At 42.1% G+C, this 252,500-nt stretch overlaps 9 protein-coding genes and 2 long non-coding RNA genes across 29 annotated transcripts; 8 read left to right on the plus strand and 3 right to left on the minus strand.

Moving 5' to 3' along the window:
• The first annotated feature begins 36,907 nt into the window (after positions 1-36,907).
• Positions 36,908-41,680, plus strand: LOC306937042 (uncharacterized protein). Of its 2 annotated transcripts, none has more exons than XM_079520717.1 (4): positions 36,908-36,928; positions 39,567-39,901; positions 40,113-40,178; positions 40,902-41,680. In XM_079520717.1, exons 2-4 carry the CDS (start codon positions 39,592-39,594, stop codon positions 41,180-41,182), a joined length of 657 nt encoding a protein of 218 aa, XP_079376843.1. In that variant the 5' UTR covers positions 36,908-36,928; positions 39,567-39,591; the 3' UTR covers positions 41,183-41,680. The 2 variants fall into 2 exon arrangements, with proteins under 2 accessions (XP_079376843.1, XP_079376842.1); XM_079520716.1 differs by lacking the exon at positions 36,908-36,928 and adding an exon at positions 37,305-37,426.
• A 2,575-nt stretch (positions 41,681-44,255) lies between these two features.
• On the minus strand, positions 44,256-98,746 carry LOC306938192 (uncharacterized protein). Its single transcript, XM_079522253.1, has 15 exons — positions 98,632-98,746; positions 95,586-95,662; positions 91,091-91,208; positions 86,494-86,626; positions 79,726-79,784; positions 76,417-76,490; positions 71,514-71,609; positions 70,013-70,081; positions 56,465-56,521; positions 52,396-52,440; positions 51,420-51,452; positions 47,391-47,476; positions 47,261-47,309; positions 47,106-47,154; positions 44,256-44,601 (listed from the first exon to the last, which is right to left on the minus strand). The coding sequence occupies exons 1-14, from the start codon at positions 98,732-98,734 to the stop codon at positions 47,116-47,118; spliced, it is 1,038 nt and encodes a 345-aa protein (XP_079378379.1). The 5' UTR covers positions 98,735-98,746; the 3' UTR covers positions 44,256-44,601; positions 47,106-47,115.
• A 1,692-nt stretch (positions 98,747-100,438) lies between these two features.
• Positions 100,439-105,550, plus strand: LOC306933240 (uncharacterized protein; the record flags this gene model as incomplete). Its single annotated transcript, XM_079515377.1, has 4 exons — positions 100,439-100,603; positions 101,181-101,270; positions 101,390-101,593; positions 104,517-105,550. The coding sequence occupies exons 1-4, from the start codon at positions 100,558-100,560 to the stop codon at positions 105,548-105,550; spliced, it is 1,374 nt and encodes a 457-aa protein (XP_079371503.1). The 5' UTR covers positions 100,439-100,557.
• A 9,682-nt stretch (positions 105,551-115,232) lies between these two features.
• Positions 115,233-120,388, plus strand: LOC306939744. The gene is made up of 4 exons (XR_013791919.1): positions 115,233-115,355; positions 116,319-116,397; positions 118,091-118,183; positions 119,816-120,388. It is a non-coding gene; the product is annotated as an uncharacterized lncRNA (long non-coding RNA).
• An 8,583-nt stretch (positions 120,389-128,971) lies between these two features.
• On the plus strand, positions 128,972-129,815 carry LOC306937093. Its single transcript, XR_013791584.1, has 4 exons — positions 128,972-129,095; positions 129,177-129,224; positions 129,318-129,395; positions 129,781-129,815. It is a non-coding gene; the product is annotated as an uncharacterized lncRNA (long non-coding RNA).
• Positions 129,816-156,948: 27,133 nt separating this feature from the next.
• csad (cysteine sulfinic acid decarboxylase) lies at positions 156,949-163,201 on the plus strand. 3 transcript variants are annotated; one of them, XM_079518152.1, is made up of 14 exons: positions 156,949-157,299; positions 158,038-158,192; positions 158,297-158,423; positions 158,645-158,748; positions 158,881-159,103; positions 159,765-159,844; positions 159,935-159,989; positions 160,146-160,262; positions 160,339-160,403; positions 160,678-160,759; positions 160,870-161,069; positions 161,413-161,464; positions 161,840-161,929; positions 162,523-163,201. In XM_079518152.1, the coding sequence occupies exons 3-14, from the start codon at positions 158,355-158,357 to the stop codon at positions 162,694-162,696; spliced, it is 1,311 nt and encodes a 436-aa protein (XP_079374278.1). In that variant the 5' UTR covers positions 156,949-157,299; positions 158,038-158,192; positions 158,297-158,354; the 3' UTR covers positions 162,697-163,201. The 3 variants fall into 3 exon arrangements, with proteins under 3 accessions (XP_079374278.1, XP_079374277.1, XP_079374276.1); XM_079518151.1 differs by having other exon boundaries at positions 156,951-157,299; positions 158,041-158,192; positions 158,645-158,735; positions 162,523-163,200; XM_079518150.1 differs by having other exon boundaries at positions 156,952-157,299; positions 158,645-158,735; positions 162,523-163,199.
• Positions 163,202-163,853: 652 nt separating this feature from the next.
• Positions 163,854-173,487, plus strand: znf740b (zinc finger protein 740b). 2 transcript variants are annotated; one of them, XM_079519796.1, is made up of 7 exons: positions 163,854-163,994; positions 165,942-166,107; positions 166,279-166,506; positions 166,933-167,070; positions 167,427-167,562; positions 170,005-170,123; positions 170,630-173,487. In XM_079519796.1, the coding sequence occupies exons 2-7, from the start codon at positions 166,063-166,065 to the stop codon at positions 170,813-170,815; spliced, it is 852 nt and encodes a 283-aa protein (XP_079375922.1). In that variant the 5' UTR covers positions 163,854-163,994; positions 165,942-166,062; the 3' UTR covers positions 170,816-173,487. The 2 variants fall into 2 exon arrangements, with proteins under 2 accessions (XP_079375922.1, XP_079375923.1); XM_079519797.1 differs by lacking the exon at positions 165,942-166,107 and having other exon boundaries at positions 163,855-163,994.
• Positions 173,488-207,462: 33,975 nt separating this feature from the next.
• On the minus strand, positions 207,463-218,230 carry copz1 (COPI coat complex subunit zeta 1). The gene is made up of 9 exons (XM_079520420.1): positions 218,107-218,230; positions 215,665-215,733; positions 215,029-215,110; positions 214,832-214,923; positions 212,475-212,530; positions 212,307-212,384; positions 211,791-211,842; positions 210,241-210,279; positions 207,463-208,343 (listed from the first exon to the last, which is right to left on the minus strand). The coding sequence occupies exons 1-9, from the start codon at positions 218,122-218,124 to the stop codon at positions 208,296-208,298; spliced, it is 534 nt and encodes a 177-aa protein (XP_079376546.1). The 5' UTR covers positions 218,125-218,230; the 3' UTR covers positions 207,463-208,295.
• Positions 218,231-225,852: 7,622 nt separating this feature from the next.
• nfe2 (nuclear factor, erythroid 2) lies at positions 225,853-230,780 on the plus strand. Of its 2 annotated transcripts, none has more exons than XM_079517705.1 (4): positions 225,853-226,011; positions 227,790-227,868; positions 228,003-228,140; positions 229,049-230,780. In XM_079517705.1, the coding sequence occupies exons 2-4, from the start codon at positions 227,821-227,823 to the stop codon at positions 230,318-230,320; spliced, it is 1,458 nt and encodes a 485-aa protein (XP_079373831.1). In that variant the 5' UTR covers positions 225,853-226,011; positions 227,790-227,820; the 3' UTR covers positions 230,321-230,780. The 2 variants fall into 2 exon arrangements, with proteins under 2 accessions (XP_079373831.1, XP_079373832.1); XM_079517706.1 differs by having other exon boundaries at positions 227,794-227,868.
• A 114-nt stretch (positions 230,781-230,894) lies between these two features.
• On the minus strand, positions 230,895-236,230 carry LOC306934914 (heterogeneous nuclear ribonucleoprotein A1-like). Of its 14 annotated transcripts, none has more exons than XM_079517726.1 (13): positions 236,091-236,230; positions 235,404-235,520; positions 234,652-234,798; positions 234,354-234,564; positions 234,190-234,267; positions 234,004-234,099; positions 233,848-233,913; positions 233,626-233,673; positions 233,339-233,509; positions 233,034-233,225; positions 232,835-232,931; positions 231,075-232,641; positions 230,895-230,989 (listed from the first exon to the last, which is right to left on the minus strand). In XM_079517726.1, exons 1-11 carry the CDS (start codon positions 236,103-236,105, stop codon positions 232,843-232,845), a joined length of 1,230 nt encoding a protein of 409 aa, XP_079373852.1. In that variant the 5' UTR covers positions 236,106-236,230; the 3' UTR covers positions 230,895-230,989; positions 231,075-232,641; positions 232,835-232,842. The 14 variants fall into 14 exon arrangements, with proteins under 14 accessions (XP_079373852.1, XP_079373854.1, XP_079373863.1 ...); XM_079517728.1 differs by having other exon boundaries at positions 233,354-233,509; positions 233,992-234,099; XM_079517737.1 differs by having other exon boundaries at positions 233,992-234,099.
• A 1,061-nt stretch (positions 236,231-237,291) lies between these two features.
• On the plus strand, positions 237,292-242,294 carry cbx5 (chromobox homolog 5 (HP1 alpha homolog, Drosophila)). The gene is made up of 5 exons (XM_079494968.1): positions 237,292-237,487; positions 238,150-238,358; positions 238,890-239,127; positions 240,826-240,926; positions 241,032-242,294. Exons 2-5 carry the CDS (start codon positions 238,228-238,230, stop codon positions 241,171-241,173), a joined length of 612 nt encoding a protein of 203 aa, XP_079351094.1. The 5' UTR covers positions 237,292-237,487; positions 238,150-238,227; the 3' UTR covers positions 241,174-242,294.
• The last annotated feature ends 10,206 nt before the right edge of the window (positions 242,295-252,500 follow it).

Raw genomic sequence — 252,500 nt, forward strand, 5'->3', positions numbered from 1 at the left:
GCAACCACTGAAGGCAATATGCGGGGTTCAATGTCTTGCTCAAGGACACCTCGACATGTGTACAGGAGGAGCCGGGATTCAAACCACTGACCAACGGATCATTGGACAACCTGTTCTACCTCCTGAGCCACAGCCCCCCCTATACCCCAGATGATATTGCCCATCCATCCTTCGCACTTTCTCACAGGCCATTGCAGGATGGCAGGGAAGACATAACCATTATGCAGATGACCCCTGAGAAAATCTGTTAAAGGCCATTGATTAGATCAGTGGTTCTCACCCCCGTAAATAACTTTTTCATCCACGGCACCCCTGACGTTACTTTATAGCAACTTATGTCATATTAAGAGGTACGTAATACATCTTTTGCCCTAAGATATACAGTATATGTCATGAGACAGACTGAAAATAAGGCGTTTAAGCACGTAAACTCCAGCATTCCTATTCTGGGGGGCATGTATGTATGTATGTATGTATGTATGTATGTATGTATGTATGTATGTATGTATGTATGTATGTATGTATGTATGTATGTGTATGTAAGTTGGCACCTCGACAGAGTGCATTCCTCCATTTCTAGTTGTAAACTGCAATGTACGGAAAATAAATAGTGTAATAGTCCTTTGGGAGGTAAGCGTGAGCTTGGAGATCTGCTATTGTCGACTTGCAGAAACAACCATCGAATGGCAGAGTATAGAATTTAAAGGTCAGAAAGAATGGCGGTAAAAATCCTAAAAATGCAGCAGTGTGCAGACACCTTTAACATCAGAGAGACCCGTCTATGATTCATGTACACTCCAAAAATTGGCAAAGGGCACCTTCAAATAACATATCTAAGTCGATGAGGGAGAAGATGCCTTTGCGAGCAGATTGTCTGGATAATTACCCGGGATCAATGTATGATCATGGTATAAAACTCGGCACTGATTGCTCCATATTGCTTTTTTAAGTGACAACTTATGCAATCCATTGTGTTGTGTCTCCAGCCCGAAAGCCAAGTACTACATGAAAACAAAAACAAACGAAAAACAGTGAAACACAAACAATATGTTGTTATTGTAGATGTAGGGAGCGTAATCCAGAAAGCGTTTGTGTTATGCCATCTGCTCTCGGGGAGTTTCTCCCACAATGACAGGTCTATGAAAGAGCTGTTCCCGGGTTTTTTGGCTCAGATTTTTGTAGCCATAGACAATAAGGGCAAGCGCCATCTGGAAAGGCAACAAGTCTGCATTCCAATGCGCGCACGCACACACACACTGCTTTTAGCACGGGCTTCACCACGGGAGATGGAGTGTCTGTGTTGTGAGATCTGGAGAGGTTCTTCAAACGAGCCTGCAACACATTGTGTAAGCAACGTGCTTTGGACAGTTCCATTGTCTCTGGGAACAAAAACAAACCAAAAAAACACTGATGCCAGCTACAGCCCTGCACCAGACGGTTGACAGGCTAAGTGCGACATTTAAATGGTTGGATCCTATATGTTGTGTATAAAGCTGTCATCCAAGATATGCCCAGCCCCCCTACTACGCCCGCCCGCCCGCCCGCCCGCCCGCCCGCCCGCCCGCCTGCCCGCCTGCCCGCCTGACTGTCTGTCTGTCTGTCTGTCTGTCTGTCTGTCTGTCTGTCTGTCTGTCTGTCTGTCTGTCTGTCAGTCAGTCAGTCAGTCTGCCTCTCTCTCTGCCTCTCTCTCTCTGCCTCTCTCATGGGGGAATTTCAAAGCAGAAGTGTGACTCTGAATCAGATCAGGGGGTGTTGGGGTTTTCCGTGGTGCTACTACAGGATAGTGTGTGGTATGAGATTTTCACTCTAAAGTCAGGCGAGATCACGCTCCCGCGCTTTGATACCGCTGGCCTTGGGGGGGCCGTTCGACAGCCACAGCTCAGTCGCATGATTTTCACCTTTTTCCTGCAAGAGGAGGAGAGGTCCAAGAAGGTGTTCTGATAGATGGAATATGGAGCTAAAGATATCACGAGTGGAGAAGGATTCCTTTGTGCCACGCACACTATGTGTGAATGTGAGAGTTTATAGTTCCAACTTGTCTGAGACTAACAAGGTTAGCCGAGGATAATGCGTGCACTTTAGTTTAGAAAGAAATGGAGAGAGTTCTGAGGACAAGCGTGCATTTGCGCGTGTGCGTGCGTGCACGTGCGCGTGTGTGTGTGTGTGTGTGTGTGTGTGTGTGTGTGTGTGTGTGTGTGTGTGTGTGTGTGTGTGTGTGCATGTGTGTGTGTGTGTGTGTGTGTGTCTAAGATGGGAGCAGGGCAGGGTCGACCATCATTTTCCTCTCCTCTGTAACTTCATTAGAGAAATATAAAATGGCAGGCCATTAGGGCAAACGCATTTGCTACCCTCTTATTGAGAGATGCTTTTAGAACAATCTAATTCACCACAAATTGTATGGCATTTCACCCACACTTTCTCTCACGCACGCACACACACACACAGACGCACACGCACACATCGCAAACAGAGTATACTTATCCAATCTCTTAAATATGACAGTGGCGGGCACAGTATAGAGGCTGAGAAGATAGCACACACACACACACACACACACACACACACACACACACACACACACACACACACACACACACACACACACACACACACACACACACACACACACACACACACACACACACACACACACAGTATACTTATCTAATCTTCTAAATATGACAGTGGCGGGCACAACGAGGGAAGATAGGAGTCATCATGCGGGCACAGAGTTGCCATGGTGATTAAGTGGCACCAAAAACATGGCCACCTGTTCCCCCTGCCCTTCCATTAGACGAAATGAGAAACACATTATTTAAAGACGGAGACCTTTTAAAAAGGGCCCAGCTCTGTCAATACCCGTCATCGTCTATTAATTATACTAAAAACCACACCCACGTGTGAAGTACGTAAGCGCTGCCTTTCATGAGTTTATTTTTGCTTCCTCATTACCGAGTCCCTGTATCTGTATTACTGACTCCTACTGCCTTATTGTCTCCACCAGGCCGAAGGCATGGGGAGAGAGTATGTTTTGCACTCCGTCCGTCCGTGTGTCCGTGTGTCCGTCCTTCCGTCTGTGATCAGCTAATCTCCGGCACCGTTAACCCGGTCGATGCCAAGTTTTGCACACACACTCCCTGGATGCCAACGATGAACCTCTGCCCCAAAATTTCCAGAACGGCCTGTTATAGCGCCACCAGGAGGTCGCTTTGTGCAAAACAAGTTTTTGGACAGTACACCTACAGATTTTGTCCAAACATCACGCAAATTGGTACACAGTCTCTCTAGAGCCATTCAGATTTCTCAGACTCCATCCTGATTGGCTAAGATTGGCTTTCAAAGTTTGCAGGAGTGCTCAGTTTCAAACAAAATGCTGCAAATCATGAACACATCGTGCGATTTCCGTGAAATTGTGCACGCACATCCCCACTAGGCCGAGGAAGAAATGCCACATGAACATTTTCAACTCAGCCTCATGGTGGCGCTATAACTGGCCGAAAAGTGTTTTTACCTCTAACTGCACGGATCTGTGGATAACTTTGTATGCCAACTCCCTAGAGGCCAAGGAAAAACCTTTGCCTGGAATTTTTCACATATGTTTTTTATAGCGCCACCAGGAGGCCAACATATGTAAAACACATTTTCTAATATTACTCCTTCAGATGTTATCCAAATTTCACGCAAATCGGTACACATGCTCTCCATAGTCATGTGATCAAGACGGGTTTGTTTGATTTCTCATAATCCACCCTCATTGGCTACAATTGGCTTCCAAACTTTTCAGGAGTAGCCCGCTTTGTACCCGTTTTATACAAATCGCCACAACTACTCAATGCAGCGTCCGATTGTGGTGAAACTGTGCATGCATATTCCCACTAGGCTTTGGAAGAAATGCCACTTGACAGTTTTCAAATCAGCCTCATGGTGGCGCTACAAGTGGCCAAGCCGCGTCTCACACACACACGCGCGCGCATGCGCACACGCACACGCACACACACACACACACACACACACACACACACACACACACACACACACACACACACACACACACACTAAACATTTTGCCAAACATCACACACACACTCCTATCCTCCTGGTGGAGACCTGTGCTTTTTCTAGTTCTCCCTTATTACTGACTCCTACTGCCTTATTCTCCCTTATTACTGACTCCTACTGCCTTATTCTCCCTTATTACTGACTCCTACTGCCTTATTCTCCCTTATTACTGACTCCCTACTGCCTTATGCAGCCTTATTACTGTCTCCTACTGCCTTATGCAGCCTTATTACTGTCTCCTACTGCCTTATTCTCCCTTATTACTGTCTCCTACTGCCTTATGCAGCCTTATTCCTGTCTCCTACTGCCTTATTACTGTCTCCTACTGCCTTATGCAGCCTTATTACTGTCTCCTACTGCCTTATGCTGCCTTATTACCGACAGATCACTGCATTTCTCCCGTATTACTGGTTCCCTGCTATACCATATTGTCTTTTTATAAGTGGCACTGCGATCCTGTATATACTATATTTGTTGTACGGTATACAATGTTATGTTGTAATCAGTTGCTGCAGGTGGGCCCATATCTAACAGACTAATGGTAAAGTACATCATGAGTCATATTCAATGGTATTCAGGGTGGGAACCCCATTTGGTGTTTTAAGCATTATGTTATACTTTACCTGTTGAAAAATAGCAGATCTACAAGTTCAAAGCTACGAGTTGCTATTTTTGAAAAATCTTGAAAATGTGGCACAGATCTTTGAATATATATTCTTTCAGAGCGAACGTTTTTAACTCAAATCTTTGCTTCTGGGGGGTGTCCCTGGAACTACATATTTTCAGATGGGGTTCCACGGCCAAATTTTCGGGGTCCTTGTCGATGAAATAGTTTGAGAACCACTGACAACCACTGACTCTTGTCTTCAATGCACCCCCCCCCCCCCCCACCACACACACACACCTCCCTCCCTCCCACTGCTCTGTGTGAGTTATTAGGGATGAGAGGAAGTCATTCTCTCTGTTTGGTTATTAGTATTGATCCGAGGGCCATTCAACAGCCGTTTCCTGCTGATTTCCTCTCGTTTAGCAACCCCCCCCCCCCCCCCCCCCCCCCGCCCCTTCCCTTTCGCACTTTATATCCTTTAACAACCGGCCGACCCAACAACCCCCCCCCCCCCCCCCCCCCCCCACCCCCTCTTCGATTGTATCCATCTCTCCTTCTGCAGCCAAGCTTTTACATGGTGGTTTGACTGCCGTGTCCGGCTGATTTACAGCACATTATACTGACTCAGTGCGCATGCATACGCGCACACGCACACACGCACGCACGCACGCACACAGGCACACACACACACACACACACACATACGACTGGCCGCTGAACCAATAAGTTACACTTCTCTCACAAGACTAATGAAGATTGTGTTTTATTGAACAATATCTTCAAAACAACACACACACACACACACACACACACACACACACACACACACACACACACACACACACACACACACACACACACACACACACACACACTCTCCCCCTATGGCCTCCATAGTACCATTCAGTCACACACAGAAACAATATTATCTCCCCGCTCATCCATTATTGAAATGACCACTACACTAGGTACTATAGTGAGCGCTGTGGCTCTCTGCGCATGCATGCATGTGTGCATGCATGTATGCATGCATGCAACACTCAGGCTGCTGCGGCTATACATGCAAGTTTAGCTACAATGGCATTTCAGGGGATTTGCAGAGCTGCTTATCTATTGGCTAATTGTTTTCTGCTTCATGGATAATAGACAATGTCATTTTCGATCAGACATTTTCTCTGCGGAGCACTGTACATTTTACGTGACCGAATGTACATACATGATGTACAACACTGCACGCGCACACACACACACACACACACACACACACACACACACACACACACACACACACACACACACACACAGACAGACAGACAGACAGACAGACAGACAGACAGACAGACAGACAGACAGACAGACAGACAGACAGACAGACAGACAGACAGACAGACAGACAGTGTGCGCGTGTCTGTGTGCGTGTGTCTGTGTGTACTGTAGTGTACACAAGCCTTGCTCCATCTCTAATTGAGCATTTTAATAATACAGGTAAGCATATCATAAATTATTCATAGTATTCATGTCCGTTCACACCCCACACACAGTCTCTTGCCAATGCCAACATGACTGTCAACGCACGCACGCACGCACGCACGCACGCACGCACGCACGCACGCACGCACGCACGCACGCACATGTGTGTGTGTGTGTGTGTGTGTGTGTGTGTGTGTGTGTGTGTGTGTGTGTGTGTGTGTGTGTGTGTGTGTGTGTGTGTGTGTGTGTGCGTGCTTGCAATCGCGTGTAATAACATTGATTGTATTCCCATCCCAACAAGAACATGTTTGGGGGTCTATATCTGCATTATCGGATGTCTTCCCTGTCTGCAGAGCGGTATATTTGTCTCACGGTTTTACTCTCTCACTCAGAGTACGTTGTTGTCGCCACGGCCGCTAATTTAGCCTTTTGGACAAGAGTCACCGAAAGGCAAATCACTTCCCATTCCCGTTAACCAGAGGTATAAGTTCTAACCCCAACCTCAACCTTTAGCCAGTGTTGATTTTGGCAGCAAATCTTTATTTTAGTTTTATCATAGTCTTTTGAACAGTCATTTGGTTTTAGTCACATTTTAGTCACCTATAATGTTTTAGTTGACTATGTCTAGTTTTAGTCGACTAAATGTCATAAGATTTTAGTCGACTAAATCTACAGTTGATTTAGTCGACTAAAATGTGTTTTGGCGGGCCTTGATGCCGTCCTAATGGACGGCATCAATTACAAAAAAAGTGTAAAATGGCTTGTGTTTTTTGGATCTCTTGTCCACTAGTCCTTTCCTAACATTTTAGTCTAGCTTGTATTTGTTGACAAAACTGTCAGTATATTTAGTCATCATAGCTTAGCTTTAATTTAGTTTCCATTTAGTTTTTGTCAGTGAAAAAAAGTAGTCGACGAACATTTTTCGTCATAGTTTCAGTCGACAAAATCAAGTCAACACTGCCTTTAGCCTCAGCCTGAACCAAAGGCATCCGATTCCAATACAAACAAATAGACAGAGCTGGAAAGTAACTAAGTACATTTACTCAAGTACTGTATTTCCAATTTTATATACTTTTACTACTCCCCAACATCTCAGACGCAAATATTGTACTTCCACAATTTGAAAACTTTAGTTTATAGTTACTTTGTAGATTTTGATTATTATTACACATGATCCACTTCAGCCCACTATACATTTCGACCACTTGAAAATAGCCAATTTACAAGCTCACAATGTGTGGTGATGCGAGGCATTGTGAGCCTGTAGATCTGCTATTTTCAAAAGATTTGTATACATTTGAAAACTTGAAATGGGACATTCTGCATAATGCGTATATTGTACTTTACCAATACTTAAATGGCCCGAAATGTACTATATAGGGCTGAAGTGGCAAATTTTTGCACTTTTGTACTTTTACTCAAGTACATTTTTAATTCCGGACTTTTACTTGTAACAGAGCACGTCTACATTGCAGTATTGAATACTTTTACTTAAGTAAAGAATGTGAGTACTTTGTCCCTGCACCACTGCCAATAGAGCGTCGCAGTCCCGCCCCCTACCATGGACCAGGAAATGATTCTCCGTTCATTTTCCTCATAGACATTTCAGAAAGTATTTATTTAAAGACGTTTACGCCGCGGACAAAGCGGCAGGTTACAACACTTTTTTTGTTGTTTTTCTTGTTTGTAATTATTTGTTTGGTCCAAAATATTGTTTGTGTTGTCATGAGTTGTCACGACTCGAGTTGGCTTTGTCCGCGGCGTAACCGTCTTTAAATAAATACTTTTTGAAATGTCTATGGGAAAAATGCATTGGGATTCATTTCCTGGTCCATGGTAGGGGGCGGGACTGCGACGTTCTATATTAGTCACATATTAGTCTAAGGTAATGGAGCAGCCTTCTGCCATGAAGACGCACACCACATGCTCCCTAATGACTAGGCAAATATAGGCATATACTAGGCAAAGCGCAAAGTGATAACTGGAGCTTGACCAATGACTTTTGCGTCTGTGATGCCAGTCCTAGTTAATGATAATAGTCCTAGACCGCCAATGTGCCGATGTTTTGACCCAAGGGGGAAAGTCTTGAAATAAATTTGATTTTTTTTTCAGTGTAGAGAGGAGACCCTTTGTGGAGCAAGATTTAAAAAAAACAACTGGCTGTTTAAGTATGATAGACACACTACATATGTATAATGAACCCTTCACAGCATGCTTATGAATTTACACGTAACATATTATCTCGGGAATAACCGTCTGTCTTGCTTTCTCTCTATCTCGAAGAGACATGTGGAAAACCATTTTTTCAAGTAAGTGAGGTGATGGAGTTAGTTGCTTTAGCAGACAGTTTGAGGGTCCAATGGACTTAACAGGTTTTGTCCAAAGCTATTTTTACTACTTTCCATTGGTTCAATATATTCAAAACAACACACGGACGTAAATGGTGTTCAATAGCACTGATTTATGCAAAATGGAGTTAGGTGGTTTCCTCCCGACAGCAACAATATGTGGATGTACTCAACGAGCTGTCCAGATGTGTGGAGAACCGGGATGACTGGAAGCAATGATGGAGGCCTCGTCAGAGGACGACCTAGACCTAGACAGAAACGCCCTGGAACTGCAAGAATTGTTTAACTTAATCTGACCAAAAAATTATTTTCAGTTTAACACATTTTATCTACCAAACCAAAGGCACGGCCATGAGGAAAAGGTTTCCCCCCTCCTACGCAAATATTTACATGGCCCTGTGGGAAGACAGCCATAAGAAAATGTAAACTTATATTATAGATTTTTGGATGACATGATCTTTGGTATTTGGGAACACACCAAAGATTATAGGCCAATGCCACTAATAGTTTGATAATATTTAGTTTCCTACCTTTAGACATGGTTACAGCTCTGCTACTTACATTAACCACTTAAGCCCTATTTAATTTTACCATGCACGCATCCGAGATCTAAGGGTGGCAGCGGGGGCAGTGTCTACTGTCTAGTGTAGAGGGTTTGATGAGGGCGCAGTTAGGGCCCGTAAAAAAAACGGAGACATATTTTTGCTTGCTTACCTTGCTCTCGTTTCCATAATATCACTCGATGATGACTCGCGTTCATATTTTGAACAAGAGGCAGGTGAGAAGTCAGAAATGAAGAGCTTAGTATATCCATCTGATCAAAACCACGGAGAGCTCCCTAAATGTGGAGATACGAGGCATTCTTTCTGCAGCGGTAAACAGGGAAGTGACCGGGAGCGCGGATAAACGAAGAGCGAAGAGTATGGTGACCTTGGAGGCCAACTAAAAAAAAAAAGAATCTGAATATTCTTCTCTCATTTGATATCATTGAAAATGCACTAGGACGTGTACAGTGTACACACGTCGGTTAGATTGCTTATGACGTTCCCACACGTCGTACGGTCTAAATGAGTTAAAGTTCATAGACTTGGCTGGCAAAAGAGTTACATCATAACTGCCTTAAACAAAAATTAAAGCTCATAGACTTGGCTGGCACATGGTGTAATTTTAGAATGCGATTTAGGAAAAACAATCTCACCTGTGTGAAGTGACGTAAACAGTGTGCGCTAATGCTAATGATAGCAAATGGTTGCAGTGAGTGTGTGCAGCGGGCTAGAAAGGGGGAGGAAACTGGTCCTGTTAAAGTGGCTGCAGACGGTGGCCTACATTTATGCTAACAGCTAGCAGCAAAAAAAAAGAGTTAACCACGTTCACATCTTCCAGATGATAATTGGGAGTAATGTCATTGGTTGTTCTACATAATGACATCATTACTTAACGACATCACAATCACAACCATATGCTTTATAATGATTCATCAACTACATAAAATCAGCATTCAGCAACTTTTACCAACGGATGAAGCTTCCGCTAGCGACGTCTGATCTTTAGTTCTGATCTCTGCATAGCGTGCGGGCCAACCCCTGTGTGGATTTGAACTGGAACCAATAAGTTATAGTGCAAACATTAGGACTGTTTCATAGAGAAAGACAACTTGATCTACACTGTGAGAAATGTTCTGCTGGACGGAACATCTGCATGCACCAAAAAGATCAAAATATGCTGCTGTGTCAGTGGAGCACAAGCTGTACGCCTTTGGAGAATTCTGTGATGGTAACAGGAAACATATTGATGTGAATGTTTTCAACACATTGTCTCTACGCTGGGTGAAGTTAGTAACAACTGGAAAACGCCCATTTGAGGTCAACAACAGTCTTGTTGGGTACACACCTGTGCTGATAGAAGATATCGTCTACATCTTAAGAAGGTGTTCTGACAAAAAGCTGTGGAACGTGCTGTATGCATTTGATGTGGACACCCACAGATGGTTCAAGCCTAAGGTTTCTGGACCTGTACCAACGAAGAGGATCTTACACTCAGCCTGTGTCTTGGGGAAGGTTATGTATCTATGGAGGATACCACCGGTCTACTCTCACTAATGGAATCGCCAAGTTGGACACTTCCACAATGGTCTGGTCTTTAATCAACACCAAAGGCGCTCATCCACGTGCTTCTTATAATCACTCTGCAACCATCATCGGGACACAGATGTTTGTGTTTGGGGGATGGGCGGACAGAGGAGGCTTATTAAACATCAGAGTGTTTGACACAGAAACCAACTGTTGGCTGACCACGCCTTCTGCACAGCCTCATGCAGAAGGACGACGGTGTCATTCAGCCTTTGCCTACAATGGAGAGCTTTACATAATCGGTGGCTACAAAGTGTGCAAGGACTTCAATGATCTGTGGAAATTAAATCCAGAGACCTTCTCCTGGAAGAAGGTTGAGCTCAAGGGGAAACTCCCCAATAAGATGTATGACATGTGCTGTTGCATGGTGGGAGATCGTGCCTTCCTCTTCGGAGGTGACAACTCGCCCATGCCCAATGTCCTGTGCATCTTGGACTTCCGTCCTAGTCTTAAGACATTATCCAAGCTAGCAGTTATTCAGTATGATCTGAAGCAGTCGGAACTTCCACATAACATCAGGTGGGAACTGGCAGCCTTATGGCAGTTTAAAAAAAAAGAAGTAAAAGCGCGCATGCACGCACACATGCACGCACAATCGTACATGCACATGCGAAATTCGTTTTTCTTTTTGCCTTTTTTTAGCACAACCAACGGCCAGCCCAGTGAGCCCACCCATCAGAACACAATAGAGTAGGCATATAGACGTTTTTATGTCTTGAAATGTCCTGATGAATTGAAAATGAAAGACCCTGAAGTAACAAGTCTTAATCTTTTTCTGGTTTTATTGTAGCAGTCAGATTTTGTATTGACCTGTGTAGGCTACTTTCGCTTGAACTGTCCCCATTCTACAAACTGAATAAAATTTCCAATCAGTCAATCAATAACAACATTTGCAGCAGCATTTTACACAGGGACCCGCCGGCTCACAACACACAACTACAGTAGGCATTTGCAGTTCAGTTGGCACAGCGGCTCAACGTTATATTAGATACTGTATAAAATACAGTATAACAAGTTAGGGTGGCCCATCATCAGAACAGTACGCAATGCTAAATACCTGCATGCGTGTTGTTGACGTCCTTCTCTTCCAAGTTCCTCCTCCGCCTCCTCCTCCGATGACAACTCAATAATGCTACTTCATTCTGTACTAGTCTTTTTCTATTTTGGGCCCACCAAAGCAAGCGTTATGATATTCGATTCTGAGCCATGCTGTAAAGCCGGGTGTCAATTCTGTTCATAAAAACTCACCATTTTGTATTGAAAACAAAATGCATGCTGTCCCCAAGGCTAAACTCTAGTAGCAGTTAAACTATTGCTCCATAAAAGTATGAAAGTTCCATATTCCATATATGCAACAAACGATAACAGATGCAAAAAAAGTCGAGACGAGAGTTGTTTTTATTTACACACCCGGCACCCTCTCCACAGTGATGGCGTCAAGCCTCACAACGCCGGGGTTCCATAGCCATTAGCCACCTATTTCAGCCGGAGCCAAGCTCCGTTTATATATTTTTTGTTAGCCGTAGTGATCAGAAAACATTGGTTTACTAAAGCATGTGTGGTTATGATTGGTCGTCCTCCGAGTCCACATTTCTATTGATGTGATGTGTGGCTAAAATAAAAGGAACTAGAAAAAGTGCCCCTCGGGGCACAGGTCTCCACCAAGCCAGGTCAGGTTGTGGCCTCCTGGTGGCGCTATAATAGGCCAATGTGAAAAGGGTGCCATTTCTTCATACGCCTTTGATGGCAATTGGATGATTTGAGGCATTTTGTTCCAAAAATGTGTTTTGCAAAAATCAACCTGTTGGTGGCGCTATAACAGGCCAATGTGAAAAGGGTGGGATATATTCCTCAGCCTAGTAAGAAAATGTGTGAAAGATTTCACGTAAATTGCACGCTGCGTTCATGATTTGAGGCTTTTGTTCAAAACGGGGCAATCTTGCAAACTGTGAAAGCCAATTATAGCCAATTAGGATGGAATATGAAATATCGGACAGATCCGACTTGAGCACATGACCATAGAGATACTGTGTAACGATTTGTGAGATTTTTGGACAGAATCTGGAGGAGTAATATCAAAAAATGTGTTTTACAAAAGTCGGCCTCCTGGTGGCGCTATAAAAGGCAGATGCGGAAAATGCAGATCAAAGGTTTGTCCTTGTCCTCTAGGGAGTGTGCATGCAACATTTCACGCAGATCGGTGCAGTTTTAGGTAAAACATGTGAAAAGCTGCCTCATGGTGGCGCTATAACAGGCCGTTCTGGAAAATGTGGGGCAGAGGTTCATCGTTGGCATCCAGGGAGTGTGTGTGCAAAGTTTGGCATCGACCGGGTTAACGGTGCCGGAGATTAGCTGGTAACGGACGGACGGAAGGAAGGACGGACGGACGGACGGACACACACACACACGGACGGAGTGCAAAACATACTCTCTCCCCATGCATTCGGCCTGGTGGAGACAATAACTATGCTGCATTCAGAGACTGATATTTACATAATGGAACACTTTTTAACTTGAATGTGTCAGTGAGGTCAGATGTAGAGTTGCTGGCTGGCTCCAAATATTCAGATCTACTATGTCAAACAATGTATGGCAATTTGATGAGGTCAGTGTCGTGATCTTCATATATTGAGATCCATGGGTGATGATAATCAGCTCCACATATGTTCATTGCACATAGCTGATTACAGTTACTCCGACAGTTGTGAAGTTGTACCAACTTGGTTCATTTGCAAGTCTGAGTCGCGTCGCAGCAACCAGTGAACCACAGTGGTTGGACCATAGATATATATAAAGTCTAGATGGCTCAAGGCAGAATGACGTAGTTCACCCGGCGGCCATCTTACTTCGGGGCTACAGTACAGTATGTTCTATGGCAGCTCAAACAAAAACAGTCATAACTCGCTCAAATCTTTCAGGACGCTTATCTGCTTAATTTTGTTTTTTATATGCAGACGTCTCTCATGTTTATAACAAACCAAACCGTTTGAAAATCGGTTGAAAATTGAGCAAGTTGTGGTTATTTAAAAAGTACATGCCCCATAGACACAATGTTATGTGGCTCCGAGGTAAGATGGCCGCCACGTAGCAACGTCGCTTTCCATTGGCCAGAGCGTGGGTGAGCCATCTAGCTTTCTTATATATATCTATGGGTTGGACTAACAACCAGATCTAAGGGTCTCAAGGATGTCACATGGTGTCACGAGGCGTGACCATATATGGAGGCGTGATGTCATGAGGTGTGACCATATATAGAAGCGACCTGGAGGCATGGGTGACGCAAGGAAGGAATGAATGAACGGGAAATGCAGGTTTCCATAGTAAATGCGACCTACAGTCGCAAAGAAACACAGGAATAAGCTTTGGTTTAGGCAAAGTTTTACTGAGGTTACGTTTAGGAATAAGGTTCAGGCATAAGTTTACTGAGGTTACGTTTAGAAATAAGGTTAGATTTAGAAATGAAATGCGAAAATGAAAAAAGGCCAGAAGAGGCCATTCCTAGAGGGAAATCATTCCACCAGAGCTGCAGGTACGTTAGCCTGGAACTCACCTATGCTTTCTATGGCATAGGCAGCTCCCGGCAGGATCCGCCGGCAGAAACTGTGCGCAGCTGCTGGACATGAGACTAATTAATTAGAGCGACAGAGAGAGAGAGGAGTGTGTGTGTGTGTACGGGTGTGCGCGTGTGCGTCAATTTAACAAAGGTGCAGACGATCAGAAATCAGCAGAGAGTGATCGACGTTTGCGCTACTCTATGCCAAATTGAAGTGGACTCGGACCCAGACTTTTTTTTTCTCCCTGGAAATAAAAACGTCTGGGTTTCCGATGCTACAGGTACGTTATCTACAGTTCAACTTGGCCTGTCCTCTGTTGTCTGGAGGCCGAGCCGAGCCGCGTGTCTCTCTCCAAGGCTTTGTTACCGCTCAATTACCAGGAGGACGCAGTTTTAAAAAGTACACTTATAAATAGAGGCCAGCTTCTGAGGGACGAAGCAAGGACAGTTACTCCGACAGAGCAACACGCCGACAGACAGTCACACACAAAGCCAGCCAGGCCGCACGGGGACAGAAACAGAACAGAACAAAACACAAACAGCTCACACAACACCCAACATGCACACAACGCAGACACACACACACTTTATGCAGCACGTGGCCCCTCAACGTGACCAGCAAATACACAGAGATACATGCAACCAATCAACAAGATCCGAGTGTCGGATGCTATATTTAGAGGATGTGAACTGCGACAAGGCCACTTCTCCCAGCATCTGGGAATCAGCAGCTCCACAATGATAATCAGTGGTGGAAAAAGTACTACATTATTTATTTTTTAACTTAAGTAAAAGCAGCAATACTACAAGAAATACTCAAACGCAATACGCAAAAGTCCGGAATTAAACATTTACTTGAGTAAAAGGTACAAAAGTATTGGTATCAAACTGTACTTAAAAGTACCAAAAGTAGAAAGTATTCATTATGCAGAATGCCCCATTTCACAAGTTTTCAAATGTGTAAAATGTCTTAAACTAGTAAATAGCGTTTTCAAATAAACCTAATTGAAGTACAATATTTGCCTCTGAGATGTAGTGGACTGGAACTATGGTATTGGCAATTGGAAATACTCAAGTAAAGTGCAAATACCTCACCTACCTAAAATTGTACTTAAGCACAGTACTGAAGCAAATGTAATTTACACCACTGGTTGGATGCTACATTTAGAAAATGTGAACCGCGACAACGCCACTTCTCCCAGTATCTTGGAATCAGCGGCTCCACAACGTAACGTTCTGAAGTATCTGTATCTCTGTTTTGCAGAGAATGTAACTCTGTCTGCGTGTTCTCTTTCTCTCCCTCCTTCCTAACGGTGTCGTGAATGATATTCGTCAGGCTGTTAATCCGCCCTGGATATTAATTACACTCTCCATTAACATTTAATAAATACTTCCCAGGTGGGCCTGCTGCTGAGCGAACTGAGAGCCTTATCAAATATTAGGCCTTTAATTGGCCTTTCACTCCAACGAATGGCTTTTTAATTAGCGCACAGTTATCATCCCCCCCCCCCCCCCCACCAACCACTGGGCTAGAGCCTGATCAGCACACGCAGATGTGCCAGCCTTGCTGACAGAGGCTGCCTTAATGACCCGAGGTACAGGCCATTGGCTGCATAGCGCTCCATGCTCGCGGGCGTGGGGGGAGCAGAGCTAAGCAGGGAAGTCTGTGGACAGCAGCATAGATAGATGGATAGCTACGGTACAAACTGATTGTCTGCCTAACAAACATCCACACACAACCAACATCTGGTCAGCAGGGTTAGAGAGGACGCACTGTGTTTCAATCAGACAGAGATGTGTGTTGTTGGCTCTCTTGTGTACAGTGCACACAATGCAGGATGAACACACAGTAGGCAAAACAACACATAAGAAGACACACAGACATACAGTATAGCCTAGGCATACAACAACACATAAGAAGACACACAGACATACAGTATAGCCTAGGCATACAACAACACATAAGAAGACACACCGACATACAGTATGGCCTAGGCATACAACAACACATAAGAAGACACACCGACATACAGTATGGCCTAGGCATACAACAACACATAAGAAGACACACCGACATACAGTATAGCCTAGGCATACTAGCCTATAGGCCTGCGGCCGACCAGTGGTGTGCTCTAGGGTTTCTCGGAGGTTATACCATAATTATTCCCTCCCGTGCACATGCGCACAACATCCGCGCGTACAGACTACAGCATAGGCGCACACGTCACCGAATGAAATAACTGCGTGGTCACCAAATGAAATAACCGTGTGGTCACCGAATGAAATAACCGCTCAATACATAACAAATTACATACTTTGAAACTCCCATGGCCAGCGGCCATTATCACCTCAGCCACACATAGGCCTTCACCTCGGACACCACATTATCACAAAGCTATTGAAGTCCACATGACTCCAGCCCTTCGACGCGTTGTGCGCTTGTATAACTATACCTTTGAACATGTTAAAAACGTCTTTGGGGGAAACAACCACATTTTTTGAGGGTCGCTAGCCCCACCTATGGCCAGCTTTATGTTTGTGTGTAACCCATAGTGATGATTTGATAGGCTGAGCAATGTGTGTAACCCATAGCGATGGTTTGATTGGCTGAGCACGGAGTGTGTACCACGGAATTGAGGATAAAAAGTGAGGACAGAAAAGTGAGGACACCTCATCTACCATTGGGGTAGATGAGGACATTGCCCTATACAGCAGTACGCCATCAGCAAGCTGAGTCATCGCCGAACAGTTGCAGCAACAACTGATCTCTACAAGATGCACACTCCCAGCTGTCCAGTGGACCTCAAAGCACTACCACCCCAAGCTCACACCTCAGGTCCAATCACCCAGAGAGTACTACCAAGCCACGCCCTGGAAACCCCCAGGTCAAACACCAAATGCCTTGATAGGAGCTTTCTCCACTCTGCTATAAGGATATGGAACAGCCTTCCCTCTGCGGTTGTTGGAGACATTACATCTAGCAGTGTTCACGCCTTCAAGAAGAGGCTGAACAAACACCTCCTCAGTATGTGACTGTAATCCCACAAAGCTCAAGGACTGTCATTCATCCAACATTCAGTTTACACATACGCCTGACTGAGTAGCTGCAGATCATTGATAGGCTCTTTGAATGTGTTTTTCTCATAGCCTTAAGCAAGCTTAATAAATAAAATAACAAAAAATAAAAATTGTGATTGGCCTGAATGTGATGATGTATGATGATGTATGACGATAAGAGATAAATCACACTCGTTCACAGCGAGGGTGATTTTTGTATTGATCAACTCGATTTGTTTGATTAACTGCTGCACCCCTAAATGCATATACGATTATACGTAAGCAGAAACTACATTGTAGCCATTCAGGGACAATCAGTATAGACACAAACACAACTAGAAAAAGTGCCCTTCTGGGCACAGGTCTCCACCAGGAGGATAGGACTGTGTGAGATGTTTGGCAAAATGTTTAGGAGTAGTATAAACATGTTTGTTTTTTGCAACAGTTTTCTTCATTTTGTTGAGGAACACAAATCAACCTGTTGGTGGCGCTATAACAGGCCAATGTAAAAAGGGTGGGATATATTCCTCAGCCTAGTAAGAAAATGTTTTGAGGCTTTTGTTCAAAACGGGGCAATCTTGCAAACTGTGAAAGCCAATTATAGCCAATTAGGATGGAATATGAAATATCGGACAGATCCGACTTGAGCACATGACCATAGAGATACTGTGTAACGATTTGTGAGATTTTTGGACAGGATCTGGAGGAGTAATATAAAAAAATGTGTTTTACAAAAGTCGGCCTCCTGGTGGCGCTATAAAAGGCAGATGCGGAAAATGCAGGTCAAAGGTTTGTCCTTGGCCTCTAGGGAGTGTGCATGCAACGTTTCACGCAGATCGGTGCAGTTTTAGGTCAAAAATGTGAAAAGCTGCCTCATGGTGGCGCTATAACAGGCCGTTCTGGAAAATGTGGGGCAGAGGTTCATCGTTGGCATCCAGGGAGTGTGTGCAAAGTTTGGCATCGACCGGGTTAACGGTGCCGGAGATTAGCTGGTAACAGACGGACGGAAGGACGGACACACACACACACACACGGACGGAGTGCAAAACATACTTGCCTTCGGCCTGGTGGAGACAATAAGCCACCCATGAGGAGAGGGGAGAACTTGTACGCATCCATGAACAGAGTGGTCCAACATTTAAGAATCACACTCTATGGTTCTGTATTATTTACAAGCAGGGCCTATAGGAATGCGGGAATCTTTCGGAAACGCAGCATTTTAGGAAGCATATAGGATGCATCTTAGTTCCTGCTACCTGCACCTTGATTTGGGAAACTTTCTAGCAAACATCAGGTAGTTCATTGGTTGTGTAGAATATCCCATAAGGCTGTGCGGTTTGGCCATTGAACCTTACCGATACCGGTATTGTACGATGGTTTATTTAACTACTTTAAAGGCAATGATTCAGCAAATTTATGCAATTGCTTTGTGAGCTTGTAGATCAGTTTTTTTTGGCACAGAGATTTGGGGCCAATTTTTTGCCAGTGCCTTACCCATATTCGCTAATTTATTCACCTTTTACTATTTTTGACTTCAAATAGCCGATCTACAAGCTCACAAGGTGTCGATGTAGATACGTTATGCTAGAGTTGAACAATTTTGAAGAAGTTTAGGGATAAGGGGGTAAGGCAGTGACGAAAATAGGGCCAATGTGGGGGAAAAGGAGGGGGCCAAGTACAGACCCCTGTGGGACCCTGGTCAACAAAGTAGGGTTTAAGCCCCATTGCCCCCGCCGGCGGAGGCAGCGGCTGTCCACCTCTGAACAGCGTTCAGCGGGTCAATGGAGACCCAATTGGTCTCCGGTTCCAACTCCGATGTTGCGGATTTACCCCCTCTACCCCCCTGGGGTTTAAGAGGTTAAGTGGTTAATTGTAACTTCCTAAGCTTCAGTTTCTCCTTCCAAATAAAATCAAAAGTTACATGAAGTTAGCCTACAGAGTAGACATGGATAGATGCACAATATGTACTGTAGGCTACATATTGTGTATTTATCCATGTCCTCAGTTGGGTCAAGTGACTCAGTTCATGGGTTGCTTGCTTGGTGCTCGGTGCACAAGTCGCGTAAGAGGATACCGGAGGACTCGCCGGGTTACCAACTCGCCGCAGCGAAAAGTGGAGAGAAACAATGTTCAATTATTATTAATATTATTATTATAGAGGGTATGCGTGTGACATCATCATCAAACCAGGAAGTTATGCGGGAACGCCTACTGAGTGCCAAAAGAAAACGTTCCGTCCTTGGCAGCCCATACATACAAACAGAAAAGTCCAATATGATTGCATTAAAAAACATTAAACTCGATTTGCCACTCGATTTGCCAGTCACTTTATGCATGTGCATGCCCTCTATATTAAAGATAATCAGTATATGTCAAACCCACAGATGTTATAGTTCATTTCCAAAGTGATACAATTATTTTGTGCAATGAAATGGTCAGCTAGATAATGATAAAAAGGTGAGTAATGATTTGTGCATGCATTAGGAACAGTGTTTAAGGAGTAAAATGTAATAAGTGACATATTTATTATCTTGATATAGCATTCCTATTTCATCTATGTAAACTCTAAACATCTCTCTCTCTCTCTCTCTCTCTCTCTCTCTCTCTCTCTCTCTCTCTCTCTAGAGTTTGCCTACTATAAACTGATTTCCTGTCTAGAACAGTTCGTTGAGATGTGGGGACACGAGAACCTCTTGTGTAGCATTGAGCAAGAATCACTGGTTTTATCTCTTTAGGACAAGGGGGGGGGGGGGGGGGGGGGGGAAAAAAGGGGGAAAAAAAAGAAATGTAAAACGTATGTCACTCAAATGTATGTCACTCATTGGACTAAACAGGACCTATAACAATACTAACAGGGTAGGCCTACTTGGGTGAGTCCCTGCACATTAAACACAGTCTAGCGTTGTTTTCTCATCCCTTTCACTACCTCCCTGTGCAAGGATCTCTCTTCAATTGAATGTGTAAAGAAAAGGCTTCCTCCCAGTGGGAATGTGAGGAGCGTAATGGCACACACATAGCAGCAATTACACACACACACACACAGCAGAAGTGAGTGATTGCTGTCACAAACCCTTAACATCAACAGAGGCTGTTCACCAACACCGTGCAGCTTTGTTTGCCTGTGCGCACGGCACGCACACACGCACACACGCGCACACGCACACACACACACACACACACACACACACACACACACACACACACACACACACACACACACAGTGGTCACACGAAGGGAAAAGTATACTCAAATTATGTTTTACTTCAGTGAAAGTATGCAATGTAAAAACACCAAATTCAAAGTTTTACTTGAGTAAAAGTACAAATGTAATTGGTAATGTACTTACAGTATCAAAGGTAAACCGTAGGCTACTCATTATGCAGATTGTCCCATTTCAGGTTTTCAAATGTATAAAAATCTTTTGAACATAGCAGATCTACAAGCTCACAATGAGTCGCATCGCAACGCATTGTGAGCTTGTATATCTGCTATTTTCGAATATTTTCTAAATGTATATAGGGCTTGATATGTATGTAGGGCTGAAGTGTTTAATGTATGTTTTGTAATAATAATCAAAGTAACTATAGTAACTATAGTTTTCAAATAAATGTACCGGAGAAAAAAGTACAATATTTGCCTCCGAGGTGTAGTGGAGTAGAAGTAAAAGTAGGCTACTGAGAATTAGAAATACTCCAGTAAAAGTACCTCAAAATTGTACTAAAGTATACAGTACTTGAGTAAAGGTACTTAGTTACTTTCCAGTTTCCACCACTGCCGACTAGTGATGGGAGATTAACCCATTTAGGCCTGACCTCGAAATTAAAAAAAATCTTCTAAATCCTCCAGTTTTCTGAAATAAATATTTTCACGATTTTTCAAAAATAGCAGACCTACAAGCTCGTAGCTTGTAGACCTGCTATTTTTCAATAGCTAAATTATAACATAATGTTTAAAACACCAAAAGGGGTTCCCGCCCAAAATGGGTTAATCGGCAAACACATTGGTATCGGCCGATTCTAGTTGTTTTTAGATTAATCGGCATCGGTTCGGTTAATCAATCAGACCGATTAATTAATCGGTCCGATTAATGTCTGTCTTTACAGATAAACAAGCCCAAAGTAACAGCTTGAACAGATCTACAAGCTCACAATATTAAATATAAGGTATTAAAGTTAAATCTGACTTGCCTAAACCTGCAGTGCAGATAACCTGATGCATGTATTTGTCAGAACGGACAGAATTATTATAATTTTTCGATACAGATGAGGTCATATCGACATCGGTAATATCGGTTATCGGCCATAACAGCAATTAATTATATCGGATATCGATATCGGCCAAAATGTCTCATCGTCACATCCCTACTGCAGACGGGTATGTTTTTAGAACAGGGGTGGGCAAGTGGCGGCCCGGGGGCCACATGCGGCCCCCACCTTCACTTAATGCGGCCCTCAGGTTAATGTCAGAATACTGATATAATATTGGTTTCAGCTGTTACAATTCCACAACATGCAAACATGACCCGCTGTAATTACTTCAGTCTAAATTAAGTCTAATTTCAATTCGAATATAGAAAAAATAGCTGATCTACAAGCTCAAAACGTGCGCGTCGCAGCGCAGCTTGTAGATCGGCTATTTTTGCTACAACAGTAATATATGGCCCTAGGGAGTGAGTGTGGAAATATAGTGGCCCTCTCCATCGTCAAACTTTCCCACCCCTGTTTTAGAATGTGGTGAAGGGAAGAGAACTGAAGTGTTGACTGGGGGAGGCGGGGGTGCTAAAGTCAGAGGACGTCTGTGGAAGTGTGGATGTACAGTATATTTCTTTCTTTATGATCATGGCAGTGGAATCAACAGAGAGACAGACATGATTTTCTGTTTTATTTGTCTCCAGAGACCAGGGCTGTTTCGTATTGCATCGATCGGATCGATAAAGTTGATGGGCTTGTGGCAGACAGTTTGGGTGAACAACACACAGGTTATTTTATAAAGTTGATGGGCTTGTGGCAGACAGTTTGGGTGAACAACACCCTATTTTAGGGCATCATTAAAATCAACGGCCTTGACTGGATGAAACAAGGAGGGGGAAATATGGCCGAACGCATTGTTAACGACTGGTTCCGTGATAATTCCCTTATATGCACTCTGTCTCCATCGCCACAAAGCCATGGCCACTTTATGGGGATCTAAAAATGGGATACAGTGTATACGCAGCATAAATAAAGTCAGCGCTGCCTGCAATTTCACCCGCTAAGACTTTCAGATAACATCCAAACTTTTTCATTAGTGCCCGAAATAACATGCACTGTCTCCAAAATCCAAATCAACTGAATGTGGCATTCATTTTGTGTGTGTGTGTGTGTGTGTGTGTGTGTGTGTGTGTGTGTGTGTGTGTGTGTGTGTGTGTGTGTGTGTGTGTGTGTGTGTGTGTGTGTGTGTGTGTGTGTGTGGGAAGGGAGTTAGAATTAAGTTAGTCTTCAGTCTCTGCAGTCGTATTATCATTATTCATATGGCAAAACAAATAAGCACAGTATGCACACTATACTGTAAGTTTAAGGAACATCTGAGCTTAATCATGCAAATTGTTACATACTGTATAGGTATATAGGCTATAGCACGACCGTGTAGATTGGATTGGTAACTGGATAACTCACCCCTTTTCCAACGTTGATCAAAATAACAATTCTTCTACATTCTCTAATTGTGTAGACTTCTTGCAAATTAACTTAAGTAATGCAGATGTTTAACAATAATTTAACTCTTGCGAGTGGAAAATTAATTTTACACTCTCAAGAGTTAAAGATCTATTAAGGGTCCATTTGGTTACCAACTCTCCATCATTTAGAAGGGGGCCCACCTGGAACCCCCTCAACGACCACCTGCTACCCCCTCAAGGACCACTGGTGATCCCTGGACCACTGGTTGAGAACCACTACCTTAAACAGAAAGTTTTTAATACTCTTATCAACATGGCAGTATAAATACATTATACATGGACGGTACAGTGGTGAGTGGATTGTGTAAGGCAGTGGAGCCGGGCTGAATTTACACCAGACTTATGAATGAGAACAGCTCCCCCTTGAGGTCAACTCGCAGTATAGTACAGTACAGTATAGCACTCCTTTCACCTGCGCTGTAGCAGCTTGCTGCTTTGCCCCTCAGTTCACAAACAGGATTGTGAAATTGGAATAGATTAGATAATAAAAGACCAGACAAAATGTAAATTAAATCTGTAGCCCGCCCTAAAAAAATGTAATTTGTGTTTACTAAAGAGCTGGAGAGACAGGGAGATCCCACTCTGACAATAACAGACTTTTTGGGCTCTATTTTCGTCCATGATAAACCCCTTATCCCTAAACTCTTTGCAGTTTTTTACTCTTTTGAAATAACATTTTTGAATAGTTCAACAAGCTGATCTACATCGACACATTGTGAGCTTGTAGATTGGCTATTCAAAAATGTTTTTCAAAATAGTAAAAAATGGCAAAGAAGTTTAGGGATAAGGGGTTTAGCATGGACTAAAATACAGCCCAAAGTATTTAACCCAAAGAATAACTCTTATGTTGCGTTCACACAGATGCAAAGACGCAGTCTAGCATTCATTGTCAGTGACGTAAAGCTATATGAAGCCAATCCGGCGCTACAACAGCAACAAATACACTGTGTATACTTTATCATCATTTATTGAAATGCCCATGTGGCTTGGCTTATGTGGGCCAAACCAAACCATCTCTAAAAATTAGAATTGGGGAACATAAAACTGCAATACGCACTGGCAACCTAGATTATGCCATGGCTAGGCACTACATACAAGCCAACCATGGCTCCCCAGCATCACTACGCTTCTGGGGCATAGAAAAGATCTCTACCTCCTCACGAGGTGGAGACATTATTAAGAAAGTGCTATGCAGAGAGGCCCATTGGATACACACTCTTAACACACTCGAACCCATGGGCCTAAACAAGGAACTGAAATTGTCCTGCTTCCTCTAATTTTCCCTTAGAATCCCTCAAGTGTCACCACCAGACCACCACTCAGGCTGCTTCTGCTCTACACCACTGCTGCTGCGCTGTCCTTGCCGCCCGGCCCCTACTATTATTATTTGTGCTGTATGTCCTTGGCCATTTACTTGGCCCCCAAAGCAGTCTATCCCCAAACTAGTTTTGGTCTTCTGCCTTAATTTTGGTTTTAATATATATATATTTATTAATGTATGTACTTCAAATATGAACTTGACAGTTGTCTCTTAATCCAAAAATGTTGCTCTATTTCTGTATTTGACACCTTACTTAAATATGAACTTGACAGCTTTCTCTTAACCAAAATGTTCTATTTTTGTACTTGACACTTTACTTAAATATGAACTTGATAGTTGTCTCGAAAACCAAACATGTTCTATTTTTGTACTATTCTTTCTACACCTGTGTATTTATAGTCTGTATATTTATAGTCTCAATGCACTTTAACTTTCATCTGGATAATCCCTCACTGTTAGGTTCCACGTGAAAATTATGTATGAACTAATGATTGCTGGCTGTGTGACATTGGTTAACTAAGGGCCTGCCCCCTGCACCATGTGTGTACTTAAGCCTTACTGTGTTGCCCCCTCGGGCTATGACCTGACAAAGATGTAATTGACACATCGAAACGTTGTCGCTTTTTACTTGCACCCTGTTACAAATAAAATAAGGGCCTAAATCGTCTGAGCTGCTCCAGTGCCTTCTTGTTCGCATATATATGTCCTGCTCCTGAGATGCACCAGATTGGCCTGCTATAGGCTAGAGGCGCGGCTGGAACTCCCTTCTGTATAGCTTTGCATCTTTTACATCTACCAGTGTTACAGCACCATGGCTCTCTGACTCTCTTCTTTCAAACATAAAAAACTGTCAAAGAAAAATCTAAAATAGCTTAAAGGACAACTTTAGTTTTTTTCAACCAAGGTTCATGTTTTAGGTTATTAGAGAAAATAAAAGATGAGTGTTAATTTCTTTTTCATTTGCTGCTTTTTTTCGTTTTAGGGATTTTAGCTGTTTTTGACAGGGGGGCGGGGGCATTCGAACATGGGGCTAAATATGTATTTTTTGACAATTTTATAGCGATTTTTTTTTAATGATTTACTATAGTCCTACTAGACCCCAATAAATTACATCTGGCAACAAAAGATGACAGGATCTACTGAATGGGTCAAACTGGCATATATTGAGCCTATATGACACAGTGTGGCTATACCCCCCAGTAGGCTACCTTCACATTCAGTAGATCCTGTGATCTTTTGTGGCCAGATGTAATTTCTTGGGGTCTAGTATAGGACTATAGTAAATAATAGAAAAAAGAAATCGCTATAAAATTGTCAAAAAATACATATTTAGCCCCATGTTCAAATGCCTGTCAAAAACAGCTAAAATCCCTAAAACGAAAGAAAGCTGAAAATGAAAGAAAATCTACACTCATCCTTTACTTTATCTAATAACAACCTTAAACATGAACCTTGGTTGAAAAAAACTAAAGTTGTCCTTTAAGTAGACAAACAGCGACATGTTGTGAGCTTGTAGATCGGCTATTTCCAGTATTTGTCGAACTATGTCTATCCCGCGGCTTAAAGGTGGCATCGATCGATCGGTGAGTCGGTGACTTCATCAAGTCAGATGAAGTCACCACGCGACCCGCTGACACCATCAGCTGACACTCAGCCTTGTCCCGGGTGGGTCCGGTGACTTCAACGAGGACAAGCAGCGAGGGTCTGGTGATGTAACACGTTTAAGAGCACCATTTTGTACTGCCCCTCTGCGCCTTGTGACCTCCTGAACCCCCTGTTCGTGTTCCTTGGCTCTGACACCCCCCCCCCCCCCCTCTCTCTCTGGGCTCTGTCTGTCATCCCACTAAAACAACACCCCAGCCCAGACCTTCACGCCCCCTCCCCTCCCCCATCTCCTCCACTCCTCCACTCATCTCCTTGTCTCCCCCACCCACGTCTCCTGACTCCACTATGTCTGTCAGAGTCACTGTCTGTCTGTCCAGGGTCATGTCTGTGCATGCATTTGTCACTTTTCAGTTTATTCTCTGGGCAGGTGAACTGAGGATTGCGTGCAAGCACACGCACGCATGCATGCACACACGCATGCACACACACGCACACACACTTGTAATTTGTATTTAGGTCCACATAAACAGAAGTACAAGAATGCCTTTAAAGGACAAACGGTGCCAGTGCAGTCAGACAATATAGGAAAACAGTCGGTTACAAAGTGCCTATAAGGCAGTACATTACATTATACAGTTGACATATTGGTCAGACACAGCAGACATCGATCATGGATAAAGGGAACAACGCCTCCTCCAAATTCCAAATCGACCTTGATTTTGGACTTTGGAGAGGGTAGCAGATCTACAAGATCTAAAAGATCTACAAGCTCACAATGCGTCCCATTGAGACGCATTGTGCGCTTGGATCGGCTATATATAAATGGCCAATAGAGGGTATGCGCGTGACATCATCATCATACCCGGAAGTTATGCGGGAACGCCTATTGAGTGGCACAAAACGACTTTTCTGGCCTTGAACGGCCATACATCCAAACAGAAAAGTCCTGTCTGATTGCATTAAACAACATTAAACTCACTTTGCCAAGTCACTTTGCCACTCGATTTCCCATTCACTTTATGCATGCGCATACCCTCTATATCAGGGCTGGGCAACTGGCGGCCCGGGGGCCACATGCGGCCCCCACCTTCACTTAATGCGGCCCTCAGGTTAATGTCAGAATACTGATATAATATTGGTTTCAGCTGTTTACAATTCCACAACATGCAAAACATGACCCGCTTTAATTACTTCAGTCTAAATTAGTAGCGCATTGCTCAACACAAGTATAATTAAAGGCATTTGAAATTACATAAAAATGTTAATTTTCAGGATTTCAATTCGAATATAGCAAAAAATAGCCGATCTACAAGCTCAAAACGCGTCGCAGCGCGACGCGTTTTGAGCTTGTAGATCGGCTATTTTTGCTACGACAGTAATATATGGCCCTAGGGAGTGAGTGTGGAAATATAGTGGCCCTCTCCATCATCAAAGTTGCCCAGCCCTGCTCTATATGAAGTGGTTACTGTACGTTTAGTAACAATAATACAAATCGGCAAAGTAACTAGTAACTAAAGTTTTCAAATAAATTTAGTGGAGTAAAAGTACAAAGTAAATGTACTTAGTTACTTTCCACCACTGGCATTACTCTGCCTTCTTACGGCTCTTCTCTGCAGCCTTACCTGCATGTGCTCTGTATACTCCTAACCTTCACTGGAACAGTGTTGGTCAAAGGCCTTTTATGATGTTTGTTATTAGACAGCCTGAAGCTTTCTGCTAGTACAGTATGTTCAGTCTACCGTGAATGGGTCCACTTTGTCCATGGCCGCGCACACGCACAAACTCACATGCATGCGCACACGCACACGCGCACGCACACACACACAAACACACACACACACACACACACACACTTTTGTGAATTAGTATACCGGTAGATAGATTCATGGTCCCTATATTGCCCAGCACAGCTGCAGTCAGCTAAACTATGCTCATCCACAGCCAAATAAAACCTGCATAATAGTTAAAGAAGACTTCAGTTACAAGCATTTTTTTATCCTTATCTTTTAAAATCGTGTTTATAAGATTTGCTTAGAGCCCTTCAGAAACGCCAATGCTCCTTTTATGTCTACCTGTTGGAAAGATATTATCAAATAAGATTTATATCTCAAACAGCTTGTCACACAAGGAGCCTTCCGGGAGGAACAAAGACGCCTGATTAAAGGTTTTATTACATATTCAAAAATGTGTGCTGTTAAGGTGTGTGCGTGTGTGTCTGTGTGAGAGAGAGAGAATAGGTGGTAAGAATAGTTGCATGAATGGTCTTTATATATAGATCTAATCATGAGATATTTAGATTTAGATTCTAATCTAACCATGTTGCGTACAGTATTCAACAAGCACGCTAACCTCCGTTACTGCACGGAAGGGATAATCTGTCGCTTGCTCTTGAACTGCATAAACAGGAACACACAGAAACACGGTTGATTCCATTTACGCCAGCAAAAATACACATTGGTCCAATCGTCCATGCACACTCGTGACGCGCACTCCTCATCTGCAATATCCCAATTTTCCATGTGCAGAGGTCTGTAAAACAGAGTCAGAGCCACTCAAAAGGAAACAGCAGTGTTTTCCATCAGAACTGTCAAGAGACTGTGCTATTACACCATTTACCTCAAGCACACATGCATGCACACACAAATAGATCCCACCACTCAACGAGAGAGGTAAGGGGCTGGAACGTACAAGGCTGAGAGAGAGAGAGAGAGAGAGAGAGAGAGAGAGAGAGAGAGAGAGCATGGTTGTTCAGCCGTGAAGTAAGCGAGCCCTTTAGTGTTCATTCATATCCATAGTTCCATACCAAGTATAATATGCTTGCGTTGACAGTGACGTGCACACAATTTAAACATGATGTCAGCAAGAGCACGCAGCCACAACAGGGCACCAAATTAAATGAAGAAAAAAGAAAACCTCACCCGTGCAAACTACAGTATACTTTGGTGCCTTTGGAGTCGATCATAGTTGTTGACTTAAGCACGATGGTTGTAATAATGACCCCTCCTTCCTGGCCTGTGTGTGTGTGTGTGTGTGGGGGGAGTGGGGTCATGCTCAGCTGCAGGGGTCAATAGGTCATACTCGGACATCACAATAGACACAGCCACATTGATTGACCATATGCAATAGAATCACAAACCACGGCTGGCCTACTCTAAAACGACATTAGCGACCATCTCCCTGTTTTTGGGTTGTTCCAACAGCTTCTTAAAAAGGAAAATAATACCCAAACACACAGCCATAAGCTCACAAGATATAGAACACCTGAATCCGTTGCTGCCCTAAAGGTTGACCTGAGTATGCAGACCTGGGATGAGGTATATGCTACTGATGACCCTGACCAGGCCTACGAGACCTTTCTGTCTACTGTGCTTAAGCTGTATGACAAACATTGCCCATTAAGGAAATCCAAATTTAAGTACAAAGCCAAACAAGATAAACCATGGATGACCAAGGGCCTTGGAAATGCATGTAAAAAGAAAAACATATTATATAAATTATACATGAACCAAAGAGACTGAAAGTTACGGAGCCCCTGAATGGCCATGCATTCAAAATGTATTTTATCTTGTCCGTACAAGATAATATCTCGTCCGTACAAGATATTATCTTGTCCGTACAAGATAATCTTGTACGTACAAGATAATTATGATCTTGTACGGACAAGATAATATCTCATCCCTTGGATGTTACTCCTATGCTGTTCCAGTTGTTTATGATAATATTCCTTCTTTTTTAGTCTTAGAATACTCATTAGCTTATTATTATATAGCCCCTGAATGGCCATGCATTCAAAATATATTTTATCTTGTCCGTACAAGATAATATCTCGTCCGTACAAGATAATATCTCGTCCGTACAAGATATTATCTTGTCCGTACAAGATAATATCTCGTCCGTACAAGATATTATCTTGTCCGTACAAGATAATCTTGTACGTACAAGATAATTATTATCTTGTAAGGACAAGATAATATCTTGTACTTAATTAAAAAAGGCAAGGTAAGTAACAATTATCCAAATCATTTTATTAAAGATAATTATAAACAAAACAAAGGAAATCGCTAATGAATTGAATAACTTCTTTGTAAATGTTGGGTCCACTTTGGCAAATAACATCCCAGAGCAGAGAGATTGTGATGGTCTAAATGAAAGAATAATCAGACAGAATCCAAATTCAATTTTCATCAGGAATGTTCACGAAAGTGAAATCCTGGAAATTGTTCATCAGTTCAAAAACAAAAATCAACAGAATGCACTGATATGACACTATAAAGATATCATAGAATTAGATTGTATAGTCACACCATTCTCATACATCTGTAACCAATCCTTTTTTCCCAAATAGTATGAAGATTGCAAAAGTTGTTCCTATTTTTAAAAGTGGAGATAAATATAACTTCACAAACTACAGACCAATCTCTCTACTCTCACAATTCTCAAAAATCCTAGAAAAACTGTTTGTGTCAAGGCTTGATAATTTCATAGAAAAACAAAATCTACTAATCAGTATGGTTTCAGATCAAACAGGTCCACCTCTATGGCAGTCACGGAACTGGTAGAACATATATCTACGGCAATTGATAACAATGAATATACTGTCGGGGTCTTTATTGACTTGAGCAAGGCATTTGACACCATACATCATGGTCAACTCTTTAAAAAAATGGAAAGGTACGGTATTAGAGGAAAGGCAAACATGGAACAATATGTACATGTGAACAGTGCTGATTCTGACAAACAAAACATCACGTATGGGATCCCACAAGGCTCTGTACTTGGACCCAAATTATTTATAATGTACATTAATGACATATGTGACATATTAAATGATCTAAGTTGTGTCCTATTCGTGGATGACACAAGTCTGTATTGCTCAGGGGGAGCCTCGACCGGCTCCTGGATACAGTAGAGAAGGAGCTTAGAACACTACAAACACTACATTTCTAGGTGTTATAATTGACAATAAACTCAATTGGAAATCTCACAAACAATTTAAGAACCAAACTCTCAAAAACAATTGCAATACTATACAAGATGATACCAATTTTGGACCAGAAGTCACTCCACTTACTGTATTGCTCCCTCGTGCTTCCGCACATCAGTTATTGTGTGGAAGTATGGGGGAGCAACTAACAAACATCAACCCAATATTCTTACTTCAAAAGAAAGCAATCAGAATTATAAATCACGCCGAAACTATGCACCAACAAATCCACTTTTTATTCAGTCACATACCCTAAAATGACATGATCTTGTAGACTTCACAACAGCAGTTATAATGTACAAAGCGCATAACAGACTTGTTCCGGGCTGTATCCAGGACCTGTTTGAGGCTAGAGATAGTAGGTATAATCTCAGGGGATTTGGCATCTTTAAGGGGACAAAGGCAAGAACAAACAAAAAAGGGAGATGTATAACTGTCAGAGGGGTGAATCTGTGGAACGGCCTGGACAATGTACTACAAAAGTGCAGTTCAATCTATACATTTAAAATAATGTATAAATAAAAAATAATAGATAAGTATAAAACATTAACAATATAGTAAGCCACCTATAAATCATAACTTATTAAGTATATACTCATTAAGATATAGTAATGCAACAACTGTAGAATAACCTTTATTTTCATGTGCAATTGTGAATTCTGAGTGATCAAATGTGTGTTCTCCTATTCTCGTTCTTCTCTTTTTTCTTTCCCTGTATTTTTGTTTGTGTTTGTATTTTTTTCCTCTGTTTGTTTGTTTTCCCCTGTTTGTTTACTGCCCCCCCCCCCCCCCCATGTGTGTTAGATGTATTGTATATATTATAATATTTTCCTTTACAAGTCTGTACGTGTAAATAGGACAGGCAAAATAAGCCACTGGCTTCAGCCTATACATTTTTGGTCTAAATGCAAAGTTATGATGATCAAATGTAATCAATGCATTCAATGTTCATTCTATGACCAAAAATAAACTGAACTGAACTGATACACACACTCAATCACTCTTGCGAGCGCTTGGCACCGCTTAAGAATGGGTTCAGATCTGAGCCAAGTCTCCTAGAGGAGGTGCGTCTGAAGCCTGATTCTAGTCATACGGTGTAACATTCATTTTCAGAAGTCTTTCTGGCGACACCTCTGGCAGCGTCCTGTATGGTCATTATATGGTTTTGTCTATGTGGAACCTGCTGGCTCAAAATGAGGTGGAGAGCACATCTTTTTGGCAAAGAGGACTCTTTAATTGGTACAATTAGGTGTCAATGGCAAACAAAGGGAAAGACCAAGGTATCCTTACTAAATTGGCTAACGCATGGCGATAAGAAAAGGAAATTGCACCTAGTGTGGCACAGCCTTCATCAAGGTGCTAATACACAGTATGACTCAGAGTGTACACACTGTGTGGCTTTTCCTCCCACAAATGCAAACATTCATCCAGGAATTAGAGATTGAGCTCCAATATTCCCACACCTGAAGCTGAGTAAACAACTGCCATGTTGTTAGTGGTCTGATAATCGAGTAGGTGTCACGAACCGAAAATATCTACGAGCTCACAGGCAGCGTGCCACATTGTGAGCTTAGATCTGCTATTTTCGGTGCACAACACCAAAGCACAACCAAGTACAATCAGTAAAATCGTCAACTCAGAATGATGTCATGTGCCTGTGTGCATCACTTGAATCACCTCGGCTGCACATACGCAGTAGTTTTCATTTATCCGTTTCAAACTCTGAGAGTGTAGTATATCTAAATGTTACACATGTGCACTCTCATTTAAATTAATACTCTGGATTTTACAGTGTATATGGATATTCAGATTATTCACACAAATGCCATTTGATATTCATACAGCGGTTTGTTTATGTGCTCAAACTAAACGATCAATTATTCACTCCTGTGTGTACAGTCCTCTGCTTCCTGAAGCCTTAATTCCTCCACCATAAACCACAGCCCATCGCAGAGAGTCTGCATTTATGTTTGAACTTTGAGGTTAAAGAGCCCTCTAGTAGTGACAGTTAGATAGAACTTAACCAGTGATGTAAATAGGTTTTCAATGTAATGGGTCCCGGGATGCACAGGTGGTCATTCAAATGAGTCCCAAAAAATTCGTATGAGTCCCAAAAAAAATCACACCTGTGTGAAGTGAGTGGTGCAACTCCGTGAGGGGGTTCGCGGCGGGGGGGGGGGAGTTCCAGACCCCCAGGAATGCGCCCAGGGGGCCGGGCCGGTTCCGGCATGCCGTGCCACGTCCGAAACGGTTGAGAAATGACAGTTACCGTGTGGCGGTCCCTCTACTGTACCCTCTACTGTACTGTACTGTAATGTATTGGCACCCCCGAAAGCATCATATATACAGTTAATACGTGCGTGTGTGTTTGTGTGTGCGTTAGGTTGCGCACAGATGGTGAAAAACAACCATGCTATTTTTGTGCTCATACCCAGACACACATAGCTCCGTAAGGGAGTGGTTGCACCACTCAAAAATAATAATAAAACATTTTTTATAAAAAAATATATATATAAAAATATCAAATAGGCCTATACAGTATATCTTTTTATGTAGGCTAGTAGTATTAGCAAGCACAACTCAGTAAGAAATACTAATAGTGGGCAACAGTGGATTTAACATAGCTTAATATACCATTATTACCAACCAAAAGTTGCAGTTGCAATTATTGTACTTAGCCAAAATGCAAATAGGTTTGCCATTGTGGATGTAAAATAATTTATTTGGAGAAGTGGAACTTAGAAGTCACTTGAGTCCCTGTCTACAGGGAAGAATGGCAGCTGCAAAAAAGACAGATTCACAAGCTCTCAACGCGCCGCTGACGCGACGCGTTGAGAACCTGCAGATGCGCCTGTCTCTGTAGCGCCGTTTACAACGTGTTGAGAGCTTGTAGATCAACGTGAACGAACCCTGACACCAGCGCTGCAAAAACAAACGCGTTGAGAACCCGCAGATGCGCCCATCTCTGCAGCGCCGTTTGCAGCGCGTTGAGAGCTTGTAGATCTGTCTGTTTTTGCAGCGCTGGTGTCAGGATTCTTTCACGTTACAGGCGGACATGAAGTGAAGTTCAATCAGTGCGTTGAATCAGCAGCAGCAACAAGCTAATAGCCAACACCACCACCACCAGTCTGTTAGCATAGCTTGTTGCTAACGATTTGTCACTCCGTCTTTTTCTTTTCTCTCTTTTATTATTTTCCCCCCCGACTTCACGGGTCGCGCATTGGGTTGTGATGAGACCCGATGTTGCAGCCTGTGTGTGACCGAAAGAGTTCTAGACTTCCACGTAGAACAGTGTGTGACCGAAAGAGTGCTAGACTTCCACGTAGAACAGTGTGTGACCGAGATAAAGCCAGGATAAAGTTGCGTCCACAGGATGCAGAGGCTGTTGGTTTATTGCGTCCCATAACTATAAAGTGCGTTTTGGGACGCAAAACGCACCCTATTTACATCACTGCTTAACCCTGTGTTTGCCTCCCTGCTGGCTCTCACAGTGAAACAGTCCATCGTGATGTTTGAAAAGAACTCAAAGAAACACGGCGTGACCTTGATACTTTTGTTTTATTTCGTTATTTTCAGTTCTCAAAGTTTTAAACTGGCTCCCTGTCAGTTAAAGAATTGATTTCAAAATACTACAGTTGGTTTATAAAGCATTGAATGGTTCAGGGCCAAAATGCATTTCTCATCTTATACTACATCATGAACCATCCAGACCTCTCAGTTCGTCTGGGGCAGGTCTGCTTTCTAAACCCAGAATCAGAACTACATGTGGAGACACAGCATTGAGTTTCTATGCACCACATATATTTTTATAATGTCTTCTGCACTGTAATTTTATTTTACTTATTTTGTGTTTTTATTGCAATCATAATGCTCTCTGTGTAATCCCACCTGTCACATTTGTGACCAATTCTTTGGTTTAGTTCAATTCAAAAGTAATAACACAGAGCCATCTAGACTAGAGGATGAGACACAATAAAGTCCATGACTTTACATGTAATAAAATGTATGCAATAGGTTTTGCCACCAAGCTAGTCATGAATACCAATACAGCCATCACTCATAACCTTCAAGAACAGCCACAACAGACGCACTGTAGATGTAGATCCACATCATCATCATCTTCAATTCCATGTGAACGTGTTACAATTCACTACCTTCAATGGCAGATACAACTCAACATGCACACAATAGATTCACTTGCAGCCTTCAAGCCAGAAACAGTTACTGAACATCAGCCACCCAGACGTTCACTGGGTCCCAAAATAACAGCAATAGTACAACACCTTGAATCACATCAGTATACACACAGCTTACAACAAGCAGCAGCCGCAAAGAAAGAAAATAATTATATAAATCAAGGTTCCTACTTTGAGCCGTGTTCTACTTCATGTCATCAAGTGATGGCCAGCTGGGTCAAACGTTGGAACCCATGGATAAAGAGAGAGCCCCCCTCTCTCTGGTTCATCCACGGACGAGCCCTCCAGCGGCATCTCCAGTCATCTCCATCGTCCATACATCTGGCAGATACTGTATCCTGTCAAAACATGTACACACAGTGTACACACTTCACCTTGAGAGAATAAGGTACTTCTTAAAAAAATAAAGAGACAATTTGATAAGGTTTGGCTGCCCCTCGTCCGTTACCTGAATAGAAGCACCTAATGGACAGGATACCATTGATGTGGTTGACTGTCTATCATCATCATCATCATCATCCTCTCAAGTGTTGTTGTTTTCCATGACAGTATTTCATCTTGCTACTTTATTTCATACAGTGATCACTGAGCGTATGGGTGGGATGGATTGAGAGTTTTCTTTTTGTCTGTCTTATTTGTTCTTTGTCCCCCTTTTGTTTATCATAAAAGAAAATAAATAATGTATACTGTACCAATTGTAGCTATAACAATTTATAACCTGTTCTAAATCAAACTTATTTGGCAAAAAAACAAAACAAAACACATACAGTACACATCTTAGAATTCGGTACAGTCACTGAACTGTTTAATTTCCAGCCAGTCAATAGGGCCGCAGTAAAGATTGTTTTATATTGGATTGGGCTGTCAAAGTACTCAACTTGATCTGTAATTTGTATTTTCAAATGCTTTTATACCTAATGATGATTGCTCAACAAACTCTACATTGTGTAGGGCGATGTAAGGATTCTTCTGAAATTGCCAGGACAAAATTGGGATTAAACGGATTTTAATGTCAAAGTTGTGTACTATAGTCTACCATGCAAATACCCCTGGCTGCCGTCTATATGATCCAACATTCACTTTAATCTTTAAAACACTTAACTTATAAACTGAGCTCCTATTAGGCCATAGATTTGTCTACCATTCATGTGATTTAGCAACGTGTCCTGAAATTGGGGCAGCACTGCAATGGCTACAATCATAATGATAATAAAGGCATTATGTATGCATTTATTTTAAGCAGCTGTCAGATGCAAGCTCTCCCAGATCTTGTTTCCCAGCCCACTGTTTAACCTTTTTCCCAACATTTTTTTTCAAATAGCTGTGCAGTCAACACATTTTCAGATTTGCATCACAAGGAGCAGTGGGAAGTAAAGATTCCCATTTATAAAGTAGGCTACAGACTAGAGCGGTTGAAGATGGACGATTTAAAATGTACATTCAAAACTTTTGCTTTCTTAGGAATATATGTAGCCTATTCACAATTTCAATCGTTGTGGTAAAGGCAGGGCCTTTTTCACCCAATGACTTAAAGCAGAAATAGTTAATACATTTCCATACTTTTATAAATGAAATAGCGTAGACCCAATGACTGTCCTACTTTCAACGTTTCTTGTGCACAGAATAGTCTGGTGGTTAAATTATCATTTCACCCTGTAAATCATGGAAAATGAGTCGCAATTCACAGAGAATTCCAATAGATGTCACTATAATGCCATGTTTTAGAAGCTGAAGTTAAGAGTCTGAGTCGGTGCAATTGAATCCGCCCCCCGATGGATGTCAGTATACGTTGGAAAACAACAAGAGACCTAAACAACAGCGTCGTTGAAAAGCGAAAGAGAAAGTAACTTTCAAGGGGAAAAAAGGCGCCGCTGACAGCAAGGTTTGTAAGAGAGACATTCCAAAATAATATATTGCTATACTTGTGTCGTGATGAGCCATAATTTATATTACATGAGTGACTTGCGTTCACTTACAAGCGAATGTCTCTGCATAAATAGGGCAATAATCACAGATTGGCAACATAAGGGGCTGAGAGAGAGAAACAAAGACTGCCGAAGCAGACACGTTGGGACAACAACCGGTAACATTCCAAATTAGCAGGGTAGATTCTTGTAGAAGATACTCAATTCAGTCAATTGAAAGAAGGAAATGCCCAACACTCGTCAGACTCAGAGCAGGACACATGTGAAAGGGACATTCATTGAGTGCTAGCATGTCCTTCTTTAAACATATGGGGCTAAATAAATGAACAGTTTTCTTCCGAGATCTGGGGGTTAAACTGAAGACGCCAGGATACAACAATATATACAGTCAGCAGCAGAGCAGCAGTAGGCTATTATGTTGAAATGCGCTAGAAATTAGAAAACAAAAAGCAAGAGTGATTATCGTTATCCATACGTCTGCTCCCATAGTGAATGCAAGTTGACGAGTTTGATTGATTGATTGAAATATGTATTAACAGTTTGCAGAATTACAGTACATTTCAAGCACAACTCAATACAAAGACTGTTAACTGTGAGTGGACGAGCCAATAAAGCATTACACTTGTTTACAAGAGGGTCCACCTTGTTCCATTCATCAAAACATTTAGAGACGTACAAATAGACACTTCTATATAGCCAAAGAACAGGACAGGAATTCATCATAAAGGAGGTAAAAAGGGTTTGAAACATCTAGTGAGGAGGAAAAGGGGTGGGTGGGGACATACTTGCTGAATAGTGTAATGTAGCCTAATTACCGTGTAGTAAAGGCATGTTATAAGTGCACTGCACAAACATGCCTTTACTACACAGCACATTGGCAAATAATGTCTAGTAATTTAAACAAGAGTTTAAATGACTATTTAACGAGAATAATAATAATCCTACTACGACCAAGTGTAATGTTGTGTTTATCGTGTAAAACAAAACATAATAAACAGCCTTTATTGGAATTGGTAGGGTGAATACAAATTATAGCCTTATAGATACCGTAGATACGATACCTATATTAAATTAAATAATATGGATAAACCCTGGAGATCTATGCATACTCCTTTATACATATTAATTTGTAAGAGTTATCAGAAAACAAATTAGTCTCAGGGGTGAGATGGTAATGCATAATGTATTACATGCATAATTGTGTGCTTAGTTACTTTGTAATTTATTATTATTATTTAAAAGAAAATACACTACACTACACACTTCGACCCAATATACATTTCTTCCATTTGAAAATAGCTGATCTACAAGCTCACAATGCATTGTATTGCAACACATTGTGAGCTTGTAGATCTGCCATTTTCAAAAGTTGTTTAGGTTTAAACTTTTGAAAACTTGAAATTGGATATTCTGCACTACTTTATACTTTTGGTACTTTAATAAGTGCATTTTGATACCAATACTTTTTACTTTTATTCAAGTAGCCTACATTTGTAATACCAGACTTTATTTTTTTTTTGTAACAGAAACAGAGTAGTTCTACATTGCAGTAGTGATACTTTTATTTAAGTAAGACATGCAAGTACTTTTTCCACCACTGGGTGCTTGCAGAAAGAACCCACAAGCTATGAATATATGGCCTATTGCTGATGTCGCTGCCATCTATGACACCTGAATTTCCCTCAGGGGATCAATAAAGGTTTATTTGATCTTATCACCGTTCCGTTCTTCCAAGGAACACAAGAGCTCATCAAAGTGCTTGTGTTGCCTCGAAGCCTTGAAGGTGTTTTGAACAGCAAAAAAGCAAGTGTAATAGCAAGAAGCAGTGACAGTTTTATTGAGAGAGCATCACACATTAGCGGCTAAAAAGAGGCTCATAATGTGAAGCAAGCGCACATTGAAACCTTTATGGCACCTATTAAAGTTGAACGCGTCGAGGGGATGCTGTCTTCGGTAAACATTTTTACACACAGGCGCTTTAGTGAAGTTGAACATGATGTACACTTGAAAATGTATAATACTTAGTCCTATCTCCAGTATTATATCAGTAATTGGATCCACCAGTGACATCATCAATGGTGAATCCAAGCAGGCTTTCTTTTCCTGAAAAGTTGCAATGCAAAAGTTGAAGCCATCGTTCTCACGGTAATAAAAATCGAAATATATTTTAAAACAAATCTTGTTTAAAAAAAGATCTGCCTAACGATGATGTCACTGGTGGACGGGTGTCCGAACTGCCCAAAGCCCTCCTATGAGACACAGACTGAGTAGGAAAAAATGGTGGTGTTTTATCATGAACATTAGTGAGAACCAATTATATGAAGAGATGTTGAAAAGTGGTGAAGTGGTCCTTTAAGTTTAGAACGTTTTAAATGGTTCTAGAGTAGCATTTAATTTATATTTCAGCATTAATTCTGTAGATACTCTTTGCATCAGTAAATTGTTTGCATTGATGTAATTAATGTGTATTCAGGGGCCCTCAAAGATGCCACACTGTAGACATCGTTTTGTAAATATTGTTTAAAGAGGATCTTCACACAAATTCATAGTGTCCCCCAAACAAATCACTGCATAATATATATATTATTATTTCAGATTCTGGTGTGATTGACATTTAGCCATGGCCCAGCAACCAGGTGAAGATACGCAGCTACTGAAGCAGCACAAGGCCACACTGATTGACATCCTTTCTTTCGAACCCGACCATGTACGGCAACATGCACACTCTCTCTTACTGCTGTCTGATATTGCCTACAATGCTGTGGGAGATCAGAAAACACGCAGAGAACAGGTGACACATCTCCTGGACAATGTCATGGAAGCGGGAGATGAAAAAGCAAAGGGTCTACTGGAACTGCTGAAGAAAGATGTCATGCAGACTACCTACCCCCGGCTGGCTTTTCTCAAAGAACTGCCACAGACATCTACAGGTATGCTATGAACGTCAGCCTATAATAATAAGAACAACAACACAGTAGTTCCAGTGCCAACATGCTGACACTAAAATAACAAAATAAATAAATCCCAATACCACATACTGTATACATGACTATATATGTTGTTTCTCATCCACTCTTCTCACATCTGTCTATAACATGTATATTGAATAGAAATGTTTGTTTTTCTTTACACCGGGAAAAGCATCATCAAGAAACAATGAAGAAGCTCCCAGGGCAAAAGAGATTGTCCCACGTAAAAGGAAGGCTGGTGAGTTCTTACACTATGAATGATTCCTAATTTCCGATCACAAGTAAAATCCTCAGTGTTAAAGGGTTAGTTCCGTTTTTCGGTCTTAAAGCTGTAGGAAATGCGTGCCATAATATAGTGGTTGATTGCCTGAGTCCTGTGGCAGGAGTTCTGGTCTTGTTTTAGTGAAAATTATAGTTCCGGTCAGTTGATGGGTCTGGGTCTGGGGTCTGGGGCATTACAAATAAATAAATCCACAAAACTAGCGTCATTTGAATTGTTGACCCATTTCTATATAGCGCAACTTTCGTTCAACTTTGACCCCTCTGTCACATGAAACTATTTTTTGTGTCCAGTATCACTATGCCAGCAGCAGCACAAACCATTGTTCCGTGTGACAGGGGTTGAAGTTGAACGAAAGTAGTGCTATAATGGTAAAAATAGGTTAATACAAATGACGCTAGTTTTGTGGCTTCATTTTCTTTTAGTGCGTGGCCCCCAGTGGCAGTGCCCCCCACCAAATGACCGAAACTACTTAATATTCACCAAAGTCAGACCAGAACTCCCACCACGGGACTGAGGCAATCAATTAATACCTTTGCAACCACTATATTAATGCCAAATTCCTACAGCTTTAAGTCAAAAATCTGAACTAAAACTTTAGTCAGTGTAAACTTGGAAATGCAAGGTCCATTGTAGAAACACGTTACCATAATTCCCTAACTTTCCCTCACACTTCCACAGACTCCAATATAGTCACTGAGAAGCAGCTGATGGAGGTGGCTAAAAGAATTGGAACAGAGTGGAGGAAGATTGGCATATCACTGGATATCACTGAGGTTAAACTGCAGCAGATTGAGGGAAACAATCCACTGGACCTCGTGGACAAAGTTTATCAAATGCTGTACTTTTGGAGAAAAAAGCAGAAGAAAAACGCGACAGCTGCCTACTTATACTCCAAGCTTACAGAGTTAGACGAAGACCTGGTACCCGATGATATAGACTTCCTACTGGAAGAAGACTGAAGCCCTCTACCAGTGTTTCCCTACAATGGGTGACCCATTTTAGATCACGGACCATTTTAGGTTGCAAGTAAATATCCAGTTTTCAATTTTATTTGATGTTTTACTGTTGATGTTAGTGTTTTACTTTTCTTTTTTAAATGTCCCAAAAATGATAATCCCATCTACAAACTCACATGGATTAAAGTTCTCTGTCACTACGACTGATTTCAGTCACTTGGATTCTTCTACGGAAGCATGTTATGCAGCCAAAATAGACGATCTACAAGCTCTCGATGCGTCAAGGCATCATTTTCAAGGACAGGATGATCATCCAACTGTCCTACTTATGAGGGGGAACAGTCTTTAACCAGAAATTCGTATGTTGTTTTTTTCACCTCACAAAATTGAACCTTTTGTGTATTAGGTTTTTCATAGGAATTCTGTTGTATCAATACATAGGGAAAAAAGCATTCTAGTTACAGTCTAGTCCACTATGCAAACTTTATTGCTGTAACAAAAGTTGAGACCAAAATAAACAACCAAACTTGTCATGTACTGAAGAAAACGAAAATAAATGCAAGGCAAAAGTCCAGGACACGCAGAGAACAAAAAGTCCAAAACACGCAGAGAACAGGTGACACATCTCCTGGACAATGTCATGGAAGCGGGAGATGAAAAAGCAAAGGGTCTACTGGAACTGCTGAAGAAAGATGTCATGCAGACTACCTACCCCCGGCTGGCTTTTCTCAAAGAACTGCCACAGACATCTACAGGTATGCTATGAACGTCAGCCTATAATAATAAGAACAACAACACAGTAGTTCCAGTGCCAACATGCTGACACTAAAATAACAAAATAAATAACCAGAAATTCGTATGTTGTTTTTTTTCACCTCACAAAATTGAACCTTTTGTGTATTAGGTTTTTCATAGGAATTCTGTTGTATCAATACATAGGGAAACTAGAAAAAGTGCCCTTCTGGGCACAGGTCTCCACCAGGAGGATAGGAGTGTGTGTGATGTTTGGCAAAATGTTTAGGAGCAATATAAACGTGTGTGTGACGCGGCTTGGCCTGTTGTAGCGCCAAACAAACCCGTCTTGATCACATGACTGGAGAGCATGTGTACCGATTTGCGTGAAATTTGGAGTAATATTAGAAAATGGGTTTTACCTTGGTTTTTCCTTGGCCTCTAGCGAGTTGGCATACAAAGTTATCCACAGATCCGTGCAGTTGAAAATGTTCATGTGGCATTTCTTCCACAGCCTAGTGGGAATGTGCGTGCACAATTTCAGGGAAATCACACGATGTGTTCATGATTTGCAGCATTTTGTTTGAAACTGAGCACTCCTGCGAACTTTGGAAGCCAATCTTAGCCAATCAGGATGGAGTCTGAGAAATCTGAAAGACCCGTTTCGTTGAATGGCTCTAGATACCAATTTGCGTGATGTTTGGACAAAATCTGTAGGTGTACTGTCCAAAAACTTGTTTTGCACAAAGCGGCCTCCTGGTGGCGCTATAACAGGCCGTTCTGGAAAATTTGGGGCAGAGGTTCATCGTTGGCATCCAGGGAGTGTGTGCAAAACTTGGCATCGACCAGGTTAACGGTGCCGGAGATTAGCTGTTCACAGACGGAAGGACGGACACACACACACACACACACACACAGACGGACGGACGGAGTGCAAAACATACTCTCTCCCCATGCCTTCGGCCTGGTGGAGACAATGATACTAAAGGTACTTTTCCCGGTTGTAATGGCTTAAAACAAGATGTTATTAATTTACTAGAATCTTCTCTAAACAGATAGTAATGACATTCTGGAGTGGAATTTGAAAATGAAAGCATTCTAAAATGCTGTATGATCTCTCAAATTCAAATTAGAGTTACATGTCCACACCGTTCACCACCTTGTGACAATCTACAAGCTTGCAACGTGTCACAATCCTGTGAGATGTGCTGTTTTCACTATTATAGTAGGCTACAACAAAGTAAGAGACAAAGGGCTCCATTTCCGTCACCGCTAAACCCCTTATCCCTAAACTTCTTTGCCTTTTTTATACTATTTTGCTAAACATTTTTGAATAGTTCAAACTAGCCAATCTACACTGCCACATTGTGAGCTTGTAGACTGGCCATTTTAACTATTCAAAAATGTTTAGCAAAATACTAAAAAAGGGCAAAGTTTAGGGATAAGGGGTTTAGCGGTGACGGAAATGGAGCCCAAAGGGCCCTTTTTGCCAGTGCTATACCCCTTATCCCTAAACTATTTTGAAAAACCTTTTTGAATAGTTAAAATGTTTTCAAAATAGTAAAAGAAAAAAAAGAAAAGAAATACATTTATATAGGGGTATAGCATGGCGATGATGTATGATCTACATTAAAGTTAAAATAATGTTTTACTGCTCTTCAGGCAATGCAATTAAACCAACAATAAAGTAACCCTAACCCCTATTTTGCTGCTTGGTCAATGATTTCAAGATGGGGAAATAAAATTCCTTCCTTCTCTGCGGCCCCATGATCCATTTCCAAGTGTAACACTAAAGACTCACTGTCACCAGTGTGGGAAACGGTTCAGCCGGGGGCGGTCATCTAAAAGATCACCAGAGCATTCAGCAGAGAAACCTGATTGAATTGAATGAAAATACTAGTGATCATGAATAATTTGCCCCGCCCTGCCAAAACAAGTCGACATTTCTTGACACAACCCGCAGGTTACAGGTCAACCTGCGCATTACTATTTGACCAGACCCTTCCAAAACGTTTTACAAAAATGGACCTGTATGTGCCATCACTGGCACACTGGCAGTGGAAAAGGCTTTGCTACTTGATGTGAATAAACATAACGTGTGATAAAATCACAGAGAGGAAAACCTACAACTGCAAACAACATGGGAAGAGTTTTTGAGCAAAGCGGTGAAAGGTTATCGGTGAAAACTAAAGTTGGAAAAGGCTGCTCTCTGAAAGATACCTTGGACCATGTAGTGATACGCTCACTGACAACCATGCATATTTAAACATCCGTGGGTCGTTGAAATTAGAACATTGTAACATCTTTTCATATTCTTTTATTTTGTAAATACAAATGTCTTTTCAACAACAAAAACATATATATAAAAATGGGGAAAAAAACAGAGGCCAACCGGGTGCTCACAGAAGATCAGGTCTGAGCACTCACAAAATGTAGCGAGAGGAAGTAAAGTTAAAACATCAGGGTGAGAACTTTAATTTGAGTACTCGGATCTCCTCTTCCTTTTTAAAACAAAAACGTATCACCAAAGAATTCACATGGGAGAGGGGGTCCTTTCAATGCAACAACAACAACAAAAACACAATATTTTAAAACAAGAAAAACAAGTCAACAGAAACGCATTTGTCTGTTGAAAACAGTAGAGATCCTTCTTCATCTTTCAGGCTGGGACTGACTGGGTCGCCTCAACTCTGAAAGAAACAGTTGGATAATTAACAGATGCTGAAAACACTGAGCTTGTAGATCTGCTATTTTGCTGTGAGTGACACAACAGTTAAGTGTATAAATTAAGCAATAAACTGCGTGTTTACAAACTATATTCAAGTTACATTCCTCCTCCTCCTATAAGTAACTATTTTATTCATCACTCAAAAAACAAGAAATAACTATAATAGGCCAATGTGAAAAGGGTGCCATTAAAGGCGTATTTCTTCATACGCCTTTAATGGCAATTGGATGATTTGAGGCATTTTGTTCCAAAAATTTGTTTTGCAAAAATCTACCTGTTGGTGGCGCTATAACAGGCCAATGTGAAAAGGGTTCCTCAGCCTAGTAAGAAAATGTGTGAAAGATTTCACGTAAATTGCATGCTGCGTTCATGATTTGAGGCTTTTGTTCAAAACGGGGCAATCTTGCAAACTGTGATAGTCACTGAGAAGCAGCTGATGGAGGTGGCTAAAAGAATTGGAACAGAGTGGAGGAAGATTGGCATATCACTGGATATCACTGAGGTTAAACTGCAGCAGATTGAGGGAAACAATCCACTGGACCTCGTGGACAAAGTTTATCAAATGCTGTACTTTGAGAAAAAAGCAGAAGAAAAACGCGACAGCTGCCTACTTATACTCCAAGCTTACAGAGTTAGACGAAGACCTGGTACCCGATGATATAGACTTCCTACTGGAAGAAGACTGAAGCCCTCATCGGATACCAGCTCATCGTGGATTTATATCACGGCTTTGTCGAATATGGGGCAAAAGGGAAAGGGCAAGCGCTGAAATTATGTCAGTTCAGTGACATTTTAAACAAAACCTTTAGACATTCTATATAGCACAAAAACATGCATTCCGGAAAGACTTCCCGTCAGGGTGGAAACATATTTTTCTACCAGTGTTTCCCTACAATGGGTTACACAGTCTAGTCCACTATGCAAACTTTATTGCTGTAACAAAAGTTGAGACCAAAATAAACAACCAAACTTGTCATGTACTGAAGAAAACAAAAATAAATGCAAGGTAAATAAATTGTAGAAACGCGTTACCGCGTTAGTCCACTATGCAAACCTTATTGCTGTAACAAAAGTTGAGACCAAAATAAACAACCAAACTTGTCATGTACTGAAGAAAACGAAAATATCATATACAGTATGTCATACATGGGCAACTGGCAGCCACATGCGGCAGCACTTAATGTGGCCCTCAGGTTAATATCGGAATACTGATATATAATTGATTTCAGCTGTTACAATTCCAAACACACATGACCCGCTTTAATTACTTCAGTCTAAATTAGTAGCTTAAAGGACCACTTCACCACTTTTCAAACTACCTTTGTATAATTGGTCCACACTAATGTTCATGATGAAATACCACCATTTTTTTCTACTCTGTGTCTCATAGGAGGGCTGTGGGCAGTTCAGAAACCCATCCAGTGACACCATCAATGGGGAATCCAAGCGAATAGCAACTGCAGGCTTTCTTTTTTTTTTTCTTAATTTTTATCCCACGATTTTTGTAACCCATTTTTCACCCGTGTCAATTATCTAATGTGATCCTGGGCTCTACACACCCTCCGCCAACCTTGTCCACATATATGGGGGACATGGGGAGAGCAACGGACTTGAACTTATGCTTCCTTCATGCCTGAGTGTCCAAGTTGCTCCTTTACACCTGACAGGGGTGTAAAGGAACACGTTATTCCAACCAGTTCCTTTCTCCTCCATCAGGCGCCCCGGCTGGCCAGGGGAGGCAGTTTAGAGACCAAGATTACTGCATGTTTTTTGTGAGGGTACCTACCCTAGGGGACACGGGGAGAACATGGAAACTCCACACAGAAAGGCCCTTTAACCAACACCGCCTCGGGTATGGGCATTGATGACGCGGAGGAGGAAACACACCGCCAGCACCCACAGCGTCCCGAGCGGGAATCGAACCCAGGACCTTCTAGCTGTGAGGCGACAGGACTACCAACTGTGCCACCGTGCCCCCAACTGCAGGCTTTCTATTCCTGAAAAGTTTGTTCATCGTTCTCACGATAAAACTGCCCACAGCCCTCATATGAGAAACAGAGAGAGGGGAGTTGCACCACCCAGTTCACACAGGTGTGATCTTTTTTACGTTGCTTACCTTACATATGATAGAATAAACCCTCTATAATTCTAACACCAATGCTACCTCATTTCTATACCCTCGTCACCTACCCTTGTGCAGTTATACATTAGTCATTGCTACAACGTTCACGTACCCGTAGGGCCCTTTTTTCTAGTATGTATTTAACAGTGGCGGCACACCACGCCTTGTTTTTGACCACCACAGCTAAAATTAAATATATTTTTATATCGGCATTTGCATTTTAAAATACTGTTACATCCATACTGGTTGTAGCTGTATGGTAGAGATTAGAGCTCTTCAAGGGTTCACACAATGAAGTTGTAAAATTCTAACAAAAAAATAATAAGGCAAAAAAATATACGTACCTAATCTCTCTTAGAAGTAGCTGCGAAGATCACTCATGGCCTGCTGATTCTGCAACAGAAAAAAAGCTACCTTGAAGGGTCTTCATGATGCTTTTGAAAGTACAATACAAAATATTGGTTTTGTGTTTAGTTTTTTTTACGGACATATGGATTACATTTGTATCTTCCCCTAGGAACCGCTTCATTGACGTCAGTGTCACTAGCCTGCGGGACAAAATAAAGAGCATACAGATCAAGGACATCCCAATTAAAATATATCATACTGATAATGAATGAATAACTTACAAGGTCGTCTTCTTCTTAGTAAAGCCAGTGATCTGTGCCACAACACTGGCACGATCATCATCACTGGCCTTCTTCTGGCGTCTCATCTTAAAGAAACATCTCAAAATGTCAACATCTCAAAATGACCCAAAGTTAAATATTGTTGATGCTATTGCTAAAAATGACTTATTGCAGAGAAACAAGTGTTGGCGAATCGTGACAGCCCTAATATACATGTGTGTGTGTGTGTGTGTGTGTGATGCCATCATCTTGCGGGAAGGAACCGGCACGCGATAGTTTTTGTCGCGATCGTTTTGGTCGCACTACAGCAATTATTTGCAGTGGCACTCCCAATTATATTTTTAAAATATAATTGGGATAATTCAGGCGCATTTGCCAAAATGGTCGCAATTTCGAGCCCTGAGCGGTGATGGCCAGAGGTATTGGGTTAGGGTTAGAAAGAACCTTGCGTGACCACACGTCGTGGATACCAGGAAGATATATCACTCAGTTAAAATGTGCTATACAGTGTATAGTGCATACACCACTGGATCCATTGGATCACAGGCCTTTTCGTCTCCCTGGGAATCAACCACTTTTTTCAAGCACTTTTTTTTAATAGTGAAAATATTAAAACATTTCAAAATTCTATTGAAAAAAAAAAAGATTAACCTTCATCTTCTTTTTTTCTAAATATTTTGTAATAAAGATGTGTGAAGTGAGGGGCGCAAATATATTAAAGTCTAACTCATGTTGATTAGATGATGTAACCCTGATGTGATGTGCCCCTCAAAAAACTGTTTTCATGACCAATATGCATCATCTACCGGTCTACCCTACCATATGTATATAAAAAAAAAAAATCACACCCGTGTGAAGTGAGGGGCGCTCTTATCATCGTACATCATCATGCATCATCTCATACTGGCCAATAGAGAGTATGCGCGTGACATCATCATCAAACCTGGAAGTTATGCAGGAATACCTACCGAGTGGCAAAAAACTACTTTCTGGCCTTGACAGCCCCTACATCCAAACAGAAAAGTCCTATCTGATTGCATTAAACAACATTAAACAATGTTAAAGTCACTTTGCCTGTTGCTTTGCCACTCGATTTGCCACTCGATGTGCCATTCACTTTAAGCATGCGCATACCCTCTATAAGAATGCCTGTTGCCACAAATGTATGTCATATTTGGCAGACATTTGAACTAATTTCTCCTTTCATTGTCGACGGCAAATATGAGACGTGTGGGGACAAGATGACGTAAATGTTCCCTTCATTGTCAATGGCATTTTATGTTTGTGTTGTGGACATTTGATAAAATTTCTCCTTTCATTGTCAATGGCCAATATGAGACGAGACATACATTTTCCCTTCATTGTCAATGGCATTTAATGTTTGTGTTGCAGACATTTTGTGGGGACAAAAGCTGTATATAGGAAAATCACACCCGTGTGCAGTGAATGTCACGCTTATCAACGTACATCATCATGACGTAACATCAGACACTATGACGTGAATTGTCCATTCATTGTAAATGGGAATTTAAGGTTTGTGTAGGACGAGGGGCGTGGCGGGGGCATACAATTGCATGTAATGTTATGCATACAACTGCATAAAATTACCTCCGGGGTTAGGTTGGGGCTGCAAGTCAATGGCAGCATTATTTTGGGGTTGTGGGCTGAAAAGTTTGGGAATCCATGCTATATATATATATATGTAAAATCACACCCGTGTGAAGTGAGTGGTGCAACTCCGTGTGGGGGTCCCCGGGGGGTCCGCGGAAGTTCCAGACCCACAGGAACGCGTCCAGGGTGCCGGCCCGGTTCCGGCGAGCCGCCCCACGTCCGAAACGGTCGAGAAATGACAGTTACCAACCAAGCTATTTTCGTGCTTGGACATACAGACACAGGGACACACATAGCTGTGTAATGGATAAGGGCCTACAATGACCAAGATACACATTCCACTTCAAATCATATTTTCCAACCGATTATTCATCCTAAAACTTCTTTAAAGCTTCCTCACTTCTAAGCTGAGAGACTTCCAATCTTTAACAATGATCTTTTTGCCCACCATAAGTGCTGTATGAATTCAGTCGACAAATGTGGTTGCCAAAATAATTCCCTCATAATATGGCATTGTGGTATATATATATATTTTTTTTACATGAATAAGTGTACCGGATCCTCCTGCATCCTGGTCTCTATACTGCCAGCAAACCCGACTATCTCAGAGCTTAGCCCTGAACAATGTTATCATAGTCCAAAAGACTTAACCTGGGTTCCAGCCTGCTTCACTGCAGTCTGAGATTTGTTTTGTCACTCCACTACTCAGTCTGGGAAGGATCTCATCTCCAAGGTAGGCGGTACATGTAAACGGGTGAAATCGACCCGGGGCTTCTGATTGGTGGTGTGGGTTGGGAAAAAAACACCAGTTTGACATCGTATCACTGCACAGGTACTGCTGTTGCCCTGCAACATACGTATCATTCACTAAACTCACCCCATACAGCTGTCAGTTATTTTGTACTACTGAATCAAATTGTGTTTACAAAGTATTTACTTTTTATCGTAGGTTTTACCCTCGAGTCGAGTCTCACAGTGAGAAGCATGGAAAGAGTGGCGCTGGCTGATCACGTATCAGCAACAACGTGGCTACGTAACAGGTGACGTTATGAAATACGAGTCAACATCCTGCTGGCCAGACAGAGTAGCGGAGTCCGAGTGACAAAACAAATCTCTGAACGCAGCGAAGCAGGCTGGAAGGCTTTGCTGCTGAAGCTGCGATTGCACTGTGTTGTGTTTGTGTGTCTGCTGAAGATGCAGACGAAGAAACAAAGGGAAATGTTAACCTTTCATCTTTTAAGCAGTTTTAAGAAATTCCATTAACGTGTACATTCAAATAAAAATATTTGTAATTTATTTTGAAGTGCATTTTTGTTTACATTGTTCTCTTATGTTAGTATAGTTTGAAATTAATGTCATATGTTGTTGCACAGCCCTGAAGCACTGTTTGATGTAATTTATTTGTTAAGCGTTTTAAGTATTTTTGTTGTATTACTGATGCATTACTGATGACAGTCAACTATGTATATCCATAAGCAAACACGCTAGCAGACAAAACACACAGTTCTAAATAAATACAGGCTAATAGGTTGCATCATTTGGACAGTCATCAGTCACGCTTTGCACCTCTAACATCACATGAACCTCTACCGTCATATGCATACTTACTCTGTCCCCTGTATTATCAAAGACAACGTAATTGAAACATTAGAAAGCAGCTTGCGCTGCCGGCACCTGCGTCACAGGGCGCCGCCATCTTTGATTCAGTTTTGACATCGACAACTAGCTTTGGCTAATAAGAGGCAGGTGGGGCGTTACCAATTCCGGGTCTTTGCACAACCCTATCAGCGTTTGAAATGACGCAAAGCCATCAACCAACAATGGTAGCCAGCCAGCAATTACAAACATCTTTGTCTAACATCTACCATTATCGGGACAGACTGTTTGAATCCAACTTCCAAGTTGTCCAGAGCCTCGTGGGACACGTATTCCATAGCTCTGCGATTCATTCATTCACAAAAATTACAGTTATCATTTACCGATTTGAAAAACGTCAAGTCTTTTGCCTGCCAGCAGCATGCATGACACGCCTAGTAGTTTGCGGGATTAGCTGCAGGTCATCTCCGTGAGGCCCCCTTGCCTTGTTGGGAAAGCTCACTATATAGAGTCTATATAGTGAGCTTTCCACTGTGGCCACTGTGTGCATATGGTCTATATTATAGTATAGACCATATGCACACAGTGGCCATCTCAGTTTGGAAGCGCTCGCTTCCAAACTCGAACACTTCGAAAAAAAATATCACTTGCAACTTCCAACTTAATGGCAAGATTGGCCACCGTGTGCAAATGGTCCATAGCGTTGGATTTATTTGTCCTTTTTATTATTGTCATTACCTACTTTTCATCTGTACACTTAATATGGACACTAATGCATTTTATTGAACCAATGGATAATAGATTTTATAGATCGAAACTGACCTTGTTCTTGTCCTTGTCCTTCTCCTTGTCCACCTTGATAGATAAAGGAAGAGAGGACCAGGGAAAACAAAAAATAAGTGATTGGGTGAGAGAACAGACATTACAGGTATCTAGCATAGCCCAATCAGCACATTGACACAGTAATTGAGCCACAGCTGTGTGCACTACATTTTCGACATGAAGTATTCAATCCATCCGATTTATAAGCCGTTTTCATCCCACTGATCATATGTCTATAGGATGAGGGGTGTCTGTGTGTGTGTGTGTGTTACCTAGAAAAATAAAAGCCCAAAAACATATACATTAAAAGAAATAAGTGAAATAAGGCCTAAACCCAACGTTATTCTTAACCTTAACCTCAGTAAAAGTAGCGATTTATCTGAGAAAATAAATTGTCAGCAAAAACTATTGGCAATTGGTTATGGAAAATCAATTGTCTACAATAACATGTCTACAGATTGGGAGTCTAATGATTAACTTGCACACAATTGAGTTACATGAATGTGACACCATCTCATATACAGTATATATCTGTCTGGGAAGTGACACAAGTGACTGGGGGCATGGTCAAGTTGCTCAAACTAGCGGAATTAACGCTACTTGGTCTGTTGAACTCTGACTGACCACATTATTATTGAGTGAGTGAGTGAGTGAGTGAGTGTGTGTGTGTGTCAGTGCATATTTCAGCTTTGAGAAATAAAAAAGCCCCTTCCAACAACTCTGGGCAACATTTATTCCAGATGGCAGATTCCACAGGCACGTTTCAACAGGATATCCTATTTGTGTAATTAATGTTCTTAGTTATTGTGTTTGTGTGTGGTAGATTAATATTCCAGCAGGGTGTCTTTAAGTAAGCAGTTACCCACTAACAGCTCAACAATGCAGTTTACTTTACACGTTACATTTTATGAACAACATCAACAGCCTCCAACAATACAAAGCACATCACTTTCCAAAGATTCAATAAATTCCAAACCTTTTCATTGCCCGCCACAATTCTCCCCAACAGCCTCTTCTTCACCTGGTGGACCAAAGACATCAATTCAGAACTAGAAAATACAGTTCCTGAAGAAACAGTGTGGGCTTTAGTAGCTCGCTACTCGAAGATGTATTGACCCACATGACGTCACGGGGCCTGAATAATAAATAATAAATAGTGAAGATAACAGTGGGCTCACTACTCAAGCCCACAATAACTTAAACTGTAGTGTCAAATTTTGGCAAAATAAGCCGATGTACAAGCTCGGGAGAGTAGGGACACATTGTGAGCTTGTAGATCGGCCGCAACACTTTACACTGGGATGCCAACGGACTCTGCTGTCGACTCAATCGGATAAAAACATGGATTAAATAATATAAAGACCTAGAAAACGTAGGTTACGGTTTTGGTGGGGGCCAGACTAAAGCTTATTTACGTGGTCTACGTGAACGGTGTGCTTCGTGTTAACCAAACAGTGCTTTATTGGTTCTGATAAAAGTTATTTTCGGGAGTCGTGACAGCGGTGGGCGCCGGTTGTTTAAATCTTTTCATGGGTGATCCCACCCAGCACACACACCAGCCTTTATCCATATACATTTATGCATTCATTCATCATTCACTCCATACCATAAACGTTGATTATGACTGCCTTGCCAGGCAATCTCATTAATGTGGCATCACTCACTCACAGCAGTCGGGGATCGCCTACCCTACATGACTTCTTTAACGTGCACTGCACAGCGAATCCAACCTCCAGTATGTGCAGACTACAGACTACAAACAGACTATAGAAAGCCCCACTAAGGTGCAATATACAAGCGAATGGAATAGTTTACCCGTCGTCGCACTGATCAGTCAAGTCACTGCATGAGCACTTTGCGCAGTTCAGTTTTGTGGAGCCTCATCTACACACCTCCACACCATGGCTGCATTCTGACATTGTTGCTGATGAGATTGTCTGCTCTTGTAATCTATTATTCTGCTATATATTAACTCATGTTTAGCGATATGTGTTTAAATCTTTGTAAATGTATTAATCAGTCTTTTATATTTATATAATTGGCTCAGTTATCAAACCATGACATTGTTGTCAGAAGCCCAAATATTGATTCAGATCATAAGTGTAGTGCAATTCTTAAGACAAAGACAGTTTGCAAACTAAAGTAGCATAACTAACGTCCTGAGGTATTTCTTTCTCCCCGAGTTCTGTTGGTAAGGCTCAAGGCTTTTGTCACATGATGGCGCAGCTGATTCCAGGCATCACATTAGGGGTAAAAAAAAAATACCACTGTACATAGCAATAATTATTATTATTATTATTTAACCATAGTATTAATTAACATGTTATATGCAGGCATCACTGTAGGGGTAAAAAGGTACCTTTGTACATAATAATAATAATAATCCATAGTATTAACTAGAACTGCACTCTGTCGAGTGCCTACTAGTGCGCAAGCAGAGCGTGCAAGTACTGGTATAACTGGCTCTCAATGGTGACGTAATGAAGATATGTTTCAGTGTCGGGTGGATTAAAGGAAATGCTTCTATGTATAAATTTTTTAGTTGATTAGCGGGTATACTGTGGTTACTTGGGTCATTTGATGCGTATGTCCCGATACTGAAACATATCATTACGTCACCATCGAAAACCAATTATACCCTGGCATTGGTACATATCTTCATCACGTCTTAAGGTTAAGGTGTACAGGTTAAACACTTAACCACAAACATCCCCTCTTTGAATTTAAATGTAAGGCATTTGTACATTATTTGCTATTTAGAGATATGGTGTGTATTACAGCCTTCTGTAACATTACACAACAAACAATATTAATAGTATGACTGCTCTATTACTTGAAGCCCATCCTACAAAATGTCACAGACATGACAGGCAAGCAAGGCGATTTCAACACGTTTGTTTGGTCGGATTCCGTTTGTTCATGTCGTAAACTGGGAGCGTTTCGAGAATATTGAAGGGTGTGACGGTCGGTTTCAACCGTGACATTTATCAAAGCTGCGACCAAATTTACGCCAGGATCAGACATTTACGATCACTTCATAAATGCATGTAGCTGGGGGCGCACTTGTAAAGATTTTGCTTTTGGTGACTAGTTCTTGAATTTTGGCGTGATGTTAGGTATGGGTATAAGGTTTTCAAAAAGCAGTGCAAACGCGTTGGGTGAACCCCCCTAGTGGGCTGTTTGCACAGACTCAAATATTAGATACGTATAGCTATGGTTGTAAACCAAAATAATTAATAAAATAGATTTTTCATTGGATTCTGTTACTATTGGGTGTGCTAAATTTTAGGAATAACGAACACACCAGACGACCAGAAAGGCTTAGTTTTCAAGATGGCGTCCACGGTGGCTAAAATTAGCTAAAATGCCTTTAAACTGGGATTTAATATAAAGAATCATAACAATAATGCACTTGGTAACTACTTTTTGAATTTTGGCATGGTGTTTGGCAAATATTTGTCCCAAGAATTTTCCTATTGGGACAAAGTCCAAACCTTAAACAAAGAAAGATAAATCCCCATCAGGATTAAACAAGTGAAAACGTTTGCAATATGTCTATTAACATTATCCAAATTATTATTTTTATTTTTTTTAGGTGCCTGCAATGTTCCTGCACCCTTTTGCAATGTGAAATGCCATCGAATCTGTAATCCATGTGGGAAATAATGATACCCCATCTATCTTTTCAACTTTTGACAGATGAAGCATAAGTCAGGCTTCACTTTGTTTTTAGCCGAGAAAAATAAACAGTGTAAGCCAAGGGACAGTAGGTCAGGACACAGTATTGATAATCTACTGTATGAGCCATTTTTTCGGTGGCACGTTATGTTTAGTCCAACAACAACCACTTTACCTCAGTGTTTGTTCTGTGTCTGCGTGAGTACCAGCCCTGACATTAGCGAGACTCGCTAATGCACTGGACAGTTGTGACAGATGTGAGCTGCGCGCACCACGGCAGAGACAGATTACATTAATTTGGTTGGCTTTTAGCAGGATTTTTGGCTTTGTGCAGTGCTTTAATGAGCGAGATCCGTACCGTATCGATTTTCTTTTTTGGGGGAGACCAAATAACAGAAAATAGGAAAAATGTAAAATTAAAGGCACAGCCCCTTTAACAATTTGAATGCTGGCCATTTTGAGCAGAGCTATTCCGCCTGTGCTAAAGGTGATGCATTGAACGAAGGACCTTGTCTGAGGCCCAAAGTAAATGTTCTCTTATAGCGAGAATCACACAGCATACCTCAAAAGAAAGCGTAACTTGTCCACTCTAATTTTGATTTTACCATCTTCCATTCTGGAGATATGCACCTTTATGTAACACCTGCTTTTGTAGTAGCCTACTCTTCTTGAACAGAAAGGCTAATTAGAAGCGGTTTTGTCAGACGCTGTCTGACATAAAATGTTTTTAGGCGGTTAGTATTACTGCCAAACAACACAACACATTTGCCATGTTCTATCTGACCGGCGTTGATCATCATGATAAAGAAATAACCGCTCACACAGGCGATACAATCCATGCGTGAAGAAATTAAGAAAAAAGAAAAAAGGAGAGAAATCTGACTGAGACACTGAAGTCACACTCGGATCAGATTACACACACAACCCCTCCCTCCATTGAAAGTCACATGAGAGAGCCCTCCCCTCCCTGAAACAAAGATATTATAAGATAAACAAGAAGACTGCAGCCAGCTTGGTTAAGAAGCCATTATTTTGCCCCGAGATGCATGGGAGTCTCCATCCTTTACGTGAGTGACAATACAGGGGCTGGGCTGCCTCGTGCTGTTTTCCGGAAGGGAGGGGGTGAGGCATTTTTTTCTTTTTTTTTGCGATCACGTGATCGGAGTGTTGTGCTATCATCCGATGCTAGTTGATAAAGTGCCCGGGTGTGTAGAAAGACGATTGAAAGTAATCAATAAAAACATGCGGTAAACGTAGAAATCCGCTTCCCGCACGTGGCGTTTGAGATTTGAACCACGTAGAAATCCCTCTCCCGCATCCACTGTGTTAACAAACAATGGCAGCTAAATTGAGAGAATTATACTGACCTCGAGATCGATGACAATCTGCTTATGGCACCACGCCAGGTAACCAGGAGGTTTGTCCTAGGGGGGAAAAACCACAAAACCACACAGACACACACACACACACATGAGGGCTGTCAATTTAACTTTGTCTAATGGGTCCAGTGCAAGTACGATTTTGTGTACAGAAAGTGTTAAAATGTTATGTGGCCACACCAACCAGTTCATTAACACAATAAAGGCCAGCGGAATCACGTTAATTTCCCCTCCCGCCTGTGCCAGAACGTGAAATGATGTCTTTCTTTAATCTAATTTAACGTTTAAATAATTTAATTAAAATGTTTTTTTTAACTCACATGTTGGACAGACTCCACACGGATCCGACGCGCACGCGGCCGTGCTTAACGGTAGTTGTTATGTGCCCACCAAAGAGGTCCAGGTGTTATTTTGTGCAAAAGCGCATTATTGGCTATTTCCCCTACCATAAGCCCGCAATGGGGGTTGGGTTTTAGTGCTAATAAGGGCCTTTCCCGGCCCCACAATTCTCCCATTTGTTTATATTGTGTTTAGGATCCGAGATGGCCGCAGCACCAGGAGGGGGTGGCCTTACTGGGCTGCATTCACAGTCATTCAAGACACCTGTCTTGTGTTTGTCTTGTGTCTGTGTTTAATGGCCGCTCCAATGCATTTCCAATGGAAGCCCATATGGTTTGACCAAACATTTTGGTTGATGGGGGGGAGGGGGGCAGAACACATCCATCAAAGCTGTGTTTAAACACAAGTGAGGTGTCAGACACAAGGCAAGTGTCTTGAATGCAGCCCAGTAAGGGCATATGTCGACCCCGCCCGCTCACCTCTGCCCCACCCCCTCCTGGTGCTGTGGCCATCTTGGATCCTAAACACAATATGAACAAATGGGAGAGGGGTGGGGCTGAGAAAGGCCCTTATTCGCTTATTTCCATCGCTTTTGTATATATCCTGTCTTCATAATGTAAATAGTATCCCAAGCGGCACACTTTACTACTTATTTTGATGGAAATAAGCGAATTAGCACTAAAACTCAACCCCCATTGGGGGCTTATGGTAGGGGAAATAGACAAAAATGCGCTTTTGCACAAAATAACACCTGGACATCTTTGGTGGGGACGTAACAACTACAAATAAAGGTAAGAAAGCCTTCTAGTCCGAAATTCTCCTTTAATAGTCCTTATTCTCTTCAAAATGAGACAAACTGCAATCTTTGAGACCTTATAAAGTCTAAACTTTGATCATAATAAAGTGAAAGCAATCCACGGCGATGCATCGCCTGGAATGGAATTTCGCCTCAGGGTTTCCTCTCGGTGACGTCTATTATATTTACTAGAATTCGACTGGCCTTCGTCCGGTCTCACTCTAGCACCGAGCCACGCCATCCAGGTGGCCAGTGTTCTGTACCATACTGTACCGTACTGTATTGTTCCATACTGTACTGTAGCAGACTGTACTGTAGCATACTGTACTGTACCGTACCATACTGTAATGTAGCAGACTGGACTGTACCGTAATGTACTGAAGCAGATAAGGCTGTCCCCAAACATTCAGGGATCGAATGTTCGCTCGTTAGGGTTGGCACTCGAATCTTAATTAATGGGCTTGAACTTTTTCGAACTCTAATATATATCTCGGCGAGAATGCGATATGCATAATAAGAGTAGGCTACTATGTTTGTTGCGTTTACATGTTCATGTTTAGATGTTATTAATCAGGGGGGTACACAACCGGTGTGCCAGTGCGCAGGCATCAAAATGTTTTCTGCGTGGTAGATGCAAGGCTCATTTGCGCACCAACAGCTGAGATAGTTATGTAGAGAAATCTGACAGGCATTCAAAAGGAACTCAAATGAGATGTTAACGTCCTGTAAGTAGACTTAGAAATAAAACTAGTGTTGACTAATCATTACATGTGGCTCTTATTTTGAAGAGGAAGTTAGTGCACAGGAAGTCTGTTTCAGTTGTAAACAAGCTACTATGACACTCCCCAAAGTCCCAAACTTACGTGCTCCTCTCATAGTGGTAGTCGTCGCTAAACCATGCGACGATCATTATTTACAATATAATAACCATGCATCTTGAACAACACTGGGATTATTTATGGACCTGCAGCAGTAGGCGAGTACGGTAATCACTTTTATCTATGTTGGACATTTGTTTTGGTTTCAGGGGTTGAGCTGCTTAACGACTACTCTGCTACAAATGCACTGTCTGTGATCTTTATCTTTTGCATCTGCCCGTGTGAAGCATAACATTGTGGCAGAGTAGAAACGTCCGTAAACTCCGTATGCCCCCCCCCACCTGGTTATTTTTTTAAATTAATTACAAACTAATGGTTCGGATGTTCGCTCGAAAATTCCTGCCGAAGTTCGAGTCCTAAAAACAGGGCTAGGGTACAGCCTTAGTAGCAGACTGGACTGTACCGTACCAGACTGTACTGTACCAGACTGTACCGTAATGTACTGTACCATAATGTACTGTAGCAGACTGTACTGTACCGTACCATACTGTAATGTCCTGTCGCAGACTGTACTGTACTGTACAATACTGTACCATACTTTTCCGTACTGTACCATACTGTGCTGTACTGGAGCAGACTGTACTGTACCATACTGTACAATATTATACCGTTCTGTACCATACTGTACAATACTATACCGTACTGTACCATACTGTACTGTACAATTCTCCTGCGCCGTGTGTGTGTGTGTGTGGGCACGCACAGTGTAATGGGGTGTGGCCTAAAATGTGATGTAATTTGCATCACTGTGAAATGTTGCGCAATAACATGGTTTTTCATGCAAATGCAAACTGTACAGTAATTATGACAGTTGCATGGATGCAAAGTAGTGCGTTATGTCTGGACAGGCATGCCGGTGGTGTTGTGCATGGTGAGATGCGGGCAAACGGTGTGGTTTGGTAGGAGAAGGCGGACAAAGGCACCCGGATAAACGGGGTGCGTGGGTTTTAATTAGGGTGGCAGGATACTCTAAGCATGTTACATAGCAATTTTACACTTCCTGCTTCTCCATTTCGGAATGAAACAGCTTTCAAAATAAAACGGTTAACATTGAAGCAAACAGTGGCGACCGGTGCGTACGTATTCAGCCACTAGCAATGTCAAGGTCAATGAGTCAAGTATGACTGGTTTTCAGGTAGGTGGTGATCCACCTGAACTGAAGCCGCACCCACAGCTGATGTATGATAAAGGGGGAGGGGTTATGGGAGGGGATGATATTGTTATGTCACTAACATGGTGTATTTTGATTGGGCATTTGGCACAAAGGCTTTCAGCTTTCAGGAAGAAACCAAAAATAGACAGGGAAGACATATTTCGATATTCTAAACACACCTGGGGGTCTATTAGTGTAATGTTAACTGAATACACAAAGATCACGGCACTCCATCTTTAAGATATGGTTTCTTTTGTCTTTGTTTCTGAGACTCTGTTTCCGAGGTTATGCTAACAGTTTCTGAAAATCCACGACACCTTTCAGGGTTTCCTGCAGGAAAAAGGGTAGCATTGGTAGGACCCCTAGGATAATTAATTTTGCCCTACAGTAATTGTCCCACTTTATTAGTATAGTAATTGGCCCACTTTATTCTAGATAAACTATTTTGTCCCGCTACTCCTCCCACAGTTTTGGTGGCACGCACTCCAGCCATATGTCAAATTGACTGGCTTCATCGGGAATCGTGTGCCATAATTTTTCCAAGAGATCCGTTGTAGTTTACTGTAGGAAATGGGGTCAGACAAGGGGGTTACTCTCGCCAGCCCATTGGCTTTATATGGATGATCTCTCGGTTCAGCTAAACTGCAAAACGGGTGAACCACCTTATGTATGCGGACGATTTGGCCAGAGGTGATAAAGACCTCTTATTTCCTTCTTTTTTTGTGTCAGATCAAGTGTTATCTGTTTGTAGCAAAGCAAAGTATCTGCGACATTATAACTGACCAACTGACTGATGAGGATCTGTATAGTCAGCGCTGTATATTATATGCTCAAGGCAACATGCTAGGGAGGAACTTTCACTCATGATCACTTGATGCAAAGGTAAACCGCTTTAGAGCATACTATTACTATACTTTACTATACTAGCCCCCTTGTGGGTTAAGTTCAGTTAGGCAAGCATGTAGATTTTTGCTCCCCCTCCTAAAGTTTTTTGCCAAATCTCGCAAAAATCAGTACACATGATTTCTGGACCCACGATAAACGATAGACATGTTGATGGTCCATACCGTCCGTCCGTAATAGGCTTCCAAAGTTAGTGGGAGGGGCCTATTTTACAACAAATGCCAAGAATCCCGAACGAAACATCCAGTCAATACCAAATTTGAATCACAGGTCGAGGGTCATGTACTCAAGAAATCTCCAAACAGTTCCACTTTCGCCAATAGGGGCGCCACAAATGCGTAAATTGTAACCGTTTGATTCAAAAACATGATTTTCGGGGAAATCAATACTTTCAAAATAAATTAGATGAATCCAACAGTTAAAATAAAGTTGAAGTTACAATAGGAAGATGCTAATACCATTGCGTGCAGCAGTCATTAATACAACGGGACAACACTTAATTAGGGATGCAGCCAATATTATATCGGAATCTGCCTCCGATACGGCTTAATGTATCAGAGATGACGCCACCGATCCATGTTCCGATTAAAAAAAAAATCCGGTTTATCAAAAATCCACGTTCAGATATATACATAAAAAGGTCTCCGGTCTGGTTCATAAATAATAATATAATCACGCAATTGTGAGCCCATAACCAAACGTTTTAGCAAATTATTAAATTAACGATTATCCAGCTTCGTTGTTGCTCCACTGCTTCACAGCATGCCGTGAAGCAAACCTGTTGCGTGAGCATGTGGGCAGGTTGAGTGAAGAAGCACTGTTGTTTTCGTTTGGAGGAGGCGCAACAAAGCAGCAAACATGTCGTTAGTTTTGAGATATTTTACAATTGAGACGCCTAAAAGCAGCAAAGCAAAGTGCAAATTATGTGAAGCCATGGTTCCGAGGGGCGGACAAAGTATTGCATCGTATAATACGAGCAATTTGTCACAGCATATAGAGAAAAAAAACACAAGAAAGAACACAAGGAGATGGAGAAAGCTAAACAACAAGAAGAACAGAGACAGCAGAAGCTCCCAGACTCATTCAAGAAGCGTGAAAAAGGTACTCTGCTTCATTGTGTTCGAATATCAGCCTCTCGATTGTGGATAATGTTGGTTTCCGCAGCCTAATGCAACACCTGGAGCCGAGGTATAATCTGATGTCCAGAACATACATAACAGAAACCGCTTTACCAGAACTACAGAACAGAGTTAAGGATATGGGAAGTTATTTGTTAAGCGGACAGTATCATTTTTTTGTTTCTGGAGATGATGTAGATCATATTTAAGAATACAATGGTAGATAGCCCCAAAATCATATTCTGCTACTTACCCCTATGTGTCAGGATACTCCATGCCAAATTTCACACTTCCATGTGTATTTATGTAATTTGAGTGAATTTTTATTTGCCTTTACACAATTTCACCAGAGACATACCAAAAAAGGGGTTTTGGGGCCCCTGAAACCAAACGGAGCCGAGTTGGGGGTGGTCTCTTCATTTTGAGATGGCCCAAGTTATGCTAACAGGAAATAGTGAAAAAAGGTAGCAAAAAATAGTATGAGGGCTGGGCCTAGCTCCCGGACTACTAGAGCAGTTAAAATATGTTGAACACATGAGTTTTACTACTGATATCTGGTCCTCTGTTATAGGGCTGGGCAATATGACGATATATATCGTATATACGATATAAAATGTCTATCGTGAAAAATAAGCTATATCGTTTATATCGCCGTTTCGCTTTACGGCAGTATTTACGGCAGTATTTTACGTCACAGCGCTTATATACGGCATGCCCAGCAGCCCACCGCACTGAAAACAAAACAAACATGGAGGGTGACGCTGTTGCTGACGGTAATAATAATGTTGAACAAGAAGATGACCAGCCAAGTGAGCCAACACAACCACAAGCAGAGGAGCTTGCACCTAAAAGAGGGGCAAAATCCATTGTATGGAAGTGGTTTGGATTTAAAAAGACGGACACGGACCAGACCACAGTATTGTGTAAAGTCTGCCGCTCCCCGGTCCCATCAGCGGATTCCAACACGACTAACTTATTTCATCACCTGAAAAAGAATCACGACAAAGAATACAGCGAGAGTCAACGTTTGAAGGCAGCAACACCAGGGCCTGACGTTCAGAAGAAAAAGCCCCGGACACAGACGTTGCAAGAGTCGTTTTCCCGTGGCACCCCATATACCCATGACTCCCGAAGATGGAAGGCGATTACTATGGGTGTTGCCCATCACATCTGTTTAGACAGCGTTCCAATCTTCACGCTGGAGAAACGGGGGTTTAAGGCGATGATGAAAAAGCTCGATCCTAGATACGAAATACCCAGCCGAAAATACATGAATAAGTTTGTGACAAGTTTATATGACAAGTGCAGAGGAAAAGTGGAGGCGGAGATCAACAGCGGCATGTTTTACTCTGCAACAACCGACATGTGGTCGAGCCGAGCTACCCATCCATATATGAGTCTGACGGCACACTACATCGACCCAACGTGGAACCTCCGCAGTCGGTGTTTACAGACGAGTTATTTCCCAGATGACCACACTGGAGAAAACATAGCCAAAGGTTTCAGAGAGGCTCTCGAGTCGTGGGGACTGGAGGAGGATCACCTCGTCTGTGTTACTACAGACAACGCATCCAACAACGTCCTTGCCTTTCAGCTGAATGAAATTACACCCCTACAGTGCTTTGGCCACCGTCTTCATTTAGCCATCGGTAAGTGACAAAGTGTATCAATCAAAAAATATGCATATAGATTTAATATAAATGCTAAAAATGCATATAGATATCTATATCAGTTCATTTCAGTAGTACAGTAATACAATTTAAATACCTAGAGGTTAGAGCAGTGTTTCTAAAACTTTAAAATTAAAATAACTACAGACAATATACAATAATACAAATAGAATATAGAAGTCCATTTGTATACTGTCAGTTACTGTTATAGTAACTCCCATAATGGCAACATTTTCCTGCAATAGTTAAAAAGCCAGTTAAAAGCTACAAATCACACCAATGTGAAGTGAGGGGCACGCTCATCAATTAATCATAATACATGATCTCATGGCCAATCACAATTTGCGTCCTCACTTTTATCTTCAATGTTTGAGTTACACAATGTTTGTGTTTACACAATACTCAAACTGTCCATTTATATGAATTTATAAATATAAAACATGAACAATGAAATTAATACATTTTACTTGTCCTCTACACAGTGTATATAAAAAAGGTATAGAATGGTACATTTACTTCTCCTTTATTTACACAGGGCATAGTCTGAAACTGGGCCAGGTGGATCGAGCATTCGGCGTCTGCAAGAAGATTGTGCTTGCCTTCTCCAATTCATGGAAGAGAAGAAAGGCGCTGGCCAAGGCTCAAGCAGACAAATACCACCCTTGCCCACTCATCAGCTGATCACAGAAACCCCTACGAGGTGGGGCTCTATGCAAGCCATGGTTGAAAGGGTGCTCGAGCAGGAGAAAGCCATCTCACAGGTCCTCCGTGCCGACAAGAAAGTACGTCACCTGGTCCCAACTTGGCAGGACATAGACGTTCTGGAGTCCATCAACAGGGCACTGAGTCCTCTCAAGGAGTTTACGGATGCCTTGTCTGGGGATCTTTACCCAAGTGTTTCCTACTTGAAACCCGTATCTGTTTAACACTGATCTACTTGTGAAAAAGAATGAAGACACTGAGCTCACCATGACCATCAAAGAAGGTGTACTAAAATACCTAAATGAGAAGTATGATGACGAGGAAACCCAGGATTTGCTTGACATGGCTTCTCTTGTTGACCCTCGGTTCAAAACCACATACATCAAGCCAGAGAAGGTTGGCTACATCAAGACAAGAGCTGCTGCAGACCTGCAGAAGATGGTGGCCCAGGAAGGAGAGGCCCTTCCATCAGCTGCTGGCACTCAGGATGAACCAGAGCCAGAGGAGGTTCCTGCATCTAAGAAGAAAAAGAAAACTTTAAGCAGTTACTTTGAATGTGAGACACCAGCAAAGCGAAGCCATGCCCCTTCAAGCAGAGAAGCCATTGAAGACGAGATCAACCTCTATCTCCTACTGCCCGTTGGTCGAAAAACAGAGCCACTACAATGGTGGCAGGAGAACGAGTCACATTTTCCCCTAGTGGCCAAGCTAGCAAAGAAATATCTCTGCATCCCTGCCACAAGTTCCCCTTCAGAGCGGGCTTTCAGCACCAGTGGGAACATTGTGACATGCCAGAGGGCAGCACTGAAACCCTCAAGAGTTGAAGAGCTTACATTCCTTGCACGCAACCTAGATGTAGAAGACTGAGTCACTGAGATGCTGCAACTATGCAAAGATTATGTCAGTGTCAACTTTATCAAGTGTCTTATTTTGTTTACATGGATGTGATCCAATGTGCTACTTGAAGTTTTGTTTACCTCTTTATACCTCATTATATTTGCAGCTAGCCTCTAGTAGACTTTAAAAATGTTTACATTGGTATTTTCCAATATGTATAGGATATTGGGGTCTAGGCCTGTATTTGTTTGCTGCTATTTGCTAAGGCCTACCGTTCAAACTTAAATAGATTTGTTTTATTTATCTTGTTGTGAGGCTGTGAGCCTGTTTTTGCTGAGCTGCAGCTTTAAACTTAAAGTTTCCAATTTGTGTGCATGCAGCATGAGTGTGTGCATGTCATGAATGATGTAATATTCATGTAACAGTGGTTCTGATTTCTGAAGGAAAACCAAAACTGGGGTCAGACTCAGGGTCCTATAATTGTTTAATTCTGATCCCAATTCCCCTAGCCTTTGTCCAGCAGGGGGAGTGGTTCTACCAGGCTATAATTACCCTTCCTCTGTAAGACCTGCCTGCCTGGGAATGGGAAGAATCAGAACAGATTGTTTAATGTTTACAACTTTACATTTGGTATTTTTGGAATGTTAAGCAGATTTCTTTTTCCTGCACCTGTGTGCAGTGTGCACCATCACCACGCTCTTAGTGTTTAAAAAAAGTGAAAATATTCAAATCACTACTGTTCGGTAGTGTTTTCTATTTCTCTAAGGTTCTAAATAAAATAAATATTTAGTACCATACCTATATTTGTTGAGTATATAATTTCAAACTGCATTTTTCCATGTGGCAATTGTTAAAATATTAATTCATTGAATTTACAAAAAATGCGCTATATCGTGAGTATATCGTTATCGTGATAAAATATTTTCTATATCGTGATATGAGATTTTGCCATATCGCCCAGCCCTACTCTGTTAGCTTAATGTCGCTAATTAGCCTCACCGTACATTGGCTGGGTGCGGAGAACTATGCTTTCAACAGCGTGGTGCTGCATGTGAAACAGTGCAGGGGATCACACATCAGCGGTTTGATTAACACTAGCATGTCGAAGCGGTCTATCTGACCGATTTTGAGATTTGCCCATGAAGTCCTGAGAAAGTTCCCCTGCATGACTTTTTCTAAATGTTCGATTCAAATAATCTGTTTTTTTTTTCATCTGAAACGTTTTGTAAATATGATTTTAGGCATACTTATACCTACTAAATCTGCACTTTTGCTGTCACCCTTTCTCCCCCCGCAAGCAGTGAAGTTCACACCTCCCTCCTGACTGGAGACCCATTGTTCAAGCTAAATGGGTCATTTGCATTCCAACTACTTCCACATGTAGGCAAAGGCAAACTTACATTACGAATGTAGCCTACTCACAACATGTAGACTAAATGTTGTTTTAGAGGTTATAGGCTATTTGTTATATGCGGTTTGCAGAAATAATTAAATGTCTGACTTTATTTTTCGGAGGGCACACTAAAACCGGCATTATAGCCTCCTGATGTGGATTGTTCCACAGCCTATTCTGGCATATAAATATCGCCAGCTCTTTCTAATCCGGATCATGTTTTTTTTTAATTTCAGGCTGTTCAATATATCCTGCAGAAGGCAACCCGTTTGCCGAAACGTTGGAAAAATAAGGTTTATAGCATCGTGACAATGAGCTGTGCATGGTCGGTTTGACCCGACTGAAATGTCCTTTCCTTGGAGCGAGAATGCTTGCCGATGTGATTCCAAATAAAAATGACTGTTTGAAATCATTCCAACGCGATAGACCTCCCGAACGTCAGTCAAAAGATAACAGTTACTTCTGTCCGTCCGTCCTTTGTCTGTAAACTTTTCTGCAAGCGACCAGTGGAACTGATTTTGCATGCACGCACAGCCCTTTCCTTTTTTTCTCTCATGTAAATGTAGGCTACATTTAAATGTTCATGAATCCAAGTAACTGACGGTGAGGTATGCGGAAGTGCATTTTAGATAACGCTGTAGCACTATTTGTGGCGGTGATGCGTCACATGACTTGATCTATCCTATGGTATATAAACCTTCTGCTGCTGAGAAGCGGACCTCTGGCGTTGGAACTGGCACAATCAATCAAATATATATGAATTACATCGATAACACATGTGTAGCCTATAATGTTTCCCCCTCTATATAAAAATGACAATATATATAAATATATATTGTCAATATATAAATGTCTGACTGAGCAATGTGCCTGGCTCTGGCTGTTACAATAACGAGTGGTAGCCCATTTTATTGGCTCAATACAAAGGACAGTGTTTTCTGCGCAAGAGTATTCAATATAGCGCTCACACTGTCACTATAATTATAGTTTGGTAAACTGAAATGAAAAAGAAAAAATAACTTGAGTTGTCCTGTCGAGTTGAAACTGCTGCCTTGAATTAGTTGGAATGTGACATTTAGAAGACAATGGCAAGTCGTCAACCCCCCCACCGCGGGGGGAGAGGTGTGAAGAGCATTACAAGAGATGCAGGGAGAGAGTGGCCAATGGAATTGCACGAAAAACACGGTCATCATGACCGTTAGCCGTCAGAGTAGTAGGTGAGTTGAGTTCAGACATGCTAGTGTTAAAGACACGATGAGAGAGATGCTGGATATCCCACTGGCTAAAGTACACATGGTTTTGAGAGACAAAGCAAGCAACATGAAAAAGGGGATGGATGAGGTGCCGGTTGCTAGTTTGGGCTGCTTGGCCTATACTTTGCAGCTAATTGTTAACGAGGGGCTTCTCTCCCAACAGTGTACACGATGCTCTCACAAATGGAAGAATAATCGTGACACATTTCAAACATTCACAAGTTGCACAGTCTCGCTTAGAAGACAGAGAGCTGAATCAGGAGGCTAATACAAAACGTCTACAGCAAGACGTCCAGACCAGATGGAACAGCTCTCTGTATATGATCCAAAGCCTTCTTGAACAGAAGAGAGCCCTCTGCTCATACCAAGTGGACACCCTGCCTGTCGAACTGTCAACCAACGAGTGGTCAGTTAGAAAAAACTGCTAAAGTACTGGAACCATTCGAGGAGCCAAATAATAAAATCAGCTTAGCGACCTCCACTGCAGCCGACGTAATCCCAGCTATCACCGTCTTGAAGCAAAGACATCTCAGCCAGGAGACCAGTGACGACAGCGGAATCAAAACAATGAAGCGTACCCTTCTGGAAGCTGTCGACAGAAGATTTGGCAGCATCGAAGGTGTACCCTACACTTCCGTGGCCACTTTAGTGGACCCACGCTACAGACGGGTAAGAAAGACAGCACAAATGATTTTACAATAGCCTGTGTGCCATTTTGTTTGTGATGTGATATGCATGCATTAGACTAGATTTAATTACACATTGAGCTATAGCCTAGATATGAAGGTGTGTGTGTGTGTGTGTGTGTGTGTGTGTGTGTGTGTGCAAAGATGGTCTATTTATGAAGATGGGCGAACTTCATTGGAGCCACTAGCCACTACAAATCCTACAAATGGTCCTCCCCAGTTTAGTATGAATATCTTGGAAATATTGTGTGCCTTGTGATAGTTCAGTGACCATGGAGTTAAGGAATGGTTCATAAGCTGTGTTCACGTTCATTCTCCCATTGGAAATTAATAGACTTCAACATTCTTCCCGTCTCCTAATAATGTGTCCGCCCACCTCACGCAGATATGGGAAGTAAAGCAAAGTTGGCCCCTCTTGCCATTTTCCTCTTGGGTGTGTGTGTGTGTGTGTGATTTAGTTGGAAGTGGTGGAACATTTGTTTTCACACCTGCCTGGCTGGTGCTTACAGCTTAGCTAAACAGTAACACTACACTTGACTAGGGTTGGGTGACGATACAAATCTATCGTCAATCGTGATTTGGATGAGTCTATCGCCGATTGTTTTTATTTATTTTCAGGGCGATTTTATTTTATTTTGCAAAATAATACTCAATCTTATCGAAAATTCAACTCTTCAAACGTAGCCTGTACAAGTGTGAGCAAAATGTGAATTAATTTGGGCCAGCAGCCGCCGGTAGAAAGCCCTCCTCCCCTTGTAATGGTATGCTCCTGCCCAAGTAGCAGCCCGCACTCCCCGGCCGCAGCAGCATCGGGGTCTGACGCTCCGACCGTCTGGGCGGGGAGGAGACTTTACTGTGGAGCAGGCTACATGTTGCTGTGTTTACACTCACTCCAGTCCGGACCCAGTTAAATAATATACAGTCCTTTTATGACTCTATGATACAGTCACACTGATGTCTCGTGTCTCATCACCCCGACATGCTTCAATGCACAGCCGTGAAGTCTTTATATAAAGAAAAGGAAAAGGAGCGAGTGAGAAAGAGTTAGCATTGCAACAAGCTATGCTAACACTACCAGCCATTGTGGTGATGATAGCTTAGCTCGCTGCAGCTAGTCTATTTTGTTAACCTGACACGGCGCTGAAAAAACAAACAGATCTACAAGCTCTCAACACGTAGCGAACGGCGCTGCAAAAACAGGATGCCTTGAGAGCTTGTAGATCAGCCCGCAGCAGCATCGCCTGATGCTTCGAGCCTCCGACAGTGCAGGGAGGAGGAAAAGTTACTAGGGCAGGCTGAGGCTACATACTGTCTGTCACAACAGTCCGGAGTCGGACCCAGTTAAATAATATACAGTTACACCAGAATGCACACTGCTGTCATGTCTCATCACCAGACATGCACGGCCATGAAGTCGGGGACAATAAAGAAAAGGAAAAGACGAAGAGCGAGTGACAACGTGTTAGTTACCTAAATGGGATATATAAGAGTTGCCATCGTATTTTGCAGAGTTGCAGTGACTTGCAGCTTTGAACTGAAGCCTATCCTTTATTAATAAATGGCTTATTGAAAGTTAATGCATTTTTTTGTATTTAGTTGTTTTACTATGTAGCCTACAGCAAGTATCAGATATCAGGAGTGTATCGGGAAATTTCAAAATGAATATATTGGAAATGAATAAAATCAGTATTGCTGCATCCCTACACTTAATGTGTCAGAAAGTACATTCTTTCAACCATTTTCAAGTTGAGAAACAAGCAAAGCTTCTGTTTCTCTCTATGAATGAGAAGAACGCAGGAGGCACTCACCAGTTTAACGACCGTAGTTGCAATAGTCTCCTTTTTCTTGGAAAGAAATCTGCTCTCTTCCTCCAGGGCCTAAAACAAACGCATACAGTACACAAAGTGCGTAATATATCCTATAGACTAATGGGTGAGTTTGCCGGGCAGCCAGCGGACCATCGCCCGTCACTATGAATCAGACATAACCATATATACAGTTTACTATAAGACTCAGACAATCAAAGAGTTGCCACTGCAGCTACATCCAAATATGGCGTGCCCCAAACAAACCATGTCGTCATGACATCAGACTCCAATAAAAAACAAACAACATGATTGTGAAGTGAGGGGTGCAGCGATGGCAGTATTTGTATGAGCCAGGTGACGTCTTAAGTTGTCATTTACTGCCCTAAACAAAATTGTGGGGGTTCAGCCTCTGTTTATTTATCATCTAACTACTTCCACATACTTTGTGCTAGAAATCTAGTTGTGGGCTTGAGTAGAAGAGCCCCGTTTTCATTGGCTACTGGGCTGTGACGTCATGTGAGAACAATGAATGAATGAATAGTTTAATTCGGTGCTTTACATTTACACGTTAAGTTTTATCATTTGCATTTAAGTTTTTTTTAAAGGGGTAGCACCGAAAGGGTCTAGGCTGAAGCCGAAGCTTATTTTGCCTAGCCTTTTTTAAGAAAGGAAACAAACTACAAAATGAATACAAAGTAAATAAACAAAATACAAAGGAAACATACAAAAATAAATAAAGCATTTTTTAGAACTTAGTCTTTTTAGAAAGACTAAGCATTTAATAATGCTAATAATAATGATCTTATGATAATAATAATCTTATGATAATGTGTTATATCTATTTAATACCCTACTTTTAAATAGCTTTTTCAATTTGATAAGTGATGTGCATAGCTTTAGTTCATTATCCAGGCTATTCCACAAGTCAACCCCTATTTTGGATATACATCTACCCTTTGTGTTGGTCCTTGCCCCTTTTTGTTTTAATACACATTTCCCCCTGAGGTTGTACTGAGATTCTCTCATTTCAAACAGCTCCTGTATGGATAATAGTAGTATTTATTTATTTATTTTGTACATGACTATTGCAGTGTTTAGGTTGACTATATCTTTGAATTTTAGTGTGTGTTTGCAGATGAATAGTGGGTTTGTAGCTGCAAGATATTCAGTTTTATTTATGATTCTTATGGCCTTTTTTTGTAACATGAAAATTGGTTTTATTATAGTTTTATATGTGTTCCCCCATACCTCCACACAATACATCATCATAGAGTAGCGAGCCCACTAGGGCTGACCCAAAAAAAATCGATTAATCGACGATCGATCGATATGCACGCGGGAATCGACTCCGCTAGGCCAGCCGCCCGTAGGCTAAACTAGCATCGGACAATCGCTATCGGGGGTGGGAACGGTTGTGTTAGCCAAATGTTGGTTTTTAGATACTAAAAAAAATGTTGGAGGTTAAGTGTCTTTTAAGAAGCAATAGGAGAATTGCACTGACCGTGATCTGGCTGGCAAGTTTTTCCAGCTGTACGTCGATTGAATACTCTTCTTCGACCATTTTGCAAAATTCTTTGTCTTCCATCGTTGGCGTTCGCTAAAACATATAAATCAAAATAGTTAACACTTCATAATAATATCCATTATAACTACTTAAGCTGTCTGTCTGAAATGAAACTAATGTTGCTGCCTGCTACTCATTGTCATTGTTGCAGGGAACCCAAGCCAAAAAGGTTGAGAAGTAACCCCTGCCTTAGTGTGTACACAGCCATGCTTTCGACTCAGAAATCTTTCAAATACAAACAAGCACACATTTAGAGGAAAGGCCATGGGGTCAACAAAACTGCACAAAACAGCACTGTCCATCGGAAAAGCACAAAGAAAATGTCATGGCCAGTCGTTCCCCTACCTCGACTTGCTGCCTGAAAACTTCTCCTACATACTGTTGGTGTGAATATAAAAAACATGTTTTCTCCTACATACTGTTGGTGTGAATATAAAAAACATGTTTTCTCCTACATACTGTTGGTGTGAATATAAAAAACATGTTTTCTCCTACATACTGTTGGTGTGAATATAAAAAACATGTTTTCTCCTACATACTGTTGGTGTGAATATAAAAAACATGTTTTCTCCTACATACTGTTGGTGTGAATATAAAAAACATGTTTTCTCCTACATACTGTTGGTGTGAATATAAAAAACATGTTTTCTCCTACATACTGTTGGTGTGAATATAAAAAACATGTTTTCTCCTACATACTGTTGGTGTGAATATAAAAAACATGTTTTCTCCTACATACTGTTGGTGTGAATATAAAAAACATGTTTTCTCCTACATACTGTTGGTGTGAATATAAAAAACATGTTTTCTCCTACATACTGTTGGTGTGAATATAAAAAACATGTTTTCTCCTACATACTGTTGGTGTGAATATAAAAAACATGTTTTCTCCTACATACTGTTGGTGTGAATATAAAAAAAACATGTTTTATCCTACATACTGTTGGTGTGAATATAAAAAAACATATTTTCTCCTACATACTGTTGGTGTGAATATAAAAAAACATGTTTTCTCCTACATACTGTTGGTGTGAATATAAAAAACATGTTTTCTCCTACATACTGTTGGTGTGAATATAAAAAACATGTTTTCTCCTACATACTGTTGGTGTGAATATAAAAAACATGTTTTCTCCTACATACTGTTGGTGTGAATATAAAAAACATGTTTTCTCCTACATACTGTTGGTGTGAATATAAAAAACATGTTTTCTCCTACATACTGTTGGTGTGAATATAAAAAACATGTTTTCTCCTACATACTGTTGGTGTGAATATAAAAAACATGTTTTCTCCTACATACTGTTGGTGTGAATATAAAAAACATGTTTTCTCCTACATACTGTTGGTGTGAATATAAAAAAACATGTTTTCTCCTACATACTGTTGGTGTGAATATAAAAAAACATGTTTTCTCCTACATACTGTTGGTGTGAATATAAAAAACATGTTTTCTCCTACATACTGTTGGTGTGAATATAAAAAACATGTTTTATCCTACATACTGTTGGTGTGAATATAAAAAACATGTTTTCTCCTACATACTGTTGGTGTGAATATAAAAAACATGTTTTCTCCTACATACTGTTGGTGTGAATATAAAAAACATGTTTTCTCCTACATACTGTTGGTGTGAATATAAAAAAACATGTTTTCTCCTACATACTGTTGGTGTGAATATAAAAAAACATGTTTTCTCCTACATACTGTTGGTGTGAATATAAAAAAACATGTTGTCTCCTACATACTGTTGGTGTGAATATAAAAAACATGTTTTCTCCTACATACTGTTGGTGTGAATATAAAAAACATGTTTTCTCCTACATACTGTTGGTGTGAATATAAAAAACATGTTTTCTCCTACATACTGTTGGTGTGAATATAAAAAACATGTTTTCTCCTACATACTGTTGGTGTGAATATAAAAAACATGTTTTCTCCTACATACTGTTGGTGTGAATATAAAAAACATGTTTTCTCCTACATACTGTTGGTGTGAATATAAAAAACATGTTTTCTCCTACATACTGTTGGTGTGAATATAAAAAACATGTTTTCTCCTACATACTGTTGGTGTGAATATAAAAAAACATGTTTTCTCCTACATACTGTTGGTGTGAATATAAAAAACATGTTTTCTCCTACATACTGTTGGTGTGAATATAAAAAACATGTTTTCTCCTACATACTGTTGGTGTGAATATAAAAAACATGTTTTCTCCTACATACTGTTGGTGTGAATATAAAAAACATGTTTTCTCCTACATACTGTTGGTGTGAATATAAAAAACATGTTTTCTCCTACATACTGTTGGTGTGAATATAAAAAACATGTTTTCTCCTACATACTGTTGGTGTGAATATAAAAAACATGTTTTCTCCTACATACTGTTGGTGTGAATATAAAAAACATGTTTTCTCCTACATACTGTTGGTGTGAATATAAAAAACATGTTTTCTCCTACATACTGTTGGTGTGAATATAAAAAACATGTTTTCTCCTACATACTGTTGGTGTGAATATAAAAAACATGTTTTCTCCTACATACTGTTGGTGTGAATATAAAAAACATGTTTTCTCCTACATACTGTTGGTGTGAATATAAAAAACATGTTTTCTCCTACATACTGTTGGTGTGAATATAAAAAAACATGTTTTCTCCTACATACTGTTGGTGTGAATATAAAAAACATGTTTTCTCCTACATACTGTTGGTGTGAATATAAAAAACATGTTTTCTCCTACATACTGTTGGTGTGAATATAAAAAACATGTTTTCTCCTACATACTGTTGGTGTGAATATAAAAAACATGTTTTTTTCCTGCAGTCCTTCTAGTCAGTGGTTCCCAAACCTTTCAGGTCAAGAACCAAAAGAGATTAGATGTTTGCCCGAGACCCAAACTAGTTAAAATAATGTGACACTATGTGACCTTGTAGATATGTTTTTCTAATTTATGGAATTCTGTGAATTTATTCATGAAATTATTTAGACTTATAGCATGTTATGTAGACAGCACTAGAATTGCATTGTATGTAGTCATAGCAGTTAGTTTTCAAGATGGCGTCCACGGTAGCTAAAATGAGCTAAAATGCCTATAAACTAGGATTTAATATGTAAAACATCATAACAATTATGCACTTCATAACTACTTTTTGAATTTTGGCATGGTGTTAGGTATGGGCAATTTGGGCATAAGGTTTTCAAAAACTAATTTGTCTCGCCCCCCAGTGGTCGGTTTGCAATGAAACCACTATTAGATATGTCAGTATATGGTTGGAACCCCAAATGATTGATAGAAGATATTTTTCAATGGATTCTGTTACCATTGGGTGTGCTAAATAACATACTAAAAGTTTACGGAAAACTTGAAAGGAATCGTTTTCAAGATGGCGTCCACGATAGAGCTGCCGGGAGCTTGGTTTTCAACCATACCTATACGTATCCAATATTTGAGTCTGTGCAAACAGACCACTAGGGGGCGCTCCCAACACGTTTGCACAGCTTTTTGAAATCCTTATACCCACACCAAAATTCAGAAACTAGTCACCAAAAGCCAAATCTTGCCGATTTCTTACAAGTCCGCCCCCCGCTACTACTATAAATGTGCTACGTCTCTACGTATCTGCGTGAGTGCGTGTGTGTACGGTTGTAATGCACGTAACTCGAGAACCGTTTGCCCCACCGACTTCACATTCGACACACGTGTTCCACACCCCGGCAGGGAGTGCAGTGCCTGGTATCGAGTCGGTCGGACCAACGGTTCTCCAGAACCACCCCAAAGGGCTCTACTCAGGCTCTGCCAGTGGGTCTAATCAGCCTAAGTCCCCATACCTGTGCAATTCCCAGCCTTCTGCCTCAGCCAATTGATTGACATGGCAACCCCACACCTGCAAATTGATTACTTAACCAGTACACTTTTCACAGTCAGTTTACACTCTTCAGGCACAGGCAGACAGAGGCAGACAGACAGATACAGAGATCTCCAAATACAGTATGGGCACAAAAGGGACACAGACAGATAGTTAAAATGGGTGCTATGACAAGTTGACAACGGGTATTATTATTTCCCAAGTTGCATTGTTCTCAAGTAGGCCGGTGGCCAACGGGCACGTACAGGTCTAGTTTATTTTAAGTTATCAAAAAAACGGCAAAGTAAACATAAAACAAATAGCGGTTTTATCGGGTTTATCAAGGAAAGACAATGGAATAAAATGTGGGTTTAGCGGGTTATGAAGTAAATGTGTTAAACGGCGCCGATTATATCGTGCACCTTTATTTACATTATAATGTGATTGAATGTAATTAAATGATTTACAATTATCATCTTATTTAACACTCATGAAGCCAAAACGCTTCATAACCCGTCAGATGACGGTTTAAGATTTTACCCTGAAGGTCGCCATACCCGTCATATGGCGGGTTGTAAGTTTTATATCAATTCCAAGGAGCCGAAGCTCAACACTAATGTTTCGTACTGCCCAGGCTGCTTGACAGCGCCTACGTTCTTCCTCTTTTTGAATGCAGATTGTGGCCCCTAGATGTGTCAGAGACTTATTTTTTGGGGAGCGTTTTACTCATTGCTGGCTGTCTGAATACCACAAAAAAAAGGTAAGTAAAAATGTAACATATAGCAGCTTTAAGAGCATCTGCAAAATGCCTAAATTGTAAATTGCATTAATCAGGAAAATCACACTGGAATTTGCATTTTATTTTCAAGTGAGCCTGTCCTAGGAAGTAAACCAAAAAGTACAAATGATTTGTTTCAGGAGCATTTGCCATTTTTGATTCAAACTGTCATGTAGATGCTCTACTATTGGGCAGCAAAGTAAAATCATACCCGTTCCAGTAGCATTTTGGCAAAGGGCAGAAGAGACGCCAACACCGCATCGTTAGAGACGCTTGAAGATCCAACTACAGAAAGAAAGAAACGGTAAGAATACAGAGAAAAAAAATATTTCGTCATCATTCCCAGGGCTTCCTCCTTTTCTTTGCCATAGTCCCGTTAGCTGAGCAGGGATACTATGATAGTGTGAGGGAAACCGACAGATTAACCCAAATATTGTAAATATATGACTTGCGTTTAAGAGGCTATTGTCGGATCTCAGTCCTGCTGGCCCCACTCGGAGAATTTTCCTGGTTAGTGGACTGCTTTTTATTTTTTACCCTAGACCGGCGGTTATATGATAACTGAACTCAACAATATGGTAAATCACAGTGTCGAGTTGCTATGTTCTATAGTATTGATGGTTGACTTGAGTTGAGACATGAGCCAGCGCCAATACACACAATACAGGATTGCACACAGTGCTGTTGCAGCCCGTTTTGATAGATGAACAAAAGAGCAGAAGTGCTGTTTGGAAATAGCCATGTTTCCAGCCTAATTCGCAGTGTTCCGTGAATTAGTTTTGTCACCTTGAAGTGACAAAACAAATTCACAGAACGCAGCAAATCAGGCTGAAACCAGGCATGTTTGGAAATACTTGGAATTGAATCCGATGAACACAGAAATCTAAATAAAAGTTGCAAGACGATATGTACTGTGTTGTCCTGCTAACAAACAATAGGTTGCATTGCATACACTGACACCACGGCGCGTAAACAGCGCCTCAAACTGTGACTCCGCCCACAAACGGGGGAAGTTGTGATTTTCGCTCGTTCACTGCAATGCAATTTGCGGCATTTTCAAAACAATATTGAGCAGAGTAGCGATTATCAAACGTATTTGCAATGCCATACGTTGAAAGATCTGTTGCCCGTGGACAAGGCACGCTACCTCCGCAAGTTAGATAGCATCGGCATAGATGTTTGTCCGTATGTGATTAAGGATTGGACCAAGTTGCATTGGCAGCCATAGAAAATTCCGTGACGTTTTTGGGCGTTCCTGTCTAGCGTGGTGTCAGTGTATAGCCTGTCAAATCTGGGAATAAACTTCTTACCAATGTGTTTGTAAAGGTGTCTATTAACATATCCCACATTGGTTTCTATTCAACCACCCTAGGGGAAGTTTTGACAGCTGCTGAAAGTTGGCAAAATGTTCTAAATTTCATTATGCTTTAAGTAGCATGTGACGTGTCAAACTAGGGTGTTTTCATGAATCTGAATCTATTCCAAGCATTAGTTTTGCACGAAAAACACTCCTTGGGCTAAAAATGGCCATAGCAGTCATCACAATCGGCATATTTGGGTAAGTGGCTATGGCCAACCTAGGGGATCTATGGCCAAACTAGGGGTCAAACTAGGGGGTTTTCATGATTCTGAACCCATTCCAAGCATTCGTTTTGCACAAAAAAACACCCCTTGGGCTAAATTCGGCCATAGCCACTTGCCCAAATGTGCCCAAATGTGCTGACCTCATCACATTTGTGATGACGGCTATCATGAAAACCCCCTTGTTTGACCCCTAGTTTGGCCATAGCCACTTGCCCAAATATGCCCAAATGTGCTGACCTCATCACATGTGTGATGACGGCTATGGCCATTTTTTAGCCCAAGGAGTGTTTTCGTGAAAAACTAATGCTTGGAATGGATTCAGAATCATGAAAACACCCTAGTTTGACACATCACATGCTACTTAAAGCATAATGAAATTTAGAACATTTTGCCTTATAATGGTTGTATGGTACCCCAACTTTTAGCAGCTGTTAAAATTTCCCCTAGGGTAGTTGAATAGAAACCAATGTGAGATATGTTAGTAGACACCTTTACAAACACATTGGTGAAGAAAATTCTTGGTAAGAAATGTATTCCCAGATTGTATTAATATCCCTTGACTAATTGAAGAAATTAACTTAAATCCTGTTGTGCTTCACATCTTTACTTTTATGTGTACTTTGGTTTATGACTCATGTGTATAATAGTTGATTGAGGTGAGGGACAATATTAGGAGCTAAAAAAATAGCATTAACTCGTGGTTAGCATATTAGCGCTTCAGAAGAAAGAGTAGCAGCCAGCTGCCGCCCTGGAATTTGGCCGATTACTGCTTCGGGTTCACCGGATCATCTTTCAGGGTCTTCAAAATAAAACATCACTGCCGAAGGGCTTGGCAGACAAGCGACAATTACAGAACGAAATTAAGGCAGAGAAAGTGTTAACACATTTTGTGCCCAAGGCGTCCACAGACGTCCTATGAATTTCCACATGTAGTGCCCAGGACGTCTTTTTTTTCTTTTTTTCTGTCAAAAAGTGGGTCTAAAAAGTGGGCACCCTGGGTCGCCATTTTGAAAGATTAAAATGGCACATGTGTTGAACTTTGAACTTTATTGAGAGGATGGCCCCTTGAGATGTCGCATCTCGTTTTCGAGGGGGTCCTATACATACAAAATACAAACAATGCAGCAGTGCAAGTACACAGTACTAAAGACACAACATGATGTTAAAATACGATTTTAAACTAACAATTAAAAGTAGCGGTCCAAAGGTCAGACCCTAGCTCCGTTTGGAACCTCTATATCTACGCTGCTGCGCTTAGCTCCGAGATGAGGTTCCGTGAAAAGCTATCCCTGCGCTGGTAGAATTGGACTCGAGCTGTCGACAAGTAGTGGATTAAAACCCTTGCGCAGTATTTATTTCAAAAAGTAAAGGTATCGATAGGTAGATACAGTTGAAAAACGTAACATAGAGCCCTAACATTTCAACTGAGGCATCAAACAACCGCTTACAACGCGTTTTTATTTTATTTAAGCCTTATTTAAGTGGTTGTTTGATGCCTGACGGCCAAGCTACACCAGGCTTTTCGCGCACAAAATGTGCGCGTTTACCCTCAACGCGTGCGTTGAATTTAGGTCCAGTCCTATTTAAAAAAACGCACGCGCGGGCCGCGCGTTTAGGGTAAACGCGCGAGCAAAGCCTGGTGTAGCTTGGCCGTCAGTTAGGGGTCTATGTTACGTTTTTCAACTATCTACCTATCGATACCTTTAATTTTTGAAATAAATACTGCGAAAGGGTTTTAATCCACTACTTGTAGACGGGTTCTACCCAGCTAGACTACAATTCTACCAGCGCAGGGATAGCTTTTCTCGGAACCTCATCTCGGAGCAAAAGCGCAGCAGCGTAGATATAGAGGTTGTAATTAGGCAATTACAAATAAAATTATCCAAGAGTACATTTAGAGATATAAGATGGCGAACAAAAATAAAAAACACTGTACCTGCCAGTTGGACGGTGAAATCTCTAGCCAACATTACGTTATCCAGTGTAGGCAGGATCCTATAAGAGGAGATAAATGACTTGGTTATTTGGAAATGGTTGGTTATTTGGCTGAGCAAGTTACAACAAATTCAAGAATGTGCAAAGACTACCTAGGATTAGGGGTGCTCCGATCAGGGTTTTTGGGACCGATCCCGATCACCGATTGTTTTTCTCATGATTGGCCGATACCGATCTTGCGTGTAAGGAGTTAAATTTGGATATTTCCAAAATTATTATATGTTAAAACCCACATCAAAACTGTTCCTGTTTGTGTGGGGAGGAAGGGGAATGTTTAGACCTGTATCAAAGATGCAAAATGATATTATACTATATATCTGACTTTTATACCACTTAAATGGAATAAAAGATACGTTTCTCCAGATACGGTAAATTGCCAATCACAGATGGGGTAATCACCGATCGAGACATTTGGAGGCCGATTGATCGCAGCATCTCTACCTAGAATAGTACTGTATTTGTGAACTAGAAAAAGCCCCCCCTCAGGGCACAGGTCACCACCACCAGGATAGGAGTTTTTTGAAAGATGTCAAGGGGCATTTCTTCCTCAGCCTGGTGGGACTATGCGTGCAGTTTCCCCACAACCGGACACTGCGTTCATGATTTGTGGTATTTTGTACAAAACGGGCCAGTCCCACAAATTTTGGAAGCCAATCTTAACCAATCAGGATGGAATATGCGAAATCAAACAGACCCGTCTTGATCACATGACTAGAGAGATCATTGTGTACCGATTAGCATGACATTTGGATACAATCTGAAGGAGTAAATTAAAACAAAAGGATTTTACATAAGTCGGCCTCCTGGTGGCACTATAAAGGGCAGATGTGAAAAATACAGGTTTTTGCTTGGCCTCTAGGGAGTGTGCATACAAAGATTTGGTGCAGTTATAGGTATAAACACGAATAGGTCAGTTATAGCGCCACCATAAGGCTGAATTTTCAAGTGGCATTTCTTCCTCTGCCTAGTGGGAATGTGCGTGCAAAAGTTTACGGAAATCACAATTTGTGTTCATGACTTGCGTGACATTTTGTTCAAAACAGAGCACTCCTGCGAACTTTGGAAGCCAATCTTAGCCAATCAGGATGGGGGGGGGGGGGGGGGAGACATGAGGAATGAAGTTTAATGTAGCATTCATTATACATGGTATTTTGTGTAAAGAATAGACACCACCCAAAATGTTTTGAAGCCGAATTACAGGCAAACAGTATGAAAATCAAAAGCCTGTTTGTGTGTCAGGAACTGTAACATTTTTTTATGTGACCATCTAACATAATTACGGTAATGTCGGTTTGTCTGAATTAATGCTACAGTGAAATTTGTTTCAAGACTTGTTACGGAGATCCGAGTAGAGCCGTCACAAAACAAGAATGACTGTCTGTCAATCATAACTGCCAGGTGCACAAAATGATCTCTAATAATGACAGATCTAACAGACAGACCTAATTTCTGTCATCATATCTGTCAAAATGTAGCCTACAAATATGCAATGCATATTCTTTTATTTGGTGATTTTGATCAAATGTCAATCCGGATTTGGGCCCTGTCCGGAGCCTGGGCGGAGGCGTTTGTGCTGGTTCTGGACAACCGGTGCTCCGACAGACTAAACACAGGGCACTGCACTCCCTGTGGTGAAAGATTCTCGAGTTATAGACGTACGTACACACAGAGACGTGGTGCATTTATATTAGGATGTCTCCGCCAGGTTGAATGTTTGGCAGAGACCATGTCTGTCCGTACGTGCGTGCGTCCATGTGCGTGCGCTAAGAAGTTGGGTTGTTTACGGCAGTTCCGTGACCGGAGATCAAAAGTCCGATTCTCAATGGATTTGTCACCTAGGAGGGTTATTAAACAAATTGAGCCCCCATGTAAATCGCAAAAATGCGGAGAAAATTCATGAGCCCCAAATCCATATGGCCACCATCAAAAACGTTAAGGCAAAATTACATAAAATTAATTCTGCTTTCAGTAGCATGTGACGTGTCAAACTAGGGGGTTTTCATTCTGATTCCGAATCCATTCCAGAGCAGGACTAAGATAAGTTGAAAAGTGGTGAAGTGGTAGTAATAATTTAAAAAAAAATAATAATAATAATAACTAGAACTGCACTCTGTCGAGTGCCTACTTGCTTGTTGCACCCAAGGCCATTTATGGCCTACTAGTGCGCAAGCAGAGCGTGCCAGTACTGTTATAATGGTAACGTAATAAAGATATGTTTCAGTGTCGGTATGTATATGTAATTTGTAAGTTGATTAGCGGTATACTGTGGTTACTTGGGTCGGTTGATGCGTATGTCCCGTAGCAGCATATGACGTGATGAAGATATGTATCAATGCCAGGGTATAACTGGTATAACTGGCTGTCTGGCTCCCAATGGTGACGTAATAAAGATATGTTTCAGTGTCGGTATTTATATGTAATTTGTAAGTTGATTAGCGGTATACTGTGGTTACTTGGGTCGTTTGATGTGTATGTCCCATAGCAGCATATGACATGAAGATATGTACCAATGCCAGGGTATAACTGGTATAACTGGCTCTCAATGGTGACGTAATAAAAATATGTTTCAGTGTCGGGTGGATTAAAGGAAATGCCTCTATGTACAGATGTAATTTGTAAGTTGATTAGCGGTATACTGTGGTTACTTGGGTCGTTTGATGTGTATGTCCCGTAGGAGCATATGACATGAAGATATGTACCAATGCCAGGGTATAACTGGCTCTCAATGGTGACGTAATAAAAATATGTTTCAGTGTCGGGTGGATTAAAGGAAATGCCTCTATGTATAGATGTATATGTAATTTGTAAGTTGATTAGGCCAGGCAAAATAAATTGTTTGTCTCCGATTGGCTGTCATTTTTGGGCTGAGTCGGTAGGGAATTTATTTTATTATATATATATATATATATATATATATATATATATATATATATATTTTTTTTTTTTTTTTTTTTTGCGGAAGGATGGGTCGCAAGGAATTTATTTTATTTTATTTAAAAAATATATATAATTTTTTTCCCTACGGCAATGATGGATAGGCTTCTTTTTTAATAACTTCAATATTTGCCCGAGTATAGCTAGCTAGTGCTACAGGTTAAAAGACAAAAAACATAGCTAAACAGTAGCCCTGGTCCAGTGCTTACAGCGAGTAGAGAGAGACTCGCTGTAAGCACTGGACCAGGGCTAGCTAAATAGCAGACCTACAAGCTCACAACGCGTCGCAGCGCGACGCGTTGTGAGCTTGCGAGAGACCCGAACCAGCCAGGCAGACATACATGTGGACAGACAGCGAGAGAGAGAGGGGTTCCCTACAGACTGCGTGCTGCAGTAGAGGGTGAGAGAAAAAAAAAGTCTCGTCTCTTGGAATATTAAGGCGCGACACTCAATGCACTTAAAACAGCTCCTACTTTGCCCTCTTCTTTATCCACGTGTGGGGAATGGGAACACTGTTGTCGGGATCCGTATATAAAGTATAATTGCACGCCGGTGTTTTCATTCAAATCAGCGCAAGACAAACCAGTACACAGTAACGTCAACTGTCAATCCACCCGTCGTGCTCTCCGGGACGGAGAAGCTGACTTCTCTCTCGTAGTAGCCTATAAGTAGAGTATGTCGTTAAACAACTTGAAAAACTTTGGCTTTGGGCAGGTGTAGGCTACGTTTTGTTGGGCTGCATATATATCCATATATAAAGACCTTTTTGGTCTGAGTGACTCGGTCGGATTTTGACTTTTTTTCACCAAATGCCAATAAAATCAAATGGGTCGCGCATATTTAATAGAGTCGGTCGGCAACCGGAGACAAACAATTCATTTTCCTCAGCGGTATACTGTGGTTACTTGGGTCGTTTGATGCGTATGTCCTGTAGCAGCATATGACGTGATGAAGAGATGTACCAATGCCAGGGTATAACTGGTATAACTGGCTCCCAATGGTGACGTAATAAAGATATGTTTCAGTGTCAGTATGTATATGTAATTTGTAAGTTGATTAGCAGTATACTGTGGTTACTTGGGTCGTTTGATGCGTATGTCCCGTAGCAGCATATGACATAATGAAGATATGTACCAATGCTAGGGTATAACTGGTATAACTGGCTCCCAATGGTGACGTAATAAAGATATGTTTCAGTGTCAGTATGTATATGTAATTTGTAAGTTGATTAGCGGTATACTGTGGTTACTTGGGTCGTTTGATGCGTATGTCCCGTAGCAGCATATGACGTGATGAAGATATGTACCAATGCCAGGGTATAACTGGTATAACTGGCTCTCAATGGTGACGTAATAAAGATATGTTTCAGTGTCGGGTGGATTAAAGGAAATGCCTCTATGTATATATGTATATTAGAGATCAGCGGATGAGCTTTTTTGTCATCCGAATCCGCGTGTGCATAATTATAATCCGCCCGTTATCCGACCGCAATTTATTAATCCGCACCACCCGCAATCCGCTGTGCAGGGAAGCGCCCAGCGTATACAGAGCCAATCTACAAGCTCACAACGCATCGCTGCGACGCGTTGTGAGCTTGTAGATCGGCTATTTATACTAGAGAACAGCGGATGAGCTTTTTTGTCACCCGAATCCGCGTGTGCATAATTATAATCCGCCCGTTATCCGACCGCAATTTATTAATTAATCCAATTTATTAATCCGCACCACCCGCAATCCGCTGCGCAGGGAAGCGCCCAGCGTATACAGTATAGTCAATCTACATACAAGCTCACAACGCGGCGCTGCGACGCGTTGTGAGCTTGTAGATCGGCTATTTATACTACTTGTACAAACAATGTCACTCACCACTCTCTCGACAGTTCACCAATGTTACGTAGTGGTTGTATATATCCATTTCCATGGTAACACGCCGCCCACGTTTTCGCGAAGTATTTTCATACAGCATATCCAGCGGTCATCGGCGGCAGGGTAAAGAACTTAATCACTCCCAGTCCCACGCCGAACGTATATTCCTCCCTTCTGTTTTACTTAGTTTCTCGCAGACTCACTAGCTGCCTGTTAGCAACTTTAGCGTAGCTGCCTGTAGGCTGTAGGAGACCACCGTGCTGTTGTTGTGCGCAACAGGACCCAACTTCATAGGCGGCTAATTTGTGCCAGATCATGGAAAATGATTAAATTAAAATACTACTACTAACGCACGCACGCCGAGATTGTGTGCGTTTTAAAAGCTATAATAAGCATATAGATAGATGTTAGATGCCATTCATTTATTTCCCGCATTATTTCACCCGCGGTTTATCCAATATTAATTTATAATATATTGAATTGACCCTAATCCACCCTAAACTGCGGTTCACCCGCGGCAACCGCGGCTAAATCCGCCACCCGCTGGTCTCTAATTTATACTACTTGTACAATGTCACTAACCACTCTCTCGACAGTTCACCAATGTTACGTAGTGGTTGTATATATCCATTCCCCCCCCCCCCCCCCCCCCCCCCCCAAATCATGTGGGGACCCACAGGTTGAGAACGACTGTTATACTCAATTGTGCATTACATGGGGGGAATGAGAAAACGTAAAAACTTTATTGGGACACACACAAACACACAGACGAGTTTGTTGGTGTTTTTGAACTCCTAGTTTCTCAGATTGTCGAACGTCAGCAGACCCTTATGGCCCCTACTACGCCAGCTATGGGCTATTATTATATGTAGCTACATAGCAGAGGGATTGATTGATTGAAGAAAGATGTATTAACAGATTGGAGAATTACAGAGATAGGTTCCATATGGGGCTAGACCGCTAGAGATTAACGTTAGCTTCCACATGTTTCATTCACAAGTACACCGGGACTGGGGGCTTGTTGTGCTGTAGTGATAACCGTGACGTTAGCTAACCAGCTAATGCGAAGCTAACGTTAGTCCCCCTCTCGTTGTTGTTGCGCACAGCCGTTCTTTTATCCACACTTCCATCCGTTCGCCTTTTAAATCTAAATGTCCCATCAACGCACGGGTCCAAGCAAACGCGCAGACATACACAGGAGGAGAGGAGAGGAGGAGACCTGTCTGTCGCCTCGCCTGTGTAATCTAAATAAACTGTAAAATAAATAGAAATACAGTGTGGGCAAATGTCGACTCGGGATAGGTATTATTACTGTAATGTAGATGGGGGGGGGGGGGGGGAGACAATTTTTTAAGAAAACTTTTTTTTACACCAGCGTCAGTGTCTGTGCGCGACAGATTTCAGTTGTGCGCGAGAGCATTTGGCCATGTGCGCGCGCGCGCACGGGCGCACCTTAGGGGGAACATTGGTTATGACACTGACGGTCAAGTAGACTTTTAGGCTTAGGTAACTGCTAACTGCATGTAGTCACTAGTAGTAGCATTGAGTAGTCACTCAATGCTAATGCTAACTTGTAAAACCAACTTTTCCCACTAGGCAGAGGAAGAAATACCACAAAGAAAATATCAAATCAGACTCATGGTGGTGCTCTAACAAGCCAATTCATGTTTTCACCTATAACCGATTTGTGTACAAAATTGTATGCACACTCCTAGAAGCCAAGGAAAATCCTTTGCCCTGCATTTTCCACATCTGCCCGTTATGGGCCGAAAAGCAAAGCAGCCCGATATGTCACCATGAGGCCGATATGTATATGTGCATAGAAACTTGACGCTGATCAGTCCAGCATTGTACGAGATTAGCGGTTCACACAGACAGACATGTCAAATAATTTGTTCCGGAAACTCACCCTGGAATTGGAATTGTATTCTTCACACAGACGAGCAGAGCTTCACACACCACAAGTATAATGTACTTTATTGTGTTCAGCTCCAAGAGGTCCAAGTTGTCAGCCTGACGAGAACGGAGCTCCTCAAGACTGCCTGAAATACAAAGTTTGGGGGCGAAGCTTTACAACGTCTGCATGCACCATGATTTCTCAACATAAACTCTTGGAGTTAATGAATACCGTATTGTGCAGAATATAAGACAACGTTTTATTCCAATGAAAATATCCTAAAAAACAGGGTTGTAGTATATTTGAGGTTTATACTATTTAACATGTCATTACACATACGGATAGATGGGGCCAGCACCACTTTATTCAACTCGAACCAATCACCCAACGCAGCATCATAAGAATCATAACATGCAGCGCTGACAACACAGCAACTTAAGCCAGTCCCACACTTAACTGTCCCCCTATCAACATTGGCAGGTAGGAAATACCATTACATGTTAAAGCAAGGAGACGTTAGATATAGCCCGATTGTGAAAATCATTTTATTTTAACACTTCTTTTGCCGGGGAATTTTTCATAATAAAGGCGCTAGAATGCCACGCAGATTAGGCATATTTTACTCTTAAAACCCCCGCCTTCCATTACCCCCCAAAACCGGGAGGCATAATGTTCCCTTAGTACAGCGGTTCCCAAACGTTTTTGGTCGTGCACCCCCTATTTCCCCCTGACCTAGCTGAAGCACCACCCAATGTTCTATTTGACAAAAAAACAAAACAAACAAAAATACATACATAAATGTTTTTTTTTGTTGCCAAAATGTGTGTGTGTGTGTGTGTGTGTGTGTGTGTGTGTGTGTGTGTGTGACTCTCCCTGAAAATCAAACTGAAAGGATGCGCAGGACTAATAGTACTGCATTTTGGCTGTGTAATTATAATGCACTATATATATATAAATAATTTCAGGGAGAGTGACACACACACACAATCAAAGACTGAAGCATTTCCAGCTGGTGTTGTTAATTACTTCACTTGTGTTCCTGGTTAACATAGCCTTCTGACACGTGTGGATTACTGGATTTTAGTTTGGTTAACTAAAGATACAACAGCAAGGCAGTTGTATCTTTACAAACAAGTGAGTGGTCTTGTCTTGAGTTAAAACTAAAGAATCGGTGCATGTGTGAGGGGAGGGGGAAGAGCGGGGGGCTGGAATGTTGACTGCACTCTCTCTCAGACACGGAGAGTATGAGACACGGAGCGGCTGCGGCTCTATACATCTCCTTAAAACAGTGTTTTACCAATTTTGCCATTTGTGTTAACACCATAAACTGTCCCCCATTACCCTTTTCATGTTGCGCACCGCACCCCCTAGAGATCGTTCACGCACCACAAGTGGTGCGCGCACCAGTTTGGGAAAGCCTGCCTTAGTACCTCACACTACCTCGTCTTATGTCTCTAGAAGCATTAATATTCCAAACGAGGTGCTTGCTGAAGTCAGAAATGACCACAGAACATCTGTGTTATGATCAAAACCATGGAGAGCGCCATAGATTTAGAGTTATGAGCAACTTTTGTCAGGCCCTCTGGTGGTACGAGTAATCTCTGGGGGGAAGGGGGGATTGGGGTGCCGTGTTTGCGTTGGTTGTGCCGAGCACTGCCGACAATGCATTCACGGATCACAACAAACTAAACGGTGGCAAAGCAAGATACTAACAGCGTAGTTAAAATGGTGCAATTATGGCTTAAAATGGAAATAAAAGTTTGGAAGACAAGGAAAGTACTTTGACCAGCAGCAGCTGCTTGTACAATGAAGTGGTAGATACATGTCTCGGTGTCAGACGGTGAGACAGACCTACCTACAGCAATATTGCTCCAGAAGTGCCAGTGAAATTAAATGACACCCAGGCCGGTGTTGTGGTCCAGGCACAAATTGGTGCCGCTCAAATGGAAAAAAAAACATCAGAGTTAATAAAGCGGAAACTGGGGGTGAAAAAAACAACAGGCACTGACGCTCATCCCCTGTTTCACGGAAGTAATTTCTCTATGGAGAACAACATGGGGTCTAGGGCTGGGGCGGTATGGGATATTTATTACCACGGTTATTGTCGGGCCCCCTTACCGGCGGTAATTACCACAGTGTTTTGCATGGCATACATGCAATGATTTGGGCTGCATGTGCTGGAATATTTCCATGACAGGACGTTGGAGAGTAGTGCAGAGTGAACTGCTGCAGCTGCGGAGTCAAGTCTCCCAACATGGGTAGCCTACTGCAGGCCGATGTCTATCTGGAGTTACGGTATGTGCAATCTCCTCCTCGTTTAAGGATAAACCCAATACGTCGCTCGAATGCCAAATGTGCCGTGCCAGCGCAAGTGGGGACCGCATCGGAGATAGGTAGGCTAACCCAGCCAGCCCACCACCACCAGTGCCACATGAGGCTACGTTAAGGTTTAGGCTGCACATTCATATAATTAAATTGACAGTTTACAGCCCAGCCACTGCAGCGACTAGCGAGGCAATCTAATCTAATCTGGTGAGGCGCGCAGCAAGGCAAGAGGGGGAAACTTTTTTATTGGCTTTATCATGTAACTATGGTTTCCATACGTTGTTTGGTCGTATTGCAGTTGTTCATGTCGCAAAAACGAGGGCGAGGCTTGATTTTATAACGCGTGCCAGATTGATTTCAGCCGTCACATTTATCACTACTAGGAATGAAATTAAGGAAGGATCAGCTGTTTGGGATCACTTCATAAATGTCATGCAGACGTGAGTGTACTCCAAAACAAACGCTCGAATTTTTACACTCTATTGATAAATGAGGGCCTTAGGGTGCCTTTTTGTTCTTAAGTGCAATCTGAAAACAAATGAAAAACAGCGCCCTCTGCAAGATGCTCAAAGTGTGGTATGGGGACCTCAAGGGGTCCTTGAGGAAGTTCCAGAGAGGCCACAGCAAAATATGGAACATTTGAAATCACTTTAATCCCATTTTATACTTTGAAAATAGCCAATCTACAAGCTCACAACGCATCCCATTACTACCCATGTTGAGCTTGTAGATCGGCTATTTTTGAAACATTGTTAAATCTTCAAAACATTTCCCTAGCAGAAAATAATTTCAGAATACATAGAATTGCATAGAATTGCAGAATACATGTCAATTTGGGGGTCCTTGACATGAAAATGTTTGAGAACCACTACTTTAGAGTTTAACGGGCCTGAGAATTCCAATCCAACCCAAACAGACCAGTTGAGTTGAAGGCAAGCACCATACCAACCCCATAGTTCAAACTAAGTACCTGGAGATTGTTTCAAGTTGTTCCAATGAGATTCATTTTGGCCACGCAGGACATTCACTCGCTGACTGTAGATACATACATGTACGTAATTTCATTTTGGCAGTGGCGCCAAATGTACACGCTCGTTCAGACAAGACGGCTCGGTTCAATACATTTAACAATTCCTGCTACTATATCATGATTTATAAGGAGCAATTAGTTTCTACTTTCTACTCGGGTCGGGGCACCGAACAACATGAAAGTCGCTCCAATTGGCTTTTCCAGCCGGCCAATCACAGCGGGGCATTCCTAGAACTAGGTGGGATCCAAAATAACCCGTTGCATTCCTGGAACTGCGGTGGGATCCATACAAAACGCAGAAATCACTCTGGAACTGAAAATTACATAGTTTTCATTGTGCATTTCGTACGTGCGTACTGAGACCTAGAATTGCGTGGTTTCTACACAAAATGCGTGCAGGTTGGCAGCACTGCAATTGCGAAAGGGGCCATCTTGTGGCAATAGACTGTAATAGCAGTCTCTGATTAAAGGGGAATTCCACTCATTTTCAACATTTTACTATGTCATTAATATACCTATAATAAAAAGAAGTCCCCCAATTCTGTGTTTCCTAGAACTGTAGGTCTGAAAAAAATCATTAACATTGTGAAGTACATCTTGATGATAACCACGTGACTCCAGAGACAGAGACAGAGAGGGATTTGTGAGAGAATGTGCAGCAATGTCTGTACCGTGGCGAGTGACTCGTGCAGCATGACAGGCAAACGCTGAAGCCAAGCGGCACAACAAGTGCTAAATAATAAAGAATAAGAATATAGGTCCAGTAGTGGTAGGTATGTTTGTAAAGCGTTATACTAGTTAGTATTTATTATAGAGCGCCGAAGTCCGGACTTCACTCGCTCATCCCCTGGTTCACGGCAGTTTTTCAAATAGTCTCATAAGAATTCTGGTCCAAAAATAAACAAACTGTCTCAGCGATATTGTTGGGGAGTAGCTTGAATGACTTGAGTACTTGAATGAAACCCATATAACTATATGATTTCAACTGTGCATCTTACAACACAGCATAGTAGCTTACTGAAAATAGTTGATTACTTGATTCAATAACAGCCGTGCCGGTAACCAATTAAAGCAAACTGCATTGCACATAGCAAATATATTATTCTTTCTTATGTATTTGTTCCGGGGACCTTGTTGCACCACCTTGTTGCACCACTCGGTTCACACAAGTGTGATTGTTATCCTCAATTCCATGGTACACACAGACACAGAAAGCTGGTTAAAAATAAGGTTCTCTGGCAGTGCAGTACTTACAATGTGGGGGGCTGAACACCGTGTAGGTCTGCGAATCTTCGCAGAAAATTGCCCGAACTGGCATCAGGTACTCTGATGCCATACTGGTTATACTCAGTTCTTTTCCCATCTCGGTGGCCTGTGTAGGTACAAGAAAAGGCGAGAGAAAGGAATTAAACATAAATTCAAAACATGAGTGAGTGACTCAAACAGCTGCAGTTCGTCCATAGGGGGTGCTAGTGCAACACACCACCATGCACAATCCCACCAACATGAATAAAATCAGACCCATCGTGTGTGTGTGTGTGTGTGTGTGTGTGTGACTGACTGCTGTACTCATTACGAGATTGACTGATTCCTTTAGACCAGAGGTTCCCAACCACCGGTAGGTTTTCCCGTCGTATAAAAATCCATTTGAAAACACTGAGAAAAGAGAGAGGACCACCAGACCTGAAGTCACCTGATGGCCGTTGCGCGTAGAGCACGACCCTCAATCGCCCATTGGAATGCAAATGCTTGCCTTTCAGGCTTCCTTTGTATCCTACTCTACTCGTCTCTTTGAAAACTCTTCCGATTGTGCGTGGGGTGGCGGGGGGGCGGACGGACGACGACACACCAAACGGCGGTGAAAGGTTGACTCGTCCGTTCACTGACTGTGATTTATAAACGGCTTGGAGTCAGTGTTACTTCCATGTTGCGTAGCACTGTCCAATCCTTGGTATCTTTACCGTTCATGTATGCTCTGCGGGCAGCAGCAGCTGTAGGCTATTTTGTCACGATCGCGCTAATGAAACCAAATGCTACACGGTGAAGGTACAGGATTATTATTTCATGTCAAAACGAAAAGATGATGTTATCCAGGTAAAGTAGTGGCCTAATGCCTAATGTGTCACTCTGCATGTTTAACTAAGTTTTCCACATGTCCAAAGCAATTTATGAAAAAGACATGAGCCTAACCCTTTTTTTTAAATCATACTATCATTGTTGATAATGATATAACGCCATTTAGGTCAATGATATATAACAATAATAGGCCTATAGCAGCGGGTAGCCTATTTAAGGGCCAGTCAACTGTCTTCCATGAGAACGTTAGGTTTTGGTACGATGACACGCGAGCGATGACAATTATATTAAAACAAAGGAGGTTAGAATCTACCCCAATAATAAGCCATACCATGGGTCGATAAAGAAATCAAACATATATTCTAAATCAAAAGAAAACATGGCATTTCTGGAGGGAGACCAGATTAAAGTCAGAGACCTAGAGAAGGAAATAAGTCTCATGATTAAAAAAGGGAAAACAGACAAAGACAAAGTTGAGGAGAAACTGAGGAATGGCAATGCAAGGGATGCTTGGAAGGGACTGAAAAGCAGCCCCTCCATGTGACAACCCTGTTAAACTGTGAAACGATCTGAATATTTTCTATTCTAGATTTGACAAATTGACAAACATGACTTCAGTGATGAATGTGAGTCTGTTTGTGAAGGGATGACACTCACCCCTGTGACAGTAAAGGAACAGGAGGTACTTTCAGTTTGCCAACAGCACGACCACTAATGCATGATTAACGAGATGAATCTACCATTGTCCAGGTCGCCACGCCTGAGATTTGCTTGGCCTTAATGGAGCGTTAAAAAAAAATTAGCTTTGTTGCTAGCCAGCGCTAGCGTCCACGTAAAAACTGCCAAAATCCCCACGTGCACACCATCTTTATAGAGCGCCGAAGTCCTGACGTCACTTGCTCATCCCCTGGTTCACGGAAGTAATTTCTCTATGGAGAACAACATGGGGTCATCTTAAAATCGGTTCATGTAAGAATTGTGGTCCAAAAATAAACAAGCTGTCTCTGCGTTATTGTTAGGGAGGTGTCTCTGTATCGTTTGCGACAGTCAGTCACTCATATATGAAAAAGGATCCCTGGCCAGACAAATATGCCTTAAAGGTGTAGTGAAATAAAAAATCTTTCACACTTTTAGACCATCTCCGTGGTCATCATATGAGCATACCTAACAATGGATGCCAAAAAAAAATGGGAAAATTCTCATTTGTGTGTTTTTATATCAAAAGTCCATAAAAATATTTTTTTTATTACTTCCTGAAAACGAAAACGTGCTGCGTGATGACGTGTCGAGGCCAACATCGATAAAAGCCAATAAAAATGAAGCTCACCCGTATCCTCTCCATATGTGCGCATCCGTGCAAGCACAGCTGCTATTGATTACAGAAATCCTCCGTTTTTATTCCCATTCCAGATAACATCCAGACAGTGTATTACTCGGTTTCAACTTAATCATCACGCTAAAATATGTATCTGAAAACATTATAGGGTAGAAATAAGCCACATAACAGTAAACTGGTACAGTTGTCCGTCTATTTCATTTGTAAACAAACACACACCACGCTGCTGCGTATAGCATAGCAACACTCCCTAGCTACCGTCCCATCGCCTGAAGGGATGCGACGCTCTGATTGGTTCAGAAACTTCAGACCGGTGTTTCAACTTGAAACCGTTTGAAACTTCATAATAAAATGTCCACCATTTCCGTTTCATTACACCTTTAAAACACTATACTTGCCCTCTATAACTAAAAGTAAAAATCACACCCGTGTGAAGTGAGGGGCTCTAATATATTAAAGTCTAACTCATGTTGATTAGGTGATGTAATGGTGATGTAAAACAAACTGTGCCAACACAAACATTAAATGCCATTAACAATAAAGAGACAATATGACGTAATGAGGGACAATATGACATTTTCCCTTTATTGTCAATGGCGTTTTTAAAACATTGAACTAAAAACAAACATTAAACCTGTAAAACACCTTAAATATTTGTATTTCTTTCATAAATAGAGAATCTTTCACTCAATAGGAACTGCTCCTGTCGCAAATTGAGGATGTCATATGTCCATGTGTGGTCCAGCCCCAGGGAATGTATGGAATGCACGTGCTAATAAAAAAGTATCTAAATATTGCTTTGATGCTCATATTAGCCTTAGGAAGTATTAAGTTGTTTTTACTAGCCCTTACCCGTTGTGAGTCAATGCCTGTGTGAAAAGTGGGAGCGATTGGCACAGGTGGTGAGGAGATACGGTGGTGTTAGAATATGCATTTCATAGGGCTGGACCACACATGGACATATCATCAACCTGAGCAGTCCCTATTGAGTGAAAGATTCTCTATTTATGAAAGAAATGAAATATTGATGGTGTTTTTATTTTTATTCATAGAGGGCAAGTATAATGTTTTAAGGCATATTTGTCTTATTAGCCAGGGATCAAGCATAATCAGATTCATCGATTCATCGTTTAAATAATCATCCGATGAATCGTTTATGAAAATAATCGTTAGTTGCAGCCCTACCACACAAAGTTATTATGTTTCCAGTGTCATGCGTGCGTGCCATCTTTTGCTTAGTCCCACAGCCATGTCATAACCATGTTTTCTGCGTGTCTTTTCACGGCCACTTACACTGCACAGAATCCAATACATTCTCATACATTCATTATTTCCACAGCTACTACACACGTGCGTGTGTGTGTGTGTGTGTGTGTGTGTGTGTGTGTGTGTAAGTTATTATTTTCCGACTGTGTGCATGTGTGCGTGCCCTTTTCTGCTTACAGTCACACAGCCAAACCATGATTTCTGTGTGAACGGAGTGATGCTACTATACTTTGATTGTTATTATAGTCACTGTACAGTATGTGCGCTGTACTGTAGTGTACTGTACTGATTGGCTGAGCATGGAATGTAATGTATATGATGTATAACAGCACCCCTCACTCCCACAGCAATGGGCAAAATCTGTTTTGTGTGTACGTTCTCCCAGACCCTTTCACTGCACTGAATCCACTAACTTCACATGCATTCATTAACACATTAGTTACTACAACAGCCATATAACAAATGTCTACATACCGTGCCTTTCTAAATGATCTTTTCTATCCTTCGATATTTTACTATATCCAAACAGCATCATTGTCCCATTTACATTTACTGCATCAACATAACATCATTGTCACATACTGCCATTCACAAACTCCCCACCTCTTCTCAGCAACAATGGCAGCAACCCAGGCCACAGGTACCCAGTACACTGACACATTACATTTACCATATCCAAAACGGAACTACGTCACACACTGCCACTCAATATCATACCCCACCTAACCTATTTACTCTTCTTGCCCCCTCCCCTACTGTCTTCCCTTCACAGCCAACAGCAGTGCTGCCGAACGCCACCCAATGACACACACACACTCGCTCCTTAAACCAGCCCCCAACTAAAAGTAAGTACTTCTAAGTTCTGTTCTTCCCATTACATTATTATTTATTTATTATACAGCCAAACACCAATTACACACCAATGCCACCATCATAATGTTGGAGGGCATTTCTATTTATCGCATCCACCATGCCGACTGTTTTTGCCCCTGTCCATCCGATATAAACCATAAGCAAAGCATTGACCACCATTCAAATTAACAGGAGCAACAGAAATAGCTGCGATATTACCTTATCATTTTGGGGAGTTTGTTGTATCAGCAGGCACAGCGTTCCGTGTTCGGTGTCCAAAGTTGCCTTCATCATTCCTTAAGGTGTTCAACAAGAAATGAGGAGACAAAGTTATAATTTAAAACAGTAACCGTTTCAGGGGGGAGCCATTAAGTGATGGAGCGAGTCAGTATGCAAGCTAACTGGATCCACAGTGTGGTTAGCCTTTTATTTTAGTTTGTGTGGTGGATGCACCACTTTTCCACAGAAACACCCCCCCTCATCTAGACTGGCAAAACAGCAGCAGCAAGGTGCTTTGGAGTTTGGAAGCACTTTGTTGTAAATCACTCAATGGTGCTAAGCCTGCATGCCACCTGTTTCTAAATGTCACAATGCAGAAGGCAGCAGGACATTGCATTAATGAAAACGAGCACTTCCAAAATCTCATAACATATCTCTACAGTGGATTTTTATGAAACAACACTACATATAGAAAGAGCATACTGTAATTCAAGCTTTATGTGAAGCTGTAATGTTGGTGATACAAATTGAATACAATCACATAGGACTTTTCTGTTTGGATGTATGGGCTGTCAAGGCCAGAAAGTAGTTTTTTGCCGTTAAGTGATGGGTGCTAATGTCATCATAATACATCATCTCATTCCGGCCAATTAGAATTTGCGTCCTCACCTTCACCGTCTTCAATGTTTGCGTTTATGCAATGTTTGTGTTTTACACAAACACTCAAAGCTGGCCAGTGGCCAGTCATTGTCAATGGCTCAAAGCTGGACATAGGAGGAGCTAGAGACCCTCAAAAATAAAGACTAATTATTGCTATAGAGCAGGGGTTCTCAACCTGTGGGTTGCAACCAGGGCTTGACGCTTAGCATTTTTCCAAGTAGCACGTGTGCTACTAAGTTGAAAAATCTAGTAGCACACAAATTATTTTAGGAGCACGATGAAAAGTTAGCAAATAATGTATTTACAGCTTTAGTCCCCACACGTCTCAAGATTTGCCATTGACAATGAACGGAGAAATTAGGTCAAAATTCAGCTAAATATGACATAAATTAAAAACATCAAAACATTAAACGCCATTGACATTGAAAGGAAAATGTACGTCATATGTAAACGAGCAAATCAGCTAACCAATCACAGGCAACAGGCATTCTGATTGGCCAGTATGAGATGATTCATGATGATGTATGATGATAAGAGTGCCCCTCACTTCACACAGGTGTGATTTTTGAGTGGTGCAAACCACTCCAACAACTGGCGTTGTACCCGTGTTTGTTCGTACCAAAAAAACGAGCATGGTTGCTATAGTTAGCAACCAAAAAAACGAGCATGGTTGCTATGGTTAGTATGTGACGTCACTGACATCACAGATATCACGTCAGAGTGAATCAATCTTTCCTGGTTCTAATGTACAGTAACTATAACAATAAATGTGTAGTTGCACCACTCGGTTCACACGGGTGTGATTTTTCTTTAATAAAGTGATATGAGGCAGGGGCGGGCAATATGGTAAAATATTATATCACAATATCTTTTCAGAAATGATCACAATATTGATATTCATCTGGATTTGTTGTTGTTTTTATATAATCTATAGCCTAATCAATTTGTTTTTATGCTGATAGACTATTAGTTTTGTATGCAGATGGATGGATGGATAGATAATCATCAATTAATTTCATGTTGCTCATGGACAGACAGACAGTCCGTTTGTATCCTGCTGTTCTATCATGCAAGTGTGATATTCAGTGCAGAGGCTACTCGATGGTGAATTAGTATTGTAACATTCTCCTTGGCTTTGACTGCTTCAGTTCAGACAAAACATCGTACATATACACCTCGGCGTGGTGGAAGGAGGTGGTGGGGGGATCTTTGCCTTTTTTACGTTGCTCGTTATGCAGGCCACTGACTAATAGTAATACAATTATGTATCCAGCGGCAGCCAGGTGACAGGTCGGTCATTCGTATTGCGCTGCGCAGCCTGCTCACACACTTTTGTAAGCGAGGTGCTACAAAAGTGGACGGATTGTGCCATCAATCAATCCGTCCACTCCATGTGCGTGCGCAGTGCGCACGTGCACTCTTTGCGTGCACGGCTGCACGCTGTTTCACCCACGTTTGGTAAAAGTTATAACGAGTGAAGTCAAGAGTGTGAATACTTGTCTTTTTCCAGTTTCTTATTTTTAATAAATTAACAAAATATTTGAAAACTTTTCACTTCATCATTATGGGGTAGGCTATTGTGTGTAGATTGGTGAGGAAAAAAACGAATTTAATCCATTTTGAAATGAGGCTGTAACACATCACATGATACTTAAAGAATGGTGAAATTTAGATTTGTTTTTGCCTTATACAGGATGTTAATGGTATGGTCACATATTATGCTAATTACTCAAATTGCATCTGCTAAGCCTATAGATGACATTTGAATCATAAAAGTTTATACTAAACATTTCTGGGTCTAGCATGGGACCTATGGGGGCTTCCAGTAGACTAAGGAAAGTAGACTTTCTAATTACACAAACCGCCTTTGTTTTGGTGAGTAGGTAAAACGTTTTTTAGTTATGCTACAGACGAGAGGCTGGTCTGAAATGAAATGATTACTATATTTACCCAGGGTATCTGGGCTAAGCTCAAGAACTTGTTTCCAGACAGGCCCTGCTCATAGAACATTTCATCGTAGTGGTTCAATGCCTTGTTCAAGGGCACTTCAGCGGTGGTAATTTTAACGTGTCGGACCGCTGATTCGAACTGGCGACCTTCCGGTATCAAGACCGCTCAGCAATCCGTTCGGCCACCGCTGCCAATTCCGTCTGCAGTTCCTAAGGTAGGCTAAGGTAGGCCTAATATACTAAAACGTTTAAGAAAAGGTCTAACCAAAAGCAATGCGAGACATGGCCAAAGTATTTTTGGGGTGGCCTGTTGCGCTCTTCATCTCTTTACCAAAGGTAGTACGTTTATCTGCACCGACCACATGGCGTAGAGACTAGCTAGAAATCTAGTTAGCTCAAATATGCTATCAATTCAGCGTCGCCGAATAGCTGCTTACCTGACGTATTCGGAGTCTCGAGGAAATATCCGGGCATTCCGGGGGTGTCGCGGGAGGCTAAATTCGTTGGATATTTGCCTTCTTCAGAACTGAAAGACGCCATCACGTTCTCTAAGGCTGCTAAAGAGCGGAGAAGCGTCTGACTGTCTGAGTCCGTTCAGGTAAAGTCTGCTGCTGCAAGGGGGGGGCGGGGCGTTATTGAGGGGGCACAGAACAGCCCGGTCACGTGATCCCGGAAGCGCTCGATCAGCCCGGATTCACGTGATGTCATTTCCTCTTCCGGTTTACGCGTTGGAGGGGAAAATATTTTTAGCTCCATTGAGTTGTTATGGACCTCTTAAGATCTACGGCGACAATATTTAATTTCGAACGGTACATTATAAGGTAATGGTATTTACGGCTTTGCGATGATCTTGTCTTGCTAATGTTATCGGTCTTTTGCATTTTACTGTTGTAAAAATGTCTACGTTAGTTGGAAATGGAAGCTAACGAATGCTAATGATGCTAGCGATTTCCCTCTGTGTATTTAGCAAGGGGGCAGGCAGGCTTTCCAACGTTGAAGCTCTAGGTCCTAGTGGTAGGACGAGGGACTACAGGCGGACCCGTGGATTCATGACCGGGAAACCCCGTGCAGCTGGGCTTTAACGTTGAGCGCTCGGTTGCCCTACGTCACTCAGGACCTCAAAGTTGAGGTCCTGGGAGGGACTTCCGGCAGTCTTCCGGGTGCTTCAAAACGCCACTGAGCAACTTCCACTGACATGAATAGCTGGGGGGGCGGAGCTTCGCGCTAGTTCAGTCTCTATTATATATATACTCTATGGTATTTAGCCTGGTTTATCTTAAGCTTTACCTTTTTATATGAATGTATAATGATCACTATACCTCCACCATACATTTGACTCTTGTTCAAAGCTTTTAATATAATCTGTTTCTATATATATCAATCATTTTAGTCATTTGTTTAAGTGATTTTGTCCTGACCCACTCCTGTGATGCATAGCATAGGATGAACAATGTTAGTTTTAGTTACACTGACACAGCCTCTCTTTCATGCTCATTTTTGTTAAACATTCAGCCTACCTTTTATGTATAATAACTTGCCATTATATGATATCAAAGCTACATTTGAAACCACTAAGCCTACTGGTGTTAGGAGGGTAGTTTCATACTAAGTGGGCAACCGACATCTATTGTTATGTTAACATGCACACTTAGAAACTGCCATGGCCAGTGGCCTATCAACTGAACAGGCTGATACATTTATACATTATTTGTAAATTGCCTTAGATTGGGTTGACAATGCTAGCAATGATACTTATACTGTCTCGTCTGAGTTATCTACATGCATCTTAATGTGTCTTTCAGGGCCAGGCAGTGTTTTCTGTACAGTGCAGGTGTCTGTGTGGCAACAGACTGTCGTGCCTGTCCCTGTACCTACTGGGCACCTCTGTGCAGATTAACAGTAACTCCTTGGGAGCTGCTAGATTTTGGCTGCTACCACCTGGAGCTGCTCTGAGGGGCTCATACGGACCAACCAATACACGCATGCATTGTCATCTAGGTATGTGTGAGAAGAATAAAGCTTCCTGAAACACAAACACATTTAGGCTTGTTTTGAATTAACATTATATCAAAGCTAATATTACCATAGAAATAAATCATTGTTGCCCTTTTCTTTCTCACTGCTGCAGTATGTCACAACACTGCAGTGTCCCTTCTTGCTCTAACAGCAAGCACAAAACCCCCCATTTGAGCTTCCATGACTTTCCGGGAGATGAAACGATACGTGCCAAATGGGTGACAGCAATCAAGAGAGATGAGGGACCACGTTTTATAATTACTCGTGGAAGCACCCACGTGTGCAGTGAACATTTCAATCCAGAGGACATACTGAAGTCAACCAAAACCAGTGGTGGACGTACTCGCATGAAACGAGGAGCAGTGCCTTCAAGATTCCTCTGGAATGACTGGGGTAATTATCACATGACAATGTTAAACCTAACTATTACAGTTGTGTACCTGTCTCTCCAGCTCTTTAGTAAACAGTAAATCCATTGATAGGCCTATCAATTTTGTCTATGTAGATAAATGGCAGATAAGTCAGAATTAGAACCGTTTAAGACTTTTTAATACAACCATCATTATATATCAATGCAAATTGATGCTCATTAGTCCAGATACACCTACTTTTACATAAGGTCTAAAACATCTGTTTATGAAGTACCCGTATTGTCAGGAACAGATTAACACCTGAAGAGACGAGACCAACTCATAGTAGCTATTCTTTAACTGCAATTTAGAGACTTGCAGGCTCTATTGTATTGCTAAATACTAAATACTTAAAGAGCTGGAGAGATGGGAGACCCCTGTTACTGAACAGCAATTATTACCACCAGAATATTGATCTTTAACCTTTCAACAATATAGTTTTATTTTAACCCCAAATTCTATTTATTTGAAAAAAATGAAAAAAATATGTGCATTTACCCATGAAACTGAAAACTATGGTGATATGTTTTGGGATTTCTTTCTTACACTACTGGGGATAGGTTCAAGAACACGGGAGTCGGTGTACGAGCGAGCACGGAAGCGCCTGTGTGCTGCTGTCTTGGATGACTGTGCGGAGATGTCCGCCCCAGGTAGGGGTTAAGTAACTTGAATAATAACCCTAAAAAACGCATGAAAAAATATTGTGGTAATATCATGTATCCTGATTGAAAAGTTATTGTCTCATATTTTCCATATCACCGACCCTTAGCCCCAGGGGGAAGCACCGACTACAGAGGACATGGAGGAACAGACCAGCAGACAGGGGACATTCCAGCAGACAGGGGACAGTCTGGCGGACAGAGGACAACATCACAGAGGACAGAGGACAGTGAACTGGGGACAGTACAAACAAGGCAGTACACTGCAGGTGCAGTCTCCAAAGATCACGATTATGATTGCCGTCCATCTCCTGGTTAGTATACAACATGTACTGTCTTCTTACAGAAAAGATACAAGATACAAGTATTGACAGTATGGCGTCTTCACTTACTCGATAAACAATTATAATCTTTAAGATTCAAGGTTCAAGTTCAAGGTTCTTTATTTGTCTCCCTTGGGAGAAATTTGTCTTGGAGACAGAGTCACAGCTGCATACACATAACAGACAAGTTCACATAAACAGAGATATTGCACACATTCCCTTGTTAAAGTGCAACTAGTCAATAAAGTGCTTTCAGTCAGTAAAGTGCATTCGGCGATCTCTGATTGAGCATTTTGGTTGACAGGGGAACAAAAGAGTGTTTAAATCTGTTATACTCATACCGTGGAGTTCTATACCTCCTACCGGATGGCATTAGCTCGTACTCTCTGTACAACACATGCAAGGGGTCAGATATAATATTCCGAGCTTGTCTCAACACTGCTTGTTCAAAGATGTCCTGGGGAGTGATGGGGGGGGGGGGGGGGGGGGGGGGTGGCCCATGATCTTCCCAGCCATGTTTGCTAGCCTACTTATTTGAGATTTGTACTTCACAGTCAGATTGCCAAACCAGCTGGACATACCGTACCTTAGGATTGACTCTATACTAGCTCTATAAAAGGTCAACATCATATTTACACTGACTCCAAAAAGCCTAAGTCTTCTGAGAAAGTGTAGACGCTGGTGTATCTTAGAACACAGTGTTGTAACATGCGTGTGCCAGCTCAGGTTCTCATCGATCTGTACTCCCAGGTATTTATACGAGGGGACCTGTTTGATGTTGTGGTCATGGACAGTAATCATACTGTGGTCTCCTATGGACCTGGGGTCCACTATGACCTCCTCTGTTTTGTTTACATTTATTTTCAGATGGTGTGGATCACACCACTCTATAAACTTGTCTACTCCCTCTGTATGGCTGAGGATGTTATTATCGCTTTTGAGCAGACTAAGTATCACTGTGTCATCGGAAAACTTGATAACAAACTGATTTGGATGTGAGCTGACACAGTCGTCCGTATACAGGGTAAACAGAAAAGAGGAACTGACTGTTCCTTGGGGCACCCCTGTACTACACAGTGTCTCCTAGAGAGAAAAGAAAAATACTATTTTATTATAAAGGGGTTCACATTTAACTGAGCTAATTTACGCAACAGAATGTCTGTATTAAAAGCCGAGCTGAACTCGATACAAAGTAATCTGGCGTATGCTACCTTACTCTCCAGGTGTTTCAAAGTGAGATGAGCTACTGTAGATATTGCATCGCATGTACTGCGTTTCTTAGAATAAGCAAATTGATGCTGGTCTAGTCGAGGTCCTACCTCCTTTCGGAGTTCCTCTGTCAGGATCCTCTCCAGTGATTTTACTACATTAGATGTTATAGCCACAGGCCTATAATCGTTATTCTCTAGTGGACATGCTTTCTTCGGGATTGGGACTATCACTGATTTTCTCCAAATCTCCGGCACTGTATGTGAGTCTAGTGACAGCTGGAAAAGCCTGTGCCAGGCTGGGCTAATTCCTCAGCACACGTTTTCAACAGGAAAGCATGCATTCCGTCTGGCCCTGTTGCTTTATCGGTCTGTATGGTTTTTAAACACTTTACAGACGGTGTCCTGATCTATTATCATCCTGTCATTAACAGCATCACATTTCAATTCATTAATCACCTCGTAGCATCCCTGAGAAGTATCACATTCAAAGCGCATAAAGAAATTATTAAGCTCATTCGCTCTGGCGCTCTCATCTAGAGCAAAGATGGGCTTCCTCTCCGACTTCATATTAGTCATCTCCCTGATGGAGTCCCAGAGTCTTTTTGTGTTAGAGTTGGCCAAGTCTTGTTCCGCTCGTTCCTTAAACTTCTTTCTGGCTTCTCTCATTTGTATACTCGGTTCCTTCTGTGCAGCCTTTGAGGCTGCCGTGTCTCCTGATCTGAAGGCCACCTTTTTCCTATGTATACACTCCTTGATTTCATTCGTGAGGTATGGTCTATTATTATTAAACTTAGTTATTACTTTCTGTGGCACTATCATTTAAACACAAACATAAATATAAGCAGTAATAGCCTCGGTGGCTGTGTCAATGCTAGCATCCTCAAAGAATATGTCCCAGTCAGTACATAGGAAGCATCCTTTTAGCTCCTCAGTTGCGTCCCTAGACACACATTTACTGTCTTTTTTACCGGTTTACTGGATTTAAATATGGACCGGTAGTACGTTGGCATAAGATAGACAGTGTTATGGTCGGACATGCCTACAGTTCTATGGTCGGCTGTGCCGAGTGGGGGCCTGGCCCTGGCTGTGTATGCTCCCCTAATGTTACCATAGCACTTATCCAGGATTTTATCCTTCCTTGTGTTACACTTCACGTACTGCTGGAATCCTGGCAGAAAGGTCTCCAGTTTACAGTGGTTCATGTCGCCCAGAATCAGCATGGTCGCGTCTGGCTTGTTCTGTAGATGCTGGTGCACACAGTCAGCGATCCGACTCGCTGCTCTGGTGGCGTTAGCATCTGGTGGAACGTATACGACACACACAAATATGTTGGAAAGCTCTCTTGGCAGATAGTATGGTCGTAATGTGATGCATAGAAGTTCAAGATCGGGATTGCATATCTTGTCTCTGACCGCAACATTACAGCACCATTTGTCTCGGATGTACACACAGAGTCCTCCCCCTGTTTTCTTTCCGGAGCTAGCCCTTATAGTCAAGGACATCTGATAAGTCCTTGACCAAAAAGTTAACTTTTTAATAATAACGTTTTCTTTATTGAACAACTGAAGACAGTGTGCAGGTGATTTATCTTTAATGTCTGCTGAGCTGAAAATCAGGTGTGCTAAAGACTGTTTTAGTGAATTAGATTGGAAAATGCATAGATGGATTAGTGATATGTCCTTTTTTTTTTCCTTCCTCTTAAGCTAAACTGGACACTGCCTCTGGAAGAATACGGGAGTTGGAGCTCAAGGTCATAATGCTGGAAATGGAGCTTTCTCAGATGAAGGTTGATGTGGAGCAGCCCCTTATTTACCAGTATTGTGTTACAGACGAAGACTACCGTTTTTACACCAGATTCATCTCAAAGGAGGTTTTCACTGTGTTTTGGGAGTCAATCAAGCCCTCGGCTTCAAAACTAGTGTACTGGACCAAGGCACAGCGAACGGCACAAGATCTACCTAGCTGTAGTCCTCGTCGCAAACTCCCACTCATTGATCAGTTCTTCATGTTCCTCTGTCGTGTTGCAGCCGGGCTTCATGAGAGAACTTTGTCAACCATATTCAAGGTCAGCCAATCCACAGTTAGTCGCAACATCTTAACGTGGACTAGCTACCTTTTTCTTGTTCTGGGCTCCCTACCATTGTGGATGACCAGAGAGCAAATACAAGCTACAATGCCTGACAAGTTCAAGATTTACTGCCCTGAAGTCAGAGTCATAATAGACTGCACAGAAATACGCTGTGAAACTCCATCCGCCCTGTCACTACAGTCAGAAATGTTTTCAAACTACAAAAACCACACCACCTTTAAAGGTCTGATTGGAATCTCTCCATGTGGGGTAGTCACTTTTGTTTCCAAACTGTATACAGGCTCCATCTCAGACATTGAAATAACTCGTAAATCACAGCTGTTACTGTTACTTGAACCTGGAGATGCAGTAATGGCGGACAAGGGATTTCTAATAGAGAAGATGCTTTCTGATGTGGGGGCAACACTCATCATCCCTCCTCTGAAGAAATCTGCTCAGCTCAGTGCAGAAGACACACGCAAGACCCAGCAGATTGCCCGTCTGAGGATTTTGGTGGAAAGGGCCATACGCAGAGTGAAGGAGTACCACATCTGGGATGGACTCGTTCCTCTGTCTATGACCGGTTCAGTCAATCAGCTGTGGAGCATCTGTTGCATCATGACCAACTACATGGGGCCTCTGGATGTCGAAGGGGACAAACCAGTCTGAAGCCTCCTTCCATTCACGTCACCTTTTCCCCCAAAGCCAAGTCAAGTCCCTACAGACTGAGCTACCACCCAGTCACCCATGTGAAGTGAGGGGCGCTCTCATCATACATAATCACATTCCACCAAAATACAATTGGTGTCCTCAATTTTTATCGTCAATTCCATGCTCAGCCAATCAAATCATCGCTATGGGGTAAACACAACGCACAAAGCTTAGTACAGGAGGGTCTAGCGCCCTGCAATTATCTTTGTGTGGCACAAAAATGACCTTTAAAATATACCATATATTTTTCCACAAATTATTGCCCTTCATCATACAGGAATGTTATAAAAGTACTAGAGATGTCCCGATACTGTATCGTATCAAAAGTGTCGGATCGGCCCTTATTTGGTCATATCGGCTCATATCAGGAGCAGCAAATATGCCAGTCTAACCACAGATCCGACACGGGGGTAAGGGGTTGACACTATGGCAGGTAAATAACATGTTGGGGCATGTGGAGTTTGCTTATGTATGTTAATTATTCTCTGGTATTCGGTATCGGCTAACACAGAAATTGTGGGATCGGAAAGGAAAAAGTGTAGCGGGACATCCCTAAAAAGTACAGAACATACAAGCGCAGCGTGTTGCATATTGTTGTGAGCTTATATATGTATTTTATTTAAATTGTTTAAGTGTGGGTTTTTGCAGTTTACTGTGTTGAGGTGTTTAACTTGTGTCTGGTCTTCAACAGCACAACTTTTCAATGAGATCAATCAATGAGAGTTTCTCTCTCATTGATTGGAATCTCTTCATCTCTATAAATCCTTTATAAGTCACACCACTTAAGGCTAGCTGACCCTGAACTTGATAGTAGTATTTATGGCTATTCTTAAGGTACAGCTTGCCGTTTACTGTGTTGAGGTGTTTAACTTGTGTATTCAACTTTTAACCTCAACCAGCCCAAATGGTGGTCCCTGTGGATCGATGACTTTACCATCAGGGCTAGCTCCAAGGTGAGGTGCATCAGGGTGGATTATGATGCCACATTACGCAAACCTAGACTTACAGCCAGCAGATTCAGAGAAACCACCCATGTTCGTGGGGAATATTCCGCCAAAGCTTTGGCAGCCCGCATTCTCAAAGGAACTCCTCAGACAGCCGCAATTAAAAGAGGTCTGGATCTGGAGCCAGAAATACAGAGGAGATATGCAGACTGCTTTGACGTGTCTGTGACATGTCGGTCCACAGCTGGCATTCGGACTGCTGGCGGGTTTCTTCAATAGCAGCAGACGGCTCCCATGATACCTGCAAGCTATCAAGTGACATTGTTGCTTATAACTGGGCTGAAAAGCTATTGGAGCTCTTGCCCCCTCACGACCCTCCTCGCAGCCTGAGGTCCGTAGGCAAGGGGCTCCTAAAAATCCGTACTGCGAACTACGTCACAAAGGGTGATCGGGCCTTCGCCATCCGAGCACCAAAGCTCTGGAATGAGCTTCCAGAATTAATTTGCCTCACTGACTCCCTCACACATTTTAAATCCCTATTTAAAAACCCATTCCTATAAATAACTTTTTGTTTTTCCCTGCCTTTTACTGATCTTGTGTTATCTTGATTTGTTTAATGTTTGGGTATTTATTGTTTATTACGTTCATGATGATAGAGCACTTCTCACCGGGATCCCTAGCAAGAGGCTCCAGTACATCCAGAACAGTGCTGCTAGTGGATCCTGGTGAGAGTGCGGAAATACGATCATATCACACCCATACTCTATTCCCTTCACTGGCTTCCCGTCTCCTCCAGGATAGAATACAAGGTCTGCCTCCTCACCCATCAGTGCATCCACAGCAACGCCCCTTCCTATCTGAAGGAACTCATTGAACCCCCAGCCTCCACCCGCTCCCGCCGCTCTGGAAATTCTAACACACTCAAAACCACCAAAACAAAACTCCGCACCATGGGGGACCGGGCCTTCTGTTCAGCTGCTCCTCGGCTGGGGAATGCCCTCCCCGACCACCTGAGAGCACCACAATCCGTGGACGCTTTTAAAAGGGGACTTAAGACATTTCTTTTTAACAAGGCATTTGGCCAGTTGGACCATTTGTTGCCCGGTGTGCTTTTAATCCTTTTAGCAGTATACCATGAAATGTGCTAATTTTAGTCCTTTTATTTAATCATGCATTATTTTAAGATTATTTTTCTTCTTCTTGTTGTAGCACTTTGAGGTAAAGTGCGTTATAAATAAAATGTATTATTATGTCACTTATTTGTTTTCTATTGTGAATTTCCTTGTTATTTTTCCTGTGCAGCACTTTGTGGCTCATGCCTTGAAAGGTGCTATATAAATAAAGTTATTATCAGGGTGCTTAATGATGTCTCTACTAATTTAAGGAGGACACTGATAGGACAGACCCAAATGGCATTTCTTTATTGTTTAAGTATGGGTTTTTATAAATATTGAGACAATGAAAATTGCATGTTTTCTAAGGAAGCACACCCGATATTCAAGCACATAACGTGTGGCGGTAAATCAGCTATTTTTGTGTGCTTGTTATTTTAAGATCGGATAGTATTTGAAGTGGTCATAATGGCAATAATACCACAATGTCTCAGGCATCTAAATAAATCTTGGCCATTTCATAAAAGCAAAGGCCATGACAAATCTTTCAGTTCTGAGATCGGTTTGTGCTTTAATCCATGAATGGATGACATGGTTTTCCTTTTTTTTCTCCTTGTAACGAAGCAAAAATTAAGAGTATACATTTTCTTGATTTAATTTGTGTTGTTACATGTTCAACTCAATAACTGTCCTCAGTAAAAGGCCTGTTTAAATTAACTTCAACTTTTATAAATGGCATGTTTTTTCTTTACATGTTTTGGTCAAATAAGTGGTGTGAAAAATACAAACGGGACAGCTCACACCCATAATGAAATGCTTTGTTTTCAAGATTTGTGCACAAACATCAGTAGCATTACAAAGTTATACAAAAATTACCCTACCAATTCCATTTGTCCCTCCATTTCCCATTCCAGGTGTGTTTGTCTTACTATATGTAAAGCTAGCATCACTATTCCAAAGCCCCCTCAGGTACATTTTTAAACATTTCAGCAATGGGATCATTCTTTTTTTTGGGTGAGTAGATCTTGTTGAACTGGTCAGTGTGGGCACCCCTGCACTAGGGGGTGGCAAATAGGAAAAAATGTGAATGAAAGCACAACCCAACCCGAGTCAGCTCAAATCAAAATGTACAAAAGACTCAAATTCTGGCCTTCAATTACTCACCCCCAACACAACAGAGAGAAATTTAGATTTAATTGGAACCAAAACTCATTAAAATGCCTAGGAATACACTTACCAAAGAATATCCGAACACTAGCAGATCAACTATGGCCCCCTTCAAAGAAAAATTAAAGAAGATATACAGAGATGGGATTCTATTTATTTTCTCAGCCTTGGTCACATCATTGATTCTGAAAAGATGTCTCATGTCATGTCTCTTTTTTCTCAAATAAAGAAAAAAAGAGTCCCAAATCAGCCAAACTGAAAAATTGCAAATACAGTATATCATACCGATGACATGCATGGTGCTTTGTCAGCAGATACAATCAGCAGATAAAACAGAATCATTTAGCGGAACTGCAAGCATATGTAAATATATAAAACTAGAACTGTACTGTCGAGTGCCTACTTGCTTGTTGCACACAAGTTTGTAGAAAAATAGAAATAGTAGAAAAATAAATCATCGATATCTGATGAAAACAAATTTTTATCCCCAATTAACAATCAATTACGTAATGTAATTAATACGGATGAGTGACGGCTTTCGATGGTGACGTATATGTCGATCAGTTATGGCCTACTTGTAGAAAAATAGTAGAAATAGTAATATAGAAATAGTAGAAAAATAAATCATCGATATCTGATGAAAACATTTTTTTTATCCCCAATTAACAATCAATTACGTAATGTAATTAATACGGATGAGTGAGGGCTTTCGATGGTGACGTATATGTCGATCAGTTATGGCCTACTTGTCGAAAAATAGTAGAAATAGTAATATAGAAATAGTAATATAGAAATAGTAGAAAAATAAATCGATATCTGATGAAAACAATGTTTTATCCCCAATTAACAATCAATTACGTAATGTAATTAATACGGATGAGTGACGGCTTTCGATGGTGATATATATGTATATACCAGTTATGGCCTACTTATAGAAAAATAGTAGAAATAGTAATATAGAAATAGTAATATAGAAATAGTATAAATATCAATCTCCTTTTTACCGGCTTAAGAACACATCCATGTACACATTAAAGTAAAAATGATCAAGTTTCTCTCTCATTGATTGGATAATCTCTTCATCTCTATAAATCCTTTCAACTGCATAGTCAGTGAGAGTGTCTGTGATGAAGTCACACCACTGAAGACCACTTAAAGCTAGCTGACCCTGAACTTGATAGTAGTATTTATGGCTCTTCTTAAGGCACAGCTTGCCGTTTACTGTGTTGAGGTGTTTAACTTGTGTCTGGTCTTCAACAGCACAACTTTTAACCTCAACCAGCCCAAATGGTGGTGTTCCCTGTGGATCGATGACTTTACCATCAGGGCTAGCTCCAAGGTGAGGTGCATCAGGGTGGATTATGATGCCACATTGTGTCACAGACACATCAAAGCCGTCTGCATATCTCCTGAGTATTTCTGGCTCCAGATCCAGACCTCTTTTCATTGCGGCTGTCTGAGGAGTTCCTTTGAGAATGCGGGCTGCCAAAGCTTTGGCGGAAGATTCCCCACGAACATGGGTGGTTTCTCTGAATCTGCTGGCTGTAAGTCGAGGTTTGCGTATGTCGGTCCACAGCTGGCATTCGGACTGCTGGCGGGTTTCTTCTTCAATAGCAGCAGACAGCTCCCATGACACCTGCAAGCTATCCAAGTGACATTGTTGCTTATAACTGGGCTGAAAAGCGATTGGAGATGTGTTGGTGAAACGGTAACCCTGTACAGGCAACTGTGGAAACTTGGGACCATCAGGGTGCTTAATGATGTCTCTACTAAGTTCAGGAGGGCACTGATAGGACAGGACAGACCCAAATGGCACTTGGCCAAATTTTGAGTCCACTATCTTTAAGTCCTTTATACCATGGAGAACTTTACAAATTCCCAGTTGTGGACGCAGATGTCTTAATTTCTCCCCACTTGCCATGACGTGTGGATCTGGAAGAGGCCCTGACAGGAAAAAAAAGGAGAACCGTCAAATTTTGATTTAATTATGACACCTGCCTTTTCACGATAAAGCAGACACCAACACTTATCACCTCCAATGACACGTCCGTAATGAAGACTGTTAAAGGAGAAAGGCCAACAGCACTCAAAAACACACCATGACCATTTTAATAATATAGAGGGCATGCATGTGACATCATACCCGGAGATCATATTCTAAAAATGTCTTCTACATCCTGACAGTTTTCTGAAAAAGCTATGTTTGCTAGGTCATGTTTGCATGTTTGGAATTATAACAGCTGAAATCAATAATATATCAGTATTCTGATATTAACCTGTGGGCCACATTAAGTGAAGGTGGGGCCGAGGGGCACATACAGCCCCGTATGTGGCCCCCGTGGCACCAGTTGCCTACGTATGATATAATACCTAAGAAGTTCAGAAGGACTTGTTTGTGAGTGTAATCATAAAGTCCCAAAGAAATGGGTATCTAATGTATGTTGGTTAGCGGTCATACATACCAGTAAATGCCTGGTACAGTGTGCACTTAACACCAGTCCTGACACTATCCTTCTTCTTTGGCACTGGTTTACGCACCACCACGTCATTAGTTGCCTCTGGTGCAATCCCCTGTGATAAAATAAAGATGAATAATGAAATGACAAGACACAAAACAATAGAATTGTTGAACTTGTTCAACATAAAAAAACATTAATATCTGACCTGTGTCCTTGGCCGATGCCAGGTTTGCAGAGAGCTGGTACAGGCCAGAGGTAATGGTACCGATTTGGCTCCTAAGGTACTACATAGGTAAATCAAAAAATTAGAATATTGAGGAAATGTTTTTCTCCACATAATTAAACCTACCTACATGCATTACAGAAAAAAATTACTTTACCATTATCCTTTTTTGTGACGTACCTGTAGTGTGCGGTTTGAAAGAGAAGTGCCACTATATGGTTACATAAGGCCTTCCCAGCAGCACATGAGCACGAAGTGCTCTCCAGTTCCACAGGAACCTTTTCGGAATGAAGTGTGATCTGTTAATATGGAAAAAACAATGAGCGTTGTTGCTGTAACACATTTACACTTCTACAAACAGCAAAGGGAAATAAAAACAGTTCAATCTCAAGTGGATGCCAGTGTCCATAGAAAGAGAGAAAGAAAGAGAGAGAGAGATTTTCTGCCTTTAGATGGACAGGACACATGCAGAGAGACATGCAGTAAAAAAAAAGGACTCAAACCCACAATGCACTCAGGCTACTTTAGAGCCTAGGGTGCCCGGACCATTAAGCCAACATGGTAAAATATATGTATTTTGATCACACAGAGTCTTTCTCAGTCTTTCATTTGTCCACAAAAAAATCAATCTTTTGTTTTTAAAGATATGTCACTCTGACACTGTAACATAGGTTTTTGGAGTTTCACTACAGAAATCACTGACAGACTGAGAAACACACTGAAGTAGATGCAACTTTGTGGGAACTGGGAACACTGTAAAGTCTCATCTGCAACCGCAGGACCATCCGACTGCAACCGCAGGATAACCATCTGACTGCAACCGCAGCAGGATTACAATTACAACTATTCATTTTGAGAAACCTGAAGGTAGTGAGCCTCCTCATTTTTCCTCATTGAACGGTGACTTCGTCCTCTCACCGTCACAGCATGATCAACTACGTTAGACACTGTTTCATTGTTTGGGAAGAAGTGTGCAAGATTAACCATGCATATTAATGAATTATTATATTTCATGATACAGAATGAGATGATGTACTTCTCAAAGTGGGGTCCTTGACTGGGTTGTCCCCAAAATAATGAATATAGCATTCAAATCTGCTATAAACCTCATCTCAGTGCGGTGAGCTTGTAGATCTGCTATTTTAAAAAGATTAAAATCTTACAATAGTGAACAATTTTTAATTATGACCAAAATTTAAACAAATCTTTTCCTCTGCAGGGTCTCTGGCACAAAACCTATTTAGATAGGGGTCCACACACAGGGCTAATACGTATCAAAAGAACATGGTATGCTGATGTTTTACTATCAAAGACAAAAGCACTTTACCTTCATAATCAAAAAGATACTGTTCAATGAAGAACTTGTATCCCTTCTCCCGTTTGGAAGATGGTGTGTCAGAAAACTGAGCAGCAAGTCTTTCAACATCATTGAACCGCATTTGCGGCAGGTGGGCAAGGGACTTTGTGAATTCCATACCCTGAAATGAGCAAAATAATTAATAATGATCTACATGGAAATGGTTTAAATTAAGAGCTTTGAACAAGAGTCAGTAACTCAGTATAATGATGGATATCTACTGAGGATTGATGTCTATCAAATAATTGATATCAAATAAATACATTTTTATTTTCACTAAAAATAATAATCGCTAATAAAGTATACTTAAGCTTGCAGACCTAAAATGAAAAACATCATAGCCTACTTGTCTATCTATATGAAACAGATTATGTGCCCATTGAATGTTATTTCAAAAGGATTCACCTCTGTTAAAAATGTACGGATACTTTTGGTTATAGTATGTACATACAGTCAGAGTTGGATAAATTAACACACTCTGAATGAATGGATGATTGATTTATTTAATACTGTATTAAGCAGAAATGTAAACAGCACGAGGTGCAGTCACATAAAATGATAACACAAAAAGTCCTGCGGGCTAAATATACACCAATGATTAGTTTGCATCATGTGGGGTTACAATTAAATTCAACAGTTAAAGGATTTCTAGTTATAAAACAAAACGGACTCCCTGCCGTTTATTTAAAAAAAGAAATCAACACAAATGAGCATAACTGATACACACAGGCAAACAGCAGCAGCAGCATTAGCATTGGAAACAAGCACATTCAAACAAGAGATTTAAGGCAATTACAAAATGGTAAAGTATAAAAGACGGATACCATTATCAAGAAAAAAAGATGGTAAAACTGAAAACCGTATTAATGTTAACTTTACCTTTCGGAATTAAACGACGTTGGCCTGTTAAAGTCTGGAAAAATGCATGTATCTCTATGGGCGAAATATGGCGCTACCCTTCTAAGCTTTACCCGGAAGTAAACCGGATGTTGTCCAACGTCATCGTGCATTCCGCCTAATAGGGACAGCCTGGGGACCAGCCTGGAGTTGAAGTACATTGTTTTCAACGAGAGCGCCGCGGATATCGGACATTTTAGGTATGTATGCAAAATGACAACTGTTTTAAAGTATTACTCAGTGACAACTAAAGTCTCTGTAATGTTTATGTTGTACTATTACTAAAAAGCGATCTAAAATAAATGTATTTAAGATCATTAAAAGCCGGGCCGGGGCTGTTGCCTTTCACTCTTCCAGTCACTGAAGTGTAGCCACTAGTGTTGTTGTTGTTCACCAACAATGAACGTGGCAATAAATGTTTGATTTTCTTTTACACACCATTATAATGTTCTTATTTTGATCATAACACCCACTTTAATACTGAAGAATATGTACGAGAATTATTTACTATGACACTATATATGGCACATTAGGAGTCCACTAGTAGTCTAGTAGTGCTTCTCAAATGTTTTATTTGCAAAGACATGGGTCCATTTGGTTCCATTCGAACACTACACATTTGTTATGGTCAGGGCTATCTATTCATGTGTTTCTGGTAATATTTTGTCCACTCATTTAGTCATTTTGTATGTCCGTGGCAAAAATGGAATGTTGACAAATGTCCACCACAATTAAGCCAATGTGGAATTTATGGTATGTGTTATCACAGGCAAAAACGTTGATCAAAGTAATAATTCTTGCACATTCTATAATTGTATAGACTTCTTGTAAATTCAGTAATGCAGATGTTTAACAACAATTTAACTCTTGAGAGTGTTAAATGAAACCGGGCCAAATCAACCACGTCAACTCTCCATTTGGCTGGGGACCACTGGAAATTATATTGGTGCTGTGTTCAAGGCAAACTAATAAGCTCACTGTTTTGTTGTTCATTTCACATTCTGCTGGACATGTGAACATTGGATAAAACATTGGCAAAAATGTCAAACTTTCCTTTTGCATGTGACATGTCAAACTAGGATTCTGAATCCATTTCAAGCATTCGTTTTGCACAAAATACACTCCTTGGGCTAAAAACAGCCATAGCCACTTGCCCAAATGTGTCCAAAATGTGCTGACCTCATCACATTTGTCATGCCGTTTTTAGCTCAAGGAGTGTATTTTGTGCAAAACGAATGCTCACTGGTCACCAAGTCACAGAAGCGGTCACACAGGTAAAGACCACTAAGCATTCACATGCACACAAGGTTCTCAGTTTTCTTTGGAGCTCTAGGTCTCCTAGTATTGTCAAAACTATCCCATCTACAAGCTCACTTGTTTTATGCTTAACTCCCAAGATGGCATAGTAATGCAGTGTGCTAAAGCACACTATTTCATTTCATTTCATTTGTATGTATTTCTCTGTCTCAGATCGAGGAAGTGTTCTGGACAATCACCCTTAAAGCGCTGCAGTACACATTCCTGGGGAAGTTGGACCAATACACCCAAGAAGGGAGCTGTAGGGAAAGAAACTTGACGAGACACTTCTTGGGGTCTTAAATAAGGTAAGTACTTGAAGTATTGTAGGAAAGCATCAGCAAGAATGAAAGGGAAGGTGTGCAGGACGATGGTGAGACCAGCTATGTTACACATAGCGGGGGCGGCGGTGGCTCAGGGGTAGAGTGTCTGGATGGTAACCGTGAGGTTGCCAGTTCGAACCTGGGCTCCCCCAGAGTCACTGTCGAAGTGTCCTTGAGCAAGACACTGAACCCCTAATTGCTCCCGATGTGCTAGTTGGTGCCTTGCATGGTTTCCGCTGCCATCGGTGTATGAATGGGTGAATGTAATGCACAATCTCTGTAAAGCGCCTTGGATAAAGGCGCTATATAAATGCACCATTTACCATTTACCATTTACACACAGCTATCTTGTATGGTTCATTGGTTTTTAGACCAGTGTTTATTTCGTTGACTAAAACTAAGATGGAAAATGTTCGTCGACTACCTTTTTCCACTGACGAAACCTAAATGGAAACTAAATGAAAACTAAGCTATGATGACTAAAACTAAGAGTAAATATATTGACAATTTTGTCAACAAATAAAAACTAGACAAATGTTAGGAATGGACTAGTGGACAAGAGACCCAGTATAAGTCATTTTACGCTTGGTTGTATGCTGAAAATAGCAAAAGATTTCAGAAAGTGTAAAATCAGCCATTACATCAAGGCCCGCCAAAATACATTTTTGTCGACTAAATCAATTGTAGATCTAGTCGACTAAAACTAGACTAACACTAAAACATTCCAGGTGACTAAAATGTGATTAAAACTATTCACTGAGGAGAAGGCAGGAAACCGAGTTGGAGGTAGCAGAGACTAAAATGTTGAGGAGGGACAGTGAGTATATCAGTAGAAGGATGCTGAGGTTGGAACTTCCAGGCAGGAGGCCTAGAGGAAGACCAAAGAGAATTTATGGATATAGTGAATGTGATGTCTGTACTGTACAATCTCATTTCATGTGTTTGTAGGACCACAGCATTGAGTCCCGTAGAGAAGAGGCCTCATTGTCTACCTTGGGAAAAGACGGAGCAGTTGATCGACTACAAGGTAAAGAAAATGTACCTCTATTCTCGCTAAAAGGCCTAGCCCAGAGGTCCTCAACTAGAAATGCTGAAGGTCCACTAATCATTTTTGAAAAAGACTAAGGTCCGGTCGCTGCGGACCACGCAGCGGAGAGCGGGGCTCTATGCCTGTTTAGTACAGTCAAACCAAGGCAAGCTTATACAAATCGGATCCCCTCCCAACCAACCAATACTGTATGAAAATAAAATGTTTCACAAATATTCCCCTCCAAAAAAAATCACAGCAAATGAGAGGTATTGTGTTGAGGCACAAAGAACACTTTTATTTTGTCAAGTTGTGCCTGCTAAAAGGACCACTTCACCACGTTTCAACCTATCGTCATATAATAGGTCCTCACTAATAATCATGAAAAAATGGCGCAATTTTTTCCTACTATCTGTGTCTCATAGGAGGGCTGTGGGCAGTTCTGAAACCGTCCTCCAGTGACATCATCGATGGGGAATACAAGCTAATAGAAACTGCAGGCTTTCTAGTCCTGAAAAGTTGCAATGCGAAAATGGAAGCCATCGTTCTCACGATAATGGAAATCTAAACATTTTTGTAAAAAAAAAACGTATTTAAAAAAATAAATCTGCCTAATTATGTCACTGAAGGACGGTTTCTAAACTGCCCACAGCCCTCCTATGAGACACAGACTGAGTAGAACAAAAATCGTGCCATTTTATCATGATTATTAGTGAGGTTGTGGTAGTGGTCCTTTAATAATAAGAGAAATAGCACATTGGTTACCAAGAATTCTTAATTTAACAACAATCTGAGCTGTCTGAAGTGAGTGGTACTGTACTGTACTGTACTGTACTGTACTGTACTGTACTGTACTGTACTGTACTGTACTGTACTGTACTGTACTGTACTGTACAAGCCCTCCTCCCTGGCCTGTATTAGGCTGTGCAACAGTGCCACTTGGTGGTGAACAAACGCTATTTTTGTGCTCGGACACAGGGAGGGACAGTGTTGTACCCGAACGCGTTCAAAGAACGATCGTCCACGAACACGTTCATATTTTCTAAACATGTTGTTCATCACCTCATTATGTACATTGTACAACATTATTTTATTTTTCTGCATGCATGGCTTCTTGTGCTTACCCTATAATCTGAACGTACTTTATCATCGCTTTATCATCAGTCATAAGACCAGGCGTCACTGTTGCATGCATATTTAACACTCTGAGCAAATCATGGTTTTACTGTGTGTACAGTACACAGTATAAAGCGTGTACCCGTTTGCAAATCTACCTTTCTTAGTGCTTGGCTGGCATATGAAAACGATATGTTTATACATGTTAGCAGTAGTGGAAATTATACTAGTAGTATGCTACTGCATGCTTTACTCCACTTGAATTCAGTACTGTACTTCTACTTCACACCTGGAGGAAAATATTCAACTTTTTACTATTGTTATTACAATTACAAACTAATTCATGTTTCTTTGGGAAGTCAGCCCCCATAGCCTTTTGTATTTGTATACTACTGTACATATAGTCCTATACAAATGTGTGCTATGTATCACTGGCACTGCTTTACTGTGGCATTACTGTACTAGTTTTAATAATCTGATTCCTTGAGCAACACTTGAATCAGTTGCACACATTTGCCAGAAATAGAATATATAAATGTATTGTAATGCATTTGTGTTTTCTTGTATTTACTGACAGGAGGGGTGGAGCACTTCATGTCCATCCATCATTGATGTTGAAAGACCCTAAGGCACTTATGATGTCTTTGTGAGGAACAGTGTTGTGGGCTGGGTGAGTAGTAATTGTAATTAAAGTATTATGGCCTGACCTGAATTTACACCTCAACTCTGTAGTGTACTACGGAAAACAGAATATTTGTTTATGTACATTGATCACACCCTACCAAGTACCAACTGTCATAAAGACATGTGAATCCCTTGACTCCTTCAAAACCGCTCTCAAAGGGCACCTACGGACGGCTGCAATTCGAAACTGGTAAATTCATATAGTGCCTTTATCCAAGGCGCTTTACATAGATTGGCGGCAGAAACCATACAAGGCACCAAGCCATAGCACTTTATATGGTATGTATAGTTTACGCATGTTTCATGTGTGTGTGTGTGTGTGTGTGTGTGTGTGTGTGTGTGTGTGTGTGTGTGTGTGTGTGTGTGTGTGTGTGTGTGTGTGTGTGTGTGTGTGTGTGTGTGTGTGTGTGTGTGTGTGTGTGTGTGTGTGTGTGTGTGTGTGTGTGTCCACTCAATCAGTCCCTCCTCACCACTCAATCACCCGCATGCAGACACACACACACACGGAAGGAAGACAATGCAGGGCAATACCAACACTAAAATACATAATGACCCGGCCTATAGGGTCATAACAGTTATGTATTGCCATGCTTTTTGTTCTTGCTTATTGTAAATCGCTCCGGATTAAGAGTGTCTGCTAAATGCCTGAATTGTAAATTGTAATTGCCCAAATGTGCTGACATCACATTTGTGATGACGGCTATGGCTGTTTTTAGCCCAAGGACTGTTTTTGTTTTGGCAAAACTAATGCTTGGAATGGATTCAGCATCATGAAAACCTGTTTGACACATCGCATGCTACTTAAAGCATGATGACGTTTTTTCCCCCCTTTGTTAATGGTAGGGTCACATATTGCTTATTACATGCTGGGGACGGTGGACCCATACTCAACAACATTTCTTTTTTTGGTCAAATAGGTTTTTATTGAGAACAGATTATAAATTGTTGTATTTCTAACATACAACTCAACATGCCTGGGTTCACATTCTGGCAAGGGCCCAAATTAGAGCTGGCATACTTGGTCTGCATATTGAGACAGGTAGATATGTAGGCACGGTTGAGGAGGATAGATTATGTAGTCTGTGTGATGTAAAGGAAATTGAAAGTGAAATGCATTTTGTTTTTTATTGTCCATTCTACAACTCAAATTAGGGCAAGACTTCTTAATAAGGTGGATCCAAATCATAAATTGATATGGTTGGAGGACTTTGAGAAACTGAAAGTACACCTTTTCATTTGCCTCATTCCTTGAAAAGGCCTGATCAATGAGGAGGAGAGCCATTTACATGGCCTTGTTTTAATTTTGTTCAAATACTGTACAAATATGTATTCATGTATTTAATAATGCATTATGGAATATGAACAGGAAGGACTGTAATGTCAGTTGTTTTTAACGTACCGGTACTTTGTTAAATGTGTCATAATCCCATATGGGATGAGCCCAAGTGGCATGACACGAAAATAAATGTCATTCATATAGTATGATGATGATATGCTCATAGTGCAGCATGACACGCTATAAGCTTGCATATCTGCTATCCGATATCAGAAATGTGACTATTACACTGATGCTTTCCTGTTCTTAACAAATGTGTCTATGTGTCTTTGTATTTTCCAGATACGATATGGAGGAGTCCACAGACTTGCAGCTGTACATTTATGGCCACTACACCATTAAATACAGCCATGCCCATGGACATTAACCAGACTGCTAACATGGATTCACTCACACTAGACTCCTGGCTTCACTGGAACTCCATCTCCATCATGCGCGGCCTGGGAGCAGATGTGTCTATTATTCACCAACTCACTCACCAAGTCATTGTGAATTATATGGTTTTACAGCTAAATTAGGAAACTACTTCAAACAAATACTGTAAAATAAGGTACTATTTCACTATTATTATTGCTGTTATACTATTGGCATTAAAGTATTTTTTGCTATATTGGTTTACCTATTTAGGGCTCACCTCATTCAGATAGTAGGATGATAATAAATTATATAGCACATTTCCAGACAGTCACATAGTCAACTACTTTAGAGACCAGGATTACTGCATTTTAGTTTAGAGACCAGGATTACTGCATTTTGTGAGGGGACACGGGGAGAACATGCAAACTCCACACAGAAAGGCCCGGATTACTGCATTTTGTGAGGGTACCTACCCTAGGGGACACGGGGAGAACATGCAAACTCCACACAGAAAGGCCCTTTTGCAAACCCCCGCAAAATATTTAATGTGGGTTCCCATTCACTCCAGTATGAATGCAATGAAGCATGCTTTATTAACAACAAGTTAACATAATGATAATAAACTCTCACTATAAGCCTTATAGCAAATGTTGGTATAAAAGTATTTATTTTATGGACATTCAGTGATAGTTTCTCCTCAATCTGGAAATAAAGTTGTTGTTTCTCCAGCTTGTCAGCTCCTTTAAAAAAAATAGAATATGTTGCTGTACTTGGTGGACTAAGTCTGACACCTCTGGGGAGGGATGGCAAAGGGCACCTGCTTTGTACTCTTTCAGGGCCATTAAAGTATATTGAAATTGTATTTCCTTTAGAGGATAGCCCCTTGAGATGTATCATCTCGTTTTAGAGGGGGTCCTCTGCAATACTGTCCTCTGCAATACTGGCACACTTGCTGTCGGTCTTTTCTGTTTTACATTCATTACAAATGCTGCCGTTCTTGCTAATACTATGAGCAATGTAGCCCGCTAGGGAGAAGAGAATGTTCTTTTCAGTTTTTGTAAATTCGGGTGCAGTTTTGTCTTCCAACAGCTCCACACAGATATACTGTAGCTGAGGTACGACTTTCATGATGGCTGAGATCTTCTCAAAGTCTTCACCACCGGTTCCTGTGCTAACTGCTGCACTCGTGACAGCTAAAGAGAGATAGACAGATAGGGACAAAGGTTAAGGGAGAAGAAAGATAATGAGTCACTAGTACTACACAATATTAAGTTAAGAAAATACTGGGATAATAATGCCATTATGTACATGGATCTATACATTTGGGCTTCCTTTTTGAGAGGAAGCCCTGAAGGGGGGGTCTTAAGGTCTTTAACATGTTCTTTTCTAGAAATATGTCTTCCTTCAAGTCAAGATTACATTCTGTAAAAGGGTTTTTACACTGCATGTAGATGCGTTTGGTCTACCTTGTGCAAAGCTAGAGCCATCTCAGAAAGATGACCAACCAACATGTAGGCTCTACGGGTGTCATATTGTGACAATACTCACACAACACTATGCAGTATCATAGTGTTATACAATACAGTACCTACCTGTGGTCAGTAATATGTGGGTGTGAAGTGTGGTTTACATTATAGAACATTTCAAGTGTGAACCTGCTACAGTAGGTTCTGTTGACAGGCTTGTTAACAGGTTATCTGAGGGTCATGCATGGTCAGTGAAATCAACGACATGAATTAATAATTGGCTTTGGATGCTTGAAAATGTTAATATATTATCCCACGGTGCTGTGAGGATGGGCTAATTCCAGTTCTGATCAACCCATTAAGCTTTTAACGAGTTGTGTTACCCCTACCGTATTGTAACACTGTTCCTGTTTTAATTAAATCACTATTGCTTTAAACACACTGAGTTTAGGTGGTTGCTCAGTTGCAGGTTCTTTATTCTGCATTCATAATAAAAGATAGTTGTATGTCAGCGAATGTGGACATCAAAATCACTTTTCTGTCTCCTTGGGGATCCTCCATTGCTCTCAGAATTAGATAATATACTATTCTGACTGATTCAGTGATCTTATATAGTGGATACAGTTTACATAAATAAAACCAAATAAAACAAGACTGTTATCTTAATATAAAATACAGAATATAGCCTATAAAATACATGCATATTTTACCATGAACTGTTAGCTTTAATATTATTTTAAATTATGTATCAAGTCACATGAATGTAGACCATGATTATGTCAGTACATGTAGACACTTTTCTGTCTGGAAAGACATGTCAACTAGTTTAGATATACACACACTGCACTTAGGCAAACACTTTTTAAATGTCTACAATAAAACAAGGCTGCTGCTGTGCTGATCCATATTATGGAAATAATACAAACATAAACATGTATGAAACAAATCAACTTACCAGTTATCACCATTGCCCAAGCATGCACTTCTATGAAACATCAATAGGTTACATTATCATATCTTAGCGAAATTGCACTAAAACACATTGATAAGGTGATTAAAATGAAATCTGTTGATAATTAGGCTATTTGTATTAAAAGACATGCATATAGGCTGTTATCGCGAGAATCTAAGTTCTTAACAGCTTGTCAATGAATTCTCGCGATACTGTCAGCTCAGAAACTCTTATTGTGCTCTTTCGAGACGTCAATATAATTATATCGTTTGCAAATCATATAAACATAGTATCCGAAAATAACCTGTGACATGTCTTCTTTCATCTGTCAGCATCGATTATTTTTTTAGAAGGGCATAGTTATTAATATCGATGTTTGTTCATGCCTTTTTCGCTGGACTCCATTCGGATCCATGCAGTCTGTCAACATCCGGTTCAGGAACTGTCCCTAATCGGCGTCCCCAGTAGCACTAGAGGCCGCCATTACGCAGGCCCCATGAAGTCAACGGAGTTTGCAGAACTCTGTTTTTTCTAAGGCTCTGGGCGGGGGGAAGTCCGCTCAGAGAGCGGAAACGGAAACAGATAAACGGAAACAGAAAAGGGGCGTTCCCTTGTTCCCTTCATGTTGCCATGTCCGCTTATTATAAGCGACTTGTATTATTATCATTATTAGTATTGTTAGTATTAATATTAGTATTATTATTAATTTAATATGCTGCTATGCTTCTAGCTCTGCTATTTTCAAACTAGATTTAAATTAGCTAATCTGTTGCAATTTCTTGAGTGGCTTCTTTTCAATATGTTTGTTGCAAATCTGGCACCTATAGAGCAGCGGTTATATACAGCCTCTTTGCTGTAGTTCTGTCTCTTCTCTCATCGAAGCAAGGTACGTAAACCAACAAGACAATATTAATATTATAAGTATAACTTCATATAAACGTAAACGTTCTGCAGTGCAAACTAGGCGACTTATGAACAGGAGTTAATGCGTTATTTTTCTTTTCTTTCTTGCCTGCTCGAGTAAGCTTAGCTAACAAGCCAGTAAACTAACACAACAAGCAATATTACGATTCTAATTTATGAAGCTTATAAATTCATAAGCTTATGAACTTATGAAGCTAACTACCATTAATCCCCCTTATATTCCGTTTTTGTAACATGCACTTGCTTGTACCTTGCATTATTATGTTAGCTTTTGGCTAACTGGCTCTGGCCATTGTTCCATAAAATGAGTTGATGACACAGGAAAACTCTTCACATAGAGCATGTCTGACATAAAGAGCTTACATCGACATGTAAATATGAAATGTAGCCAAAGTGTAAGGTTATTCATTAGCAACAGCTGGTTGCATACAACCCTGCTTCTGGTGATTCCTGTTATTGTTACAGCATAGGCAGATTGACAGATCTATGGCCTGTATGCCTGTCTACAGATGTAGATTATCTGATCTGCAAATTCAGTGTAATTGTTAAAATTGTCTTGTTTCTTTTTATTAACAGATGCATCATTCCATATTAACCGCCAATGAAATTGACATTGGGACTTATTCAGACTGTTGGCCTTGGCCAGGCAGGGTGTGTTATTCATGCACTCATTTCACCCAGGTTCCATCTCTGCAACGCATGCAATTTGTGTGTTCAGTGAGTCAGTCTAGTGACTGCCAGTGGTCTATGAAGGATGGCTTTCCCCTTAAGTACATTTGAAATGTAAGAACGCTTCATGAGTTGGTGCTGTGTGTGTATATTATATACTGTATATGCATTTCTCATATTGTATGTCTCCCCCCCCCCTCCCTCTAGATCTGCGCATCATTAGATGCGGTCTTAAGTGCAGATCAGAGGCACACTATCATTGTCCCTGGTGTGAGAATACCATTTTAAGGTCTGATGCGATGAAAAAACACCTGCCGAAGTGCAAACTCCATTCGGGTCAGCTGTTCAGCCCTTCTCAGTCCGCCAGCCCGGCGATGCACAGTGGTCAGTCTGCCAGTCCTTTGGTTCAGATGTTCAGCCCTGCGATGCACAGTGGTCAGTCCGCCAGTCCTTCGGTTCAGATGTTCAGCCCTTCTCAGTCTGCCAGCCCTGCGATGCACAGTGGTCAGTCCACCAGTCCTTCGGTTCAGATGTTCAGCCCTTCTCAGTCTGCCAGCCCTGCGATGCACAGTGGTCAGTCCACCAGTCCTTCGGTTCAGATGTTCAGCCCTTCTCAGTCTGCCAGCCCTGCGATGCACAGTGGTCAGTCTGCCAGTCCTTCGGTTCAGATGTTCAGCCCTTCTCAGTCTGCCAGCCCTGCGATGCACAGTGGTCAGTCCGCCAGCCCTGCGCTGCACAGTGGTCAGTCCGCCAGCCCGGCGATGCACAGTGGTCAGTCTGCCAGTCCTTCGGTTCAGATGTTCAGCCCTTCTCAGTCTGCCAGCCCTGCGATGCACAGTGGTCAGTCCGCCAGTCCTTCGGTTCAGATGTTCAGCCCTTCTCAGTCTGCCAGCCCTGCGATGCACAGTGGTCAGTCCACCAGTCCTTCGGTTCAGATGTTCAGCCCTTCTCAGTCTGCCAGCCCTGCGATGCACAGTGGTCAGTCTGCCAGTCCTTCGGTTCAGATGTTCAGCCCTTCTCAGTCTGCCAGCCCTGCGATGCACAGTGGTCAGTCCGCCAGTCCTTCGGTTCAGATGTTCAGCCCTTCTCAGTCTGCCAGCCCTGCGATGCACAGTGGTCAGGCGCCCAGCCCTTCTGAGCCCTCTACCCATTCCAAATGCCCGCACTGCTCTAAACTCATGTACCGGAGGAATCTCCGTCTTCACATTGCACGCGCACATTCAAAAACGGACAAGGACATAACTGCCCTAAGCCACCTTGCAGCCGTAATTGTAGATGCAAAGAATGGCATTTCAGCTGTTCAGAGAACTGGCCATGGCTTTGCTACACCGATACATGTCCAAAAGAAATGCTGGGGAGAAAAACAGAATACATGGTGTGAATTGAATGAATGCCAGAGCTACCTGCAGTTGGCACAACGGAGTGGTCTTCTTCATGATCATTGTGAACACATCCGTTCACTAGATTACTGTGATCGCATAGCTACTGAGGAACCTCTGGACGAGTCAATCCTGGACAAAATGGTTGCTTGTCAATTCTTTGGAGAAGGGAAAAAGGCAACATGCTTAAAAAGACAACAAGATTCACTGAGAGAAGGTGTCCCTTTCTCTGTTTTGGTTGATTTTGGTTACTCATGCCACATCTGTCTGTCTATCTATGAGCCTGAAGTTACACCACATAGTAAACAGGGCAGGATCATGGTGACGTACAAAAACGCTGACAATACATGGCATTGTCCATGTGCCAATCCACGCATGTCCTGCTCTCACCAGAACATTGCCAAATGGCACTTATTTCAAGTCAATGGTGAACTGTTCATCACAACACCAAGTTCTCCAGCAAAGCAACCAGAAGAATCTGAATGTGATGCCTATCCTCCTCCAAAAGACTTGCGACGCATGACAGATTACATAATGTCAAGCAAGAAGATTCCGTTCAATCTCCCAGAGGAAGTCATCAATAAACCCCCAACTGAGTATCCCACTCACTTCTATCCGGCTGAGACCAAATGCCTTCTGTGTCCAGACCAGCCACAGCTTGAAAGTCCAGTGGTAATCACCAGAAACGCAAAAATAGTTACCATGAGTGGAATAATCAACAGTAAGTCACTAGTATTTTGACATCTTTGTTGCTTGAAATATGAGATGAATTGTATGGTGCAAGAGTTGTCTAAATGGTGTGTTATACCTTGACAGGTGTGTGGACCTTCACCCGAAGATGTGCAGTGTGCCAGATGCTCTACAGATACCAGGAGTGGGAGCACGGTCTACACAATTTCAATGACCACATTCTTCTCAGTCTGGAACTGTGCCTGTATCTCAGAATCAATTTGCAGGTGTGTATAGAAAAACTGTTCAGTCTGTTAAGTTAGTCTTTAAACACATATAAATGAATATCCAAGTATGCTTATGTGACAATGTTCTTAATTCCCACCTGGTAATCTACCATTACACCCCACTCCCCAGAGTCATGTGTCAGTGTCTAGGGTCATAGACGGCTTGGAGCAGTTAAAAAAAGTGTCATTCCCACCCAGAGACTCAATGCTTCATGGCTACTGTCACTTTGAGGCCTTGTCGGACATCGATTACACATATTCGTGTGTGTTGTGTGGCTACCATCCTCCTGTTGTCATCATGGACCTCCACAAGAAAGGGGTTTTCACCATGGCTGGTAGGTCATAATGTTTTGATTTGAATCCAAAGACAATGTTGTTTTGGTGTTAACATTCAGTAAATGTCAATTTACTTTGGGTTTTACAGTGAGTGAAATAAAAAAAACCTTCTGATGACTACAATGGGGAACAGAACATCACAGAGTTTTGGAACTCTGTGGAGATGGAGTTGATCTGCCGTGGCTTTGTTCCCAGTAAGCATAATACCCTAGTAATTACCTGTCTGAAGCTCTTTGGACAAATAATGGTGATGTTGTAAATCGGTGCTTCTCAACCTGTGTGTCAGGACCCCAAATGATTTTGTTGAATCACAGGGGTCACAACCTGAAAGGTTTGAGAAACACTGCTGCTCTACATTACCCATATACTAATACGTGACACATTTAATCTATTTTGTAAAACACCCACTAACCATATGTTTAGCATTTTGAATTGCAACCACATTTATTTGTTTGTCCTGATATGTTAAAGTAAACTAATGAGCATTTGTAACACTATTTAATTTAATTTTTGGTAGGCCGTGCTAAGAATCCACTGGCAATTCATCCAGATTATGAGCACTGGGCACCGTGGATAGGCCAGCAAACAAGGAAGAGTGACGTAGTGCTGAACACGGAGTATGAGAAGATGTCTTCTGTAAAATCTGGAGATGAGGCAGTTGAGGCAGAACTCCAGAGCATTACAGAAGACCGTCTAGTGGGCGAATTTATGAAGCAGAAGGTACATGTTTTTGAATATTTTGCCTAAATTCTGTTTATTTTAAAGTATTTTTTTTTTTAGAGTTTGTCAGTGTCCTTAAGCAAAACATTTGTAGAATCGTCCTTGCGTCTAAATGGGTTAAGGTGTTTAATCGATGCTCACGCTCCTAAACAATCTACTGTAGGGGGACAGCCCCAAACCACATACCCGCAGAGGCATGGGAGGGTCATGACTGTGTGGCCAGGGCCACATTGTATTGCCATTGAACACATAATTCTATCTTTCAGGTTGGAATAGTGCGGAAACTGTGCAAGTCTTGTAAAGTGGACTACAAGGGATCGAGAATGGACCTCATTATAAGGCTGCAGAATGAGATGAAGAGCAGGCAGACATATGACAAGGTCTTCCAGCAGATCTGGGGTGCTTCTGGTAAGGACTACTTTTTGAAGGGCATAATATGTCATTATCTGCTAGTACATTTGTAGACGGTTGTACAAAGAATTCCCATCTTGACATGTCCTCTTCAGACATTCAACTGATACAGAATGAATGACAAAGTAAACTGTGAATATGAATGTTTTTACCCAGGTGGGTGGTCTGTCATCCTCTGCCCTCACGGTGTCAAGTTCAACCTGAGAGCAGAGAGCCCCAGAGACTATGCCGACCTGCTCTTCTCTTGGAAGCACTTCCCGAATGTTGTTGTATATGACTTTGCCCGTGGTTTGGCCGCACATGCCAACCATCGATCGAGTTCCCTGCCATTCCAACCATATCATGGACGATTAGCAGAACCTACGGCTGACAACCTTGAGGCTGCAAAGAATAAGAAGTTGACGGTGTCCCTTCCATGGCTTGTTAATAAGAACAACAACCCCGACCCTAATGCTCATCCAGTCACAGGCTCATCACATCATTATGTCCTCTATGACAAACTGCATGAGTCGAACACAAAGGATCCCTTTGACATACTCCGAAGAATAGAGCTAGTTCCGGAGCTCCAGGGTTCACTTAATAGTCAGGCGGCTGAGCAGTTCTTTGGAATGATGAGAAAGAACAACTACTTCCTGAACCAAATGGCACCATCGACTCATGTGTTCGTCATGAGGAGCATCATTCAACACCACAACACGGCGACCAATGCCAAGCTGCTGAAAGGGTGTTTACAACGTGGCCTCAAGTCGACACAGATGAGCAATATCTCAATGTCTGACATGGGACAAGCAGTGCTAGGTGAATATTCAATACAGAGATAGGTGTGTTCTCCAAGTATGTAACCTGACTGTTCCACTGATCAGTGTTCTATTCTCTCTGTGTCACAACCCTCCACAGATGGCACAAGAGCTGTGACACCACGGACGGTGGCTAATTCAACAGTGCAGCCAGCCAGCCAGACAGTGGTAGCCAACTCTACTTTTTCTGACATGGTATCAAATTTCTAATTTTTTTTTATTGTCCCTGTATGATGCTGTTTTTGTTATTGTGCTTTTAGATGCAGATCTGTGTGGGCCAGACTGTGCAAGGGTCACGTGTGAAAATGCCCAGGCCTGCCGAGCCTCATGGACGACACCACTCCACCGTGGTCAAATTCAAGTGGTATGCTAAAACATTTTAAACTATAACAAAAAGCAATGTGTAGCCTAAGTTAAGACAAAACAATTTAAATGTCAATCCATTCATAGTATATCTGTCACTTTATATTAGCTCAACTATATCTTGGATGAAGAGAGGCCTGGGGATGAGCTCATTGTCAGAGCTGGCAGTGCTGTCCTGTCCCGCCATGACCTTTGGACCTTGGGCTTGGCTAATCGTCAGATGGAATCCACTGTGCGTAACGGATAGCCTAATGGTTTTCTTTATTTCCTTTTTTATTGAAGTCTTATTCATACGCTACTGTTACATTTTCAGGTGGGAAATGGATGCTTCAATCTCATCTCGCAGATTGCCGAATCCAAGGTACAGTGTGTACTACTGTCTACTTTAATTCAGTGATTTCTTGTTTATACAGTCTATGATATAGGCTCAATATGCATGTACATTCTTCCACAGGGAAAAATAATCTTCATTTCTGATCTCTACAGTTCACCACTTTGGCTCACTGGCATTGAACCAATGACATGTTTACCTGTAAGTACTCATTTGTATTATGATCTGGGCATTTACATTTTGTAAATGCATTTGGAGAAGTAGGCTATGCACTTGGTAACAACTCAATATTTTGTATATAACTTGACCTTTGGCTAGGTACTTGGTCTGCTCTTTTTTGCGCCCTTTACACCAAACCTCTTCGACGCAGTGATTTTGTAGATCTGCCATTTTGACTAATATCCCCCCTCCCCCCCAGAGTAGGGATGCGATCATGCGAGGTTAAACGGTAAAAAAAAGAAATGAGAGAATCCAGTTCGTATCACAAAGTTGAAACCTGTGGCTTAGAGGATGGTTCTGCAAACCTTTATGCTTATGATGTCTAATTTTGGCTAATCTCAGCTCTATGTTGTTGACCCCAACTCAGAGTGATGCTTCGGAGAGAGAGATGTTGTTTCTTCCCATTTGGACACCTGGGCACTTCCAGTTGTGTGTAAGTAGCAAGTCAACCAATTCCTGAACATGTGATGTACTGTTATGTATAAATCTCCCTTGGTCTATTGCTCAATTATTTACTTCTCCAAAACAGTTCAGCAACCAGAGTTACATTACTTTTCCCTGCCCTCTGTACACACAGTTTGGTAAGAAGGTGTTGTATTTGTCGTAACCCCGCGACCTGGAATATGCTTCAGCAGAGCAGTGTGCTCTGTCCATTTGGTCTAATTTGATCCAAATTAGTTAAACCTCAATGACATAATGGGGAGTTATGTAATCTATTTTTTACATGTAACAGTGCTGGCACTTTATAGATCCCTATTTCATGATTGTGCATTATTCTGTATTTGTACTTAATGGCAGTTCTTGTGTGCATTCGCTGCTGTGCTGCTTAACACAATTTAATATCATAAATGTTGGTTTCTAGTCTCAGCAAGGGTTGACACTAACGGTTGCCTGACTTCCTCTGGCAAGTAAATAAAACTTGTTCAGGTGCTTTCAGGTTGCCCGATGGGCAAGAGCATTTGAGTGTGGAAGCAACTGTCTTTAGTTCACTATAATCACAAGATGACGAATTTAAAATAAGTGATGTTGTATAGCTATTGACACATTTGGCATGGATATGGTATGTCCATTTTGTACAGCCCCAGAATTATTAAATTAACAAATTTGTACTTGTGCTTCTGAGACCTTAGTGTCAACCCCTAAGTCTTCAATTGACATTTCAAAATGTACTGTAGGCTGACAATCCAGACTTGGTGTGTTTTAGGTCTTGAAGCCCACCCAGAGAGATTCTCTTTCTGGATTCGAAGTATGGCCAGAGAGCAGGATTTGATCCCAGATACCATTGTCTTTTGAGGTTAAGACATTGAAAAAATGAAATACACGTTCAGGAGTCATGTGGCCTCCTTGTTCGCAAAAAGGGCTGGCCTAGTGGTCTGGGCACCTATGCGCTTATTCATCGCGGGTTCGCGATCTTAATTGCATGCCCCCTCCTCCCAGTTTCCTGTCCATCTCATCTTAAAGCTATCAATGACGGCAGAAAAGCTAAATGATTTTCTTAAAGGCATATGAGCCACTTGTGTGCATTCACGGTCAGTTTCGAATGACCGTTTGTCTCCTGGTGGTGGATTTGGTGTGCATGCTCTTGTGACTGTGTTCAGTATGGTCTGTGTAAATGGTAAATGGTGCATTTATATAGCGCTTTTATCCAAAGCACTTTACATAGATTGTGCATGTGTGACATGTGCATGCTTATTAGTAAAGTTCATGTTCAGTTTTTCAGTTTTTCTAACACTGCTGTTGACCTAATCAATACAGGGATCTTGCGGAGAAGATCGTTCCGGGGCAGTGGGTTGAGAAGGCTGGCCATGACATAAAGGTATTTTTGCTGTCGTAACTTTAGTTACTGTCTGGATATTGTTTGGGTTTTTTGCCAGAAAAGTCCTTATGGGTATTTCCGTCTTCAAATATTTCAGGGTTTCCCGAAGCAACCAGTCGGACAGGACTGTGGCGTATTCATGCTGATGGTGAGACGTGTCAATTAAATGGAATAAATGTGTTGACCCAGTTCAGACTAATTGATGTTCTAAACACAAGTGTTGTATTTTCAGGCTACCTTGTACATTGCATTAGAGGCGCCATTTGATTACACTGTGGTGAGTTTCTTCTTCTTTTAATTTGTCTTGGATTATTATGGTGGCCAATTCATTTTAATTGAATTGAGCATTTCAACTACTTTTGACACTTATTTTAGAAAGACATGCCTGTCATACGGAAGTGGTGGTGCCTGCTCCTTGTGGAGAGCTTTGAGCTTGACCGGTATGATGTACTTTAGTACCATAGATTACTAATGCATACAGTTGCTTCAGTACCATAGATTACTAATGCACGCAGTTGCTTCAAACACTTTATAGTTAACTATGTTGAAGTGCATTGTTAATTTGTTAAAATGAGTATAGTAATGACAGCTTTGATGTTAAATGGATAGATTATGGATTTCCAATTTCGTAAACTGTCTCAATTGGCCTGAAATGTATGTCTTCAGATCGGCATGATTTGTAATTAATGAAATTAATAATGCATTATATTTCATTGTAAAAGAAATCCAACACAAATGTTCTATTCTAAGTCCTACCTCATTGATATAACGGTTCTATTGTTTTAATGTTAGACACATGAGACAGGAGAACACAGCTACGCCAAGAAGTGGTGGGTTAGTGTTAACATCAATTACTCTCTCACATATGCAATCTTTCATACAAGTACCACCACATATATGAGTAATTACAATTTTTTGTTTCTTTCCAATAGCCACCAGACACACCACCGATCTTAAAGGTAAAGTGCAAGAACTTTAACCAGAACCAATGATTATTTAAAATTGATGGTGGTGATTTAATTGTTTTTGCATTTTCTTGCCTTTTAGCTTCCTAACTGGATCCTGACCATGCTGCTGCTGGAGGTTGTTGTAACTGAGGGAGACCCAGCATACATGCGGCTGGCTCTTGTGTGCAAGGCCTTTCAGCACCTCACCATGAGCCATTCCTTCAGGGAAATGGCTCACTTTGCTTGGCTGGATGGTAATTAAAATGTGATACAGTATGTGAGTAAATCACCCTTATACAATTTAGATTGCTTTCCTACAACATAATTGTTTTACTTTTGTTTTTGGAACAGGTGAACTCAACTGGGACAAGTACCCAAGGATATTGGAGGAATCCAGGAAGCCATTTGCCATCATCCGGTGTCATGGGTGCGGAGAGATCTTCAAGGACTGCATTGGCTTCACAGGGAATGGAAAGCGTGGGGAACACCCACGTTACTACACAGACGGCATTCCAGGACTCTGTGCCTTCTGTCAATATTGACCCATTTCGACTAAAACCGATTCTACAAATGTCTTCTAAATCCTGACCGTTTTCTGAAAGACCCTATGTTTCTATGTCAGTGGTTCTGAAACATTTTCATGTCAAGGATCCCGAAAATTATATGTAATTGGCTGCCGACCCCCATCTGAAAATATGTTGTTCCAGGAACTCCCCCAGAAACAAAGATTTGAGTTAAAAATGCTCACTCTGAAAGAATATATATTCAAAGATGTGCGTCACATTTTCATGATTTGAGTGGTGCAACCTCTCTTACGGAGCGGTGGGTGGGTGGCTGGCTGGGTCTGAGCACGAAAACAGCATGGTTGTTTTTCACCACCTGTGCGCAACCTAACGCACACATATTAACTGTATATATGGTGATTTTGGGTGTGCCAGTACAGTGACAGTACAGTAGAGGGACGCGGGACGGCTCGCTGTAATTGGGCCAGGACCCTGGGTCCTGTGGGTCTGGAACTCCCCCACACGGAGTTGCACCACTAACCTCACAAATAGCAGACCTACAAGCTCGTATGAGCTTGTAGAGCTGCTATTTTTCAATAGCTAAAGTATAACATGATGCTTAAAACACAAAGGGGTTTTGATTGATTGTGTGAGGGGAGCTATTTGTAAATCTCTTTCTGAAATAAATCTTCTAAATACATTTTCTTGTCTTGAAAGTTGCTCCAGCCATTGCAGAAATGTCTTCAGCTTTATGTCCATCAAAACAATGCCAGTTAAATGTATGACTAGCACTAGAATTATTTGAATGGAGTCGGTAATCATGTGTTTGTTATGGGATGCTAAATTCCACATGAGATGGCACATTACTCTCATACAGGGCTTAAAGCTTTCAGTCCTGAGGATTTCATAGGTGTCAATGAGATCAGTGCAGAGATTTGCAAAAAAAATCATTTTCAGTCTTTTTGCTTTAAGCCGTGCTCTCGTATACATTGAACACTTGGGAAGATGTGATGTTTTGGTCTATCTCTTTACATATTCTGTATTTTATAATCCTGTGTAATTTCATTTAAGAAAAGGTTGCATTTAATTCCACACGATAAGATTTTGCATTATTAATGGCTTTATAGAAAAAAAGTCCTTTTTCACACATGAGAGAAAAGAGGTCCTGCACACTGTCTTCACTTATGTAGAGCATCAGTTTAGTAAGCTGTACATTTCGGCCTCACAACCTTCATCAGGTACAGTGTCTGGTAACAACAGCAACAGCTGGGTAACTTATATAGGAGAACTCGGAGAGGCAAGGACCAATCAGAGACCCATACATGTAGTAAAGGTGGTATTTGTAATCCATAGTAAATAAATGACAGAGTAGACATAAATACGTATTTGAATATTTTCTCTAAGAATATTAAAGAATAGAATTATAGAATACCGGTAGATTACTCTTCATAGAATGTGTAATTTATAGGAACTGGGGCACAGCAGAGGAAACATTTCACAATTTAAAGTGCTATAGAGACCAAAGGGTTGTATAAACTACATAAAGGACTAGACCAAACGGGTTAAACGGTCTGACCCACAGGTATAATGCAAAAAAACATCAAGAGTGGTCAATATAAAAAGGCTGAGTAAGAATAAATAAACATTAGACAATCTTTAAAAAAATTGTGGTAACACTTTATATTAAGGTCATCTTTATAATGCATTACAATGTGTTTATTAAATGGAATAATGTCTTATAAACATCAATAATATGCTATAGCATATTATGCAAAGTTTTGTCACTTTACTTAAAGGTCACAAAGTCATGCTAGGGTGTTATAAAATGATACAACTGCTAATAACCATTAAAGAATGTTGCCACTTTACTTAAAGGTCTCAAAGTCCTATATTGATGTTTGTAAGACATTATTCCAATACACATTGGTTATAATGCATTATGACACAGACATTACAGACACTATTGGAAGATGCTGCTATGACACATGTAATATGATAAGTGTAATAGTGAAGTGTAATAGTGTAGTGTAATAAGTGTAATAGTGTATTAAGTGTAGTAAGTGTAACCCTGACCATTGGAAAACATCTCTCAAGGACAAGGACAGACGCATGCACACCGCACCGACGAACAGTCTGGTGAGACACTTGGCACTTGACACTTGGCAGGAGGCAAACCATAGTCCTAGAGACCTCTCAGTGCTTGCTATCCCCCAAGAACACACAAGGCAGAGAGAGACACACAGAGAGAGAGAGAGACAGAGAGAGAGAGACAGAGAGAAACAGAGAGAGACACACAGAGAGAGAGAGACAGAGAGAGAGAGAGAGAGACAGAGAGACACAGAGAGAGAGAGACAGAGAGAGAGAGACAGAGAGAGAGACAGAGAGAAACAGAGAGAGAAACAGAGAGAGACACAGAGAGAGAGAGAGAGAGAGAGACAGAGAGAGACAGCGAGAGAGAATGAGAGAGAGACAGAGAGAGACAGAGAGAGACAGAGAGAGAGACAGAGATCATGTTCAGACAGAGAGAGAGACAGAGATTATGCCCCATCATGTTTGAAGAGAGAGACAACCCTAGCACACAACCCTAGCACACAACCCTAGCACACAACACACAACCCTAGCACACAACCCTACTTGTAGATCGGCTATTTTGTAAACCATCTCCATGGGGAAATTATATTAGAAGCCCATCTTTGGATATGTTATAGAGCTCGTCAAGATGAACAATCTGAGGCGTGTTTCGTGTTTTCTACGCGAACTCTATAATTAGCCAACTAGGGGCCAATTAAGGCACTTTTGGTTGTCGGATTGAGATATAACCTACATATTCTGATTCAGCGCCATTGGTTTAGTGGGGGTAGAAGGAGTTGGAGCAAAATGACTAAAATTCGAGAAAATATGATTTTTTTTAACTTTCAAACAGCAACTTGACCCATTTCTAAGTCTTCTAGACAGTTAAAACTAACACCATTAGATTTCCCTTACTTGACATAGGGGGGGAGTGTATTTAGAGGAATCCTTAAAAAAATTGATTTTTAGTGGCCTCCAACGCGTTAAAATCAATTAAAAATCCAAAATTTGTCCGTTTGTTTTGAGCAGGCAAATTTTTTCTTCTTCTCATCCAGCTGAATCCAATTAACTTGGTCCTGAGTATCTACAACACTTCTAACTATCATAGGTCACGCCTGTGACCTTTGTATGGCGTCGAGGCCCTTTAAGGCTATAATCGACAGGGAATAACCAATTTTTCTAAAACAAAGGGTGTTTATCCATGTCTGAAGCACGGGGAATCCAATGGAATTGGTTTCAAGTCTCTACGACACTTCTAAATATTTTAGATATTTTTTTAGACACGTTTTTTGGACCCCACAAACACAAATATATATTTTTTTTTTACAAAAACTACTTAGTCTGACTCACTTTTTCACGCTGGATTTAATGGAATTGGTCCCGTTGAAAAGAGAAGTTTTGTTATTTTTCTAGCCTCTCTAAGGCCTCCAAGTCAAAAACCATTGGATATTAGGGCCCCTTCTTTTAGTATGTTATATAGCTTGTCAGGACGAACAATCTGATATGTGTCTCACCGCACACGGACCTGTGGTTCTCAAAATTAAGGTTAGCATTTCACCATTCAATACACTCTAAGGTTTACCATGTCTATAAAGCTTGTGGATTACAGGTCAGAGTTGGAGAACTCTTGCTACGGGTGTCGCACGAGAAGGGCGGACCTTCATTCCCCCGCCCCCCCCCTTTTTCCCCCCCGCCCCCCCCTTTTTTCCCCTCACTGTATATATTTCTTTTCCCTTTTTACCTCCTTTTTGATGAATTCCTGTTCTGTCTATAGAAGTGTCTATTTGTACGTCTCTAAATGTTTTGATGATTTGAACATGGTGGACCCTGTTGGAAACAAGTGTAATGCTTAATTGGGTCGTCCACTCACAGTTAACAGCCTTTGTATTGAGTTTGTGCTTGAAATGTACTGTAATTCTGCAAACTGTTAATAAATTCTTCAATCAATCAATCAAAACCTATCGGAGCGTAGATCTTGGAGGGCTGTACGCGCCCATGTGAATTACTTGGCTGACGGACCTATCGTTCCCGAGCTATCGCGCATTGAAAACTAACCCTAACGCTAGCCAATTAAGAGAACCGTAAGTCCGTGTGCTGGGAAACGCATATCAGCGTGTTCAGCTTGTCGTGCTGAGTCTGAAAATGGTCTCACTTTTTGTTTCGAGGGCAAGGGACCGATAGGAGGCGTTTACACCCACTTCCTGACATCGTAGAGAGATAAGACCACCACCGTTGGAATCGGGTCAAGAAAGTAAGTGGGGATACATACCCCTTGATTATTTTAAAACATTGGAAATATATCGTTTCTGGGTGCATTTGTGACACTTTTACAAAAACTTGGTGCCATTTTTGACCACTTTCCTGGGATCGGACAGTCTCGACATTATGATATCTGGATTCAGCGTCGAAAAGTAAGTCTAGATAAGTACATGTTCATTTTAATACTATGTGTTTCCCCTTCCGTCTGCTATTTCACCACTTTCTAGACGTCGCACAGCAACAGCAATATGTGCATTGGATGCAGCGTCAAAAAGTGAGTCTACATAGGTACCTTGAGACCTCCAAAAACGCACCCAGGGGGGCGACACGATTCCAACAAACCCACCCTCGTCCAAAACGGTTGAGAAATGAAAGAGTTACCATGTGGGGGTCCCTGGGGGGGTCCCTGGGGGTCCCTAGGGGTCCCCGAACCTTGAGACCCCCAAAAACGCACCCAGGGGGGCGACACGATTCCAACGAACCCACCCCCGTCCAAAATGGTAGAGAAATTAAAGAGTTACCATGTGGGGGTCCCTGGGGGTCCCCAGGGGTCCCCGAACCTTGAGACCCCCAAAAACGCCCCCACGGGGGTGACACGATTCCAACAAACCCACCCCCGTCCAAAATGGTTGAGAAATGAAAGAGTTACCATGTGGGGGTCCCTGGGGGGTCCCTGGGTGTCCCTAGGGGTCCCCGAACCTTGAGTCCCCCAAAAACTCCCCCAGCGGGGTGACACGATTCCAACGAACCCACCACCGTCCAAAATGGTAGAGAAATGAGAGAGTTACCATGTGGGGGTCCCTGGGGGGTCCCTGGGGGTCCCTAGGGGTCCCCGAACCTTGAGACCCCCGAAAACTCCCCCAGGGGGGTGACACGATTCCAACGAACCCACCCCCGTCCAAAATGGTAGAGAAATGAGAGAGTTACCATGTGGGGGTCCCTGGGGGGTCCCTGGGGGTCCCTAGGGGTCCCCGAACCTTGAGACCCCCAAAAACTCCTCCAGGGGGGTGACACGATTCCAACGAACCCACCCCCGTCCAAAATGGTTGAGAAATGAAAGAGTTACCATGTGGGGGTCCCTGGGGGTCCCTAGGGGTCCCTAGGGGTCCCCGAACCTTGAGACCCCCAAAAACTCCCCCAGGGGGGTGACACGATTCCAACGAACCCACCCCCGTCCAAAATGGTAGAGAAATGAGAGAGTTACCATGTGGGGGTCCCTGGGGGTCCCTAGGGGTCCCCGAACCTTGAGACCCCCAAAAACTCCCCCAGGGGGGTGACACGATTCCAACGAACCCACCCCCGTCCAAAATGGTTGAGAAATGAAAGAGTTACCATGTGGGGGTCCCTGGGGGGTCCCTAGGGGTCCCCGAACCTTGAGACCCCCAAAAACTCCCCCAGCGGGGTGACACGATTCCAACGAACCCACCACCGTCCAAAACGGTTGAGAAATGAAAGAGTTACCATGTGGGGGTCCCTGGGGGGTCCCTGGGGGTCCCCGAACCTTGAGACCCCCAAAAACTCCCCCAGGGGGGTGACACGATTCCAACGAACCCACCCCCGTCCAAAATGGTTGAGAAATGAAAGAGTTACCATGTGGGGGTCCCTGGGGGTCCCTAGGGGTCCCCGAACCTTGAGACCCCCAAAAACTCCCCCAGCGGGGTGACACGATTCCAACGAACCCACCACCGTCCAAAATGGTAGAGAAATGAGAGAGTTACCATGTGGGGGTCCCTGGGGGGGTCCGTGGGGGTCCCTAGGGGTCCCCAAACCTTGAGACCCCCAAAAACTCCCCCAGGGGGGTGACACGATTCCAACGAACCCACCCCCGTCCAAAATGGTAGAGAAATGAGAGAGTTACCATGTGGGGGTCCCTGGGGGTCCCTAGGGGTCCCCAAACCTTGAGACCCCCAAAAACTCCCCCAGGGGGGTGACACGATTCCAACGAACCCACCCCCGTCCAAAATGGTTGAGAAATGAAAGAGTTACCATGTGGGGGTCCCTGGGGGGTCCCTGGGGGTCCCTAGGGGTCCCCGAACCTTGAGACCCCCAAAAACTCCCCCAGCGGGGTGACACGATTCCAACGAACCCACCACCGTCCAAAACGGTTGAGAAATGACAGAGTTACCATGTGGGGGTCCCTGGGGGGTCCCTAGGGGTCCCCGAACCTTGAGACCCCCAAAAACTCCCCCAGCGGGGTGACACGATTCCAACGAACCCACCACCGTCCAAAACGGTTGAGAAATGAAAGAGTTACCATGTGGGGGTCCCTGGGGGGTCCCTGGGGGTCCCCGAACCTTGAGACCCCAAAAAACTCCCCCAGGGGGGTGACACGATTCCAACGAACCCACCCCCGTCCAAAATGGTTGAGAAATGAAAGAGTTACCATGTGGGGGTCCCTGGGGGTCCCTAGGGGTCCCCGAACCTTGAGACCCCCAAAAACTCCCCCAGCGGGGTGACACGATTCCAACGAACCCACCACCGTCCAAAATGGTAGAGAAATGAGAGAGTTACCATGTGGGGGTCCCTGGGGGGGTCCCTGGGGGTCCCTAGGGGTCCCCAAACCTTGAGACCCCCAAAAACTCCCCCAGGGGGGTGACACGATTCCAACGAACCCACCCCCGTCCAAAATGGTAGAGAAATGAGAGAGTTACCATGTGGGGGTCCCTGGGGGTCCCTAGGGGTCCCCAAACCTTGAGACCCCCAAAAACTCCCCCAGGGGGGTGACACGATTCCAACGAACCCACCCCCGTCCAAAATGGTTGAGAAATGAAAGAGTTACCATGTGGGGGTCCCTGGGGGGTTCCTGGGGGTCCCTAGGGGTCCCCGATCCTTGAGACCCCCAAAAACTCCCCCAGCGGGGTGACACGATTCCAACGAACCCACCACCGTCCAAAACGGTTGAGAAATGAAAGAGTTACCATGTGGGGGTCCCTGGGGGGTCCCTGGGGGTCCCCGAACCTTGAGACCCCCAAAAACTCCCCCAGGGGGGTGACACGATTCCAACGAACCAACCCCCGTCCAAAATGGTTGAGAAATGAAAGAGTTACCATGTGGGGGTCCCTGGGGGTCCCTAGGGGTCCCCGAACCTTGAGACCCCCAAAAACTCCCCCAGCGGGGTGACACGATTCCAACGAACCCACCACCGTCCAAAACGGTTGAGAAATGAAAGAGTTACCATGTGGGGGTCCCTGGGGGGTCCCTGGGGGTCCCTGGGGGTCCCCGAACCTTGAGACCCCCAAAAACTCCCCCAGGGGGGTGACACGATTCCAACGAACCCACCCCCGTCCAAAATGGTTGAGAAATGAAAGAGATACCCCGCGGACCCCCGCGGACCCCCACCTGGGCACGAGACAGGGGTCCCCGAACCTTGAGACCCCCTGCCCTCCCTCTATACACACGCGTGTGTGTGCGGCGTGCGCGCGTGCGTGTGTGTGTGCATACCCCGCGGACCCCCGCGGACCCCCACCTGGGCACGAGACCACCGGGAGCGCGTCCGGGACGGTGGCCCGGTTCGAACGAGATTCCCCCCGTACGAAACGGCCCAGGGACGGCCGAGATACCCCGCGGACCCCCGCGGACCCCCACCTGGGCACGAGACCCCCGGGAGCGCGTCCGGGACGGCGGACTGAAGGGAACAAGGGAACGCCCCTTTTCTGTTTCCGTTTATCTGTTTCCGTTTCCGTTTTTATGTTTCCTCGCCCCCCCCCCCCCCCCCCTTGCAGCACTTCCTGGTCACGCACTTCCTGGTCTGCAGCCAGACACTCTTGGGACTTCCCCCCGCCCCCCCCCCCCTTGCAGCACTTCCTGGTCACGCACTTCCTGGTCTGCAGCCAGACACTCTTGGGCTGCGTTCGAATTCATTCCCTATGCCCCATATAGTGCACTACTTTGGGGTTCCGCCATTTTGTTATAGTGTCCGAATATGTAGTGAGCATTTTTGCACCCTAATGTAGTGGACTGAAGTATCCCACAATGCACCGGGAATTGTAGGGACCATCCGATGGTCACTATACCATAGATATATATAAACTTATATATACTTATAACTTTATATATATCTATGGTCACTACAAAAACACAGCGAAGCAAATCTGCCCCATAATGCATTGCGCAAGCTCGCTCTTGAGCGCACATGCACGCGTTTGCGCGCACGTGCGCTGCTTCTGCATGCATGCGCTTATTGCGCTCCAACTCAGAAGAGGCAGAAGTTGAACCAGCGAAAGAAATCAACACAAATGTACTTTTTAAACTTTCGTTTCCCCTCTCTTTTCTTCCCTGGCGGATCTCAAAGCTACAGATCTCGAGACAAATGATCTGTGCATTTATTTGCAATTGATTTGTTTTATTTATTTATAATAAAACAGTTGCTTGCTGTAGAAGGCCTTATATTTTAATAGTTTTTGGATTAAGGTTGGTGAGGTTGTAAAGCTATGTGCTAAAGTCCAATATATATTTTGTACATGCATGTGAGACACATTAATTGTGTCTCCGAACATATGTTTTATTCATATTAATTAATTCCTGCCATTAAAAAATATATGTTATCTAACATGATTTCATTTAATATCGCTAAATACATTACAACTTCATTATGTAGGCAGTAATTTATTGGACTGCTGTTTCTGTTAACGTCCGTATTGTGAGCAGAGCTTGTAGATTGGCTACTTTTGGTAATTCTTTACCAAAAGTACCCGATCTACAAGCTCACAACACGGACGTCGCGTTGCTTATAGATCGGCTATTTTTACCGTATCCCCCCCCCCCCCCCCCCAGGATTAGCGGGGGTTCATAATCATGCTGCTGATATTTTCATATTGTCAAGGTGGTGCACTGTTTTCATATTGCTGGATAATGGATATAATATTAATTTATTGATAATAATCATAGGCCTATGTTATTTTAAAATAATAACCTTTTTATCAGCGTTTTGACTGGTTTTTTGTAGTCAGTTGATTCTTCATATCCAATTGAGTGAAACGGCCGGGATGATTTGTTTATTTTTCATACAGTTCTTTATGAGGCGATCTGAAAAAACCCTATGGGGATTACAATGCAAATAAAAAGTACATGAACCCGCAGACCTATAGCGCCCTCTACCGATATTGACGTCAGAGTCGGTGCTCCCCATACAGGGAGTATTGTCCGAATTAATCACGATTTGAGTCCACTGAGTCTGGGTCCCCGTCATAGAGTATATATATAATAGAGACTGAACTAGCGCGAAGCTCCGCCCCCCCAGCTATTCATGTCAGTGGAAGTTGCTCAGTGGCGTTTTGAAGCACCCGGAAGACTGCCGGAAGTCCCTCCCAGGACCTCAACTTTGAGGTCCTGAGTGACGTAGGGCAACCGAGCGCTCAACGTTAAAGCCCAGCTGCACGGGGTTTCCCGGTCATGAATCCACGGGTCCGCCTGTAGTCCCTCGTCCTACCACTAGGACCTAGAGCTTCAACGTTGGAAAGCCTGCCTGCCCCCTTGGTCCCCGTATGGGGAGTAGGGAGTAGGGAACAACCCTAGCAATTCGAACGCAGCCTTGGAGATACCAGAGCCTTGGAAATACCAACATAACAGTCCTTCCAGTAGTGAATCCGATCCGGGTTTTGCGCCTCGCCACAGCTGTGACGAGACAGCTAGTCAAGTTCAGTTCGACCCATATTATCCAGTCCGAGACTTCCGCATCGCCGCTGTCCGGGCGTCCTGACTCCTGAGGTTCCGCTGTTGGTCTCACAACCGGCACTTTCAAACTATGACAACACGTACGCTGGCGCCTGGCGTTACGCACTCAATGGTTATGGTACTGAGGAACATATAGTTACTTTCCTTAATTCAGATGATAGAGCGTTGACATTGCAGAATAATCAGTCTCAGCGACGTGGAGGAGGTGATGAGAAGATCCAAGTCTGGTCCGCGGGCAAGTATTTAGCCGATCTGCCCTTTTTGCCACACGGAGACGGCGTTTTGATCTTTAATCTGGTTTACAACATGTAGGGAGAAGAGGACAGAGAGAGAGGTCTGGCGTGATCCGACGACGGCGGCAGCAGGCACTGTCTGAGCAGAGAGAGAGAGAGCCCGAGGTAGGATCTGGGTGGGCCTTTTAATTGGGCGTGGAGTTTTCACTGGCGAATGAATGCCTTGACTCAGTCTGTATCTGATGGGCTGCACACGCCTCGGTTAGAGCACCTGACAGCCAGTGACAGGTTAAGTATACAATACTGTGGCATAATGTTGGCACATTGTCCATCGCTATCATAGCGCACGGCAAACATCAAATATTATATAACACGCAGAAATGAAACAACACGGGATGCATAATCAAGATGAAACTCACAATATAAATCAAGCAATAAAAACACAATATAAAGTTAACCATATGTCATGCTGCTCTACATGGCCCTATGCATTCTGTGACTTATCCACTCTATGACATTTACATCAGGTGCCCACTCTTCCAGTCTTCCTTGTGATCTTGTAGGTCTGCTAGTGCTAGTTATTAAAATTACTTTATAAGTCGAAGGGCGAAGAGTGTGAAATGCTTCAGCAGAGGGTGCTCAGTCTATTTGGTACCCCAAATTAGTTTTAAACTTCATTGAAATAGCAAAAAGCCAATAACAAGAAGATGGCTAACCCCAATCACACCCACAATGGACGATTGGCACGGAATAGTCCTGGATATTTTCAAAATGGAAAAATTAACATACATCCTAAGAACTAGACTAGACAATTTCTACCAAATTTGGAACAACTGGATAGTACACATTGCCCCTCTGAGAGCTGACTTTGTGTGATCTCACTGGTCCTAGTAGCCTGCTTTATGATCTTTGTAGAAAATGTTTAAGACACCCTTCCTCTTCTCATGGTCGAAGTCCAAAGCTGTTTTGTTTTTGTTCCCCTCAGCAATATTGTACATACAATCGTTTCTTGGTTGTTGTTGTTTTTTTGTCTTTGTCTTTTTCTTTAGTCTGCCCACTCTTTCTTCTTTTTCTCCTTCTGAAATGTACACTCTGAAGCGATATTGCCCTTTGCCCCTGTTAAGTGTTGACTTGATGCCATATGTAGTCCTGAAGAAAGCAAGGATGTTACAGAGACACTGGAGATGGAGTCACTTGGAGGAGGGAGGGAGGGAAGAGGGGTGAAATAACAGAGAGAGTGACGATGGGGTGCTTTTGTTCTGTTAGAGAGACCATTATATTCAGATGTAATTTATCTTTTGGACTTTTTATTAAAATGTAATTATTTTGTTTCATATTTGTACTGGCACTTTACCCCCCTTTTTTGCTGTGCTGCATTTGTGCCGCAAATGTGCAGGAATTGTTTTAAGTTTAACCACTGTGCGCAGTAACGGGTTGAGTTCAGTGTTGCCATGTCCTCTTATTATAAGCGACTTTGGGCTTGTTTTTCTGTGAAGTTGCCTGCATATAGATCCATGGTTGCTTGTAATTGTGGCTTGTGGGTTGAGATCAAGGGGGCAGGCAGACTTTCCAACGTTGAAGCTCTGGGTCCTAGTGGTAGGAGGAGGGACTACAGGCGGACCCGTGGATTCATGACCGGGAAACCCCGTGCAGCTGGGCTTTAACATTGAGCGCTCGGTTGCCCTACGTCACTCAGGACCTCAAAGTTGAGGTCCTGGGAGGGACTTCCGGCAGTCTTCCGGGTGCTTCAAAACGCCACTGAGCAACTTCCACTGACTGAATAGCTGGGGGGGCGGAGCTTCGCGCCAGTTCAGTCTCTATTATATATATACTCTATGGTTGAGATTGTTTGGTCTTGTTTCTAAGTGTATAGTTGTCTCCACCAGGCCGAAGGCATGGGGAGAGAGTATGTTTTGCACTCCGTCCGTCCGTATGTCCGTCCGTCCGTCTGTGAACAGCTAATCTCCGGCACCGTTAACCTGGTTGATGCCAAATTTTGCACACACACTCCCTGGATGCCAACGATGAACCTCTGCCTCAAAATTTTCAGAACGGCCTGTTATAGCGCCACCAGGAGGCCGACTTTTGAAAAACATTTTTTTTATATTACTCCTCCAGATTCTGTCCAGAAATCCTGCAAATCGTTACACAGTATCTCTATAGTCATGTGTTCAAGATGGATCTGTCCGATATTTCATATTCCATCCTAATTGGCTAACATAGGCTTTCAAAGTTTGCAGGATTGGCCATTTTGAAACAAAACGCCTCAAATCATGAATGCAGCGTACAATTTATGTGAAATCTTTCACAGACTTTCCTCTAGGCTGAGGAATATATCCCACCCTTTTCACATTGGCCTGTTATAGCGCCACCAACAGTTGGTAGAGCTCTCGCCATCGGAGCACAGGGTCATGTGTTCAAATCCGGGTACTGACAACTCAGCCCGTGATTCTTATTTGTGCATATTGTTATTATTGCGTATTGTCTTCTTTCTTGGTCCCGCCTTATCGCTGCTTGCAGCTATATATTTGTCTCCACCAGGCCGAAGGCATGGGGAGAGAGTATGTTTTGCACTCCGTCCGTGTGTGTGTGTGTGTGTGTGTGTGTGTGTGTGTCCGTCCGTCCGTCCGTCCGTCCGTCCGTTACCAGCTAATCTCCGGCACCGTTAACTCGGTCGATGCCAAACTTTGCACACACACTCCCTGGATGCCAACGATGAACCTCTGCCCCGCATTTTCCAGAACGGCCTGTTATAGCGCCACCATGAGGCAGCTTTTCACATTCTTTACCTACAACTGCACCGATCTGCGTGAAACGTTGCATGCACACTCCCTAGAGGCCAAGGACAAACCTTTGACCTGCATTTTCCGCATCTGCCTTTTATAGCGCCACCAGGAGGCCGACTTTGTAAAACACATTTTTTGATATTACTCCTCCAAATTCTGTCCAAAAATCTCACAAATCGTTACACAGTATCTCTATGGTCATGTGCTCAAGTCGGATCTGTCCGATATTTCATATTCCATCCTAATTGGCTATAATTGGCTTTCACAGTTTGCAAGATTGCCCCGTTTTGAACAAAAGCCTCAAATCATGAACGCAGCATGCAATTTACGTGAAATCTTTCACACATGTTCTTACTAGGCTGAGGAATATATCCCACCCTTTTCACATTGGCCTGTTATAGCGCCACCAACAGGTAGATTTTTGCAAAACACATTTTTGGAACAAAATGCCTCAAATCATCCAATTGCCATCAAAGGCAAACATGTTTATATTACTCCTAAACATTTTGCCAAACATCTCACACAGTCCTATCCTCCTGGTGGAGACCTGTGCCCAGAAGGGCACTTTTTCTAGTTGTATTTATTTTTGAGTTTTGAAATTAATTAAAGCCACCCATGGTACCTCTACTCTTATTGTCTCCACCAGGCCGAAGGATGGGGAGAGAGTATGTTTTGCACTCCGTCCGTGTGTGTGTGTGTGTGTGTCCGTCCGTCCGTCCGTCCTTCCTTCCGTCCGTCCGTTACCAGCTAATCTCCGGCACCGTTAACCCGGTCGATGCCAAACTTTGCACACACACTCCCTGGATGCCAACGATGAACCTCTGCCCCACATTTTCCAGAACGGCCTGTTATAGCGCCACCATGAGGCAGCTTTTCACCATTTTAACCTATAACTGCAACGATCTGCGTGAAACGTTGCATGCACACTCCCTAGAGGCCAAGGACAAACCTTTGACCTGCATTTTCCGCATCTGCCTTTTATAGCGCCACCAGGAGGCCGACTTTGTAAAACACATTTTTTGATATTACTCCTCCAAATTCTGTCCAAAAATCTCACAAATCGTTACACAGTATCTCTATGGTCATGTGCTCAAGTCGGATCTGTCCGATATTTCATATTCCATCCTAATTGGCTATAATTGGCTTTCACAGTTTGCAAGATTGCCCCGTTTTGAACAAAAGCCTCAAATCATGAACGCAGCATGCAATTTACGTGAAATCTTTCACACATGTTCTTACTAGGCTGAGGAATATATCCCACCCTTTTCACATTGGCCTGTTATAGCGCCACCAACAGGTAGATTTTTGCAAAACACATTTTTGGAACAAAATGCCTCAAATCATCCAATTGCCATCAAAGGCAAACATGTTTATATTACTCCTAAACATTTTGCCAAACATCTCACACAGTCCTATCCTCCTGGTGGAGACCTGTGCCCAGAAGGGCACTTTTTCTAGTTGTATTTATTTTTGAGTTTTGAAATTAATTAAAGCCACCCATGGTACCTCTACTCTTATTGTCTCCACCAGGCCGAAGGATGGGGAGAGAGTATGTTTTGCACTCCGTCCGTGTGTGTGTGTGTGTGTGTCCGTCCGTCCGTCCGTCCTTCCTTCCGTCCGTCCGTTACCAGCTAATCTCCGGCACCGTTAACCCGGTCGATGCCAAACTTTGCACACACACTCCCTGGATGCCAACGATGAACCTCTGCCCCACATTTTCCAGAACGGCCTGTTATAGCGCCACCATGAGGCAGCTTTTCACCATTTTAACCTATAACTGCAACGATCTGCGTGAAACGTTGCATGCACACTCCCTAGAGGCCAAGGACAAACCTTTGACCTGCATTTTACGCATCTGCCTTTTATAGCGCCACCAGGAGGCCGACTTTTGTAAAACACATTTTTGGATATTACTCCTCCAGATTCTGTCCAAAAATCTCACAAATCGTTACACAGTATCTCTATGGTCATGTGCTCAAGTTGGATCTGTCCGATATTTCATATTCCATCCTAATTGGCTATAATTGGCTTTCAAAGTTTGCAAGATTGCCCCGTTTTGAACAAAAGCCTCAAATCATGAACGCAGCATGCAATTTACGTGAAATCTTTCACACATTTTCTTACTAGGCTGAGGAATATATCCCACCCTTTTCACATTGGCCTGTTATAGCGCCACCAACAGGTTGATTTTTGCAAAACACATTTTTGGAACAAATTGCCTCAAATCATCCAATTGCCATCAAAGGCGTATGAAGAAATGGCACCCTTTTCACATTGGCCTATTATAGCGCCACCAGGAGGCCACAACCTGACCTGCCCTGGTGGAGACCTGTGCCCCGAGGGGCACTTTTTCTAGTTCTGACTGCATACATTGTATTAAAGAATAGCTACACATTTGTCAGTCTAAAAGGAACAGTACTCTTTTAAAAAATAGGTCATTTAAAAATAAATATTCAAGCAATATGTTTTGTTCTTGATAGTATAATCCTGCACGCAGTTACAGACATAGTTATAGCCTATTGTCTTTAATGGTAATGTAGCCTACAATATAAACTCCATCTTATAATTAAGGTGTTGAGGGTAAATGGCCTCAGACATTAGATGTTTTTGGATACCATGTGATTCTGCATTATGTCTTATGTGTCATATTTTGCTTTGCAGTTGCTACTGTGCGTGTGCAATAGAGCGTCGCAGTCCCGCCCCCTACCATGGACCAGGAAATGAATCCCAATGCATTTTTCCCATAGACATTTCAGAAAGTATTTATTTAAAGACGGTTACGCCGCGGACAAAGCCAACTCGAGTCGTGACAACTCATGACAACACAAACAATATTTTGGACCAAACAAATAATTACAAAGAAGAAAAACAACCAAAAAAGTGTTGTAACCTGCCGTTTTCTTCTTCTTTCTAATAATTTTTTCGGCCCCAAAAATTGTGTTTGTTGTCATGATTTGTCACGACTCGAGTTGGCTTTGTCCGCGGCGTAAACGTCTTTAAATAAATACTTTCTGAAATGTCTATGAGGAAAATGAACGGAGAATCATTTCCTGGTCCATGGTAGAGGGCGGTAGCCTGGCTAATAAGCCAGACTCAAATCACACTGTCGTGTGGTATTTGAGACTGGAGATGGTGTGTATGGATCTTGTTTCCTGGGGGGCGGGTTCAAACATTTTCTCTTTGACACAATTGGTCAGAGCTACTGTCAGTCAAAGGTCGTACCAAAGCCCGCCCATATTGCATACCGTGTCCCGATTAGCCACACCAGTTCTCTGGTGTAGGAATTGGGCGTACAAATGAGCCTCTCCAGACCGTAATCCGCCGGCAGGCAATTTTTTGCCTGCCGGCTGATTCGGTCTGGCTTATTAGCCAGGCTAAGAGGGCGGGACTGCGACGCTCTATATCATCAGATTGTAAGGGAAAATAGATGGCTCACTCCTCTTTAGTTTACTTACACTTAACACTGGAAAAACTGGAAAAACACCCATCATTAATTGCAAAAAAACTCCAGCAATTAGTTGGTGATTCGATTAAAGGGGCATTCCACTCATTTTCAACATTTTACCATATCATTAACATACCTTAGAGCTTTTGTGTGGAAATAATAAAAAAAAACCTAACCCTAACCCTAACCCCCATTATGTGTTTCCTAGTATGAAAAGAATCATTAACATGGTGAAACACATCTTGATGACATCATCAAGATGTGTTTCACCATGTTAATGATTTTTTTCAGACCTCCAGTTCTAAGAAACATAGAATGGGGGGATTTTTTTTATTATTTCCACACAACAGCTCTAAAGTATATTAATGACATAGTAAAATGTTGAAAATGAGTGGAATGCCCCTTTAATAGATTACTAAATTAGTTGACAACTAATTGAATAATCGATTACGGTTAATCGTTGCAGCCTTTGTATTTGTCCACACAGACCCCCATCTGAACAATATTTTGTGCCAGGGAGTCAGGGATTTATTTTTTTTATCTATTTTTATTTATTTTTATATTCTGCTTTACCCTCCCCTCTGTAAACTCAGTTTGATGAGAAGGCATTGTATTTGTCGCCATTCCATTTGGTAAGCTACCCCAAATTAGTTTTAAACTTAAATGAAATAATAGCGAGAGAGACGATCGGGTGCTTTTGTTCTGTTTAGAGATCACTATATTCATGTGTAATTTATCTTTTGGACATTTTACATTTTTGTCTCCACCAGGCCGAAGGCATGGGGAGAGAGTATGTTTTGCACTCCGTCCGTGTGTCCGTCCTTCCGTCCGTCCTTCCGTCCGTCCTTCCGTCCGTCCGTTATCAGCTAATCTCCGGCACCATTGGCCCGATCCATGCCAATTTGCGCACACACACTCCCTGGATGCCAAGGACGAACCTCTGCCCCAAATATTCCTCAACAGGCTGTTATAGCGCCACCATGAGGCCGATTTAGGCAAAACACATTTATGTAGATAACTCGTACACATTGTATCCATACATCACACAATTCGGTATACACTATCTCCATAGTCATGTGATCAACACGGATCTGCACAATTTCCCATCTTCCATCCTGATTGGCTAAGATTGGCTTCCAAAGCTCACATGATTGGTCCGTTTCGAACAAAATGCCACAAATCACAAACAGTGTCCAATTTCCATGAAATTATACACACACATTTCCACTAGGCCGAGGACGACATACCACTATTTTCCCCCCAAATCAGCCTCACGGTGGCGCTATAACAGGCCAATTTGTGTTTTACCTATAACTGCATCGATCTGTATACAACTTATGTATGCGCACTCCCTAGAGGCCATGGAAAAACATTTTCTCTGCATCCCTCCACATCTGCCAGTTATAGCGCCACCATGAGGCCGATTTCTGCAAAACTGTTGCAAAACATTGTTTATGTTAGTCGCACAGATTTCATCCAAATCTCACGCAAATTGGTACACATGATCTCTGTAGTCATGTGATCAAGACGAGCCTGTTGGATTTCTCAGATTCTACACTGATTAGCTAAGATTGCCTTCCAAAATTTTCAGGAGTAGCCCGTTTTGTACAAAATGCTGCACATGTCCTGCTCATCCAGAATTGTATCCTCAGAGATGCTATGAGTGATCTGGCTCTGCATTTCTTCAACAAAATGAAGAAAATTGTTGCAAGAAACAAACAAACATCACACACACTCCTATCCTCCTGGTGGAGACCTGTGCCCAGAAGGGCACTTTTTCTAGTTTGTATTGTTTTGTTTAATATTTGTACCGGCAGTCTGGCACTGCATAGATCCCCTTTTTATGAGCGTGCATTATTCTGTATTTGCACTTAATGACAAATTATTTCTTGTGTGGATTCGCTGCTGTGCTGCTTAACATAATTTAATGTCATATTATTGTAATGACGGGTGGGGTTCGCTTCCTCGAAGGACAACATGATAACTTTCTTGAAATGGCAATGAATGAAGGAATCATTGAATTGCTCTGAACTCTGCTAGCACAACCCCCTGGGCTAACAGTCAGTTTAGTGTCACAAAGATGCCAAAAGCCGCCAGCAGCAGGCGTCTCTTCCTGGTTTTTAGACAGCTGGTGGATGGAAATGAAGCTCCACCCACGCGGTAGAGATGCCTTTCTGCCACGCATGGAAGCCCATGTGTGCTTGCTTACACCCTAAGAAGAGAAACCAAACCAGCGTGATCTAGTATGAGAGTGACAACACTAGCGTTGACTCCCATTGTAACAATGGAATGCGGAAGTGCTCATTCTGTCTCAATGGGATATTTACAATGTTTGGAACTATTGCGGCGAGATCAAAGCGTGTCCGCGACCTAAGGCCGGCCGGGTGCAACGGGCTGCAGCAGGTGATGTCGATAACATGGTGACAAAGGTTGCCCCAGGACATATAGCTTCTATCACTCCTCTCTTCTTGGGTGGTAGTTGGCACTTGGGTGGTAGTTGGCACACACAAACACATGAACTCATGGACTAACTAGAAAAAGTGCCCTTCTGGGCACAGGTCTCCACCAGGAGGATAGGACTGTGTGAGATGTTTGGCGTAATATAAACATGTTTTTTTGTTTGTTTGTTTGTTTTTTGCAACAATGTTTCTTTTGTTGAGGAAATACAGAGCCAGATAGCATCTCTGAGGATATAATTCTGGATGAGCAGAAATGTGCAGCATTTTGAACAAAACGGGCCACTCCTGAAAACTTTGGAAGGCAATGTTAGCCAATCAGTGTAGAATCTGAGAAATCCAACAGACTCGACTTGTTCACATGACTACAGAGATCATGTGTACCGATTTGCGTGAGATTTGGATGAAATCTGTGCGACTAACATAAGCAATGTGTTTTGCAGAAATCGGCCTCATGGTGGCACTATAACCGGCAGATGTGGAGGGATGCAGAGACAATGTTTTTCCATGGCCTCTAGGGAGTGTGCATACATAAGTTGTATACAGATCGATGCAGTTATAGCTAAAAAATGAGTGGCATGTCGTCCTCGGCCTAGTGGAAATGTGCGTGTATAATTTCACGGAAATTGCACACTGTGTTTGTGATTTGTGGCATTTTGTTCGAAACGGACCAATCATGTGAGCTTTGGAAGCCAATCTTAGCCAATCAGGATGGAAGATGGGAAATGGTGCAGATCCGTGTTGATCACATGACTATGAAGATAGTGTATACCGAATTGTGTGATGTATGGATAAAATGTGTACGAGTAATCTACAGAAATGTGTTTTGCCTAAATCGGCCTCATGGTGGCGCTATAACAGGCCGTTGAAGAATATTTGGGGCAGAGGTTCGTTGTTGGCATCCAGGGAGTGTGTGTGCAAAGTTTGGCATGGATCGGGCCAACGGTGGCGGAGATTAGCTGATAACGGACGGACGGAAGGAAGGAAGGAAGGAAGGAAGGAAGAACGGACACACACACACACACACGGACGGAGTGCAAAACATACTCTCTCCCCATGCCTTCGGCCTGGTGGAGACAATAAGTCACATACACTCCCACACTCACCCGCCTCCCATCCCACCTCCTCCCCCCGCTCTGTCTCAATCCCCATCCACCTCCCACCTCCTCCCCCTCGGGCTATCTTTTTTTCCTCTCTCCACGCCGTTCCTGCTAACTGCTGGGATGGCTTGGAGTGCAGGGCTTTTTATATGCCCTCCCATCCAACCCAATGAATATTATGATACTGCCAGCCTGTTCCTTTTGTGAGATAAACTAAGTGGTTGGATTACTTTAAAGAAGTGAATATGGACATTCAAGACAAAGAATCATGTGAGTGCTGCATTATTCGTAATATTATCTGTGGTATTTTTGATTTAAGCAGTAAGTAGTGTTTAAGTAAATGTTCAGAAGCTTTTGTAGGGGGGTGTAAGTGATATATGCCTATTTTTGTTCAAATCGGTGTTATGTTAATAGCTCTATATTCAGAATGTTCACTGACAATTTTCACCTCTCCAGCTCTAAGAATATTACACATTTTAAGGTTGACCATTCAGAGGGCCAGCTCTTAAGTTCTTGACTGAAGCTTTTAAAATCATTGTGGAGGAGTTGCTCTGCAAGGGCACGGACATCAAAGAAAAGGTCTCCCATCCAATCTAAAAGTCACACTAAAGCTTGTTTCTGTACACAACTGGGATCCATACATTTCCTATTGCAGGTGTGTGAGTGGCGGGAGCCAGAGGAGCTTGCTGCTCTCCTTGACCTGGAGCTGAGAGATGCAGGGGAACCTGATGACAGGCTATTGCAGAGAGTACGAGATGTGAGATGTGGTTCAGTAGGATACAACAAACTGAGACAACACAGAAATGTGTGTGCATGGGGAGGAATTCATTGGTATAACGAATAAATTGTGGAGAGAAATGGGGTAACAACTAACAAATAATATATTTTTAAAAAGATGTCAAGGATTCATAACCATGGGGCCCATGGCTTGAACCACAAAACTGTACTGTTGTCACGGTAAGGCTTAATCTATAATGTATTGCATGACCCTGAGTCAGTCAACACTTTTAAATTGAGAATATGTTACTTTTTGTTGAGTGACATTGGGTTGTGCAAAAAGGGTGGGGGGGAGGGCGGGAATTCACTGATTGACCATTATCTGTGATGATAAATGTTTCCTGTTTATTTCAGGTCACCCACGCTTTACAATCAGCAATATGGTGGTGTGGACTACCATTCTTTGGCAGGTCGATTCCTTAAATCACATTTTAGAGCATCTACAGCGTTGTATAACATAAAGCTGTTGTGTAGCAGGGCTGGGCTTTATTTTTCTTCGTTCATTCATGATGACCCATTCTTCCGTATGTGCCAAATTCAATACGGCACAGTTGAGAATGTGTCAGTGAGGTCAGATGTAGAGTTGCTGGCAAATATTCAGATCTACTATGTCAAACCATGTATGGTAATTTGATGAGGTCAGTGTTGTGATCTTCATATATTGAGATCCAGGTGATGATAATCAGCTCCACATATGTTGAGTTGATTGCACATAGCTGATTACAGTTACTCCGACAGTTGTGAAGTTGTACCAACTTGGTTCATTTGCAAGTCTGAGTAGCGTCGTGGCAACCAGTGAACCACAGTGGTTGGACTAACAACCATATATGGAGATCTAAGGGTCTCCAGGATGTCACATGGTGTCACGAGGCGTGACCATATATGGGGGCGTGATGTCATGAGGTGTGACCATATATAGAAGCGACCTGGAGGCATGGGTGACGCAAGGAATGAACGAATGAACGGGAAATGCAGGTTTCTATAGTAAATGCGACCTACAGTCGCAAAAAAACACAGGAATAAGCTTTGGTTTAAGCAAAGTTTTACTGAGGTTACGTTTAGGAATAAGGTTCAGGCATAAGGTACTGAGGTTAGATTTAGAAATAGTTTTACTGAGGTTACATTTAGGAATAAGCTACGTTAGGTTCCGTTTTACTCAGGTTACGTTTAGGAATAAGGTTAGTTTTAGCCATCGTTTTACTGAGGTTACGCTGAGTTTGGGGCGAGCATTCTTATATTCGTGACAATGCCTAGAATGTGGAGAAAAAGATTTATTGGGTTGACCAGACGGTTCATCTGCCCAATGTAGCAGTCGTGTAACAAACAAAGTTATTTGCGAAAATTAAAAAAGGCCAGAAGAGGCCATTCCTAGGGGGAAATCATTCCACCAGAGCTGCAGGTACGTTATCTACAGTTCAACTTGGCCTGTCCTCTGTTGTCTGGAGGCCGAGCCGAGCCGTGTGTCTCTCTCCAAGGCTTTGTTACCGCTCAATTACCAGGAGTACGCAGTTTTTAAAAGTACACTTATAAATAGAGGCCAGCTTCTGAGGGACGAAGCAAGGACAGTTACTCCGACAGAGCAGCACGCCGACAGACAGTCACACACAAAGCCAGCCAGGCCGCACGGGGACAGAATTTAGAAACAGAACAGAACAAAACACAGACACACAACACCCAACATGCACACAACGCAGACACACACACACTTTATGCAGCACGTGGCCCTTCAACGTGACCAGCAAATACACAGAGTTACATGCAACCAATCAACAAGATCCGAGTGTCGGATGCTATATTTAGAGGATGTGAACTGCGACAAGGCCACTTCTCCCAGCATCTGGGAATCAGCAGCTCCACAATGATAATCAGTGGTGGAAAAAGTACTAAATTATTTTTTTTAACTTAGGTAAAAGCAGCAATACTACAAGAAATACTCAAACGCAAGTTCGGAATTAAAAATGTACTTGAGTAACAGGGACAAGTATTGGTATCAAAATGTACTTAAAAGTACCAAAAGTAGAAAGTATTCATTATGCAGAATGCCCCGTTTCACAAGTTTTCAAATGTGTAAAATGTCTTAAAAAATCTTTTGAAAATAGCAGACTATGAGGCATTGTGAGCTTGTAGATTGGCTATTTTCAAATGGCCAAATAGGGCTGAAGTGGTTAATGTACCGCCCAAAAGATAGTTCCATGTGATAGAGGGGTCAAAGTTGAACGAAAGTTGTGCTAATATTTTAGAAATAGGTCAACAATACAAATGACGTTAGTTTTGTGAATTAATTTACTTTTACTGCGTGGCCCTTGTGCCCCCCACAAAATGACCGGAACTACTTAAAACTCTTAGCCTGCCGCCATTAATTAATCCCTCGATTGCGTATTGCCATGGTTTAATCACGCGTGACACTTACTTTGAAGAGCCAAATATCCGTATCGCATTTTACTATGAAACCATTCCGTGTGTGTTGACGAAGCTGGTGCTCGTTCTCTCGGTCGGTGGTGGAAAAAGTGGCCCGCGAGTATCACAGCGCCTGCTACAGGCCGTTGAAAACGCTTGTCTGGGACAAAGCGTCCTCTGCAATGTCGCTTCTGTGAGATAAAGCCGTCTGAAAACAGAGCCGGCAATGTTAGTGGATGCGCGCGCATTTTCAAAATGGCCGCGCCCATTGTGTCAGAAGCATAACAAAGCTAACGGACGGTAGATTTCGATACGATCGTATTAAAACATGCATTAATGAATACATCGCTGTTAAAACGGCTTTTCCGTTTGTGGCAGGCTACAAGATTCTACGTGTTAATATTCCTATGTTCCTGGCGGGTAAACGATTAATATTGACCAAAACCAGAACAGAACTCCCACCACGGGACTACATCAATTAATACAGTTGCAACCACTATATTAATGGCATATTATTATTATTATTATATATATATTATATTTCATACACAAGTTCAAAAATCTGAACTATCCCTTTAACGGTAACCTGACCCTTTTAGTTTAGCCAGGCTGGGTACCACGAAATTGACTGTTGCATATGTTTTTATTTATTTTCTTGCCATGCTTTTAACTCTGTAAGCACTTTTAGCAATATATTAGACCTTAATTGCCAAATGTTCAATCATGTTCTGTACCGTTATTTAACATTTTGCACCAAATGGCCCAGATGCCCAAGCTCTTCCTTAGAGCCCATTCTGTCTTGTGAGCTTGTATGTCTGCTATAGTTATTGTAAAAATAATATATATACACAAATTGCCATTCTTCTTAAGCATAGACTGTTAAAAAGTTATTAAGTCGAAGGCGAGCGTAATATGCTTCTGCAGAGTGTGCTCTGTCCATTTGTTACCCCAAATTATAGTTTTAAACTTCATTGAAATAATAGCAGCGACTGGCAGTCAGCGCACCCTCTCCTCAAAGTAAACGCGCTGAAGATCCCATGCTCGCCTGCTGCATGCATTGCATGAGCGTCCATAGATAGCGTCATCATAGCGCACCCCCGGCGTCCAGTCACGTGACTCACGTCTTCCCCGAGCCGTTGCTGCATCAAGAATGGTGCTTTTCAACCTTACGTCTCCGAGGTGCAACTATAAACACCGACATAGTTCAGCGTATCATTTATTGTAGACTTTGCAGTTTGCTCCCACGTGAGAACTGTACAGCTGGACAGGGCCGGGTGCAACAGGCTGCAACTTGGTGAATGGTGACAAAGGTTGGGTGGTAGTTGGCACTTGTTATGATACTGCCAGCCTGTTCCTTTTGTTAGATTGTGGTTGGATGGATTACTTTAAAGAAGTGAATATGGAGAGTCAAGACAAAGAATCATGTGAGTGCTGCATAATTCGTAATATCTGCTGTGGTATAAGCAGAAAGTATTTAAGTAAATGTTGATGTTCAGAAGCTTTTGTAGTAGGAGTGTAAGTGATAGGCTATAGGCTTATTTTTGTTCAAATCGGTGTTAATAGCTCTTTATTCAGAATGTTCAGTAAAAATGTTCGCCTCTCCAGCTCTAAGAATATTATACATTTTGAGGTTGTAAATGGGATACCAGTATCCAATCAAGAGAATCAGGATAGAATGGAAAGAATGACGAAACAAAAGAATTGAGCAGACAAACTGGAACACTCAAATTAAAAAATTAAAAAAACGAAACTGGAATACTTCCAAGCTAGTGAGTCTCAAGTGCATTCTGTCTTCATTTACGGTCATTTTGGCTATTTATGAAGAACAATCACTGCTACCTTTTTAAATAGCCACTCTGTACTTATTGATTAGATTAATTAGTTCTACAAGTGCAAATGTTAGCTATCATTTTATAATGGGCTGACATGTAGGCTATGCTTTGCTTTCTTAAAAAAAAAAGTAGTTTGAGTCCCTGCTTCTTAGCTAAGGGGTCCTTGGCCTGAAAAACATTGAAGACACCTGCCCTGTAATAAAACGTCTGGGTTTCCGAGGCTACCTGCCCTGTAGCAATGATTACAATTAAAATGTAGACTATTTTAAAGTTTAACTAATAAAGCAATCATTAACTTAAATAAATCACTCATCTTTAACCTTTTTATAGCAGCAACAGGTGGACAAAACAGACCAGTTAATGTGGGAGAACGTGACCTGAGCGAGCCTCTCATTGACCATTCAGAGGGCCAGCTCTTCTTGACTGAAGCTTTTAAAATCATTGTGGAGGAGTTGCTCTGCAAGGGCACGGACATCAAAGAAAAGGTCTCCCATCCAATCTAATAAGTCACACTAAAGCTTGCTATGACCTACAGTATAAAAAATGTTGTTTCTGTACACAACTGGGATCCATACATGTCCTATTGCAGGTGTGTGAGTGGCGGGAGCCAGAGGAGCTTGCTGGTCTCCTTGACCTGGAGCTGAGAGATGCAGGGGAACCTGATGACAGGCTATTGCAGAGAGTACGAGATGTGGCGAAGTACAGCGTCAAGACAAGTAAGACTGATGGTGAACTGAGGTCTTGGGAGGTTGTCTGTTCTCAGCCACTGTGGTGCATCAGCATTTGGCTTTGTCAGGCATCTGTGCAAACACATTCAGCCCCTGTCCGGGGGAGGGAAGCCAGGGGGGGTGTCATGAAACTATAAGCTACACACTTCGATTATTTGAAGTCACTGATTGGCCATTATCTGACAATAAATGTTTCTTGTTTATTTCAGGTCACCCACGCTTTGCAAATCAGCAATATGGTGGTGTGGACTACCATTCTTTGGCAGGTCGATTCCTTACTGAGACTCTCAATACCAACCTGTAAGGGACAATGGTAACGGTAGACAATCAAATTTTTAGAGCATCTACAACGATGTATAACATAAAGCTGTTGTGTAGCAGGGCTGTGTTTTATTTTTATTTGTTCATTCATGATGACCCATTCTTCTGTATGTACCAAATTCAGCTTCACCTATGAGGTAGCCCCTGCCCTCGTGCTGATGGAGAATGAGGTCCTGAGAATGCTGCGTCTGCTGGTTGGCTGGACAGAGGGCGATGGTATTTTCTGCCCTGGTGGATCTCTCTCTAACATCTATGCCATGAACCTGGCACGATACCGAGCCTTTCCAGAGGTCAAATGCCAGGGGCTGAGAGGTGTCCCTCAGCTAGTTGTCTTCACATCTCAAGAGGTAGGGAAGACAGCAAAAAAATGGCGACTAAAAAACACGGTAAATGATGCATTTACAGTATATAGTGCCTTTATCCAAGGCGCTTTACATAAATTGTGCATTACATTCACCCATTCATGCACACATCCATACACCGATGGCGGCGGAAACCATGCAGGGCAGCAACCAGCACATCAGGAGCAATTAGGGGTTCAATGCCTTGCTCAAGGACACTTCGACACTGGCTCTGGGGGAGCCCGGGTTCGAGCTGGCAAGCTTGCGGTTACCATCCGGCCACTCTACCCCTGAGCCACCACCGCCCCACGGTGAAGCAGCTTTATGCTTCTACGGGCCGACGGTGTAGAACAAACTCCCACTATACCTTCGACAGGCAGCCTCTGCTCTGTAGACATTTTTAAAGCACAGCTCAAGACATACTTCTACACTCTTGCTTTTAATTGAGCTTTTAAAATCCTTAGTTATTAATGTCCTCACTGTATTGCATTACTGCTATTATTTTAATGTTGTTTTATGCCTTTGCTTTTCTTTTTTTCTCTATTGCTCTGTAAAGCACTTTGAGCTGCATTTCATTTCATGAAAGGTGCTATACAAATAAAGTTGTATTATTTATTATTACAAGACAATCATGACTTTTAAATGAGCATTTCTCATCTTTCTCCAGAGTCATTACTCAGTGAAAAAAGGGGCAGCATTTCTGGGAATTGGGATGGACAATGTCATCATGGTTAAAGTGGACAACAGGTACTGCACTTTTTCCTTGGGTTGTACATTATTCAAATTATCATTTTCCCTTTGTCTGCATCTTTCACCATCTATTCTACTGTCTTACAGAGGACGGATGATTCCAGAGGACCTGGATGAAAAGATTCAGCTGGCAAAATCTGAAGCAAGTTCACTGTTGTATAAGAAACATTCAAACATAATAAGGCACTATGGTTTTGGAATCTCTCATTTGATTACTTTATTTTAGCAATGCAATAATACACATTTATCTTCAAGGTTTATGCATTTTAACTTTCCAGCTACTCTGTGTTTCTCCCAGGGGAGTGTGCCACTTCTGGTCAACTGCATGGCTGGGACCACTGTACAGGGTGCATTTGACCCACTCGACCGCATTGCCGATGTCTGTGAAAAACACAAGATCTGGATGCACATAGATGTGTGTATCCTTTGTGGTTTTACATCATTTTATAAACTTACGAACATACAGATTTTAACTTGTGTTTTTCGCATAGGCTTGCTGGGGAGGGAGTGTGCTATTCTCCAAACAACATAGACATCTCATGAAAGGGGTTGACAGGTACATTTAACTATTGTATTATGCCAAGTAGGTAAGGAGCTTAAATTATTCTAACTGCAGAAGGATGAAATGTAGATAGTCAAGGGGTGTGTGTGTGTGTGTGTGTGTGTGTGTGTGTGTGTGTGTGTGTGTGTGTGTGTGTGTGTGTGTGTGTGTGTGTGTGTGTGTGTGTGTGTGTGTGTGTGTGTGTGTGTGTGTGTGTGTGTGTGTGTGTGTGTGTGTGTGTGTGTGTGTGTGTGTGTGTGTGTGTGTGTGTGTGTGTGTGTGCAATTAGAGCAAATTCAGTGGCTTGGAATCCACACAAGATGTTGGTAGCTGGGTTGCAGTGTTCTGCCTTTCTACTTAAGGATACCACAGTAAGACGTCCATTTTGGTGACTAGTACATAAAATATATATGCAAATTGTGATGTTAAGACATTATGCTGAGCTGATGATCACTTGTACTGTACCTCCACTTGTCCCCAGAACTTGATGAAGCACTGTCACAGTGCAGGTGCAACATATCTCTTCCAGCAAGACAAATTCTACGACATGGATCTGGACATAGGGGACAAGACACTGCAGTGCAGCCGCCATGTTGACTGTCTGAAGTTATGGCTGATGTGGAAAGCTGTGGGCTCTGATGGATTGGCAAAGCGTGTTGACAAAGCTTTCGTCCATGCGAGGTAAACAAGTCTGCTGATTTATAGCCAAGCAATAGCATATGCATCCTATTCCTACCCTGGGTATGTCATTATAGGTGAACATTCTGTGAAAAACAGCAGATCTACAAGCTCGCAGATTGGCTACAGAGTTCACAACGCATTGCATCGCAGCTTGTTGTGAGCTTGTATATTAACATTTTGTAAAATATTGCCTACAATGACAGGCCCAAAACAGAAACACCATGTTGAAAGTGGTTCAAGACACGCAATATAATTCTATAAACTTGAGGGGGAACAATTTGTGTGCATCACTACTGCAGCTACTTTCATACAATGTACTAGACGTTTAACATTTTCCCTGCAGGTATGTGATGGAACAGTTGAAGAAAAGAGAAGGGTTCCGAATTGTGGAAGAGGCATGTTAACATCTTTTTGTATCTCTCTCTATATATATTTTTTTATATGACATACCACAAACAAAGAAGACAAAAAACGAATACAGTCCCCAACATTCTATGAATTGACACAAACTCGATAACTTCACCAAGGGCCTAAACAATTTAGACGACACATACATATGCATCCATAAATATGTATACATACACAAAACAAGTACGTTTAAAATGGGGACATTACTCGAAAAGATTTGACACTACACAACACCACATTCATCCGACATAGACACTTTCCCACCGGCATGTTAACGTATTTAACACATCACACGTTCAAACATTTGAACCAGTCATGTTTCAACTTTTACTTATGGAGCCTGTATTTGTCCCATTGAACAGCCGGAGTTTGTCAATGTATGCTTCTGGTTCATTCCACCCAGCCTCAGGGGAAAAGAAGGAAATGCAGATTACCAGGACAGACTGGCAGCAGTAAGTTTATTATATTTTTCAGTGAGCCAGGAACAACTTTGACATAATCTGGTGTGCCCTTTGCCTGTCTAAATGCAACATGCACCTAGGATTGCTAGCCTGGGTTCGGGCCTGCTTCGCTGCATTCCATGAATCTAATTGTCACTCGCTACTCAACAATTCAGATTCACGGAACGCAGCAAAGCAGGCTGGAACCCAGGCTATAGCATTGCTGCCTTTTAAAGGTAAAATGTTTGTCTAACCACATGGAACCATTGCTTCATCTTAAAGTAATCGTGACTTGAGAGAGCAACAAGTATCAATTGAGCAGTTGAGACGAATAACAGTCTTTTAAAGTCCACACTAATTATCCATAATGTATAAATTAGCTAGGCCTTTTCGGGGAGGGGTCAGAAAATATTATGGACTTAGACTGTTATTTGTCTCAACTGCCTCAGCATTACTCATTTTAGGCTTTGTGTACACTCCAGTGTATATACACCATTGCACAACGTGTGTCAAGCTTAGATGATCATTCTTTTTTGCAACGACACTAACATGATACAGTAAGAATTATGACTTACTCCTCAGTATGCTGTTTTTTTTATTCAAAGGTTGCCCCACTCATCAAGGAGAGAATGATGAAGCAAGGAACCATGATGATTGCTTATCAGCCTCTGGCAAACCGAGTCAACTTCTTCCGTCTAGCGGTGTTCTCGCCTGTACTTTCCCAAAAAGACATGGACTTCTTTCTTGATGAAATTGAAAGACTAGGAAAGGATCTGTGAGCAATATTACACATTACCAGGCCTTCATCCTGTTAATCTATCTCTGTCATTATTTTCTGTTAGTGCACCGCCACCCTGTATATCACATCTTTACAGTCTGCTTTCTATCTATAAAGGTATTCATTAATAGTGAATGTTTTGTGAATTAGATAATTAGCAAATTGTTGTACTGTGATGATTGCATTTGCATTTACCTTGTTGCACTAGACTGAGCACAGTGTTCATTATGTTATTCAGATTGACATAAAAATGCTATCATTTACTTGACCACAAATTCTAAGAATGTTGTAGCACTATTAACAGTTTTTCTTTGCACTCTACTTACGTGACTATTACCTTTATTTACCTTGTAGTTATTGACTGACTAGGGTTCCTGCTATTACTCTGACCTTGCACTAAGTCGCTCTGGATAAGAACAGATCAGCTAATGGTCTGGATTGTATTTTCAGTCAAATTACCTGTCAAAATAAAACTGTGATAATATGCAGTATATGAAACGTTTCCGTTGTGGGTAGCCTGAGTCTGACACTGGCTGACATTCAGTCTGTCTGAATTTTTATTGTGTTTCACTTCATTATTCTGAATCACCAGAACATTTATTTTCCGTGTGGCTAGCGATGCAGGGCTGGAGCCAGGTTAAGTTGTAGGAGGTTCTGGAGACTTATAGATAAATATACAGTCACTGGAGATTCTCTCTCTTTTTTCCTCCAGGGTCAGAGTATATATTTCCTATCTTATCTACTCCTTTGCTTTCCATTATTGGTTAAACATGGGAATCGTGGACCACCTGGGGTCCTGGTGGTGTGTGTGTGGCAGCAGAATGATATATTATGCTGTTTTCACAAATTAAGGGGAAAAAATTACTTTAAAACTAAAATATTCTCTTGTGGAGGTACCTCAGACCAAATGGCTCCCTCCGCTAAATAAATACAATGTGGGGGTCCCTTGACTTAAATGTTTCAGAACCACTTGCTTCTCACCATGGTTCTGAAACATTTAAGTCAAGGGTCAAGAATCCCATCTGATTCTCTGATGATGCACTCCCATCTCCAACCCTCTCAGTCAGCAGCAGTTCTCCACAGTCCACACCCCCGCAGCACCCCCCACCAACATAAAAAAATCCCTCACCAACATGGCGGAAAACGTGCGCCAGGGCCCTCGCATCACACCACTGACCAATCACGCTCTCCCCGGGGAGCACTTCCGGTAGCGTTTCCTGTCAGTGTTTGTAAACTGAGGGAAAAAAAATTGGAACTGCGACAAGAAATATTAATCTTCTGAACTCACGCGATCCAAAGGTAAACGGGCATTTTTTTTCAGGGCACTCACTTGCGACGCTTTTCGGGGCGACGCGGCATTGTGAACCAGAACTGTTTGTTTTAGACTTTTAACCGCAACGGTGGTGTTTTTGTCGTCGGCGCTCAAACCCGCACGCCCTGCATGGCTGTTGTTGTGTTGTCTGGGGCGGGGGGGAGGTGGGGGTTCAGGACACTCAGGAGACTTTACCCCAAGCTCCACTAGCTTAGCTAGTAGCCCCGTTAGCTTTTTATCTTCAAAGTGCTCGTGACTTCTTGAATCACAACAAGAAGACCGATCCACCGAGAAGCAAAATCGCAACATCTCGCATAGCGCCGTAAACACAGCCGCTGTGGTCGCTCTGCTCATAATGGCTCCGTTTTAGTCAATAAAGCCAACTCTTGCTCTGCTCAGAGATGCTAAGCTGTGCCAACAGGGTACAACCATTCAGCCACGTTTGTCATCTGTTGGTAGTGTTGTAGTAGCTATAACGGTTAGGATGCAAATAATAATCTAATTTTCCAATGCTGGAACTTGGCTGATCGTATCAGTTTATTTATTTTTTTCTAAAAACATACATAACACTACGCAACTATATGCTTTGGTTTGCACGCGTTGTGCTGAATTCAGTTGTAAACACTTAACACGAACCGGTTCTCACATTCACAATACCCGCAGTGGTATTTTTGTAACAGAGTATCTAATTGATACAATCTAGCGTAAAACATGCTTTTTATGCTATATTCCTATTTTCTACACAGTGTAGTCTTTGGTTGATTGATTGAATACTTTAACAATTTGCAAAAACAAAAAAGCACATAAGTACAGTTGAATACAAGGTCTGCTAAGAGGATTTAAAACCCAAGAAAGCCTATTGGCTTGTTTCCATTGGGGTCCTTAGTACTTAGTACATCGAAACAATGAATGACATACAAATACAGTAGTACTATGCTGTACTAGTAGTACTAGGCCTGCTTTGACCATACATTATAAAGTGTTTTATTTGGTTTCCCCGATTCCACTACCAAGAATCATCCAGACCATCACCATACAGCTTTGAATAACTTTTATTTAATTATAATACCTTTATTTATTTCTCCCAAGCCAATCAAAACGCGTTTTTCAAGGTAGCCGTTCTCACTGTCAATGGAACAACTCCACAAATGGTTTCTTTGTTTATTATAAAGTTAGTTTGGTCTCTTGTTTAACCACCAAATGTTGTGCCCACGGTCACGGATGCCAGGGTTCTTGTGTTTAAGGGGGTGAGACTTGTATGTGCACTCATCTAGACTGAGCTGCCCTGGCCTGAATCATAGGAACGAGCATGTTTGTGTGTTTCTGGTTTGTAAAACCTAATGGATCACAACTAGGGTTGGGATCCAACGAGGAATCGGTATGATCGGTTTTTAGCACACTGCCAGAGCTGGTATGTATGTGGACTTCTCATTTGCTATACAATTACAATACCATACCAGTGGTTGTCAAACTTTAAGGACCACCATAACTCTGAGAGTGTACGGGTCCATTTGGTTCCATTTGTACAATCTCAGAGTTACAGACTTGTAAAGGTCCATTTGGAACCCCCTAAAAGCCAGGAATCGTTAATGGAAACCGCTTAGGAATCGAATCGTTAAGGAACCGGAATTGCTAAAGGATCCCAACCCTAATCACAAAGTGCATTTTTGTTTATGGTCCATATCCTCTCCATCTTCTTTATTTTGACAATTGTTAGCTTCTGTCAAACTATGGGAACAGTTGGCATGCACCAAACCATTGGGGCTCTGTACACGCCTGATAAACTGTAGTACATGTTAATCCCTAAATTTACAATTCTATTAAAATAATACAATTGATGACTGATTAGACCTAAACTAAATGGTCTGGCATCCCAGTAAGTGATGCCAACATGTAGAAATGATAGTCTCACATTGTCATACCTCTACTTTCAGGCTTTGGCCCCTGATGATTTGGTTGGGTGTCGTGACGTCTCTTGTGTCACTCCCTGATCCTGAGTGAAACCCCCCCCCCCTCCCCTGTTCCCCCAAACACACACGCATTCAAACCACGGCGATGACCCACCATTCCAACAGCAATGTTCGAGACCATATGAAATGGGTCAGTGGAACTATCTTCATCTCTAGATTAGAATCACCTTCATGTTTTTAGTTTTTGTGGTTTCAGTCCTGATCCAGATTTCCCTGACTCCCGTTTCACTGAGAGGAACCCCAAGGACAATCCCCATGCCCTATCCCGGGCCTGACCATGTCTGTGTTTCTGTGCTGTTAGGCTGGGTTGCTGGGCTGTGAAGCAGTGCTGTCCAGCATGGCACTGATGCAGGCGAACAGCATACCGGGCCAGAAGAAGATGATGTCGTCTTTAGGCCAGGGGCAGAGGGACAGCCCTCAGAGCCACCAGTCTCACCCTCAACACAGCCATGGTCACCAGGGTCACCACAGCCATCAGCCCCATCACAGCCACATGAGCCACCCCCCAGCAGGGAGCTGTCCACCATTGGTGAGAGAGGCACACCACCTAGAGCACCATACTCGCATTCATGCCACAAGTGACTGTTTATTCTGCATGTGGGAGATTTGGCCGTCTCCATCAATAACATGACATTTGATTTCACCTTCCTTTGTATTCATTAACACAAGTACAGACATCGTTGGCAAATTAAGGAAGCCTAACTTAAATTAAACAAAATTATTGCATAACTGAATAATGGGCTTACAAGCTTGTTTTTGCTCATTTGCACTAATGACTGTTTTATACTTGGTTGCATGCTGTGTTGTGCACCTAAAATAGCCAACGTACATGCTTCACTAATCACAATGTGTTGTATGCTTGTAAATCTGCTATTTGTGACACGAGTTGCCAGCGCACAACTAAAAGTATAGCTCAGACTGTCTGATACTGCTGAACTACTCTTTCACCCAACAGTTAATCCGAAAGGATGGCGATTACCACTCCTCAAGGCTGATGGATCAAAAGGACATGCAGGCCAACCAGAATATGCAACCCAAGAAAAAGCACAAGAAATCAGGGATCCCTATTAACAAGGTCAAAGAGAAGGTGGAGGTAAGAAGAATTTGTAAATGCTAGGAAAAGGAACACACACATTTAGTCGCACAACAGTCTCACTGAAAATAACAGATTTTCAGCAGGCAACACAAGTTTAAACACCTGATTGATCTCCTGCATTCCTATAATGTGGAAAACTTCACAAAAATAGCAGATCTACAAGCTCTTGTGAGCATGTATATCGACTGGAAAGAGTAAAAAGCAACTAGCAAGTCCTTTTATAGACCCCTGGGGAAGTCAGGACAATTAATTCTATCGTTCAAGTGGTTAAATCAGGCTTCATTTTCTGCGATTCTATGTTACCTCCTTCTACTAGCCACCCTACAACTTCTAACACTACGAATGCTTTTTAGCCAATGATTCCACACCCACAGATGGACATGGATGATGACAACTCACTGAAAGTGCAGAAGAATTTCATCTGCGATCACTGCTACGTTGCCTTCCGGAGCAGCTATCACCTCAAGCGACATATACTCACCCATACAGGTGTATATTATTTTAATTTACCACCCTCTAGACCTCTACTTAAAGTAGCTGCAATCCGTAAGATTTATGGCCTTCCCAGAATTTGAAATTTCTACCACTACGAGCTTCAGGCTCATACCACTTGTCAACCAGTAGTGTTCCACTGTTCCTACCTGGACTTAATACAGGGTCGAAATGTCTCAATAGAAGACCAGTGTTGCAATTACAATTTAGGCATCTTAATCCAGAGCAATTTACAGTAAGCAAGGAAAATAACAGATTTTCTAGAATAATCTAGGACCACATTGTTTTGTTTTTTTTAACTCTTTATTTTTTGAATTTTTGAATATGCACGAGACACAAAAGACAGACAAGGCATACATTAAAACAAAAAACATCAACAGAAGAAACAGAATAAAAATAAAAACAAACAAACAAACAAATGAGGTCATGGGATGTACAGCAACAAGCAACAACAATACATATTACAGACTTTTGGATTTATTGACAACCGGAAAGACACAGCCCATATTCACTCCATATCCGCCCCCCCAGCTAAATACTCTATCCATTTCTCCCATCTTCTTTCACCCAGCTCTTTTTGCAGTCTTAAAGAATAGGTAATCTGTTCTAGGGGATGTAGTTGTTTCACAATGTTGATAAATAGGTCAGCAGTAGGACAATTCTTTTGTAACCAATTTCTTGTAATAGCTTTTTTGCTTGCTACAAGTAAAATCTTAAGTAAGTAGGAGTCATCCTGATTTAGCCCATCTGGGAGTTGTCCTAGGTACAAAGATGTGAATGTATCATCTATTCCAAAACCCATAATGTTTGAGATAAGTGTTGTCACTTCCTTCCAAAATGGTTGAATTACAGGACAAGACCAAAAGACACGTGCATGATCAACCACTGTATCTCCACATTCTCTCCAACAGTCCATATGGTTGCCAGTCTGTTTGGACTTCTGTTTTGGAGTAATAAAGAAGCGAATCTGGTTTTTCCAACAAAAGTCTCTCCAAATCAAGGAATTAGTGGTCGTTGATTGCGTTTTCCATGTATTCATCCATACTTCATCACTTATATCAATGCCCATCTCTTTTTCCCATCTCTCTTTCACATATATTGTAGAATCCTTTTTCAACGACATAAGTCCATTATATAGTTTACTTACAAGGCCCCTATTACTTCCTGAGCCATAAGCATTTGTAAATATAGTGATTAGACTTGTTGTAATACCTGGAGTAGACCCTTTTACCTTTTTACCAAAATAATCCCTTACCTGCAAGTATCTACAAAAGTCCTGGTTAGCCAACCCATATAGGACCACATTGTTAACCAATTTAACAGTATAATATTAAAAATCACACCCGTGTGAACTGAGTGGTGTAAGGTTTTATATAGCATGATCAGCTGTGGTCTGACGTAATGTCTGACGTTAAAGATCTTTGGCTAGGTAGACTCGTCTTCTGATGTGATGATTTGTGACCATGAAGTTGATTCAGCTGGAGTTTTTGTCCGATGTGAGGTATTATATAAGGTAAGGTATTATATAGCCTGATCAGCTCTGATCTGACGTAATGAAATCACACCTGGATGTGATTTCACAACTGGCTTTTTTTGTGCAGAGAAAATGACCATGGTTGCTACGGTCATCCAGTTCACCCGGGTGTGATTTAATTACGTCAGAAATTATTTTGAACATAGCAACCATGCTCATTTTTTTCTGCACACAAAAGCCAGTTGTAGGAGTGGTTTACACCACTCAAAAAATCACATGTGAACCGAGAGGCGCAGTGATGGAAGTATTTATATCAGCCAGATGGCGTCTTATGTTGTCATAAATCCATAGACTTGGTTGGCACAAATTATATTCTATTTTACTCTAAACAAACATTAAATTTGCTTGGACAGTACATTTAAAAGTTAGGCTCTCTGCAAACATTTAAAGTCCATAGATTTGACTGGCCTATGACGTAATTTCGAAAAGCCAAGCATTGGAGGCTAGCGTCCCTCAAATCAATAATCTGTACATTGAAACTACACACTATAGGATGCCAGGTCTACAAATGACCTGGCATCTGTCTACATAACATGCTATCTAAATGACATTTTAGCCTTTGCTCAAACGGAGAGGTGTTCAGCTTTGTTTATTATTAACATGCAGGATAATAATAACGAGGATAACACTGAAAGAGCCCTCTCCCATTAAACCTTTACATTTGAAGAGGCGTATAACATTAGCAATACTAGCGCTTCTGTACAAATGATGTGTTCCTTACCTGTGTGATTTTAGTTTTTAAGCTAGGGACCTAAAAATAGCATTTTATTCACTAAAATAAGTTATGTATTGCAGCTTTATTATTAGTGTGTTCTTTCTGTGACCTTTCTGAACATCAGGTATGTAAAAAAAAATCCAGCCGACGTCCTTTTTTTAACAATCAATTTTATTGTGATTGTCCCCAGGGGAGAAACCATTCGCTTGTGATGCGTGTGACATGCGGTTTATTCAGCGCTACCACCTGGACAGACACAAGAGGGTTCACAGCGGAGAGAAGCCCTACCAGTGTGATCGCTGTCATCAAGTTAGTCACCTATTCTGCCTAGGCTATCTTACTAATGTACCTCATACTTTTAACTCAAAACCGGGAAAGCAATTGTGTCATTTTAGATTTTATACTTTGGCTATTCAAAAATATCAGATCTACAAGCCCATGGCGTGTCACTTCGTGCCACGATATGAGCTTGTAGATCTGCTAATTGCTATTATTGAAAACATGACAATTTGGCAAATCTTTGAATATTTATATCCTTTTAAACAGTTTTAAGTCAAATCTTGGCTTCTGGGGGTCCCTGGAACAACATATTTTGAGATGGGGAGTGTCGGCGGGCCAAATACAAAATAATTTGGGAGGTTCTTGACATGAAAAAGTTTAGTTCAGCATGTTTTAAGATTAGAAGACACTTTTAGAATCGTTGTCAGGTTTCAATAGGTTATAGATACAGAATTCCATAATTGTACAGTTACCAAAACAAAACAACAGGCTTCCTATCTAATCGGACTGTTCGTTATTCCCCTTCTATTTTCCAGAACTTCTCGCGGACCGACAGGCTGCTGAGGCACCGTCGGCTTTGCACGGTAGGCATGACCAAGGAGGAGAATCAGAACCAGCAGTCGTGCTGCGACAGTCGAGCGTCGGGGTACTCTCAGGACCCCCCAGCCCACACAGCCTCCTGGAGCCCCCTACAGCCTGCCAACAACCGCCTGACTGTCTGACCTGCCCTGCCCTGCCCTGCCCACTGGCCCTCTGCAGGGAAACCCCATAGACAGCCTGCGGCGCAATAATGCCACATACTGGAGTTCAACAGTACTGCAGTGTCAGTGGAGCCCCGGCTCGAGACAAACCAAACATTAGTTTGCTGTTCCTCTTTTTTTTAATATATATATATATATATATATATATTTGTTTTTTTTCTCGTTACATTCAATGTACAGGCAAGAAGTGGAGGGACCAATACAGGGTGGGTGGGACTTGGGGACAACGGATTGTGTTACTAACTATGGCAATAATTGCAACGACGACGCACACATCTAGTTTTCCGGACAAGTTGCAGGGAAGTAATTTTTACTACGGCTGTGGACATATCGCACAGCCAGTGTGTGTTTCCTTTTCATAATACATACCATTGAATTTCTTTTGCCATTTCAAGCATTCTGAGGCAGATCACCACGTGGCGGCAGTACCCACGAGGCAAGCTGCACTCCCAACATCTCATGGAAAAGAACCCATCTGAAGGATATTGTTGAATGCACAGACCCAATATGGCCTTCCAGTGTTCAAGTCCTGCTCATTACGGTTTCCTCAACCCACTAATAGTGTGTACAAGATAGTGCTGTTTAGTTAGTGAATGGCTGGGACGGACACGGTTTTGGGCCTATACTGCATTGAGGGTAGCAGTCAACTCTTATATAATAAGTCGTTTGTGCTTAATATATCTAAGATTATTATTTTTTAATATACTTTTAGATAACACTGGTGTAAACATGTTAGTGGGGACTATTACAGAATAAACTTTCCAGTCCGAAAGGAATTGCATTTTGCTATTATCGAGGCAAATCTCAAATCAAGTTATTATTATTTGTTTAATCTTAAATCTATTCTGCCTCACCTTAAATCACCAAGTGATCATCCTACATTAATGTCCGTGGTGTTAGAATAGAATGAATACCCCAAGAAATATTGGTTCGTTTTTATGTTGTCCAAAATGTGACATTTTAGATTAGACATCCATTTAGTCAGTCAGTTTTTGAAGAGATTTTACACTACAAGAAGGTTGCTTCTGTAATAACTCCTTAATTATACGTTTGTTCTTGTTTTATCTTATTTGTTTAAGTCTCAGTATTTGTAGGTTCCCCTATTTAGTATGTCCACCCGTCAACTGTGTTTCCAGTGTGGAAAAGACAAATTAGCTCTCAGCCATGTTTCCACAGTAAGACCTGGTTAAAAATGTCAACAAGGCATATGAATTTTTTTACCCGTGACGGGACGAATTAGCTTTTAGACTCCAGCACCAACCTGCAGATTATTTTTAGGCCTTTTCCACGCACATGGAATACAAGTGTTTTACGGTTGCCACTTGTACTCTAGTGTCCCTATTCTGGGACAGACAGCGCGTTGTGAGCTTGTACGTAGATCGACTTATTTTTGGTGATGAGATGTGGTGTAGAGAGAGGTACTAGTGGACCTAGCCCTGGGGAACCCCGGTTAACCAAGTACTGTATATAGGGCTTAAAGGGGTGGTTCACTTAAAAAAAAACCTTCTGGGGTCATTTTAAAGTGGTTAAAACTCATTTTAATCTGAGACGGGTTTATCCACATGGTGTCCTCATGTAATGGGAATGACGTTTAATGGACTATCTGAAGAGGATGAGAGCGGACGGCTGACTCAACCATGTTTCAATTCAGACCCGTTTTAACTGGTACACTTTGTGTATTTTTATTTCTAGATTTCTCATTGAACGTCTAGCCACTTCAGTGAAGATGAATTGTACTCGTGGACATGAGGAATAGGAGGTCCACATGTCTTCTCACTCTATATTGAGGCCCTGACAGTGCCATTGGTAGACGTGTAAACACTGGATTTAAGAAGCTAGTTCCAAGCGTAGAGATGTGTCAGTTTTAACAATTGTTACATGCTTAGAGTTTTATTGTAGAGCAGTACATAATTGATATCGGACTGTTGAGGGCAGTGGTTCTCAACCTGTGGGTCGGGTGAGTTTGGGTGACCGGTAATTTAAGGACTTTTAGTTTTAAGACCTTTTTTAATACCCGAAAGAAAGAAAAAAGACCATTACTGTATAATCAACAAACTACTGCAAAAACTGGTCTAACATTGGCCAAATATTAAGAAAGAGGCAGAAATTGTGAAAATAGCTGATCTACAAGCTCAACACATGACAATTTCTGTGCCTCAACTCCTACAATACCAATTGCTTGTCAGGGTCTGGGGTCCCACGTTCAAATATTTCGGGGGGGTCACGGCCTGAAAAGGTTGAGAACCACTGCCCATTCTACTGCTTACGAAGTTAATATATACATTTGAAATTGTATTGGGGATAGCTGCCACAATTAGTCAATGTATTCTTTACTTTTTCTTTATTTTGCATGCATTTGTGATCATAATTGGGGGATGTATATATTTTTTTTAAGAACGTAATATTTTTCAAAAATCAGTTCCAGTTTTTTGTAAAAGCAACATTATTGTCAGTGTCATTTCACAGGTTAACTGAAGTCCGTTTTGACCCAGTAAGTCACAATGTAGTGATTGGAGAGTTAGGGCCTCGAGCTTGAATAAAGATGTTTCTCTTTTTAAAAGTGTTTTTTTCTTTTCTTAAGGTTATTACAGAAACAAATTAATTACTTTAACACTTAAAGATCTTCTTTTGGATTCCGAGTCTGTCGTTTGCTTTGAATTGCAGCTATTATACATTTACAGCTTAATTATCTCTAGTAACAAGCATTTCTCAATACTGAGAGAACTTTACAGCATGACACATTCCAAAGTAGTAAATACATTTGTGTTCCTGGTTTTTCTCACATACTGTAGTGTACATTAGCTTAGTTTGTAGCTGTTAGTTGAAATGTACATTGTCACTTTCTTTTAAACAACTTGCAATCATTCCAAACACGTCTGCTTTTATATAGGTGGTAATGCATTTGAAAACAAGATGCTATATGTTAAGAGTTAGTCCTGTAAGGGTCCATTTGGAACCCCTATAGGAATCGTTCCACCTCTGACAACAGGAGGCACTGCTCTGAAGGAAGTCAAGGACTTCAAGTACCTGGGCGCTTGGGTCAACTCAACGGAACACGATCTTAAAGTGAGGAAGGCACTTGCATGGAGGGCCCTGAACGGCATGAACTCCAACCTCCCCTAGCCCGCCAAAACCAAACTCAGCTTCTTCTATGTAACGTTGGAGTCTGTTCGGCTGCATAATGCTGGACCCTGAAGCAAACCCTGCAGAAGTCTCTAGATGGGTGCTACACCAGAAAGCTACATCGTCGTCATCATAATTTGTCGACCGCGGTCGAGATCATGGATTTCACAATGTCACGCCAGACTTTCCAGTCCTTCATTGCCATCCCCAGTTCCAGCTTACTGATGCATGTGTCCCTAGCGATGACATCAGGGAACGACAGTTTTCTACCTCTGGTGTGCTTTGAGGCAGGACTCCAGAGAAGAAGGGAAGATATAACCTCATTGTCAGCTCTGTAGCAGTGGCCGGCAGAAGTGTTCTTCTGGATCGGACTAGTGAAGAAACACGGGGAAGGTTGCCGACTTCCGTATATTAGATTAGTTGATGGGTGGCTCTTCCAAGAAGATTTTGCGCTCTCATTAGAAGGCGGGAAAGCAAGAGTACACCTGTTACAAACGAGAACCTGGTGTGGCCAGCACTGGTTTGCTGCACCTGGCCGGCAGGTTTCAATCCACAGCCTGTTGGCCTGGTGTGGCCTTCCCTCCCGGTGCTGGTTGCGCCTCGGTGATGGCTGCACCCGGGGTGCCCCTCCATGGACTTGTCTATAGCTGGAAGCCTGGAAGAGAGGAGCAGTGACTTGGCCAATCACTGCTGACCCGCCAACTGGAGAGTGTAGTGGTTGAGGGTTGAAACACTCTAAGAAGGTTGGAGACCACCTGATGACCTCTCTTCCAGGCCAAGGCATCCATTAGAAATGGATTATATTCGCATCTTTGATGTATTTACAAACCTTTTAATATATTTTTTAATTTACCGTGGTAATGAACCCGACACCCGTTATCTGTCTAAACTAAAGTATTGATAACCTGCTCATAAGAACATGGGTGCCACATGGAAATGAACTAAAGTGGTTTTATAGGGTACACGAGAAAAAAAAAAGTCTAGTATTAAACATAATAAAGCAGTGCTATCGGTGTGCAAGTAACGTACTCGGTGGTGTGCCTGCCCATCGGTAACACCGGACACTGACATGCCTACATTCATTCATTTATTGTTCTACAGTGTTTTTTACTCGCATGTTTGTAGTCATGGCTGCTAGTTCCCACCTGATGTTATGTGGAAGTTCCGACTTCTGCAGATCATACTGAATAACTGCTAGCTTGCATAATGTCTTAAGACTAGGACGGAGGTCCAAGATGCACAGGACATTGGGCATGGGTGCGTTGTCTCCTCCGAAGAGGAAAGCACGATCTCCCACCATGCAACAGCACTTATTAAACGTTATGGGTACATTCCCATTGAGTTCAACCTTCTTCCAGGAGTAGGTCTCTGGATTCAATTTCCACATATCATTGAGCATCCAACGATTGAAGCCACCAAATATGTACAGCTCTCCATTGTAGACAAAGGCTGAGTGATGCCAGCGATCTTCTGGATCAGGCTGTGCAGAAGGCATGGTCAGCCAACAGTTAGTCTCCGTGTCAAACACTCTGGGTGTGCTGTATACCCAGATCTGGCCGCCCCCAAACACAAACATCTTTGTCCCGATGATGGTTGCAGAGTGGTGATAGGAAGCATGTGGATGAGTGCCTTTGGTGTTGATTAAGGACCAGACCATTGTGGAGGTATCCAACTTGTAGATATCCTTAGTAGTGTGTGAAAGGTGAGGCATTCCTCCATGGATAAACATAACCTTCCCCAAGACACAGGCTGAGTGGTAGTTCCTCGGCGCTGGTACAGTTCCAGAAACCTTAGGCTTGGACCATGTGTGTGTGTCCACATCAAATGCATACAGCACGTTCCAACGCTTTTTGGCAGAATAGCTTCCCAATATGTAGACGATATCTTCTATCAGCACAGCTGTGCACCCACACAAGTTGACCTCAAATGGGCGCCCTCTTTTTGCAGTTGTTACTAACTTCACCCAGCGTAGAGACAATGTGTTGAAAACATTCACATCAGTACGTCTCCTGTCACCGACACAGAATTCTCCAAAGGCGTACAGCTTGTGCTCCACTGACACAGCAGCATGTATTGTTTTTGGTGCATGCATATGTTCCGTCCAGCAGAACATTTCTCGCAGTGTAGATCAAGTTGGATTTGTAAAGTCTTTCTCTGTAAGAGTCCTAATGTTTGCACTATAACCCTTTAGTTCAGATTCAAATCCACACAGCCCATGGGTTGGGTTGGCCAGTCAAGGAACTGATTAATGTTGCCCCTTCAAAATATGCGATTGAATAACACAAAAGACCCGTTGGTAAAAGTTGCTGAATGCTGTTTTTATGTAGTTGCTGAATCATTATAAAGGATATGGTTGTGATGTCGTTGAGTGATGATGTCATTACATAGAACAACCAACCACATTACTCCAACTATCGTCTGGAACATGTGAACGTGCTTAAACACAAACTCCGGCGTCCCTCTTTTGAGCATTTCATTATAGGAAGAAATGTCTAAACATTCTTTAAAAAAATCACACCCGTGTGAACTGAGTGGTGCAACTGTTCACACACTACGTCACACACTAACCATAGCAACCATGCTCATCTGTACGTGGCCCCACGTACAGGTACACACATACATAGACACATAGACACATAGATACAGACAAAGCTGGTTATTGGAGTGGTTTGCACCACTCAAAAATGGCCAAAACTAAAAGATGAGCTCAAGATGAGCTAGTATATCACCTATTACTGTTGTTTTTGTGCATCACATTGAGCATCGCATTCCAAAATGACATCATGTGGCAGCCAAGTCTATAGGCTTTAATCTTTGTTTAAGGCAGTTATGATGTAATTTGTTTGCCAGCCAAGTCTATGAACTTTAATGTTTAATGTAAATGACAACGTGCAGCGTCATCTGGCTGATATAAATACATCTTGTAGGTGGGTGCCCCACAAATGTAATTATCTCCTACAGTATGTACAGCTTTTGTGCCCACAGTCACGTCTCAATATTTGCCATTGACAATGAACGGAGAAATTAGGTCAAACATTCCGCTAAATATGACGTAAATTAAACATCAAAACAGTAAACGCCATTGACCATAAAGGAAACCACAGCCAGAGGCTCACCTTCCCACCCGAAATTGCAGCGACCAACCTGTGTCCAGACCTGGTCCTCTGGTCCAAGTCCTGTCGGCGTGTCTTCATCGTTGAGCTAACAGTCCCATGGGAGGATGCCATCGATGAGGCATTCGAGCGGAAGAAGCTGCAGTAGGCCAATTTAGCAGCTGAAGCAGAGGGGCGGGGCAGAAATGTGAAGGTGTGAGCAGTGGAGGTGGGTTACAGAGGCTTTGTAGCCAGTTCCACAACTTCCACCACAAGGTTCCTGAAGGAAGTAGGGATCAGAGGTCAGGGCCAACGGAAGACAATCAAAGAACTTTCCACTGCGGCAGAACGGAGGAGTCACTGTCTGTTGCTGAAACGTAGGGACGCATCATGGGCTTCCAGATGACCACATGGTGCCACCATGCGACACACACCCAGGTCTGATCAGTCTGTGGTGGGCCAACCTCGGCAGAGTGTGTCTTGTGATAAGTGGCCGAAACATCCAATGAGGTCGTACTGGTGGCACCACGGGATAATTGACAATTCCACCCCCCCACCCATGAGGACATCTCCAATCCATTCAATTGTTGTGCTGAATATTTAGGGAAGGGATCTTTAACAACCAGTTATATTAAGAATCCATATCAACATATTAAACAAATTCCAAGTTAACTGATAGATTGCGGAGCCAAACATATGATGGATTGAAAGGTTCCAACTTCCAACCGCTCCACCACCATGCAGCAACCGTTTGTGCGCGCCTCCCCAAGCCATGTGTTACATTATAGCTGACATGATTAGACTGAGCCTCACTGATGCCATGTTTATTATGGTAAAAATTTAAAAAGGTAAAAAAAAAAAAAGCAATACAACATTTCTTCGGATGGATTACTTTTTTTTTGCGGCTTGCCTTTATTTTATATTTTTTATAGAGGGACAGACAGTAGGCTGACAGGAAATGGGGGAGAGAGATGGGGGAGTGACATGCAGTAAAGGCCGTCAGGATCGGGAGTCGAACCCACGGTACACTGCCAGACTCGGACTCGGACAAGGACAAGGACGGACACATGCACACCGCACAGACGAACAGTACCCAGTACCTGGGCTCATGGGTCAACTCAACGGAACACGATCTTAAAGTGAGGAAGGCACTTGCATGGAGGGCCCTGAACGGCATGAACTCCAACCTCCCCCAGCCCGCCAAACCAAACTCAGCTTCTTCTATGTAACGTTAGAGTCTGTTCTCTACAGCAGTGAATGCGGGACCCTGAAGCAAACCCTGCAGAAGTCTCTAGATGGGTGCTACACCAGAAAGCTACATGTCATCATCATCATTTTTCGACCGCGGTCGAGATCATGGATTTCACAGAAAATAGAATATAGCAGCCAGGAGAATGAGACTAGCAGGACACTGCCAAAGACACCAAAAGGTGCCAGCCAGCAAAGTAATGCTGTGGGAACCAACACAGGCACCGGTCACGAGGACGTTCCACATTAACAAATGTGAATGTGCTCAAGAAAGACACAGGAGCGCAAAGCACAAACGAGCTGGCCAGATGTATGGAGAACCGGGATGACTGGAAGCAACGATGGAGGGCTCGTCTGAGGGCGACCTAGAGTTAAGGAACCGGAATCGTTAAAATCCTAAAGGTACACGTCGATCAGCATGTTCAGGTTTCCACCAGCATTCGCCAGGTGGCATGGGTGAATTATAGAGTCTCTCTTCCCCCTTCCTCTCACTCTGGCTGATTAACCTTCAGAATGACATCACAACTCTTCCTCTCACCCTCTCTCCATCCTCTTCTCTCGTATATCTCACTGATCTGGTCTGACGTCACACACAACAGAAACCGTTGCTTAATGCCAGTTTGCAGTGACAGCAGGGATCTCCATCTACAGTATGGGTGTGTGATGTCAGTCACAACAGAATCCGTTGTCTAACAAAGATGATGTTGCTAATGTCGGGCATGTCCATATTTGGGCACAATCAGTCCGCCCACCTGCCACAGACAAAGAACTTGAACATTATATAGTAGACTAGATAGTACAGTATTTAAATGTATTCTGTTGCATCCTCATTAATCACCCGCTTTTCTTTTTTAAATGCACTCTGTATTGTTTAACACTTGTAATCAATTATTGTATAAGACTAAATTCTAAGGGGTTGCAGTCTGCAGAGATGGACAATGTAGATTTGTTTTAAAAATTGTAATGCACTGATTGGATCAGCAGATGGCAGTCATGACCATGTGTGATGGTTGCATAGTGTTATTTCAGTTTAAAATGTGTTTTGCAGAAGTACTAGTTTGAGGTATTTGTACTTTACTTGAGTATGTCCAATTTACAATACCTTTATGTCTACTCCACTACATCTCAGATCCAAATATTGTACTTTTACTCCAATACATTTATTTGAAAACTTTAGTTACTAGTTACTTTGTAGATTTTGATTATTATTATTACAAAACATACATTAACCACTTCCTGGAAATAAAAACGTCTGGGTTTCCGAGGCTACTTCAGACCTATATTTTGGCCATTTGAAAATAGAATATCTACAAGCTTGTAGATCTATTTTCTAAAGATTTTTGAGTGGTGTAAACCACTCCTACAACTGGCTTTGTTAGTCTGTGCAGAAAAAATGAGCATGGTTGCTATGTTCACCCTGTTCACCCGGGTGTGATTTCATTACGTCAGATATGATTTCATTACGTCAGACAGGCTACCTTACACCACTCAGTTCACACGGGTGTGATTTTTAATATACATTTTGAACTTATGAAATGGGACTTTCTGCATAATGAGTACCGTATACTTTTGGTACATTTTGATACCAATACTTTAGTTATTTTACTCAAGTATATTTTTGAGTGGTGTAAACCACTCCGCTTTGTTAGTGCAGAAAAAATGAGCATGGTTGCTATCAGAGTATTGGACTCGAGACTCGATGACTCGACTCGAGTCCGACTCGAGTCATTGATTTGACGACTTGCAACTCGACTTGGACTTAAGGGTAAAAACTTGAGACTCGACTTGACTTGGAAGACAATGACTCCAGACTCGACTCGACTTGAGACAAGCTGACTCGGACACCACCATCAAGTGTCACTGTTGTGCAGCCTAACACACAGAGGCCAGGGAGGAGAGCTTGTACAGTACAGTACAGTACAGTACAGTACAGTACAGTACAGTACAGTACAGTACAGTACAGTACAGTACAGTACAGTACAGTACTCGACTCGACAATCTTGTGACTCGACCCGACTTGACTTGACATAACCTTGTGACTCGACCCGACTTGACTCGACAACCTTGTGACTCGACCCGACTTGACATAACCTTGTGACTCGACTTGACTTGACTTGCCCACAACAGAAAAACTTGAGACTTGCTTGAGACTTGGACCAAATGACTTGCTACTCGACTCGGACTCGGATCGCAGGGACTCGTGCAATTGTCTGGTTGCTATGTTCACCCTGTCCACCCGGGTGTGATTTCCTACAACTGGCTTTGTTAGTGCAGAAAAAATGAGCATGGTTGCTATGTTCACCCTGTCCACCCGGGTGTGATTTCATTACGTCAGACATGATTTCATTACGTCAGACAGGCTTACAGACCTTACACCACTCAGTTCACACGGGTGTGATTTTTAATAACATACTTGTATTTGTAACAGAGTATCTGTACATTGCAGCATTGATACTTTCACAAATGTGAGTATTCTTCCACCACTGGTTATCACAGAATACAGGTCTCTTGTTAATTACCTAACAGGTTAACACACAAGATAATGTGAGCTTGTGTGTTAACTCCCTCATCAGCTACACCAGTGGTTTTCAACCCTTTTCATATCAAGGCCCATTATTTATTCAGCATTCGAGCCACGGACCACCATTTGATGACATTTAGCCTCGCAGACTCAGACCCAAAACTTAGAATAGTTTGTTGTCGTTGGATAAGATGTTGTCCACAATGCTGTATTGATGTTGTCACCATTAGGAGAGATGAACAGGCAAATGTTGACCAAAGTAACAATTATTCTACATTCTCTAATTGTGTAGACTAAGTAATGCCGATGTTTAACAATAATGTAACTCTTGAGAGCGTAAAATGAAACCAAATGGACCCGTATGGGTCCATTTGGTCTGCATGAGTGTTGGCACAAGGCTACTTGATAGCTGAGAAAGATTTAAAAAAAAGAAAAAAAACATATTTTTCCATGAAGCAGCAGTCATTGATTTTAGACTTTACTTGATATGAGTTATGGAAATGTGGACTTTAGCCCTATATGACTTGGCTCACATTATATTGAACCCGCAATGACGATAAGATCTTGGTTATAAGGCTGAAAATGATTATTACTTGCGCAAGCAGAGCGTGCAAGTACTGTAATCGGCTGCGTATGTCGGTGTTGTCCACCGTATGTCGGTGTTGTCCACCGGCCAATAAGAGACCACCATTCTTGATGATGTAACAAATATGCTTGGTGATCGCCTGGGTATGTATGTATACGTACTGTATGTATACTATGTATGTATGTATGTATGTATGTATGTATGTATGTATGTATGTATGTATGTATGTATGTATGTATGTATGTATGTATGTATGTATGTATGTATGTATGTTGGGGTAAGAACGGTGGTCCCTTGTTTATTCTTTGTCTCGTTTTGTTTTTCTCTTCCCTCTGTTTTATTTTATTTTTATTTTTTTTATTTGTCACCTCCCTTCATTGTTTTTCATTATCCTGTACATTGGACATGAAGATCGATTAATCTCAACAACAGTAGAAATGGAATTCCGATAACTATCACGAACTCTGTCACTGGGAGCGAACAGACTAAGAAGGACTGAAACTATTCAAATAGGGGACCCTTACTCTCCTGGGACTGTATGACCCGTAACACAATGAATGTTAATACTATAAATGTAACTAATGACTTGTAACAATTACGAAATGTACTGTGATGCCCAACATGACCCACCTGTTTACCGAAAAATCTAAATAAAAACAAAGTTAAAAAAAGAACGGTGGTCCCTTATATTATTGGCTGTTGATGGTGAATTGGCTGTTTTATGATGAATTCCTGTTCTGTTCTTTGTCTATATAGAAGTGTCTATTTGTACGTCTCTAAATGTTTTGATGAATTGAACATGGTGGACCCTGTTGTAAACAAGTGTAATGCTTAATTGGGTCGTCCACTCACAGTTAACAGCCTTTGTATTGAGTTTGTGCTTGAAATGTACTGTAATTCTGCAAACTGTTAATACAATTTTCAATCAATCAATCAATCAAACGTAACTAAGGTACGTTTCAAGGTTGGTATAAGGTCAATAACGGGTCTAAAGGATGTAGAACAGCAGTTGTAATAGACATTAGTTAGTAGCAGTACTTGCGCGCTCTGCTTGCGCACAAGGTGTGCAAGGCACCTCGACAAAGTGCATTTCTAGTTTATTTAATAATAAAAACACCACCCGTGTGAAGTGAGGGGCGCTCTTATCATCATAAATCACCATGCATCATCTCATTCTGGCCAATCAGAATGCCTGTTGCTACAAATTTACGTCATATTTGGCGGACATTTGACCTGTAATTTCTCCTTTCATTGTTGATGGCAAATATTATGAGACGTGTGGGGACAAGATGACCTAATTTTCCCTTCAGATTCAAATCCACACAGCCCATGGGTTGGATTGGCCATCAAGGAACTGATTACTGTTGATCACGCCCCCCTCAAAATACCCCAAAACACCCGTTGGTAAAAGTTGCTGAATTCTGTTTTTATGTAGTTGCTGAATCATTATAAAGGATATGGTTGTGATGTCGTTGAGTGATGATGTCATTACATAGAACAACCAACCACATTACTCCAACTATCGTCTGGAACATGTGAACGTGGTTAAACACAAACCCCGGCGTCCCTCTTTTGAGCATTTCATTATAGGAAGAAATGTCTAAACATTCTTTAAAAAAAATCACACCCGTGTGAACTGAGTGGTGCAACTGTTCACACACTACGTCACACACTAACCATAGCAACCATGCTCATCTGTACGTGGCCCCAAGTACAGGTACACACATACATAGACACATAGACACATAGATACAGACAAAGCTGGTTATTGGAGTGGTTTGCACCACTCAAAAATGGCCAAAACTAAAAGATGAGCTCAAGATGAGCTAGTATATCACCTATTACTGTTGTTTTTGTGCATCACATTGAGCATCGCATTCCAAAATGACATCATGTGGCAGCCAAGTCTATAGGCTTTAATCTTTGTTTAAGGCAGTTATGATGTAATTTGTTTGCCAGCCAAGTCTATGAACTTTAATGTTTAATGTAAATGACAATGTGCAGCGTCATCTGGCTGATATAAATACATCTTGTAGTGTAATTTTCTCCTACAGTATGTACAGATTTTGTGCCCACAGTCACGTCTCAATATTTGCCATTGACAATGAACGGAGAAATTAGGTCAAAAATTTCGCTAAATATGACGTAAATTAAACATCAAAACAGTAAACGCCATTGACCATAAAGGAAACCACAGCCAGAGGCTCACCTTCCCACCCGAAATTGCAGTGACCAACCTGTGTCCAGACCTGGTCCTCTGGTCCAAGTCCTGTCGGCGTGTCTTCATCGTTGAGCTAACAGTCCCATGGGAGGATGCCATCGATGAGGCATTCGAGCGGAAGAAGCTGCAGTAGGCCAATTTAGCAGCTGAAGCAGAGGGGCGGGGCAGAAATGTGAAGGTGTGAGCAGTGGAGGTGGGTTACAGAGGCTTTGTAGCCAGTTCCACCACAAGGTTCCTGAAGGAAGTAGGGATCAGAGGTCAGGCCCAACGGAAGGCAATCAAAGAACTTTCCACTGCGGCAGAACGGAGGAGTCACTGTCTGTTGCTGAAACGTAGGGACGCATCATGGGCTTCCAGATGACCACATGGTGCCACCATGCGACACACACCCAGGTCTGATCAGTCTGTGGTGGGCCAACCTCGGCAGAGTGTGTCTTGTGATAAGTGGCCGAAACATCCAATGAGGTCGTACTGGTGACAATTCCACCCCACCCATGAGGACATCTCCAATCCATTCAATTGTTGTGCTGAATATTTAGGGAAGGGATCTTTAACAACCAGTTATATTAAGAATCCATATCAACATATTAAACAAATTCCAAGTTAACTGATAGATTGCGGAGCCAAACATATGATGGATTGAAAGGTTCCAACTTCCAACCGCTCCACCACCATGCAGCAACCGTTTGTGCGCGCCTCCCCAAGCCATGTGTTACATTATAGCTGACATGATTAGACTGAGCCTCACTGATGCCATGTTTATTATGGTAAAAAAAGCACCTTTTGCCTGAACGTATCTAATCCTTCTATTAATACTTTCTGCAGACTCGTAGAGCTTTTGAAAACTAATGAACAACCTTTTAGGGTGTCTAGTAATCTGTCCCAAAGGGAGAAACAGGCCCTTGTGGAGTTGCTCGATGATAAAGACTTGGGGCAGTATTATGCGTGTCTACCAGGTCTTATTACTTAACTTAAGACCTGGAGGCGTGATCAATGCCATTTGGCTATTCTGAGTGGCCAAACAGCATTGACCACGCCTCCAGGTAATAAGACCTGGTACTTAAGACACGCATACTACTGCCCTTGGTGTTTAAACCTGCAGACAAGGGTGGGGGTTTAGTGGTTCAGGATACTCATAAGTACAATTTAGAAATTCTGTCCCAGTTGGCAGATGAAAAGTTCTATCAAAAATTAAAAAGTGATCCGACCCTGTCATTTCAGCGTGAGATATTTACTTTTTTGGAGGATGCAAGAACCAAAGGTTTCATCTCCAAACCTGAATTTGACTTCTTAAACAGCCAACATCCAATCCGACCTGTGTTTGACACACTTCCAAAGATCCATAAAACTATGACTGATCCACCCGGACGACCTATTGTGGCACAGATCAATTCTCTCTTGTCACCTCTGTCAGAATATGTAGACTATTTCATTAAACCTTTTGTTCATAAACTGCCTTCCTATATAAGGGATTCTACTGACTTTATTAATAAGATCTCTGATATTTCCGATCTACCTGAGGATATGTGGTTACTTACTTTAGATGTCACTAGCCTATATACTAACATAGCACATGATGCTGGTCTTGATGCTCTTACATACTATTTAGCCAGTCGAGACAACACAACCACACCACCCAATCAATTTATTATCGATCTAGCCTCCTATGTGTTGAAATATAACTATTTTAGTTTTGACAATGATTTGTATTAATAAATGCTCTGAACCTAGCAATGTTTTTTTTTGCGGCTTTCGCCTTTATTTTATATTTTTTATAGAGGGACAGACAGTAGGCTGACAGGAAATGGGGGAGAGAGATGGGGGAGTGACATGCAGTAAAGGCCAAGGACGGACACATGCACACCGCACAGACGAACAGTCTGGTGAGACATAGGAGGACACTAGGCAGGAGGCAAACCATAGTCCTAGAGACCTCTCAGTGCCTGCTATCCCCCAAGAATACACAAGGCAGAGAGAGCTTCCTGTTAGTTCTGACAGGAGAGAAAGGACAGTGGGCGGGTCCGCGGGGGGGTGCCCTGGGCACGGCGGTCGCTGGGGTGTGGCCAGCAATGGTTTGCTGCACCTGGCCGGCAGGTTTCGATCCACAGCCTGTTGGCCTGGTGTGGCCTTCCCTCCCGGTGCTGGTTGCGCCTCGGTGATGGCTGCACCCGGGGTGCCCCTCCATGGACTTGTCTATAGCTGGAAGCCTGGAGGAGAGGAGCAGTGACTTGGCCAATCACTGCTGACCCGCCAACTGGAGAGTGTAGTGGTTGAGGGTTGAAACACTCTAAGAAGGTTGGAGACCACCTGATGACCTCTCTTCCAGGCCAAGGCATCCATTAGAAATGGATTATATTCGCATCTTTGATGTATTTACAAACCTTTTAATATATTTTTTAATTTACTGTGGTAATGAACCCGACACCCGTTATCTGTCTAAATTAAAGTATTGATAACCTGCTCATAAGAACATGGGTGCCACATGAAAATGAACTAAAGTGGTTTTATAGGGTACACGAGAAAAAGTCTAGTATTAAAAATAATAATAAAGCAGTGCTATCGGTGTGCAAGTAACGTACTCGGTGGTGTGCCTGCCCATCGGTAACACCGGACACTGACATGCCTACATTCATTCATTTATTGTTCTACAGTGTTTTTTTACTCTAGCATGTTTGTAGTCATGGCTGCTAGTTCCCACCTGATGTTATGTGGAAGTTCCGACTTCTGCAGATCATACTGAATAACTGCTAGCTTGCATAATGTCTTAAGACTAGGACGGAGGTCCAAGATGCACAGGACATTGGGCTTGAACGAGTTTCTACCTCCAAAAAGGAAAGCACGATCTCCCACCATGCCACAGCACATGTTATACATCGTCTTGGGTACATTCCCATTGAGTTCAACCTTCTTCCAGGAGAAGGTCTCTGGATTCAATTTCCAAAGATCATTGAAGAACTCCATTTTGAAGCCACCAAATATGTACAGCTCTCCATTGTAGACAAAGGCTGAGTGATGCCAGCGATCTTCTGGATGAGGCTGTGCAGAAGGCATGGTCAGCCAACAGTTAGTCTCCGTGTCAAACACTCTGGGTTTGCTGTAGCCTCCTCCATCCTTGCCCCCAAACACAAACATCTTTGTCCCGATGATGGTTGCAGAGTGACTATAAGAGCATGTGGATGAGTGCCTTTGGTGTTGATTAAGGACCAGACCATTGTGGAGGTATCCAACTTGCAGATGTCATTAGTAAGTGTAAACCGATTGTCGATGTATCCTCCATGGATAAACATGACCTTCCCCAAGACACAGGCTGAGTGGTAGATCCTCGTCTTTGGTACAGTTCCAGAAACCTTAAGCTTGAACCATCTGTGGGTGTCCACATCAAATGCATACAGCACGTTGTTCCGCACCTTTTTGTCCCCAGACAGGTTCCCCAGATGTAGACGATATCTTCTATCAGCACAGGTGTGCACCCAAAAAGCCTGATGTTACCCTCAAATTTCCAGTTACTATAACTAACTAACATCAGTACGTCTCCTGTATGAATTGAAATCTATGAATTGTCCAAAGGCGTACAGCTTGTGCTCCACTGACACAGCAGCATGTATTGGTTTTGGTGCATGCAGATGTTTCGTCCAGCAGAACATTTCTCGCAGTGTAGATCAAGTTGGATTTGTAAAGTCTTGCTCTGTAAGAGTCCTAATGTTTGCACTATGACCTTTTGGTTCAGATTCAAATCCACACAGCCCATGGGTTGGCCCACACGTCTCTATATTTGCCATTGACAATGAACGGAGAAATTAGGTCAAAATTCCGCTAAATATGACATTAAACGCCATTGACAATGAAGGAAAAATGTACGTCATATGTAGACGATCAAATCAGCTAACCAATCACAGGCAACATTCTGATTGGCCAGTATGAGATGATGCATGATGATGTACGATGATAAGAGCGCCCCTCTTTTTTGAGTGGTGTAAACCACTCCAACAACTGGCTTTGTTAGTTTACGTGTCCACGTGTTTGTTCGTACCAAAACAATGAGCATGGTTGCTATGGTCACTCAGTTCACACGGGTGTGATTTCATTACGTCAGACATTACGTCAGACCACAGCTGATCAGGCTATATAATACCTTACACCACTCAGTTCACACGGGTGTGTTTTTTTATATAATAGGGCTTAAGTGGTTAATGTAAGGAGTAGAGCTGTAACCATGTCTAAAGGTAGGAAACTAAAGATTAAACTATTAGTGGCAGTGGCCTATAATCTTTGGTGTGTTTTCGGCAATTCTGCCTTTATTGATAGATACAAGTGAAGTTTGACAGGAAAGAGGGAGAGAGAGACCGGGGGAGACATGCAGCAAAGGTCGTCATGAACGTAGTCTCGCGTTACCAGACTGTTGCCTCCGTGATTTCCAAACGCTTCATCATACAGTCTGGGCCAACAGAAAAGCTGTCATGAGTAAACTATAAAACGGAAGTGGAGCCTCCTCGCCACTTCCGTTTCGTTGTTTACAGTTGCGCACATTTATTCTAATATAAATAGAAAACATCTAAGCATATAGCTTGTTGCTTAGCAGAAAAGGAAATAAAAAAATAAGCTCTAAAGATATTTTAAAATATATTTTCGTGAACGCAAATGGCAGCTTCCGTTACTCAGCTCATTGGGGCTATAGGTCCAGACTCTATATAGCATTCGGAGATTGTGGAATAGTTGTCTGGCTACGCGAGACTATCATGAATGGGACTCGGAAAAGGCGACGGCGCTGTCAGGCCAGAGCCTATGCCAGGGCCAGAGCATGTGCCTGGACCACAAGGCCAGCGAGCGCCCTAAGATAAGTTTAAATTTTTAGGGCTAAAAACCTTTTCCTCATGGCTGTGCCTTTGGTTAATAATAGTCTATTTCTTTTCTTGATTTGTTTTTGCACTGATTTCCGACATTAATTTACGTCATATTTGGCAGACATTTGACCTAAATTCTCCTTTCATTGTCAATGGCAAAATATGAGACGTGTGGGGACAAAAATAAACAAACTGTTTCTGTAATATTGTCGGGGAGGTATTGTTTACGACTGTCAGTCACTCATATTTGATAGTCTGTTTCTTTTTTTTAAATGTTTTTTTTTGTTGCTTTTGCCTTTATTTTTTTATATGTTTTATGGAGGGGTCTGTCCCTCCATAAAACATAGGCTGTCAGTAGGCTGACAGGAAATGGGGAGAGAGATGGGGGGAATAGAAGACATGCAGTAAAGGCCACCGAGATCGGGAATCGAACCCGCGGCACACTGCCAGACTGGATTACCAGCCAAGGTGCCTGGACCGCTGAGCCACGGCCCAGGCCTTGATAGTCTGTTTCTAGCGAAAATGCAACTAATTCGGCAGCATGTTCTCGCAGTCAGTTGATTCTTCATATCCATATGAGTGAAACCGCCAGGATGATTTGTTTATTTCTTATTTGCACAGTTCTTATATGAGGCGATCTAAGATCCCCCTAAGGGGATTATAATACAATTTTTTAAGATACACAAACCCTGGGAACAGCGCCTTCTTCCGATAGACGTCAACCTTTGGTGCGATATAGGCGCCACAATGCCAATTTGTTCAAATATGTGTTGGTGTGAAACTAGAAAGATGCGATCCTTCGGAATTGCGAGTCTGGCTGCCTATCTATATATACTATATATATTGTTCAAGTAGAAGAGTTGAGTTGGGTATGTCACCGTATACTGTCCAATCAGTTGAGGGCAAAGCGCACAGAGTTCCGAATTGCTGGCCAACCGGAGGGGAGAATAGTTTTTGCACGATTTTAATGTTTTCAAAGATTTAAGTGCAATAACCTGTGGTTAAGTGTGGCAACCACACTAATTACTGAATGATATCAAACACTCACATGCTTGGCAAGGTCCAGTCTTGTTGAGTTAAATACGGTATGGTTGCTCCAATCACAGCTACGGAGCTACCCAAAACATACTTGAGGGAGGTTAAGAACGCACTTCCCCATGTACACTGCACCCTCATTCCATACCCGCAAGTGTACTGGCATCAGTGTGTACACGTACAGTAGGAAGAGCAGATCAAAGCCCAGCACCTTCCCCTTCTTCTATTGACCAGTCCTTTAATTAAAGCTCCAGGATGGTTCAGGATGAGATCAGCCCGAAGGCTGCTGGGAGTGTGCGCTTTGCCCCAGGGGAGACATCCCCTCCCTCTCCAGCCTGATTTACAGCGCCCACAGGCCCCCAGCACTTAACACTGGGCCGCCTTAAGTGAGGGAGATGGGGAGGAGAGCAGAGAGGGGGAGATGCCACTCCATCATCATACAGCGAGTGCTGAAATCATCTAAGGTCTGAAATCATTTCGGCCAAGACAGACCGGTTACAGAGTGGACCCAGAAGGAGAGAGAGCGTAGGAGTTGTGCCTGAACCACTGTCTGTCTGTAGGACTCTGTCAGGGAGCACATCTCTCTCACTCTCTCTGCAGACCGACAGAGCTTAACTCTCTTCATAGACACGTCTTCCGTCAGAGAGACACACAGAGAAAACGGAAAATAAGTGACTGACACTGAGATTTCCCTGGACAATCTGTTCATCTCCGCCGACTACACACGGCACAGCCCCGTGCAGTCATCTTATGAGTGCTTTCAGAGGTTTACAAAACCTAGCTCTCGGCAGCAGATGCCCCTCTCTGTAACTGGCCCCCATGTTTGGATGCCCTCTGATCAAATGCCTCCCAGACTCACATTGAATGATTGAAGGCCTCCCAACACTATGGCCTTCCTTCTATCTCGCTCTCCCCGAGGTGTGGGAGCGCCTTTTCATCTCAGCCTTTTGATTAATAAAGGAGTCATCGGCTGGGTGAAAGCAGCGATCTGCTCCCCGAGCATCCATCATCAGCATGACAGCCCACCTCTGTGTTAATTAGCGGTGATATTTAAGCCGTCCGAAGCGTTCTGTGGCCATCAGTGTGACAATGCTGCTCATCATTAAAATTTCAATTCCGCTGTCTCGGCTACTCCCATCTCTGTGGACAACCCTGGTGCGCGCGCGCACACACACACACACACACACACACACACACACACACACACACACACACACACACACACACACACACACACACACACACACACAGTATTCCTTTACAGTGGTTATCAAGTAAGTCAGTAAGTCACAATATGAACAGGACAATATGAACAACACAACAGTTGTCTTTCTCCAAAGGGAAAACAGAAATCTTAGTATCCACCAGATGAAAGAACTTTCAAAAGCTTGTGGCTAGAACTCACGCTCTGGGTTTCCTCTGTAAATCCTCCTCACGCTCTGGGTTTCCTCTGTAAATCCTCCTCACGCTCTGGGTTTCCTCTGTAAATCCTCCTCACGCTCTGGGTTTCCTCTGTAAATCCTCCTCACGCTCTGGGTTTCCTCTGTAAATCCTCCTCACGCTCTGGGTTTCCTCTGTAAATCCTCCTCACGCTCTGGGTTTCCTCTGTAAATCCTCCTCACGCTCTGGGTTTCCTCTGTAAATCCTCCTCACGCTCTGGGTTTCCTCTGTAAATCCTCCTCACGCTTGCGAAAGGAATGATCTTTGCATGACAAGCAAGTATTTGTCATAAATCTGAAGTTCTCGTCAAACCCTGAGCAGCAGTGTAAGAGCATTACTCATTAATGATTGCAAAATACCTTAATACGTTCTAATATTGGAGGCCGTTACTCTGAAATGAATTATATATTATAAGTTATACTAACTGAAGCCTGATCTGCATATAACCAAGAGGCACAATACACCACTATGAGAACTTTAGGACTAAGCTATCAGGAGATATCAGTGAGCTTAAACTGCTCTCCTGGGACAGCACAGGGGCCTTTTTTTAAAAGGCAGCCATTTTAAACACAACCCAGAGAGGACAGATAAAATACCCCCCCCCCCCCAAATTAAATAACCTGGTATAAGTGATTAGGGGCGCTAGCCCCTGCAATACATGGCTTTTGAAGATTACGTCATATGGCAGCCCAGTCTATGGGATTTGTTACATGTGGCAACCAAGTCTATGGACTTTAATGTTTGTTTAGGGCACTTATGACTTATTGTTTGCCAGCCACAGAATTCACAGAAGTCATAGCAGCCAAGTCTATGGACGCCCTGTGTAAAAAAGAAAAGAAAAAGCCCCTCACTTCACACAAGTGTGATTTTTATTTCACTGAACTCCTTTGCCATTTGTTTTCCAATGATCTAAACCTGTGAATGCATGGAGGTGTTCCGTCTCTGCTGCTGTACTACCAAGGGGCCGTCTGCCAAGCACTAGTCTTATAAAATGTCACTGATGAGGGATGTTCTCTGGTGTCAGGCTTCAATATGTCCCATATTTAGAGGTCTGCCAGTAGTTTTCTAATTAGCAGAACTCGAGAAGATTAATTAGCCTCTGCATATCATTCCCAATACTCAAAGCATCATATTATGTCCTCATGACTGAAGTAAAGGGTATGACAGCTACAGAATATCTGACTGGAAACGAGGGAAAAGGATGTTTTACTTTGGCCTACTTACATGGTTGTTAATTATTCCATTCAAATCAGTAATATTTAAGTGTCAAACAACACACTCCAGTTAAAAACAGACGACACAGCTGTGCAACTTCAGTGTAAAAATGAAAAAGGTATTATTGTTGTTTTGTTACAAAAACATGGCGATGCGCAGCATCTTGAGTGAGAGAGCAAAAATGAAAGCAATGCCAAGAGCATGACTGAAATTCTTAACACTGTACCAAGCCCTGTCAGAGCACACTGATATTGGATGGCCATTTCTGAGTATTTGGACAAATAATTATTCACTTAAATTTAATTTTACACCAATAAAAGTAAATGTACGTACTGAGAAAAGATTTAAGATCCTAATGCTTTCAGCACTGGGTGTGAGGACTCCTCACCCTGCCATTCACACCTCAACTCAAAAGTAAGCAACATGGAGAAGTATATTATTGTGCACAGATCTAGCTCCATTGGGCAGCACCTCATTGTTGAGATTTATCTCGCCCAAGAGTCGTCCACATTCCCCTTGACAGGATGGACACCCCGGCGCCCTGTAGACTGTGTAAAAATCACTTTCAAACAGAGGCGCGTTTAGCCTCGACAGATACATTAACATGCCGTGGCCTTATGCCACCCCATTAATCTAGTGCTTGTAGGGACACGCTGGGCCTAGAGCTGCCTCTCCTGGGAACAGCCAAGCAACCAACACCATGGTCCCTCGGCGAGTGCCACCCCAGATTTCAACTCTGCAAGCCTGTTTATCTACATACCTCACTGAGAAACCTTGCAGGGTTCACAGAGATCCCACAATGTGCTCGGATCATCTCAGAGGTCACTAAGTGGGTTGAGGATATGCTTGCCATTATTTTGATGTCCTCTGGAATAAATTGTTTGTCAAATCGCCTATGATATTATGTCTGTGGTCCTTGATTATAGGCATGGATAATGTGCTGCAAAAACTAACTAACTAACTAATAAGCCTAGCAAATAGTTAGTTATGCTCTAAAATGCAAGGTTTAACCACACAAACCTAAGCATCCCTATTATGCCTATGGGCTTGTCATAATAGACCAACATTTGTGAAAACTAAAATAGCCAGTCTACAAGCTCTCAATGTGTTGCAACGCAATGCGCTGTGAGATTGTAGATCGTCTATTTCTGGCGAAGCGATTTGTTGTAGAGGGGAAAAAACTGAAGGCCAAGTCCAGGGCCCTGGGGGACCTCAGTCGATGAAGTATATAGGGTTTAAGTGGTTAATTCAACTGTGACGAATAGCAAGAAAGGAAATATTTGGGAAAGTATCCAGATTCGACTACCAAATGGAAACTGGCACACGTCTGATCACTGTACAGCTCTATGTTAGCATAAACATGCGTGGTGGGTGATTTATTTAGTATAGCATCGATTACAGCCCAATCGTAATCTTGTCTTGTTTTGAGATAATGCAATGCACTGTCTCAAAACAACCACTGGATATCATAGAGACTAATACTACACACAAATGGTTCAAATGTTTAAAATGTTCAAAATGTGGTCTAACAAAATACATTCACTATCTGTATCAGTATGTGTATCTAAATCTCCTCTGACATCCCACCCAAAGGACACATCATTCTTCCAAGTTCAGGGGGGGTCATGTTTTGTTTTGCATGAAAAAAACTGTTTACTCTCTTTTCTGTGTGGCACCGTGTCAGAGAGAGGGTGTTCGGTTTAACCCCAAGTTATCAAGTCCATGAGTTGGTCTCTTATGCAATAGCACTTGACAAGGGGAGTCTGGGGGCTTTCCCTCGTCTCTTCCCTTTTCCAGCAATTTTCCACTTGAGCAGACCGCCATAAGTGCAAAATGAAAGAATACGGGGAGAGAGATTTCATATCCAAGGGGAATGGCGCATGAATTCACCAGGGTTGATAGACGGGGCAGGGGCACGTTCGCTATTTATCTGGAGAGGTTTCCATGGGTCACGGCCGTTATGTGGGTGCATTCTTGCTCTTCTTGATCTCTAGGATAGACTGTCAGGCTGATGAAGAGATGGGATGCAGATAGATGAAGGTGCGTGCCGCACGAACAGCAGGCCGCGGCGAGCAGATACAGTAGACAGATATCAAAGTGACTTTGGCAGTCGGCTGCCGTTGATCAGCTCTGCGATGCAGTGATTTACTCTCTGTCACTTAAGGTCTTCAGAGCCATTATGAGTCATTGGAAAGCTCGCTGATCACAGGAGGCATGAAATGTGAACTGACAGGAGACAGTTCAGACACAGAGCATCCTTCAGGTCAATGGAATTTTCATGAAATGTGGTCTTTTTCCCTACAGTGGCAGCAGACAGAACATTGTGGGTGTAGGAGGCCAGTCAAATGTGAGAGAGATGCATGTGGTGACGCAGTCTCTCTGGTACTCATTTTCAATCTCCCAGGATCTTTAGGACAACCATGCAGTAAACACGCTGAAGCTTTAAAGAGTCGTGTCCCCCACGAACCACATCATTAATAGAACATTGTGTCGACTAATCCCGACATGTTTAGAACAGCAATGGGCTTTCCTTTCCGTTTCTCTGTTCTTTCAGCTGCACTAATCCAGAAGGTCTCTCCTCCTCTCGTGACGTCAGCACTGTTATACACCAGCGCCACCTCCCTTCAGGGATAAGGTTTTACGATTGCAACCTGACACCATTTCTGTGTCCTATAAGCGACAGAGCTGTAACTCACTTCAAAGGCAGCAGGCATCAAATCACAGTGCGCCCATAAATTACCCTGTCACGGCTTGGCCAATGGGAGGCCGGCGTTAAATCTCGGCTGTCACGTTGGCGGCCAATGGAAAGACGATGGCGGTAAATCTGTCAGGCCTGCGTCTGTTAACGGCGTTGTGGTGGTGTGGTTGGGGAATCCACGGGGAGGGAGGGGAGAAAGTGAGAGAGAGAGAGAGAGAGAGAGAGAGAGAGAGAGAGAGAGAGAGTGAGTATATGACAGAGAGAGGAGGGAATGAACTGAGGTTCAGAGGCATGCCACAGAATAAAATGCTGCTTTTCTCTTTCATTCTTTGGCCCCGATAAAAACCACATACACACATACTGTAGTAAAACGGAGGAGGGCAAGTGGAGGAATTTTCGGAGCAAAACAAGACTAAACACAGCCACAAAAGAGGAGAAACACATGTCCCCCTGAGGGATGCAATGGGAGTTGAATAACACCAGGAGAAACACTCATAAAGCTTTACTGCCAGCATGGCTGTGTCTGATGTTGACTGTCTACAGTGAAAATGACTGATGGCCATTCTTTAGCACTTCTCTTGCATCATCGCTAGGGCCCAAACTTAGTGTTGACTGTTTGATAACAGTAGTAACCCAGTAACCTCTGACTGTCATGAAACGGCACAATCAGTGCCGGTGGCGGGCGCCGGGGCTGCAGCCTGCCCTCGGGGCCGACGATGAAGGGGATGGAGTGGGTGGGTCGGCCCGGTCCAGGGCAGGCCAGCCCAGGCCAACCACTGACCAGATGTGCCCCAGTTGTGCTCCTCACGGTAGAGAACCGCGTTGGTTGTCTGGGCCATCTCCAAGCCCATGGTTCTAGGCTGGAGGAGATTGTTCTGCCGTTAGATCACGTAAGAAAGACGCCGTGACGCAAGACCCTCTTCCCTCTAAACATCAACAGCTCTACACTCGACTCACTCGGCACAGGATGTTCACATACCGTCCGTGAACATCACTATCACTCTCCTCGAGCACGCTTTCACCGCTGTGGAAATGGTCCAAGAGAACTGCAGGGGGAAACCGCAGAGGAAAAACACATCAGGTAGAATATTTCCTCCATTAACAATGCCCTTGGTGATGCAGCTTTCATTATCCTATCAAAGTGGAACATTTTCATGAAATAAATCTTACAGGTATCATAAAAATAACTGGATACTGCAACGGCAATGCTATTGCAATTGCAAAGAAAAAAAAGCTTTCCCTCAACAAAAGCCTCACAATTTTCTCACCAAATTGTTACGACACCCAATAAACCAGCCACATTCGCCGTGACATTTTTATCTTTCATCAACAAAAAAAATTAAACATTAGCATCAGAATTTACAGTCATCTTATGTCATTACTATGAATACCTTTTTTTCTCTCTCTCTCTCCCCAGAAACATAAATAGCATGTTGAGCTATGACAGAGGGCAGACAAAAGTGCTATGGTGGAGGTGTTGTTTTTGGCTGGCTTCTCTTCCAGCGGCCATGACTCTCTATTCTATGGGAATCCATAAACAGGCCCAGCGAGGCCAACCACAGCCATAAAGCATGTCAGGCAGCAGAGATGCTGTTGAAGCAAGGAGACCAAGCCTGGCGGGCCCACACCGCCTTATATAGCCTCCCCTCCTCCACTCTGCCTGCACAGTGCACAGTGCACACACACACACACACACACACACACACACACACACACACACACACACACACACACACACACACACACACACACACACACACACACACACACACACACACACACACACACACACACACACACACACACACACACACACACACACACACACACACACACACACACACACACACACAGAACAGCCTTAATCGAACCATTTCAACCATTCCATTTTCCATGTATTCTACACAGTAAAACCATCAATTTATCTGTGGCAGCAGGCAAAGTGTGCAAATGTAACCAAAGGGACCTTCAATTTGGGTTACACTCTCTCGGTTACAAATTGATAAACTAACACTGTGTGGAATGTTTCAGTTTAGTTTAGTATTGAGGATTGAGGATTATTCTTGGAAACACAAAGGAAGGGGCTTATACTTCAGGCCCCGGTGATGCAGAGCACTATTGCATCATCCAGCAGCTTTCATTGTAGCCAGTTGTATCTTGCAAAGAAAAAGTGCATCACGGTCCAGGACTAGGTTTTAATCGGTGGCCGTAAACCCAGCTTCAACATCATGAACCATAGCGTCACTATTCTGGGGGCGAACATTTGGCGAAAATAACCTATTTTCAGCAGAGCTTTGGTGTAGACTTTGAGTAGACTGTAGAGGAGGGAGACCAAGTATAGAGCCCTAGGGACTCCAGTCAATTATATATAGGGTTCAAGTAGTTAAAGCATCCTAGTTATTTGTAGTGGCTGGTTCAAATAATATGTGATCCAACTATACTATTCTATATTGATACTGGATAGATATATTAATATTACATAGCCTTTCATCCTACTCCATACTGGGCTCACAGCACTTTAGACCAGGGGTTCTCAACCCGTGGGTGGCGACCCCTTGGGGGAGGGTCACCAAATTATTTTGGGAGGGTCCCCAAATTATTTTCAAACTAAATAAAATACAATCTTTTTTTTGGCAACTGAATGGCTGGAAAATGGAAATTGAGAGTTTACATAGTTCACATTGCATGCATAAACTTTCCTTAATGATAACATCTGGTTTCAGTATTCATTTATGATGTGTTTTCTCTATTATTAAAGGACAACTTTAGTTTTTTTCAACCAAGGTTGAAAAAAACTAAAGGGGGGTCGCGAGACATGGCCAAAGCAATTCCGGGTTTCCCCAGCCAAAAACATTGAGAACCCCTGCTTTAGACAATCGGTGTAGCATTGGACCCAAGACAATGTCATTGTTTTGCTTTGTGGTTTCTCTTTGCTAGGGTAGGCCATTGGATGGGTGCTCAGGCACATTGACAATGACATAAAGACTCTGTAAGCTTGCAGATGATGATAATTTATTGACTTTTACTCACACACTCCACACAGTGAGAGAGAAAGAGAGGCAGAGAGAGAGAGAGAGAGTGAGAGAGAGAAATACAAAGAGAGAGAGAGGCAGAGGCAAGGAGAGGCAGATCAAGGAGAAAGAAGCGAGAGAGAGAGAGAGACAGACAGAGGCAAGCCGAGAGAAAGAGAGAGCAAAAGAACAAAGACAGAGAGGCAGAGGCAAGGGGAGAGAGAGGCAGATTGAGGCAAGGAGAGAAAGAGAGAGAGACAGAGAGAGGGGGGTGGGAGAGAGGAGACTTTCACTGTATGCATCGATCAATTACAGGGCTTTAGCCCACACGTCTCTGACAACTTTACTGCATGTTATGTACAGCGTGTCAAGCCACCGCGTTCCAGACTATTATACTCATTCCTGTATAATTAATATAAATTACCTTTCTGCTTTTTTACGATGGTGCAACTGTAATTAGCGGATGAAAGCGAGTAGTCGAGTGGCCCAAGGTGCCGCCGGGCTATCTGGATGAAAAAGTGAGGGTCCTCTGGACAGGCACCTTGGGTGGGATGCATTTTAACCCCCTCCTCTCCACCACGCCCCTCGGTGGGATCCCATCTAATCACATTTGCTGCCGTCGTCTACTCCTGCTAAACCCTGTCCTATTTAACCTTCACGTCCCTTCCCGGTTCCCCCCAAAAAACACACACACCGAGACAGAAAGCCTTTCTCATTATACACCAGCAAACCGAGGCGATAACAGTAAACTGGTGCGATAATGGAGTCCATTTATAATGATTACCTTCCTCTACTCCCTTGCTCTTTCTGTGGTAAAACGGTTAGCAAGTACTGCCAACATAGCCTCCATTCATGGTATCTCTACAGCTATAAAGAGCCACTGATTCACGGGCTGAATCAAACTGGAGGAATGCCAACACAATGGGTCCATAGGTCACAGCCAATAACTGTTTCATTGACTTCACTCTTTCCTCTCTCTCTTTCATACAGAAACACACACACACCACAACAGCAACATATTGCAGCCAGAAGCACATTTACGCACAACATGTACGCACGGCACAACTCTCCCTCTCTCACACACACACACACACACACACACACACACACACACACACACACACACACACACGCGCGCTGTCTCTCAATACAGTAAACTGTGATTGATGCTTAACATAATACGCACTTGTAGGTCTGTGAGTACTAACTCTGCAAAATTACTTCATTTCAGAATTGACTAATGTTTATTCATGATTTGCGGATGATTGATATTCGTCAATCGACAACTTTTTGCAAACGCTAGTTGCAAACCAGTGGGCCATACACAAAGTCTTATCCCACAAGTCATCCTTAATCTCCATGTTTGTTTAATCTTGCACCTATATATTATATGCTTTATTTGACAGTATTGTGGCGTACCTGCGCTGGGATCGTACCCGGATATCCAACTCGCCAGTCCAGCACGCAACAGGCAACGCTAGGAGAGCTAGCTGCCCCAAGTTAAGGCCGGTGTGGGGGTCGCCACAGTATTTGCTACTGCATGCTGTTGATTATTGAAAATGCACTAACAGGCATTTCCAAGAAATTCATCACCGACGTTCAGCTTTCACATCTGTATCTCAATGCTGTTATACATATTCCTATTCCTATACGGTAACAGGTACGGTCGCCCCAATTCCATCTCGCCCTCGCTTTTTTCCGCCGACCTCACGCCAACCGCTCGGTACGGCGGTTCTTATATTCTTTATTTTGTTTTACTGAGAATAAGGTTAGAAATACGTTTAGGGTTAGGTGTAGTTTTACTGGGGTTATGTTTAGGTATAGGGTTAGGTTTAGGCATAGTTTTACTGAAGGTTAAGGTTAGGAATAAGGTTAGGTTTATTCATTTAAGCATAATTTACTTAGGTTACTTTAGGAATACCAGGCAGCGCAGTTCCGCCGACTGTACGCCCGAGGCGAGTTGGTAAAGGGGCGAGTTGTCTGGTATTCGTACATACTGTACACCCCGTTCTTAACTTGCAACCTGCCTCCTTGGGCAAACATTGAAAAATAAGAAAAGAAAATAGCAGATCTACCAGAGAGTAGTAGATTTTCTATTTTCAAATAAGTTATTTAGTGTCGATGGAAAAAGGAGGGAGCCAACTATTAGGCCCTGCGGTACTCCAGTCATCAAAGTATATATAGGGTTTAAGTGGTTATAAATACATTAATTTTAATGCCGTTCAGGTGTAAGTGTAAGTTCTTTGTTCTGACATCACTACTAGGAGTGTGTGTGTGTGTGTGTGTGTGTGTGTGTGTGTGTGTGTGTGTGTGTGTGTGTGTGTGTGTGTGTGTGTGTGTGTGTGTGATCCCACTCCACTCTGCCCCAGGACATAAACGTCTCACCCTGCACAGCGCTCTTTATCTGCTCTCCCTTTGATATCCGAGCCACGTTTTATTACAGTGGTTCCCAAAATGGGGTCCGGGGACCCCTAGGGGTCCTTGAGGGAGTTGGCGGGGGTCCCCAGCTAAATGATAGTTTGGAACCAAATTAACCCTTCTTGGGTCTGTAACTCAGAGTTTGGTTTATTTTTGTTCCATTTGTACACTTTCAGAGTTAAATTAACATTGATTTTACAATATAAATCCCAGAGATAGAAATGCCATTAAATGGGGGTCCGTAGACTAATATGCATGTCAGGTCCTTGTAATTAAACGGGTTGAGAATCTCTGCTAGAGCCGTAAAAATCTTTTCTTATGGGGGTCCCTGGCATATCTTTTCAAATGGGGGTCCGCAGGCTAATTAGTGTCAATTTGGGGGTCCTTGACATGAAAAGGTTTGGGAACCAGTTTTATAACACATATACAACAGCAAGACAAATCATGGAACAAAATGGACTGTAAGAGAAAACACTCACTGGGCCGATTCTTAAAAAAACATTGCTTCTAAATCAGACAGTTTTCTGGAAAAAAACTATTTCATGTCTAGGACCGCAAAAATGATATGTAATTGGCTGCCGACCCCCTTCCGAAAATATGTTGTTCCAGGGGACCCTGGAAGCAAAGATTTCAGTTAAAAACGTTCGCACTGAAAGAATATATATTAAAAAGATTTTGCGCCACATTTTCAAGATTAACCTGAGGGGGGCACTGAGTGCCGCGCTACGAGCTTGTAGATCTGCTATTTTTCAATAACTAAAGTATATGCTTAAAACACCAAAAGTGTTTCCCGTCCTGAATGGGTTAACAGTATGGTGGAAAGTAACTACCGGTAAGTACATTTACTCAAGTACCAGTACTGCACTCGAGTACCAATTTGAGGTACTTTTACTTGAGTATATTTATTTTTCAGTACTTTACAGTTTACACTTCTGCTCCACTACAATTCAGGAGCAAGAGAGGGTATGCGCAGGCATAAAGTGAGTGGCAAATCGAGTGGCAAAGTTGAGTGGGAAAGTGAGTTTAACGTAATTTAACGTGGTTTAATGCAATCAGATAGTTCTTTTCTGTTTGGCTGTATGGGATGTCAAGGCCAGAAAGTAGTTTTTTGCCCTTCAGTAGGCGTTCCCGCATAACAATGATGATGTCACATAACCTCTATAGTGGGCAAAAAAAATGTATTCACTAAAATATCGCTATTTGTAATGCCACACTTTTTTAATCGATTTTTAAAGTTCCGAATCATTTCCTTTCTTTTTTTTAAATAATTTCGTGGCTGTATTTGAAGTGTATGATTCCACTTTATGGTTTATAATCTTTTTAAAATGTTGTATTTAAAAAAAAGAAAGAAAAGCAAAGTAACTTAGCTGATGGAATAAAAACAAATAAAACAAATGGTAATATCGTATATTGGTAGGTAAGTGAACCGTTTGCCGTTATGCACTTTTTAGTCCACTACAATTATCTTACTTTGCAGATTGAGATCATTAACCATGTACAGTATTAGCTATGTATCGTTATAGCGGCACATAAAAGTAATTCAAATCAGCCCCACCTTTACCAGCTGCAAGATTATAATGAATACATTAATGCATTACTAATTACAATTGACTATTATTATTGTGAAATCGGCCATTCTGCATGAATATTTGGTATCTGAGTACTTCTTCCCCCACAGCGACCTGACAGCTCGTGCTCTGATGGACAGTGGTAAAGAAAGTAACTAGAGTATATTTCCCATTTTCAATAATTTGACTTTTACAAATATTGTACTTTTCACTCCACTACAATTATTTGAGAACTTTAGTTACTAGTTACTTTGCCGTTTGTGATTATTAGAAAACAAATTAACCACTTCAGCCCCATTTAAACTTTGAAAATAGATCTACAAGCTCTTGTTTTTATACATTTTTATAGATATGATACCTTGTGAAAGAAGGGGCATGCTGCACAATGGGTACTTTTTACTGTTGGTACTTAAAAGTACATTTTGAACCAATACTTTTGTGCTTTTTTTACTCAAGTAAACGTAGAATTGCGGGACTTTTACTCCGTGACCGAGTGTTTCTACATTGCAGTATTGATAAGTTTACTCAAGTAAAAACTGTGAGTACTTCTTGCCACCACTGCTAATAGACATGGCACTGCATGCAGACGTTAACTTGGGGCTGTGATTGAGTGGGCCAATGAAACGACTCTCCAGAGGAGTCCGGAGCTCAACACTCTAGAGCGCTGCTTTTCAACCCTTTTCATATCAAGGGAGGCCCATCATTTATTGCCATTTGAGCCACGGACCACCATTTGATGAGATTTAGACTCTCAGACCCAAAACTTAGAATGTTTGCCTGCTGTGCTGTGTTGATGTAGGTACCATAGGAGAGATAACAGGCAAACATTGATCAAAATAGCAACTCTTCTACATTCTCTAATTGCATAGACTCCTTGTAAATTAAGTAATACAGATGTTTAACAATAATTGAACTCTTGAGAGCGTAAAATGAAACCAAATGAACCCGTATTATGCTCTCAAAAGATCTATAAGGGGTCCATTTGGTTACCAACTACATAATTTATCTGGGGACCACTGGTGGTCTCCAGACCACACGTTCTATGGCAGTGGTTTTCAACCCTTTTCATATCAGGTCCATTATTAATTCCGCATTTGAGCCACGGACCACCATTTGATGACATTTAGCCTTACAGACCCCAAACTAAAGAATATGTATATACACATTTCCACGCTGTATTGATTTCCACGCTTCTTCTACATTCTCTAATTGTGTAGACTTCTTGTAAATTAACTTAAGTAATGCAGATGTTTAACAGTAATGTAACTGTTGAGAGTGTAAAGTGAAACCAAATAAGGGTGCATTTGGTTTCATTTTACACTCTCAACAGTTAAAGATCTATAAGGGTCCATTTGGTTACCAACTCTCCATCATTTAGCTGGGGTCCACCTGGAACCTCCTCAAGGACCACTGGTTGAAACCCACTGCTCTAGAGGCCTGGATGCGGAGTTGCCATGTCTGCTTATTATGAGCGACTTTGGTCTTGTTTTTCCTGTAAAGTTCCTTGCAAATATTGGTAGTTGCGGTTGCGGTTTTTTGGGCTCGCTTCCTAATTAAATGTTGTGCATGTCGTCCTCAAACATTTTCATGGCAAGGAAATCCCCCGCATTAATATCCATCTAAAAACATTTTTTGGCCAAACCAAATAATAATAAAATAAAATAAAAATAAAGTTTAAAAAATATTCCACATTTGTTCCCTTTTTTTGGAAATATAGCAGATCTACAAGCTCACAACGCGTCTCATTGCAACATGTTGTGAGCTTGTGGATCTGCTATTTTCAAATAGCCGATGTATGCATAGGTTTAAAGTGCTCATGTGGCCTAGTATTTCCATAGACCTGGTTGCTTGTGTACTGTATCTCGCAGAACCTTGCAACGCCGTCTGCCAGTGGACGCCACAATGTGGCTTACATTAGGTATGGTGGTGGAATCTGGCGTTACGCAACGAGAGACGCACACCTCGAGCTCCCATCAAATCCCTCCAAGAGGTCAGCATGATGACAACATATGGAAGTACCTTAGGTGAAGAATGCAGATGGATGTGTTCCCCCTGTGATGCGAGTCAGGTAACTGGAGGATGTAATGCCTGTTCTCACCTCCTACACCGTTCTCTCTGGAGAGTAGCGCTCATTTGCATGAAAATGCAGAGAATACAATGTGGGTTTGAGGCGTACATGACAGCACAAAATAATTCATGATACCCCCCCGGAGCCCAGACTAGTCCCTGAACAGCGTAAATCAGTGGTTCTCAATACATTTTCATGTTCAGGATGCCCACATTGACTATGTATTTGGCCACAAAACGCCATATGGAAAGGTTTTGTGCCACGGAACGCAGGGCTTGACATTAAGGCTTGTCCAAGTATTAAATCTTCCCGGACAAGTGCATTCAAATTTTACTCTTGGTTTCGCTTTTTCTGTGACGCTCATACCAGCCAAGAATATTGTCTGGCATGATTGTCTGGCTTTCCTAATCATCACCTTTCCAATATTGTTAATAGCCCTAGATTTTAGAATGTCTGTAATCTTACATACATTTCATGTATTCCAAATACAGCCATATATCAGTCCTATCAGAGCAGTTAATACAGCCATATATCAGTCCTATCAGAGCAGTTAATACAGCCATATATCAGTCCTATCAGAGCAGTTAGCAGACCGATCACATCAGCATGTAAACTTGTAGCACTGCATGTATACTCACCCTGGAATTAATTCCTAAGACTTTGAGTCAGATATTGTCCTCTAGTTTCATATCCATGTGAAAGTTCTGGCAGAAAACATATGTTATGTAAAATATCGCCACTTTTACATGAGGAAAAGCTAGACTGAAAATATAAAAACTTCCTTTGGGAACAGTCGATGTTTGGGAAGCACAAACATTATGGCGCACACAATTGACAGGTGTGTTGCGATTGGTGTTGGGTAATTGATCACACAACCTATTTTGTGTGCCCCATACATTTGTGCTCCCTAAAGTTTTGATATGTTCAGTCCTGCACTCATTCCGGGCCCCTCGCCGGAGAGAATGTCGTCCGTGTGCTGCTCGTGGAAAAGTGGAGATATTTCACTAAATACACATTTTCTTCCAGAACTTTCAAATGAATATGAAACTAGTCCCCAAAACGACTCCAAGTCTTAGGAATTAATTATTGGGTGGGTGGGTGCACAGGCAGTGCTAGAAGTTTAAATGCCAACGAGGTCAGTCTGATAACCGTGTGCAGATAGGACCGATCTATGGCTGTGTATTTGGAATACATGAAATATATGTAAGATCATAGACATTCTAATCTATAGGGATATTAACTTGCAAACTTAGAATATTCACCTAATATTGAAACATGTATTCACCAAGTAAAACCAACTTACAGTTAGTTGATTTAAAATGTAGGCCTATTTGTGTGCTCGTGCTCCGGACAAGTGACTTTTGTGCCCGGACAAGTGAATGGGAAATGTACTTGTCCGAAAGACAAGTGAATGGGAAATGTACTTGTCCAAAGGACAAGTGAATGGGAAATGTACTTGTCCAAAGGACAAGTGAATGGGAAATGTACTTGTCCAAAGGACAAGTGAATCGGAAATGTACTTGTCCGAAAGACAAGTGAATGGGAAATGTACTTGTCCAAAGGACAAGTGAATGGGAAATGTACTTGTCCAAAGGACAAGTGAATGGGAAATGTACTTGTCCAAAGGACAAGTGAATGGGAAATGTACTTGTCCAAAGGACAAGTGAATGGGAAATGTACTTGTCCAAAGGACAAGTGAATGGGAAATGTACTTGTCCAAAGGACACGTGTCTCAAAAAGTTAATGTCAAGCCCTGGAACGCCTAGTTGTTAAAAGTGTTATCATTCAATAACACTTTTACAATTATTCTAAATATGTATATTTTGATTGCCAATGTATACGCTTGCAACGCATTGTGAGCTTGTAAATCAGCTAATTTCAAACGGATAATAAAAAAGTATATAGTAAAATATAATAAACATTAAAAAGAAAAAGATTTTTTATGTAACTGATACATTGGCTGGTGACTCCCTGAAATCCACTCAAGGACCTGTGGGGGTCCCTGGACCCTCATTTGAGAACCACTGGTGTAAATGAATCAATGATGACCCCTTTTCCAAACATTGTGTCACCACCAGTGCATAGTAAAGCACAGCACCTCTTGTGCCGATGGTCACTCTTGTACAGTACCTACATTGTCTTGCACTTTGCTGCATCCACCAGGAGATGGAGCTGTTGCTCCAGCAGAGAGTCCCTGGTTGTCACTGTCATGAAGAACAAAGAGCACAGAACCGGCATGGTAGCTCTGGAATGAGGAGACAACACTTATAGGCCCTCTTTGAAACTAGCTCCTCGCCACTCGCCCTACACACTTCCACTCGGTTTGAGCATAGATATATAAATAATAGAGACGCAATGCAATGCAAGTGGATGGGAGGGGGATTCCGGTGCCGTCTCTATTATTTATATATCTATGCTCAAACCGAGTGGAAGTGTGTAGGGCGAGTGGCGAGGAGCTAGTTTCAAAAAGGGGGGCAATGTCAACGTGCCTACGAAAGGAAAGGGCTGCCATGTAATTTGCAGATGAGACAATCACATCACATTAAGACATGAGAACTTACAGTTATCTATAAGAGTTCTCAAATGTTTTTGTGCCAAGGATACCAAAATGAATATGTGTTTGGCCACGGACCCCCATCTGAAAATGTTTTGTGCCACAGAGCTCCCCAGAAGAGAGGATTTATGTTAAAAGAAACAGAAGATTATTCAAGTTTCCAATATAGTTGACATTTTCAAAAATAGCCATTTTATAATAGCCAACGTATAAATGGATAAAGTGGTTAAAATTGCGATGCTGCCACATTAACTACTTTTTCTGCGGACCCCCAGTGGAATCCACCCCAAGGACCCCTGTGGGTCCCCAGACCCCACTTTGAGAAACATTGTACCTTCCCACACCTTAAAAGATAGATTATCTGTGAGACTGATATTATCTGGGCATTCTTCTTTGCTCCAAGGTTATCCAAACAAGGTCAACCATGGGCAACCAAGAATGCTCAGGTCACATGATAGTTTATTTTTACAAAGTGGAGTTCCCACCATACCACAGCAAGGTTGCTCACGTAGTAGTTTAGTACACTATTGTACGTTTTTTTTTGCAATGATTGGTAAACTACCTGCTGTGCCGTATCCGCTTTAAGGGCCATCAGTAACTTACTGCAACTATCAATTATTTTCTTAGCAATTATTCGACTGATAACTGTTTCGATCCATATACACAGTATATACACATTAACCAATCAATGATATATTAGTCTGCTTAACCACTTAAACCCTATTTTATACTTTGTCGCCATGAAAAAATAGCCGATCTACAAGCTCACAATGTGTGGCGTGTAGTCGTGCTTGTAGATGTGCTAGAAGTATTATTGATCGATTAGTTCACTTAACCCCTACTTTTGCTTGCAATGATTGGTCAGCTAAGTCATCAGACCGATGCCTTTTTCACTCCTCGTTTCCGAGGGACAAAATGATGACTGGGAATGTGACTACCGGTACTTGTATATAACCATTCAAGCACCAACATGAAGAAATGATTTATTTTTATTCAAAAGTATCTGATGATGGATGATCCTAGGATGAGACAAACATGCCTCTACAACCAGTGGTACACCGACAGTTCTTGCCATTATACAGTACATGTTTCAACACATAACATTCATAATTTCTTATAATGCAAAAGGTGAACAGAATCAGAGCCTCTGTATTTGAGTTTGTACAGTAGTCGGGAAGACGGTGGTAGGATGCTTACATACGGTACGCGTCGATCATCCCGGGTATAAAGAAAACAGAGCTGCAACTATTGATTATTTTTCCTATATTCTATTTTATCATTACTTTTTCATTTTTATCGAGAGCGTATGTTTTTGATCAAACGGAATGTCACAGACGAAGGTAAAGATTTATGCAGCAGATTCAAACACTTCATCAAAAACCCTTCAGGGTCTGTAAGGAGAAAACAAAAAGACAGGCAAGACCCAGCACTTGGAATGTACACACCATAATATAGCATCTTAATACCTCTCATGACAATAACGTCATACGACACAAGCCTTTGAAGAAGGGAGGGGGATATATAAGGAAAACACAAGATATTTTCTTGAGGACAAAAAATCCTCTGAACATAACTGTACGAGTAACAGTAAACAATAAGATTCTAAGAGTTCGTTTAACCGAGTGTAAAGAATGGACCCCAAAAAGGTCAGTTTCTACACTCAGAGTTAAGCCAAGACTTAGAATGTGGCTCTATGCTCTCCACAGCCCAGACTGAAGGAGGGGAGGAGTGAAATACAAGAGGAATATATGGAGCAGTGCCATGGCAATAAGCCTGCTGGTAGGAGGGAATCTGTGATGGTCCTATCGAAGAAGTGACCACTTGATCTGTTCTTTGGCAGACTGTAGCACCTGTAGAGGAGAACCGGTTTTCAGCAATCAGATCACTCCAAAAACAAAAAATAATAGCATTACACTCAAAACGGCAACGCAGTAAAACTTTCACTGTGTCAATCGCCACCTTGAAAACCAAACAGTCCATCTGATATCATTCAACGGTATCGGTATTGATAAATGTCAAGACGTTTTTTTTAAATGAAGAAAAATGAGGGAATGAGTGATGCGCATGAAGAGAAAATATGCACAATTTAATTAATCATCTTAATTCGTTGAATGAGAGGCAAACCATAACCATAAAGCACGGGGAAGGGAGACAGCTATTAATCATGGCTCGAGGAGGGATACCACTAGCCTGTCACAGGCCTCTTAAATGAGAACATTAATCAGGAGGAGCAGCGCACACGCACACACACACACACACACACACACACGTGCAGACACACACACACACAAGATTCGTCACAGCACTAAAAGACAGGAACCACCGCTGGCTACCTACCACCTTACCACCAAATAATTAGCAATCATGTATACATGCATACAAAATAAGGTAATGCGGGATGATCTACTGGCTGGTGACAACAGAGAGTCAGAGTTGATTTTGACAGCACATTTTGATTTAGTTCAGTCATAATCTTGTGACTAAAATTTTTAGTCATATTTTAGTCACCTGAAATGTTTTAGTATTAGTCTAGTTTTAGTTGAAAAGATTAAAGTTGATTTTGTCGGTGCCTTGATGACATTGCAATGCCTGATTTTACATGTTACACTAGATCTACAAGCTGAGCTTATAGATCTGCTATTTTCAGAGCGTAACATCTACTGGATTCCCTAACATTTGACTCTAGTTTTTATCTGTTGACAAAGTTGACTAAGATGACTAAGACTATATTTAGTCTTAGTCATCGTAGCTTAGTTATTTATAGCTATTTAGTTTTTATTTAGTTTTCGCCAACTAACATTTTTCATCAGTTTTAGTGGATGAAATCATACAGGAGAGAGTACTGCAGGACCAAGGCCCTGGGCCATTGAATGTGTATGGGATCAGGACCACTTCAGCACCATTTGTACCGTTTTTCCCCAACAAACAGCAATAAGGCTTTAGTCAGATTGTCACTGCTTGCAAATCTGATTTGTTTCTCGAAAACTATCTTTAGGTCTGCCAGCCATGCTGTTATTTACAAGTGATCAGATCGGGTGTGTTTATTCATAAATATATCATCAATCGTATCTGCATTGGTAGCTGTGGTAAAGACAAAGTCATAAGTCTGAGTCATACTTAACCTCACTGAAAAGCTTTGTGTTCCCTGCTTCAATGTTTACACTGTTTGATCAATAAAAATCAAGCAAATATGTTCCCATGTGTTTTTTTCTTTTGTGTTTTCTTTTGCTGTTCAGACTTGATAACACCTGATTCCAATCTGTCTGGATAGGCCCAAAATTGGATTTAGGCTGCCAGTCCTTCACAGACAGATCTCTGGGATTGTGGCCCGGGCCTCACTGGCCCACATGCAGTATATGTGCTCTGTGGAATGTGAATGCAACAACCCTCTACTAATACAATATACACTGTTCATGTATTTATCTACCCATGTTATTATACCAGCCTCCGCGAGTCTCTACTACTGTACCTGGTACATCTTTCTTTTCTTTTTTTTCTTTAAACTTTGTGTTTACATTGAGTCAATTGTTGTGAATCTATCACTTTGAAAACTATCACTTCGAATATAACGCACCTCCCTTGCCAAGACACAATTCCTTGTAAGCGCAAACACAAATGGCAATGAAAATAATCCTGATTCCAATACATCATTTCGACAGTTCTGAGTATTACCAGTTAATAAAGTAATGCAAATTTCATGTTCAAGTACATGGGGGAAAAAAGCTCAGCAGGAACACCATTTCTTACCTGGGTGACTGTCTGCTCCGTCAAAGGCACATCATCCCCCTGCAGGACAGACACATTTATTCATTTTTAGAGAGTTGTTCTTTTGTTTTCTTTTGCATTTTCTACTTTATTTTGATAGTGACTAGAGAGTCAGGAGAAAGAGGTGACGACATGCAGCGAAAGGCCTTGGGTTGGATTTGAAACGTAGGCACCTGCGGCAAGGATCTAACCTTGACATGGTATACGCTCCACCAGCTGAGATACCACGGCGCCCAGGATAGAAACATTTTATATTTATGTCTAGGACAAATATCTGCTCTCATGATATCACATCAGCCATCTTTGTGGAGTAGCGCACAAAGCTCTACTCCCTTAGGATTAAGTTGTGGCAGCAGTTGGTGAATATTTATCTCAAGTGTGTAAAACAATGTGGATGGGCAATACCAAGGCTTCAAGTTCCATCCTTGTATGAAATATCATTAAGATGGATCTTCCAAATGTTTATTTTACGGATGTTTCCTTGCACATTCAAATTACATTTCTGTAACGTTAAACTTAATTTTTATAATCCATCGCAGAACAACAGTGTTGCTTGCTTGCCAAAATGAACAAATCCACATTTTGCATTGCGACGCGATGATAGCTTGTAAAAGTGTTCTCTTTGGGAGGCGATGCAGTCTATGTAATGAAGTGAAGTTGCAGGACTCTTTTTTTTTTGTCTTCGGCAAATGATGATTGGAATTTGTTTCTGTGTGCTCAGAGACAACAACGAGAACAAGAAAAGTGAATGACGTGAAGGTGTCGTGGCAAGATCAAAGTCCTCTCCTCCCCTTAACTGGACATGAAGCGTCAGTACCGATAATGTACAAAATACAAAAAGTACAAAATAATGTAACTTTAGTTTATAAATAAATACACAAGACTGTTCTTCCATCAGGGCGTGTTCTCTCCTCCAGTGCCCATACCCGAGGCTGGGTTGGCAAAGGGGCCTTTCTGTGTGGAGTTTGCATGTTCTCCCCGTGTCCCCTAGGGTAGGTACCCTCACAAAAAACATGCAGTAATCCTGGTCTCTAAACTACCTCCTCCTGGCCACCTGGGGTGTGCGAATAACGTGTTCCTTCCACGCGCATGAGGTCAGTCCGCTGCCCCCCCCCCCCCCCCCCCTCCCAGGTTGGCAGAGGAAGTGTAGCGCCCAGGATTACATTAGATAATTGACACAGAGTGAAAAAATGGGTTGCAAAATCGTGGGATAAAAATTATTATTATTTTTTTTTAAAGACTGTTCATCCATCGGTTAAAATAATAATAAATTACATTAAAATATAGCATCAGCGGTCATATTTCAATGCAATTCTTTGCACGCAGGGTGAAACATATTTTGTATGTCATTAAAGCAGGCAAACATTTAAAAAAGAAAACTCCAAAACTTTCAAACATTGTCTAAACCAAATTAAAAGAAATTGTCCAAGACAAACAAAACAATTGCCAATCCACAAGCTCACAACCTTGTTGATTGTAGAATACCCATTTGTTCCACAACAGAGTGCATAGGGCTGTAGTGGTTAACTTACCCTGAGAGCCACACGGTGGACAACTTGCTGCGGATCACTCTCCAAGATCACCCTGTAGGGGGCAGCAGATACATTAGTGCATTAGTAGAAGTTAAGATGCAGGAACACATAGGCATTTATAAGAACTGAGGCTGATTCTACAAAGGTCTTTTAAATCCTAAAAAAAAAAACGTGTTGCTATGTCAGTGGTGCTCAAACATTTCCATGTCAAGGACCCCCAAAAGATTATGTATTGGGCCGCCGACCCTCATCTCAAAATATTTTGTTCCAGGGATCCCCAGAAACAAAGATTTGAGTTTTAAAAGTTCGCTTTAAACAATATATATATATATTCCAAGATTTGCCCAAATGATCACGGTTTTTCAAAAATAGCAGAAGTGACGCACAATGAGCTTGTATATCTGCTATTTTTGAATAGCCAAAGTAAAATATGGTTAAAATCTAAAATAGATTACACAGATGCTTTCTGTGTTGCGTTTTAATAGTTTAAGATATATAGAATTAATTCTCCCTCACCCTCCATCTACAATTTCATCCACAGCAAGGAAGAGGCCCTCCATATTCTCCAGCAAAGCTCTCCTCTCAACATTCTTCCTGCCAAGGGAGCAGAAATCATTACAATTAACTACACTTCAATATAAAGGTTATTGATTTGGAGGGGAGCAATTGTACTGTACAACTCACCTCAACATCTGGCTGAGCGAATCAAATAGACAGTTCAGAACAGCCATCAGCATAAGCTAGGTGAAAATAAAAATGGGAATAAACCATTAGAATGTATTTGTTAGGAGGATGTTCAAATAATTATATTGACCAAGTACGTTTGTGACGTGTTGTAAGCTTGTAGATTTATTTTATTTTTATTTTAAGTAGCCTATACAATTATTAAACGTGTCAGTAATTTCTTATATAATGGATGGCTGGCGCAAGACAGACGAGGGTGGAAACGACTCATCAATGGCCTATGTTCCGAAAGGAATACAAAGGCCTAAGTAAGTAAGTAATTTCTTATATAATAATATTTAAGTTATTTGAAACATCTGCCCTGTGCAATTAGTGATTACGAAGCCTAAAAACCAAAGGTTGTAAAACCTTGGATACATATATTGTTCCAATGTTCAATGCCAAAAACAATTAAAATAGTCAACTAAAATATTGTAATGGTGACAGCCCTAGTTTCCATATGTGCGCTACGTCTCCGTTTCAGATAAGGTTCTCTGGGCCTTAATTTGGGCCGTGCTCTGGAGGTCGTGACACAGTGACTTCTGGGAACCCATGGGAGGAGCACGCCGAGTGGTCAAGCCGAGGTGAAGACAATGTTACCAGACGCTTTGGCAACACAACATTGCTATTAACAGCAAAGGCAAAGGAAGGTTGGATAAGAAATGGAATTTTCTTTCTTTTTTTGGCAGCCAGACGATTGTAGATCTCCGCCTACTGATATGTCTGTTGACATCTAAATTCAACGTAGAAGGTAAAATCGGGTGCTGCAAACCAGTTGGAAATTTAAAAATAACTGCAATGCAAAACCAATGCAAAGAGTCCTTCATCGTGGAAGGTGCATGAAGTATTGGTTTTGAAAGCAGTGGCCATGAGCTTAGTTGGTGTTGGTTTTCTTTAGGGGTGCTCCGATCAGGGTTTTTTTGGACTGATCCCGATCACCGATTCTTTTTCTAACGATCGGCCGATACCGATCTTTGAATGTTTTCAAATGTATTGTAAAAATCCACATCAAAACTGTTCCTGTGTGTGGGGAGGAAGCGGAGAATGTTTAGGCCTATCACAAAGTGATATTATACTATATATCTGATTGACTTTTATACCACTTAAAAATGGTATAAAAGATCGGTTTCTCCAAATTGCCGATCACAGGCATTTGAGTCATTTGGAGTGAAAATCGGACGATTTCAATCTGTGGCCGATCAATCGGAGCACCTCTAGTTTTCTCCACGGTTCAAGCCCCAGCACTGACTTCAGATTTCCCCAGATGATCAGTAAGCAGAGATCTCTGAACGTCTAGCTATGCTTTTTTTATTATTATTTTTTTATCCCACGATTTTGCAACCCATTTTTTCACCCAGTGTCAATTATCTAATGCAGTGGTTCTCAACCTTTTTTCACCAAGTACCACCTCAGAAAATATTTGGCTCTCCGGGTACCACCATTATGACGTTAAAATACGCCAAACAAATACAGTAGCGTACAACTAACCTATCCCATCCTATTCACACAGGAGGGAGATTTGAACGGCACTCATTTGTATTGGGACCTCAACACTGGCCTGGATGTCAACTCATTTCACTGGAGCAATAGTGCTGTAGGTCCGTCTGACTCCGAGACGTCCAACACTGCAGTTTTTACGTGCAGCTGCTGCTGGTCAAAATATTCTCCTTACACTTTTATAGTTCCATTTTAAGCCACTGCGTTGCCACCGTTTAGTTTGTTGTGATCCGTGAACGCATCGTCGGCAGTGCTCGGCACAAAGCCAACAACAAACCCCCTCCACACACCCCACCTTTGTCATGTTCAGGAAGATTTCTGGTACCACCAGAGGAGGTCCTTGGTACTAGTACCACAGGTTGAGAATCACTGATCTAATGTAATCCTGGGCGTTACACTTCCTCTGCCAACATGGGGGGGGGGGGGGGGGGGGGGGGGGGGGGGGGGCAGGGGACCGACCTCATGATGCTTCCTTCTATGCATGAGGAGTCCAAGTTGCTTATTTTCACCTGACAGGGGGGAGTTTCCCCGGCCGGACGTAGCGCGTGGAAGGAACACATTATTCCGGCCAGTTCCTTTCCCCTCCATCAGGTGCCCCGGCTGGCCAGGGGGAGGTAGTTTAGAGACCAGGATTACTGCATGTTTTTTGTGAGGGTACCTACCCTAGGGGACACGGGGAGAACATGAAAACTCCACGTCTAGCTATGCTTGACTAAACTGGAAGTACAGTGCTTTATGTACTACCGGTGAGACACTTTCGGCAGCAGTTCTTGAGACTTCCTTGAGAGATCAAATTAGGAACAAGGTTAATTTAAGCCTACCTCGTTTTCATGTGAACTCCCAATCACATAAAAGAAGAGGTCTATGTTGCTCTTGTAGACGACTGTGAGGCCCTCCAGTAATGCTATCTCACCTATGAGATAGAACATAGAACACAAGAACATAAACGAACAAGGCAATCTGTATTTAGCCTAGAAAGTGAGCCAGAACATCCGTTGCTGGTTATGTTCTCTCTTACTATCTGTCCGGTGTGTTTTGTTGAAAATGTTCTTCTCAAAGGCCTTCTGTTCCTTCACTGTAGGGTATGTGTCATCATAATACTATGAATAAATTAAGAGAGAGAGGAAATGTAAGCATATGTATCAATAGTTTGTTCATGGTACAAATGCCTTCTAAATCAGTACAGTTCTCACACTTTCAAGATTTTTTCGAAAATGTCCAAAAAAAAATGATTTCTTTGACTAAAACTATGACGAAAAATGTTTGACGTTTTTTCACTGGGGAAAACAAAATAATAATGACACCTGTGTGAAGTGAGGGGCGCTCTTATCATCTTACAACATCGAGGAGGTGATTAGGTGATGTAATAATGATGTAAAACAAACGGTGTCAAAACAAACATTAAATTCTCTTTATTGTTAATGGGATTTAATGTTTGTGTGAGGGACAAGATGACATACATTTTACCTTCATTGTCAATGGCGTTTTTAAAACAAACATTGAACTAAACACAAACATTAAACCTGTATATAGGAAAAAACGAAGCTATGATGACTATGTCAACTGTGTCATCCAACAAGACATTTTGTCTAAAGTGTATTGTCAGAGTCATAGCCTATGTAAGTTATATCATTGCTCAACTCAAAAATGATACCTTGGCATAAAGCCTGTCTCCATCGTTGTCTAGAATGAGAACTGCTTTGACAGTGTACAATGACGGTTCCTGCGTGAGGAAGACACAGAGATCAAAATTATAAACAATCTCTGCAGAAGGGAGGCGTGAATCAGTCATTTAAACCTGAGTGTTATTACTATTTTACACACAACTTAAGAGCTGCAATCCATACATTTTATATTTCCTACCCGGAGTTTGAAGCTTGTTTCCCATAGTTAGGTAAAGTTACCTTAAGTTGTGGCAAATCTGGGAAAAAAATGCTTACCACTAGCTTTCTTCACAGATGTGTTCATAAAGGTGTCTACTATCACAGAAAAAATGTGTTCCAACCCAACTCCCTTGGGAAACTTTGTGACAGCTGCTGAAAGTTGAGGTACCATTATCAACCAATATAAGGCAAAACATTCCAAATTTCATTATACTTTAAGTAGCATGTGACATGTCAAACTATGGGGTTTTCATGATGCTGAATCCATTGCAAGCATTAGTTTTGCACAAAAAACACTCCTTTGCCTAAAAATGTCCATAGCCGTCATCACAAATGTGATGAGGTCAGCACATTTGGGCACATTTGGGCAAGTGGCTATGGCCAAATTTAGCCCAAGGAGTATTTTCGTGCAAAACTAATGCTTGGAATGGATTCAGCATCATGAAACCCCCATAGTTTGACATGTCACATGCTACTTAAAGTATAATGAAATTTGGCTTTTTTTTGCCTTATATTGGTTGATAATGGTACCCCATGCAACTTTCAGCAGCTGTCACAAAGTTTCCCAAGGGAGTTGGGTTGGAACATTTTTTTCTGTGATAGTAGACACCTTTATGAACACATCTGTGAAGAAAGCTAGTGGTAAGCATTTTTTTCCCAGATTTGCCACAACTTAAGCTAACTTTACCTAACTAATACTAGAGACTAAAATGTCTACAGCTCATGCAATCCAGGAGTGGCCCTGGTCAAGAAAGAGACAATCATGTCTCCCTCTCTCTGAGAGGGCAATCAGTCAAGACAGTGCAGTGATGCAAATAGCCTGCACTAAATTGAGAAAAGACTCAATCATGTCACCCTCCGGGGGATCCTGGGATGCAATACTCAGTATTGCATCGTTGTTGAAGTAGGACTCATAAAATGTCCCTGGGACCCATCTAAAAGACCACCCCTGGGGTCCCGGGGACCCATTACGAAAACCCATGTACATCACTGCAGTGGACACCTCGATACACACATCAACTCTCTCTTATCTGCTTCCTGCCTTAAGGCAAGGAAACTTACGAGGAAAGGCCGATGACGACCCCTCCACCGAGCGGTCAGCATGAGGTCGGCGGAAAGAAAATGAGGGCGAGCGTGTTTTAAGACGAGCATTCCAGGTTACCCATCTGGGAACCTGAATTTAATATTAGTAAAGTAAAGTAAACATGATTATAACATGCTTTAACATTTGACAACGAAGGTCCAATATTTCTACAAAACCTGTATATCCAGTAATTTGGGGGCATAAACAGGAAGTTGAAGGATAAAATGAAGTCTGATAATGATGTACCGTGCATGTTCATTAGTTACACTTTTTAGTATTACTTAAGCTCATTTTTTAAATATTTATTTTGTTAACATTTTGGACAAAATAGCCAATTTTACATCGAGGTGCCCAGCCCCAGATGTGCCTATAGTGCCCACCTATTCTGTATGTATCCCTTTAACACATGACATATCGCAAGAGAAAAAATACAACACGAACGTGATCGTTTTTGGTGACACGTCACTTATAACTAACCAGTCACACTGTCACAGTGAGTGTTGCCATCTACCAGCTTAAATACATTTCCCAAGAGTAGCTTATTCTTATTAGCTTCACTACAATCAAACAAAATGTTGCTTTAAGTAGTTCAACTATGTGTTTCACCATGGGGTACATGATAATTACTACATTTTAATTGATACACAACACAACAAAGGAGGGATGTGTCCATCGCATCAAGCGAGAGTTCTCCATACAATTTCCCATCCATTTATTTGTATAACATGTCCTCAGCCCACATTAGTCTGTAGCGGAGCTAGTTTACTTATTTTGAAAGAGTTGTTCATGTAGGTCAGTTCAGTTGTTACTTTTGATGAATGAAGAATAACTAGCTTTAAGCTATGGACATTGTAAAGTAGCTTGGCCAACATTATAAAGGTGTAACGTCCCCCTGGCCTGCAGACAGACAGACAACGCTGGACGTTAAACCTCCACATCATCCATAAACACACACTTTATTTTACCAAGCTAACCTTAGCACGCTAGCTAGCTTAAACGCTACAGTTACCGGTGATTCTCGCTCGGTTTTGCATAATAGATCTACTTTTTTTTATATCAAACGTAAAGCTAAATCAATGGGGGTGTAAATGTATGGACACATAGATAATGAGACGATTTTAAACAATACCAATATCGGAGAATCCATCTTCTGTTCTGTCTGTTTAGCAGGCTAGCTACTAGCTAGTTAGTAGTAGAAGTGTACTGTACTAGTGACGTGAAAATGAAAGAGGACCTTTCCTATTGGCTAATGTCTGTCTACGAGTCGTGAACGAAAAATAGCCGCTCTACAAGCTCACAGGGTGTCAGAGTGCGCCGCGTTGTGAGCTTGTAGATTGTCATTTTAGCCGCACGCCACACGGTTCAGAGTTCATGTTGGGTGTGTAAACCTTTTTTTTTTTTTTTTTTTACACAAGAGCATCCAACCACGGAAGAATGAAACAATTAAAGAATGTAATTGAACGTAATGCAAAACAAAACATTGAATAGGCCTACTTTATCAACAGTTGGTCCTGAGTCTGACATTTCAGGCATACAAAAGCCTAGTAATAGTCCACTTGCCAGAAGTACACCAACGTTTTATGTTAGAAATGTTGAGTATGGGTCCCCCCAGCATGTAGAAACTGCCAGATGCTAACTTGCATATGTTGAGTAATTTTCACAACTAATTTTCATCAACAACCTATAGAAGGCAAAATATTCAAAATGTCATCATGCTTTATGTAGCATGTGACGTGTCAAACTAGGGGTTTTTCATGATGAACCCATTCCAAGCATTAGTTTTGCAAAACGGTTGATGACGGCAATGGCAGATGCAAGTTAGCATCTGGCAGTTTCTAAATGCTAGGGACCCATACTCAACATTTCTAACATAAAACCTTGGTGTACTCAACATGTACGGGTTCACAATGGGGCTCTATGGGCTGGCAAGTAGACTATAATAGACAAATGGTATCTAAAAACATCTTCTTCTTGTAGTAATACCAGTAAGTCTCCTGAGGTCGCTTGCACGCATCCGCCTGGGTGACAGCAGACTGCTGGGTGAGCAATGGCGCTTTGGAATGGGGGGTCAGATCAACATATCTGCCTGGGTTACAGTAGACTGCTGGGCAAGTGAGGGCCCAGGTAGGGCCAGGCCTTAATTTTCGGGCCTGTTGAGAACTCTAGTTTTCGCCGGCTGCCGGACACGGCTGCACTAATAACTTTAGACGGGCAGGCCCGTCTAAAGTTTAAATGGACAGGTTATCAGTCAAAAGGAAGACAACGAAGAGGAATGGATGGATGAATGGAGGATGGGGAAGGATCAACATATGGAATGTCAGAACAGGTCAGCTCCATATATGGAGATCTAAGGGTTTGAGGTTTTAGGTCAGATGTAGAGTTGCTGGCCAATATTGATGACATCAGGGATCTCCATATATGGGCTTAATATTGATGACATCAGGGATCTCCATACATCAGGGATCTCTACCCGTGATGTAACGACTCAACGAGGCATGACCATATATGGTAATGCCTGGGGTGACCAACCATTGATTGATTGATTGAATATATTTATAGTTTGGAGAATTACAGTACATTTCAAGTACAACTCAATACAAGACTGTTAACTGTAAAGCATTACACTTGTTTACAATAGGGTCCACCATGTTCAATTCATCATAACATTTAGAGACATACAACCAACCAACACACTGACGGGAAATGCACGATTCCATAGAGTTAACTGTGACGTTCGGTCGCAAAAAAGAGGAAACACATAAAGCCAATGACACTGCATTTACATTTAAAGTCCCGTGCAGACCTTGTAGTGAACTGTTAATAAAGTATTCAATCAATCGATCAATGAAGCTGGTGATCATTTTATATAACCTACTGTATTTTACTTACTACCAAAGCAAAACAGTCTGCAACAACACAAGACATTATGTAATTGCTGTGTAGGCCGTTGCCTTTCTTGTAGTGGGAGTGACCCTCAATGACCTCGAATGTTTTATTTATATGCCATTTTTATGCCTGCATGTCTGTATACTCATGAACAACTTTTTTTAAGGAGCCTCCTACATTTAACCAACCTAATTATCCCAGTTCCCACTTCTGGGAAGCATTTGGAAACCCTGCCTGGTGGGTATTCCCCTGTATCACTCCATGGATGACATCACTGAGTCAGTCCGCCTTTTATTGCTGCAGGATGGTTTATACTAGGATCCCAATCTCTCTCTCTCTTTTTTTAGATACATTTGCATTCAAATTATAATAAGCACCATCACACCTTTTAGTCACTATTGCACTACAAATGGTCTAGTAGCCTATACTGATAAAATTTAACAACATTGTGATGTGCAACAGTATTGTGGCCAACCATGACATTTTGCAACGCCGCACCATGTTTACACAATTCAACCACAAAGATTTCAAAATTACCCTTGGAAGCCTGGGAGGAAACATACACCCTTTTACCAGCACAGAAAGGTTAATCTTACATTTCATACAACTTCATGTTTACAGGGCCATTTTTATGTGCTTATTTATTTATTCCCATAATTCAAACCCTGAAGTGATTCTGGTCATCACTTATCCCTGTAGTCACGAGGGGATAACTCATGCACTATAGACTCTAGTGGAGCGGCGTTCTCAAACTTTTTTTTTTTTGCTCAGGTCACCCCTATTAATAAGGTTTATTTTCATCCACTGCACCCCTGAATTATTATTGCTACTTTATAGCACCTAAGAGGAAGAAGAAACATCCGCACACACTTGTTTCTAGAGCTCCACAGTCCACAGTAGACCTACTTTGTTTAATTTTTTTTATTAAGCTTAAGCAGATACAGGCTATGAGAAAATACATTCAAAGAGCCTATCAATGATCTGCAGCTACTCAGTCAGGCGTACAGTATGTCTACTGAATGTTGGATGAATGACAGTCCTTGAGCTTTGTGGGATTACAGTCACATACTGAGGAGGTGCTTGTTCAGCCTCTTCTTGAAGGCGTGAACACTGCTAGTGTGTGGATGTTTGTTCTTCCTCTTTGATGTTTGCCTTGATGCCTTGACATCCAGCAAGAGATACAGGCAAGATATGTGCACAAAATCCTCTCTGTGTACTTTATATAGCACATTAGCACCTTACATTTATGACATATTACGGTACGTTCTGTACATATGTAATTCTTTCCCCCCTAAGATGTCAACAATGAAAACGTATCCAGGGATAGTTCAGATTTTTTTAACTTAAGTTGTATGAAATACTTGCCATTAATATAGTGGTTGCAACTGTATTAATTGATTGCCCGAGTCCCATGGTGGGAGTTCTGCTCTGGTTTTGGTCAGTATTAAGTAGTTCCGGTCATTTTGTGGGGGGCACTGGGGCCACGCAGTAAAAGTAAATGAATCCACAAAACAAACGTAATTTGTATTGTTGACCTATTTCTAAAATATTAGCGCGACTTTCGTTCAACTTTGACCCCTCTATCACATGGAACTATTTTTTGGGCGTAGTGATATGGACACAAAAAACATCGTTCTGTGTGATAGAGGGGTAAAAAAAGGAAAAAAATCTGAACTATCCCTTTAACCACTTGAACCCCAGCATGCCTATTCTGGGCCGGGGGGAACACTCACTAAAAATAGAAGACTAGATACTACTTTTGGTGAAGAGATTTGGTGTAGATTGAAGAAGAACACACCAAGTACAGTTCAACTCAGGTCCGTTTGACTAAGTATCGAGGCTTAAAGTTAAAGTGATGAATTCCAAATATTCTTAAAGTGCACTGAGGCACCCCTGGACTCAACCGTCAAGGCACCCTAGGGTGTCACGGCAGTGACGGCACCCACTTTGAGAACCGCTGCTCTATAGTGCATGAGTGTAACATCACTCAGCAAGCCTATTTTGTATCATCACAATACAGACCCTCATATTTGCATGCAGTAGCTTTACACAATGTTCTCTTCACTGCATGTATTTATACCTTATACACACGGTGGATAAATGTCATCTTACAACCGAAACAAAATAAAATGGAATTGAAAAATGAACCAAGCCAGTATGAGAGTGTATTTGTAATGTTTGGACAATGTAATTCACTATATACCGTTCAAATCAATTCAAAATCAATTCTTTATTATATCTTGAACAAACAAAACACTGTACAAAAAAACTCCATACATCATCAGCACAATAACTCAGAGCACAGCCATTCATTTTTATCTCAGTGAAGGTACGTAAATTGTTAAATTGACTAAATTGATGTGAGGGTGAGGCTGAAGATGAAGGGACAATGTGATAACATGAGTTGCTCCCACAGTCCTCAGTTTATGCAACAAGAAAAAAAACACACCACCGTTGGTAGCTCCCTTCCCTGCTGTTATCAGCATTAGGCAGAGCTTCCACCACCCGACATCCTCCTTTCCCTGCCATCTCTCTCTCTCTCTCTCTCTGGTTCTGCATAAACCACCAGCATTAACTTCTATGGCTGTACACACATGCACATACTAGTGTAGATGCATATGCATATGCATGAGCTGTGCAGGTGCACGCACGCACGCACGCACGCACGCACGCACGCACGCACGCACGCACGCACACACACACACACACACACACACACACACACACACACACACACACACACACACACACACACACACACACACACACACACACACACACACACACACTCTTAATCTCATAAGCAACCCGCATTTTCAAGTCATTGTGACATTTCACATGTTATCTCAGACTGGAAATCATAAGATAATGATTGAGAAATTCGGAACAATGATGCTGCAGGTTGAGGTTCCTCATTTGTTTGGTGCATCAACAAGCATCATGATGGATGGAACATCGGTAGAAACACAGTTGAATAAAAAGAAGAAGCGCTATGGTTATCAGTAAGTAACTGTAAACAGGTGCTCGTTGGAGAGGGTTCGATAGTTCCTTCCCCTGTGGGTGAACTCAAAGAAAATCCAAGGCACTCTGTTCAGAAAGCATTGCTCAGCTTAGGCAAAACAGGCTATGAAGCCTTCATCAGGGTCCTATAGCTATGACATGCGCATACACGTCATTTTATAGCGACCACAGACTGTCAATCACAATTAATAAAATCACACCCATGTGAACTGAGCGGTGCAGGCTACTCAACAACACTGGCTGCAGTTATAGTTATACTGCTCAGTGTGAATGGCCCTTTAGGCTGATGCTACACCCACATAACAATCAATGTCACAAAACAATCAACATCACATTCAAAGGTATATAACCCATTATTGTCCACACTATCATTTCAAGGAATAGAAAATGAAGCTATATCGAATAAAAAACAGAGGCAGACAAATCACCACAGAGGTGAAAAGCAGAAACACTTTTATATCAACACCTTCACTTATCTGTGCATTGACACATATCAATCTGCATCTGGATAATACAATCAATGTGGCCATGGATAAAAGTACAAAATTACTCTCAGTCATCCATCCGCCCTCTCTGTAGGCTATCTTGTTCCTCTTTTCCCAGCAGCTGACTCCAAAAATATTCCCCTCTTGATACCACAACCAAAGGAATACACTCATTTTGTTTAGCGGTAAGGTCGTTTTTCCATTAGTGTATTATACAGCATGCTTTCTGGTTGGTAAAACAAGACCTCAAATACCACATTCCTCCATCTTTAATGAGCAAATGTCATGGCGACAAGAGACATGGGGAGGGTGGCAAAAAACCCATAACCAAACATAATTAATCCCTAACAACTATCCACTAAACACAGGCTGATACAACTGTCAAGGTTTATTTCCATTAATTTAAGTGTTTGAGTATGTGAAGTAGAATGTGGTGGAGGTACTTCTGTGGCCTACTGGCAATGTGCACAAGACATTTGGCGCTGATCGGTCCAGCGATTTGTGAGATTAATCCCAGACACACAGTCACAGGTCTTCTTCAAGACAGCTCCATGCCATAAAGAAAAGCGTATGAGACCAGGGTCGGATCAAGCCCTTAGTTGAGGGTGTTCATGTACAGTAAAAGAGCTTGAGCAGACCTTGAGAAGTGCACAGAACCATGCATCTAAAGTACAGTAGTAAGAGGATATAACTGTAATAATTCGTACCACCGAAGCACAGAATTAACCAAGACCCTCAGAAATTAAGTCAAGCCGAAAGTCAAAGAGATGTCAAAAACTAATTGAAGCAAACAAACACACTGAGAACGTGGGCGTTGACCTGGGAACTGTGTCCAGAATTGAAAACCACTGTGGTCGCAGTAATAACAGGCTGCTCTTATAGGCAGTCTTTGGCGGTGGTTGAGTAGGGGGCTGGGTGCTAGGAACTTTGGTTGGGAAGTCCCTTCTCTGATTCCTGGTAGACATCCACCTTTCTTGACTCTGTCAGCCACCTACTTTTTCCCCCCATCTTAGAACAATGACACAAAACATCATAATCTGTGCTTTAGTGGGATCTGACAGTGTCACAGACCAGACGACACTTTCCATGACCTCATTTCTGTTGAATATACACAGCATCTAACCAAAGTTATTACCTGCATGACAAATTGTGGTTCATTTTTGGTCCATATCTGTTTACAATTCTGCATTCTTCATAATACCTGTTTGTCAAAATAACCTGTATTTTATTTGTCATTACTTACTTACATACTGTCTGTCTGTCTGTCTGTCTGTCTGTCTGTCTGTCTGTCTGTCTGTGCGAGTGTGCGTGCGTGCGTGCGTGTGTGCGTGCGTGTGAGAAACGTAATCTGTAATTGTGTGTGTGTGTGTGTGTGTGTGTGTGTGTGTGTGTGCGTGCGTGCGTGTGTGAATTTTATGCTATGCTTTGGAAAACAAGAAATCAACAATAACAATACTCTAGCTTTGCTTTGTTCTGTTTCAACTGGAACAATCAAGAGAATTAGGATACATTATAATCACAGGACTACTAAAAAGTAGTACGTAGAGTTGTGCAAAAATCCTTCAGAGGTATCAAGATCCGAAATCACGATAGTCCAACAATCATCATTGTTATACTCTAGTTTCATCACTATAATGCCAATATAATCAATGATACTGTATATTGAATGAATAATATGGATCTCTCCATCTCCACCATAATTAACCAAGTCAATGCTGTTACACTAGTTCTACATAACTTGTTGCCTTTGTGTATTCTTACTGTTCATGAAGCTCCAGAACAGGGCAGTGAGGGGATTTTTGTGTGTGAGGGATTTTAATGGTCACTTGCTATGTAAGACATGCTCCCCTCCATTCTCCCCCTGCTCCTCTCTCTCCCTTGGTGGTTACTCTGCCAGATATAGGAACAATGTGGTCTTTCTTACCTGTCGGAGGTGTACATTCCATCCCTACTAAACCAAGTCCCAATCCAGTCTCCAACCCACCCCCGCTTGAACAGGGCCCTCACTGCAATGCCAGCTTTAACTACAGGTGCTCCACACATCACACGCCTGACGCCTCATACCTTTCATTTTGGGAGGATTTATGAGGACACTACTGTTCTTGTACGGTTTGTCTTCCATCAACTATAGCTTTTAACTCACACTTTTAACCCTAAAAGATTTCTTTACACATTACTTAATTAGACACACTGTTGGTACATCTTTTCCCGTATGTAAACATCCATGTATTTGAATGGAGACATATAGAATGATTGCTCTGGTGTATGTCAGACTGTTGGTTTGTGGTTTTTCATGTGGAGAAAAGGGAAATTTCAGGGTTGGGGTGCAAGTGTGCTATTAAGGGGGAGAGTGCAAAAAAGCGCAGTGTGGGTGCCTTACAGGAAGATTGCATTTGTCGTCGCTAAGCCATCCCTTTTATGCCGGTGGCTGTGTGTGTAGCTGAACAGAGAGAGACAGAGTCAGTGAGGGACAGACAGTTGGAAGGGGTGCTCATTTAGTCCTTCTTGTGGTCCGTTACAAGTTGGTTATAGTCATTTTTACTCTGCCTCTTCCAATCTACCACTAGGATTATGTTTCACATCTGAAGTTCTTTTCTTTTTTCATCTCCTCACCTGTTGAAGACGGCTAGAATGTTGCTCAGGTATGTTCATTCACATCCTACAGATTTCAATACTGTTTTCTTTCTGCTTGCAGATCAAGTTGCGCACTTACAACTTTGATAGAAATGGCAATGTTTTTTTTTCACTTTCTGTTAGATAAAATATGTCAAACTAAATTAAATAAAAATGTTATTTCGGAAATGTAAAGCTTCAGTTATATAAATAAACATGTAAACATGTAAAAATATTTAACATAGACATGCTGTTTGTTTAATTTTTCATTCATTGGATTCACATATGAGAATACAATTCAGATTACAGCATTCAAGTTTGCTGTTCATTTCAACAAATATATTGCAACATCATCACAACATTTATTCACTTTGCAGACTTATTATTTTAATAATTATTATTTTTACCATTCCGTCTACTGTACTGACAGCTGGGCCAGAGCATCAACATGACTGGAGAAGTGACTGTCTACTTTGTCCTCTTAGAAAGAGTAGAGGAAATACTGTTTTAGGAAACTCACCACAAAGACAACAAAAGACATGAGTTAAAACCACAAGCATGGGCTTTTGTAGACAATACACTATTACTATTGTGGGATTTATGGGGAATACATGTTCTGTGTCTGGCTTACTTACGAAATTTAAATAACAAGCTTCTTAAAACATCTCCGTGCTCCTGTAGGCAGCAGTGGAAAAGGAATAAACATCTTAAATATATTTTAGAAGCAATGTTGGACCTGAATATCTGTCTTTTAACCCAGTAAGACCTGAGGCCGATTCTACAAAAGCCTTCTAAATTAGTAGTTCTCAAACCTTTTTCGTGACAAGGACCCCCAAATTGATACATATTTGGCTGCGGACCCCCATCTGAAAAGGTTTTGTGCCAGGGACCCTCAGAAGAGACTTAAGAAAGTCAAAATTATTCAAAAATGTTCAAGCTTTTTCAGAAAATAGCAGATGCACAAGCGGTGAGCTTGAATATCTGCAATTTTTTTAATCTAAAATGACACTGATGCTTTCCCGGTTTTAAATGTTAAATGGGATGTTCAATACATATGTGGCCATTAACATGTTACCTGCGGCTCAAAACCAAGAGCCTATGATTAGATGTGCTATATGGTCAAACAGGAGACTGATATCTTTGCTGGGTAACTTCCATTAGAATTACTCATATTTCAGTCAGAACAATTTTGGACAAGACAGTGTCAAATTATCTTCCATATGATCTATCATCAATACTGATAGAGACCATTCAGTCAAAGACTCAGCTGTCTCTAATAAGGTACAGACATCTTAATCCCTGCTTGTACAAATGTTCTACCGTTTTAATTGAGGCAGAAACGTCTGAGAGCAAGTTGGGATACTACTTTATAACATGGTGGAGGTGCTGTTTTACATGGTCAGAACTAGGCCAACTGAAATTAACATGAAAACATGTCTGATGTCTGGGTGCCACACGCCAAACCTTTCCAAAGCTGTCTCAAGGCCCCAGCCTGTTTTCCAGAAGATTGTCTTATCAGTAGCTGGCATAGCTCCACAGCACAGCTGATGGGAGGAGCCGACCCAACGGAACTGTACCCTGCGTGCATTCCTAAAGCTCACACCTAAAGTTGAACCAAAATACTGTAATTTATGTAGCACCAATTGGTCTCAGAGTTATATTGTATATTATATATAGTATCTTTAGTGCTATGAGTAATGAGGTCGAATAATGAGATTGTTCCTTGTGACAGGCTGCGCTTTCAGCTGTGCTGTCAGAATGAGTTTAGTCAAGTCAACAGTAACGTGACATTTTCTTTCTTCTCAAGGAAGATCTTATGCATCAAGAGCCAGTTCTGAATGTGTTCAGCAGCCAACTATGCTCTCCCGTTGAGGAGAACCTGTGAGGTAGGTCTGTCTAAGTCTTAGAATTTTAAGAGGTGGCAAATAGAGGAGCAATGTTTAATACATTTATAATTAAAATTAAATTAAATATAACCTTTATACACTAAATGGTAAACCATTTCCCTCATTATTCATAGGTATTAGGCACCCCAGGCAGGCTGTGTGGTGGAGTGTCCATGCCCACAAATTTCCCTGGAGCCCGGTCTTATCGATGCCCCCAGGACACAGATATGGATTTGGCTTGGCAGGAGCTGATGGCTATCACGGAGCTGCAGGTAAATGCCACACTTTGACCTGATTTATACTTTATACTTAGTTGCGCATCTTGTCTTGCACCGATAGTAGCAAGCTACACAAGCTTGTAGATATGCTATTTTCAGTTTGAGACACTGACCATAGCAGTAATTTCATTGACTCATATAAAGCAACCTCTGTATAAGTTTACCAAAAATATTGCCATCAAATTACTTGACTCTAAAATGCAATGTCAAATGTAATTCTACATGTGGTCTTATCTAATTTAATATGAAAATGGTATGTAACCACAGCTTAAATATTAGCCCACATTATGTGGTGTTATCATGGTGGTGCTGGTGCATAACACTTCGATAACATTGATAACATTTGCAAATGGTTTGTCTATAGATTTAAATTCAATAAGCGTGTGGCTTGTAAATTAACTTGAGGTTAATTTGTATTCTCCTCATAATTCCATCGAAGAAAAATAGAAGTCAATTATACTCATGGAATAATGCTAATTTATAATAAAGTTGGTAAAAGCAAAAAGATACAATGAGACATTTTGATCAGATGCTCTCTTAAAACTTACACACTCAGGTGATGTGGGAGTCAATTGAGTGATGGCTGGATAAAGAGACAGGGAGAGGGGGCAAGTGCTGTATGTTGCTGGCAGCCCCCTGCACAGCACAATGGCCATCTGTTTCCATGTGTAATTTGATCACACCTAAGCGAGCCCTGCATAAGCTATGGGTGGCATGTTGAAGTGGGGCTTAACTGTGTGCTTTGGCAAGCCAGACAACGTATGAATTATGAGACCCTATCCCACTAATTAACTCAGGGGTTACATGTATTACATAATTATTTCCTTGTGAGCTCTATGAAATACCCAGTGATTTGCATGAAAAATTGCAGTTCAGTTAAAATGTCTTAATTTTCTTTACAGGAATTTCAAGTCCCCAGTCAAGGCCCCTATGAGATGACACAGTACCATCCCATGGAGACTGTGATCCCTATGGGAGGATACGGCCTGTCCCAATCCCATTCTGAAGGCCTCCCCACTGCTTGTGAGCTAAATCCTGTAGCTGCTTGTGAGGGCTCTTACTCTGAAGTGGTGCCTGCCCGTCAACGTATTTTAAGCAGTACAGAGGCCATGTACGGGCACTGCGGTTCTCAGCTCAACCCTAGAATTGTGCCCACTGCTCATCCTCCGCAACACTCACTCATGGAGCAGGTGAACATGTCGGGTACCAGTGAAGGGCACAGGAAACCCAACATCTGCCTCTCTCAGGGTCTTAATCGACACATACTGGGTGCTCTCCACGGACAAAACCTACACCCTTCCTCGGCAGATGATTTGGAGTCAGATTCTGGCCTGTCTCTTGGCTCTAGTCCACCGCTTGCCTCCCCTGATAATCCCATGACCGGCATGCAAACATTCCAGAACACAGATGTAGGCTTAACTTTTGGTGACAGGGAGGCAGACATGACTGAGCCAGCTAGTCGGGCACAACTCCAATACGCCATGAACTATCAGACCCAATCCCACACTTACACATACTCAGCACATTCAGCTTACTTCTCAGCTCAACCCAATGCATCCCACCATACCCAAGCCACTCCATCATCACTGAAACAGCAACACGGTCCAACTGGTGCCTTGAGTGACCTGTGTTTTAATGATTCTGGAGTGTCCAGCAGAGGGAGCTCACACCATAGCCTGTACAGCAAGACACAGCAGGGGAACAGCTCTGCTGCAACGCCACTGAGCAGAGATGAGCGGCGTGCTCGGGGTTTGAAGATCCCGTTCCCATTGGAAAGAATCATCAACTTGCCAGTGGATGACTTTAACGAGCTCCTGACCCAATACACTATGAATGACTCTCAGCTGGCTCTGGTAAGGGACATCAGGAGGAGGGGAAAGAATAAAGTGGCAGCCCAGAACTGTAGGAAAAGGAAGATGGACAACATAATTCACCTGGAGGGAGAACTGGGCCAGCTACAGGCTCAGAGAGATCACCTGGCACAGGAAAGGCTTGAGTTCCAACATAGCCTGGCCTATGTTAAATGCAGACTGACGGAGCTCTATGCAGAAGTGTTCGCTCACTTGCGGGATGAGGAGGGGCAACCTTACTCAATAGACCAATACTCTCTACAACAGACCCCTGATGGCAAGATCTACCTAGTACCACACACAGCTTTGCAGGGAGGAGAGTAATGGTAGTTTCACAGGATTGACTCATACCTTCCTGTCTAAATTGCAGCAGTTCCAAATCTTTGCCTTCTTAAAACCAAGTAATTTAAGGTTTTCAGGAAAAACAATCCAAAACATTTCTTAATTTCGCCAAAAACGTTTTATCTATTATGTCAGTTATGTAACATGATTAACATTGTGTGCCATGTCTTTGGGATTATTTTTTGAAAACGGGACAAATCTGCTGGGTACTCCACATCTTTATTATATTATGAATAATCCATGGGTATCTGTTGTTAAATTGAATTAAACCTTCAGGCCTACGTCAAAACCCATTTCAAAACCATTGACATGACTTTCAAAAATGTTTGTAATTGATAGCATTGAAAACACCTATCCTTTGTTCTAGTGACGATATGGTTATCCTTCTGTGTGAGAGGGTTGTGACTTTACCATTACTTTTATATGTATTTTTATGTTTATTTTAAAGTGAAATATTTTGCACACAAAGAAAGAAATGTGCCTCATCATTTGAACCTGTATGGTTCAATGTAAGTTTGCAACAATGCATGGTTACAGTCATATTAAGCCAAACAAGGAGTGTGTAAAAATGCTTTATTATAAAAATGTATTAAAAAAAACTGCACAGCAGTCTTCAGTAGTAAAAACACCTCCATCGTTTGTCCAGGCATCCTATGACAGAAGATTTATGTCAATGCAATGTTTTCTCCTCCACAATTAAATAATGCACAAGGTTCTGATTGCACTTTCAGCAAACCTTTTTTAAGAATGCAGCAAGTTGCCGACTTCAAGAATCACAGGGACCAGTGTGGAACATGGAAGGTCCTCAGACCAGTGTGATTTTTCCCCTGTAAAGCAGAAGAAATACAAATTAGCATGGCATAAAGTAAACCTTGAAAATGTGTCAAATGTCGAGTCGATCGTCATTGCCGTTTGCAGCATGCATTACGGTGGCCCTACAAGGTCTATTCAAAAGCAAATCCATTAAAAGAAACCTGTTCACTTTCCAGACAGTTAGTGTCATCTAGAAAAATCAGGACCGCTTCGGGACAGAATCATGGATGAAACTCTGAAAGCCTAATTCACATCACCGCAGCTAGAGCTCACATTTAAGAATCTGTTCTAAACCTTTGCTTTTCTACAAACCACCATGTTGACCAATCGTACACACTACCAACACAATTACCAGATGGTCTGTTTCAACTGCAGTTTGTCCCAACTACATAATCCAACAAAATATTCAGTTGGTAAATGGAAATGCCAACTTTTTCCTCCCAATGCAACAGAGTTCTCCGTTATCAGTTAATGCATTTGCTTTCACCTCTCTAACACACGACTGACGTTGTGGGCCACCTTACATTATGTTTAGCCCATTAATAGTTACATTTGTTTGCACAAAAGGTCCAAGCCATTAGTGTGCTACACAGCCTACTACAAACTACAGAACATAAAAAACGAGAACATAAATTAAAAATAAGACTAACAGTATTTGAGAAGTCCAGTCTTACCTGTCCTACAGTCAGCTTTAAAGCCATTTGTTGGCTGAAGCCTGCTAGTCTTACATACCTTCTGTTCTCACTCTCCCCCTGCTTCTCTGGCGATGGTTTTGCTACTTCTCACCCTCAGCTGGCTTCCATGGCTAGCCTCAAAAGACTTCGCATGTAAGCTAGCCTCGTCCGGATGATCTTTCGAAACAACTCTGGAGTCGGTGCAAGTGATGGGGCCCTTCAGATGAATGCATCTGTGCTCTACTCCTCAGTATTGCAAATGCATTGGTTTGACCCTATGCACCTTACTCCTCTTCACTCAACCACCATTACTGTCCAAGAATTCACCATTCACTCAAGTTTGAACATGGGGGGGCTCACACAAACTTCACATCCAACTGAAGTGCAAATAATTACCACTGTGTGTGGCATCCAACATATTCTGACACAAATCCCCATCCGCCCTCTCCCGACCCCTAAAAGAACACTCGTGGTTTTTAAAAAAAACTGAAGGTGGTTTATTTCAACTTGCTTTTTTTGTTGCAGAATAGATACACAAATAAAATAAAACCAGACTAGTAAAGTAAAGAAAATCTACATAAAACCTCATTGGAATGCTTGCTTTCCAGAAACATAAAAATATAAAATAATCCTGGTTGACAAAAAGTTCTGGAGACCCTCCATGATTTTCTAATGTACATCTCTTCTTGTAGCAGCTGAAACCTGCCACAACTGTTTGGCTGAGCAGATCTAGGAGGTAAACCTGCCGCTGCCCTGTCACTTCTGTCACTTCTCTCGCTTCTCCTCTCCTTGCTCTCCTCTCCTAAGTAATCAGTCCTGTTGAACAATATGGAACAACATTGTTAAACTATGCACTGACTTAGAATAATCCTGAGAATGCACAGAGAATTCATTTTTGGATCCGAGTTACAATAAAGCCCTGATAATGACTACATTACATTCAATTATGGATGTCATGTTTCAGCTACTAGGAAACCTGTGAACCTGAGGCATTCATCTGGAGACTTACCTCACCCTTTAGAATCGTCGCCCAGAGCCGCCGCCCCCGCCACCACCACCATATCCGCCGCTGCCACCGCCACCGCTGGAGCCACCTCCATAGCCACCTGAGGCAACGAGAGCAGAGACAAACATACATAATCATACATCCAGTAGCAGTCAAGTCACATTAACAGTACAATATCACATATTCTTCCTGTGCCACCTACCGCCATATGGGCCGCTATTCCTTCCACCACCTCCTCCGCTACCACCGCCGCTGCTGCCGCCAAAGCTGCTTCCTTTCATTGGGCCATAGTTTGACGACTGGTTGTTGTAGTTGCCAAAGTCGTTACCGTAACCACCACCACCACCGCTGCTGCCGCCGCCGCCGCCACTACCACCGCTACCTCCGAAACTTCCTACAATCGAGGAGAAAATTAATTTTAGGAGGAATCCTTCTGGAGCACAGTATAAAGGCCACCCCACCCCCCAGACTGGCAAATGTGCGAAAGAAAATTAAGGATTGCCTCACCACGGGTAGTCTCACCTCCGCCAAAGTTTCCGCTGCCGCCACCGCCGCCGTTGTAGTTGTCATTATACCCATTTCCTCCGTAGCCACCGCCGCCGCTTCCTCCTCCATAACCACCGCCTCCACCTCCATAGCCTCGGTTACCACCCCCATATCCGCCGCCGCCATAGCCACCTGCAACAGAAATGCCATGCAATTAAATACACTTGACAACCACGATGTAGAACTGCAGCCTCCCAGCTCTGTGCACAACTTTCCCAGTAGACCCAGTTTTTCAGAAGGTAGCATACCCGTTTCCTGATCCAGATCTTTTGCCCCATAATCCCGTTTGATTGGCTCTACACAGGTTTGAACAGGAAACACATCACAATCACAACAGTCACATGCATTTCCACATCAAATGTGCTGCAGAGCCAAACAAATGAATCATGAAAAGAAACTACAAAATGAAGCATGAACAGAAACTACAGTTATTCATAAAGCCTGTTTTACTTAAAAAAATAAAAACCTACCATCTCCTCCGCCACCATATCCATTGTTGTAGCCATCTCCACCTCCATATCCGCCTCTTCCTCCTCCTAAGCAAAAAACGCATCGGTTAGTCACAATTGAATACAAGCATTTCTGGCAGACTCAAAAGATCCTAAAGTAAGTACCTCGGCCCCCACCATATCCACCACCGTATCCACCTTCACGGCCACCACCAAAGTCATTTCCTCCATAACCTCCCCTCCCACCGAAGCTGCCACCACCTCCTCCGCGACCTGGAAGACATCAGAGCGTGTGTAAACACCAACATACAAAAGACGCTCGCAAGCAGTGGTAGAAATTTTGCTCACCTCTCACTTCCATACCAGTGTTCTGCATTTCCTGTCTTGAGAGGGCCTTCCTTACTTCGCAGTTGTGGCCGTTGACTGTGTGATATTTCTGGACTGGGGGCAGAAGAATGAGACCATTAGATCAAAGCTGAACACTCGTTAACAATTTACTGATGGGTTAGTCCAAAGACCCTACTTACTGACAATCCTGTCCACTGAATCATGGTCATCAAAGGTCACAAAAGCAAAGCCCCTCTTTTTACCACTGGCACGATCAGTCATGATGTCAATGACCTCAATTTTGCCAAATGATTCAAAGTAGTCCCGCAGGTGTGACTCTTCCGTGTCTTCTTTAATACCGCCAACAAATATCTTCTTAACAGTAACATGGGCACCTGGTCGACTCGAGTCCTGTGAGGAAACATAAGAAACGCAACATAAGACACGGCCAGTGGGATCATCAAATTACATTAAACAAGAACAATTTGCAAAACGTACCTCTCTGGACACAGCCCTCTTGGGCTCTACCAGTCTTCCATCAACCTTATGGGGACGTGCATCCATTGCAGCATCGACTTCGTTTACTGAGGAATAAGTGACAAAACCAAAGCCCCTGGATCTTTTGTTTTGTGGGTCTCTCATTACCTGTGGTAGAGAAGTTCAAATATATTCAAGACAATACTGTATCAGTATCAATTGTAACACGTTAATAACCGGGAAACCAGTTTAGCTATGCATAATTGTATATCAACGTATTCTCTAAAACCTAAGCTTTCTGGAAACTATCACAATGTGTAAACGATTAGCACTATGTGTATACTATAAGCCAGCCAAACAATGCAGTGGTTTTCAACTAGTGGCCACTGACTAAATGATGGAGTTTGTAACCAAATGTACCCTTACTAGATTAGACTGCAAAATTAAACCAAATAGACCCATACATTTTACGCTAATTGTTGGAGTTGAACATCGGCATTACTTAAATGTACAACAAGTACACGAATTGTTACTTCGATCTACGTTTTCCAGTTCTGGCGTTCTCTCACCTATGGTATCACATAAATACACCATGAATTGTGGGCAAAATATTTAGGTGTGCGTCTGTGAGGCTAAATGTAATCAAATCGTGGTCCGTGGCTGAATTGCCGAATAAATAATGGGCCTCGATATGAAAAGGGTTGAAAACCACGGCACTTAGTGTATAAAGGCAGGCCCAGAAACACAGATAATGTTCAAAATGAGTCACATACCACGCAGTCTGTAAGGGTTCCCCATTGTTCGAAGTGGGCTCGGAGACTCTCGTCGGTGGTTTCGAAGCTCAAGCCCCCAATGAACAGCTTGCGGAGCTGCTCCGGTTCACGCGGGGCCTAAACAATAGACAATGAATGAATACAACTTGTGTTTGCAGCGTGACCGATAACAAAAAAGGTCAGCCGGATTATTGCAATCCATTTAGAAAAAACATTGCACGGGCACACGTAGCAATAAACAATGGAATTATTAAGTAAAGCAAATAGAAGGCTAAAACAGGGTGTAGATGGGAGAAATCGATGCAGCCGCGGCCGCCATTACCAGATTGCGGTTCAGTAAACGGGGCTAAAACATCCACCCATGAATGCTAATAACGTAGCCATGTTCACCGGGATACTAGCAAGGAATGCGTTTTCATGTTGCCAATCCATCGTATTTTGCCAAAAACACGAGGCACGAATTGCCTCACAACATATTACAGCATGAACAAAGGCCCACGAGGCCTGGTGGGCTATCTTTTAAGATGGCGGCCTCGCATGCATTGCTCGCAAAATGCGACATGTTAGCACGACAGTTTAGCTGCATCGTGCGGTCACTTTAGACGACCATATTAAGCAGCGAATCCAACTGAAACCGGGCGGCGGGGGGGGGAACAAATCACAATATAAACCGCAATCAACACTTACTTCTCCTTTCGACATGATTTCTTTCCTTTTGCTGTTTGTTTGTGCTGGTCGGACGTTCGCTCAGTGGGTTAGATGATGATGCGTGCGAAAGAAGACACCGACAGTGGCCCAGATAACGAGAATATGTAGCAAGAGATACGCCTCGCGCGCTCTCCCATTGGTCGCCGCTTCCCGCTGCACTCGTTCGTCACCGTCCGCTCGCAATCCGGTTGGAGGAGACCGCGGTCAGTTACGGCCGAATGACCAATGGCACGTCGTCGATGTTGACTCAGTGGGCGGAGATTTTACGCCATGATCAAAATGGCTACCAGGGGAGGAGAGGACTGGAAGAGGGGGTTCTTCTTTGCGCGACACCGTCGTACCAGAGCATATACATGATACCTGACAATAACACTATATTATTATGTATTAAACTCTGTGGAGAGACATCATGACTTCCAAGATGTTACCACTCTATCGAGTCGTTGTTATTCAACACAGTTGTGTTGCCCTGCGTGCAGCAGTATGACCATACGAGTATGACAACAAGAACACACAAGAAATGGTTATGATTTCATGGTGATGGAACAGATCCCATAGCTAGTGTGGCCATAGCCGGCCAATCAAAAATGCCCACAACCCCCTTTCAAGCAGAGCCCTTCAAATTAAACGGATTGCTTTGATTTTTTTCAAAAAATTTAGCATATTGTCTAAAATCATGTCTTCACCATCACATGATACTCAATAACTCCTAGGTCTCTCGTTGGATCGAATCCTAGTAGACCTAGAGTGCAGTAGATACATACAAATAGAAGAACATTTACAACACAATACAGACTGATGAATTGCAAATGTAGGACCCTAATGTAAACAAGTCTTAGTGCTTTTCATGGTTTCGTCCTCTTAGCAGTTTTTGTATTGACTTGTTCTTTCGTTTGAAATGTACCCATTCTACTACAGACTGAAAATTGAAAATACATTTTCAATCAATCAAAGATTATAGAACACTTGTTTGGTAGAGCACTGTTGTTGAAAACACCAAATGCAGACTTGGTTTTCTTTGAGCTCTTGGAAGAGGTGCTTTTCTCTACACCCAAGGTGGCAAAATAAAGGTTAAATAAAAAGTAAAATAATAAAGGGAAGGGGAAAGTAAGAAAATGTATGTCCCTCCGAGCTATGGGACAAAGACATTTCTGGGTCATGGACTGAGGACTGTGAAGAGGGGCGTGTCATTCTTTGTGCGTACTTACCCCGCGCTTTTTTACGCACAAGCAAGCAGGCGCATCACATCACAGGCTTGTTTAGTTGCATTTTTCATTATAAGGCCTAAAAAACCGAAACAGTCAAATAACACAAAGAAGAAGCGGGTGGCTGATTTTGGACTCGACATCGCAAAACAATCGCCTACCGCGAAAGGGGTAAGGAGGAAACCTAATTTGATTTTGCATTAAGGCTCATCAACCTCCTCGCAACGTGTAGTTGTGCACTGGCAGCGCCATTGTGTGTCGTTTGTTTATTAAATGCTATTTTCGTCTTCGCACGAGCGTCCGGGGACGACAAACTACGGATTTGTTACTGAAAACAGTGTCGACGAGATTTTGCTCAGGTTAAGCCAGATCGAGGTACACCGAGTGATGTGTTTTAAAGACTCATACGACGAAGTATATGTATTCATCTGCTTTGTTAGCTCGGTTGTGTGCTAGCCTATTAAGCTAATTCTCTTCCGCAGGGTTGTTTTCCCCCCACGTGCCAATTAGTAACGTTAGTTCGGCCTCAATTCTGGTAACGATTGTTTATTTTTGCTAAATTTCTGCGTTATTATAGTTTATGGTGTTTGGCGGTTCAAGTATACGAGCGTTTTAGGGTTAAAAGAATCCCTTTGCTAGCCAGTTGCTAGCAAGAGTTTGCTAGTTAGCCACATCTAGCAGATCGGCGTAAGTCAATAATAAACACAATTCCTAGTTTTTGATTATTTATTTTGCGTTGTTTTGACGTCTTCTTGACAACACATTCCTGGTTTGGATGTAACATTAATGCTGTATTTCCCTCTACGTGTGTGTGTGTGTGTGTGTGTACACAGTTTGCTTCCTGTACACGGAAGTGCAATTGTGTTAATTAATACAGTACAGAGCGTTGAGCAAAGCAGCCGACTGTCGCCATGGGAAAGAAGTCTCAAGATGCGGCGTCCTCGTCCTCCGAGGAAGAGGAGTATGTGGTCGAGAAAGTGCTGGACAGGAGGGTGGTGAAGGGCAGAGTTGAGTTCTTCTTGAAATGGAAGGGATACTCTGAGTAAGTTGACCCATTGTTCATAAGTACAAACGAATGCAACTATTTACTTTGAATTGAATATGAAGGACCCCAATGGAAACAAAGCCATAGGCTTTTTGGGGTTTTAAATCCTCTTAGCAGACCTTGTATTGAACGGTACTGTCTTCTCTTCTGCAAACGGTTATTAAAGTATTCAATCAATCAATTGCAAATGTTATCCCCAATGGTAGTTGTAAGGACTTGCATTGGTGTGGACTGGCTATAAAGGTGTTTTGTTGCAAGGACTTGCGACTAGTTGCATCTGTGCAGTCTGGCCTTTAGCAGTAGCTGTGCACCTTTTCAAACACTTGTGTCCCCATTCTGCCAGTGCATTTCCAGTGAAAAAAGGCAGATATACAAGCTTAACAACGCATATCGAGTGCAACACAAGTAAGCTTGTAGATCGGCTATTTTCGGTATGGAGACGACCAAGTGAGCCCAGAGGAGGGGGTGGGGTTTAAATGACCTTGGGGTGTGTGTGTTGATTTTTTTCCTACTTCTAATCCCACGCAGGAAACACAACACCTGGGAACCAGAGAAGAATCTCGACTGTTCCGAGCTCATTTCTGATTTCATGAAAACCTACAAGAAGGGCAGTACCCCCGCTGCCAGCTCTCCCACCAGTGGAGGAGCGTCTAAAGCTAGCACGGCATCCTCGGGACGCACCAAAGAAACCGCCAGTTCCAAGAGGAAAAACTCAGATGATGAGGAGGAGGAGGAGGTGGCGAAGCCGGCCAAAAAGAAGAAAGAAGTAAGGGAAATGGATGTGGCAAAAGGCTCAATTATGTTATTTTATGACACATGGTCATGTATTAGTGATTCCCTGTTCAGTAGGGATGGGTATCATTAGGATTTGATCGATTCCCTGTTGTCAGTTCCAAAATGGTAACAGTACGTTTTAACAGCGGGCGAGCACCGGCCGACACAATGCCCAGTATCGCCCGAAAAGATTAATTATTTTTATCTTTTCGGGCGACGTTGTTTTGACCACTTTTCGACCATCGCCTGCTATCACCGGTAGTCGCCGGGTCCCATAGACAATGCACTTCCGGAAAATTCGTCTGGCTGTCAACCGCTGTTAAAACGTACTGTAAGAGATCAAATGTTTACATAACGATCTTTTCTTTTAACACGTTTTTTTTTAAACCTTCTAAAGGGTCTCCTACCTAAGTTTTAACTTGGGCAGTATCAAAGGCTTATTTACGGGTGCAGTACTAAGTTCCGACCAGTCATTGGTCCGACAACCTACCTAACCGCAAGCACTTAATCCGGTCGTTTTCCGCATGTTGAACCAATGACTGGTCAGAAAAGCGTACACACCCCTATTTACGATCTGATTCGGGATACTTTTTAACTGCATACTACTGATTGATACCTTTTATTCTTTAAAAAAAAAAAATTGAACAGAGATAAACAAGCTTTCATTGAGCTCGCCTCAAGGTCTCTACTTGGATATGGAGAGAAACGTAAACATGGGTGCTTTTCTAACTTTTTAACAAAATAAAAAATCCAGTTTGGTATGACATTTTAGGTCACGGACCCCAAACTCATGGTGTACAAATGCCATTTGTACACCCCACAAGCCCTGCAAGGACCCCACTTTTAGAATCACATATATGTGGGACTGTCCGATATTGTAAATTATTTACAAAATAATTTGCAGAGCTAGATATCTGTTGCCTAACACTGCTATATATATATATATACATCGTCTGTCGGTGGGAAACTGTTACTTTTAAGGAATAAAAGTAGCAGATTCACAAGCTTGATGTTTCGAGTTTGTGAATCTGCTACTTTTGATGTTAATCTACGAAAAAACAAAGTTAGAATAATAGCTGGATAGCAACAGCTAAAATGGCAGAGGGCATCCTCATCTTGAAATGTATAAGGTCAAAATGGTTTAAACTTATCTGGTGTAAATACCATTTACTATTGCAACTATATTTTTATTTGTTGGACCTGGAGTCTGTATTGTGTTGTAAATGTTCTATGTATGTATCTACTGCACTCTAGGTCTACTAGGATTCGATCCAACGAGAGACCTAGGAGTTATTGAGTATCATGTGATGGTGAAGACATGATTTTAGACAATATGCTACATTTTTTTGAAAAAAATCAAAGCAATCCGTTTAACTTGAAAGGCTCTGCTTGAAAGGGGGTTGTGGGCATTTTTGATTGGCCGGCTATGGCCACACTAGCTATGGGATCTGTTCCATCACCATGAAATCATAACCATTTCTTGTGTGTTCTTGTTGTTACTCATATGGTCATACTGCTGCACGCAGGGCATACTGCTTGTATGTTTTTTATATTTCCAAAACATTTTTACTGGACAAAATGTGTGCCACTTCAATTTGGTTATGAACAACACGAATGGTTGAAAGGATATCACAGACTTCACCGTGCCACTCACTTGCTAACGAAGATTCTTCCCTTTTTTGTATTCCAGGAAGAGCCCCTGGTTGCACGAGGCTTTGAGAGGGGACTCGAACCAGAGAAGATCATCGGAGCCACTGATTCCTGTGGAGACCTAATGTTCCTTATGAAGTGGTAGGTTTTGGTTTGTGTCGATGTCCCAAATTAGCATTTGGGGATGTTGGTGTTTTGTCTAATTTGTATTTGCTGACTGAGCTGATGCTTCTGTATCCTTTGCAGGAAGGACTCTGATGAGGCTGACCTTGTGCTTGCCAAAGAGGCCAATGGTAAGTGCCCACAGATTGTCATCTCCTTCTACGAGGAGCGTCTCACCTGGCATGAAGACAGCGACAAGAAGGAGAAAGATGCTGTGAGTGTGTGAGTTTGTCACCTCAGGAGGAGAATGGTCCACTTCGCTCCAGGACCAACAGACATTTTCACACCCAAACCGCTCATCCTTTTTATTGACCATGTCCAGCCGCTGTACCGCACACAAATGGACACTGCCCCTGTCATAATGCCTCTCATTGTATATTCAAGCGACGGAACAGTTACGAGAGCCCAAGGTGCCCAGAATGATCCAATATGATGGGAACGCGATGGACATGGGAGAGATACTGGGGTGGGGAGGGTTTGTGCTTTTTTTTTGCTTTGTATTCAACTTTTGACTTGTTTAAACCGTCTTTATCGTGAAGTTTTAGTGTCTATGGGATATGATTGTGTCATTAAGGTTTTTCTTTGGTACACACAAGCACAGGGGGGTCATGTTTGAAACTTGGAATGTAGTCTTCACTGGGTCAGCATTTGCAGCATTTTGGTTTTTTAAAATCATGGTGTAGTTGTCAAAAGACAACTACTTTTTGTAGGGCTGTCAAAATAAGTTAACTTGTGAAATTAATAACATTTTTGAATGCATGCTTGGATGACCTGCCCCATACATCGCATCCACTCATCTAGCCTATCTGGATTGGGGGGGGGGGAACAAGTCGTGGCTCAAATCACATGGCACGAACGGGGTGAGAGACAGACAACATCGTACCACACTGGATTTGTTATAAAGAATAAACCATACCTATATGCATACACATATGTTAAATGTATATATATCCACCATCTGTCATTTATCTTTCCATTTCCACAACAAATGCAGAAACATTTTGGACATAGTTTGAATGATCATCAATCATGATTATTTTTTAAGCTGTGATTAATTTGTAGTAGTTTGACAGCCCTACTTTTTGTTTCTCATAATTAAACCATTGGGTCAGCCATCTTCATTGCATATTTCCAGGGGAAACTAAAACCAGCATTCTTCATGGCCAGGTATCAGACTGCCACCCTGTGGCTAACAAGAGTAAAGCGTTGTTTTTAACCGTAATGCATTTTAACGGTTCCGACAGACAATTTTTTTCCTTGTTTTTATGGTGTTAAGTGGTGACATACACAGCCATTTAAGTATTTGTCGTCCTTGATATGTTGACAAATTAAAGACAGCTGAAATCACTCTTTGACCATCTCCATTATTACCCATCTTCATGTTTGGATGAACAATTTGGACATAGTGGACCCTACTTTGCACAGTCTAGACTTGTATTATGAAATATGGGATTCATTCTGCATTAAAATGTTACAATTAAGTATTGTGGACCAACACAAGTTGGGTCTTTTGCAAGAATATAAAAAGTTTAAAGACTAACACTTCCCTGTTCCTTTTCAAATATCACTTTTTAAAAAGCTTCTCTGGACTAAGTCAGGGTTGAGAGTCGTTCAGTCTTTAACCTTCAATTTCATTTTTGTCAGTTACGACTAGCAACAAAAGAAGTGGCTTCTGCATTCCTTGTCGATTTGAAGAATTTGCTCCCAACGTGTATACTATAGTGTCAACTTTTAAATAAAGTATTTCAATGTTAACATGACTGAAGTAAGCTCTTTTAAGGTTTTATACATTCAATAGCATGTCTAAAACAAGTAAGCTACCATAGAAACCACTTGTTCTGACTTATACAGTATATATTAAATAGGATAATTAAACACCACTACCATTTATATATTTGTAGTCTCACATAGCCAGACATCTATTCCACAATCTCCGAATGTATTTGAAAATAGTGAGGGGCAACAGTCTGGCAATGTGAGACTAATATATTTGTGGTATAAAGTAGGAAAAAAACAATTCAACCCAGATAAATTGTCAATTTGGTTTTTGAACAGATCACTCAAGACTTGAGCAGCGGTTTTCAACCAGTGGTCCTTGAGGGGGTTCCAGGTGGTCCCCAGCTAAATTATGGAGAGTTGGTAACCAAATGGACCCTATTTAGATCTTTAACTCTTGTGTAAAATGAAATCATTTTACGCTCAAGAGTTACATTTGTTAAACATCTGTATTACTTAATTTACAAGAAGTCTACACAATTAGGCTAGAGAATGTAAATGAATTATTTTGATCAACGTTTGCCTATTATCTCTCCTATGGTCCCACATCAATACAGCATGGAATTGTGGATGATAAAATTTGGTCCAAGAGGCGAAATCTCAGATGATGGTCTGTGGCTCAAATGCCAATGGGCCTTGATAGTTGAAAACCACTGCTCAAGAGCACTAGTTACAGGCACTCAGCAGATGGTGCTGTTGGACACTAATGAGTAAAACATAAAAAATGCTCTTATACAAAAGCAAGTTACAGGACTAATACTAATACACTGCAGCTTGTGATCTATGTGGGAAAAGCTCTTTGACTGTATTGTGCCTTTATTGTGTCTTCTCAAATCTAGTGTGGGAAAAGGTCTTTGATGGATTAAAATATGTATCCTTAGAGGGTACTACAGAGATTATCTGAAACATATTTATATTTACATATTTTGATAATTTTCCTGTAAAATCGGTTGGATATTCAGCATATCACTGTAGGGTGGAAACCTTGTATGTCCAAAACTTGCTTTTCAAGAAATGACAAAAGAAAGGGAAAAAAATGATCCAATGGATCCAATGTAGTTATGTAATTATTTTGTCACACACACAAAAATAAATAAATAAAAAGTTTAAATATGGATCGTTTCTGATTAATTGATTGAAAATTGTATTAACAGTTTGCAGAATGGGGACAGTTCAAGGAAAGTACAGCAACGATATTTGGTTCTGTTAAGTTAAGGGAATCATATAATGTGTCCTGAGATGACTGGGTACATCAATACTAAACTGGATATTTTGGAAACGATGTTAAGCTGCAGTGTACAGTAAAATCTGATCTGAAACAAACCGCACCACTATATTCTCCTCTCTTTCTACCAATTTCTGTCTTTGTCACTTACACACAGCGCTGCATAGTTACGTCTAGGGCGGTGGAATTTTCCTTGCAAAAAAAGACTGTTATACTCCAAATGGAATGCAAAGGTCACTAGTAAATTTCCAGCCCCTGGGACCATTAAGCCCAGCAGAGGGAGCGAGCAGTAGGCTTATTTTATGGAGCCTGGAGCTGTCTGCTGACAAACCTGGGCCAGTAGGGTTTTGTTGGGAGAGCCGCAGTGGCACCCAGGGGAGCTCGCTTGTTCGCGTGCGTGCGTGCGTGCGTGCGTGCGTGCGTGCGTGCGTGCGTGCGTGGGTGGGGTAAACATAGAGTTAGAGGCTGGGCATGGCATACACAGCACAGGCAGTGGTGTAAAGTAACTAAGTATATTTACTAAGTTGCTGTACAATTTTGAGTTTTCTTTTTTGTACTTTACTGGAGTATTTTCAATTTCCAATATTATTACTTCGACTCCAGATCTACAAGCTTTTTTTGAAAACTTGTGAAATGGGACATTCTGCATAATGTGTACTTTTACTCAAGTACATTTTGAATTCCGGATTTTTACTTGTAACAGTAGTATTTCTACATTGCAGCATTACTTTAGTTTTACATTAAAACATGTGAGTACTTTTCCCACCACTGCATGGCAAGCACAGGTCAGGTATATACACAGATACAGATACAGGACAAGTGCTGTGACTGAATGTGTGTATATCACACTCAATAACGAGCTGTCTGTGCTTCATTAGCCATGACAGTCCTGCCCATTGATCTGCTGTTACACAACTGTCTTGAGCTTTTGTAACATTTCGACTGTGCTTTGTAATTATGTGATATCGAGTGGATATTTTCTTTTGTCAATTGTTCCTGTTAACCTTTACCATTCTGCTGTTTACCTGTAACATTGTTAAATGTGTCCTTATAAATTATGAATCAACACGGTGTCTTCTCAAATATAGTTGCTGTTAAACTACAGTTATATAGAGAGAGATTTGTGCACTTCTATAAGGGTAGTTTTGTGTGCCAGGCAGCTACACCACTCTTCAAGCACAGTCTCTGCAACACCAGTAACTTTTAGTGCAAATGAGATCCAGAGGGTATTGCCAATTGCAGAGGTTGGTTGTCTTGCAGCATGCACATTACCCCAAATGAGTGCCCAGGGAGCTACTGTGCAGCTGTGGCTGAGAGTCATGGGAAGAGTGTGCTGCACTGGGCCTCATCAATGTAGCACAGCTTGTTCAACAACACCAACAAACAAACAAATGCGCATAAACACACATGCGCCCACACGCACGCACGCACACACAAACACACACACACAGCACACACGATCCATAAATGCATCATTTCGTTTTATTTGAGGGGAGAAAACTCGAGCTTTGCAGAGCTCAGGAAGCGTCCCCGGGGGAACACTGAAACCTATCGCTGCAAGTGTCATAAGTCATGAGCGTCACACCGCCTGATGCCATTTGATGTAGTCTTCCTCACGCTGAGATCAGGTAGACACAGCTGCTCGACAGCTGCATGTCTGCATACGGCTCCTCGTTGCAGCCACAGATACAAAGCTCTGCAGTGATGACTAGCGCATCATCCCTTAGCGCGGCGCGCTGATCCGTGCGAAGGTGATTGCGGTGTGATGCTCTAATTTGGGTGGCTATCACACTTAATGTGCAGTAAAGCATCGGAGACAAAGCTTCTTCATTCTAAGTGTTCATCCCCCTCCACCGCGCGCCACACCTCTCGCCACCAACCCTCCGCCGCCTCTCTTCCACCCCACCCCACCCCGTGCTCCTCTCTTCATCTCCTCTCCCCCACCAGGGGGAAAGAGTTATAGCTGCCATAAAAGGCAGGTAATGCATTGTTAACTAATTCTGTCTGCTCAGAGCTGATATATCCTCCGCTCTAAATCTCCATGCTTCCAATAAAATGCAAATGCTAATGCTTGCCCTCCATGAGCTGATATAATTTTTAACAGGCCAGAGGTAAATGCTAGAGGAAGGTGGGGTGGGCCAGAGGTAGTCTATATGCCATGGTCAGGCTCACACCACTCGGGGCAAACCTGAAGAGTACGTGTCCAGACGTTGTACTGCTCCACACAGTATGTGTACGTCCGTCTGTCCGTCCGTCCATCCGTCTGTCTGTCTGCGTGCGTGCGTGCGTGCGTGCGTGCGTGTGACCAAAACATCTGCGAGTGTGTACATTAATATAATATAATTGCATTTGTGTTGTGTGGTTATAGATGGTTGTGACTGCATGCGGATGGTAAAGCTAGCATAGCTATCTATACCGTCCATAGCTATCCTAGCCTACTACTGTCTAGCTATCCTGAGAGAATCCCTACCAGCATGGATATACAGTATGTTGTTCAGTAGCCCACACTAGAGGCATTCCATTCCACATCCATCCACCATCAAATAATGGAAGCCAATTTGCCTGTGGGTGTAATGCATCATATTTCCATGTTAATAGTAGTGTCATACTTCGTGTAACCTTGGGCTTCTAAATATTGATCCACTTCTAGATTTTCAATTATCCTGTGCCGTTTTTCTGCCATCTGGTAAGGACCAGTGATTTGTGTTCCTTCATAACTGGAGGCTTGTCCTGTAATTAGACCATAAATTAATTTACGGAAAAGGGAGAGAGAGTGAAAAAAGATTGAAAGCATTAAGTAAGTCCTATCCGTGATTGGAGACAGAAAATCATATGCAACCCACATGCACAGTGTTTTAATCATGACAATAGGATAATTGGATTACAAATTCCAACACTATAATTTTTCTATCCTTGCTTGTTTCATTTTGCTTTTCTTTGCGGTATTGAAACCCACACTGGACCACGAAATGATTGCTTGTGTGTCAGTTCTTCCATAAATTGTTGGAAATTATCCAGTGACATAATTGTGCCTAATTACTTTCAGTGCTGTAACAAAAAGATTAGCCAAAGGTCGATGTTAATATGAAAATGAATGTGAAACTTTGAAGTAAAATGCTATGAATCCATCAATTAATGTAATAAGTACTCTGCACACAGCCAGACAGAACAATATGTGCGCCCTCCAACCTGGTCCTTATTTACAGCACAGCCCAAGTGGAGGCTCTAAAATACCAAATGAGTCTTGATTGATTTTAAATTGGGACTATGCTCTCTTGCGAGATTAAGCTCCCTGTCCCCCGCTGCTAAATTACACATAGTGAATGGGGGCTGTCGCTGCGCAGTGTCTGCATTACCACTACGGATCCCCTTGCCATGTGGAAATTCACATTAGACAAGCCCAAGTTACCGGCTCCAAGCAATTTGGGAGGAAAATGATGTAACACGGAATGGGGTTCTGTTGTGTGGTGGAAAGATGCAAGCTCAGCAGGGTCTGCGTTTGAATCACCACACAGAGCACAGCATAGTGTGGAGTGAGGGAGGCTGCAGGCTGCTGTGGTTATATGCAGTGAGACGGCTGACCACTTGTCAGTGGTGGGGAAAACAAGTACTCACATACTGCAATATATGAAATACTCTGTTACAAGTAAAAGTCGAGAATTCTACATGTACTTGAGTACAACAGTAAAAGTGCTATACATAATGTGATGTCTCATTTCAAGTTTTCAAAAGTATAAAAATCTTTTGAAAATAGCAGATCTACAAGTAGTAGATCGGCTATTTTCAAATGGCCAAAATGTATATGGGTCGAAGTGGTTAATGCATGTTTTGTAATAATAATCAATATTTGGATCTGAGATGTAGTGGACTAGAAGTAAAAGTATTGGAAATTGGAAATACTCAAGTAAAGTACAAATACCTCAGAATTGTACTTAAGTAGAGTACTTAAGTAAATGTACTTAGTTATTGTATACCTGCTGCACATGGCACCCCGGCTTCTGTTGAGGGAGGCCACAGTTGCATAAACCTCATTTATACTCAGTATTGTGACGCGGCGCTTGCCAATGGAAACTGATCCTCAAGCTAACAGCTTGAAGATCGGTTTTCAGCAAACGCCATTGTTGCGATGCAGTATAAACTACCCCGACCACATCTAGTGGGCGTTGGAGAGGCAAGGTGGCCCACGCAGAGCCCACCTGCTCCCCTTATTCTCCATCACACACAAAGATCTTCAGCCCTATGACCTCCCGAAGGAAATGCGCCAGGCCTGCCGCTACGGAGAGCATGTGTCCCTGAATTTATGACGGCGACTTATTGGCGCCCTTTTACATGAAAAGTCATCTTGAGTTTCCCAGTGTAGCCATATGTGAGGCTAGCGTTAATCCATTAACATTCAGGGCAGACACGTACAGAGGCTGCCTTTCAAACAGCCCTGAGCCCCGTCGGTCTGCGGCCCAGCGCTGACCACAACATTCCCTCTCCCCAGCCACTGGCCATGCACAGTCGGCCTCGATATAATACAGCACCATAAACTATCTAATGTTACACCGTCCATGAATGTGAGCTATTATACGCTTGAGGTTCAGTTTGCGAGGCTTATAACCAAGTGAGAAAAGCCCAGCTGTGACAGCCCCAATTTTGGCATAGAAGAAGAAAAGGGGCGCATCTGTCTCAGTCTGCACATCCTACATTTCAATTGTAGGATGTCAAATGAATGTACGTTTCAGGTCTGTGCCATTTCCATGAAGGATTAGAGTTCAGAGAGTCCGTCGAATCCCCAGGATTTTCTACGGTGGTATTTATTTCAACAGGAGATGTTGAAGTGCATATTAATAGACCCACAAGGAATAGTTCTGGCACAACTTGAAATGCTTGTAGGCCTGCCCACAAAAGGTCTTGACTCAGAATAGCAGGTTTTCATCAACACACGAAGGTCTACCATGGAAGGTGGCCCTAACTGAATCACAATTTTAGTGTCTTATAAAAACCTTGATAAATACTTTATAAAGCCACAATGCATAACAAATCCGGCACATAAAATAAGGAATAAACGTTGTGCCACACTGGGTAGCGGACCTCTTGAAGGGTTCATGAATAAGCTTTACAGCTCAGTATTATCACCACTATCCTTATAAGGGTCCTGTCAACTCCCCAAGTCCACAGGATATATACATTAAACACACATTCGAGCACTCACAGTCTGGGTCCATTACATTGATTAGCAGTAAACAAATTTGTAATAAAACTTAGTGAAATGGAGGGGAAGATGGCCAGTGTGCTGATTCATGGTCGCATGTTAGTGAAGTATGACGAGTCGTAGGTGTCGCACTTCTAAGCGCGTCGAGGTGATGCAGGGCCGCGTTTGCAAGATCTCTCACACATATGAGCCAATTCATCCAAACGGCTCGTGTCTAAACATCGAGTCCCTCATCTCATCTGTTGGCCAGTTATAAACCCACGGCAGAGCCATGCAGTGTGGCAGGAATCCAGAAAACGTGAGAGAATCTGGGAAGCAGAGCAGACCAAACAGATGTCTCTCCACTACATAGACACCTCCTCCTTCTATCCCCCCCTCCCTCCCCTGTCTAGTAGCCGACCCCCCTACACCTCCATCTTCCTGTCTGCCCCCCCACAGCTGAAAAAAGAAAAAAAGAAAACACACACTCACTCATTTCCCTTTTTGTAATTTCCACCGCAGTTGTGGTGCCCTAGTTCGAAATCTGTTTGCTATGAACTGAAATACACGTTACATAAGCAATGTTGGGAGGTTTAATGATCCATTTTAGCACAGAGCATTTCTTTTTTTCTTTTTTCTTTTTAAGCAGGCAGCGGGTTATGAGAGGAAGAGGAGCAGGAAGAGGAGAAGAAATACTGCATCATGTGTTTCCACTTTTGACCTCTCCCCCTATGGCATCTGCCCACCTGGTTTGGTTTACAATGTTGTTTCTGTGGAAGAGGCCGATGGCAAACCGGCCTGCAGACAACATCGCGAAAGGGAAGATTTAAAAAATGTTCCTGCCACAGCGTGGAGCCTCTGCCATATCTCATCGCACGCGTCGTGTGCCCTGACATACGTTCTCACGGTCGCATTAAGGTCCGGCACAGTGATACAACGGCAATATCAGTCAGTCACGCAGCTTGGATAACTCAGGTACCGAGAGCTGGATACAACTGGAAAACCCAGCGGAGCCAGTGGACTCCATGCACCAGCAAACCACTGAGCAACGAACAGCGGCATATATGCCTTTATTAGCCAAGAAAAATAGCCTTTGATAGTTTTTGTTACCGAGTGTGTGTTACTTCAAAACGACAACTTTTAAAGGCATATTTCAGTCCAAACTATGTGAAAATGTATGTCAGATGTGTTGCCTTGACGATGGGAAGGGCAATGCCGGGCCACCTTAAACTCTGAAACTGTTCATCTGTTTCCTATTGAAGGGATGGAGGCAGGCAGGCAGGGTTTGGGGGGGTTGGGGGCAGGGGGTGGGGGGGGCAGAGAAACAGGAAATGACAGCGTGACCCACTGGGCCCACTTACTACATTGCCAGAACCCCCTGGCCACAGAGCCAACCCACTGGGCCAGCAGTTTCCAACACCTGCTGCTTCTGGTTCCCCCACATAAATCCAGGTGCTCCTGGATAAGGCTCTCTTTCTCCAGGAGCGACAGGAGGCCAAAGGGGAAGGCTGCTGCTGCAGGGGCTGTATTGCTGCTGGAACACACTGGAGGCTCTGCCTCCTTCCAGTGCACAAGTCATGGAAAATACTACTATATGCTGGGAAACGCAGAGCACACAGGTTTCCATTCCATCAACCCTGCTTGTCCAAGGCTCCACACTCTCACTTCATAGCCTATTCTTCGTGAAAGAAAGTGGACTATTTGATAATGGCAAATGGCACGGTGATCCTTGAACGCTTTCTTCGCTGTCTGGTATGTGGTTCAGTTCAGCAGTGAGTGGAATGCTCAGCCACCATTTCAGCTCCTCACTGCCCCCTGGCACGGTGAGCGGGCGCTGCATGAGCCGCTGAGCTGATAAACCCTAGAAATCATTCTCGACTCCAGCCAGAGCTCTTTACAGTACCTCCAGCGCTCCCTGGTGATGGATTAATGCACTGTTGTTGTCATTTTATTGCCATTTTATTGCCCTGGTGCAATTTACCAGGCTTTATGTGTCTCTGCTGTCCAGTGGAGGAACGCGCAAGCGCATGGACAAACTAGCATGCAAGGCAAGCCCAGACAAAGGCCACTATATACTTCACCGCGCATGTGCACACATAACAGTGCTCTCTCTCTCTCTCTCACACACACACACACACACACACACACACACACACACACACACACACACACACACACACACACACACACACACACACACACACACACACACACACACACACACATGTAGGCTGCATGCACACTCTATCTAAATCAAAACTTGAGATTCATTCAAGCACAAATGGGGTACTATATACAGTGAATCTTTCAGCCAGGCTGATGGACTTCAGGCCCTGTAGTGGAGCCACTGTGCTGCCATGTCCTGCACTCACCACCGGAGGGCAACATCATTCAGCCAGGCAGCCTATAGCTGCCACAGCCTGTTGAAACAGAAATGGATGGGAGTTCCACCACGTGTACGTTCAAACAATTCTGTGGATCTAATCTTTTCTCTTTTTTCTTTTTTTTTGCCCCCTCGAGATTCAAACAGCTTACAAGCTTTTAATTATAAGTATAGACCAGTGGTTCCCAAAGTGGGGTCCGGGGACCCCCAGGGGTCCTTGAGGCAGCTCCAGGGGGTCCCCAGCTAAAAGATAGTTTAGCCCTTATGGGCACCAACCAAATGGACCTGTTCCATTTGTACACTCTCAGAGTTAAATTAACATTGATTACATTGGGGGTCCTTGAAATTAAACGGGTTGAGAATCACTGCTAGAGCCATAAAAATCTTCTCTTATGAGGGGTCCCTGGCATACCTTTTTCGAATGGGGGTCCGCGGGCTAATTAGTGTCAATTTGGGGGTCCTTGACGTGAAAAGGTTTGGGAACCACTGGTATAGACACACATTTATTTCATGGTTCCATCATGCTTACATGGTTTTCCTGCTTGGAGCAGTCAATTACAGTTACAGTACCCACATTTTTTTACTTAAGTAAAAGTATCAATACTGTAATGTAGAAATACTCTGAAAGTCTGAAATTAAAAATGTACTTTAAGTATCAAAAGTAAAAGCACTCATTGTGCAGAATGTCCCATTTCAAGTTTTCAAATGTATAAAATAATCTTTTGAAAATAGCAGATCTACAAGCTCACAATGAGTCTCAACGCAAGCTTGTAGATTGTCTATTTTCAAATGGCCCGGTATGTGCTGAAAGTGCTGCATGTATGTTGTTGTAATTGTAGTGGTAATTGTAGTGGAGTAAAAAAGTACAATATTTGCCTCTGAGATGTTTTGGATTAGAATTAAAAGTACAGAAAATTGGAAATACTCCAGTAAAGTACAAAAGAAACACCTAAAAATTGCACAGTACTTAAGTAACTGTAGCCTACTTAGTTA

The sequence above is a fragment of the Electrona antarctica genome, assembly GCF_951216825.1.
Source record: "Electrona antarctica genome assembly, chromosome: 2".
In the NCBI taxonomy this organism is placed as follows: Eukaryota; Metazoa; Chordata; class Actinopteri; order Myctophiformes; family Myctophidae; genus Electrona; species Electrona antarctica.

Coding starts and splice junctions, on each gene's coding strand:
- csad (XM_079518150.1), top strand. CDS start 157,251: ATGGATTACTTTAAAGAAGTGAATATGGAGAGTCAAGACAAAGAATCA. Junction 159,990..160,145: donor TTCAGCTGGCAAAATCTGAA/GCAAGTTCACTG, acceptor TGTTTCTCCCAG/GGGAGTGTGCCACTTCTGGT. Junction 160,404..160,677: donor CTCATGAAAGGGGTTGACAG/GTACATTTAACT, acceptor GTGTGCAATTAG/AGCAAATTCAGTGGCTTGGA.
- LOC306938192 (XM_079522253.1), bottom strand. CDS start 98,734: ATGGCGTCTTTCAGTTCTGAAGAAGGCAAATATCCAACGAATTTAGCC. Junction 47,477..51,419: donor AGGACAAGGACAAGAACAAG/GTCAGTTTCGAT, acceptor TGTTTCTTTAAG/ATGAGACGCCAGAAGAAGGC. Junction 47,155..47,260: donor TCCTAGGGGAAGATACAAAT/GTAATCCATATG, acceptor TTTCTGTTGCAG/AATCAGCAGGCCATGAGTGA.
- znf740b (XM_079519796.1), top strand. CDS start 166,063: ATGACCCACCATTCCAACAGCAATGTTCGAGACCATATGAAATGG. Junction 166,507..166,932: donor CAGGGAGCTGTCCACCATTG/GTGAGAGAGGCA, acceptor TTCACCCAACAG/TTAATCCGAAAGGATGGCGA. Junction 167,071..167,426: donor AGGTCAAAGAGAAGGTGGAG/GTAAGAAGAATT, acceptor AATGCTTTTTAG/CCAATGATTCCACACCCACA.
- LOC306937042 (XM_079520717.1), top strand. CDS start 39,592: ATGGCCCAGCAACCAGGTGAAGATACGCAGCTACTGAAGCAGCACAAG. Junction 39,902..40,112: donor ACTGCCACAGACATCTACAG/GTATGCTATGAA, acceptor CACCGGGAAAAG/CATCATCAAGAAACAATGAA. Junction 40,179..40,901: donor CCCACGTAAAAGGAAGGCTG/GTGAGTTCTTAC, acceptor ACACTTCCACAG/ACTCCAATATAGTCACTGAG.
- nfe2 (XM_079517705.1), top strand. CDS start 227,821: ATGTGTTCAGCAGCCAACTATGCTCTCCCGTTGAGGAGAACCTGTGAG. Junction 227,869..228,002: donor CGTTGAGGAGAACCTGTGAG/GTAGGTCTGTCT, acceptor CATTATTCATAG/GTATTAGGCACCCCAGGCAG. Junction 228,141..229,048: donor TGGCTATCACGGAGCTGCAG/GTAAATGCCACA, acceptor TTTTCTTTACAG/GAATTTCAAGTCCCCAGTCA.
- cbx5 (XM_079494968.1), top strand. CDS start 238,228: ATGGGAAAGAAGTCTCAAGATGCGGCGTCCTCGTCCTCCGAGGAAGAG. Junction 238,359..238,889: donor AAATGGAAGGGATACTCTGA/GTAAGTTGACCC, acceptor AATCCCACGCAG/GAAACACAACACCTGGGAAC. Junction 239,128..240,825: donor CGGCCAAAAAGAAGAAAGAA/GTAAGGGAAATG, acceptor TTTGTATTCCAG/GAAGAGCCCCTGGTTGCACG.
- copz1 (XM_079520420.1), bottom strand. Junction 215,111..215,664: donor GAGACAGGCTTTATGCCAAG/GTATCATTTTTG, acceptor ATTTATTCATAG/TATTATGATGACACATACCC. Junction 212,531..214,831: donor GGAGTTCACATGAAAACGAG/GTAGGCTTAAAT, acceptor ATTTTCACCTAG/CTTATGCTGATGGCTGTTCT.
- LOC306934914 (XM_079517733.1), bottom strand. Junction 234,565..234,651: donor AGAGGGCTGTGTCCAGAGAG/GTACGTTTTGCA, acceptor GTTTCCTCACAG/GACTCGAGTCGACCAGGTGC. Junction 233,674..233,847: donor ATATGGTGGCGGAGGAGATG/GTAGGTTTTTAT, acceptor AAACCTGTGTAG/AGCCAATCAAACGGGATTAT.